At 41.6% G+C, this 272,440-nt stretch overlaps 2 protein-coding genes and 3 non-coding genes across 5 annotated transcripts; all 5 read right to left on the bottom strand.

Moving 5' to 3' along the window:
- Positions 1-17,257: 17,257 nt before the first annotated feature.
- HSPA8 (heat shock protein family A (Hsp70) member 8) lies at positions 17,258-22,708 on the bottom strand. Its single transcript, XM_036743306.1, has 9 exons — positions 22,640-22,708; positions 21,544-21,753; positions 20,842-21,047; positions 20,134-20,286; positions 19,485-20,040; positions 19,049-19,251; positions 18,741-18,939; positions 18,176-18,408; positions 17,258-17,679 (listed from the first exon to the last, which is right to left on the bottom strand). The coding sequence occupies exons 2-9, from the start codon at positions 21,746-21,748 to the stop codon at positions 17,494-17,496; spliced, it is 1,941 nt and encodes a 646-aa protein (XP_036599201.1). The 5' UTR covers positions 21,749-21,753; positions 22,640-22,708; the 3' UTR covers positions 17,258-17,493.
- Positions 17,801-17,896, bottom strand: LOC118840610. Its single transcript, XR_005009781.1, has one exon. It is a non-coding gene; the product is annotated as a small nucleolar RNA SNORD14 (small nucleolar RNA).
- On the bottom strand, positions 19,335-19,423 carry LOC118840608. The gene has a single exon (XR_005009779.1). It is a non-coding gene; the product is annotated as a small nucleolar RNA SNORD14 (small nucleolar RNA).
- On the bottom strand, positions 20,534-20,624 carry LOC118840609. The gene has a single exon (XR_005009780.1). It is a non-coding gene; the product is annotated as a small nucleolar RNA SNORD14 (small nucleolar RNA).
- An 8,065-nt stretch (positions 22,709-30,773) lies between the features above and the next one.
- On the bottom strand, positions 30,774-162,360 carry LOC118835518 (CXADR like membrane protein). Its single transcript, XM_036742709.1, has 7 exons — positions 162,247-162,360; positions 68,222-68,379; positions 51,023-51,224; positions 40,465-40,632; positions 39,393-39,515; positions 36,970-37,111; positions 30,774-34,071 (listed from the first exon to the last, which is right to left on the bottom strand). The coding sequence occupies exons 1-7, from the start codon at positions 162,272-162,274 to the stop codon at positions 33,771-33,773; spliced, it is 1,122 nt and encodes a 373-aa protein (XP_036598604.1). The 5' UTR covers positions 162,275-162,360; the 3' UTR covers positions 30,774-33,770.
- Between the last annotated feature and the right edge of the window lie 110,080 nt (positions 162,361-272,440).

Raw genomic sequence — 272,440 nt, 5'->3', positions numbered from 1 at the left:
ACCAGACATTAGACAATCTCTTGTGCTACCTTTGTTGACAAAGGATAAGGTGTAGATTGGATGACAGTATGGTTTAGGATTCAGAAGTGTCAAACATAGAGCCAATAGGCCCCATTGCTCTGGCAACATTCCTGAGTGCAGCCCAAATTTAAAATAAAGTGCAGCCCAGTTTAAAATATAATTTAGAATATTTAACAATTTTAACAAAAATACAAGAAAACAGGGGGCAGCTAGGTGGTGCAGTGGATAGAGCACCAGTCCTGGGGGTCAGGAGGACCTGAGTTCAAATGTGACCTTTGACACTAACTAGCTGTGTGACTCTGGGCAAGTCACTTAACCCTGATTGCTTTGAAAAAAATATAATAAAACATATATAATGTTACTATGTGGTTTCCTAAGTCAATATGCAGTACTCAGGATCTTCATGTATGGTTTAGCCCCTCCCCCTTCTTTTTACATGTGACATCACTGGCTTAGGTGCATTCAGTCAGAGGGAGCGATACAACCAGATTCAGAGAGATCTATAGAAACCTAAAAGGGTTTCTAATGAATCACTACAGGTCTTAGCCCTAGCCTATTCAAATTTTTGTCAGTCTCTTGGACGAATATATCAAATTTATGGGTGATACAAAAGTGGGGTGGGATAGCTCAAAGGAGAACGTGAAAGGGACAAGCTAGAATTCAGGGGTGGGGAACTTGTGGCCACATGTGGCCTTTTAAGTCCTCAGATGTGGCCTTCTGATTGAGTCCAAGTTTTACAGAACAAATCCTTTTATTAAGGGAATTTGTTCTGTGAAGTTTGGATTCAATCAAAGGGCCACACTTGAGGACCTAGAGGGCCACAAGAAGCCTTGAGGCCGAAGGCTTCTCATCCCTGCAGATTAATTCAGTCAAATTTAAAAAAAGAATAAAAGAATAAAAATTAAATTAAAAAGAAAAAATATATTTGCAAGAGATTAATGTAAAGATGTATAAGAGGGTTAAAAAAATTAAGTACGCAAATACAAGACTGGGACAAAATGGGATGAGGAAACATGATAAAGTTCATGGAGAAAAGACCTGAAGATTTTAATGGATGGAAGACCCTGATGGGAAAGAATTTGTTTTTATATCCCCAGTAACTGAGAAGAACAGAAGCTGGAGGGTTGGAGGTAGGTAGGGAAGCCTCAGGAGCAAGGAACGACCTGCCTTTGACACATACTAGCTCTTCGACAATGAACAAGTTATTTTTACCCATCAGTGCTTTAGGCAACCATCAAGGACAAGTTAGGGTAGATGTTGACTTGCATTGGCAGCAGGCATTCCCTCACCCGGGAATTCCCTTTACTGATGAAATCACTGGCCCCATCCTTACCACCACACCCACTCCTCCTTGCTTAGCCCATTTTTTTTCTTGTTTTTGGAGGCAAAAGGGATGGTTTAGATCTGTAACTTTATTGGTGAGGGAAACAGCCAAGGAAGAACCAATGCAGACCTGTACCTGCTTAGCAGGGCAAACTCTTGAGAGTACTTTTGCGGGGAGGGGGAGTATATTAATTTACTTGTCCAAGGTCACACAGCCAATAAGTATCAGAGTGATGGCATCCTAATAGAGTTGCCCCCAGCCCCAACATTCTAGCTTCATTACAGGCCCACTGTACCTACTTAGCGCCCCCCCATCAATGTCCTAACTTATGCCTCACTGCTCACTACAACACAGGCATGTCCCTGAACTCTTAGTTCTCACAGAAACAGAAATCCAGCATGGTCCCACAGGTGCTTTCCCACACAAACAGGTGTGCAATCATAATCATGTCATCCATTTAGCCCAAGACAGGACCACAACACCTATCTTGACCAGACAGGACCACAATAGCTAGCCAATTGGAGGGCAGTATGACCAGAATGCTTGACCACCAAACCGTAGAAGGAGCCCACCCTACAACAGTGCCTGTGCAGTTCCACTGAGGCTAGGACCCCTCCTCCATTACCTAATCCCTTAACAAACTCCTCCTGCCTTTTTAATAGTAATCATATTCCTGTATTCTATGTAAATTTCTGTTGTGTAGTTGCATCTTTACCCTATAAAAATCCATCTGGCTTTCTCTGAAGCTGCTGGTTCCTCTTGGAACTTAGACCGCTCCACGAGAGGCATCAATCTCAATAAATGCCTATACTTGGATTAGAGGTGGTTTGACTCTGAAATCTTTGAGACGGTTCCGTGAAACCACAACGGTTTTTGGCCCTAGGTGGGCAGATACTAAGCCTCAGCAGGAGGAAGGAGTTGTCTTTCTGAAAGCCGGGGCCAGCTCTCTATCTGCTACACCACACTGCCTCTTGCCATGCACAAAGTGTTGTTGTTTACCCTTCATTCTCAGAGAGGACCATGGACATCACAAGCGTGACATCTTGCCTTGAAAGTGAATTGGATATATGTGAGGCAGGGCTGTGCTGAGTCATCAGCCTCACTCTTTCCTCCAGCATCATCAGAGTCCAGTGGCAAGACACGGGTCAGGATGACTGGCGATGGCCCCCTGTGTACAGAGTGTGTGCTTAATAAATGCTTGGTGAATTTAATTGAACCGTGAGACTTGTCAGCCAAAAAGGTATTGTGATCTCCGTCAGAAGTAACGAGGGAGGCGACAGTCCTACCAAATACTGATAGATTACTTATGGAGTACTACTGTGGTCAGTCTGAAGGCACCACTGTTTTGAAAAGACGAGCTGGAGCTCCTGTCAGAAGAGAATGGCCAGGCAGGTGGAACTCACATCACCCGAGGAAAAGTTAAAGGAAGCAAAGAGTGGTTAGCCTGGTGAACAGAAGATTCATCACCATCTTCAAGCACTGGGAAGCCTGTTGTGACAAAGGAATCCATTTGATAGACCCTAGGTGTTTTGGAGCCAGCTTATACAGGCTTCCCAAAGCTCAGAGTCGATTGTCAAATTTTCAGTTGTGAGCATTTATAACTCAAAACCCAGCAAACACTACACGTCGGGGCTTGATTTATTGTTTTGCTGATTTTCTAGAAGAAAGTAATGGAGAAAATGTTAGTTATGGAGATCAAATTTAAAAGTGTGTCATGCAGGGCAGCTAGGTGGCACAGTGAGTAGAACACCGGCCCTGAAGTCAGGAGGACCTGAGTTTAAATCTGGCCTCAGACACTTGACACAGTTACTAGCTGTGTGACCTTGGGCAAGTCACTTAACCCCAATTGCCCTGCCTTCCCCCCTCCAAAAAATTAAAATAAATAAATAAATAAAAGTGTGTCATGGGTGCATAAATTAAAATTTTAATAAATAAAAAAAATTTTAAAACCCTTAATGTGAAAATTGCTGACCATTAAGTATTTCTATTGATGAGATTTTTTCTCTTCTAATTGATGTTCCAAGCATATTTGTAGTCAGGCAATTTAGGGTCAGTCACCATTTCCCATACTTTGTGCCAGGCCATGAGAATGTGAATCAAAAAAAAAAAAACCAAACTGGAAAAAGTGTGTCATAAGTACAAATTTTTCAAAGACCATTTGCCAGTTTACAAAGGCTTTTACAAAGTGTTCTATCACCTAGCACAGAGTCAATAAGCATGTAGTAAGCACCTACTATGTGCCAGCCACACTGCTAAGTGCTGTTTATATAAGGAAATTGAAACCCAGAAAGGTTGAGACAGACTAGGTATAAAAAAAAACAGGCTGTATATTAAAAAGCATTTTAATGGACATTAAAATCACCTCCCACTGCCTGCCAGACTAATGAAGCTCTTTCCCATAAATACATCAACTCTGGGAGGTGTGTAAACAGGCCAGAGAAAATCGCTGAGGTAGTTGCCCCACTTAAGGACCCCAAAGGCTTCACAGAAGTCTTCCTTTTTCCCAAGGCTTCCAACAAAGACTATTTTCAATTCAATAAACATTTATTAAGCGCCTACTAGGTGTCAGGCACTGTGCTAAACACAGGTGGGAGCAGTCAAACTGTAATCTAGCAGATTCGTAGCAGTAATTAGTAGTAGTCACTCAGACTTAATTAAAGGAGTTGAAATCAGCTGGGCTGTGGTCTCTTTACCGCCGCTCCCCCCACCCCCACCCCAATCAGCCTCTGACTCCCTCTCTGTGAATCAATTGACCAGCGCCCGGCTACGATCATAACTGTGATAATCAGGGGAAGACCCTACGGGCCAAGGAAGGGGGGAGTCAGTGCCAACAGGATCTCTGCGGCCAGAGATAGCGCAATCCCCACTACTGGTCACCCTAGCCACTTGGGGTAGGAGGGGAGGGGATCCAAATGAAGGCTCCTTTCTGAGCCCCGTTAATGGGTTTAATGAAATAATTATAATTCACACACACCCACACCCCGCGGCCCCCGTAGGATCGATGCCCGGGAGCCCTGCGCCCCTCTGAGAGTGGTGCCCTCCCACCCCCCATTCCTAGTTCTGCGCAGCGGGCAGAGTGGGTGGAAGTAAATGCACTTGACCTCGAAGTTGCATTAAAAGAGCCCCATCGAGGGCAATAATAGATTAAAAGCTGCCGGGACCCCGCCCGCCGGCCAGACCAGTCGATATCCTCTCTCCCCCGCCTCGCCCCAATTCCGCCCCCTCGGTGCACGGTTAGCGCCAGTCGATGGGCTGTCAATTGCCACGCCGGCAGCTCCATTAATGCGAGCTCACAGAAGCCGCCTGGCCGCGCATTATCGCTTCGCTCGCTTTCAAATTACGCCCTAATGCAGGCCGGCGGGCGGCTTGTGACATGTTAACACTATATGCGATTTGTTGGGATTGGACTAAACATTTCATGGCTAAAGATTTCATCAGAGACTTGATGACAGAAATAAACTGCTGCCCACAGGGAAATCACTTGGAATAATAGAATTAGGCATTGCTGGGAAGTGGGGAAGGGGCTGGGAGGGATGGGCCGGGGAAGGAAGGGCCTGGGGTGGGGGTCGTCTGAAGAGGGAGGTCCCTTGGTCCTAGAGCAAAGGTTAAAGGACACAGAGGGGCTGGAAGAGGAGGGGTGCTGGTACTTAGAGGACACGGGGCCACAACTTTCAAAGACTTAAGACCTCTGACCAATGCAGTGACCCACCATGATTCCAGAGGGCTGGTGATGAAGCATGCTACTCTCCTCCTGACAAAGAGGTGCACAATGGTACACAGTTTTGGACCTGTGCAATCCGGGAGTTTTGCTTAGCTATGCATATTCGTTTTGTCTTCTGTTTTTAAATGGTGGTGGGAGGGAGAGAAAATAAATGCTTTTAAAATGAAAAATCAAACAAAATGGGGGAAAAAGACAAAGACCTCCATGTAACTGTGGTTTTTGAACTGCTTAGTTGCAGTTAGAGGAGCAGAAATGCAGACTTTGGCTATTATAATACTTCCTTTCTATTTCTGTAAAGGATAACGGGAATGAGTACAAGATATTAGGCATGTGATTTATGCCACGGACTGTAGGAGTCTCTGACTTCCCTGGGGGGTGGGAGGTGTTAACTTTTTGTTGTGGTTGTCCTAGTTCAGTCCTTCCTTGTGTCCACACTCTTTGTGACCCCATAGACCATAGCACACCAGGCCCTGTCTCCCAAAGTCTGTCCAAGCTCTTCTTCCTGGCTTCTATGACACTATCCATCTCATCCTCTGGTGTCCCCTGTTCCTTTTGCCTTCAATCTTTCCCTGAATCAGGATCTTTTCCAATGAGTCCTGTCTTCTCATTATGTGGCCAAAGTACTTAAGCTTCAGCTTCAGTATTTGGCCTTCCCTCGAATAGTCCAAATTAATTTCTTTAAGTTTTGACTGATTTTATCTCCTTGGGACTCTTGAAAGTCTTCTCCAGCACCACAATTTGAAAGCATCAATTCTTTGGCACTCAGCTTTCCCCATAGACCGGCCCTCACAGCCATTGTTAAAGCTGTTCTTCCTTCATGCCTGAAGAGGACCAATGACTTTAGAGTGAATTAGATTTAAGTGAGGCAGAGCCGATCAAAGTTGTCAGCCTCACTGTCTCCTCCAGAGTCACTGAAGTCCAGAAAAACCATAGCTTTGGCTATATGGACCTCTGTCCGCAAGGTGATGTCTCTACTTTTTAGTACGCTGCCCAAATTTGCAATAACTTTCCTTCCAAGGAGCAAGTGTCTTTTAATTTCATGGCTGCAGTCACCATCTGCAGTGATCTTTGAACCCAAGAATATAAAGCCTGACACTGTTTCTATTTCTGCTCCCTCTATTTGCCAAGAAATGATGGGACCAGTGGGTAGCTAGGTGATGCAGTACATAGAATGCCAGGCCTGAAGTCAGGAAGACTCCTCTTCCTGAGTTCAAATCTGGCCTCAGACACTTAGCTGTGTGACCTCAGTCAGGTCACTAAACCGTGTTTGCTTCATTTGCCTCATCTATAAAATGAACTGGAGAAGGAAATGGAAAACCACTCCAGTGTCTTTTTTTTAATTTTGAACTTAAGAAAGAAAACAAGCATTTCCATAGCAAAATAAAATAGAAAAAAGTGGATTGCACCTGAAACTGCCGATCTATTATGTACAACTTGCTATTCCTTTCAAATATACAACAAACACATCGTGTAACTTTCTTTTTTTTCCCTCCCTCTCCCCACCTCACCCTAGAGATGGCTATCATTAGACACAAATATGTATATGTATGTATATTTTTATACATATATATGTCAGTTCTTTCTCTGGATGCAAACAGCATCTTCCTTCATAGGACCTTTGCAATTAATTTGAGCATTTATAATAGAATGACTTGGTCACTCAAAGTTGTTCTTTTTAAAAATTTATTTATTATTAAATTTATTTATCCACAAGCTTTTGAGTTTTAAATTTTCTCCCTCTCCCTCCCCTCCTCTGTCCCCAAGATCGCTTGCAATCTGATATAGGCTCTACATATATATTCATACTAAATATATTTTCACATTAGTCATGTTGCAAAGAAGAATTATAACTAATGGAATGAACTGTGAGAAAGAAAAAACAAAAGAGAGAGAAAATAGTCTGCTTCAATCTGCATTCAGACTCCGTAATTCTTTCTCTGGATGTAGATAGCATGTTCCATCATGAGCCCTTTGGAGTTGTCTTAGAACTCCACATTGCTGAGAAGAGCCAAGTCTTATCAAAGTTAGTTGTCGTACCATGTGGCCGTAACTGTGTACAACGTCATCCTCGTTCTGCTCCCCTCACTCAAGCTCTTCATTCTTACAGCAGAGTTATAGTTCATCCAGTATCTTTGCCAAGAAAACCCCATATGGGGGTCACAAAGAGTTGGACGTGACCGAAAAGTGATTGACACCACCGGTGGGACCAGATGCCAAGATCTTTGGTTTGGGGGAGTTTTTATGTTAAGCTTCAAGCTAGCTTTTACACTCTCTTCTTTCACCCTTGTCAAGAAACTTCTTAATTCCTCTTCAGTTTCTGCCATCAGAGTGATATCATCTACAGATCTGAGATTGTTGATATTTCTCCCAGCAACCTTAATTCCTGCTTCTGATTCATCCAGCTTATTTCACATAATGTACTGTGCATATAAGTTAAACAAATAAGGTGACAATACACAGCCTTGTCATACTCCTTTTCCAATCTTAAACCAATCAGTTGTTGGCATCCGTGAAGAGAGTCTGGGGATTCATGAACTTGGATGAGGAAAAAAAAATCTTATTTTCACCATCTTTTGGTTTCCTTTGTGGTCCTATGCATTTTATTTTATGCATTTAAAAACATTATTTTGAAAAGAGATCCATGGGCTTCACCAGAATGCCAAAGGGGGTCCATCTCTCTCTCTCTCTCTCTCTCTCTCTCTCTCTCTTTCTCTCTCTCTTTCACACACACGCACACACACACAGCCTAGGGGAAAAGAGGTAGGGTGGGAGAAGGGAAGAGAGAGAAGGGAAGAAGAGAGGAGTTCAGAGGACTGAGTTCTTGGGCGCTGCCCAGTGACCTGGGCTCTTGAGGATGCACTTGGTTCAGTCGAATTTCCATGTTGCAAAGCTTAGCTTTTCTTGTTCTCCACACTGCCCTCACCTGGCCATTGTGTCTTCAATGAGCAGTGTGATGCATTATAAAGTGTGCTGAGATTAGAGTCAGAGTTCCCAGGTTCAAATCCCAGCTGGGCCAATGAACTGTATGGCCTTGGGCAAATCCCCTTACCGCTTTGGGTCTCATTTTCCTTATTTGTAAAATGAGAGGGCTGGAGTAGATGACTTTTGTGGTTCCTTCCAGCTCCAACAGTCTGATCCTATGGTCCATAGGATTGCTCCAAAACCAACATTATCAGGTGCCTAGGGATGCTCTGGGCTTGGATTCATCTTGCTTAGTTCAAATATGGCCTCACACACTTCCTAGCTGTGTGACCCTGGGCAAGTCACTTAACCCTATTTGCCTCAGTTTCCTCATCTATAAGATGAACTGGAGAAGGAAAAGGCAAACCACATCAGTATCTTTGCCAAGAAAACTCCAAAATGGGGACACAGAGAGTCGGACACAGCTAAATAACAGAACAATAACAGGGCCAGGCCAAAAGCAGCCGCAGATCAGACAGGAACTCCACCTTTTCTGAACTGGCAGACATATCCCATACCTGATGACTTCCCTTCCAACTGTGTGGGCTTGGGCAAGTTATCTAACCTCCACGAGACTGTTTCCTCGTGTCTAAGACGAGGACATAGATCTAATGAGCTTTAATGTTTCTTCTGCACCTATCACCCAGGATCCCTGTAAGGACAAAATGAGGTAGTGTCTGTACAGTTCTATGGAAACCTGAAAACACTATATTTATTTAGCTGTTGTTACCACTGTGATTATTCTTTTCAATCCTATGTTTTAGAAACAGGTGGATATGATTATTTTTTACCCATTCATTATTAACATGCCACACGCTATGCCTTGGGCATATTCAGAATTGAGTTCCTTGAACAACATATATTACATTCCGGATTACAGCCTCATTGAAATGCGAATCTTTCAAGAAGCAAAATCAGTAGAACTGTGGTACACAACACATCAAATATAGCCATTTTAATTTTTTTCCAGATAGATACTGATTTCATCAGTGGATGGAACTCTGTGTAAAGAACTTCCAGTTCAAATGTCTCTTCCATTTGGGGGTGGGGTGGGGAAGGGAGCTTAGATAATTGCCTGGGGGAGTGAGAATTTAGATTACTTGTCTAGAATCATACTCAGTAGGTGTCGGAGGTGAGATTTGAACCCATGGCCCCCCGACTCTGAGGCCAGCTCTCTACCCACAACAACATGCTGCCTCTGTGATTATGACTATGACTACAACTATATAAAAACTAGAAAGGACTGCCAGAGGTAGCTGACTTTCAGAAAAGCCTAGAAGAGGACAGAGAACAAAAGCAATGTTTGCCTGTTTAGTTTTACCTTGTTAACTGCTGTGTCTCATGCATGATTTCTACCTTATTTTGTCTGTTTATTTGATTATTTGCTTTTATTGATTGTCATTAAATTTATAATTAAAAAAATAAATGGCAATCTGCAGTTCTTTGCGGGGGGAACCTTGCAGCATGCCCTACTAGGGTTCCTAATGCAAACAGATACTGCCATCTGGTGGCCAAAGGACACCTGTACCAGCCCAAAGCAATGTTAGTAGAATTGAGTGGCAAGGTCATCCGATGAGGTCCTTTACCTCTATCTAACCACCCTCCCATGCCCCACCCATCCCTTGTAGGAGAAAGTAAGTCACTATTTTTTCATCCTAAAAAATTACCCCACTCTAATTTAATTAAGGCCCATCAGAACTCTCTTCTATCTGCTTCCATTCTTAATTTGAATGCCTTCCATGCTTCAAGCTGCCAGTCCTCCATTACCAAACAACTTCACCTCTCCAACACACATACCTTTCTTGGATCAACACATGAGCCTTGATCATTGAGAAGTTTAGTGTAAAAGAAAGAACACTGAGATTTTAAAAGAGGGGAGGGAAGGGGAGAAGAGAGGGAGGGGAGAATATCAAGTCAGCTCCACCAGTTGCTTGCTGTATGACCTAGATCAGACCCCTTTTTCTGGGCCAGGAACTTATTTTTCCGTTAATAGGCCAAAACTTGTAGAATAGCGTCATCAGGCATTTAAAAAGGCCAACTATATGCCAAGCACTGGGAAGAAAAAGACAAAAAAAATCCCTATTCCAAAACTGGAAATGACATTAATCTGATCTTACACTCTTCATTTTATAGATGACAAACTCAAGTCCTGCAAGCTGAGATGATTTGCTTCATACTGGAATTGAGTGAGTGATCTGGGGAAGACTCAAAAGAAGGCTTTCTTACCCCCTATTCCAGGGCTCTTTCTACTACCACCATATTTGTACCTGGGAGTCCTCATCAGGCACAATTATGTATGAAAATGGCTGTATTTGATATAACGGGACAGTGTGGTGCCATAGAAAGAACACTGGATTTGGAAAGAAGAAGAAAAAAAGCTGAGTTTAAGGCCTGATCCTACTGCTGGTCACTGCCTGTGACCCTCAATAAGCCTCCGTTTCCTTGTTCCAACCAGAGTTGAAAGGGATGATCACTGCTATCACTTCTAACTTTAATTCACAGAATAATAAAAATTGCTCATGTATAACCTATTTCAGGTTGCTTGCCATCTTGGGGGAGGGAGGATTGGAAGTAGAAAAATGTGGACCTCAAAATCTCATAAAAAATGAACATTGAGAACTATCTTCACATGTAATTGTAAAAAAAATGAAATACTATTTACTTTTAAAAAAAAGGAAATGATTCGATGGGGGCAAAATAATATGGGGGAAATTTGATCCTGGTGTGTGTTTGAGGGAGGTGGGGGGAGAAGATGAAGGGAGTCTGATGATCTTTCTATATCCTTACAACAAGCATTCATTTGTTTGTTTGTTTTTGAGATAGAGTTAAATGACTTGCCCAGGGTCACACAGGCAGTAAGTATCTGAGGCCACATTTGAACTCAGGTCCTTCTGACTCCAGGGCCAGTGCTCTGTCCACTGAACCACCTACCTGCCCCTAAACATTAATTTATTTTTTTTAAAAGTGCTTGATTTTCCCTGGATTCATTAGTACAGAAAGAAATAGGTCAATTTTTTTTCATATTTACCTATTTTTTTCAATACAAAGAAGTAACCATAATGTTATGGTCTTTAATCAGTCCTAAACTGGAGTTACTTGTGATAAGGTAGCACAGGGTATAAAATTGTAGATTGAAATAGGGAAGACTGGAGTTCAAATCCTATTAGCTGTGTGACCCTGAAATCACACAAATTCTCTCAGCATCAGTTTCCTCTCCTGTAAAGCGGACATAATAACAGTACCTACTGTGTGGGACGAGTGAAGACCTCTCATAAAAAGGGAAGAATTAGATAAAATAAAATAAGTAGAATAGCAAGTTACTTGGATATTCTCTTTTCTGTAAGGCCATTTCTCTACTCAGATATTTTTCCTTCTGCATTCTGCAATCTAAGCTAGTGACCGTAGGGTCCCGGGGTTAGGAATCGAACACCAGATACTCCTACCCTGTGTATTTACCTAACGGCGAGAGGCCTGAAAGAAAGAAGGGTTGGGGTGAATAAGTCAGCAACCATAAAATCCTCTGAAAGTAAGGATAGGACACAGGATGCTTACCCCCTGTGCATTGACCCCAGGATAAGGGACCCTCAGCTCAGCAGAAAAATGGATGAAAAGCCGGAAAGCCAGGTGCAATGTAGACGTGCAAGACCAGTTAGGTATGAATGATGGGAGACAAGGTGTAAGGGTACTGGGGATATCCGTTGTAGCCACAGATGTGAAAATGAGGTAACTAACAACTAATTCCTGCCTGTTACCAATAACCAAACTGTTTGTTCAATCGTCATTGTCATTGTTATTAAGACAGATTTACTACCTTGAGGTTGATAGTAGAATGAAATAAGAATGGTGGGAAGTTCATGTTCGTCACCTGCTTGTCAAAAATAACCATACTGTTTGTTCCTTGCCATTGTCCCTGGGTAGATTTATCGCGTCCAGATTGTACCCTCAAAGCTTACGTCTGCAAGCTGAGAGGAAGGAGGTTGGGAGGGGGAATTGTGATTAGGGACCTATATAAACACCCCAATTTTCTGTGTCCAGTGCGCTCTGACACCGAGAGGACCCCCAGTCCTTTTAGTATCCGGGTTGCCCTCTCCCCGCGGGATCGTAATAAATTTTCCTTTCTACTTTCACCTTGAGATGCCTCTGTTTTTAATTTTTTGGATTCATAAAATCCATCCCACACACTACCTCACCGGATTGTTGGAGGGTCAAATAACATAGGTAATTTTGTAAACCTTAAAGTGTCAGATAAATTCTACCTATTATTACTATCATTGTTTTTCCAAACCAACTCTACACTTCTAATATCTCCTCACTATCTCTCACCCTCGTATCCAAGCAGTTTCAAAGGCCTGTCCATTTCACCTTTACATCATCTCTGGAATATACTCCCTTCTCACCTCTGACACTGCCCCCATTCTGGGGCAGGCCCTCATCACCTCACTCCTGGACTATTGCAATACCTGCCGGTGGGTCTGCCCACCTCAAGCCTCTCCCCTGACTCCAATCCATCCTCCAGTCAGCTACTAAAGTGATTTTCCTAAAGCGTATATCTGACCATCTCTCTCTCTCTCAATCTCTCTCTCTCTCTCTCTCTCTCTCTCTCTCTCACACACACACACACACACACACACACACACACACACACACACCCCTCCCCCCATTCAATAAACTCCAGTGGCTTTTTCCTTTTGCCTCCTGGAGAAAATAAAAAATGTTCAGTTTGATATTAAAAACCTTTCATACCCTAGTCCCCACTACCTTTATAGTCTTCATAGTCATCTGACACCTTACTTCCCAGCAGTTCTCTTTTTTTTTAATTTGTGAAATAAAACAAGCATTTCCATAACAGTATAATAAAAGAGATTGTACATGAAACTTCAAATAAACTTTGCACAACTTGCTGTTCCTTTCAAATATACAACGAAATTATTATGTAAATTTCTTTTTCTTCCTCCCCCATGGCTACCATTAGACACAAGTAGGTATATGTGTGTGTATGTATGTATATATGTATATGTATATATACACACATATACATACATATACACATATGTACATATTTTTATATATGCAAAATTATTTTATACCTACTTCTATTATCAGTCCTTTCTGGATGCAAAGAGCATCTTTCTTCATATGTCCTTTATAATTAATTTGGGTATTTATAATAGATAATACGACTTAGTTGCTCAACGTCATTCTTAAAACAATATTGCTGTTATTATATACAATGTTCTCTACATTCTGCTCATTTCACTCTGCATTATTTCATGCAAGTCTTTCCATGTTTTTCTTAAATCACTGAGCTCATCATTTCTTATAGCATAGTAATGGTCCATCACAATCATATACCACAACTTTTTCAGCCACTCCCCAATTGATGGTATCCCTGCAATTTCCAGATCTTTGCCACCACAAGAAAAAAATGCTGCTATAAACACTTTTAGAACATATAGCTTCTTTCCTTTTTCCCTTAATCATCTTTGGAAATAGATCAAGTAGTGGTATTGTGGGTTAATGAACAAATCATTGAAACAATAATTTCATTAAAGAGAATGATAATATTGAGACAACATATTAAAACCTATGGGATGTAGCAAAAGCAGTGATTAGAGGAAAATTTGTATCTCTAAATGCTTATATCAATAAAATAGAGAAACAGTAAACTAATGAATTGGGTATATAATTAAGAAAAACTAGAAAATGAAAAATTAAAAATCCCCAACTAAACACAAAATTGGAAATCCTAAAAATTAAAGGTGAGATTAGTAAAATTGAGAATTAAAAAACCATCAAATTAATAAATAAAATTAGGAGTTGGTTTTATGAAAAAGCAAATATAAACTATTGGTTAATTTGATTTTTAAAAAGAAAACAAAATCACTGGTATTAAAAATGAAAAGGTTGACTATATCATCAACAAAGATCAAATTAAAGCAATTATAAGGAGTTTTTCCCGTATTATATGTCAGCAGTATTCGTCCAATCCAGCGACACTGGCCTTCTGGCTGTTCTGCAGGAAGCCTTCCCCAACCCCTCTTAATTCCAAGGCCTTCCCTCTTTTAATTACTCGCTATTTATCCTGTATATAGATCACTCTGTATATATTTGTTTGTATATTGTTACCCCTCCCCCCACATTAGATTGTAAACTCCTTGAGTTTACATAGTAAGTCCTTAACAAATGTTTGGTTGATTAGCACATAACAGGTGCTCACTAGTGCTTGTAGATTTCATTTTAAAAGACAGAGTCACAGTTTTGGGTGAAAATGGAGATTTACCTATAGCCATATTAATAAATGCTCTAAATCACTATTGATAGAAAAATGAAAATTAAAACAACTCTTGAGCTACCACTCCACACCTGTCTGATTAGCTAATATGGCAAAAAAGGACAATGATAAATGTTGGAGAGAATGTGGGAAAACGGAGTTGTGAACTGATCCAATCATTTTGGAGCACGATTTATACCTATGCCCAAAGGGCTATAAAACCATACATACCCTTTGATCCAGCAATACCACTGCTGGGTGTGTATCCCAAAGAGATTAAGGGATTAAAAAAAAAAAAGGAAAGGGACCTGTTTGCACAAAAATATTTATAGCAGCTCTTTCTGTGGTAGCAAAGAATTGGAAATTGTAGAAATGTCCATCAATTGGGGAATGGCTGAAAAAGTTGTGGCATGTGATTGTGATGGAATACTATTGGGCTATAAGAAATGACAAGCAGGATGATTTCAGAAAAACCTGAGACTTACATGAACTGATGCAGAGCGAGGTGAGCAGAACCAAGAAAACACTGTGTATAGTAAGAGCATAATTGTCCAGAGATCAACTCTGAATGACTTAGCTGTTATCAGCAATACAATGATTCAAGACAATTCCAAAGGATTCATGTAGAAAAATGCTGTCCACCTCCAGAGAAAGAACTGGTGGGAGTCTGAATACAGACTGAAGCATACTCTTTTTCACTTAATTTTTTTTCATGGATTTTTGTGACGGAAGGGGGTGCGGTTGCGGGGGGATGTCTTGTCTTCTTTCACAATATTGCTAACATGGAAATGTTTTGCATGATTGCAGACGTATAACCTATACCAAATTGCTTACTCTCTGAGAAGGGGGAATCTGGAACTCAAAAAAATTTTTTTTTAAATCAATGCTTAAAATATTTTTACATGTAATTGGGGACAAAATAAAATATTTTTAAAATACAGAAAATGGAGATTTACAAATGGACTCTGTGTTTTAGAGGTATCCAAAGGTCCTATGAGGTAACAAAAGGTCATAAATGACAGGTCCCCCAGCTTGGTTTGCTGAGTTGGTTTTCTACAATGTAATTTGTACTTTCCTAAGCAGTACTTTGTAATTATCAAGTTGTTTTGGGTATGTTATTCTTCCTGTTGGAAGCTTTTGTAGAGCAGGAACTGTCACAAATTGCTTCTAGCTTAATCTCCTTCCCTTCACCACTAGAATCACCGGATTTAAAGTGCACCCATCTTGGATGGTGATGCCCCATTTCAAAGATGAGGAAACAGAGGCCCGTGAATGAAGAGACTTGGCCATAGTGAAACTGGTAATAAGAGGCAGAGTCACTATTCATTCCAACTAGTCTCCTCCCTCCAAATCCAATGTTTTTTTCCCACTGTGCCTATGAAATCATTATAAACTAGTATATTTTATATTAATAGCATTATATTAGGCATTAAAATTAAAAGGATTTTTAATGACAGGGTTGGTTGCCCTTGCTTCATTTCTTGACATTCTCAGGAGAGTTGGGGTGCACTTTAAAAGTGCGAGGGAACAAAGCATGAGAATGGAGTTAACTGTAGAACAGAGGACCTTGAGGGTTAGGGTTAGGGGTCTGTCGTGTTGGAAATCACTGCTCAACCCCTGATGTAACAAGAGGATCCAGAAATCATGTTAACATGAAATTGCAATTTAGATAAAATTGCTGCTTAATCTGATCACCTCTCTGATGCCTCCTAGGAGCTTGAGTCAATTGAGATGAGGATTGAAGATAAGTTTCTATTAGGCAGTGCCCCTGAATTTGTGTTCTAAACTCACCACTAGGTGGCATGCCAAGTCCCAAGATCAGCTCTACTGTAAAAGCAACCAGCAACTCAGATATAAGATGAGGATACCTCTATAGAACAGGATCTGTGTAACTTGAATGTGAAAACAAGTCTAACCTTTCACTAAACTTATGTAAAAACATCCTAAGGGATCCATAGTTCACCAGACTGGTGTTGGGGTCCATGATACAAAAGGGTAAGAACCTTAGAGCCAAGTTATTTCATAAAATTGGGACTAGACCTCCTGAGGGCTGTGACTGACTTGCTAAATGTTTCCAGAGCACTTTTAAAAATGAAACAAATACCCGTTAAAATGCCTTAAATTTTTGTTCCAGGCCTCATTTTACAGATTTAGCAAATCAAGTTAAAGGAACACATGGACTAACCAGGAGAGACCTGTATTATTTAAATGCCACCTAATTAAGAATGGGAATATTACACTCTTTGTAGTATGAACTTCCAAGTACAGTACCCAAGTTTCAAGATGACCATGGGACACCATGGCTGATGTATGATCAAGTCAGGACTTTAAACCAAAGGCCAATATGCTCTTTCCCTTGTACTAAAAATAGCCAGGTGTGGATAAAAGTACAGCACTGAAATACAAGCTAGGGCTGTCCTCATGGGAGGTCACTACATAGCCAATGTTTCCCTTTTTGGATTTAACTAAGCAGTTTTAGTCAAAGGTGGCAAGGTAAATAGCAATTAAGATCATGTATCAGACCAATACTCAGTTACACACCCACAAATTATGTTTGGGGTGAGACAGTACAGAGCATGAAAGGTCTAGCTCCCTAACCCTCAAACTACCCCGGTAATCCAAATTATAACTGGTAATATATTTGTTTTAACCCCATCAACTAATGCTACTGGATACCTTGCCAATACTTGCTTCAGGTTTCCTTCAACACAGGAATCAAAGACCTCATGCAAATAAGATTTAAGACTCACAGGTAACCTCATATTATATGCTCAGCAAAGAAAAAGTGATAAATTTAGGGCAGCCCCATCTTTTACAGCATTAACTCTTAACTCATATTAACTCATGAACTCCACTCAAAACTTCCACCCCCACTGTAGTTTGTTATAGACTTTAATTTCTGTACTTATGTTTGTTCATTATGCATACACAGCAATTTCAAGGAACTGGGACTCATTTGTATGGTGCCAATTTAAATAGATTTTTTATTCTCCAGGACAAGAATTGCATTTCCACTTGTTTACAGTACTGATAAAGTGCAATGTTGTTCACTTCTCTCCCTCTGCACACATTCAAGTATTCAGAATGCCCAGATTTACACAGTAGCTTAAATGTTAAACTGCTACTGCCTTGGCTACAAATTTGAGTCCTTCAATTTTTGGAAAGCTGCGTGGAATGCTCTTTCTTCTGTTGTGTTTAGTCGACCTCTTCAATGGTGGGTCCAGAAGAAGCACCTCCAGATGGGGCTGCTCCACCCCCTGGGAACCCACCAGGCATGCCTCCTGGCATGCCCCCTGCACTCTGGTACAGCTTAGTAATGATGGGGTTGCAGACCTTCTCCAATTCTTTCTGCTGATGCTCAAATTCTTCCTTCTCAGCAGTCTGGAAGGGATAAATCAATTCATTAAGTACACTCAGTATCTAAGCCTGCAGGCCGGGCACTAATCACTTTAACTTGTAGGGAAAGGTTATCTACAAAACACCATTAAGTTTCAGAAGATGGTCGCTCAGACATCCAAGGAAGGATCTTGGCCAACACAAGTCGTGAGACTTCTGGTGGAAACTACGAATGGTTTGGGTAGTACTATCATCACAGCGGCCATTTGGGTATTCTTAAGGATAGCTAGCTCCTTAGCAACAGTGGGAAGCCCTTTTGTGCTTTCTATCCTTGCACTGCGTAAATATGAGTACCTACTTACTCTTCAGGAATTACTAATACCAATTTCAGGGATTTTTTAGGAATTACTAACAATATCACTGAGCCACGAAATGAATTTAGTGCAGATTTAAACACTTAACAGTTTAGAACTACACCACTGACTTTAGGGGACTTACACATCCAACCTGACAGCTTATTTCCCAAAACACACTGACATACCTGGTTCTTATCCAGCCAGTTGATAATTTCATTACATTTGTCAAGGATCTTCTGTTTGTCTTCATCCCCAATCTTGCCTTGCAGTTTCTCATCCTCTACGGTGGCCTTCATGTTGAAAGCGTAAGACTCCAGAGAATTCTTAGAAGACACCTTGTCTCTCTGCTTCTCATCCTCAGCCTTGTATTTCTCAGCCTCCTGGACCATGCGCTCAATGTCTTCTTTGCTCAGACGCCCTAAGAACAGAAGAAAGTGTCTTTGCACACTTACATATTTCACCACTAATAACTGATAATCAGGGTGGGGATTAAGAAAAGCAGTGGTCGCTCAGACAGCCAAGGAAGGAACTTGGGCCAACATTAGTTTTTCAACTTCTAGTGGAAACTACGAATGGTTTTGCTATCACTTTCATCACAGCAGCCACTTTTTTCTGGCCGTACACAGCCTGCTACTAACACAGAGCTTTCTTGCTCTGAATTACATATTCCTTTAACCAGACTTAACTCAGACCAAAATGCTTGGCCAGCTTCCCTACCCCTTTTAAAAGTGCAAGGACCTGAGATCTTACCTTTGTCATTGGTAATGGTGATCTTGTTCTCCTTGCCTGTGCTCTTATCCACAGCTGAAACATTGAGGATGCCGTTTGCATCAATGTCAAAAGTTACTTCAATCTGAGGAACACCCCTGGGTGCTGGAGGAATTCCTGTGAGCTCAAATTTGCCAAGCAGGTTGTTGTCCTTTGTCATTGCTCTCTCACCTTCATAAACCTTTAGGAGAATCAGGAGTTAGTGAGCAGCTTAGCATTTGCTAACCCCCACCCTGTGTAATCAGCCTTTGTGTGCCACAAGTGACAGAGCCCTTGGCACATGAACATACCTGAATAAGTACACCAGGCTGGTTGTCTGAATAGGTGGTAAAGGTCTGTGTCTGCTTGGTGGGGATGGTGGTATTACGTTTGATCAGAACGGTCATAACTCCACCAGCAGTCTCAATTCCAAGGGAAAGAGGAGTGACATCCAACAGCAGCAAGTCCTGCACATTCTCAGATTTATCTCCAGACAAAATGGCAGCCTGGACAGCTGAGGGAGGAAAAGAAAGTACTTGGTAAAGAAAAAGATCAAAGCAAGACAAAACCTGTGAATAGCATTCCCAGGAGGCCTGTTCGCTCAGACATCCAAGGAAGGTACTTGGCCATCATCAGCAAGCTTCTGGTGGAAACTACGAATGGTTTTGGAACATTCATCACAGCGAAACAGTTTCTACTAGCTCTAAGTGTGTAAAAAACATTGCAGTTTTGAGTAAAGCAAGTTACCTGCACCATAAGCAACAGCCTCATCAGGATTGATACTCTTGTTGAGTTCTTTGCCATTGAAGAAATCTTGCAGAAGCTTCTGGATTTTGGGGATTCGAGTAGAACCACCCACCAGGACGATGTCATGAATCTGTGATTTATCTAGCTTGGCATCTCTCAAGGCCTTTTCCACAGGGTCCAGTGTGCCACGGAAGAGATCAGCATTCAGCTCTTCGAAACGGGCTCGGGTGATTGATGTGTAGAAGTCAATACCTTCATAGAGGGAGTCAATCTCAATACTGGCCTGGGTACTGGAAGAGAGGGTACGCTTAGCACGTTCACAAGCAGTGCGAAGACGGCGAACAGCCCTCTTGTTCTCGCTGATGTCCTTCTTGTGTTTTCGCTTGAACTCGGCAATGAAATGGTTGACCATTCTGTTGTCAAAGTCCTCTCCACCCAAGTGGGTGTCCCCAGCTGTGGACTTGACCTCAAAGATGCCATCTTCAATGGTAAGAATGGAGACATCGAAAGTACCACCTCCAAGGTCAAAGATCAACACATTTCTCTCAGCACCAACCTGTTAATCCAGTGACAAGGTTATTAGTTGAGAGAAAAGGAAAAGATTGAGCAGACTTGATATGACAATGGATTCACACAGTAACTTAGTTACCTTTTTGTCCAAGCCATAAGCAATAGCAGCAGCAGTTGGCTCATTGATGATTCGGAGCACATTGAGACCAGCGATGGTTCCAGCATCTTTGGTGGCCTGGCGTTGGGAATCGTTGAAGTAGGCTGGTACTGTGACCACGGCATTTGTGACAGTCTAGGCAAATAAAATAACAGGATATTTATGATACTTATTTTCTCTTAAACCATTACTGAGTTAGCATAGTACTGTGAACTGTCAAGACACCTCAGGTTGAACAGTGGTTGCCATAAAATTATATGGACTTAATTCGTCATCCACAAAGTTTGGATGGCTTTCCAATTTCGTTAGAAACTCTGTAAGTCTGTTTAAACACTACCCAGACATTAATACAAGTAATTAACATATTCAAATTAAATCAAGCTCGCTCAGACATCCAAGGAAGGTGCTTGCCATCATTAGCAAACTTCTGGTGGAAACTACGAATGGTTTTGGTACCAATATCATCACAGCAAGCCAGCCTCAGAATACCATAAAATAGGTAATACTATTTGAATAGATAATTAAGACTGGGATATATACTGAGACTTAGAAAGCCTACCACTACTAACTTGTGCTATTTCTAAGACAGGAAGCAAAAGTGTACTGCTAACTATACAGGATCTATAATTTAATCCTATTTAGAAAAATCGCTAATTCCTACCATAACCAATTTACTAATACAAGCTTTACCTTCCCAAGGTAAGCTTCAGCAATTTCTTTCATCTTGGTCAAGACCATAGAAGATACTTCTTCTGGATAGAAACTTTTGGTCTCCCCTTTGTACTCCACTTGGACCTTAGGCCTGCCTGCGTCATTCACCACCGTAAAAGGCCAATGCTTCATGTCTGACTGTACAACTGCATCATCAAATCTGCGACCAATCAGACGTTTGGCATCTGAAACAAAATTTGAGACCTTTAGTTTTAGACATTTCAATGACTTACACGCCCATCTAACCTATACCTTTGTTTATTTTGCCTACTTTTGCCAGCAAATTTCAGTCACACCTCCCACAATATACTAGTCTGCATGGACTTGGTAGCTTTTCTAGTAGCTTTAACTTCAATAAGGAATGCTATTGTCAAATTATTACCGTTCCTTTTTTCTAACTGAAAGGCATTTCCTCCTTTATAATCAGGACACCAATTAATTAATTTTAATTTGAAACTAGACAGTAGGTTTTGCTTGTACTAGAAAAATATCTATCTTTAAATGAGTGTTTTGGGCCTTTGCCCAAGAACTGCAAAGGGAAATGAAACAAACTAGGCTGCTGGGTTTGGAATATCCTACAAGCATAAATTTTAGCATTTTCTTCATTTCTCAAGGTCTTGTAACTGGCTAATGTTACTTACAATAACTTGTACTTTTAATTACTGTTATTTGACTTCTTACCAAAAACTGTGTTGGTGGGGTTCATTGCAACTTGATTCTTTGCAGCATCACCGATTAGACGTTCAGTGTCGGTGAAGGCGACATAGCTTGGGGTGGTCCTGTTTCCTTGGTCATTAGCAATGATCTCCACTTTCCCATGTTGGAAGACTCCCACACAGGAGTAAGTGGTACCAAGATCAATGCCAACTGCGGGTCCCTTCGACATGGTTGCTGCAATAAAATGGGTTTAGGTATCAGTAGTGGATTGATCAGCAATCTTTAGCTGCATCAGTTTAGAAAAAATAAACCGCTATACTGCTCATGGGGGTGCAGCCTTACCACCCCCACAGGCAAAACCTAAGCGCGTCTGAAGGGCTTTGACTGTGCACGTGGCTGGGCCAGGAAGAGACTGCTAGGGCTCCTCCCCGCTTTCCTCATTTTCAAAAGGAACAAAATGGTTTCTTCTCCTGAACTCCCCAACCACTAGATTTAACCCAATTTGCCTACTCCCTTTTTACCTACTTAGGATTTCTGATGGAAGCAGGAAGGTCATAACGTAAGTGAAGCCACGTGGTTTTCGTTAACTACATTACCCGGCATGCACCCCGCCGCGGCTCCTTAACTCTAGCCACGCGGTCCAAGCGGAAAATCTCATCAGGACGTCCCCACCTTGACCCCGTGACGCCCGCAATGGCTCCGTAGCAAGAACTATAAAGCCCCACAAGGCCCAGCGGGTCCCCTCCCCCTCCCCCACCCGCCCCCGCTTGCAATCCTCTCCGGGAGTGGTCCCCCCTCCCACTTTCCTTTCTGTTCCCCGTGCTCCCCACTCAACCCCGCCCGCGTTACACACTGCGGATTTTGCTTTGCAGCACGATCCAGAAAAAAAAAATTTTTAATTTTAGAAAAGACGACAAATACAGAGTTTTGGTCCCCAGTGTGTCCGCCCGCCACTGCATAATGTCGCCCCAAATCAGCGTTTTCTTAGTAGAAAACGAACAGCAACGTAAACCCTATAAACCTTCTAAATAATGAAAACCATCTAGTATCAGATGCAAAAAAAAATAACGATGCACAATGAGATTCAAAGAAAGCCTAGAACGGCTTCTTCAGGCCTTACCTGGGGAGTCGGGGGGGGGGGGTCGTAGGCGACCACTGCGGAGAAAGAAGGGCTGCTGCTGCGCTGAGTAGACCGGCTTCCGCCTGCCCCCCAGCCTTTTATACCCCGTCGCCGAACCTTCCAGAAAGGTCCCGCCCATCCCGGATGCCCATCTTGGAGCTCTTATCCAATAGGTGACGCCGCCACCAGCTGTAGGGCCAATGAATGGAGCCGTTCCTTTCCGCAGGCCTCGCCCTCTCCTACCTCATCCCGCCCCTCGTAGACGTGACGTGAATCCCTCCGCGTTCTCGAACCTTCATTTTCGCCCCCGCCGTCCGGGAAAGGAAGGGCGGGGAAGAGAATGGAAAGGAGAGGCGGAGCCAATGAGAACCCGCGCGCGGGAGCCCACTGTCTCTGGGGGGGAAGGGAGGGGGAGGGGAAATGGGTCCTGGCTTGTTGCAGGGGATGCGAGCATGCGCGCCCGGGAATGAAAATGGAGGAAAAAAAGAGTTGGGAGGCAACCGAGAAGAGGGCCAATCACCCTCTGGGAGTGGGCGAATTTTGGGGACCCCGGCTCACGAGTACAGACTAGCGCCGAGGCCCAGGCTGCACTCGCGTGGGGGGGGGGAGGGGTGTGGAGGAGAAGCCCCTCTCGGGAAGGGCGGAAGTGGAGGGGGAACAAAATGGTCGCCGCTTAGCCCGGCCTTCTCTTCCTGTGAGGTTGGGTTGAGCCGTCCCAGACCTCGGGGCGTGCTGGGATTTTTTTCCTGGATTTTGACTCGGGTGTTGCCAGGGCAGCGGTCTGGGGAAATGGAAGAGTGCGCAGTGCTGGCCTTTCCTTCCCTCCCCCATCCCCACGTGTGGTGGGATGAAAGCCGGGTTTCCGACCCCTGCTAGGCCCCCCATGTGGTGCCCTTTTTCCCCGGCCGCATTTGTTTGGGGGGGATGTCTTGTGGCGGCCTGGGAGGGCTCTGCTAGGCACAAAAGCCCGGGTGCGGCCCCCACGCCCAGGAAAGGACCTTGGAGGTCACCCACCCCACCCCCATCCCCATCCTTGCGCCAGTGAGGAGATGGGGAGGGAGGGGGGAGGAGAAGAAAGACCTCCGGGCGCGTAATCTAATGGCTACGTCGAATCTGGATCATTCTAGACCCAAACCCTTTGTACCGAGTGCCACCCACCCTGATGATCCCTGGATGTGTTCCTCCATGCGGAAGCAGCTGTGGATTGTCCTGGAACACGACCGGGTCTTTCCAGTAACAGACCCGGCTCTGCTACTTAATGTATCTTAAAGAAAAAAAAAATCTCCCACCCTTCCCCAGCCAGTCCTTTATTTTTCTGGTTTTGTAACCGAGGAATTTTCAGTAACAGACCCAGCTCTGCTACTTAATGGTCTTAAAGAAAAAATTCTCTCACCCCTCCTCCCCCAGCTAGGTTTTTTTTCCCCCCTTCTGGCTTTGTAACTGAGGAATCAACTTTTTAAGAGGACTGAATTTGCACCTAATTCCCCACGCCACCGGACTGCGGGGCAGCTTGAAAATGCACCAGAACCAAAAAAGGCTCTACACAAAAATGTCATTATGGTTATTATTTTCGGCAGGAGAAAAGCGAGCTGAAGCCGGGACTTTCACATCCTCCCCTCCCCCAAGCTCCTGTGAGCTCGGTTTTTTGCTTCTCCAATGAATGATGCTGCCCGTGCTTCCCTTTTTTCTTTCATTCTGTACTCCCCCATTCCTTCCCTCACCACCAATGTGAACCTTAAAATGTAGGAGGAAGAATGCAGGTCTAGGATTCAGGTAGCTTAGCGGAAGGGGGAGGGAGGTAGACGAAGATTGGAATTTAGTTAAAAATCTAAGTATCTGCGGCGCAGTTTCATCTGTTAAAGACGTAATACCAATCCCTTAAGTAACTAAAGTTTCTCCCTAGCCTAAGCTAACATCATTATATGGCACAAGGACTTTCTTCTGGTGTCTTATGAAATCCCCCTTCTTCGAGCACTCCCACCTTTGTTAAAAAAAAAAAAGACGTTTCCATGCCTACCACAATTTTTCCTGCAACCAGTTCGTGGTTTTTTTAAACTTGGGATCTAAACCAACCTTTTTGTTTTACAAAGAAATAAAGTTAGGTGACGTGTTCAAGGTCACAGGATCAATAGGCTTGCTTTTCCCACAAAGGGGACCTGAGATCTCAGGTTGCGACTCTTAGGTCACCATTTCTAATATCTGAGTCTCCCTTTTGCTGCTTTGGAGTGAAAGCATTCAGTGTTTCACAATAAGGTGCAGCAAAGGTGAACAAGCAGGAAATGAAGCTTCCCTGAGTCCTCAAATGATTTGAAAACAGAACAAGGTCTATGAGGACAATTGTAGAGGCCCTTCTAAGCTGGCTTCTCCTATGAGCAATAATTGAAGGACACAGAACAGAGACATCTTAGTAGTTGCTTACAGTAGAAATTTGATTGTCCTTATTAAGTGTAGTAATTCATAGTCTCCCTGGTCCTCTTCACAAAGTTGGCAACTATATACATTCAGTTTCTGAAAATAAGACTAGGCCCTGGAAGGGTTTAGGGCCTAGGACCATCCCCAAGGGCAAATCACAAACCAAAATCGGAAACCACCCCTCCTTCCCTTTGTGTTTTTTTTATATTAATGAAATTAGGTTGAACCTCCAGGGCAGCTTTAACATGGAAAAAAAAAACTTCTAGAAGGCAACTGAGTAATATGTGTTGTAGAATGGGGAGGACCTATGAACTGATGAAGTGTTAAAAAAAAACCGGATTATCCAATCTGTATTGGGGTGGGGAGGGGGAGAGGAGTGTTAGACTAAAAAACAATCTTTTTTCCTCTAAGAATGATTCTGGATGGGAGAAATTAGCATTTCAGCCACATTTCAATTAAGAAAAGCAAGGATAACCTTTCAGCAATTTAAAATGAAGATTAGGCCATTTCTGAAAGTAAAGGAAACTAGTTCATAGGAACATTGAGTCAGCAAAGGGTGTGGTTATTTTCTGTTTTTATACCAAGGAAGCTTTCAAAATCCAGCAAGATAGACTATTATGTTGCAATCCTTTCTTTGTGGCCAATGAAAGTTGCATGTCATTTGATCCATCATTCCGGCCCTGAGGATACAAAGGAAAGCCCTTTGCTGCCACCCATCCCCCCATATCAAAAATATATTTTAAATTTGAAAGTTAACCAAATGATTGATGTTTGCACGTGGCCAGATGCCTCAGCAAAATACAGTACCTTATTTGAAATCAGTCATAAAGAATAAATCTCTTTAGAATCATAAATCCTAACATACGCCCTCCAAATTAAATCTTTAGTGTTTCATGACCCTCATTAGACTCAATATGTAATTGTTGATCATAGCTATCATTTCTGTATAGCATTAAAATGTATTACATACTTTAACCGGATCCACAAAGTAACCCTGTGAGGTAGGTACTGAAAATATTACTGTCCCCATCTTAGAGAAGAAAGTGAGGCTAAGAAGACCCAAGTCTTCCCATTTTTTGCTTTCATCTACCAAGATTTGTCCAGGTTAATTATAAATTATTCCTTTTCATGAGCCCCACAATCCTGCCAAAATTGTCTTTCCTTCCATTTCATATGCATAGGCTTTCCCCCAAGTCTTGAATGCACTTTCTCTTTCACTTTACCCGCTAGAATCCTCAGTGTCTTTAGCACAACCCAAATGCCACCTCCAGTTTAAGGCTTTTATTGATTCCCCCCAACTACTGGGGTGTCCTCCTCTACTGCTTCCCCCATCACTATTTTTTTAATATATAGAATCCATCCAGCTTAACTTGGCAGAAAGAACTGACACTATGGGAGCATCCTACCTTTCAACCCCTTTCCCTGACTTCTCCCTCCTTCCACCCCAGCCCTAGCCTGGGCTATTCCAGAGCCATCTGAACATCCAGGCTGCAGGAGGAGTAGATTCCACCAGGAGCAGCCTCCCATCTTGCCTTCTACTTTCGTTCGGGAGACTTTACTACTCCAAGGGCTTGGACCAGATGGTAGTTAACAACCCCATTCCTTCTGATGAGATGGAGGAATATCAGCCCTTTTCATTTACCCTGCCTCTGTACACCCTGGGGTCTCCTAGATGGTTCAGTCCATAGAGTGCTAGGCCAAGAGTCCTGACACATTAGCTGTGTGACCCTGGGTAAGTCATTTAACCTTCATCTCAGTTTCCTCAAATGTAAAAAAGTGGGGATAATAACGGTGCCTACCTCCCAAGGTTCTTGTAAAGTGCCCAGCATGTAGTAGGCACTTAATAAATATTTATTCCCTTCTCTCTGTTGTCTTTTTTATACGTAACCTAAGGAGTTCTCCACCTTGTTATCAGTCCCATGGTGCACCCATAGGCTTTCTGGGCCTTTTCATCTGCCCTACAGTTGAATTTTCTTTTTTATGTTGTCTCATTGCCTTACTTCCCTCTTCCCTGACTAGAGTGTGACCCCCTGGAGAGTAAGAATGATCTTGATTTTTCTGTTTGTGCTTGACCCATAGTAAGCTCTTAGTAAGTATTTTTTCATTCATTCATCTCGTTTTTATATACATGGGAGTGTGTGTGTCATTTCCTTCTATTGAAATCAAACTCCCTAAAGGCAGGTACTGTTTCATTTTTGTCTTTGCATACTTAGCACTTGGCACATAATAGGCACTTTGTAAATGCTTGTTAGTTTGGTAGAAAAAAAGTAAAATGTTTAGGAGACTATGGTGCAGTCAAAAGAACCTGGAATTGGAGTCATAAAGTATGAGTTCAAACCCCAGCTCTCCATGTGTGACCTTGAACAAATTAACATCTCTGGGCTCCAATTTCCTCAACTGCAAAACGAGAGGGTTGGATTAGATGGACCATAAGGTCCCTTCCAGCTCTAGAGCTGTGATCCTGTGATCTGGTAAAGAAAGATATTATAAGTGTTCAGAGACCAAAAGTGTTTCATTTCATTATGTGAGAATGAGCCCCAGGGAAATGTGGGTACAACTTGTACTGATATTTTAACTTTCTAACTGTAGTCAAGTTTAGCTCTGCTGGAGGACAGTATACATTATGGAAATTCACAGATAATCCAAAATTTTTCATTTTAGCTGATGGTTCCAACCTCCTGCATGATGTCTTGTCTCTCCTCTGTATACTAAAGGGATTCCACAAATATTGAGGGATTGATTTGGGTAGAGCTGCTCAACTGTAAACTTTATTGATTTCAGTTTCTGTTCTTTTAATTTACTCTTCCCACACTCAAGTAGAGGTGTTAAAGAGCAATGAAATAGAGATCAGCAGAGAGGAAGACAAATCAGCCTAAATAATTGGAAAAACACCTAGAGACAACAAAATGGTTTTCTCAGGCATTTGAACCAGAGAACAGAAAAGGGAAATTGCCATTTTTGATAGTGATATGTCCTTTTTTGGAAAATTCTTCCTTCACTTTCAATAAAGTCTTGGATGGGTGGAATGGGAAGAGTGTGGTGATGGAGGTAGGCTAGAGGCAAAGGTCCTAAGACTTTAGGAAGTTGAGGCAATAGGATGCCGTGATGTTCAAAGGGAGGAGACATTGAGGTAAAGAAAGAGGCTGAAGGAGGTGACCTTGAGGACCATGGATAATAGGAAACAAGCATCTAGACAAGATGGAATAATTCTGAAGGATGCAAAGTGTATGTTGAGTCTGAAAATGGCAGTGGGGAGCAAGGAGTAAGTCAACTCATCTCAGGCCTTGGAGAGGATGCCAAGATGGTGGCCAGTTTCAGTGAGCACCAGAAAATGGAATGAATGAGAAGAAGATCTGGAGGACAATTTAGCATTAGTTATCAATTTAACAAAAAAAAAATAATACAGGAGGATTACAAGAGAACAGAGGAAAATAGCACTTAGGGCTTATTTATGGTCTTACTGCTTTCTCTCCCCCATCCCTCTCCTTTCATCCCATTTCTCATCCCAGATGTTCCAGAGTGATGTGTCACAGGCAGTTGACACTCTTAGGAAGGCACAACTGAGAGAGAAGCACGCTGGCCCTTTGAATGCTGTGGATGGCAGGATGAGGGTGTGCAGACAAATAATGGTAAGAAGCAGCCTTCCTATGACATTTAGGGCAAACCCCCAGCTTTTTCGTTTTGGGCTCTGGGACCGTCTAATCTCTGTGGTGCCTTCTGATTCTAAGTTTATGATCTTACTAGCTTTATCTGGATTTGTCAACAATACCTCAAAACTAATTTGTTCAAAACTGAGTTTACCTTCCCCTCTAAACCTCCTTCTGACTTCTTTATTTCTATCTGTGGTTCCATGTTGAACACTTTGGGGTTATCTTTGATTCTTCCTTTCCTTCAAACACTTCCCAAGCCCTGCCTGTTCCACCCCCACAATCTCTCTCACATCTGAACCCTCTCTTTTCTCACTGCCATCCTCCAAATACAACCCCTTCTAACCAGACTATGGCAATAACCTCCTTACTGTAGCCTCCAATTTACCTTCTTCAGACCACCACCAGACTAATCTTCTCTATTATCTATCTTCATGTGACTCACCATTTTGCTTGTGAATTTTCAGGGGCATCCTATGCACATGGTGTAAAGTTCAAATGTGTTTACTCAGCATTCACGGCCCTCTCTGATCCTTTACTACCCTGCTTTTCCAACCTTATCTCATTTTAGTTCCCTCCTTGCAACTTTTTCTCTAGCAATTAAATTGTATTACTTACTCTCTGTGCCTCCCACAAACTGGTCTTTCCTAATTCTAGCCATTTTTCATTCTGTCCTTTAAGCCTGCAACATCCATCCCCCTTCTCTAGTTTATTTCCTACCTGCACTTTAAATGCCACCAATGCTCAAATGCCACCTATGCTTTCTTCCTCACCTCCCAGAATCTCTTGTTGGGCACTTCCTTCTTTAATTCACTTACCATCTAGTATCTTTATCATAGTCATCTGGTACTAGATTTTGTCTCAGAGGACCTGTGTTTGAATCCTAGATATGCTACTTAGTGACAGTACGATCTTGGGCAAATCACTTAAACACTCTAGGCATCAGTCTCCTTACCTATAAAATGAAGGGGTTGGACTAGATGACCTACCTCCAAGGTCCCTTCTAGGTCTAAGTCTGTGATCTTATGTTTATAAGTTGTGCTACTACAAGACAGGGACCGTGTCCTATGGGAACTGGTACAGCATTGTGCACATAGTAGGGGCTTACTGTTTTTTGAATGAATAAATGAATGTTGTTAATTTTTAGACCATATGGGAAGACTTTTAGCCTCTCTGAAACTGTTTCTTAATCTAGTGAACAGAGAAAATATTCCATCTATCTACTTTCTCCTAACCTGATAGTGGATTGTAGAAATTAATCTTTTCAAGCTATATAATTTGAAGAATTACTTTATTGTTTTAGTAATATTCCTGGCCTTTGCTAGACTTCTACAGTGTTTAGTGGGGAAAGGAAGCTGAGTTCATTACTCTGGAAACCCAGACTTCCAATTTCATTTTGTAAATAAATTGTATTAAGTTCCTGTAGTTTGAAGATACCTGAAAAGTTAGCTCAGGCTAGACTTCTTCCTGCCTTCCCATGTCTGAAATGCAATTTCGTGCTGTGCTACCTTATCATGTTTTTTGTTTTGATAAATCAATCATGTCGTTCAGTCATTTTCAATCGTGTCTGACTTCATGAGCCCATTTGAGGTTTTCATGGCAAAGATACTGGAGTGGTTTGCCATTTTCTTCACCAGTTCATTTTACAGATGAGGAACTGAAGCAAACAGGGTTAAGTGACTTGCCCAGGGTCACACAGCTAGTAAATGTCTAGGGCCAGATTTGAACTCAGGAAGATGATTTTTCCTGACTTCAGGCCAGGCATTCTATCCATTTCAACACCTAGCTGCTCTCAAATTAACCATATTCAAGTATATTTCATTCCTTCTGTTCTTCATTTGAGCAACGGAGCTGATAAACACTTTTTCAAATACAATTTATAAACTGCAGACTCTGCTACTGCATCACCTTTATTTTTTTTAAAGCTGTTGATTCAAAAGAATCAAATAAATATTTGGCTTCCATGTTGCTCAAATACAGTCTCAGATACACTAAATACTATCAGGTAAGAGAGGAATAATAAATTCAGTTTAGCAAAAGAAGTGAAAAAAAAGACACACAGCAACTCTACTTCAAAAGTTTATATACAGTGTAACATTAATTGTCTTAAATACATTAATATATAAAATTGTTTGGTTTATATATTTTATTAAAATGGTTTCTTTCTAAACATTATCAACATTCCATCTTCTCTTTGCAAACCAAATAGTCTTTCATGCACAAAATTTTTTCCAACTTTGGGGGTTTTTTGGTCCCTTATTAAAGAATCAATGGTTAATGGAATACAGATTGGAACAGCAATAAATCTACCTTTATCTTCAGACCTCCAAAGTAACAGGTAAAGCCTCTCTAAATAAATACTCCAGCAACTTTCCTTCCTAATTCTTACTTCCAGGGTAACAATCTGTACTATGAATCTGTTGTACATTTCCACAGTGAAAAGAGTTCCAAAATAATTTGAGCATTGGACAGGGATTTTAGTCTTCTGATAACTAGGCTCTTCAGAGGAGCCAAACTTGTTTCTCTTCATCCAAAGAGGAAAAATTTCTGTTGATGAAGGCATAGGCAGGAAACTGAGATGGCATGGAAATCTGGGACACTAATCAAAAATCTGGAAGGCCTGTGGAATTCCCGTATAATCTTAACTCAGTTGAAGACGTTGCTGGACAGGTTCCAAGGCAAATTCCACAGAATAATGCCTTGCTCCCACCTCTCCATCTTTTTTTTTTTTTGCTTCATTTTATATAGAGCCAATAAGGGTGTAATGCTTGAATTTAATATTGTGTGATGAACCAGCAGTTAACTGTGGGAATGGAAAACCAGATTAGTGGGACAGTAACCTTGCTAAGTACTTGCCAGTGAAACTATTGTCTGCATTAGAATATTTACTTTAACACCGAGACCCTCATTTGAGAAGCTATACATATATAGATTTCCATCTTTAGCTTTACCTTTTCTCTCTTAGGATTCTGCCCTTGTGTTCTACTCCACTAATTATTCCCAAGTGGACCGTATATGTGTGTTGTGGCGGGGAGAAGGGGTGTGTAGTGTCACCAGCTCTGGAAGGGGAAATTGGATCTACTTAAAGGACAGATGATTTTTAAAACAATATAGACAAGATTATTTAGAAAGAAATTTGATTTGGCAGCACCGCTCCCCCCGCCCAGCCCCCTGCTTTATTCACTATTCCTGGATTCTTCCTCTTCCCCATTAAGATGCTAACTGATAAGTGGTTAGCTGCCAAAGACTTAACCTCTGAGCTGAGTGAAAGAAAATCAAGTCTGACCACTACTTGGCCAGCTAGCCCTCCCACCATAAAATCCTTTCCCAACTTTGGTTTTATGTTGCACACAGTTACCTCTAGCTAAAGGAGCACGGATCTCTGCTAATGCTCTAAGACTTGGACAGGTGCTTTCTTATTGGCCAAACCACCTGCTTATCACCACCTGCTCCACCTTCCTGACCCTGTTCACTTCAGTGAACAGATACATTTTCCCCCCACGCCCTTATGTTGTCTATCCCCCTGGGAACATAAGCTCCTAGAGGGCAGGAATTATCTTTCTTTTTGTTTGTATCTGTATTCACCATGCTTAGCCAGGGAAAGAGCTTAATAAAAACTAGCTTCCTTCCTCCCCACTCTCCCAAGAATGGGGAAATACTTAATGTTTACTGTCAGAAAGGTTGTCAAGCCCTGGTCTGTAGGATCATTCATAGCCCAAGAATCCCCAAGGTTTCTAGAGCCACAGCTATTATGGAAAAAGTAGGAGGCAGAATTCCCCAAGTGGAGACAGAACTTCTTAGAATCCTGTTAGCACTCCTTTGAAACAAATGTGAAAAAGGCAATCCTCTTTCTATTCATTCGGTATTGAAATGTGGGTTGCTTATGTCCTCAGGAAGAGAAGACAAAGGTGGTATTTCAGGGGACTAATATAATATTCAGAGGCAACATGGTGTGAAGAGGCAGCATGTGAAGTGGGCACTAAATGAAGAACTGGAAGAACTGGGTTCAAGTCGTGGGTAGCTATAAGTAATTCACTGAGCCCCTCTGAACCTCAGTTTACTAATCTGAAATATGGGGGTAAAGAGCCTTTGCACTATTCATGGGATTGGGAAGGGTGGGGTATGCTCCAAACTGTAAAGTACTCTGTAAATGTGAATTATCCACCAAGAATCCCTTCTCTCTTGATGACCACTTAGTACTATATCAGAACATGTAATGAACATTCTTTTCCTATATAGATCCCCAAAGCAAAAATCCTGGTAGACAGAAAAAAAAGAAAAGCCAAGATTGCGTTACGAGTAGGTTCTTGATATTTCTCAGAAATCCCCTGAACAAAAACACTATTTATACCATTAGTGAGTCCCTGGATAAGTTTTCAGTTTGTTTCTTTACAGAACTTTGCCATTAAGTAGCAGGATTCCAGGCATGTGGAATATAGAAAGACTTCTTTGCTTCATATTTTTCTTGGACCTCTTCAATTCCCCCCTTAAAACTGGGGGCCAAGCCTCCCCACAGGTGAACTAAAATCAGGATGAGAGTCAGGGTTCTGTGTTTCAGTGTTCTCAGAAGTGGTGAATCAACTACACTGGGCAGGTAAGTGAACGCCAAGGCTATCTGAATAATCCACATCTCTGTGGACCCTGTTTGGATATTTGCATAAACCTAGTAACTCAACAGGTGTCAGTACAGGTGCATAGGAAATCATGAGCAAAACCCTATTTCTTATTGGAAATAGTAAATCAGAGTAGTGATGCCAAATAGCGTGCTCATCCCTCCCCAGGTATCCGGGCTAAGAAATAGGTAGGAATGAGCTTCTCCTGCCCATTCCAGTCTTAAAGCATAATGAAACGCCTCTTTGTAGATCACTCAGTGTACATCTCATCCTTATTTGGTGCCCTGTTGAAACAAAGTACTCAGATGGGCACGTCCTTTGCAATGTTTGTAGTCATCCCATTGACCTCTCTCCCTACCCTGAAGGTGCTGGGTGACTGGTGACTGAGTTCCAAGTAACCAGGAGCATCCCAAGACTCTGGCCATCAGGAGAGTATATGGGAGGAGGGTCCATCTCAACTCAGACAGTTTGGAAGGCTCTGCTCTGATTAGGGACCGTGCTGGGTATGGTCCCTGCTTTGGATAGGGTGGCATGATGGACTTTCTTTGGCTCTGGGCCTCTTGCTTCTGACCCCACCAAGCTGTAGGGGTGGGAGGCTACCCCTGGCTGGGCTGCAGCCTCACTGGATAGTGTCCTCTGGCTTCGGGAGGCACTATTGGCTGTGGAGCGGGTGGAGGAGGAACCAGAACGGGAACTCCTGGAGCCGGAGGATGAGGAGCCAGGTTTCACAAGTCGAGCTTTAGGTGCCTCAGCATCTTCTCTGCAGACAGAAATAAGGGGATTAAAATTAAGGAGAGAAAACCTGAGTTTAAGTGCAGAGATGCTCTTTTCAGATCAAGTCACCATGTATTTATTAAGCATTTACTTTCTGCTGGGCATTGTGCTAGGTGCTGGAGATAGCAATAAAAACCAAAATAAAAAGAACAAACCAATCCCTGTTCTCAAGGGGCTCGCAGTCTAATGGGGGAGCCAACATGCAAACGACTATGTACAAACAAGATATAAATAGAATAAATTGGAAACAAATCTCAGAGGGAAGTCACTAGTATTAAAAGGGATTGGGAAAGGCTTTTTGTAGAAGGTGGGATTTTAGCTAGGACCTAAAGGAAGCCAGGAGGTAGAGATGAGGCAGGAGAGAATTCCAGGCATTTGAGACAAGTAGTAGAAATTCCCACTCAGAAGGTAGAATGTTCTACTTAATAAACAGTAAGAAGCCCTATCACTGGATCTGATTCATGGTATGTAGAGGGGAGTAAGGTATCACAAGACTAAAAAGGTTATGGGCCAGGTTATGAAGGGTTTTAAAAAGCTAAACAGAGGATATTATATTTGATTGTGAAGATAGAAGAAGCTATTAGAGTTTATTCAATAGAGCGAGGTGACATGATCAGACAAGCATTTTAGGAAGATCTATTTGACAGGTCAGTAGAGGACAGAGGAGTGGGAAAGACCTACCCTCAGGCATTATGTGATGAGGATCTGAATCAGGGTAGTGACAGCATCAGAAGAGAGAAAAGAATGTATGTATGAGAAAGATGTTCTGTAGGACTGCTTCCTGCTGAGGGGTGTTGGTTGTGGGCTCACCCCTAAAAAGAGTTACAGGAATATGTGTATTAAGGTAAGAGAAAAAGTGTTAGTGAGGTTAGAGGGGAAGGTTTTCTATCAATGTGTTGAGGAGTCTGTTGAGGGGAGGGTACCTACGCGTTTGTATGTGTGTATCTGCTGAGAGAATGGAAAGAGATCAAAAGAGGTCTAATAGGAAATGTTGAGAAAACAAATAGGAAAACAGAGAAAAAGCCTGAGAAAGGTAATTCAAAAGCAAGGTCACATCTCTGTGTGGAGCCTTAAATGGGACTGGATAGGTTCTGTTAAGTGCACTGTATAAGTTTCCTTTGACCAAAGGTAGAAGGTTATATTAGGAAAAGGAATTAAGACTTACCTTGTTTTGCCCCAGAGAGCAGAATTAGGATCAAGGGGTGGAAAATAATAGGAAAAAAGATTTCAGCTCGTGAAGAGAAGCTTTCTAACAAATGTGGGATGGACTTCTTTGGGTAACAGTAAGCTATTGATCTCTATAAGTCTTTTTTTTTTTTGCAGGGGGGAAGGCAGGGCAATTGGGGTTAAGTGACTTGCCCAAGGTCACACAACTAGTGCGTGTATCATGTGTCTGAGGTTGGATTTGAACTTAGGTCCTCCTGACTTCAGGGCCAGTGCTCTACTCACTATGCCACCTAGCTGCCCCAGATCTCTATAAGTCTTTAAGCAGAGTTTAAATGTTTGTAGTTGTAAAGGAGATTTATAGTATAAATAGATGTAAGACTAAATTACTTCTGAGATACTGTCCAAATTTGAGAGTCTATGAAAATTCTTAACATACAGATAAATCAGACCTGTAAAGTTGAGTGGGTGTCCTGGTCCTTTACCATCTTACAATCAATTATATAACTCTTTCAAGGTGTTTTCACCTTTCTTATCCCATTCAGTCCTAACAGCAGTTCAATTATATTGGCAGGGTATCATCCTTTTATAGATGAAGAAACTGAGGCCCAGATAGGTTTTAACTTGCTCAAAGTCACATAGTTAGTTCTTGGCAGAATAAAGGTTAGGACCTAGTAGTGATTTCTTGTCCAGTGCTCTTTCTATTATGTCCTGCTACCGCTTGGCTACTGAAAGAATTCCACTAGAAGAATTGTAGGTTTCCTTACTGTCTTAGGAAGGACCCAGTAAAACACTTTATTAAGTATTATATTCGAACTAAAAGATATTCAATTTGAGGAATCTGATGCATGGCTAAGAGGCATTTGAGAGGAAATTGGGAATGCTTGCTGTCATGTTGCTGATAACCACAAAGCTACATCCAGAATTCAGTTCAACCAAATTCAACAAACATTTGTTAAGCTCTTACTCTGTGCAATATATTAGGTACTGGGAATAAAAAACAGGAGTTTTTAAAAAAAATAAAAATAAAAAACAGGAGTTTATACTCTATTGGGGTTGGGTGTGGGTGGAATATAATTTATATAGAGGAGTAAAGGTGATTTGAGTGGGTGTATTGTCAAAGAAATAGCACCTGAGCTCATCTGCAAGGAAAGTTCTCACAAGAGAGAACATTTCAGCTGTGGAGGATGGCTTGTCAATATGGAATGTTGTTTGGGAACAGCTAGTAATCCAATTTGACTAGAATACAAAATGTGTGAGAGGAGGTTATACAAGGTGGATGGAAGCTAGATTGTTGAAGGCTGAGAAGTTTTACTGAGTCCTTGAGAGCCATCGCAGGTTCTTGAGCAGCAGAGTGCCAGGGTCAAATGTGTGTCTTAGGAAGTTTATTTTGGCAGCTATATGAAGGATGAATTGGAGTGAAGAAAGTCTAGAAGCAGGGTCACCAGTTAGAATGGTACAATGATCCAGATGAGAGGACCTGAACCAAGTGTTCAGCAAAGTGAATATTGAGAACACAACGTTTGACAAATGTTAGGGAAGGGGAATCATCTAGACTTGGGGCAACTGATTGGATGTGGGGATTAAGGAAGTGGAAGGAGTCAAGGATAACTGGGAGGTAATAAGCCTAGGTGATTGGGAAGACTTTCTTTTTCTTTTTTTTTCTTAACAGAAAAAGAAGCGAAATATCTAGAAAAGGTTCGGGGATTTTTTTTTTTACCTGATTTCATTGGGTCTCTCTTCTTCTTCATATCTGTTCTTGTCTTTTCTTCGGATGAGCAACCATATCAAGAGGAAAATCAGCAGGGCTCCAGCCACGATACCCGTCACTGCACCCGCAATCATGCCAAAGCTTTGTACATCTGTTTCCCCAGAAAGCAGAATCAGAACTGGACATGAACTGAGAAAACCAGATACTTAGAAAACACCAAGCTCAGATTGGGTTATGCAGCTCTTCCCTTTTGAGCATAAAACAACTACCACCATCCTTTTCGGGGGTGGGGTGGGGTGTCACTACCATTTTCTATATTTTTGCAATCAGGAGCATTAAAAAACTGAGCTCTGGAGCAGCTGTTCTAGGGATTGGCACATGAATAACCTTTCTTGCTCCTTTCTTCGTTCTCTTTTCCCCTATAATAAAAATGAATTAAAATGGAGTCCTTGGCTTAGACTCAGGGTGAGATTCAGCCACAGGAACTTAGAAGTAGGATTCAGGCAGGGCTGGGAGTTCTCTTAACTGCTGGTATTTTTCTTCCCCAATTTATACTCCGAGCCTATAAATTTCTACATCTAGCCTCACAACAAAAATGATAATAATAATAATAAATAGTAATGATGGTTCACGTTTACACTGTATCCTTTAGTTTATGAAGTACTTTACTCACAACAACTTGGCGGGGTGGTGTGCTGAAGGAATTGAGGGGCTTAGAACAGCGAGTGTTAGCACTACACTGACTTCATCTTGGGACTCAATTCTGGAGCTAGCTCAATTCCCTTTTATTCAATTGTGGGTCTAATCCAAATTTCGTCTTGTGAGAAAAGTTTATTCAATTGTGGGAACTGGGATAAAACCTTACTGTATTGTTTGAACCTAGCCCTGCGTGTCTGGGGAAACTGGACCACCACCTCTACTTGCTTTTTAGAGACCTTTAACTAAGGACCTAGGTTATACTGACTGACCAGAAACTTAGTGAGATCCAAAGACTGCTGCAAGGGGTTTTCTCACAATTGTACATCTCAAGCAATGCATATATCTTATCTAAAAGCTTGCCCTGTGCTGATCAATTAGTTCTTGTTTCCATGTTCCTCTGATTGCTTACGGACACTTGGTTGGAGTGAGACACCTCCTTTCCTGATTTCAGGGAATTACTCTCCCCCTCTCAACTTGGAAGTCCCTAATCTTTCTTCCAGAAATCAGATTACCTAATGTTGTATTGTTTTCTTTTAATTAGTTGGTCTTATTTCATTGTTTTTAATGTATAAAAATCTGTCTCCCCATCTATTCCACATTGGAGCGTAAGGTAAGGTCTGGGCCCTATTTGTTGGACAATTGCTATGCACTGCTTAATAAATCAGTACTCAAAAGAGCAAACCTTTGTTTCCTCAGTCTTTTCATCTTTCACCTGCCATAGGGATAGATAGGTCAAGATTTATTATTCCCATTTTATAGATATGAGAACGGAAGCTTAGAGAGACCAAGGCAGATTATATCTATTAAGCAGTTCAGTTTTGGAGGCTCCCTGAACCAAGAATTTCACCGTACATCTGAAATGCCTGGAGCTGCCTATGAAGGGAATCATTTGCCCATATGTCCTCAAATAGTTTTTCTAAAGGCTCATCTGTAGTAGTTAGAACCCCTATGCCCATGGGGTTATCATATATCGTCTGATATCCTTTAAAAAAAATACCAGCAATCAATTACTCTTACAAGGCTTACACTGAAAGACCTTCAGATCATGAGGCTAACAAACTGCTTACTACATCGAGGAGACCCTGATAGTCCCCTACATGGTTAGAGTGTAGACTTCTTTGAAAGTCTATAAGCTGTCAAACTGACTATGGCAAAGTATTAAAAAGCCACATCCAGAACTCTAGGGACATTGTGTGTGTGTGTGTGTGTGTGTGTGTGTGTGTGTGTGTGTGTGTTTTAATTTATGATTTTTAAAAAATTAACAAATATCTTTCTTCTCTTCCTTCTACATCCTTCCTTCTGCCCTCTACCTAACATCCCCCAGCAATAAATAGGGACATCTTTGTAAAAAAAAAATCTCTTTTATTCTTGTCTTGAATGAGTAGTGGTATAGGCCAGCCAAAAATAAAGAAAGAATGTTAATTTTCTTTGGCTCCGTGTGGTCCTCCTGGAGAAGGGTAGACAGGCTACTGAATACATTTGATGGATTGGTAAGTTCTTTACCTTTGTTTGCAAGTATACTCCCAAGCTCAGGTAGAATAAATCTTCCCAAGTCACCTGGGAAATTATGAAATCATTCTGGGAAATAGAGCTTTGATCTTGACCTTGTAAATGCTCAGACTTTCTGTCCCTGAAATACAGCGCTTGCTACAGGGGAAACTCAAGAGAGTAAGACTTCCTCCTTCAGCTGCAGCCTTCCCATACAGCTGCTTCTGCTGCCCTCCCATACTCACACTGCACTGTCACTCGAACCACACAGCTTTCCTTCCCCGCCTCATTGCCAGCCGTGCATTGATACAGTCCAGAGGAAGATAAAGTGAGATTCTGCAGCAAAACACGCCCAGGGTTTTCATAGTCTTAACACAAAAAAGAAAGACATTTTAAGTTCCTTCCTAGGCAGGCTCATGGCTACCTAAATTTTGCTCCTTGAGCATTGTGGACATATTGATAATTAATATAAGTTGATCGAATGACCAATAAAACTCACTATTAACCAATGGGGAGAAATTGGGGAGGGCATTTTTATTTTAGGTACCTTCCTAAAATTAACAAGGGATGGTGAGCTTCTAGAGAATACCAAGTAAGATAACATAAAAGAATGACTTGGATTGCTCTCTCCTTTCAATAAAAGCAATTTGAATTTACAGAGTTTTATTGTTTGCAAGGATAGTTCCTTATAGCAACCTAAGAAAGTGGCACAAGGATTATTATCGACATTTCAACATTCCTACTATAGGGCAGCTAGGTAGGAGAGTGGATAGAGTACTGGACTTGGAGGCAGGAAGACTGGAGTTCAGATCTTTCCCAAGACACTTCATAGCTTTGTGACTGTGTCACAACACGCCTTCTGAACCACTTTCTTCGTCCAGAAAATGGGGATAACAGTAGCATCTACCTCACAGAGTTGTGTGTAACATACATGAAGTGCTTCGCAAACCTTAAAACTCTACATAAATGGCCAATATTGTTATTTTACAGGTAATTATTGGAGAGATTATGTGACTGATCCACAATCATACAGATAGTTCATAGCAGAGTTGGGATTTGAACCCAGATTTTCTGGCAACAAATTCAGGGCTCTTTCTACTGTACTATACTGCCCCTGAATATCACAGTCTGCTTTCATGAAGAAGGGAGGGATAAGATATTATATGTCCATTCTATAAAAGGAGTGATTGACTTCCTGCAACTTACTCGAGTCATATAGTGAATTGCTGGTAAATACAGATTTAGAATTCAGTTTGTTTGACTCCCACTCCTATACTCAATCTGCCAGTCTGATGAGAAAGTAGAAAGACGACTTACCAACCCGAGATTTTGGGGGCAGGTGCTCATCTTCTCCCTCCTTTTCCTTGATGCGCTGCCAGTGGTACACAATAGGCTTTGTGCCTGAAGATGACTCACATTGCAAGGTCAGGTCCCCTCCCTCCGTCAGCACTCCTTCTAGCTCACACTTAGGTTTAGATGGTTTCACTGGCATCATAAGAATAACCATCATTCAGTTAGCCACCAAAGATCCCAAAGGGTAAGACTCTGGGATAACTCTTAGTCAATCTGGCATGGAACCCAGCCATGCTGCACAACTCTCATCATGTAGCTTTCCCTCCTCTCCCTTCCCTGTGTATCATGTCACCCTACTTTCCCTATTTCAAAGGAGAGACAGCCTGGGAGACAGCCCCTCCATCTTTCCTTTCTCAAAGCCCAGAAATGATTTTAGAAGAGATGTTGCCTGGCACTAATAACACCGTGACTGTAGGTTCAATCACTGAAAATGAGCCAGTTTGGATAAAACTGGTTTTCTCTATAAGGTCAGTTAGCTCAACTGCTAGTAGTCAATAAACATTAATTAAACACCTACTTTATGGCAGGTAGGTGGCGAAGTGGATAGAGTACCTGGCCTGGAATCAGGAAGACATATTCCAGAGCTCAAATCTGGCCTCTGACACTAGCAGTGCGACCCTGGGCAAGTTACTTAACCCTGTTTGCTTTAGTTTCCTCATATGTAAAATGAGCTGGAGAAGGAAATGGCAAACTACTCCAGTATCTTTGCCATGAAAACCCAACATAGAATGATCAAGAGTCTGACACAGTTAAAAATGACTGAACAATGACGAACAATGTGCTGGAAACTACACTAAATCTTGAGGATACAGAAAGAGACAGAAGACAGTCCCTGCCCCTCTAGCAAGTAATAGTCTAATAATACCAAGATTTAGTCCCATGGATGGGCTAGTTTTGATTTTTTTGTTGTTTTTTTGGGAGGGCAATTGGGGTTAAGTGACTTGTCCAAGGTCACACAGCTAGTACATGTGTCAAGTGCCTGAGGCCGGTTTTGAACTCAGGTCCTCCTGACTCCAGGGCCCGTGCTCTACTCACCATGCCATCTAGCTGCCCCCTAGTTTTGATTTTTGAATGGTAATTTAAAATCAAGAAATGATGAACTAGGCCTGGGGCAAAGTGTACACAAGAGAAGCAAGCAAAAAGATATTTGTCTGGAGTCTTGCAAATCTAATCAAAAGCGCTTTAAAATAAAAAGTAAAGGGAAAGAGGACTGTGAAGAGGAGAAAACTGCCTATTACAATGGAATGCTAGCAACAGAGATGCTTGGTAAGAGGAGGCAGAAATTGAAGAAAGTAGCCAACAATAAAATCCACAGAGTCAGATGTCTGTCTGTCTGTCTATCTATCTGTACATGCGTGCACACATGCACGCACACAAATAAAATATAAGTAACGAGTAAGGTGAACTAGAGTGCCTAAAACACAAGATGCAAATTTGATTTTATAGGTATCACTAGCACTTGGTCAGAGGGGATCTTTGACTGGAATAAAGCTTTGAAAGGGAAAAGTTTATTCAGAAGGATACACTGATGTAAAGTAATCCAAGAACCAGAGAGAATTTTGTTGAAGATGAATGAAGTAAGAAATAGCATTCATATTTGTCACTGGAGTACATAAACAATAGGCTAGTTAGGCACATGGGAAAAATAGATGAAGAGCTGGAGAACATATCACTCTCCTGGCACAAGGGCATGATGTGGAAGTCATTGAAGACTTCATTCATCTGGATATTTGTTAACTAAATGAATAAATTCTGCCAAAAGTAGAGGAGCTAGTTACTTCTTGTTACTCAGTCAGGTCTGACTCTTGACCCCATTTGAGGTTTTCTTGGTGAAGATACTGGAATGGTTTGCCATTTCTTTCTCCAATTTATTTTACAGATGGGGAAATGGAGGCAAACAGGGTTAGATGACTTACCCAGAGTCACACAACTACTAAATGTCTGAGGCCACGTTTGAACTCAGGATGTTGAGTTTTCAGCCTATAATACTTCCATCCATCAAAGCGGGGAGGGTTTGACAAAATGCCTTAGGGCTGCAGACAGGAGAATCCTGATAAATCCAGTTCTGACTAAGCAATTTCTGCATTTTCTACAGATAGCAATAGAGCATACTAGTGTAGTGGGTGGGATTATTAAACCAGCCTTTTTTTAATCTACAATGCCTTCACCTAAGAGAATAGATAAGATATTGACTTTTTGAATGATGTTTTCCCTTTCAGAGTTTTATTCCAAAGTTCCCCTCAGACTAAGTCTTAGGGATACCTTTGAGATCGTATCTGCCTGCTTTGTTTTAGGCACTCTAGCCTAGTAAATTAATAGACAAGTGGATCAACTTGTGCCGTATAAGGCAGGTCTCCTCCTTTGTAAATGGGTTAAAAGTTGAAAGGAGAGAGCCAGCTTGTCCTCTTCTCATCCAACTACTGAACCCAGGACGATACAAGATTAGGGAAGGCACCCTATTCAAATGTGCACATAGAACATATGTAGTTCCTTGGGCAGCAATGAATTACAGGATTTAATTATAGGATTTAATTTGATAGATAAACGTGGTTCCTGAGTTTGCCATTAGGTTAACTGACCATACTGGAAAGCACACTGGATCACAGTTTCCTTTTCTGTAAAATGAGTGGTTGGACTAGGTCTCTTCCACTCCCACCCTCCAATCCCAACGTTATGACTGAAAATCAGTTGGTCAGTCAGAAAGCATTTATTAAGTATTTACTATGTACCAGGCATAGAGCTAGGCAGAGGCGATACAAAGAGAGGCAAATGACAATCCCTGCCCTGGGTCTAGGAGATCACAATCTAAGGAATCCTGCAAGATAATAGAATGCTGGACTGCCTGGGAATCCCAAGACCTGCTTTGGAATCCCTGTCCAAACACTAGCTGTGTGAGTCTGGGCAAGCTCTCTGAGCTTCAATTTCCTTATCTATAAAATGGGGATAATGGTAGCAACAGTCTCACAGCGTTTTTGTAAGAAATTAATAATGTATGTAATGCACTTTGCCAGCCTTAAATCATTATATAAATGGGACCGTGGTTTGTCAAATGCAGCTGACAGAAGCTGACCCGGTCCCCATTCCCGGACCCATGAATTGCCTGAGGCTGACTAGACATTATCACTCCCAGTCTCAGACTATTATGTAAATGTCCTAAACTCTCCCTTCCAAGACTCCCAAGCTTTCTCTAAAGACTTTCAGTAGTTATGCAAAACACTTTACCACAGAAGTCCCAATCCCGGAGCACCAGCAGCCCCCCCCCCCTCTGACCAAGGACTCTTCCTCTTGCCCCCTTTTCCAGCTTCCCAGTATTTGCTGTTGCATCAAAATTCCTTGCCCCTGCTAAAGATAATTTTTGCTATATGGGGTGCCTTCTCATTAACTTAGGTTGACAGGTTCTATGAGTGATGATGAAAATGGCTTATGACCTAGACTGTCTAGGGAGAAGATGCTTGTTTTTATGTTTAATAGTCTGCTCACTAGTTTGTAGCTCTGATCTTTCTAACCACTTTGTTGCTGCTGTTGTTCTGCCATTTCAGTCAGGTCACCCTCTGTGACCCCCTTTGGGGTTTTCTTGGCTGGAGTGCTTTGCCATTTCCTTCTCTGGCTCATTTTACAGATGAGGAAACTGAAGCAAACAGGGTGAAGTGACTTGCCCAGGGTCACACAGCTAGAAAGTATCTGAAGTTACATTTGAACTCAGGTCCTCCTGACTCCAGGGCCTAAACTCTATCCGCAGCCCCTACTTACCTTAATATCCTTGTGTGCTTGGTAATTGGGTTCACCCACTAACATTCTACAAATGGCTCCATGTGGTGTTTTTAACTGTGGCCCAGCATGTATATGAAAAGATTTGAATGTAAAAAGAAGTCTGAGAATCTTCCCCTTTAGGAAGTGCCTAGAATACTTTTTAATCAGTTGGCCATTATCTGCCCTTACTCTTCCTTATTATCCTTTTGTATTTATTTAATTCCCTGGCATTTTAAAACCTGAAAAGAGGTACACAGGGTTAAAAAGATTCATACTCACTCTCTGAACAGATATTAAAAGATAAATTAACTTTTCATGAGTATTTGAAGTTTTAATTCTTATGCTTCTTAATTCTTACAACTCAGAGATGAGTACACCTTGAGCTACTACTCCACAGATATTAAAAGGGATTTCTCTTCTTCATTCAGACCTCAATCAGTAGGCACTGTCATCCCCTCAAAAAACCAAACTGCCAAACAGCTTTCTTCTGAGCCAAAGGGCTTTAGCCAAGATAAATTCTTAATCAGATAAGTGACTCTGCTGAGGTTTTAGCTGTTTGCTCCCCACTAGGTGAATAAAGTAATTTATTAAACTCAATATACTTAAATGGGAGCTGCATTATTCAAGCATTAACTTGTTCTATGATCTTGGATAGGTCATTTCTCTCCTAAGCCAGCTGCCTTCTCTGTAAGGGGGGTGGGGAAGAGAAGGGGTGATCTTAAGTCTTCCTGTATTAACGTTTTATGAAGGAGTTAAGTAAAAAGCGACTTAATTAGTCTTTTATAGGAATATTAAACATCAAAAGATGATTCTTACTCTTAAAAGTGTTTATCTTCTACTAACTTGATTAAGAGAAAAAAAATGGAAAACTAGCAAATAAAAAAAAACCAACCCTATGTGAATGGAAAGAAAATGAATACCACATTATCAGACTGCAAATTTCTAGGTGTGCAACCTTAGGGCAGACTTCTTTTGAGAGTCCCTCTGATGAGGGCACAGTCTCTGGGAACCCCTTGAACCCTTGAACTCTCCTTGAATCTTCCCACTCTACCTGGCCTTGGCCTGAGGCTATAACCATTAAGCCCAAATGCCTACCTTGCCCAGTCCTCTATTGTCCAGCTGTTTCCTACCCTTAATCTTGTCTTCCCAACGACCTCCCGCCCTTAATCCTGTTTCCCATCCTTAAACCTGATCAAAATATCTATACCCTAGCTCGCTACCCCAGCCCTTTATGGGTTGTCATTTCCATATAGCCTTCAGCTATTTCCCCCACCCGGGAGTCTGATCTGATCCCAGTCCTTTCAGGCTCCTCCTTAGACTCCTCCTTAAGTCCTTCCCTAGACCCCTCCTCTGGCCACCTCAGACCACCCCTCAATCCCTCCCACAACCTTTGTGTATATAATCTCCATCTTGCCTCCATGAAGGTGGTCAGATCCAATCTAGCTCGGATTGATCTGGCCCGCTTTCCTTACAGGCGTCGCAAGGGGTGGGATGTCTTGGGGGCAGGCCTGTGTGGCTAACTCTTAATAAACTTTATCCCTTCCCTTGGCTGAGAAGGCTTGAGTCGAATTCTTTCGGCAGGACCCGGCGTGTCGGTACTTTGGGGTGTCGAGCACCTCTCACCCCAAACCCTCATCACCTCCCCATCCCCCAGCCACCTAGGCTTGTCTTCCCATCCTCCAACCCCTTCAATTCCTGGCAGTGCTTACGAATAGGGTTAAGTCTTAGGTTTGGAACTATTCTTTTCTCTGGAAAAAATGATGAAATATATTTAAAAATCTGTGACTGGGAATCTTTCCTAAGCCAAGGGGGCACGTGGGTTTGTGGTTAACATCCTAACACTGGAAACCTTAAGAAATGTAAATATTTAGAGATGAAGGTGTCATTCATCTGCTGGGCCACCTTCAGATAAATCCCCAAATACGTTAGATCACTTGAAATAAGTGGCATTTTAACCTACAAGACTACCTTCAGAGTCCCTTATGTGGCAGTTAGGTGGTGCAGTGAATAGAACACTGGACCTAGAGTCAGGAAAACTTGAGTTCAAATTCTGATGCTTCCCCATCTGTAAAATGGACCTCCCGGTGCTGGTTTAAGGATGAAATGAGATGATGTTTGCAAAGTGATTCATAAACTTTAAGGTGCTTTATAAATGCTAACTATTGTTGTCGGGAGTAATACAGATCAACAGAGACTATCATTTGAACTTGTTCTTTCTTTGCCCTGTACAATTTCATTCTATAGACGCAGGTCTCATTCTTTAGTGTGGAGGGAGCTGTGTGTTATATGGTCATGATGGCTTGGGATCTGGGCCCCATAACCACCAGGATACAATTTGTACAGTGTGGATTTTTTTTTGAGGGGGGGGAGGGGAGCAGAGGGTTGTTTGTTGACTGTGAGTAAAAATTGGCCCTTCATCCTGTGAGGCTCCGTCCACTTCCATAGTGATAGTGGCAGTGTCAGATGGCATTATCAGAATCACATTTTTTAAGACCGCCTGTGAACATTTATTTAACTGCTAGTACTCTTAATGTGGGATTCCTGTCCAGTGATCCAAAGCGGGTGCCTCACCAGAGGAATTAGATCATGCCTACACAACCAATGGAAGGTCTTTGTTTGTGTTGGGTGGTCCCTCTATGGAGGATTTACTGAAAGCTAGGGAAAAAGTGCACCTAGGATGGTAGAACTTGGCAGCATTTTAGTCTGTAGCAGATGATGAATAGCCACACATAGCATAGCCAGGAGGTTTTGATGAATGATTTCCCAACCCTAAGAGTTAGTCTGTTAAGATTGGTTGGTAAGATTCTTCTGGCACTTCAGATCCTTAGAGACAGCAACTCAGGAAGCTCTAACCAATTGCCCAGTCTTTCATTTTATTAATACATAAAATGCCTGTCCTGCTCCTTGTCCTCTGAAAGAGCCTCGAACTCCCCTTAGACTGCCTATCTCTCAGGTTCCCTACTTTCACTCGTTGGTTATCAGACTCAAATTGTCATTGGTGAAGCTAGGTGGTGAAGTGAATAGAACAGCAGTTCTAGAGTCAAAAAGATCTGAGTTCCAGGGCAGCTAGGTGGTGCAGTGAGTACAGCACCGGCCCTGGAATCAGGAGGACCTGAGTTCAAATCTGCCCTCAGACACTTGACACACTAGCTGTGTGACCTTGGGCAAGTCACTTAACCCCAATTGTCCTACCTACCCCTCTCCAAAAAAAAAAATCTGAGTTCAAAACTGGTCTCAGACACTTACTAGCTGTATGATCCTAGGCAAGTCACTTAACCCTGTTTGCCTCAGTTTCCTCATCTGTAAAATGAGCTGGAGAAGGAAATAGCAAACCACTCCAGTATCTTTGCCAAGAAAACCCCAAAATGGCGTCATGAAGAGTGGGATATAACTGACAAGTAACTGAATGACAACAATGGTCCAGTAAAAATGTCAAGAACACTAAAGTTCAGAGTGAACTGAGGTTGGGGAGGAAAGCTAAGACCTAAAAATGTTATTTTAAAGTTAAACTGAGCCAAAGAAGAGTATCAAAGAATAGATATATTACTCATGTGGGACCAGATAAGTATAAGAGATGACATAGAGAAGGCAACTCATTTTACTTGTTTCCTCTGCCAAGGAATAAGATCTTTAGACTGAAAAGGACAGAATAAAAATGGCTGATAAGTTTAAATTTGAGAAAAATAAGGAAATAGGTAAGAGAACCTCTAGTTGCTCTCAATAAATTCAAGGTACTAGACTTAGATGAATTACATCCCAGTATACTGAATGAACTGGCAGATGTGATTGCTAAGTCAATGCTGCTGTTTTCTGAATGACTATGTAGAACCTGAGGGGTGTTATAGGACTGAAGAAGGGTAAGTATGTCCTGGTTTCCTAGTTTTCAAAAAAGAGATTGGATGGTGTTTGTAAACTATAGGCCAGTAAGACTGAATTCAATTCTCGGAAAAATTTGAGAGTGTATTATTAAAGGGATGGTTACTAAACAAGTAGAAGAGAAAACAACGATCACAAACAATCATCAGGAACAGATATGCAGGATTAACCTCACTTAATTTCTTGACAGGGAGCCTAGACTGGTTGATCAAGAAATGACAAAGATATAGTTTAAAAAGATTCTGGCAAAGCATTTGACACAGTCTCCCTTGCTGTGTATGTGGACAACATGGAAACATTTGGGTTAGATCAGGGTTGTCCAAAATGCCACCCTCGGGCTTGCATGTGCCCTGCAGTGTGATTTATGTGGCTCGGGTACCAGCACAGAAATTTACATAAATGCTTTAGTAAAGGAAGCCCAGCTACCACAGAGCTCTCACTAAAATGGCAAATCAAAATATATTGTCTATTGTTTCAATAAAAACCTAAGGTTGGACAGCCCTGGGTTAGTAATAGTCTTCTGAATTTTCAGGGATTGGTTGAATGATTTGACCCAAAGAGTGGTTAGTAATGGCTTTAGGTCAGTTTGGAAGGAAGTCTCAAGTAGAGTGATCCAGGGAGCTGTTATTGGCCCTGTATGGTTTCAAATGTTGATGGATGACCTGGGATAAAGGCATAGATAACAGGCTTATTTAGTTTAAAAATGTCACAAAGCTTGGGGAGGAGAGTTTGGAGAGGGGAATGGTTAATAGGCTGGATGACAGAATTAGGATCCAAAAAAAAAATTCTAGAGCATTGGGCCAAACCTAATAAGATGAAATTTGATTGGGACAAATATAAAGTTTCACATTCAGGTTTAAAATAATCTTTACAAACACAAGGTTAAGGAAGGAGACCTGGCTAGATATTTTATCTGAAAAAAAATCTGGATTTTTATTTTTAATTTTTTAATCTAGATTGAAAATTTAAGATGAATTATTGTGTAGTAGAATAGTCCCAAACCCTAATATGACTTTTGACTTAGGGAAGAAAATACTCTTTTATATATGTTCCATCTGGGTGCCATATTTTAGGAAGGACATTGGTAAGCTGGAGAGCACCTAGTGTAGAGTGACCATGATGGTGAATGGCCTCAAGATCATAGTATCTGAGGACCGGTTGAAGGAACTGGGGATGGTTAGCCTACAGAAGAGAAGATATTCAGTGCACAGTGGCCATCTTTTAGTATTTGAAAGGCTTTTACAATGAAAGAGGATTTTATTTGTTCTAGATCAAGATCTAGATTTGCTCTAGATCACTTGGCAGTGTGATGAAGTAAATAGAACATGAACTTGGTACTGATGCAGTTTGGGGGCTAGGAACTTTGAAAATTCAAGGCAGATCTGCTTCGAAAGAATTCAACCACTCAAGCCTTCTTTCAGTCCAAGTAGTGAGTTTATTAAAACAGAGGTTGGGTAGGTGAGATTCCTAGTGAATCTAAGGTATTTGTGATGCCAATACAAGTTGATGAGGATGGGACTGATATTTTTATAAAGAAAAAGACTGTGGGAAGATCTAGATGAGATTAAAGAGTGGCAAGTAGCCTGGGGTGGTCAGGAGTCAAAAGAGGAAGGGTCTAGATGAGACTAAGGAGTGTCAAGTAAGCTAATGAAGTAATCAAGGTGGGCTGGGGTGGGCCAAATACCTTGGGCAGAGGCACCAGTGATCTGGGCTACCGAAATGTATGGGAAAATTCAGGGACTGGGTTGCTTTCAAAGGCATGGTCTTTTCCTTTTAGAGGTTCAGATCCCATTTCCATCAGTACCATGGGTTCAAATCCTGGCTCTACTACTTGCTACTGACCTTGGGCAGTAAGATCTCAGGCTTAATCTAGTCTGACCTCATTTTATGGATGTAAAAAGTGAGACCCAGAGAGACTAACTGACTTGCTCAAAATCCTAAAGAGCTTTATAAATATGTTATAGTTGTTATCTACTTCCTCTTTAACGCTCAACAAATAGTACATAGCACATCTTGGATTTGAGATTGTCCTTGACCTTTCTGCTTCAGTGGACCAGACTCAGGACTTGGGAGTCAGAAAACAGGTGGGATTTAAATTGGACCTCAGATATTTCCTAGCCGTGTGATTGATCGTGGGCAAGGTATTTCTTCTTTCAGAGCATCAGTTTCCTTATCTGTTTCTCTCACAAGGTTGTTGTGAAGAAGGCACGACTGTATGAATCTTAAAGAGCTGTGTAGATAAGTTGTTGTTGCTGTTATCTATATCCTCTTTAACACTCAAAAAATAGTAAGTAGCAGATCCTGGATTTGAACTCAGATGCTTAACCCCAAACACAGCACTCTTTTTACTATATTTCCACCTCTGAGATTCTTTCTAACTATAAAATTCTGTGATTTAAACAAAAGAATTCGGGAGAATGAGTTGAGTAGGATTTCAGTGATGAGGAAAATATAGGTATATATAGGTTCTAGGTAAATATACATGGAGGGGGCAGTAATTATGTAGTAATGTAGTATTATGTAGTAATTATGTAATCTGTGTTTAACCAATATAGAATACATAGAAATGGATTCCGTGGCCTTATGGGAAGGATGGGGTGGGATTTAGGTTACACCTAAGAAATTACATTCACCCCCTAGGATGATTAATTTTTTTTCACTGGTGGTGGTCAAAAAACAGAATAAGCACATGTTTTCGGAGGAAGATTTAATGAAGTCCTCTTTGGAGATCTGGAGATAGACTAGGTGAAGTAGATCCCAGCCTGAAAGTAAATTCCTTGGCACTGCCACAGAATGGAAGTGTCCAAGACATGCCAGGTCAGTATGATGCATGTATCATAGGTCAACCCAGTTCATTCATGGGAGGCAGGGGATTCCCCTAGGACAGCTGTCTTACCCAGGACTTTCAAGTTGACACGATTCCACTGGTAGCGCCCTGAATTCTTCACTTTGCAGATGTATTGGCCCTCATCACTAGGCTTCAGGGGCTCAATCTGTAGGGAGGCATCTCCTGCCAGGAAGTTGGAAGCAAAGGCTACACGTCCCTTCTGCTCCTCAGTCAAATTATTATAGACCTGACGGCTGGAGTAGGTGATCACCTGTAGAATGGATAGGGGCAGAGTTAAATGGTGTGACCTTTAACCATCCTCACCTCCTTAAGCCTGAGAGAGGATCAAGGATACTGCCATCAGGCACAGAGGTATAGACACCAATTTTTGCCCCTCCCCTACCTTGAATTGGAAGAATCTAGCTAAAGTACCAGTATACTCTGCACTCACCTATCTTCCCGGCATAATTTTTCTTCCACCTCAACCCATACCTCTCTCCCACAAATGAGGACCTCTTTGGCCAGACATGGCCTGTCTTGGCCATGATCCTGCTAGACTGATTCCTCAGTATCTCTTCCAGACAGCATTCTAGGACAGTTGCCTGATGCCTCATATCTCATTCTGCCATTCACCAGAAGTCTTTTGTCCAAATGGCAGAGCAGAAAAGAGAAACTAAGTCTAGTTTATATGCAATTTTTGACATATATAACTAGAAGATTTATAAGGTGGGGCTATGTAGCAGGAATGAACACCAACACATGGTCAGTTAGAGGTCTATACTGGTACCCCCAAAATATAACAAAAAAAAAGTACCAGAGGAACTCTTTCATTAGGTTGGGTGGATATGGAAGAAAGAAAGATTGCATGGAAGGAGATAAGCTTCAGTGGAATGAATAACCATAATGATAAAACCAGAGACCCAGCCAAGTATCAAAGTCAATAACTTATCCAATCTTCAAACACTTTCCCATCTGTTATCATTTTTAGTACCACAGTAGCCCAGAGAGCAAGAGATGGATTATAGTTAACTCTTGGTTATCTATGCCAATAAATGAGAACATTTGCATGGATAATTCAAGAAAATGGAAATTTTCAAGGTTTTTATAGGTGTCTCTAGAATGAATTATAAGTAAGCAATATACTTACCATTTCAATTATATTTAGTCCTCTTACCTTATACCAACTAAGAAAAACCTCCCAAACTTTCAACCTTGTCATCCTCTGAAAGCTTTTGTCTTTCCTTCACTGCTAAACTTCTAGAAAGAGTAGTTTGCTTTCATTTCTCCACCACCCACACACTGCTCGACCTCAATACTTGACTAAAACTTCTCTCCCCAAGGTGACCAGTAACCTGTGAATTGCTGAATACTATGGCCTTTCTCACTCTGTATTGTCCTTGACCTTTCTGCTACAGTGGACCAGACCCAGGACCTAGGAGTCAGGAAGCAGGTGGGATTTAAATTGGACCTCAGATATTTCTTAGCTGTGTGATGGATCATGGGCAAGATATTTCTTCTTCCAGAGCATCAGCATCAGTTTCCTTATCTGTTAATCTCACAGATTAACAGACTGTATGTATGTATGTATGTATTTATACAGACTGTATGAATCTTTTTTTTAAAATAACACATTTGTTTTATTTAAAGCATAAATAAAATAAAAAAGTCCACTTTAAGATTTGGAAAACACTGTATATCTTATCTCATTCGATTCTCATGATTATCTTATGGGATAAATATGATAAGTATTATTGTCAGTCAGTAAACGTTTATCTATTTAAATCATTTATTTATTTATTTATTTTTAGTTTTCCACATTCACTTCTATAAGAGTTTTAAATTTTCTTTCCCTTCCTCTCCTCCCCCCTCCCCAAGATGGCACATAATCTGATATAGGCTCTACTTACACATTTATATTAAACATATTTTCACATTGCTCATGATGTAAAGAAGAATTAGAACCAATGGAAGGAACCATGAGAAAGAAGTAACAAAACAAAACAACAAAAGAAAAGGAGAGCGAATATTGTGCTTCTATCTGCATCCAGACTCCAAACTCCTTTCTCTGGATGTGGATGGCATTTTCCATCACGAGTCTTTTGGAATTGTCTTAGATCCTTGCATTGGGGAGAAGAGCCAAGTCTATCAAAGTCAGACTGTATGAATCTTAAAAGAGCTTTGTAAATATGTCGTTATTATCTATATCTTCTAGCACTCAACAAGCACTTTTATAATTACTTGCTAGATACCAGGTACTGGTAGTAGATACTGGAGATAAAAACTAAACAATCCCTGTTCTCTAGCTGTTTACATTCTACTGGGGGGAAAAAGCGTAAACACAGATAATGCAATGAAAAATAGAGACAAAGTGATTTCTGGGCTGGAGATGGGGTGGGGGGGAGAGGAGAGACACTAGCAACTTTGTCGGGATCAGGCTAGGATGCCTGGGGCGGGGGTAACACTTGATCTGAGCCTTGAAGGAAATAGGGATTCTACCAGGCGGAGGTGAGGAGTGAGGAGAGCATTCCAGGCAGAGGGAACAGATGGCCCGTGCAGAGACAGAGCTGGAAGATGGAATAACATGTCCAGGGAACTAGGCCAGTTTGGCTGGTACATGGTGTCTATGGATGAGAGTGCTGTGCGGTAACTGAGAGTCTCTATTTCCTCGGTTTCAGTGACAATGCTTTCTCCTCATTCTACTCCTTTCTGAATACCTGCTTCTTCTGCTCCTTAGCTCCTTCATCCTCCTCATCTCGTCCTCTAAGTGTGGGTGTCCCCTTCGCACTTCTTTTCTCTTCTTCTAAGAGAAAGTCAACACGTAGTGGAAAAAGTATTGGAGAAACCTAGGTTTGAATTTCTCCTCTGACATTTAATAGCTATGTGACGCTGGTCAAGTCTCTTACCCTCTCTGAGCCTCATTTGCAGATACTGTATTGCATCTACCTCATGAACTTGTCAGAATTAAAAGAAATAATATATGCAACATATTTTGTAAGCTTCAATCTCATCAGTTAGAAATCATCTTATTATTTATAGTGTGTAGATAGAATCAGGAAGGGCATGGAAAGGTCTGCCTCTGACACACTGCTTGTGTGACCAGGAGCAAGTCACTTAATATCTCAATTCCCCAGTCAAGACTCTTAAGACTATAAGTTATGTGGGGCAGCTAGGTGGCTCAGTGGATATAGAGCACTGGCTCTGGATTCAGGAAGACCTGAATTCAAATCCAACCTCAGACACTATCTGTGTGACCTTGGGCAAGTCACTTAACCCTGATTGCCTAAAAAAACCAACCCAACAACTCTAAGTTATATACTTGTGGATCTGGATGGAAAAAAAAATATAATATTTGGGCTTGAGTCCCAGCTCTGCCACTTGGTAGCTCAGTGACCTCAGAACCTCAGTTTCCTCATTTGTAAAACAGGAATAATTATAATTTCATTACTTCACTGAGTTATTGAAAGGAGAAAGGAAACATTTAGTCAGGGCACTGAAATTAGCAAGACCAACTTTACACAGTAGTAAGAATTCAGCCTAAATATTAAGAAAATCTGATACGGAAAGTCATAGGAGACTAGAAAGATTAAAATATTCACCAAAGGAGGAGTTAAAACCTCCTTCTCTGGAGACTTAAGAAAAGAACAAATGAGCTATTTTTTCTAGGCTAGGCAAAGGACTATGGAGGCAGAGACACAGGTTAGGAGAGCACTACGTTTGGAGCCAGAGACTTGAATTCCATTCACTACCCTGTGATCTTAATAAAGTCATTTAACTTCTGTGGGCCGTAGTTTGCTCATCTGTTAAAATGAGGGGATGTTGGACGACTAGATGATTGCTGAGATCCTTTCCAGCTCTAAATTTCTTATTCTTTGATTCCAGAATCTCACCTCTCTACATTCTCTCCTTAGATAAAGGTATTGCTCCACAATGGCTTCATTGATCAACTCTATACTGATGACTTCTAATCCTATTAATCCGGCCTCAGTCTGTAGCTCCCTGCTAGACCCTTCACCTTATCTCATCCTTACCTCCAGTTCGATATGTGCAGAATGAAATTCATCACTTCTTTTTTTTGGCAGGGCAATTGGGGTTGTGACTTGCCCAAGGTCACACAGCTAGTAAGTGTGTCAAGTGTCCGAGGTCAGATTTGAACTCAGGTCCCCCTGACTCTGGGGCTGGTGCTCTACTCACTGTGCCACCTAACTGCCCTGAAATTCATCACGTCTCTGTGTCAGTCGATGATACCACTGTTTCAGTTTCCTGGTGTTTTGTGGCAGCACTGTCTCAAAGAATTCAGAGTCAAACCACCTCTAATCCAAGTACAGGCATTTACTGAGGATTGACACCCCTCAGAGGTGGGCTAGGTTCCAAGAGGAATCAGCAACTTAGTTAGACAACACAGGCAAATTTATAGTGTAATGATTCTGATTACCTAACAGAAATTATAAATATTAAAAAGGCACGAGGGGTTTGATAAAGGATTAGATAATGGGGGAAGGGTCCTAGCCACAGTAGAACTTCAAATTTGATTACCTACAATGCATACAGAAATACCCATGGGGGGTATGTATGTATGTATGTATGATAATGATACAAGCCTCTCTATGTCATAAGTTCACCTAAAGCTATTTGCTGTTACTACACAGGTGCCTATTTAGGGAAAGTCCCTTCTATTGTTTTGGAGTCTACATCCTGCTCGGGCATCCTGGTGGTGCTGCTTTCTGATTGGCTGAGTATTGCGGTCCTGTCTAAGACTAGATGGATATGGTTGTGGTTGAGTGCATGGACACACCTGCTGTTTCTGTGGGAAATATGAGGAATGGGTCTGGGGGCAATGGCTAGCAAGAGGCAGTGGCTGGGATCCTATCACATGGCCAAGCCTGCTGTTCTGTGAGAAATATGAATTCATGGACACACCCGTTGTCCTAGTGAGCAGTCAGGTATATATGAGGAAATTAGGACATTGAGGTGGGGGAGGCAGTGACTAGATAGGGGGCAGTGGCTATATTGAGTCTTGGGGGCTTATGGTGTGGTTACAGCCAGATTGTGTGGTTAAATCAGGACATGTCTGCTGTTCAGTGGGGCCCATAAGGAAGTTAGAATATCGGGGCTGGGGGTAGCTTTATTAGGATTCCATCACCACCATCCTATTAAGAGGCATTTATTAAGCACCTACTATGTCAGTCAACAAACATTTATTAAGTACTCACTATGTGCCAGTCTTAGCACTATCTGCTACATGCCGGGGATAAAAAGAAACAAGTTCAATTATCTTGTGGTCTAGTGGGGTTGACAACATGCAAACAATCCTAGAGATAATCTCAATGGGAAGGTACTAAGATTCTGAACTAGGAAAGGCTCCCTGTAGAAGGTAGGACTTTAGCAAAGCCTTGAAGGAAGTCAGTCACCCAAGCTTGAGACCCCGAAGTGATCTTTGACTCCTTCCTCACCATAGGCCATCGGTTGGATTCTATGCCTATAATAGATCTTCCATGCATGCATGCATGCTCTCTTCCCCACCCTGCCAGCACTCTCTCATTCAGGTCTTGGCCACGCCCATGCTGATAGCCTCCTTACTAGTCCCAGGGCTCTACTCTCTCATATCTTTGCTCCATCCTCCACACATTTTCAAAAAGAGACTTCCTGAGGAGGTCACCATCACTCCCAACATTCTAGTTGCTGCTCAAAAGCTTTAAGAATTCTCTGTTTCCTACAGGGGACAAGTAGATGGTGAAGCAGATAGACTACCAGGCCTGGAGTATGGAAGACTCATCTTCCTGAGTTCAAATCTTAGCTGTGTGACCCTGGACAAGTCACTTAACTTTGTTTGCCTCAGTTTTCTCCTCTGTAAAATGGGCTGGAGAAGGAAATGGCAAAACACGCCTGTATCTTTGCCAAGAAAACCCTAAATGGGGTCACAAAGAGTTGCACATGGCTGGAAATGACTGAACATGAACAAATTTCCTATGGGACAAACTGGAAACTCCTTAGCTCGACATTTTAAGGCTCCCTATGTTCTGACTCTAAATCTTATTTTCTGCTACTGCCCTTGGTGCACTCTATCTTCCAGGCAGAACAGACAACTAGCTATTTCCCAGTCTTGTCCTGTATTGAAATGATACAGGCCATTATTCAGTCTTAGAACACACTCTGTTCTGCTATTCGCCCATTGAAATCTTTCCCTGCCTTCGAGGATCATCTCAGGCATCACCTTCTGCACGTGAAGACTTTTCTTATCTTCGTGGCAAAAAGGCTTCTTCCCTCCCTCCAAAATCCCCAACTTCCTGAAGTACTTTGGGTCTCTCCTTTGCCTCAGTGACATTCTACCTTTCATCAAACTGATTTGGGTGCCTTCTATATTCTCCCATTAGACTGTAACCTGATTGAGGGCAAGGGATGCGTCATTTTCATCTTTGTATCCCTAGGATCTCCCGTAGTCTTGCAAAAAAGTGGGTTCCCATTAAATCAACCAAACATTGTTTATTAGACACCTGCTTATAAGGCACTGTGCTGGGTGCTTGTAATAGCAATTTAGATTTGAAGATCTTTCCCACCCGTGAATGGGCCGTGTGACCTGCTTACATCACAGGAAGCCTAGGTCACATGTGGTGGGAGGCGCTTCCTGACAGGAAAAGGAAGTGATGTCACAGGAAATGCAGAGAGAAGAGTTGGACCTGAGGAAAAGAGCAGACGTGTGCTGTGCTGTGCTGTGAGCGTGATTGTGGGAAGGCCCCAGCAGCGGGGCGCAAGGTTATGGGATGGAGTGGTTCTCTGCTGTGATGTTGTGAAGTGAATTCTTCGCTGCTGTGACGGATTGGGCTCATTGGTTTTGGGACCTGGTTCTCTGAGTGTCTGAGTAAATGGTTTACTTCTACTTTCTATATGGAGAGTTTCTTATATTTTGTGATACAGAACCACGTAGGCATTTTGACAATTATCATCTATGTTGTGATCATAGCCTTACTAATACAGTGCTAGAATTTACATTCTATGTTTGAATTGAGTTGAATTTTGTTTCATCTAATACTAAAATAAGTTTATATTCCCCTAACGCATAGGAGTTAACTATAGTAAAAAGCGGGCCCAAAGTGTAACGTATGGCAGGAGGAAATTAGATATTTAAATTAAATATTTCCTTGGTATTCCCAGAGTGGCTGACCCCTACATAAGTTAATAATAGTAACAGCTAGCATTAATATGTCACTTTAAGGTTTTGCAAACAGCTTTACATGTTATCTCATTTGATCCTTATAATAACTCTGTGCGATAGATGCTCTTACTATCCTTATTTTACTGATGAGCCAATTGAGGAAGGAGGTTAAGACACTTGCACAATCATATACGTAGTAAGTATGTGAGGAAGGATTTGAATTCAGGTCTTTCGGCCTTTTAAGTTCAATGCTCTAGCCACTGGACCACCTAGTTGCCTCTTATATTATATTTATTTTAGTTAGAACACGGAGGGTTATCACGTATTTGCCTTATCAATACTTCATAGAGATGAGACACGAGTAAGGTAAGGATCTCTCCATTTTACAAATGAGAAAACTGAAGTCCTAAGAATTTAGGTACCTGAATTCAATCTGGGGAAATAGGTAGGGGGAAAGCAGTTTAGGAAGCAGCAACAATCTGTAGCTACAGCAATCATAGCTACATTGATAAGGAAGAGGTGTTGTGGTCTAGGGGTGTTAGGAACCCTGAGATACAGGGGAACAGGGGGGGGGGGGTCTGCCTCAAAAGAATTTACCACTCAAGCTTTCTTTCAGTCCATGTACCAGGTTTATTAAGAGACCTGTTGGGTGGGTGAGACTCCTGAGATCCCTAGTGAGACTACAGTATTTGTGATGCCAATACAAGCAGGCCAGATTCTTACCTAAAGAAATTTTCACTTTTGGTGAGGATGGGACTGATACTTTTATATAGAAAAAGACTGTGGGAAGATCTGGATGGGATTAAGGAGTGGCAAGTAGCCTGGGGTGGGCCAGGTGCAGACAGTGAAAGGAGATGAGTGGCTGGAGAACCTCAGTGAAAGGGCAGTTAGAAGGATTATTGACTGGGATGAGCCAGGTGACTCCAGGAGAACTCCAGGATCTGGAGTTAGGGCCTGGGTTCCCTGAAATCTGTGGGAAAATTTCGGGGCTTTTCCTTTTAGGGGCCTGCCTAGTGCAAATCCCATCCCTTATCAGAGGGACCCCAGTATGGCCAGAATATTTCAGTGACACAGGCAAGACTAGATAAAGTTTAATGGAAATTCCATGGAGGATAATCTGGTTTTTTTTGCTTGTTTCTCAACTTTTAGTTTCTGCCTGCCTACCCAGCATAACTTGATAGTGAGTCACTTCACTGATACTCTCACAACACCCTAGAATACTTCATTCCTTTAACTCTTTGTAGCACTGCCAGTCCCCAGTCCCGGTCCTCCAATCTTCTGTGGGCTGGAGAAAATAAGGAAACTGACCAATTCAATCCACTAAAAACTCCTCATCTCTAACTTTCAACGAGCCCTCAAAGACTCAGTAATCCTTTTATCCATTCGTTAGTCCCGTATCTTTTGTTCTAAACGGTTAATGTTCTCCCAAAGACTCCAACTTCTCTCTATAATTTAGTAGATAATCTTGCCTCTAAAAACAAAAATCTGCCATCCCAAGAGAGCTTCCTTAACATCCCACCTCTGCCTCTCAACCCCCTCCCCACCTTTTTTTTTCCCCACCCCCTCGGAGAAAGAAGTATTCTTATACCTTTCCATAGTAAGGCTCCACAAGAAGAGCCTAGGGGCAACAGCATTAAACATGGCAGTAGAAGATAAGGGTTTGAGTTCAAGCTCCAACCTTTCCTAGCCCTTTGGATGAGGAGGAAGGCACTTTATTATCTATCCTACACTTGTGAAGAAGTGCTTTGCAAAGCTGAAAGAGCTATTAAACTAATGTTCTTGCTTCTAATTCTCTCATCTGCCTCAAAACCTCTTTGTCCTTCACTTAACCACCCTCCTAGCAGCAGAGGAAAAAATGTTCTTTCTCTCTGTGAAGACTAATCCTTTCACCCCCACCCTTCTAACCTTTTCTAGGCTCCATTAAACACTAGAAGGACCAGAATTTAAGAATACCTTGAAGGACCAAACTGATTGATGCAGTGTATTTTTTTTTAATCCATAAGACAAAGAAAATAGAGATAGGAAGATGAAAAATGTTTACTTCAAACTAAAATCATATCTGTTTGTAATTATTTGTATTTAAAGTACATTTTCACAGCTAAGAGAAATGATAGTAAAATAATACAAAAAATTTGTCAAATAATGTGCCTATCCTTTCCATTTTTAATCTTACCTCCCTCTTTCTTTCATCTCCATTTGTTCTCTGTCTCACAGACTACTTCCCTTTAACCAGCAAGGGCTATTTTCAATCCTCCCCTATCCCAAAAGATGGTTCCTTTATTTTGTCTTTTTATTCTCAGCACCTAGCACAATGCACTCACTGCACCTGGTAAGTGCTTTGTAAATGATTATTGGGCTGAATTGAAATCCTGTTACCTAATCTAGGGACCAGCGTCCTTTTCTCTTTTCCCCTTCACAGTCAAAATTCTTGTGCATATTCATTCAGTCAACAGGTATTAAACATTTCCTCTTTGCTAGGCTTTCTCGGCCAGCCTGCAGTTTGTAGCAATGTAGTTGAGTGGATGGAGAGCTAGTCTGAATGACCTGATCGACTCTGGGAAGCCGGACAAGCCACTTAACCTCTTAGTACCCACTGGCAGCCTACTGAGTATGACTGGCAAAGCCGGTGCTGATAAGTACGAATAGAAGGAATTTCCTTAACCTGCACTGGTATAGGAACTCTAGACCAAAAGAAATCACAAGTCCTGCTCCCCTCTCCCTACAATGTGCCAGGCGCTATGCTAAGTGCTGGAGATTCAGAGATAAAAATAAAACTGTCCCTGGCTCAACAACATGTATCTGTACAAATACAAGGTAATTATTTTGAGTGGTTGTGGTGGTGTTAGTCTGTTGCTAGGGGGATGGAAAGTGAGAACAGTCTAGGTCTTATGGAGGCGGCCTTTGGGCTAAGCTTTGGAGGAAGCTAGGAAAGAAAACATAGATAGATTAGATAGATAGATAGAAATGAGGAGAAAAGATACTCCAAGCAGCCACATAATCTACACAAAGGTACAGAGCCAGTAGATGAATGTCTGATGGCTTTTTCTCATTCTCACCCTTCTTGATCTCTCTAAAGCACTCAACACCTCCCTAGATATTCCTTTCCTGGTCCTCTCTTGACCTGTCTGACCCCTCCCGAGTCTCTTTTGTTTCATTCCCCATTAACCAGAGGTGGCTGAAAGGCTCTATTCTGGGGATTCTTCTCTCTTCCTTATATTGTTGTTGTTAGCTGTTTCAGTCCTGTCCAACTCTTCGCAACCCCATTTTGGGTTTTCTTGGCAAAGACACTGGACTAGTTTGCCATTTCCTTCTCCAGTTCATTTTTCAGATGAGGAAATTGAGGCAAACAGGGTTAAGTGACTTGCCCACGGTCACACAGCTAATAAGTATCTGAGGCTGGATTTGAACTCATGAAAATGAGTCTTCCTGATTCCAAGCCCAGTGCATCACCTAGCTGCCCTTTCCTTATATACTAGCCCGCAAAGTAAACTCAGCAGCTTCCATAGGTTCAGTTATCATCTCCATGCTGATGATTCCCAGATAGGTAAGTCTGGCACTAACAGTTAACCTCTCTCCTGAGCTACGGTCTTGAATGATCAGAAGAGGTCTTTTGGATAACTAGAACTGAATGTCCCATAGGCGCCCCAACCTAACACCTCCAGAAGAGAACTCGTGTTGAGGTTATTACATCCTTCCAGTCCCAGGCTCATAACCTGGTTAACCTTAACTCCTCACTCTCACACCTCCTTATCCCAGCCCCGGCTCCATCCAGTGTGTCACCAGATCCTGCTGTGTTTAACATTTCCCATTTAAGTCCTCTTGTCTCTACTCACAAGGCTACCTCCCTAGTTTCTTGCCTGTACAATTAGTCACCTTCTATTGGTCCCCTGGGTTCAAGCATCTCCTTATTCCAATCCACCCACCCCTCAGCTACTACCCAGCCAGTGATTTTCCTAAAGTATGGGTCTTGACTATGTCACCCCCCCCCCCATTTTTGCTGTTGCTTTTATTGAGTTGTTTCTGTCACGTTTGACTTTCCATGACCCCATTTAGGTGGGGATTTTTTTGCATATGCTCAATAAATTCCAGCTTAAAATATAAACTCCAGAATAGACTATAAAGTCCCCTGCTTGGCATTTAAAGTTCTTCATAACCTGGCTTCCTGTGCCCTTGCACTGCTGGTTGCCCATTCTGGGAATGCTCTCTCTTTACCTCTGCCTTTTCTTTTCTCTGGCTTCAAGTCTCAGTTCAAATATCCTACTTCCTGCATGTGACTTTTCTCACTTTCTCCGTCCCTTCCCCACCTCTATGGGGGCAGTGCTCTCTGCTCCTAGATTACCTTCCATTTACTCTGTATATATCTTACATGTACCAAGTTATCTACATGTCGACTCCCCCATTAGAATGTGAGACTAGTGTGTAAATTAATTCAATGCGAAGTTATACATGGAAGCTATATGGGATTCCATGCCATCTAGGGGAGAGAGGGCAGGAGGGAGGGAAGAAAATCTGGAACTCAAAATTATGTAGAACTGAATATTGTAGACTAAAAATAAAAATTAAAAAAAAAAGAATGTGAGCTTCATAAGGGCAGGGGCTATTTTTTAACCTTTTTTTGGTATCTTTAGGACATAGCACAATGCCTGGCACCCAGTAAGCACTAAAGAAATGCTTTCTGATTTATTTTATTGACTTTTTTTTTTCTGGAAATGATGCAGTTTGGGGTTGCTGGGAACTCCTAAATGTCAGGATGCAGGGCGGCATCCGCCTGGAATTAATTCATGCACTCAAACCATCTTCCAGTCAAAGTGGCAAGATTTATTGTAACACCAATAGTGCAGGCAAGATTCTTAGGGAATTTGCAACTCAGTGGGGGTGAGACTGATGCTTATGTACAAAAAACGGACAGTGAAAGCATCTGGATGGGATGAAGGAGTGGTAAATAGTCTGGGGTGGGCCAGGTGCAACAGTGAAAGAGTATTGAGTAGTCTGGGGTAGGCCTAGATTGACACTGAAGGTACTGTCTAGTAAGCTAGTTAAGAGATCTAGGTGGGCTGGGGTGGGCCAGATGCAGAGGCCCAGTTTCACTGACTGGGCTGCTTTCAAAGACATGGTCTTTTTCTTTTAGGGGTCCAGGTCCCATCACCCCATCAGAACGTTTCTCTTTTGGCTTCCTTGACACTGTCCTCATCTCCTCATATCTCTTAGTTCGCCTTGTCTGATCCTTCTTCCTTGTATGGTGTCAATCCCTGGGAAACTCTGGGACCCCTGCACTGTTCTGATGAGCAATTTCTAATTATCCCCTGCCCCCAAGGTAAACTCCTGGGAGTCTCTGCTGTGTGTGACCAGCAGTTTCTAACTTCCCCTGAATAAATGCCTTACTTTATTTTTTTATCCCCTTGTTGATGTGCTTTTTATACAGGCTTGACAATGAGTTGGACGAGATGTCCCCTGAGTTTCCTTACAATGTTCAAATTTTGTGATTTCAACCCCTAACCCAAGACTGAGCCCCAGGCTCCCATTTGTTGACTCATCATGTATTTATTAACCATACGTTATGTGTAAAATCACTGTGCTAGGCAAGGAGGATTAAAAAAAAGCCAGGACACATACCTTACTCTTTAGGAATTTACAGCTTAATAGAGGAAAGACACTAAAACTAAGATATAATGGAAAGTGAGATAAACATAAAAGACAGGGCAAGATAAAGAGCAGTAAGAACATTGAGGGAGAACTCACTTTTACCTGTAGTGGGGGATGGGGTAAAGGAATGGGAGGTGTTGCAAGAAAATCTTGGTTAAGGCTTTGCCCTGATGAATCAGGCCAGCTCAGGAAAATGATATTAAAAAAAGGAATTTATTATAGCACACAAATCAAATGCATTGCACGTGGCTGGGCTAAGATTTCAAACCACCCACTGCTTTTATAAACAACTTGTCCTAGGAAGAGCAAGATAATCCTGATAGGTGTTGTTTTCGGTCACATCTGACTCTGCAGGACCCATTGTGGAGTTTTCTTGGACATTGCAGGGGTCTGCCATTTCCTTCTCCAGCTCATTTTACACATGTGGAAATTGAGGTGAATATGGGTTAAGTGACTGGGAAAGGGTCACACAGCTAATGAGTGTGTGAGGCTGGATTTGAACCGCAGGTCTTCCTGACTCCAGGCCTGGTGCTCTATTCTCTTCCACACCTAGTTACAAGACAAACCTGCTAGATACAGGTTTCCAAAAAGGGATGGGTCATCCTGTCTCAGCTCCTCCCCTACTGCAGCCTAAAGAGGGTGGGATGAAATAAGGTGTGGCTGCTTCTGACTAGCTGGACACACAAAAGACAAGAGGATGCAATCAAATGCACTAGGGACACACAAGCGGGGCTGGAAACTATGGGGTCCCTCGAACTGACTCAGCCCTTTCAATGGAGGTATAGGTAAGATGGGTCACTTCACGGAGGGGGTGGCCCCTCAGTTTGGTCTTGAAGAAGCTTGAGCTTACCTTTACCTTAGATAGGCCTCATATTGGACGTTATTCTTTTCCAGGCTCCACTCCTTATTCTCTGGACTTTCTCTAACGTGTTTACCCAGGGTACTTTCCCTGTTCCACCTCCCCCAGTTTTCAGCATCCTTTTATAAATTGTCTTCCCCCATTAGAAAGTAAGCTCCTTGAGGACAAGGACTGTCCTTTGCTTGTATTTGTATTCCTAGCACTTAGCACTGTGCCTGACTTAATAAGAGCTTAATAAATACTTCCTTGACTCCACTTGACTTTACAAAGTTCCCTATGGACCTGGGAATGGTGGGAGTCTATATCAGCCTTGGTGGCTAGCTTGCGCAAAGTAATGGAGGGAGGAAAGGTAGGTTGAGAATAGTGGACAAAAATAGTCTAGTTTGATTGGGATATAGAATATATGTAAGACAAGTCTGAAAAGGTAGGCTAGAGTGAATTGTGGAGGGCCTTGAACGCCAGATCAGGGGCCTATGTTTTATTGTGTGGGGAATAGGAAGATAAAGAAATTCTTTGTCAGAAAAAAACCAAAAACTTTCATTTCTAAGAAATGGGGAAATGATACCAACCAACCTTATTTGGGAGAACAATGAACAGAAACCCAACCCATTGTAGAGGACATTTTATAAATTATGAAAAATAACAATTATTTATTGCAATTATGTAATATTTAAAAAAATAATTGCCCATTGTTGGCTTATTCCTCTTGTGAAGCGCCTGGGGGATTTTCTACAGAAGCACTGTTGTTCAGTAACTCTTGGCAAATTTACTTAGAATTGTTTTCCATTTTCTTCTCCAGTGGATTAAGGGAAAGAGAGGTTAAGTGACTTGCCCAGGATCACACAGCTAAGAAGTGTCTGAGGTTGGATTGGAACTCTAGTCTTCCTGATTCCAGGCCCAGTGCTTTATCCACTGAGCCACCTAGCTGCCCTGGGGCATTTTGGTTGTGTTTCAGTTGCATCCCTCTCTTCCTGACCCTGTTTGAGGTTTTCTTGGCAAAGATACTGAAAGTGATTTTACAGATGAGGAACTGAGGCAAAAGAGCTTAAGTGACTGGGCCAGAGTCACACAGCTAGTAATCATCTGAGGCCATATTTGAACTCAGGAAGAGTGAAATTAGGTAGAGGAGTCTGTTTTGACTCCATGCCCAGCATTCTATCCACTGTGCCATTTTAAACATTTTTAGCTCTTTTTTTTTGTGAGACAATAGTACAATTTGTATTTGTTAGGATTTGAATAAGAACAGATGGAGCAGATTAACTTTCTACAAGCTGCTTCTCCGTAAACAGTAGAAATCTGCACTAATCAGGAGAGAATCCAATGTTTCTGTAGGTGTTAATGGTGGAAAAACCTATTTGAAAAGTGAGTAGAGGAGTGGAGATTGGCCTGGGAACCAGAATTCCTGGGTCTTCCTCCCATCATCCCTTCCTGCCTGGAGCCCTGAGTGTGTGAGATTCACCAGTTTCTTTCTCTATAAAATGGAGAAAACCATTTCTGTCTTCAGATAGATGTTAGGCCTGGGAAAGATAGTAACAGTCATTGTGAAACTCAGCCTCCAGTTACCTCCTTCTTGAAGCCTGAATTTCAGATATTCTTGGTGAGGCCACTTTCTGTGCTCAGCCTGGGCCCTTAGGCACAACCACCTGTCTTCTGCCTGCTCTATAAATTGGGCTGCAGATGTTTCTGTTCTCCTGAACGCAGGTGCTGGAGGTCTGGTTGGGCCTAAGTTGATTCCTGTTGGGTGTTCGGAGGCTAATGCTGAGTAACCACACTGGCCATGTCTATTTTAGATCAAAAGTTGCTTCCCAGGCCCTGGAATCACTTGTCTCTACAATACAAATGACTTTTGCTTTGGCAAGGGTGAAAACGCCAAACATCAGCTTTATCCAATCATCTCAGATTTTTTCGTAAAAGGTGGGGAGGCTTCTAATCTGCTTTGATGCAAAATTGACCAACATCTCAGCATAGGCCAGGAAATTTGGACAAATGCCTCATGGGGCACAGAATAGATACATACACACACATGGATATGCACTATAGATTGTGTTATATGTAACACATAGTATATAATACATAAAATTAGATGTCATGTCCAATATCTTATATCTATTGTATATTACACAGTAAATACATATATTCATACCTGCGTGTGTGTGTGTGTGTGTGTGTGTGTGGCAAGGGCAGTGCAGAAATCAGTTTTGTTTGACTGCATGTTTATAACAAAAGTTTTGTTTTTCTTTAGTTCTCAATGTTGAGGGAGAAGGGATGGAATCGGTGAAAAGGAGGGAAGATGGATTTTTGCTGATTGAAAAAAATAAAATGTAATTTTTAAAAAATGCTTCATGGTTAGGCTTACTGTGATGTTTAGGGAAAGGAGAGGTTCCAGAAAGTGACACATTGTGAGAAGCAGGGAGGACTCTGGTGATGAAGGATTAACTCATGGTCACAAACAGCTGGTATTAAGTAAGTTTAAACTCCACTTCGCAAGACTCACATCCACACAACTGATATTTCTAGTTTAAACCTTGTCAGTGTCTCCCTTGTGTATATCCTCATTGGTTTCAGTTGTAATAACTAGGGGAAAAAAAAAGATCGTATCCTATTTCTAAGCAGTTGCCAAGAGTTCTGAGAGAGCTGTGACTCACTGAGGAAGTGGGAACATTTAGGCTGGAGAAGAGAAAGCCTGGGGGTGGGAGACATGGTAGTGATCTTGGATTATTTGAAGGGCTATCACACGAAAGAGGGATTAGACTTGTTTTGTTTGACACTAGAAGGCAGATCAGAGCAATGAATGGAAATTGCAGAAAGGCAGATTACTGTTGGAAGGGAAAACCTTTTAACAATCAGAACTAACCAAAATTAGCTGTCTCAGGAGGTAGCAAGTTCCCCATCAAAAGAAGTATTCAAGAGAAAGCCCGATGACCGCTTGTTGGAGGTTGTCCTGGGGGGAATCTTGGTCAGATACAGGTTGGATTAGATGGCCTCTGAGGTGTCTTAAGTTCTGAGATTCTGCAAAGTATTTTTTTTACAGCCCCAAACTGATGACAAAATTAATGGGTCACCATAGTCCTCAGATCATAATAGCTAACATTTTATATAGTACTTCAAAGTTTGCAAAGTGTTTTTACGTGCTCACAACAACCTGTGAGGCAGGTGCTGCTATTATCCCCGTTTTACAGGTGGGAAAACTGAAGCTGAGAGAATTTAAGTGGCTTGCCCAGGGCCACTCATTAAGAGTCCGAGGCAGGATTCAAACTCAGGCCTTTCTGACTCCAAGTCCAGTACTCTGTCCACTGTACAACCTAGCTGCCCCCAATACAAAAGTCCCACAACTAGCTTATCTTTCACTATCTTCCAGATGTTCTGCCCCTTGACATAAACATGTTATCCATTCTTTATTTAATTAGGTAGGTGTTGTCTGTCTAGTATTTTCTGTGCCCCTCTGCATCACTATGCTGTAAGTTCCTAAGGAGCAAAAACAATGGCTGTATTAATCACCCTGTGCCATGCTAAAGGCCTGGGCACTATGATGGAGGAGAAGGAAGGAAAAGGGAGAGGATTCAGGCTCCTGGGGGCTCCCACTGGTAATGTCAACTTTAAGCATACGCAAGCTTACCACTTTTTGATTTCCATCAGGTTCCATCAGCAGCCACTCTATATCCAAGGTGTCTCTTTCTGGGAGCCCCAGCTGATGATGACAAGGCAAAGTGACCTTCTCCTCAGCCACTTTCTTGATTTCCATATGAGTCCCCCATGTTCCAACATAACAGGAAACTGAAAGAGAGAAATCTTGTCAGTCAGGGAAAAATGGATGGTGACAAGAGAAGGATGGAGAGCAGGATCCTGGATTTTTCAAATAGGGGGGTTGGATGACTACTTGGTAAGGATGGATTCATGTATCACTTTGGGAGATGGGGACATTTCGAGACCTCTCAGATCCCTCCTAATTCCGGGATTCTATGATTGTTTTCTGAATCCTAGAAATGAAGTTAGGAGTTCTGGGCTCAAATTCTGAGAATAACTGGCTATATCACAAGTTATTTACCTCTCTGAGTTTCAGTTTCCTCATCTGTAAAAGGGAATAAAATCCTTCCTTCCATTTTTTTCTTCTTTTCTTCCTTCCATTTTCCTTTGTTCCTCCCTCCCTCCATCCCTTCTTTCTTTGGTTCCTTCCTCCCTCCCTTCCTTTTTCCCTTCCTTCCTCACATCACTGTTATGAGAATCAAAGACAATAAGAGATGTGAAAGCACCCAGAAAAATATAAAGTACTCTACAAATATAAAACTTCATTATTATCCACCAGAGTGGACTGATTTGAATCCAGAAGTTGTTCTCAACCTCTGTCCCTGCCTGACAATTTGCTTCTTTCTGCGTATAAACCCTCCACTCCCAGTCATTCTCACCATTTTTATTACCATGGCAACATGAGATGTTGGAGGGTCATTTAGCAGATGAACAGATTCTTCCCAGAGTTCCTCAGGTTCTAATGTCAGGCTCCCCTAGGCAAGCGCACGCTCTCGCTGCCACACGCAGCAGCCATGGCTGCTGCTAGAAAAGAAATCCCCCTCCTCCTGTCCCTTGTTAGTTCAAGGAAGAACTGACATTGGCTATGTTCTAACAAAGAGACTGCCTTGAGGGAGAAAGGAAGCTGCTTCTCCTTGCTCCTTATACCCCATGGAATAAGCCGTTCTTCCTAGCTCAGTTGGCTGTCGTGTTTAATACAACCCCAAGCTTGGGACAAAGGACCAGCCAGGAGCTTTTGGTCATGCAAATCCTTTAGCAAGGGACCCGGGTACTTGATACTCTGCAAGGGGGCAGGGTGCTGCCCTGTCCCCACGCATGTACCATGACTCTGTTACATGTGCATGCCTCCTGAGTATACCCAGAGTGGCTTAAATGTATGTTTTAATATTCTATTGGCTTTGTTCTCCGGGTGCTTGCAGACCTTATACCAGCTATGTAGATCGAATCATCCTGAGACAACACACAAGGAAATCCTGGGGCAAATGGTCCTACTGTCATTCTCATAGTGATAGACTATTAGAGCTAGAAGGAACTTTGAAATTGAATCATGCAGACATCTATTGAACAGATGAGAGAAACTGAGACACAGAAAGTTTCTATAAAAGACAGCATAGTATAGTAAAAATAGTACTGTACTTTCCTGTCTTATATTATTCCCTTTCATAAATTTCTGTTAGATGTTCCCCATACATAGTCCATTTCCTGCCTCTCATCTCTGCGCCTTTGCAGATGTGGTCCCTCATTTTTGGAAGGAATACCCTTCTCATCTCTAGCCTCCCTGAAAACTCAGCTCAGTACCCCTGTACCCTAAATCTTTCTGGATCTTCCCAGGTCTTCAAACTCTTTCCATCTGGAAGCTACTTTGTATACACCTTTTCATTTGCTTGTGTAGAAGAAGCTTATATTCCATATATATGCACGTATGTAAATACACAGTGTGAAAAATGATTTTTCTTAGTAATTATTATCTTGGCGACTCAGAGCTTCTCCCTAGTCCACTTTCTTCCAAAGTTCAGTTTCTTCTTCAGGAAGATGTTACCGATAATGAGATTGTATTGGGTCTCTTTATCCTGGTCAAAGCCCAACCCGAGCTTGAATTAATTTAATCAGATACAGGAACTCCATTGTACTCTGCTCAGGTTTGAGTGGAGACAGATTCTTCTGTCAGCTCAAGATTCTTCAGCCCAAGGTTGGGAGTGGTCTAGTATGGTTGGGGGGTGATCTGATAGAAGAGGTATTTCCTCTGACCAGAGGTAAAAATGATGATGGGGTGATATCATCCCCTGTTGAAAAGGCATATAAACTGGGCACCCCAACTCCCAAATGAAGCCCAGTTCTAGACTGGCTCCCTTAGCAGGGCTCAGTCTTTGACTGTAGCTTCCCATGCATGCCACCAGCTTGAGAGAAATAAAAACATTGACCCGGAAAACTTAATTTTGTTTGTCTTTCTTAGATCAAACTCTGCCAAGCTGACAACACACACATACACACACACGCACACACACACACACACACGTGCGCGCGCGCGTAATAAATTTCAGTACAATATAAACTTATGAACAAATGAATGCAAAGTGTGTATATATAGATTTTATATAGAGCTATAATTGTATATGAAGTTATATATAGTTATATGCAAATATAACTGTGTATATATGTATATATGTATGTATGTATGCATACATACATATACAGATGTGTGTGCGCGTGTGTGCGCGTGTGTATAAAATATTCCAATAGAATACAAACTCCTTGAGGGCAGGAACTGTTGTTTCTTTTCTTTCCTTTCTCTTTCTTTTCCTTTTTTCTCCTTTTCTTTAACTTTCTTTTCATCCTCAGCCTGGTGCTTAATAGCTTTGTTGAACTGACTGGGAATCAATCAATTTTACTCCTTTTCCTTTATGTATTCATTTCTTCAGTGTTCTGAACTTCAATATGCTTGAAAATGAGACACAAATATATGCATCTGTTGTGGCTGCCACCTCTACTGGGGGAAAGCTCCCTTAGGTCATTCACTATATCTTCTGGTTCTTGAATTTGACCTTTCCTCTCCTGGGGGAAAAAACAAACCAAACACCTAAAACTAAAACAAAACAAAATCCCCTGGAACTAGGATGGGAGGTGTCTTCAGGGTAAGAACAAGTCAGAGAAATCCCAGGGTCCCAGGTTACCAAGTAGGTGTTTAGGACAATTTAATTTTATTTGACACTTCGTTTTTCCTGGAAAGCTGCAAAAAAAACTAAAGGTTCTCCTGCATCTGATCTTGATTCTCCATGTGACAATGGGTAATTCACTTACCCTTGTTCATCCTCAGTTTCGCCATTTGTAAAACGAAGGTTTTGCACCAGATGGCTGTAAGGTCCCTATAACCTTACAGCCCATAGGCAATCAGGCAAATGGCTTCCTGGGAAACATCTTATCTTGTTTCTTCTTTTGTGCAAGAAACATAAACCTAAACCATCAGTCTTCCTTCCCTCTAGTGTTGTATGATACTTTTTTCAAGGTATCAACATAGATGGCTAAAAGACCTGGTCAGAGCCAGGCCAAGCCATTGTCCCAGGCAAGGTTTGAACATGGCACCTCCTAGGTTTGAAAATTTTCATCCTCTTTATGTTTATGTATGCAATTCCTTAACCCTCTGTTTCAGTGCCTTTTGTCTTTTTTCTTGTATAACCCATGTCTGAAACGTGGATTTCCTCCTCTCCTATCTCCTACATCTTTTAGGTTCCAGACAACGATAGGATTCACAGGACCAAGAGCTGAATTGCCCATGACTTTTAACATAAAAACAATTGCTTAAAATTGTTCAATGTTGGATTATACTTGTCCATTTAAAATGTTAAGTCAACTAAAATCAGGGGTCAAGTTTCTGCCCTTTACTATATCTCTTCACAGTACCCACTATTAGGATGCATATACTTCTGGGTATTCAGTGCACAGTATTTGGTGATGGCCAGTTGATATAATAAAATGTCAGGGTATGATCTGCCAGACAAACTGTGTTCTGTTACTTTCTTTCTTTCTTTTTTATTCAAATGATAACATTTCTTAAAATTAAAAAAAATTAATGAGCCTTTTTTCTTAGCAATTCGAAATGCCATGAAACTGTTTCAGATCACCTCCGGGTGATTCTCTGGGTCTCAACTTCATCTGTAGCATGAAAGGAATTGGGCTAACGTCCTTTCCAGCTCAATGCTTGATCCTATCATGCCCATTTTACAGATAAGGAAATCAAGGCCCTGTTCAACAAATCCCACAAAGTAGAAAATTTTCCCTGTTTCTATTCCTGAACATGTACTACTTTTTTTTTTTACGTAAATAGTATTTTATTTTTTCCAGTGACATGTAAAGGTAGTTTTTCACATTCATTTTTTTTAGAAGATTTTGAGTTCCAAATTTTTCTCCTTCTCTCCCCTTCCTCCCCTCTCCCCCCCCCCCCCCCACACCGTGGCAAGCAATCTGATGATATAGGTTATACATGATGCACTGCTCTTCAGACGTGAAACCAGAACCTCTTAATTTAAAGAAAGTAACCTGACACCATATGCACAGTAGGTGCTCCATAAATAGCAAATGAGGAAACAAGTGTGGAAATGCACCTCTGGGCCACCAGAGGGACTCGTAGGCTCAATTATCCACAGCTGCAAATCACCAATAAATAAATAAATGAAAATAAAAAGGGGGAGGGAAGAAGGCCTTGGCGTTTTATGTTTAGGAAATCCAGGATATTCACCAAACAGGTATTTTTTTTCAGCCAATCTTCCTCTTCCCAAAGTCTCAGCACCACCTCTCCCCCACTCTCCTCCCTAGATTTCCGTGTCTGGAATCACTGTGGTCCATGAGCCCAACCTAACCCAACTAAACAGAGAGGCCTCAGGTGCCCAGACAAGTTCACAGCCTTGGCAGTGCTCATGTGCTCCTTCTGGGCTTGGGTCTGCCCTAGCCCTCTCAGAACAGGCAGATGGGGAGCAGTCCAGGATGTTCCAGAGGAGAATCATGCACTGGGTCACTTCAAAGAAGGAAGAAATGACCACCCCACCCCCACCCCAGCCACTCCCCTCATTGCAGGTTCTTTGTCTAAAGGATTCATTTTCATTAAGAAGGGGCTTTGGGGGTCATCTGGTCCAGGCCCTTCACTTTACAGATGTGGAAAACGAGGTCAGAGAGCCAAAATTTGAATCCAGATCCTCTGAGTCTAGAGTCAGTATTGTTTCCACTGTGTAAGTAAACTGACTCTCAGAGGAATAAAGCAATCCTCCCCAAACCACACAGCAAGTTAGTGAGAGAGGACAGGAGACTGGGGCAATAGAGAGGGTCAGGACTCTCCTCTGTCCTTTGTCCTTGGGGAGGTGGGAAAGTGGAGGGATGAAACGTCAGCTAGAAGCTAGGAGGCAGCTAGGTGGCTCAGTGGGTAAAGCGTGGCTCTGGAGTCAGAAAGATCTGAGTCCAATACGGCCTCAGATGTGTTCTAGCTGTGTGACTCTGGGCAAGTCTCTTAACCCTGTTTACCTTAATCCACTGGAGAAGGGAATGGCAAACCACTCCAGTATCTTTGCCAAGAAAACCCCACGGACAGTGTGGACCACGGGGTCAGAAAGAGTCAGACAGGATTGAACAACTACCTCAGCCCATGCAAAAGAGATAAGCTGCCCCTTCCCCATCCTCCAACTTCTGTGTCTAACTCTCCGCTGGCTTCCCATCCCAACCATGGTAGGCTTTGAGAGGCTGTGTGGCTTAGTGGTCAGAGTTGTTAGTTCTGTAAACCTTGGAGAGGATTTCCACAAAGAGACTTCCCCATTCAAATGAAATCACAGGCTTGGACAAAAACTGGTCTCACTCCTGAATTTTAATAGGAGACTCTTTGAAGATTAAAAGCTTTTCAGTCTCAAAGGAATGAACCAAATGAAAGAATTCTGGATGACCCAACAAGCAACCTAAAAATATTTTTGGCCTGGGAGATGAAGGAGAGAGGTTGCTTCATATTATGTTATATGGAAATGTACTTATCCTGCCTGCTCATTAGGTGCATTCTGAATCTGAGATGTGCATATAGCATGACGCAGACATGCGTAGCTTGTAATAGTCATAATAATAGCTAACATGTATAGAATGTTTATGGTTACAGAGAATTTTTATATATACTTTCATCTAATGCCCTAAACAAACCTGCAGAGTAAATTGTATGAGAGCTATCAATATTAATGATTTATGATTAATCAATAAGTAATAATTAATGATTTAATTAACATTAATAAATTAATAATAATTAATACTAATGATTTAATTAATTAACATAATAAATCAATAATCATTAATATTAATGATTTAATTAACATTAATAAATTAATAATCATTAATATTAATGATGTATACAGATGAGGCAAGGAGAGGCTAACTGACTCTTTCAAGGTTACCTGATGAATAGGCATTAGAGCAGAAATTCCAATCCGGTTCTGAAATCAAGTTCCATGAACTTCTCATTTTGCTGCCTTTCTCACACACCTGAAATCCCTTCCCTTCCTCCCTCAATTTAACAAATGGTTACTAAATGCCTACTATACTCGAGGCAAGGGGCTAGACAATGAGGATGTGACCATGAAATAATTTGACACAGATTCTGCCCTCAGTCCAGTCTACCTCCAGTAAAATATAGTGGGAGTGATAGGTTATGTCCCTGTACAAAATACCTGTAATTGGCAACAAAAGGTAACGTGTGAAAGAAGAGTCCTGGCAAAATGCTATGAGAATTTTAAGGATCACAAGATCAGAGATTTAGAGTTGGAAGGAACCTTAGAAATCACCTACTTCAGCCCATTCATTTTATAAATGGGGAAAGGAAGTGACTTGCCCAAGGTCACATATCCGATGAGCACCAGAGCTGAGATGAGAAGGGAGACATTAGTTTTAGAGAAGAAGGCAGGAACGGAATAGGGCTTTCAATTAAATACAACATTCATTAAGTGAAAGGCCTTCACTATGTGAAAGGCCCTGCATTAGGCCTTGATGGAAGGAGAGACTTCTAACAGATGGAGGGAGCTAGAGGTTGGGAAAGAGTCCATTCCAGTGATGGGGACAGCATGAGCCAAGACAGAGAGGTAGGAGAAGACAGGCTGAGGCTGGTGAGCAGTGAGCAGTCTCATCTGGCTAGGATGTAGGGTATGTGAAGGAGAGGGTTATGAGAAAAGACAGGAAATGTAGGCTGGAGACAGGCTGTGCAGGATTTTGAATTCCAACATAAAGAATTCATATTTTGTTTGGTAGGCAACGGGAAGCTAGTGACTTTTTGATTAGATGAGTGGTCTAAGAGTGATGTGGCAGGGTGAAGAATGGTTGGAGGTGGGGGGGGAAATGGAAGCAGGAAGACCAGTTTGAAAGCTATTACGCTTGTCCAATGGGTGCCAGAAACATTGCAGCAAGAGTGGCAAAAGGTGTGTGTGGGATGGGGTGGAGGTCAGGGCCAAGATTTGTAAAATGTCGCAGAGATTGGCACTTAGCGGCTGGCTGGAAAAACCACCATCATCAAATATCTTCTGAATGTTGACAGGGTAGATCTTAGAGCTAAAACCCCACAGTCCCAGTATTGAAACAAGAGACCAGGTACACTATGGTCCTCATCTCAGGGGTCGGGGGTCAAGTCTGGGAGGAGACACACTGACCAGCTGTAAAGTAAAGAAACTAGGACTCTTGTCCATAAGACCCTAAATAACCCAGTTTGATTCTTTTCAATAAATTGAGAAGCTATGTTTCTGTTAGCATTGAAGTATGGAACACTCAACTGATAATCAGTGGTACCTGGGCAAGTCATTTACCCTTACTGAGTCTATTTCCTCATCTATGAAAGGGGGATAGGGCAGCTAGATGGCACAGTGAAAAAAGCTCTGGGCCTGGAGTTAGGAAGACTTATCTTCCTGAGTTCAGGTCTAGCCTAGCTGTGTGACCCTGGGCAAGTCACTTAACCCTGGTTGCAATTCAGCTTCTCATCTGTAAAATGAGCCGGAGAAGGAAATGGCAAACTACTGTTTGACAGGAAAACCCTAAATGGGGTCTCAACGAGTTAGAAATGACTGAACAACAACCAAAATGGGGATGACAATAATAAGGAGCATTTATAAAGCACTTCAAGCTTTATAAATCACCTTACAAATATTATCTCATTTTTATCCTCACAATAACCCTAGGAGTTGAGTGCTATTACTTTAATTACACATAATAATAGCGAACATTTCTATGAGTGCTGACTTCGTACCAGGTAATGTATAGGTATTATTTCAACACTGACAGCTACCATTTTACAGATGAGGGAACCTAGGCAAACAGAGGTCAAGTGACTTGCCCAGGGTCACACAGTTAATAAGTGTGGATTTGAACTCAGATCTCCTTAACTCCAGGCTGAGTGCTTTGTCCACCGAACCACGTAGCTGCCTCTATAAAACGGAGCTAATAATTTTAGTGTTTCGTTCATAGTATTGTTGTGAGGATTAAATGAGGTAACGTAAAGTTTAAAGGGCCCTCTGTAAATGTTAGTAGCTATTATTTCTATTGTTGTTATTAATTAAGGACTACGTGCCCATTAGCGTATTCTGGTTACAGCTCACGGGTAATATTTTGCAACAAGAGGTTATGGCCTGGCACCAGCCAGAGAACTTGAAATGCCTCCGATTTTACGATCAGATCTTTTGTAAATGATCTGGAATATTAAAATATTGACACAGCTCATTCAAGGGATAAAGGAATTTCTCAGTTGTCAGCTCATGGTGAGAGGGTCTCAGGATAAATTTAAAATATCAGAATTGTAAAGGCCCCTAGAAGTCATCTAGCCCCAACTGTTCATTGACAAACAGGGAAACTGAGGCCCACAGAGGTGAGGATTGCCTATCATCATGCACACCTAGTTAGAGGACCAGTCCCCAGAGCTCCTGACTCCCAGATTCTGGGCTCTTTCTTGTAGGCCACTAGGACACTGACTCCCACGTAGACATCAGCCTATTTTTAGTGTGAGTCACAATATACACACCAGGGAGGTGTGCATGTTGGGATTCAGCGAGATGATCTGGAGATTTAATCATGGAAGGCTTCCTAGGAGAAGAATATATTGTTGGAATGGAAAAGATGGCAGGAAAGCTTATATGTAAAGGGAGGAAGAAAAGGAGTACGTGGGAGTCAGCCTGGGGAAAGAGAAGGTCTGCGAAGCTAGGTGCTGACCTGGAGCAGACTACCAGTCATTGTGTCGGCCCTGTGGGCTGCAAGGAAGCTTGGTGTAGGGGACCGAATACTGATAGACTTACAGGCAGGAAGACTTTGGCTCAGATTCTCCCCTGCAACATGGGCAAGATACTGAAGCTCTCTGTGCCTTAGTTTCATCGTCTATAAAATGGAGCTAATACCTGAAGTACGTACCTGAGGCAGCTAGGTGGCTCAGTGGATAGAGCGCTGGGCCTGGAGTCAGGTGGTTGTTGTTATGCAACTCTCTGTGACCCCATTTGGGGTTTTCTCAGCAAAGATTCTAGTGCGGTTTGCCATTTCCTTCTCCAGCTCGTTTTACAGATGAGGAAACTGAGGCAAACAAGGTTAAGTAAATTGCCCAAGGTCACACAGCTGGTAAGAATCTGAGGCTGGATTTGAACTCAGGAAGATGAGTCTTCTCGGTTTCCAGCCCAGTGTTCTCTCTCTATCTGCTGTGTCACCTAGCCATCCCTTAAAAGGGTAAGTGACTTGTTCAGGGTCACATAGCTAGTGTCTGAGGTCCGATTTGAACTTAGGTCTTCTTCACTCTAATCCCAGCACTCTGTCCACTGTGCCACCTACCCTCCCGGCACCCCAGATGTCCTGGGTTCAACTGTGGCCTCAGGCACTAGCTATGGCATTTAACCTCTGCCTTAATCCGCTGGAGGAAGAAATGGCAAACCACTCCAGTATCTTTGCCAAGAAAACCCCACGGACAGTATTGGTGTGCTGTGGTCACCAAGGTCAGGACATGGCTGAACGACTGAACAACAACACCTCAAGTACTTACCTCATAAGGCCTTGAGAAGCTCAATCGAGGTAATGCATGTGAAGTGCTTCGTAAGCATTAAAGGACTGTGTAAATGTTAGGCATTATTGTTGTTATGGAAATGTATTCATTAATTAATTTACTGGACAAATATTTATTGACTGTCTACTAGGCACCCTGCTGGGTGCTGGAGGAAGGAGGGGGATGGTGGGTAGATACAAAGACGGTAATTCAATTTCTTTACAACATTTTATTAACGGTTTGTTAAGTGTCTGTGACCAAGGCACTATTCTACTTACTGGGGGATACAAAGATAAAAATGAACAATATTCTTTGTTCTCAAGGAGTACCATGGTTGCAGTTGGAAGACCTGAGTTCAAATCCTGCCTGACATACCTACTAACTGGGGGGCTCTGGGCAAGGCTCCTAACTTTTCTGAATCTCGGTTTTGTCATCTCTAAAATGAAGGAGGTGGGCTCGATGGCCTCCAGGGTCCTTTCCAGCACTGAATCTATATGCCTATGAATGGCTTCCAAAAAGGAGGTTTTATTATTTTTTGCTTCTGCAGAATCATTTCTATCCCTTGTGAATGGTCACAAACCTATCTTTCTTTCTTAATGGTATTTTATTTTTTCCAATTACATGTAAAGGCAATTTTTAATATTCATTTGTTTATGTGTGTGAAGAGGAGTTTCTTCTTTAAACAATTTTTTTTTTAGTATTTTATTTCCCCCTAGTTACATGTAAAAACAAAACATTCATTTTTTTGGTAAGATTTTGAGTTCCAAATTTTCTCCCTCCCCTCCCTAGGACAGTGAACAACTTGATATAGGACAAACTTCTTGTTCTAAAAATCCATTCTAAAACTTATCAAGCTCAACAGCGTATTTTTACATACATATTCTCTTATCCCTTTTTGAAAATCATGACAACATATGCCCATCTTCAGTCCAGTCACACATTTTCTATCTGCCACAGTTCCTCAGAGACCTCTGACAGTGGCTCAGCCATCCAACTCATGGCTTCTTTTTACACTCCAGGACATAGGACAGGCTTAGTGACTTGGACTCTTTGAGGGCATTTTTATGCTCTTTTTTTTATAATCTCCTTACCGATAGTAGGTTTCAATTTCCTGCTCATATGTTTCTTCTTTCTTTCTTAATCTGAAGATCACTCTCCCAAGCAGAGAAAACAGAACTGAAATATTACTGTTGTTGAATGGTTCTGGCTTGTCCCAGACATTAATTCTCATTTCCCTTTTCCTATTCATTGCATGTTCTTTTTCTAGCCTTCAAGCTAGCTGAAAAAATCCGTTTTCGGCTCATACAGAGCATCAAGCTTCTGGACATTTCTTTCTTTCTTTCTTTTTTTTTTTTTACAGGACCATTCTTTTCTTTTGTATTCATCCTCATCCCCAGTTACCTGGTCCTTGCTTTAATCACTGGTACATGACCTTTGAAAATCTGAGTTAGTCAGTGAGCTCTCTGTTAGTTGCACTGGTTCTGTTTAGATACTTTCCCCTTTTCTTGTCAACTCCACACCACCCATCTCTCTTGAGTCCCTTTCCTTCTGAAATCTGCCTATTCATAATTTCTTATGGAACAATAGTATTCCATTACATTCATATACCACAACTTGTTCAGCCATTCCCCAATTGATGGGTATCTCTTCAATTTCCATTACTTTGCCACCACAAAAAGGGCTGCTATAAATATTTTTGCACATGCAGGTCCTTTTGTCTTTTTTATGATCTCTTTGGGATATAGACCTAGTAGTGGTATTGCTAGATCAAAGGGTACGTACAGTTTGGTTGCCCTTTGGGCATAGTTCCAAATTGCTCTCCAGAATGGTTGGATCAGTTTGCAACTCCACCAACATTGCATAAGTGTCCCAATTTTCCCACATCCCCTCCAACAGTTATCATTTTCCTTTTGTTGTCATATTAACCAATCTGATAGGTGTGAGGTGGTACCTCAGACTTGTTTTAATTTGCAAAGTAATTTAGCACACTTCTTCATATGCCTATAGATAGCTTTGATTTCTTCATCTAAAAACTGCTTGTTCACATCCTTTGACCATTTATCAGTTGGGGGATGGCTTGTATTCTTATAAATTTGATTCAGTCCTCTATATATTTGAGAAATGAGGCATTTATCAGAGACACTTATTGTAAAGATTGTTTCTCAGCTTTCTGCTTTCCTTCTAATCTTGGTTACATTGACTTTATTTGTGCAAACCAAAAAGCTTTTTAATATAATCAAAATTACCTATTTTACATTTCATAATGCTCTCTCTCTATCTCATTTGGTCATGAATTCTTCCCTTCTCCGTAGATCTGACAGGTAGACTATTCCTTGCTCTTCTAATTTACTTCTGGTGTCACCCTTTATGTATAAATCATGTACCCATTTTGACCTTACCTTGGTATATAGTGTGAGATATTGGTCTATACCTAGCTTGTGCCCTGTTGTTTTCCAGTTTTCCTAGCAGTTTTTGTCAGATAGTGAGTTCTTATCCCAATGGTTAGGGTTTTGGGGTTTATCAAACACTAGGTTACTATGGTCATACCTCAGTACTACTTGCATCCCTAATCTATTCCACTGATCCACCGTTGCATTTCTTAGCCAGTACTAAATAGTTTTTATGATTACTGCTTTATAATATAGCTTGAGATCTGATATGGCTAGGCCACCTTCCTTCGTATTTTTTTTTCATTAATTCTCTTGATATTCTTGACCTTTTGTTCCCAACCCCTCTTAATTCTAGTGCCTTCCCTCTCTTGATTATCTCCTATTGATCCCATATATAGCTTGGTTGTACATAGTTGCTTGCATGGTGTCTCCCCCATTAGATTGTAAGCTCTTTGAGGGCAGGGACGGTCTTTTGTCTCTTTTTGTATCCCCAGCACTTAGCACAGTGCCTGGCACGTAGTTTATTAACTAATTTTTCCACTGGAGTTGAATATATACAGTAATTCCTAGCAAAAAGTTATTGGGAGGGTAAACCAGGTGCTTCCCAAGTCATGTAATTCATTTCAAAACCTAATAAAAATAGCTGTGCTTTTTGGAGGGGTGGGAGGTGAAGAAAGCTAACAGTTATAGGTTACATGCATAGAAGCACTGCCCAGATCATGGGAGTAAACACAAAGTCTTATTGTACCCTGTTCTGGTCAGATCACATCTGAAGTGTGTGTTCAGTTCTGGGTACCCGAGATTTTTAAAGGACAGTGATAAATTAGAATGTATCAAGGGAAGGGTGGCCAAGATAATGAGGGTTCTACACTTATCTTGGGGAAAAAAAGAGCTAAGAGGAGACATGTTAGCAATCATCACATACTTGAGGTGTTATAATGAAGAAGAAATAGACTTATTGTTCTCTGTAGTTACAGAGGGTGTAACTAGGACATCACTTTGACACATTTGTGGTTTCATAGGTGTGAGCACTCTATTGGTGCAGAGTGGATTCACTCCCTCCCCTACCCCCATTCCCCAATTATCTTATCTCATGTAATTCTTACCTATGTCTTTTAAAGAGTTTTGATACCTCTTATGGAGAACCTACATTGGATTATATGCCGTCTTGGGGGGGAAGGGGGAGGAAAGGGAGGGAGAGAAAATTTGGAACCCCAAAATTTGTGGAACTGAGTGTTGTAAACTAAAAATAAAAAATAAACTTATAAAAAAGTTTTGATAATCTTGTTTTAACATTTTAGTCATTTCTAGATATAATCTCTCAATGGACTCTTCCACCCCTACTGTCCAATAAGCCTTTCTTTATAATTTAATAACAGCCACATTAATAATTGCTAGGATTGATGGAGTATTTTAAGGTTTGCAAAGCACTCTACGAATATTATCATTTTGTCCTCACAACAACCCTGGGAGATAGGTGCTATTGTTATCACCCCCATTTTACATATAAAAGTGAGGCAGACAGAGATTAAGTGACGTGACCTAGGTCACACAGCTAATATCTGATCTCAGATTTGAACTCAGGTCTTCCTAACTCCAAATCCACTCTTCTGTGCCATTTATTTGGCTGCTAATGTAGTCCATGTCTGACAACACCTGCAACATTTTGTCCCCAGAGTGCACCACTTCTGTAAGGAAAGGAAAGAGGTATATTCCTTATCACTTTCCATACATCCTCCATTGAGGATCCACTGGATACATTCAGTTCTCATTAGGTTAATACCCTCAGGGTATCTATATAACAACTGAGACCTTCCATGAATCTAAAAATCTTTGGTCTAATAACTAATACCAAAGGCTAAAAATTAGGCAAATTTTGGCTAAAAAGAAGAAAAGATTTAGCACCAATTAGAAGAGGCTGAAGTAGTGAAATAATCTCTTTCATCTGGAGCTATTCAAACATGGCTGGACAGCAATTTGTTAGGGATGTTGGGGATTTCATTTCTGCAATGTGTGAGAGGTTAGATTAGGTGACTTCCAAGGCTCTTCTAATTCTAAGATTCTATAAAATACTTACAGATCTACCAGCTTCTATGTACAAGTCACGATACGATACTGGACACTTTCAGTTTGCCTTATCTCAGTCTATTAAACTGTATACTTGTGGAGAATGGGAAATCACTTTGCTTTGTCGTAGACAACTTGGGCTTATGCCAAGAGGGCTATTTGACTTTGAAGGCTATTTCGAGGGCTATTTTGATATTGAAATTCCATTTTATGCACAATTGCATTCATCATTGAGATTTTTTTTCGATCCACAAGGGGGCAGAATTTACTCAGAGAGGACCTAACTTGTCATGTGTCTAAGTGGGTATGATCCATTAACCATGATTATTATTGATAAATCATTACGGTCCATTGTGGTTTAATTTTGTGAAGTGCTTTGTATTTATTTGTGGTTATTGGCCATGGTTCTTGTCAGTCACGTAAATTTTATCTTTCTTTCATTTTCAAAGACATATGTAATGAATGGGAATACTGGAAGAAAGAGTCAGGCCATTAAGAGGAAGGCTACTCATGAAAATAAATATCCATCAACTTAGTAACCAAGGCCATTGTTCCCAGTTTTACAAGTAGGGAACATGATTAATTTGTCTTTTGAAACAGTAGCTTCCTCAGACAAAATCCAAGAAAGAAATCAAAGTATATAAAGCCATCCTTGCTTCTTACCTTTCTTTCACTTCTCCCCCTGCTCCCCACATCCTGTCATCTGCCAAATCCTTTTTTTGGTACATATGAAGTATATCTTAAATCAATTCAGTGGAGATCCATCTCTATACCTATATGTGCATGTGCTTTCGTGTGAGGCTTCAGAGAGACATTTTCACATATGCACACACGTATAGACACACCAGTCAGGAGTAACACGTAGGAAAAAAAATGTGTGAATTTATCCTTGGGGAACAGGATTAGACACTAACCTGTTTTATTAACATGTCTATTTATAGGTTTTATCTAATTCTGAATGCTAAGTTGCTTTCTAAACCTAAATCTTTCATGAGCTTCAGCAGAGGAGTACAACTGGGAACGAATATTAAATGTAAAAGGATATGCTTCCTGCTAAGAAAAAGATTGCCAACTCTCTGTGGTACGTGGTAATGGGACACTGGAGTAGCATAAACATTTAAATTTGGATAAACTCAATCAAAGACAAGCCTTCCATTCATCTTTCATGGACTCCTTCTTGCCTTCCCCATAACAATTGCTGTCCCTTCTCCACTGGCCTCAAATCTGCTTAACCCTGTGTGCCTCAGTTTCTTCATCTATTAAATGATCTAGAGAAGGAAATGGCAAAGCACTCCAGTATCTTTGTCAAGAAAACTTCATTTACTATCCAAAGGTGACCTATCCCCTACCTTACTGAGAAAAGGCCATCTCTCTCATTTCCATCCTGTCCCAGGAGAAATGACCTTTCTTCATACCTCTTTCCTCTTAGCAGAGAGGTGGTGGACTGTAGGTGTGTAATGAGGCATACATTTTTAGTCATGGCCAATGTATTGATTTGTTTTGTTTGACTGTATTTATTTGTTACAAGGGAAGGTTTTGAGGAAGATGCATCAAGTGAGCTTAAAAAAACATAAAAAAATTTTTTTAAAAGAAGTAGTCTTCTTCCTTGACAAGGCTAAATCTCTTCTCCTGTGTCTTAGATTCCATCCCTTTCCAATCCTTTGCATTTTCCTGGTCCCACTCCAACAGTCATCCTCTCTTCTCTCTTGCTCTTCAGTCTTTCCTTCTTCACTTGGTACTCAGAAGATGTTTGTTGAATGAATTAATGTGTGGTTGTCTCTAGGTCCTGCATCTGATACACACAGACTGTGTGACTGACTTTTTTTGTAACCTTCCAGTGCTCTAGGCAATTCTTTTAGACCAGGGATATCAAATAAGACATAGCCTACAGTATTCTAGGGTCAGCCTGAATCAGATTAAAACATAATTAGGATGGGGCAGCTAGGTGGCGCAGTGAGTAGAGTGCCAGCCCTGGAGTCAGGAGGACCTGAGTGCAAGTACAGCCTCAGACACTTGACACACTTACTGGCTGTGTGATCTTGCGCAAGTCACTTAACCTCAATTGCCCTGCCTTTCCCCCTCCAAAAAAAAAAGAAAGAAAAAAAACTGCAATTAGGAAATATTTAACAAAATAAATAAAAATACAATAAAGCATAGATAAAAATTACATTTTAAAACTAAGTCAATGGCTAATATGGAAATACGTTTTGCATGATTTTACATGTATAATTGATATCATATTGCTTGAATTCTCAGTGAGTCAGGGAGGGGCTGGAAGGAGGGAGGGAATTTGGAACTCAAAATTTTAAAAAAGTTTAAAATAAATAAATAGTAAATTGAAATTGAAAAAATCCTAAGTCAGTATGTGACCTGCAGGGATTCTTATGTATGGATTAGTGGCCCCCATTTTTGTTTGAATTTGGCATCACTGATTTAGATTATAAGATGCAATAGAGGTGCTGACCTGTGCTTCGAAATCTGGGAGTTCCTTGTGTCAATAAAATGACAAGTCTAGTCCCTATTCTTAATCCTATTCCTATGCCTACCCTAGACCCTGCCCCTATTCATCTCCATCCCTATTCCTATCTTGAACCTAGCCTAAAAGTGGTTGCAAATACCTGATAAGCTTTTTTCATTTAGGGGATGCTACAAGGATTAGTCTGTGTGTGTGTGTGTGTGTGTGTGTGTGTGTGTGTGTGTGTGTGTATACATGTGTATGTGTATATATATATATATATATATATATATATATATATATATATATGAGATTCTCACTAACCTGTATATTTTTATAACATTTCTAATTTTCAGAACCTTAAATGTAATGAGAGTTTGAACAATCTGATCTATTAATCTGTCTCAAGGTAGAGAAATGAACTAAATGACCCCTTTAGGTCCTCATCCAAGATTGAGATCTAGAATAGAGCAGGGGTGGGGAACTTGCGGCCTCAAGGCCACATGTGGCCCTTTTACTGAATCCAAACTTTGCAGAACAAATCCCCTTAATAAAAAGATTTGTTTGGTAAAACTTGGACTTAGTCCAAAGGCTGCACCCAAGGACCTAGAAGGCCACATGTGGCCTCGAGGCTGCAGGTTCCCCACCCCTGTTCTAGAGTTTCATGGAGATATTTTTGCATTACTTAATTCTATGATTCACTGTCCTGGAATAGGGCAAAGGAGAATCTTTAAATTGGAAAAGAGCTGAGAGAGTCACATAATCCAACCCTTTGCCCTTGACCCTTCCCAGGGAGGTTACTGCATAACACACCCACCCTTTCCCTTTCCCTTTTGGCTGCCAACATTTCAGGTCTCCCTTATCCTAAAACAGATGCCCCTTTGACCTGGCTCTCTTGTGAGTTATTGTTCTTTCTTTCCTTCACCTCTTCATTTGAAAGAGTGCTTTATGCTTGCTGCCTCTATTTCATTCTGCCTTTTATTCATCAATACTTTTATAATGTCTCTCTTTCTGTTCCCTCCTCCCCCAGTTTGCTAAAACTGCTCTGTCAAGAGAGTCAAGGTGGTTCAGAAGAATGAACCAGAGCTCAATGGGGTTGGAAGTCAGGGGCTCTGAGATGTATAGCCCCATCTCTACCAAGCTCTGATATCTTGGCAAGTCATGTTCCCTCTCCAGGCCTCCATTGCCTCAATAAATGCTTGTTGAAATGAAAATAATTGTATTGATAATATGAAAGAGAATGGAGATGATCTCTAAGGTCTCCTATAATCCTCTGTTTTCAAAGTCATTAATAACCATTTGTTAAAAGTTGATTTATTCAGAATTTAACAAAAACAAATAAAATGGACATTCATATATGCATAAATATACATGTATATATTAGAGCAGAAAAAATTGTACATGGAACTACAGATCTCTATTACATACGGCTTGTTTTCTTTAATGACCTTACTGTTAAATCCAGCTTCCTTTTTTTCACCCTTTATTTCTGTGACGTCTTTGTTCTGTTGGACATGGTCAGTCACCCTCTCATTCTTGAAACTTTCTCCTTCCTTTCTTTTCATGACACTGCATTCTCATGGTTCTCCTTTAACCTCTCTGTTTCTCTGGGTCTCCTTTACCAGCTCCCCTTCTTTAATCTGCTTCCTAGATCGCGATGCTTCTATTCTTTCTCCTTTAACTTTCTCCATTAACTCCAATGGCTTCATATAATAAATAGTTCAGATTTTTTTTAAAAGCACAATGGACCAGGAATTAGAAGCTCTGCCACTAACTAGCTATGGGAACCCAAGAAAGCTATCTTGCCTCACTGGGCCAATGTCATCAAGGAATCATAGAATCTTCAAGTTGGAGGGGAACTTGGAAACCTGTAGACTGATCATACCTGAATAGGAAGCCACCTTACAATACTGCCATGTGGTCATCTTGCCTTCCCTTAAAGGCTTACTCTGATCTGTCAAATGAGAAGGTGACACTGGAGAACCTCTAACTTTCTATTGTTGTTGGTCAGTTGTGTCGGACTCTTCATGACCCCATTTGCGGTTTTCTTGGCAAAGATACTGGAGTGGTTTGCTGTTTCCTTCTCTAGCTCATTTTACAGATGAGGAAACTGAGGCAAATAGGGTTAAGGAACTTGCCCAGAGTCACCCAGCTAGTAAGTGTCTGGGGCTGGATCTGAACTTAGGTCTTCCTGATTCCAGACCCAGCACTTTATCCGCGCTACCACCTAGCTGCCCCAACTTTCTATTAACTAACAGAATAAAACTAGAAAGAGCATCACCAATCCTTTTGTCCCTCCAAGGGGAATTGAAAGTATTTCTTTGTATGTATGCATGTGCCTAATTTTCCAAGTCAAACACGATTATTAGTTATAAGATCATTCATGTAGAGCTTGACAGCACCTCAGATGTAATCATCCAATCCCTTTATTTTACAAAGAAGGAAACCCACAAGCCAGCATCTAACAGACCTTGGCTCCAGTGCATGTAAGTCACCCACAAAGCCAGACAAGCAGCACCAAAGAACCCAGCTTGGTCACAGGTGGGTTGCTGTGAACCTTTTGCACTAATGGCCACGGAAAAGTGGCCTTACCAGGGAGTCCTGCTAGCCATGACCCTCCAGCTGTACCCAGAGAACTTAGTTGGAATTTAACAAGGTCAGGACTGGAAGCAAATGAGAGCAACAGGAAAAAAAGCAGAAATTCTCATCTAGGTTCTTAAAGGAGCCCACCAATGGCAGCCTCCAAGAAGACAAATGATTGCTGTGGAAAATGTGATCAGGATACATAAAAGTGAAGGGACTGGAAGGAGACACCTGGGAGGGACAAAGTGGATGTTTAGAAAACTGAAATTAATTGCTGCTTTCATTTGAGTTCTTAAAGACCCCTGTAGAAGCCTTGAAATTAAAGAATCACGTTGCCGAGCTTAAAAAAAAAAAAGAAGGAAACTGAGGCCGGGAGATGTTGACTTGCCCAATGTCCCACACTGTGTAAGGTATGTTTATTATCCAGGATTCTGCTAGCTCCTCCCATTATTATGAATAATAATATTAATAATGATGACATTTATAATAGCACTTTGAATTTTACAATGTGCTTTATATGTGATACCTCATTTGATATTCACAACAGTCTCATGAGTATATATTATTATCCCCATTTTATATTTGAGAATACTGAGGCTAGGCACTGGCATGTGACTTATGCCTGGTCACATAGTGAGTGAATATGTCAGAGACCAGATTCAAACCCAGGTGTCCCCTGGCTCTACGCCCCTGTTTCTATTCTAACCCTAACAGGCCTCCTTTTTCTGGATCCTAGGCTCATGGATCTGTAGTTGGGAGGGACCTTAGACATCATGTAATCCAAATACCTCATTTTGCAGGTGAGATACAGGAAGTTGTTATGTACCCAAGATCACACATGGGATTTGAACCCACATCCTCTAAGAGCTATGGGTTTCTACGATCCCACTTGCCCTGCCTCCATCATCTTAGGCTGTAACTTTATCCTCTGGTTCTTCTGCTAATACCTTTGTTGAATTAACCTCTTGTCTCAGCTCCCCTCTGTGTAGCTCTCTGCTTTGGAAGTGCATTCCTTTTGGGAAATGGAACTGCTTGTCCTTATGGACCAGATGTTTATATTTGCTGCCCCAGAGCCCAAACAAAGGCACGTTTGTTGCAACACCCTTAATTTCTGACCCATTAGAAAAGAAAAGAAAAATTCTCAACTAAGAACCCTCCTTTCAAAGTGAAGGACTGCTGCTGAGTGTGAAGGCAGGTCTCTTCTGGAATGGCTGAGTTGTCAACTATTTGGCCATTTTTGACCTCTGAAGCCTACAAAGGAAAAGATAATAAAGAAATCCAAGATTCAAAGTTTGCTGAATTCCCCTGGGTAGGTCAAACAAAGATCTTTAGGCTTCTTTGGAACAGATTAAGAACAAATTCTCATTCAATTCCTAATGAGAGTCCCCGGTTGAAGGCCTTCATCTTCAGTATAAAATAGGCCCCATGTTCCCACCCTTCTCTGGCTCTGTTTGTAACTTTGAAGCTCTACCAGAGGCCTGGGGCCTTCCAGTAACAATATTTGTTTAAATCTTCTATTTGCTCTGTGGTTGTTATAAGCCTAGACTAGACCAACACTGTGGTTTTCCAGTACTAAAGTTGGATTCTTTAGGCATTTCATATTGGCCTGCAGCTGTGACCCTTCTGGGAACATGAACTTGACACCTAAGGATTTCTAGCAAGGCTCCAAGTTCACCTTCATTGGAAATTAGTGGCAATCTTTGTGTGCACGCACATGGGACAGAGGGAGAGGCGGGGTTCAATGGCCTTCCCAAAGCAGGCTGAACAAATACTCTTGACCAGTGAGGGCAGTGTATCAGGGGAGAAAAAACACTAGACCAAGGCTCAGAAGACCTGTGTTCTAACCCCAACATGCCACCAACCAGTTGTGAGACCTTTGACAAGTCACTAGACCTGTTGGAGCCTCTGTTTTCTCATTTTAAAAAAGTGGGTTAGACTCGATCGTCTCATAGATCTATTTCTACTCAAAAATTCCAAGTATTTAGCTGCTATATAAATGTTAGAGGCAGGCTTCATTTCTGACATTTACTGCTCCTGTGACCATGGGCAAATAATTTCTCCCGTACCTCTGATAATTCCCTTAAATTTATCTGTCAAGTAACACTGGTTTGTGCCTTTAATAAATGATAATTGACACTTGGTTTCCAGGAAGAGATAGGAGGTGTGGACTCTGGGTGTGTTACATTACATATCACATCAGACTCATTCCAGTATGTTGGTTAGTTTTGCAAAACTTCCCCTCCCCTATTTTTAAGTTCTTTGTTATAAGGGATTTTTTTTTGATGGTTGAATAAGTATGTTTATTTGTTCAATTTATTACTAGTGACCCTTGGATGTGACAGGTGCACGGAGACTCATGGCTCACCCATTGTTAACCTTTGCCCAGCTTGATGTAATAGTGAGTTTGTGTTTTCTGAGGGAGAAGGCATCGGGTAGCGGAATGGGGGAGGACTGGACTGAGGAGTGAAGAAACCCAGCTTTTGGTCCAGGCTCTGCAGCTAGCTATGTCTTAGATGTCATTTTCCCAATCTGCAAAATGCATTAGTAAAATTCCCACCTTGTGCAAGAGCCCTTTTCTGTCTGCCTTCCTCCTCGCCTCTCCCTTCTGTATTAGGTTACCTTCTATGTTCATTTGATGTAACTTGTATGTTTGCAAGTTGTCTCCCTCATTCAAATGTGAGCTCCTTGAGGGCAGGGACTGTGTATTTGCCTTTGTAGTCCCCAGAGCTTGACTCATTGCCTGATACATGGTAATAAATGCTCATTGATTAGCTAACTGACTGGACCAGACCTGAGAGCCTCTAAAATCCCTGTGAATGTACACCCGCAACCCAGGACTGAAAACTGAAGAGGGGTCAAACAGCTTATACAATCCGTACTTGTTTAGTTGAAAGTTCACTGCATTACATAGGAATTAGTTGGGTATGGCCGTATAGACGCCATCTGGTTAAGCCAGAGGGATTCTAGGGGACCTGGAATGCAAATTATTTACTTACTGGGAAGGTCAGCTCCTCTGGGTGTAGTGACAGGACTGAGCAACACTGTTGTGGCTTAGTCACCCTTGACAGGGCCACAAAACCAGGAGAATTAGAGGAAGAAGGAGGTGGAGGGGTGTGTGCGTGAACATGCATGTGTACTCGTGTGTGTGTGTGTGTGTGTGTGTGTGTGTGTGTGTGTGAAGAGAACTCCAGCTTGAAGTAACTAGGCTTCAGTGAGGGACTCTCATCCAGCTCAATTCATCCAAAAGGTGTGGAGGGCTGAGCAGGCCAGAGGCTCAGATCAATAGTTCGGATTCCAAGACACAGAGAGGCCCGTGGGGTAATGACTCTGTAATTTGAGTGGTAGATGGAGCTGTGGGAATTCTTTCTCTCTCTCTCTCCTCAGCCCCGTCCTTGCCAGGCAGATCAGTGTCCTCAGCTGAGTAGTGGGCAGAAGGAAGAGGGAAGGATACATTGTGTCTGGCTCTTTGTGACCCCATTTGGGATTTTCTTGGCAAAGAGGAGTGGTTTACCATATCCTTCTCCAGTTCATTTTTTTAAATTCTTTTTTTCTTTTTTTTGCAGGGGGGAAGGCAGGGCAATTGGGGTTAAGCGACTTTCCCAAGGTCACACAGCTAGTTAAGTGTGTCAAGTGTCTGAGGCTGGATTTGAACTTAGGTCCTCCTGACTTTAGGGCCAGTGGTTTACTCACCCAGCCACCTACTTCCCCTCCCCCCCTCCATTTAATAGTATTTTACTTTTCCCAACTACCAACATTCACTTTCATAAGATTTTGAGTTCCAATTTTTTTTTCTCCCCCCTTCCCTACCCTCTCTTCTCCCTAAGACTGCAAGCAACCTGATATGGACTATGCATGTACAATCATATTAAATATATTTCCACATTAGTCATGTTGTAAAAGAAGGGTCAGAGCAAAAGGGAAAAACGAGAAAGGGGAAAAAAGAGGCAATAGTTTGCTTCGCTCTGCACTCAGACCATGGGTTCTTTCTCTGGATGTGGATGGCATTTTCCATCATGAGTCTTTTGGAATCGTCTTAGAATCTAATGACAGAGGGCCAAAGATCATTGTATTGTTGAGAAGAGCTAAGTCTACCAACAGTTCTCGCTTTTTAAAGCAAATTCGAATTATGCAAACGTGACTTTATGTAAAGAATTCTGAAAGAAATCCTCACTCCAAAAAACCACCAGTGTTAACTTTACTGTACACTGCTGCGCTCGCTCTGCTCCTGACCCAGCCCCCACCAACAAAACAAAACAAAACACAAAAAACAACCCGACCCTCCAAGTGAAAGCAGAAGAGAAGACACACAGAGAGACCGCCGAATCAGGCACTGAGAGGAGACCTTTGCCCACTCCACTCCACCCACCCACGCATGCGCCTGCGCGTCTATCTTCCGTCCAATCAGACATTCCTATATTGCGTCTATCCCCAGCCCCACGGGTGGCTGTCCTCCCATCTGCGTCGGTGCGGGGTCCTGTGCCGCCCCTTCTTCCTCGCGGTTATGACCACGCCCCCAACGTGGCTGGCCCCGCCCCCAGGGCCCGTTCTCCAGCGCCTGCTTCTCAGTGTCCTTGAATTATTGGGTGCGGGCCACTTCCAGCATCCCTCCTTCCCTCCCCCACATCCACAGGCAAATTTACATTACGTAAAGATCGCTTTACATAGAGGTCAGCTGAGCCCTCCACTTACTTAAAGTGAGAACTGTCTGTGCTCCAGGATCCAGAGCTCTGGCGTTTAAAGCTTCATAAGCAGGGCCCTTTTCCTCCTTTCCTCCCCTCCATATCAGCTCTCCCTCACTCAAATCCAAGTCAACTGCCAGTCACGTTATCATTTCCCTGGTGTCATGGTCCTCTTCGAGAAGGAAGGACAAACACAACAACAAACCTTCCATATAACTGACCCGCTTCACTGGCCTACTTACAGTCCCTAAAATAATGAAACTCCATTTCTGGGCTCTGCACCTTGGTACTGCCTGACCCGCCAGGTCTAGAAAGCTCTCTCTCCTCCCTTTTATCATTTAGTTTCCCTGACTTCCTTAAAGACCCAGCTCAAAGCCCATCTTCTACAAAAGGCCTTTCCTGGGGTCCTGCCCCCTCAACTTCCCAGCTGTTAACTCTGCAAATCAATCAATCAATAAACTTTCATTAGGCACCAAGGGTATGTCAGTCAATGTGCTTTAAGCCCTGGAGATTTATCAAGCCGTCAAGGAGCTTACCATCTAATGAGGAAGACAACACACGTATGTGCGCACGCACGCATGCACACACAAATGTATACAAAGCAAGCTATGCATAGGATAACTAGGAAATAAATAAATTAATAATAATATTAATTAAATTAAATAAATTGAGTTCAAGAGAAATCAAGGAGAGCCGGGATATTTGGGAAGACTTCTCAGAGACTTTTAGAATCGTAGGATCTCAGACTTGGAAAGGATCTCAGAAATCATCTATCCTTTTACAACCTGAATTCCTTCGGTTGTAAGCACTACCAAGTAGTTGTCCATATTTTATTTAAGTACCTGCCCTGTTGGGGAACTCTGTCTCATCATGTAATCTATTTGTTTTGTTTTCTCTTTTTTACAGCATTTATTTATTTATTAACTCAACAAACATGTTTTAAGTATCTACTATGTGTACAGCATTGTGCCAGGCTGTGTTGTGGACACAAAACTTAGATAAGACATTTTACCTGTCTTCGTGGAGCCAGCTGGAGAATAAAACACAATCATCACTAAAACAGCCACTGTCACATGGGACATGCCATAGACAGGTACCAAGCAAAAGGCCGTGAAAGGGTCCAGAAGGGAAAGTTATTACTCAAGGGGGAAGATCAGGGTAGGCTTCGTGGAGGTGACTTTTGAATTTGCCTTGAAAGTCCCACGTAGTACAGTAGATGGAACAGTGCGTTTGTATTTGAATTCAGAGAAAAACCTGTCTGTTTTTCTGGACCTGGTATTTTTTTTTTTTTTGGTAATAGACTGTCTGGTCTATTTCTCTTTCCCCTCCTCTTGCCTAACACCCCCTACCCTGATCCTTTTCTGAAACCATCCACTGCTAGTTTTGGAGGCAGGATAGCATTGTGGAAGGTGTCTGGATGGCACCGTAGATAAAGTGTTGGGCCTGGAGTCAGGAAGACCCAAGTTTAAATGTGACCTCAGACACTTCCTAGCTGTGTGACCCTGGGCAAGTCACTAAACCCTCAGTTTCCTCATCTGTAAAATGAGCTGGAGAAGGAAATGGCAAACCGCTCCAGTACCTCCTCCAAGAAAACCCCAAATGGAATCACAAAGAGTCGGACATGACTAAACAGCAATGGAAACAACAAGAGATTCGAGTCAAGGGATATGAGTTCAAAACCCAGGCTTTTCTGTTCAACACCTGGGGGATCTTGAGCAAGTCACTTAACTGCTGTTTGCCTCAGTTTCTTTACTTGTAAAATGGGTATCATAACAGCACCTTCCTTCCAGGGTTGTTGTGAGGATCAAATGACATAATACTTGTAAAGTGCTTAGCACAGTGCCTGGCACATAGTAGGTGCTGTCTAAATGCTTATTCTCTTCCCTTAAAAAAATTATACATAGTAGGTGCCTAATAAATGCTTGTTTCCTCCTCTCCCTTATTTTACAGATGAGAGAAAAAAAAAAACTAAGAGAGGTAGGATGGGTGGAGAGAAAAGAATTCAGGACTTGGAGTTAAAAAAGATTTCTGATCTCAAATCCTGACTCCACCACTTACTAGCTATGTGATCTGAGCCTCAGTCTGTAAAACAGGGATAATGATGGCTATAGTACCTACTTCACAAGGTGGTTGCGAGGATCAAATGAGAGAATGTATTTGGAAATATGTGTATATATATGTGTCAATTATTATTAATTATTAATAATTTTAGAGGCAGCATGGGACAGTGGATATAGTGCTGGTCCTGGAGTAAGAGGTCTGACTCTTGTCTCTGACACTAGCTGAGTGTGGGCAAATTATGTAAACTTTCTGAACCTCAGTTTTCTTCTCTGTAAAATGGGGTTGTGAGGCTCAAATGAGAAAGTGCATGGAAAGTATTTTAATATGCCATATAAATATCAAGTATTATTATAGATCGCATAGAAAGAAGATGGGACTAAAACCCAGGCCTTCTGACTCCTAGACCAGTGACTCACAAAGTGGGCCACTCTGGCAACCCCAGCAAAGCCAGCAACCCCCAGAGAAGGAGGGGACCCTTTTTATTAACACCCATCAGTGGTGTTCTCTTACAGCATTCTGCTTCCAGGCAGCAGAATTACACGTCTAAGTTTATAAATATATGCTTCAATACTTTAAGGAATTGTGATTTTTTCCAGGATGATCGCTCCCTTCATCTATAAATACATACATATATATGTGTGTATATCTGTATATATGTGTATATGTACATACATATGTGTATACATGTATATGTGCATAGGTGGATATAAACATGTGCTTATATATGTATGTATGTGTGTATATATGTACATAAAACACATAGTCCAGGATCTGCCGATACCTTTTCTATTCCAGTACAGATTTTTAAAAAAAAAATCTATAATAATGCTACTTTATGGGAAAAAAGAATTTAGCCATTTGGTGTTGGCATATTTGTTCTTTTTCACCCATTAATGGGACATCAAAATGTCATTGGTTTCTATTTGCTTTCAGAATAGCATTCCCTAGCTTTGATTGGATCCTACACCTGATTGGCACTAGAGCCTAGACCTGCTCAGTTTTGGACCTGTACACGTTCTTCTTCTTCAGTAGCCTGATCGGCCCTCACTCTTAGAGTCTCACTTGGATGTTCTGGTAAATGTTCAATAACCGGCTCTCTAACCTTGCCCCAACATGACAGATTTTTAAGTTTGAGCTGCATTGTTATAATTTTCCCCATCACTTTCTTGAGTCTAGACAAATGACAAAACCGTAAATTAATCCCTGATTTGTAGCATTTGTTGATTTCTGAGATGTTAAAACTCACCCTAAAATTTAACAATCAGCTCTGGTTCTGGCACACTGTACTGGTAGGAGATGGATGTTTGGACATCCATTCCCATTAGCCCGACTACAGCTCAGGACTTTTGAACGCCACCTGCCTCAATCTCCCCAGTAGTCCTGGGTGCTACCATGCCCAGGAAAGATTTATTGGCAAGGAGTAGAGGCTACTAGACATAAAAAAGTGATTTCTTATTTTTTGAGAAATTCTTGATTTCCTCTTAAATGCATTTACTTTCATCAAAATAAGAGACAAGGGGGAGCCAAAAGCACAACCACCACCACTTTTGCTTTCTCTTTCTCCGGATTAAGGCTTTATTTGCTAATTATTCTAGAATAGGATGTAAAATCCATCTGTCATAGATAGCCCTCCTTTCCTGCCTCTGTACCTTGTTCATGCTGCTTCACTGCCCTCTACTCTTCCCCTCCACCCCCACTCCATCTCCCTAAGCTTCCTGCCAACTTTAGTGATCCTGGCTCTTTTTATTAGTTACCCAAATACTCCACCTGAAGAAGACTGGATAGAACAGGAAGGATTTGGGCCACAGTTCAAACAGGACTATTAACCATATCTAGTGAATGAATTCAAGTCAATTCAGCATTTATTAATCACCTACCGTGTGCAGAGTATTGTACTGGGGGTTGGGGGTTGAAGATGTTAGAAAGTTTAGATAAGGGGCAGCTAAGTGGCACAGAGGATGGAGTACCCACCCCAGAATCAGGAGGACCTGAGTTCAAATGTGACCTCAGACACGTACTAGCTGTGTGACCCTGGGCAAGTCACTTAACCTTGATGGCCTTCAAAAACAAAAAGTTTAGATAAGACACAGACCCTGCCCTAAAGGAGAATAGATCTAATGATAAGAAATGGACATAGACAGCCACAGGACCCAATAATATATTGCATTATAACTATAATTTGCATCAGAGATGAGCAAAACAGGAATCTGATTCCTTCCCCCGCAACCAAAGCCATGTATTTCCAGCCAATTTTCATCCTCTTTCAGCCACATTTTTCACTAGGAATGTTCCTCCCCGCAGGAATGTGGACTCTTCGTTATGTCCCTGTGAGTCCAAAAGCATTGGAGGGCAGTGTCAAATTTAGAGGAATTTCTTTTAGAAGGAGGAGGAGGGATTGAAGAAGGATGATGAGGAGCCGGGGTCCCACTGGGGAGATGAATAAACAATTTCACCAGAGGCTGCGTTTGGTACATCTGCTCCGTGTTTGTCTTGGACCAAGCTGCCCAAGAGGTCTTAGGGTTACTTTCTCCCGAGAGCTCATGAGCCAGGCCCAAGGAGCCCTAGTCCCACTGCATGCTGCCGGCAGCCTCCTGCTGCCCTGGGATTTCCGGAATTTGGTGGAGGGGGAAAGGCTTAGCAGAAAGCAGGCTCCCCCGCCTCTTCATCCTCAACCTCCACAGACCCCAACTCACTACTGCAAACAAAGAGGTCAGCCGGGCTCCCTGGAGCTGTCGGGCTTCTGCGCCAGGCTAAAGGCGCCATGCCTCCTGATGGAAACCACATGTGCTCCTGGAAGCTTCCGACAGCTCCCACCCAGACACCAGAGAGAACAGTCTTTGGCTTTTTCAGTTCTCTCCTAGTTTCCAGACTTAGGTGCCTCCAAGGAACCTAGACCACTAGCATACAAGCAGAAAGAGCAGTTTTTGTTTCTTGAGATTTAATGAAAGGGTTTATTTGTTCCCGATAGGTAAAGGAGGAAGGGGGAGGAGTAGAAAAATAAATAACCCCAATATAGAATATTATATCAATGCCACTGCTTCCAAGGATGCAGGCTGATCTGTGGGCAGCCATCTCTGCACCCTGGAGATTTCCTTCAAATAGGAAGGAAACAAGCATTGATTAAGCACCTACTGAATGCCAGATACTGTGTTAAGTACTTTCCAAATATAATCTCCTTTAATCCTCAAAACAACCCTTTGAGGAAGTTGCTATTCACCCCCTTTTTAGACTTGAGGAGACTGAGGCAGACAGAGATTTAAGGGTCGCACAGGCAGGGATTTGAGCTCAGGTATTCCTGACCTTAGGTCCAGTTCTCAGGTGATACAAGAGGGCATATGCAGGACAGAGCTAAATTAGATAATGGGAACAGGGAATGAACATGATGAGACCCTTAGCCTGGACACCTATAGGCTTAGCCCTACAGAATTTCTAAGCTCAGGAGATTCACCAGCCTTAGCTTCCCCAGAAGAAGGGATTATAGGTTGGGAATGGGTCAAGAGATCAGGGTCGCACACAAATCCTTGGGTCATTCTATGGGAAACCCCCTTCCAAGACGGCCATTGATCCATGAGTCACTGTTCTTTTGGTTCATCCATTCGACCTGTTTGGAATCTACCTAATTGTACTACTGTCTCCAGGGGTGGGGAACCTGCGGCCTTGAGGTCACATGTGGCCTTCTGGGTCCTTGGGCTTGGCCTTTTGACTGAGTCCAAGTTTTACAGAACAAATCCTGTTATTAAAGGGATTTGTTTGGTGAAGTTTGGATTCATTTGGAGGGCTGCACTTGAGGACTTAGAGGGCCACATGTGGTCTTGAGGCTACAGGTTCCCCAACCCTGGATCCCATACCTATCATTCACAACAGCATGAGAAACTTTATCAAATTTTTTTCTGAAATCCAGTTTAATTACTTATACACCATTTCTCTGATGTGAGAGTTTAATACTTGTCAAAGGAAGATAGAGTCAGTTTGATATGTTCTGTTTGTTTTTAAAATACCTCTTGTTAATGCCTTTTGTTTTTTGTTTTTTTTTTCAGTCATTTCTGGATGTATGGGAAGGCAGATAGTGGCCCAGTGGATATAGTGCTGGGCCTGGAGTCAGGAAGAACCGAGTTCAAATTTGACCTCGGACACTTATTTGTTGCGTGACTCTGGGAAGTCACTTTAATCTGTGTTTGCTTCAGTTTTCTCAACTGTAAAATTGGGGATTATAGTGGGGATTATAATATATCACCTGCTTTGAAAGTTATTGCAAGGATCAGATGAAATGATATTTGTAAAAAGCATTAAGTACAGTGCCTGGAACATAGCAGTCACTATATAAATGCTTATCCCATTCCTTTCCCTTCCCCACACAGCTCCAGAATTGAAGCCTCTCGGGTAATGAAGATAAACAATTAAGCAAAAGATAACTGACACATTGATTATATCTGGCAGTGTATGCAATGTTTTGCTCAGAGGAGGGAGAGAGACACACAGAGAGCTGGCATGCTTTGATTTTTATCTGAACTGGGGAAAAACAAAGGGTCAAAAAAGGGCTAGGACTGTTTCTAGCTGGATAAGATGATAATGTTTCATTATCTGTTCCTTGAGACCATTATTAGTTTTTCAGTTACTTAGTTTCATTCAATATTCATTTACCTTGTTGTAGTTACTGTATATGTTGTTCTTCTAGTTTCACTCATTTCACTCTGTATCAGTTCAAACAAACCTTCCTATATTTCTCTGACATCCTTATATATGTCATTTCTTATGGTACAATGATATTCCATTGTGTTCGTACAACAGTTTGTTCAGCCATTCCCCAGCTGATGAGTACTCTGTTTGCAGTTCTTGGCAACTACAAAAAATTTTGCTGTGACTATCTTGATATATGTCAGATCTTTCTTCTTCTTCCCTGTATGATTTGATTTTTTGGGGGAGGAGGTTTTAATTTTTTTAAAACTCTAAATGTACCCAACACCAAATAAAATGAGCATTTCTGTATGGAAAAAACAAAGAGAATGATATATAAAACTACAGCTTGCTCTTCCTTTTAATTAGATAACAAATTTATCATGTGACTTTCAAAGTTATTTTGGTTGTTTGTATGACCTGATCTTGATGAAGCCATCTTGTCTTCTTGTGATTGCTGTTTCCTTTTCTAGATATTCACTAACCATCCCTTTACATAATAGATTCTAGATTTTTTCAAGGAATCAAAAGTCAAGTTCAGTGGCCAATGGTTTGTAGACTCCAATCTCTTCAAACATTTACCCTTCTCCGATTCTGCAGTACCTCTCCAAAATTTTTCAAATCATGACTCAGCAAGCATATTCTTTTAGTACACTAGATCATAATCCATGTGGGCCATGTAACTTGGACTCATCACACTGCAATTGGGTGCTCCCTTACTTCTCATTAGGGATATCAACCATGTATTAGACAGTCTTGTGCTGTCCTTTCTTATGCAAGGATCATTCTCTTTGGGGAGAAAACAAGATAAATATGAGTTGAGATGCTCTATCTTCTCTCTGTCATCTGTTATCATTATCTTATCCACCTAGAAGCACTCCTAGCCCTTCTTTGATCTTTTGTTTTTCTCCCATACAGATAAAAGAAAGCAGCTTGCTCTAGCATGCTCTCTCTCTCTCTCTCTTTCTCCTCCCATATCACTTTCTCACTTTCTCTCTCTCTTCAAACACCAACATCTTATTCTTCTCTCTCTCTCTCTCTCTCTCTCTCTCTCTCCCTCTCTCTCTCTCTCCCCATCTTTCTCCTCCCATATCTCTGTCTCTCTCTCTTCAAACACCAACATCTTATTCTTATCTTTAGCACTTTTGACACTTTTCAGACAGGCCTTGTTTTTGTATTTATCTTCCACTATTTTATTTTCCTTTCTGTGTGTGTGTGTTTTTTGACCTAAATTGATTTGTGTGTTCCCTCCGCATGTATGTAAATCTCTTTACACACCTCTCCCTTTCCTTCTCTTGGAAGTGTTTCTTTGTATCTTCAAAATTTCATTTTTAAGAGCTTCTTGACTCTCTTGGGCTGATTTTCTATATAGAATTTTAATGTCCAGAATCCTACCTTTGTCTGACCCCCTTGACATCTACTGTGCTCAGACTGAAGGTGCATTTCAAGACTATGCATAGGAAGGTGGTCTAATTCTGGACTAGGGATCATCAAGATCTGAGTGCAAATCCTCCCTCACACAATTACTAGTTGTGGCACCAGGGGTAAATCACTTAACCTCTCTGCCTCAGTTTCCTTATCTGCAAAATAAGAATACTAGCAGCATCTACCTCACCAGGCTGCTGTAAAGATCAAATGAAATAACATATCTAAAGCCCTTTGTAAACCCTAAAGTGTCATATAAATGATAACTACGATTATTATTATAAGGAACAATGGCAGTAACAGCATCTCTTCAAGATGTTTTTTGATCCCTCACACAATCCTTTACTTTCACATCTCTAATGCACTTAATATATCCTATTGTGTCAGAGTTATCTGTGCTGTACAAACACATGTCATATATACATAGTCTTGGCCGTACCTCCCTGTTAGATTCAAAGCTGCATGAGGGGAGTGACCCTTCTCAGCTGTCTTTATGTCTCTCCATTAACTAGCACCGGGGGTGGGGGGGGGGGGCGAGGGGGGGAGGCGGGTGCTTAATGCTGAATTGAAATCAAATGACCAGAACCTTCTCCTGTAGATCACAACCCAAGGCCCTGGTCCGAATGGACTGATACAGACACCACAGTAGGGAAAGAAGGTCTCTAACTCCAGGGCAGAGTTCTGTGGTAAAGCAGGTATAAACACGAGCTTCCCAAGTCTTTTGTACTCTCTGAGACCTGAGTCTACAAAGGCTCCAGCAAGGTTCTTTATTGCCGGCACAGAATGGCTTCTTATGTTGGTGTTTTTAGCTGCGATTGCACTGGGGCTTCCTGATGGGTGAGGTGGTCTCTTTGTGGTGTAGCTGAAGGCCTAGGGCTTGTAGTGAGTAGTCTCTCCTACAGCTACAGGAAGTCTTACTGCCCAATAGCTGTTTCTCTGTCCTGATGGCACACAACTGTAACATTAACACCATGGTAACATCGCTTGACCTTTTTCTGCCTCAGTTTCCTCTTCTGTAAAATAGGGATTATAACAGCACACACTTCCTAGGGTTGTTGTGAGGATGAAGTGAGATAATATTTGGAAAGTGCTTTACAAACCTTAAAATGCTATAGAAATGCTAGCTGTTATTATTGTGAGTAATATAACTTCCTGCCCTGAAGGGCTACGGGCAGATCTTCCCTAAATTCCTAGCCTACTTCTCATATAAAACTGTTCAAAAGATGCCATCATTCTGACTTGAGCAATCTTGAAATTTGAACCATGGACCTGCCCAGCCACATCACTTAGGGACCATCCCAATGATAACTGATTTGTGTAATTCTATGTGCTGTCTGCTCCTCCCTCATTCTGATAGTAGGTAGGGCTCAATGAATGTGAATTGAACTGAACTAAATTGAATTTAAACAAATGCTCATTTATACATGGGTATTAATGACTTCAGTAAAGTTAGGACATTTGGCTTTAAAACCAAAAAATGATTAGTCATTTCAGTAGACATATAAAACATCTCAACTAATGGCAATGTTCACTTTTCTTCCCAGTTTCTTTTTTCTTTTTTAACTTTCAATATTCAATTTTTAAAATACATGTAAAAACAATTTTAAACCTTTGATTTTTACAATTTTGAGTTCCAAATTATATCCCATCCTCCTTCCCCTCCCCTTCACCGAGAAGGCAAGCAATTTGATAAAAGTTATGCAGTCATGTAAAACACATTTCTACATTAGTTGTGTTCATGCATTAACCTAAAAAAGGTAGGATATATACAGATTGACATAGTAAAGACATGAACTTGATTTTCATTTATGACTCATAGGGTCAGTCTCATTACTGTATAATCACACAGCACCCAAAATGTATTCAAGAAATGGGAGTTAATTTGATTGACTTAGGAAAGTGTAATTAGGAAGGCAGAAAAGAAAAATTACAAGCTATATTCCCAAACCAAATTCAATTTATTTTTGGATTATCTGATGTTTTAGACTTTCTTTTGGGATCATAGACTCTTGGAACTGAAAGAGACTTCAAAGATCATCTAATTCAACCTCTGCCTAAAGCATCAGTCATCTCTGCTACATTCCTGATTAGTTGTCATCATCCGGCCTCCACTGAAAGATTGCCCACCATCTACCAAACGTAGCCCAAAGTACTTAATCTCTCATTCAAGGCCCTATACAATTTGGCACCAACTTTCCCTTCTACTGTTATCTCACACTTCTTTCCTTTACATATTCTACTTTCTCATCTACTCCCAGAACATACTTGACTCCTTCCTGGCTCCCAGACTTTGCTCTTCCTGTTCCCTTCTTCTGGAATGCCTTCCCTCTCCTCTCTACCTGCTGAAATCCTATTCATTCATACTCTGTTAGCTCAGAGGATCAAGAGTGGACAGTGACCAATTCCATCTGACCTGTTCAAGTTTCCTCCGTGGTGAGAGGATTGTCCCTGCCCAAGCACCACTTAATGGTTATTTTTTGGGCCCTCCTGCCTCAGAGGGAATGTATACAACAACTGTTTCTCTTTTGGCCAGCAACTCTGAGGGTTTTCCCCTCCCCATTTGATTTTTCTTTTTTAATTAAAGGGGCCATCCCTCAACTTACTCCTTAAAGAGTTCTATTCACTGAATGAGTGCTGCCTCACTCAAAGTAAGAACTTGAAAAGACTTAAAAAGGCCAAGGTCCCTCACTGCATCCTGGGCCACCTCCAGTCATCTTGATCTGTATCTGACCACTGGACCCAGATGGTTCTGGACGAGAAAGTGAGGCTGGTGACTTTGTACAGCCCTCCCTCATTTAAATCAACATCATGTGCAAGTCATGTTGTCATCTCCCTGATGTTATGGTCCTCTTCGAGAATGGACAAACCACATACACAGAGATCGAATAGTACTGTAGTTGTACCTATGTTTCTATAGACTCTACCAACTATATTCTGTATGGCTTTCTTTGAACAAATGACCAAGAAGCTATATATTTATGTAAAGTTATTTTATACATACTTCTATTTATCATTTCTTTCTCTGGATGCAGATAACATCTTTCTTTGCATGTCTTTTATGAAATTTATGAACAATACCTAAGGGAACAGATAAGAGTACTTGTAGCCCAACACCCCCTTTCTCTGAGGAGAGCTAGGTGGCCTCTGGACCTAAATTTCTTCTTCCCCTCTTAGAAGAAGAGATGTGTATTCTGCCTCTCTTTGAGCCACACAATAACAGCCCCGCACGACAAACGTGGGCCTCACACATGTGGGATCCTATATCTTCTTTGCTACAACTGGGAAAGCACTCCCTCCTCAATGCCACTTCTAAGAATCCCTAACTTCCTTCAGGGATCAGCTTGTATACCCCACCTCCTCCATGAGGTCTTTCCCAGTCACCTTAGTTGTTGATGTATTCTCCCTTAATTATCACACATTTACATAGGTGTTTACATGTCATAACCTTCCAGTAGAATGTAAGCCCCTTGAATGCAGGCACAATTTTCCATTTTGTCTCTATCTCCATCACTGAACTTGGACATAGCATGTATTTAATCAATGTCTGTAGAATTGGATTGGATTGTGTGGATTTGTAAGAGAGAGGAGGTTTTTGTGCGTTTGTGGAGGGTGGGAGTAATGGTTGCCTTCCCCTCCCTCCCTCCTCCCTTTCACCACAGACACTGGATCTTCCCAACTACTGAAGTCCTTAAGTCACACCAATTCTTTCTCAAAACTATCTCTCAGGTTTGTTCTTTCTCCTCCATTCTCACTGCCATCATCATCATCTTCATTAAATGAACTAGGCTCTTAAGTATTCTTCTATTCTGGAATCTTTCTCCCCACCAATCTATGCTATATCCCAGTGCCAGATTCACCTCCATGAAAGGGATGGGGGCACATGCTACCCACCTGACATTTCCAGGCCTCATTTTCCTCATCTGTAAAATGAGAGGATTGGCCTAGATGATCTCCAGGGTCTCTTCCAGCTCTAAACCCCATGTTTTCCCCATGTAATTTCTCCCATTTAAAATCTTTCACCTGTAATTCAAGTTGTTCCATAGTCTAGACTAACCTACCTATCTAGCTTTCTCTCTTGTCAATACCCAACCTGAACCTTCTGATCCAATAAAGTTGGTCTTTATAATAATAATAGCTAACATTTATACAGTGCTTTAAGGGTACAGTTCAGTGAGCATTCATTTATTGCTGTGTTTCTTCAGTAGTTTTCAGTTATGTCCACCTTTTTGTGACCCCATATGAGGTTTTCTTGGCAAAGATACGGGAGTGTTTTGCCATTTCCTTCTCCACATAATTTTACAGATGAGGAAACTGAGGCAAACAGGGTTAAGTGACTTGCCCAGGGTCACACAGCTGGGAAATGTCCAAGGCCAGATTTCAATTCAGGAAGATGAGTCTTCCTGACTCTAAGCCTAGTGCTCTATCCACTGCACCAGCTCACTGTAGAAGTAGATGTAATCTCTATTTTACAGATGAAGGAGGTTCTTTTAATGACTTACTACATGGTGAAAAAGCAAGTGTCTGCTGTAAGAGGAACTCAGGTCTTTCCTGACTCCAAGACCATCACTCTCTCTTACACAGTATAGGCTCTCTCTCTAGAATTAATTTCAATTCAATTACAAAAAGCATTTATTAAGTGTCTCCTTTGTTTCATGTATCATGTTTAAAAATAGTCACTTTGGCTACAAAGATTTTTAAAAATGGAATGGTTCTTGCCTTCCCGAATCCCTTAGAATTTAGAAAAGAAGCAGCCTCAGGGTCTCTTCATTTGCACCCCCCCCCACCCATTTTATCATAAGGCTGGAGGTGGGAATCTAGGGAACCCTAAACCAAATTAAGATTTTCCCCAAACAATCCACAACCCACATAGAATTGAGAAGGATGAGGTGCTTATGGGGGAGCTGAAGGGAGGCGGGATGTGGAGGGAGGTCTGCTGTCTTCTCAGACAAGATCAAACATTCCTCTGTGCCTGGGTTGGCCTAGTTTGGGTTATTTTATTCTTTCCTTTCACCGTTTAGTAAAGCTTTTGAACTCTGGCCTCCATTTAAGGGTGGGAGGTTCCCAGACACACCTACTTCTTTCTAGGGAGCTCTAGGAGTGGTCAGGCTTAGGCTGGTGTCAGCCACAGAGAAAGAGAAGGAGGTAACCTGGGTGGGAGAGCAGCTTGGGGTGGGGGGTGGTCCATGGCAGAAAGCTACTGATCCCCCAGTGGCCTGGCTTCAGGGGCTGCACCAAAGGAAAATCTGTGGATGAGAGATGGTCCTTCTTTCCTTTCCTCCTGCTCCCTAGCTAACATTCCGATGCCCCCAAGACATCAGCTCTTAAGGCTCACAATTTTGATGCATTTAGTGAATCTCTGCTCAGCCAATGTGTCACATTGAATGGGACAGCAGTGACAGACCTGCTAATAGGTTAGAAAAGCAGCAGCTACTGGGGTTACTTTGCATATTTTCTCCCTTTTCTGTGCTCCCATCTATAGACCTCCGTGGTGTGGGAAAACCAGGAGTCACTTGACTTCCCAAGTCCTGTGCATGTCGTCACGACTTAAAGGCCTTTCAGGTGCACAAAGCAGTTTTCACGTGCCAACCACCTTGCAAAGTAGATTGTGCAAGGATTTCTACCTTGATTTACAGAGGAGGAAATTGAGGCATGGGAGATAAAGTAACTAGCCCAAGATGATATAGCTAGATGATTTGAGCCAGAATCGAATCCCAAGTCTTAGCATTCCAAACACAACTCCCTTACCCCCTACAGGGCTTCATATAAATAAAGGAGGGAGAGGAGAGTGTGGGGGATGGGGTAGAAGGGGGTGGTTTGACTTCTCGAAGTCTAGCTAGAATAGGCAGAGACTGGCTGCCTGAACAAAAAGCAAGCAAAACCCCTCCAAACAACCCACCTTTCACTGATGCATGAAATTCTGCCATAAGTGATTCCTCTGAGTTAAAAGCAATTTCTCCCCATTAAAATGCGAATGGAAACATGGATTCTATTAAGAACAGCTAGCATTTTTACAGCGCTTTAATGTGTGCAAAATGCTTTACATGTTTTCTCATTTGATACTCACAAGAGTCCTGTGAGATAAGTACTATATTAGCCCCAATTTACAGATGAAGAAACCGAGACCGAGGTTAAGTGATTTGTCCAGTGCCACACATCTAGCAAAGGTATAAGGCTTAACTGCTTTCAACTCAGGTCTTCCTGACTGCAAATCTAGCATTCTATCCATTGCCTTACCTAGCTGCTTCGGCTCAGCCACCAGGTAACTGTTAAGTTGCTATTAGCCAGTAGCACCTTAGTGTGAATTAGTTTATCAGTTTCCTTACTATCTCAGATGGATGAGAACAAATTTTGAAAAGGGAAAAAGAGTAGAATTTCCAGGAGCAAGGAGAAGCATCCTGACCAGGAAAATGCGATGGGACCCGAGACCAAATTTAGCTATTATATACAATTTGGCCAGCCCTGGCCACAGGAACCATCCCCAAGACGTCACAGGGATGCTTAAGTTGGGAAAACATCTTTGAGGCACTCTCCTCTCAGCTGTGATGCTGGCATCCTCTTTAGGAGAGGGGCATCAGCTTCCTCTCCTACATACTTTGAGTTCAGCCTTTGTTGAGGTCAGGACGGGACTCTTCAGGAAGACAGCTATACATTTCTCGGTGACCTGAGTGTCCCAGGGTGGAGGTAGTCTGAACTTTTTGCAGTTCTTAGGGGGGAGGGAAGGGGCCCAGACCTCTGGGAGTGTGTTTGCTCTGCCTGCTATATGGGACATATTACAGTTCATCCAGGAGAAATTGGTCTGACTCTACATTTCCAACCACTGACCCTCTCTCTCACTGAGCTTAGCAAAGAGGATGAGGACAATGCCATGGATAGTGGGCACCTTCCTCTGTATGCACTCTGGGACTTCGTGCCAGGCTGTTTTGCCTTTTCCAGAAGGGCACAGCCTTCCTTTACTCCAAGTAACAGTACTGATTTTTCCGTGTTGTTATAGTCACCTTTGGAGTAGAAAATGCAGGACCCCAGCAAACCTCTGAAGATTCTGTGCTTTCTTTTATATTCACAGCATCTCAGAGCCTCACAGCTAGGAGCCAGTGACCAACTAACACAACTCATACCTAGAACAAGAATTTCCTTCCAACTTGGGGTCATTTAGCTTCTCCTAGAAAAACTCTAGTTTAAACCTCAGCAAGGCAGTCTGATCCACCCTTGGGCAGCTCTGCTTGCTAGAAGTGAAACTGAGGTCTACCTCTCTGCAGCTTCTTCAAGTATTATTGTTCTGCCCTCAGGGAGCATGCAGTGCAGGTGCAATCTCTTCTCTCCAAAGATAACTCCTTAAATGGGGAAAGACAATTATCACAAATCTCCAAGTGTTCTTATCACTGGGCTTAACATTCTCCCTCTACAGTCTTTCCCCTGGTCCCATAAGGCATGATTTTTTTTTCTTTTTTGAGGGGGGAAGGCAAGGCAATTGGGGCCAAGTGACTTGCCCAAGGTCACACAGTAAGTAAGTGTGTCAAGTGTCCGAGGCCGGATTTGAACTCAGGTCCTCCTGACTCCAGGACCGGTGGTCTACTCGATGAGCCACCTACTTCCCCGCCCCCTTGCAATATGGCATGATCTTGAGGCCCTTCCAGTCACTCTCCTCTGGATGCTCTCCAAATTATCACTTCCATTAGCAATGACTAATTAGAGAGCTATTGTATATACAAGTATCCCTTACTTTGCAGATTAGCATCAGCAGAGTTAGCAGTAAAGTGCCAGATTTCAGTGAATTTTCAATCAACATTTGTATTATCAAAATATTAAAAAGGGGACAAGGAGAGAGAAAGGCATAAGACTAGAATCAGCTCACTGGGGCAAAAGGCAAGGGATATGATTACTGTCTTCCAGTACTGAAGGCATGTGCTTGGTTCTAGAAGGCAGAGACACCCAGGCTCTCTATATACCAGTTCATCGTCTTCATCATCATTATTTAGCATTTCTGTAGAGGTTTTTTTTTTAGGTTTATATGGCGATTTACCCGTGTTAACTCATTTGATCCTCATTATCACTCTGTGAGGTTGGTGCCACTGTTAGCCCCATTTTACAGGTAAAGAAATTGAGGCTGAGAGAAATTAAGTACTCAGGGCCACACAGCTACATGTATGAGGCAGGATTTCAACTCAGCCCTTCCTGACTTCCAGGAATCTAGCACTCTCCACAGCCCCCAGCTGCCTCAGTGAAAAAAGAGCCAGGTAGTCAGTGGCAAAAGCTCGTGGTAAAGATTGTTTCATTTTATTTTTAAATATTGCCTTTTAAAAATATTGCCAAGTCACACCCTTCCTTGAAACTATGCCTATTTCATTCCAGCAAGGATGAGGTCTGGGGAGAGGGTATGATGCAGTGTAAGCCACCTCCCTCTAGGCACAGAATTCTGGGATTTAGAACTAAATGGGGCCTGGTCCAACCCACTCCTTGGTTAGAGTCACATTCCTACACTAGTCCTGATGGTGCCTTTTACTTAAAATGATTTCAGGCGTGTGACCTAGACACGTCAAGAGACACAGTCACCCTTTCAGACTTTTCACACAAGAAGAAACACAGAGAACAATTATCTTGCATCTTTTACAAGAAACTTTTCTCAATCCTCCCTAATCCTAGTGCTTTCACTCTGAGATCTGTCTATATCTTGTTTGTACAAAGTTGTTTTCATATAGTCTCCCTCATTAGACTCTGAGATTGTTGACAGCATGGACTATTTTCAGCCTTTCTTTGCATACCTAGCACTTAGCACAGTGCCTGGTATATAGTAGGGGCTTAATAAATACTAGCTGTCTGACATTTACTGGTTTTATTTGCTGAATACACCCACCCAATCCTGCCTGTTCTCTGAAGCCAAGCAGGGTCTGTTTAACTTTTGGTTGGGAGACTGGCTGGGGATTCTGGGTGCCATAGGCTTTGTACTTCATGGGGTTCTTAATTGTAAGGGGGGTTGACCTGGGACAATAACTCTCCCCTCTTCTCCCTCCCCCCCCCCCATTAATTTGAACACAGTTTGATAATTCAGAGATCTGGCCTCCTAAAAGGCAAAGGTTTCCTGAGCAGGATGCTTTTTGTGAAAGAAGAGGATCACCAACAGTGTTCCTGAACAGTATCCTTCTTGAATTTTGTTCTACCATAGTTCATTATTCAGATAGTGAAAGTCTGATGGGAAGGGAGTTACTCTTCAGTGGCCCCCAAAACTTATTTACCTTGTAGGGGTAGCCTATACCACAGGGTGGTCCTTTGAGTCCTGGAGGGAAAGTTTAGGACTTCATAGGAGAAAGAGACTCACCAGAATGTCAAAGGGTTGCCCAAGCAGCAATCCTAATGTCAATTTTCCTCACAGGAGAATTTATGGGTTATTGAAGACTTTATACGCTTTTGTATCTGTTTATGGGCTCCTGGGAAATTGTTTCATCCGCATTTTTTGTGGAGTGAAATAAAGGATGTCTTACTCATATACTTTGCTGTCTTGTGCGCTTTATGGGACCTGAGACCATTTTACTCACATTTAAGGAACTTAGATACAAGCTATACATAAGTTATATTTAGAGATTTTCCTGGAGTAAACTCCAAGTTGGGTCAATGAGTCAAATACAGAAAATGACCCTCTTGAGATTGAACCCAGTCCACATGTACTTAGTTGTCTTGGGGGGGCGGTGTTGGGGTGTGTGGCAGGAGACATGAGATATATAAGACTTAATGAGATAATATGTTTAAAGTGCTATATACATTTTAGTTATTATTGTTAATATTGTCATTACCATCTGAGGGGCAATGTGGTGTAGTGAACAGAGAGCTGACTCAGAGTCAAGAAGACCCTGGTTTATGTCTCAGTTCTGACACACATAGGCTGTGTGACCCTGGGTAAGTCATTGAAATCTCTTCATGTCCCTTGAAACTTTCTAAGACCTAAATTTCAGAATATTTGTTGATCTGCATTGGTAAGGAAGAATTTACTCACTGGGATTTCCCTCCACCAATGAAATCACAGGTTCCAATAATTATTATGATTTACTTCTATTTATTTGGCCTTTATCATTTAAAGTTCCATATTTCTATATTAAGGTAATTGTCGTATTATAGCTCTGTATAAGCTGTATTTCTCTCTCCTTGCCCACCCCCTCCCCAATCTATGTATAAATTCCTTGAGGCAGGGCTTACAATTCTAGCCCTTAGCATGGTGCCTCCTGCGCAGGAGATACTCAATAGAAATTCTAAAATTGATTCACTGATTAAGGAGGAAGGCAGCTAGGAAAGGATGGCGGGAGGGGGCTGGGGAAAATCGTCATTCAGGACATCCCTATAGGACCAGATTGGGAGGCTGGGAGAAGAAACCAGCTAATGAGATGGGAAAAGGTCATCAGCGCTCTACGGGAGCACCTCGAAAAGGTCAGCTGCCGTATTAACGGCACTCAGCCAAGGGAACAGGGTAACAGCTATTAGTCTCTACCTAGAAGGCAATTCTAGGCTCATTGAATTTTTCTCCTCCTCTTCGGCTGATGCATTGGTGTAGCAAAGATCATTGGAAAACTTGACTACAGCTTGCAACTGAATCAAAGCTACTTTCTTGTTTTCATTTGGGAAACTCTTAATTGACTGAGACCTTAGGAGGTGATCTCCTGTATCTTCCTGCCTCTAAGCAAAAATATACAAATTATACAAAGGATGTGGCAGATGGTATAGTGGAACGAGCATAGGACTTAGAGCCAGGAGGCTAGGGTGCAAATTCCCACTTTGACACTAGCTACATGACCCTGGGCAAGTCACCTTATCTCACCAAGCCTCAGTTTCTTCATCTGCAAAAGAAGGATAATAACGCTTACACTGCACACTTTGTGGGTTACCTGAACAAGGTGCAAATAGAAGAAGGATCCCTTAGTGATGGGGAGGTTCTCTAGGCGTTGTAGATGGCATATATTCATTGCATTGAGCTCTAGAAGACTACTTAGTCTCCACAACAAGATCCAGGACCACTCAAAAGGTGTAAGCCTAGTCCTCTGTATTGGGGAAAATCGCAACAATAAAGAAAGTATATCAGAGTATGACTTGCAACTGGATGGTCAGTTGATTGAGTTAGTTGGTGGGGCTTTGTTCCTTGCTATATAGGCCCATCTTCTTAGCACCCATGTTCTCTCCCTAATGCTCTATGGCTGTTGTGAAAAAAAAAAAAAACAACTAATACCCCTATTCAATTTAATCAGTATTTACTCAATTTGTCGTGATTTAATGGGTATTTGATTTGAATGGAATAGAGTTAAGTTTAATATAGTTAATGCTGTGAGTTTGTGAGTAGTAATAAGAGTTAATATAGACTGCAATTAATTAATCTACTATGCATTAAGGATAATAATACTTCTGATTGATTTATGAGATAGAAGTATGGTATATTAATGAGGCCTATTATAAATACAAAGGCATATATTAACTTGTGTAAGAACTGGTTGTGTTAGCAACCCCCTTACCCCAATGGATCACTACCATCCACTTCCAAATGACTTTCTTTGTAACTACAACTTTCTTGGTCCCCTAGGATACTATTGATCAAATACTGGTGTTTGATGGTCTAAGGAAAGCCCCTGCTGAGATGGAGAGTGGCTGATGATGTATGAAGATCTGATAACAAAGGACCTTGTGCCCTTAACCAATCACGGGAGCTCCTCCGATTCTGAAGATTAGCCAATCATAGGAGTTTCTGTGTTTCTGAAGGAACCTCCCAAGGACTAGGGGACCTTCCCGGGACTCCTCAAATTCTATAAAATCCCTCAGCCCCTGAACATCAGGGTCCTTGGCTGAGAGGAAGGTCTTGGATCCAATTGCTTAGGGACCACCTGTCTCCCTAATAAATTGATATCTGCTCCGAGCTCTGCCTCAGTTACATTTTATTTCAGATTAGAATTTTTGTGGTCCACACTGTAAACCATAGAATCCCAGGATTGTCAAAGAATTAAAATTTCAGGTGACCCACAGGGCAATGGAGAAACACTTGGTAGGTGTAAGCTGTAGCTTGTTATCAAAAATGACATGCTAAGTAGAATTCACATCAATGGCAATTTTTTTGGAGGACATGGATAATTCCCTAGATCAGAAGCCATAGATGGATGCAAGGAGCACCTATATTGGTGAGATCCCAGTTTTCCTCACAGGTTTGCAGCAAAGAAGGAACTTTATTAAGTTCTTTGTTAAGTTATCAGAGATACCATGTGACCATAAATCTAGACCTGAAAGGGACCTTAAGAGGTCATTCAGTCCAGAGGGGTCAAACTTGGGGCCTGCAAGCTGCCTGCAAAACTCTGTGGCCAGAAGCAGATTGAAATGTAATTGGGAGATGTTTAACAAAATAAGTAAAAATACAATACACCATCAATAGTCAATTAATGGTTTTCTGAGTCAATATGCAGCCTTTGAGGCATCCATGTTTCTATGTGAGTTTGACATCACTGATTTCGTCCAACCCTCTCCTTTTACAGATGAAGAAAAGGAAACCCAGAGAGGGGGGAAGTACTTAGCCAAGATCACAAAGGTAGTAAAAGAATTTGAACCTGGGGGCTTTGAATCCATATCCAGTGCTCCTTCCATGCCATTGTGCTGTCTGCACTCCAGGTTTAAATGGTGGTCAAAAGTGGGGAAGGAACTGTCTCCATTTCAAGCTCAAAGGAGGTTACTTCTTGATTCTACAGAGGGCCGACCCTCAGCAAAACTGTGGTCACCTAAGTCTTTCTTCAGTTTCTATTTGTTGTGCCTTTTTACTCCTTTGTAGTCCTGGGAGGCGGCTAGGTGGAACACTGGATTGTGCTGGACCATGAGTTCTAATCTAACCTTCGCATACTTACTGGCTGTGTGACCCTGGGCAAGTCACTTCCTTCTATTTGCCTCAGTTTACTCATTTGCAAAATGGAGATAATAGCACCTGCCTCTCATCTGGGATGTGAAGATCAAACAAGATAACATTTCCAAAGTGCTTAGGCCCACTTTAAAGTGCTACATAAATGCTAGCTATTGTTATTAATAGTTTTTACTTCCTGCTTAGGGGCTCATTTTTCTCTTGCTTTATTTAGTCTATGCAAGTCATGTCATCATTTTCCAGAAGAACACAACTACAATCCCTAGGAAAGAATCTGGTAAACTCATTTGCATTGATATGGAAATGACTGGTAGGGTTGAACAATTTGTCCCTCCCACTGGTACTTTCACTATATCAAAAGACTAAATCTAAAGAAATGAGCTGTGACCTGGGGAATTTCAGTTATGGGGAGGAGGGGCTTAGTCCTTAAAAATCCCACCAGGAAGGCAGCTGCTTACTCTTTGTAAGATTGTATGATCACTTCAGAACTAGATGGGAATCTCAAAATTTAATTTGGTCCATTCAGATCCTTTCAAACCCCCATTTTATGAACAAAGCAACAGAAAATCAGTAGAATTGGGCACCAAGAAGGAGTGTGGCTCAGTGTGCTAGGCTTGAACCAGGAAGACCTTGGTTAAAAACCCATCTCAGATACCTAGTATTACTATGATCTTGGCCAAGTCACTCTTGGCCTCATTTTTTTTTTTCCAGCTAGAGGCGGCTAGGTGGAGCAATGGATAGAGTAGAACATTGGCCACTCAGATCAAGAACTGAATTCATATCCAGTCTCAGACACTCAGTGGTAGTGGTGTAACTCCGGGCGAGTCACTTCACTTCTGTGTGCTTCACCTCCCTGTCCCCTGCTCACCTGTCTGCACCTACCTCCCAGGGCTGTTGTGAGGATTAAATGAGATCATATTTGTAAAGTGTTTAACATAGTACCTGGCACACAGTAGGTGCTATTTACATGCTTATTGCCTTCCCCCTTCCTGTCTAAAATGGGAAAATTGTATTAGAACATGGATTCTTTACCCTTTTTGTGCTGTGGACCCATGGCAGTCTGGTGAAATTTAAAGATCCCCTCCTTAGAAACATGTTTTTAAAATATATAGGATTACAGAGGAAACCAATTCTATTGAAAGACTGTTATCAAAATATTTTTTAAAAACCAAGTTCATGGCCCTAAGGTTAAGAGGTCCTGGTCTGGAGATTTAAACTTTTAAAATATATAGGATTACAGAGGAAATTAATTATATTGAAATACAGTTATCAAAATATTTTTAAAAAACCAATTTCATGACCCTAGGTTAAGAAGTCCTGGTCTGGAGATTCTCTAATTAGGTTTTTAAAATATATAGGATTACAGAGGAAATTAATTCTATTGAAATAGTTATTACAATATTTTTTAAAAACCAAGTCCATGGCCCTAGGTTAAGAGGTCCTGGTCTGGAGATTCTGCAATTAAGTTTTTAAAATATATAGGGTTACAGAAGAAATGAATTTTATTGAAATATAGTTATCAAAAAATTTTTTTAAACCAAGTTCATTACCCTAGGTTAAGAGGTTCTGTCTGGAGATTCTGTAAGGTACTTTCCAGTTTGAACTCAATTATCTTGTGACCCAATAGGGATGAGAAAGCTTGGTAGTCCCAGGGAAGCCTTCAGGCCCTTGGGTGAGGGACTGCACTTGGCCACTTGTTAATACTGAGGTGGTAGGAGTGAGGAGGGGATTCCATCAAGACAGAGTTGGCAGTGGGGACGGAGAATCAGGAAAGAACAATTTCATGGCAGTTGGGAGAGGACAGAGTAACAAGAAAAGGACGGGATGGTTGATAGTGGCCACTGTAACAGAAATGTGAGGGCTGTAATGCTTATTTCCTGCGTGACTTTGGGCAAGTCACTTAACCTCCTGGGCCTCAGTTTCCTCATCTGGAAAACCAGAGGGTTAGACTAGATGACCTTTAGGGTCCCTTCCTGCTCTAAATCTATGGGCCTGTGACTCAGAAAAGGCCACTGAATTTGGTAATTAAGAAAATCAATAAAGATCTCGGGAAGAATAAATTCAGTGGCATGCTGGGGACTGGAGCCGGTTCCGAGGGGTTTGGGGGATGAGGAAGAAGTTTGGGGGTGAAGGGGAAGAGAGATGAGAAGGCGAGGCAATGATTGGATATATAAAGTCTCTAGAGAGCCTAGAGGAGAGAGCATTTCGTCCAGAAGCAGAAGGGTGAGCCTTGTTGAGAAGCCAGGCTGTCTCATCTTCTGAGACTGGAGGGAAGGAGTCAAGACACACGTGTAAGGGCATAAAGGGAGATGACTTGAAAGAAATCTTTTAGCTATTTGCCAATGCAAATTCCCCTCAGGGGCAGCTAGCCAGAGATGCTTGCTTATTGGAAATTCTTTTTTTGTTTTCCAAGTAAAGATTTTCTCCAGGAAACTGAATTCTTGCCACGGAACATCATTGGCTAAGTGGGTATGGGGCAGTGACATTCAATGTAATTGACATTAAAATGTTCCAGCATTTTTGAAGATTCCCCTTGGATGGCTGCTGGGGAATTTGATGATTGAGTCCATAGAGTTTCAGGATTCATATTTCAGCAAATGCTGACATGTTAGCTTCCCAATCTGCTAGAACAGTGGGAGGCTGCCTTATGAGAAGCCATACTCTTGAGTGCAGTCCCAACCAGGTTAAATATAATTGGGAATTATTTAACAAAATAAATAAAAAATACAGCAGAATGTAGAAAATTTTAATATGTGGCTTTCTAAGTCAATATATGGCTGATGTACTGTTTAGTGGACATCTTTTGTATTTGAGGTTGACATCACTGTCCTGGAATATATCCCATCTTTTACTCTTTCCCTGACCCCATTCCTACCATTCTCTTAGCTCCTGTTTCCTTAGTGTATGGATTAATGGTGTGGGACAAGCCAGGCAACTGGCCCCTATTCCATTGACCATACTTTGAGACAGCTGGGTGGCGAAGTGGATAGAGTGCTGGGCCTGGAGTCAGGAAAACTCAACTTCCTGAGTTCAAATCTGGCCTCAGACACTTACTAGCTGTGTGATCCTAGGCAAGTCACTTAACCCTGTTTGCCTCAGTTTCCTCATCTGTACTATGAGCTGTAGAAAGAAATGGCAAACCACTGTATCTTTGGCAAGAAAACCCAACATGGGGGTCATAAAAAGTTGGAAACAACTGAACAACACCAACTGTAACTGCTTTGAGATGTGATCATTGGATTACAGAACCACAGATCTAGGGATAGAAGGGATTTTACATGCAATCTAATCTGACCCTTTTATTTTACATATTATGAAAATGAGACCTAGACATAAAATGCCTTGCTCAAAGTCACACAGGTAGTAAGTAGCAGAGTCAAGATTTGAACTCAGCTCCTGTGACTCCACATTCGGTGTTCTTTCCACTGTGTGGCTTTTTATCTTTGTATCCCCTAGCATTGGGAGGCAGTGCTAGAGCAAACAGAAGGTCAGCCTTAGAGTCAACAAGCCTGATTCAAGTCCTGACTCTGACATATAATAGCTATGTGACCATAGGCAAGTAACTTAACCTCTCAATGCCACAGACAGCTGTCTAAGATAATGTATGTCAATCTATGCCAGTGGAGAAAATCCCTATTACTAGAGTTTCCCACACAGATGAAATTACAGGTCTGGAGCAAAAAAAAAAAAAAAAAAAAACCCTTCCAGCATCTTGTATGGGATCTTTCTTATACAGAAGAGGTGTCTAATAAATGTTAGTTGAAGTCAATTAAAAACCTCTAGAGAACATGCCTGTGGGGAAAGAAATACTTCCTTGCTGACGCTAACATCACTTTCTTTCCTTTTTTTGGCTAATAAATTCTTTTGGTCAGGAGTCCTATCAAATGGTTTATAACCATTTGGTTAATAACCAGATAAATGATTAGCAGTTTCAGAAGCACGCACAAAGAAAATATCATTTGCTCCTGGGAGAAGGGAAGAATTACTGAAGTTAAATACCTAGATGAGCCAGCTCCACTTTCAGGAGTCAAGACGGAGCTGAAGGTTAAGGAAGTGAATGCTAGGGTAGGGACATGGTGATGGAAATTCCCCAAGAAAGTGGGGTGGCATGACCGGGCTCAGAGGGCCCAGCCCAAGCCAAGTCATCCTTACTTTAGGGAGTTCTCACTTACAATACTTGGGACTTTGGTGACATAGGTGGACTTAGCCATGACTTGGGAAGATCATTCCTAGGCCTCGGTTTCTTCAGTCGTAAAATGAGGGAGATGGATTCGATAATCCCCTGCCAGCTCTATGTCTATGATCCTATGATCCTGGGGAAAGCATTTGCTCTGGGACCTTCCTTTCTTCCTGAAAGGGAGGCCTAGAATTGGCCTAGTTATAGAGGGAGGAAAGAAAAGATGGCGGGAAGAAAGAAAGGAAGGAATAAGGACGTATTCTGCACCTTCTGTGTGCCAGACAATGCACTAAGCACTTTACAAATGTGATCTTATTTGATCTCCACAACGACCTTTCAAAGTGGGTGTTACTATCATTCCCATTCTGGAACTGGAATATCCTCACTCCTCCTCTCCGCTCCTGGGACTCCAGCTTTTCTGGAGGTTCGGCTCAAGAGCTTCCTGTTGTTGTTATTCAGTCATGTCAACTCTTCATGATCTCCTAGGACCACAGCATACCAGTGCCGTCCATGGGCTTATTTCTCTTCCTCTTTACTCTTGGCAGAAAGTGAAATAACATTATGCTCTGGCTGGCTGATTTAAATAATTACTCATTAGCAGAGTCTTCCCCTAAGGATCTCAAAGCCCTTGCCTTTGTGCAAATTATCATATGCTTGACACCTAAAAGAAATAAGGGATGAATCTTTAAAAAAAAATCCTTAAAATCCTTAAATTAAAATCAGGGATGAATCCTTTAAAAAAAAATGCCATTGGATACTGGAGAGTGGTTTGCCATTTCCTTCTCTAGTGAATTAAGGCAAACAAAAGTTAAGTGACTTGCCCAGGGTCACGCAGCTGGGAAGTATCTGAGGCTAGATTTGAACTCAACTCTTGCTGTCCTCAGGCCTAGTTGTTGAGGTCCAATACTCACTCTACCCAGTATGCCACCCAGTTGCCTAGAAAGAAGCTAAAAAGGACCTTATATAAAGACCACTTAGTCATAGAATTTAGAATCAGAAGAGACTTCATTCATTCAACAAGTATTTAATAAGTGCTAACTATATGCTAGGTACTCTACTTGGGTAACCAAGACAAAAATTAAATTGTTCCTGCTCTCAAGAAGCTTATGTTCTACTAGAGAGAAACAATAAAATAAGGCAATGCAAAATATAGATGAAGTAAATGAAGCCATTTCAGGGTGCTGGTGGTGGTGGTGGTGAGGAACTCCGTGAATAGAGTGCTAATCTAGGAGTCAAGAAGACCTGAGTTCAAATATGACTTCAGACACTTACTAGATGTGTGACCCTGGGCAAGTCACTTAACTTTAGTTTGCCTTAATTCACTGGAGAAGAAAATGGCAAACCACTGCAGTATCTACCAAGGAAATCCCATGGACAGCATTGGTATGCTGTGGTCCTACGAGGTCATGAAGAGTGGGACATGACTGAATGACAACAGGAAGCTCTTAAGCTGAACCTTGAAAAAAGCTGAAGAGTCTAAGGGGCAGAGAGGAGGAGTGAAGGCATTCCAGGCATATGAGGTGATCTATTCCAGCCCTTCATTTCACAGACTAGATAAGGACACAAAGACTCAGAGGGGACAAGTGATCTTTTCTAAATCTGAACTGGAATGTGGACCCAAATCCTCAAACCCCAAATTTGGTGCTTTTAGGGCTACTCCATCAAGCCATCCTCTCTTTCTATGATGGCCCTGTCTCTATGGGTTTGTGTTTAACAGGGCCCTTCCCATCCTGAAAAAGAAATGGTGAGTTCATCACAAATCTTCTAAGCCCACAATGGCATTTTTGAAAAAGGATTCATCCCTGATTTTTATTTAAGGATTTTTTTTTTTAAAGATTCATCCCTTGTTTCTTTTAGGTGTCGAGCATATGATAATTTGCACAAAGGCAAGGGCTTTGAGATCCTTAGGGGAAGACTCTGCTAATGAGTAATTATTTAAATCAGCCAGCCAGACCATAATGTTATTTCACTTTCTGCCAAGAGTAAAGAGGCAGAGAAATAAGCCCACAGCAGGAATTCTGGGGAAGGACATTTCTTAGAAACATACTTTGTTGAGCTGCCTGACTTGGTTGTTTTTCTTAATAATGATCTGCTGTATTCTGGATCGTGTACAACAGGACTGTTTATTCAAGGGGAAGATCTGCATGGAGGACCAAGAGTTATAGAAACAGATGACCCTGGAGATTGCCTGTGTAGAGTGATCTGTGATCATTCGGGTTTGAAAAGCCGCTCTGATTTACTGATGGATATAGTGGCCTGGACCCCATCCAGCTTTTTTCCATCATACTGCCTACCTTGACTGCTTCCTTTCCTCAGCCCGCCTTCTTCCAATAATAACATTATCTCATTTCACAGATCACAGGCCATAGTCTAGAACAAAGAAGGGACCTTAAAGGCAATTTATTTAGTTTTATCCTTTCATTATATAGATGAAGAAACTGAGGCCTAGAGAGGTTAGATGACTTGGCCTAAATTTACCAGAGTGGTATGCATCAGAGGTAGGATTTGAACCCAGGTCCTGCTCCATAGCCAGTGTTCTTTCCAACCTATTTTTTTTTTTTTGAGGCAATTTGGATCAAGTATCTTGCTCAGGAGCACACAACTGGTAAGTGTCTGAGGTCAAATTTGAACTCAGATCCTCCCGACTCCAGGACTGGCACTTTATCCACTGTACCTCCTAGCTGCCCCCATCTAACCTTCTGTACTGCTTATCAATATCCCTGAAAGGTAAGTACTACAGATGTTATCCTGCAGTTAAGGAAACTGAGGCTCAGAGTGATTAAGTATTTTGTTTTACTGGTATCAAAGGTGGATTCAAGCCCAGGAGCCTCCTGGGTCCGAGCCCTGCCCTCTTCTTCTTCAAGAGATGAATATCTTAACGAGCTTGATAATAGTACCAGCTCACGTTTCCGCTGAATGTTTATTTGACAGAGTTTTTACACACATTATGTCACTGGATCCACCCAATGGGATTGGTAATATGAATGCTATTGTACGCATTCTACAGATGTGGAAATGGAAGCATAGAGAAATGGAATGTCCCAAACCTCATAAGTGACAGCACAGGGAACAGTAACTGGACTTCCTCTGATATTTACTGATTGGAGGAAGCTGGAGAAGGCAGAATTTGATTTCCTTGTCATTCATAAGAGAGAGAAGCTGGAGGGAGGATAGGGGAGGGAGAGTAGGGAGAAAAAAGCAGCAGTTTGCTCTTCAACAAATCCATCAAAGACTACCCAGCTGTGTTTATCATTACTAATAATAACAGCTTACAACCTATACTCTTGCATATTTTGCAAAGTCCTTTGCATGTCAGAGGTTCTTAACCTGAAGACCATGGACCATCTGATAGATTTGGGTGGGGAGGGGGAGAGGAGGGAAAGGCCCTATGAACTTGGCTTTTAAAATATTATATCTTAATTGTCATTAACTTCTAACTAAAATTTAGCATTTCCTTCAGTTATTCTTAGAAGGGGTCCTCAGGCTTCACCAGACTGCCAAAGGTATTCATGATCCTAAAAGATTAAGGACCACTGGACTAGTTAATCTCTGGGGTTCTCTACAACAGTGGAGTCTAACTCAAAAAGAAACCAACTCGGTGGAGTTGTGAACTGATCCAACCATTCTGGAGAGCAATTTGGAACTATGCCCAAAGGGCTATAAAAATGTGCATACCCTTTGACCCAGCAATACCACTCCTAGGGCTATACCCCAAAGAGATCACACAAGTGGGAAAGGGATCCGTGTGTATGAAAATATTTATAGCAGTTCTTTTTGTGGTGGCAAAGAATTGGAAATCAAGGGGGTGCCCATCAATTGGAGGATGGCTAAACAAATTGCGGTGTATAAATGTAATAGAACACTACTGTGCTATAAGAAATGAAGAGCAGACGGACTTCATAAGAACCTGGAGAAACTTATATGATCTGATGATGAGTGAAGGGAGTAGAAACAGGAGAACATTGTACACAACTACAGACACATTGCTTCTGTGAGGACTAACTTTGATAGACTTGGCTCTTCTCGACAGCTCCAAAAGACTCATGAAGGAAAAGGCTGTGTACATCCAGAGAAAGAATTATGGAGTCTGAATGCAGATTGAGGCGAACTGTTTGCTCTCTCTTTTTATTTTATTTTAGTTTTGGTTTGGTTTCATCTTGCTCATGGTTCATTTCATTGCTTGTAGTTCTTCTTTACAACTTGATTATTGGGAAAATAAGTTTAATGTGAAGGTGTATGTAGAACCTATATCAGATCATATACCATCTTGGGGGGAGGGGGAAAGGGGGGGGAGAAAATTTGGAATTCAAAAGCTTGTGGAACTGAGTGTTGTAAACTAAAAAAAAATTAATTAACTTAAAAAAAAAAAGAAACCAACTCCACTAAACCATACATAAGGATCCCTGCCCATATTGGCTGCATATTGACTTAGAAAACCATGTTTTATATTTTTATAGATTTATTTTTTATTTATGTTTATATATTTCCTTTTTTAAAATTAATATCCCAATACATTAAAATCAGATAGAAACTACATTTTAATGTGGGTCAAGCCCCACTTAGGAGTGCTGCGAGCTGTATGTTTAAGACTTCTTCTCTACAACTCTGAGATTCTGATTCTGAGTCAGGAGGTTTGGGTCCAAGTCTTAGCTCTGATTTGCTGTGTAGGGCAGCATGACCCAAAACACAGAGGTGTGAGGCAGTGGCGGAGGAGGGAGAACAGAGTAATGAGGTCAATTGTTCTTTGTTTGTTCAGGGGGCTCAAAGAGTAAGGTAAGGTACACTGAGGAGGCCAATAGCCAGAGAGGAGGGCAAGAGCCTCTCAGGTCAACTCCAATCTTTACCCTAAACTATTATACTCTATAATACCCTAAAGTATTATGAAATGAGTCACTTGAAATAAACTGCTTTATTGCACACTCAAGATTTTTGCTCTGTAAAACGGGGATATGGCTATTTCACAAGAGTAATTTTTTAATGTGATTAACTAAACTATTTTGTTCATTTGCTTTAATCATATCTGACTCTTCATGACCCATTTGGGGTTTTCTTGGCAAAGATACTGGAGTGGTTTCTCATTTCCTTCTCCAGCTCATTTTATAGGTGAGTCAAACAGGGTTAAGTGACTTGCTCAGGGTCACGCAGTGATTGGGGCCAGATTTGAACTCAGAAAGATGAGTCTTCCTGACTCCAGGCCTGACACTTTATCCACTGTGTCATCTAGCTGTCCCTTACCCTTGTAGCAACAAATAAACAAATGGAAATCCCAAACTATTGACCAAGCCAACGGAATCATAGTATTGGTTTTGAATCATAGCTTTCATTGCTGTGGAGACCCTAGAGCCTTGGAATATTGCCACAGAGTGAAATAGATAAGCACATTTTATGAGACACACTACTGTCAATGGGACTGCCCTGCTTTTTTCTAGGACAGAGAGGATGAAGTAAGTCATCTTGCCCTGAGTATGCTCTGGGAGGGGAGACACAACGTATGTGCTGTGGTGACCTATCTTTCTTCCACTGACCTTGATTTCCTGGACTTCCATGAGAGAGGCTCAAGCAGTCGCTGGTGACCAAACACATGGAGGAGCACAGGGACTATAACCAGAACCAGTCAGAAGTTGTTGGCCCATGAGAGGGAGGCAACTAATTGAAAGTTACCCAGCCAGCAGGCTTGGGCCCTTCAGGAGACTTAGGAGCCAGTCAGTAAAGGAGATTGAAAGTTGCCAAGACTATTTGTTAGCTTGTGAGTTTCACTGGACTTGAGAGTTGGGGGAAGCTTTGTTTTGTTGTTTCTAGTCCACAATTAGGAGATGGGCTGCAAACACTTTTCCCTTCTCACAGCTACAGGTGATGAGGGTAAGGATTCTTTCTGGATGTAACTGAAGGCTTCAGAGGACAATCAGAAGGAGGTCTAGGAGATGACTGGAGAGAAATGCCTCCGTATTGGAGCATTTTATCAATTTTTCTCACTTTATTCTACATACAATAAATTGTGTGAGAATACAATAATAAGCACAACAAGTCCCTAAGTCCATGAATGTATTGGGAAGGGAAATGAGAGAGGGGAACCCAAACGGGTAGGAACTCATGAGCAAAATACAGATAGCAAATTTAATAGTTCAGTGTTTTGAGATATATTCCATTTCATCCCCTAACTTAATTTTAAATCTGGTTGTTGAGGGTTAATGAGGCAGTTTCAGTGGCAAGCACAGGATGGGTTTGGGCAGTGAGGGAAGCAGCCTAGGGCATTTACTGGCAGAGTGACCTCTGGTGGTCATCAGGATATGGCAGCCTCTTAAGAAGGCCATCTTACTCATGCACCAGACTGATCGAAATATTTTGCTGGTAGTTCTAGTAGCTCACCAATCTGATGGGCCTTTCAGATTTTGCATTCTTTTGATGGATAATTTGTACAGTTTTGAGCCTTAAACCCAGTTCACTCTCAAGCTCATAGATTGAACAATAGGTCCCTGCCCTCCTAGCACAGAGTGAATATAAATACCAAATAGTAACTGTTTCTCTTTTGGCCAGGAACCCTGAGGGTCTTCCCTTCCCAGTTTGATTTTTTTTTTGAGTTTTGGTTCAAGGGGACATCCCTTGATTAACTTCTTAAAGAGCCCCTATTCACCAAATGGGTATTACCTTACTCAAAGTGAGGACCTGAAAAGACCTTAGCTTGAAAGGGCCAGGGTCTCCCAATGTATCTTGGGCCATCTCCAGTCATCCTGGTGAATATCAGGCCACTGGACTCAGATGGCTCTGGAGGAGAAAGTGAGGCTGGTGACCTTGCACAGCCCTCCCTCACTCAAGTCAAAGTCAACTGCAAGTCACGTCATCATTTCCCTGATGTCATGGTCCTATTCAAGAATGAAGGATAAATACAACAGCAATTTGTACAGTGATGGTGCTGTTTTTCCGTGTGCTTAGGGAAGGCAGCTCTTGAGCCACACAATCCAAGGATCCAGAGAGGGTGGTTGCAAGGAGTGTCACATATAGATGAGGAAACCAAAGCCCAGAGGAAGTCAGTAACTTGTCCGTGGCCACAAATCCTCCCTGAAGTTTTCCTGATCTCCCAGGTGATAATCCTCTCCTGGCCCCCCAAACAATGCTTGATTTGCACCTGTCTAATGAATTTATACCTTATTTTGTATCATGGTTATTTGCATATGCATCCACTTGCCTATGTGTGTGTTTGTGTTCCATCAGCCTGCTCCATGAGGGGAAGGACAAAGTATTACTTAATCATTCTGTTCATCCCAGAGCCAGACTGTTTTAGGGAAAGACCTGGATTAAAGTATTGCCTTGGACACATATTGGCCATGTGACTCTGGCCAAGTTGATTAAATTATTCAGTGTCTAGGCAACTCTCCAAGTCTTATAAGTTGTGGAGAAAGTAATGACTTGCATTCCTAGTTTTCTCACCCATAAAAGCTCTCTGTACTAATGAACTCACAGGTCCAGGCCCAATTCCCCCATCTCTCCCAGTACCTAGCACAGTGCTCTAACGATGACAACAAAAATTGAGACTTGTGATTTCATTAATGTAGAGAACTTCTGGTGTGGAAATCCCCTCCACCACCATAGATAGGTAACTTCGGTAATTTAGGAGCTCTGAGAGTTTAAGTGACACACAGCCAGTAGTATATATACGAAGCTGAAACCTAAGCCTTACTGACTCCAAGGGAAACCCTCTAATAATGCCTCATTGTCTCTCATAGTATTAACTTAATAAATGTTTGCTAAATGAATGTTGAACAGATTGAATGACTTTCTAAGGGTAGAGGTGCCCTACCAGAATGCCTTGTGGTCCTTTCCTCCCTCAAAAACTCTGTTGAAAACTCATGCCATTTCCCCAAACCAACCCATTGCTGCTGTCCTCTGGTCACTCTCTATAACCTTCCCTTCAGTAGATCTGTGCTTATCTCTGTGGACTAATAACTGATTTTCACTGGCCTTTGTTCCTAGGAAGGTACCCATCTCTTTCAAGGGCATATACTGTCACCTCTTTCTCCACCTGTGTCATTCAGTAATGTACTTTGTCCTCAGTGGGAATAGATACATGTGCCATGACTGATCCTGTTTGGTAAGGCTGTGATGTGGCTTATTCAGAATGAGGGTCTGTGGGGGAAAGCTGCTGAGCCTACTGTCTCTGACCGACCAAGTCTGTGGGTGTATTTGGATGTGTGAGAAGGCTCTCTTCGGGTATAGCCTCCCTCCACCCCACAACTCCCCCACCCTCCACCATGGCTACTACCCTTCTCCAGAGCCATTGACTATACATGGTCATCAGGTGGAAGCTGCCAGATTGCCAAGAGACAGGAGCTTGACAAAACTTGTATTTAGGTTGGCTTCATTTAAACAAATTGAGAGCAGTCCATGTTTGGATTACAAGACTAGGGACCTTTCTACCAGCCCTAGTGGAGAATGTCAGGCCCACGGACCAAGTCTGTAAAGCCATGCCTGGCTTGTTGATCATCTTCTCTTGGAGCTTCTGAGATCCCAGAAGTCTGGAAAAGTTTCCTATAATAACTGCTTTCAAAGAACAGCTACCTGAGGTTTGTTTTAGACCCAAGTTGATTAGTTCAGTGACCAGGGAATTGGTTTGGAGGAGGGGAAAAAGCGCTTGGCTACTCTCCTCAACAGGGAATTGACATTCCACCGGGAGTCAGCATCCATCTCAGCTCTATGAAATTCCAGAAAGAATGACCGACAAACCAGCCAGCAAAGGTTAGGAAGTGATAAGCTTCTTTTGTAAACAGATGAAGGTAATATCAGTTACTAAGGGAGGCCGGAGAAGATGATGAAGTCTGTTTTTCCTAAAATGGCAGGCAGATTGCTGAAAATGTGCCACCATTGTTCCTTCTTCCTACTTTAATCTTCTTCCCTGATTGGGCAAAGAAAAGATGCTTCCACAGGATTAGACCCCCCAGGCAGTACCCTAGATTCACCTTTCAGGCCACCTAGCTCTGATGTGCCTCCTATATAGCAGATACTTAATAGATAACTTGCTCAATGAGTGAATGAATGAATGAATGGGCAGTCACTTTAGTTCCTCCTTTTATAAGTCTTTTTGGGTATGCTTATATCTTTTTTTCCTTGATCTCTTCCATTAGACAATAAGTTGACTACAAGCACAGAAATGTGTTCCTTCCTCCCACTATAGTCTTCTCCCCAATCTCTCACAGCACTCATTACAGGACTTTTTGAATAGGGTGGGGGGCCTTTGCCAGTCTTCCTGACCTATGTCTTGCCATTGGACTCAGATGACTCTGGAGGAGAGAGTGGGGCTAATGACTTTGCACAGCCCTGCCTCACTTAAATCCAATTCACTTGCAAGTCAAGACATCACCCTCCTGATATCTTTGGCCCCTTTTGAGAATGAAGGGTGAACAACAATTTCGAATAGGGTATGCCAAGGTTAGTGAATGGGCTGATATGTGTGCATAAAACATCACTGACTGTTCTGAATGGCAGGTAAACTAACTGGCCAATATTATCAAGTCTGAGTGACACCCTTCTATTTGACATTTTAACTCTCATCCTGGTTTTTAAATCCTTAGATTCTCCCTACTGGCACGGCTGTGATTGTCTTCTCACTACATTTCCTTGGTGCTGGTTCTTAGAACACACTCTTCATGCTGCCCCTTTCCCCGAAACCCTTCTGGACAGAATTCCCTATACACTGAACATGCGTTGGACTCAGTCCAGGCAATGTTACTGACTTGCCCACCAGGGTTACACAGCTAGTAAGTGTCTGAGGCAGGATTCAAGCTCAGGTCTTCTTGACTTCATCTACTACTTAGCTAGCTCAATATGAGTCACCTTGGCACTGCACTGAGCAGTAGTCCTCTTCTTCAAATCACCTCCCACTGGGTAAGTCCCATATTTTCTCTGCACCTCCCTAGTCTAGTTTTCAGGAGGAGAAGATTCCTTTTTCCTTTAAAAAATAACTCCATGTTAGGCTGGTGTCAGGGAAAAGAAGAAAGGCTTGGGATTTGCTTAGAATTGCATGGGTGGGTGAGCTAAGTGCTGACCTCAGACGTTATACAAACCATGCGTAACATGACTGTGGGGGCTGCTTTCTTAATGTCTCCCATGGCCTATACTGTCTTGGGTAACTCTTTGGTCTTGGGTGGTCTGGTTGTACTAAGGGCTTCAGGGAGCTCTGCATGGGTGATGGCTACTGGAATATACAGATTGGTCTCTATTCTCCCAGACTCCTTGCTATTTATAAGTCACATGTCTTGAGGAAGGGCATTAATTCCTTTAAATTATGCAGTACTCTTGTGCATGTAATCAGGTCAACAGGGGACTACAGGGTGAGGGTGGCTGCCTGAAGTGGGGAGAGAATGCTAGCAAACTTTAGAAAAAGAGGCAAACTGTAGTCATAACACAAAGGGCTTCTAAGAAACTGCGTCAGCATCCTGGTGTGAGGCCCCGAAACCCCGTGGTCAGGCTTCTTATTAATTTCCTGTGTGGTTGGGGGGGTGGGATTGGAGGTGGGGGAGGAAGAGGGGAGAATGATCTCAGAAGCTGTGAAGCAGGGCCACAGACTTTGTTGACCCTTGTGTGTTACCATAAGGCAGGTCAATTCATTTACGGGACAGGAAGGCAGCAACTGTTGCCGAGAGTCCTAATGACACCAGCTTCCATCAGACTGTGAGCTCCTTGAGATCAGGGACTGCCTTTTGTTTTTGTATTCCTAGGACTTAGCACGGTGCCTGCACTTGTTGTTTGGTCATTCGGTCATATCTAAGACCCAGTAGACCATACTGTCCATGGGGTTTTCTTGGCAAAGATACTGGAGTGGTTTGCCATTTCCTTCTCCATTGGATTAAGGCAAATGGTAGTTAAGTGACTTGCCCAGGGTCACACAGCTACTAGGTGTTTCAGATTAGATTTGAATTCAGGCCATCCTGACTCCAGGCCCAGTGCTCTAACCACTGTGCCACCTAGCTGCCTCTTCCACAGTAGGTGCATAATTAAATGCATATTGACTGACTAATTTTTTTTAAAGAATTAAATTGTATTCTTTTCAAAGAACAAAAAATTGATTTCTTTTCCTTTCAACTACCCTACTATTGAGGCAAAAAAAAGAAAGCCTTTGTATATAAATATGCATAGTCAAGCAAAGCAAATTCTTGCATCGGCCATATCCAAACAATCGATATCTTACTCTGTACTCTGATACCCTGAGTCTGTCACCTTTCTGGAAGGGAGTGGGTAGCATGCTTCACAGTTCTCTAGAATCATAGTTGTTCATTACATTGGTCAGAGTTCTTAAGTCTTTCATAGTCTTTTTAAAAATTTTCTTAACAACACTGTTGTTTTTGTATAAATTATTCTCCTGGTTCTACTCACTTTACTCTTCATCAGTTTATACAAGTCTTCCAAGGTTTCACTGAAACCATCCCTCTTATCATTGTGGCAAAATAGTATTCTGTTACATCCAAATGCCATAGTTTGTTCAGCCATTCCCCAATTGATGGGCACCCCTATAGCTTCCAGCTCTTTTCTACTACACAAAGAATCAGCCTTTTCCCCGATGCTGAGGCTGCTGTGTAACCACATTATGAAATCAGGGAGAGTGAAAAATTGTAAGCTGGTTCTTATAGGGCTCAGTTGTATGTTATCGATTAGCCAAGAGAGCAAGCGAGGCACGTGGGACCTCTTGGCAGCAGAACTGAATCAAGTCGATATTGACATTTAAACTATAAATGAAATACACAATACCTAGCAACAACAAAAAAAATTAGATGATCTGGGAAAATCACTCAAGTAATTAGATTTTCTAGAGGTGGGCTGCTTTGCTACAATGTATCTTACCCGGCTCTCTTGCTTTAATCTCCTCTCAATACATTCAGTTTTATGGGCCAGTTTAGGAGCATCAGCTCTGTGGCATGGGTTCTCTATGCTTTTATCTGCTGCCTATATGCAGCTTCAGAAAGAGGTCGATGCCCTCACTGGGATTGTTGGCAGCAAGTGCTACCTTCTTGCTTCCACAATTCAACCGTCCTATTTCCTTTACTGTGATAACACAAAGGAATCTTACTATTCAATATAAGGAGAAAAAACCACTGGAAATACATGCCCCAGCAGAAGTGTTGCCCTGCTGTAATAGGGGCCTATCTGTCTGTCTCCCTACCCTCACCAAGGACTAATTGACCTGTGCACAAGTTAGGAGGGCCAGTTTCCAAACACCAGTGGTGGAAGCCTTGCCTATTCCTGATCATATGTCCTGGCTGAAAGTGGTTCTAATGTGGGAGGGGATCTGGAAAACTCCATGAGGGTATTGGTTCTAGCTACTCTTTTCCCCTCGGACCTAAGAGGTAGGCTCGAACCATTCAATAAATCAATTAATCAATATTTATTAAGCTCCTACTAGGTGTCAGGCACTGTGCTAAGCTCTGGGGATACAAAAAGAGGCAAAAGATATCCCTGCCTGTGAGGAGCTTGACAATGCGTAATTAGTCCAAGCTTCCTTATATTTGGGCCAGTTACTTGACTTTTCTGGTCCTCAGTTTCCAGTAAAATGAAGTGATTGTACAAACTTCCTTCCATTTCATTCCTCATGCCTGAAATGCAGTCTCCCTATGTCTCCATCCTTTATTCTTTCAAGGCACAGTTGAGCTGCCAGCATCTCCATGAAACCTCTCCAGATTGTCCCATGATAGAAGCATCTCCTCCCTTTAGTGGTACACCTGAGCTGGCTCATCCCTAAAGCTTGATTGTTAAATTTTCAGTGTGTGAGCATTTTTACACCTCAGAAATCAGCAAGGGAAACACATCATTTATTGTCTTGTTGATTTCTAGACTTAAGCAAGTGATGGAGAAAATGTTAAGAATGCAAATTAAACTTAAAAGTGTTTCGTGCATTTTTGTCATTGGTAAATTGTTTTTTAGTCATTTCCAATTCTCTGTAACCCCATTCGGGGTTTTCTTGGCAAAGATACTGGAGTGATTTGCCTTTTCCTTCACATTTTACATATGAGGAAACTGAGGCAACCAGGGTTAAGCGACTTGCTCAGGGTCACACAGCTAGTAAGTGTCTGAGACCAGATTTGAACTCAGGAAGATGAGTCTTCCTGACTTCAGGCCCAGTATTCTATTCACCATGCCCCCTTGCTGCCCTTTTGTACATACTTTTTTTTGGAGAGCCAATTGTTAAACATTTACCAACACACCAGTGCCTCCCTGCTTGAATCTCCCTTGCCAATTTGTCAGGTGTTTCATATACATTCAATCACTTTCTAATTGAAAACTAATTCTATTTCTAATTGAAAACTAATGTTCTAATTTTCATCAAAGGTATTTTTTGTACATATCTTATCTCCTCTACCAGATTTTAAATTCCTTGAGGGCAGGGACTGGGTTGTTTTTTCACCTCCATCTAATCAGCATCTAAATCATGAAGGTGTGGTACAGAGAAAAGAGCACTGATTCTAGAGAGAGAAGAACTGGGTTCAGATCCCACTTCTTATGCTTACTACCTGTGTGACCTTAGGTAAGTCACATACCTTTTCTGTACCTCAGTTTCCTCACCTGTAAAATGAAGGTCTTAGACTAGATGGCCTCTGGGATCTCTTTCAGTCCAAATCTATGATCCTATGATCGTAACAGATGTTTAATAAATATTGGTGGAAATAAGTTGAGCTGTGATTCTGATGGGAAAGGTGATAAGGGATAGCAATGTCAGTAACTTGCAGGTCCAAAGCCCGTGTGTACCCACATGTACACGTATGTTCACATGCAACTGTCCACCTCCTCTACTCCAACTACTGACCTCCCTGGCTACCTTTAAGTCACAGTTAAAATCCCACGTCCTATAGGAAGAGTTCCCCAACCTCCCTTAATTCTGGTGTCTTCCCTCTGTTAGTTATTTCCTATTTATCCTGTGTATTTGTTGTTTCAGCTGTGTCTAACTCTTTGTGACCTTATTTGGGGTTTCTTTGGTAAAGATACTGGAATGCTTTGCCATTTCATTTTATAGATGAGGAAACTGAGGCAAACAGGGTTAAGTGACTTGTCCAGGGTCACACAACTAGTAAATGCCTGAGCCCGATTTGAACCTAGGAAGATGAGCCTACTTGACTCCAGGCCCATCAGTCTATCCACTGCGCCACCTAGCTATCCCATACGTAGTTCACCTTATATATATATATTTGTTTGCATGTTGCCCTCTCCCATTAGACCGCCAGCTCCTTGAGGGCAGAGACTGTCTTTTGCCTCTCTTTGTATCCCTAGTGTTTAGCACAGTGTCTGGCACTTAGTAGGCATTTCATAAATCTTTATCAAATTGAATTGAAATGTAGACATCTATATGTAGGTCTCTCTTTGCATTTACACATTATATCCCATCATCATATACACCATGCATATATAATACAGATTTATGTGTTTGGATATTCTCTTCTAATTGGGGGCCAGATGCACATATCGTTACCCTATTCAGTGTCTAGTTCTGACGGGAAAAACAAAATAGATTGAAAAATCCCTATTGCCTCTGGGGCAGATGGTGCCACTTCCCTGGGCCTTGCTTTCCCTTTGTGTAAAATGGGTGCGTTGCGCTGATGATTTCTGATGGTCCTTCCGGCTCTAACATATTGAATTCAGAAGCTGCAATTCTTTCCCTCTTCCTTATTCTAGAAAACAAGATGTTTAATCAAGGAGACACAAGTAGAGAAAGGACCATCTGGACTATGCCACGTTCTGTCCTAAACATGACCCCCTTTTACATCTGGACTCTATGAAAATATCTCTCAAAGGATAATATTTCACATGTGGGGCCAATAATAGGTCTCCTTGTGCTCTTTAGGCGAAGTATGAAAAAAGAAAAATATTAGATCCTCCCGTTTGCCACTTCCTGACTCTTCGAAGAGATAGATGTGTTTGGATTGTGTTGGTTGTGAAATATGATGATGAGATATTAAGCTTTCAAAAGTATGGAGGGGGGAGAAAGAGTCCCTATATTGCACAATTGTTTGCTATTGCTCTCCCTCCTCCGCTCTAGGGGAAAAAATGTAGTCTGTAGCTTTTCAGCTTTGGTTGGATAAAGATGTATTTGATAATGTAATAAATACAGAGTTAGAGCTGCCAATTTGGACGACCGAATTTAGTGATGGAAGTTGGAAGCCTTTGCATCCCCCAGCTGCTAGCTGGGATAGGCCGCCAGAAAACTTTCAGATCACAGAAAGGATCTTCAAATTTATCTCATCCAACTTATTCATTTTCAGATGAAGAAAGTAATACCTTGAAAGGGAAGTGGCTAAGAACAAGGACAACTTCAGAGGAGGATGCTTCTGAACCGGAGGCTTATTGCTCTGCATGAGGACAACCTTTCCTCCATCTCGAAGGGATCCAGGAAAAGGTTGAGGTTTATAGAGTTTGAGACATCTCGGACTAGAAGGATTCCTGAGGGATCAATCGCTCCTTCCCTCTACCCCACCACCCCCTCCATCTCTAGGCAGAAAATCAGACTCAAGAAGGATTGGCCTGACCAATTCTTTAAAAAAAAATTCCAGGATTGGCCTTGCCCACAAAACACCAGTTGTCCTAAAGTTCTCGGTGCCATTTTAAAGCTTAAAAGGGCACTGAGACTTTTGGGACACCCTGTGTTATTCTGCTCCCTGAATCTACTTTGTCTGTATCAGCAGCATGTTTCATCATAGGTTCTCTGGAATCATGGATGGTCATTGCTTTGGGCCTGATGCATTCTTCAAACAAAAACATAACTATTTGGCCTTTTCAACATAAAAAAAGAAGCTCAGGCTGGGCCTTTACAGAAGTAGGCATTTGCCGTGTAGCAGGTGTGAAAACACCATCTGCCCTTTTCCACAGTGGGAGGGAAATCTGTTCTCTCTCTCTCCTTCACATCTTTGGCCACGTCATCTGTCCAATGAACTGCTCTGTGCGTGTCATTCCTCGGCGCATGTTACTCATCTGCCCAGAAATATTTCGCAGCTCCTGTTTGCCCATGAAATAAAGTATGCCTTTCTGATCATGGCATTCTAGGCCTTGCACAATATGACTTTAATCTTTCATTATCATCTCTCACTTTAAGGCCCAACTTAGGTGCCACTTCCTACCTGAAGCCTTTCCAGACTCCACCAAGTGAAAATGATTTCTCATTCTTCAAATTTCACGTTGTCTTTTGCCTAGACTTTACTTCCACACTTATTTTTGTCTCCATTGTATCATAGTTCACAGATCATGGGTTCCTATCTGTGGACATGTATTTCTCCTTTTTTCTTTTCTTTTGAGGCAATTGGGGTTAAGTGACTTGCCCAGGGCCACACAATTAGTAAGGGTCTGAGGACAAAATTGAACTCAGATCTTCCTGACTCCAGCGCCAGTGCTCTATCCGCAGTGCTGCCTAGCTGCACCCTGTGGACATGTATTTTTTTCTATTACTCCTTACAAAATCTTTGAGAGGAGGGTGTGTGTCATCCCTATCTTTGTATCACCAGAGTCCAGAATAATGGTTTGTACCTAATTGATACCTATAGACTCATAGACGCAGAGCTAGTGGGGACCTTAGAAGCCACTGAGTCCAACCCCTTCTTTTCACAGATGAGGAAACAGGTTAGAACAGCTAAGTGATTTGGCCATAGGCACAGAGCTAGTAAGTGTCTGAAGTGGAATTTAAACCTGTGTCTTTCTGACTTTATCCACTAAACCATGCCCTATCTTTTATTGTTCATTGATTCTGATTCATCGTGACTCCACTTGGGGGTTTTCTTGGCAAAGATACTGGGGTGGTTTGCCATTTCCTTCTCCAGCTCCTTTTACAGATGAGGAAACTGAGGCAAATAGGGTTAAGTGACTTGCTCAGGGTCACACAGTTAGTCAGTGTCTGAGGCTGGATTTGAACTCAGGAAGATGAGTCTTCCTGACTCCAAGACTGGTGCTCTATCCACTGCATCACCTAGATGCCCCTAGCTACTAATTAATAAACGATTGTGGAATTGAACTGAAATTAGCAGTGACTTGAGATGTCGTATTCTGTAGCCCGATTGGGAAGATGATCTCGTCTTGATGAATTCTTTTTTCCTACTGCTTCCAATTTCTTTTCCGTCTTTTGACTCATTAATCCAAGTAGAAAACATCAACATCTAAGACTCATCAGCCGGCAATGACTGGTTTATCTCAGCAGGCCCTGTCTCCCATGCCTCACTTTTGCTGTGTATTTACAGCCCATATAAAAGAGACATTAACATTTCCCCTTGACTATTTATAACGGTGTGAAAAACAGTGCCAGGATGGAATATGCTAATGCTTTGTGCCCGGCATGAGAAAAATCTACCGTGCTGTGTAGGAAAATGAAGGGCCTTTTCCACATCAGGGTTGCCCTTCCCAGACTCCCAGGGCTGTAAGAATAAGGGACTTTGAGGGCTCGTGGGATCATAGATAGAGTCGGAATGCGCACCAGAGATCATCTATTCCTCGTTTTGCAGACGAGGAAACCGAGGTTTGGAAAGGATGTGTGACTTGCTTAAGGTTACAGATAGTAAGTGACAGAGAGGGCTAAGATTCTGGTCTGGGTCCTCTGATTCCAAATCCCAGGCTCTTCTAATGGAACCCCTGCCTCCAGGCAAGAAAGCCCAAAAACCAGCTATCTGTTCATTTCTCAAAGGTTTCCAGAAGAGGAAATTCCAACATCTCTCTTGATTACATAATCTAGTCTTTTTAAATTTCTTGCAACTATTGATTGCACATGTGTAATCTATATAAAATTGCTTGACTTCTCAAAGAAGGAGAAGGGCAAGGAGGAAAGGAGAGAATTAGGAACCCAAAATTTTAAAAGACAAATGCTAAAAATAGTTTTCAAGAATTGTTTTAAAAATAAAATGTTAAAAATTTAAAAAATTCTTGCCACTTTTTGCATTCAGTTTCTCTATATCTAACCTAAATCCTTGCTGCTGTATTATATTTATATGATGGACTTTTGCTTATGTGTGCTGCCCCAGTGTTTCCTTTCTCCTTTTAGCAGCTCAATGAAGTAGGTGCTGAAAATATAATTAGTCTTATTTTGCAATGAGGAAATAGACAAAGGGAAGTGGGTGATTTTACCCATTTACACAGCCAGGAAATTGGGAGAGCTGGGACCCAAAACCAGGACCACACACACACACACACACACACACAGTTACACAGAGACACACACAATACACACACAGACACACAGAGACACACACAATATACACACAGACACAGACACACATAGACACACACAATACACACACAGTCACATAGAGACACACGCAATATACACACAGACAGACACACATAGACACACACAATATACACACAGACACACATAGACACACACAATACACACACAGTCACACAGAGACACACACAATATACACACAGACACAGACACACATAGATACACACAATATACACACAGACACACATAGACACACACAATACACACACAGTCACACAGAGACACACACAATATACACACAGACACAGACACACATAGACACACACAATACACACACAGTCACACAGAGACACACACAATACACACACAGACACAGACACACATAGACACACACAATATACACACAATACACACACAGACACAGACACAGATACACATAGGTATAGATCAAGGACTAAGTCTATAACTCAGAATCTGGAATGGTCCTTCTTAACTTTGGTGCCTTCCACCTCTTGATTACCTTCAGTCTCTCCTGTACCTGCTGTTTGTACAGAGCTCATTGTGTATTGTCTTCCCCATAAACTGTGAGCTCCTTGAGATCAGGGACTGGGTTTTTTTTTTCACCTCTTTTTGTTGCCCAGCTCTAAGTACAGTCGTTGGCATATAGTAGGTGCTAATAAATGCTAGTTGACCAACTGACTTACCTAGGACAATGACAAGTTAAGTGACTTGTCCATGGTTTGTGGTTGTTGTTGAGTCATGTTTATGACCCCATCCGGGGTTTTCTTGGCAAAGATACTGGAGTGGTTTGCCATTTCCTTCTCCAGTTCTTTTTTTTACAGATGAAAAACTGAATGACTTGCCCAAGGTCATGCAGCTAGTAAGTGTCTGAGGCTGAATTTGAACTCAGATCTTCCTGACTCCAGGGCCAAAGCTCTATGCGCCATGCCACCTGACTGCCTATGGTTACAGAGCTGGTATTTGGCAGACAGGACTGAAACTGAAGTCTTCCTGACCCCAAGACTGGTGGTTCTCTTCACTCCACCAATACTGGCTTCCACTAGTAGTCATCAATAAGAATAGCTACTTAGAGGAGATGTCCCAAAAGTCTTAGTGCAATTTTAAGCCTTAATAGCTTAAAACTGCACTAAATCTTTTGGGACACCCTATTACAAAGTACATTACATACGTTATTTCATTTGATTCATACAACCACCATCCCCATATGAAGTAGGAACTGTAGTGATTATTATCTTCATTTTACAGATCAAGAAACTGACCTAGAAGTTTTTACTTGTCCAGGGTCACATAGCTTGTGAGTGCCAGGGGAGAAATTTAATCCCAGGTCTGTTGGATTCCTGTGCTTTTTCTCCATACAAGTTGACTACCCACTGCACTGTGTATGCCTTGGTTGTTTAACCTGGAGAAGAGGAGACTTTCAAATATTCGAAGAGCTATCACGTCAGAGAAGAGATAGAGGCTTGTTTTGTGTAGCTCGCATGGACAGAATTAGAATCAATGTGTGCAGGTTAACTCAGAACTGATTCTGGTTCAGCAAGTGCTAACTTTAACTACTTAAGCTATTCAGCAACAAACAGGCTGCTTTAATAGATAGGGAATGGAATGCTTCATTAAAGCCAGAGGGAACTCAGTGAGGTTAAGATGAAGGCATTGCCTGTTCACTGGGGCTGTAGGGAGCAGCGGTGGTGGCGGTGATGATCAGTCAGGGGGCATGGTGACTGCACACCTGGGATGGGTCACAGAGCATGTGTCTTGTGACAGGATGTCAAAACCCTTGAGGAAGAAATTCCCACCTTGTCACAACCACAGTAAACTTGCTTTCCTAGAGAAAGGACAGCCTGAAGGGACTAGAGCACTGGAACGTCTGCGCTGCTTAGGGAGCAACGCAACATATACATATATATGTGTGTATACATACATATACATATAAATGTATGTGTGTGTATATATATGTATATGTATACATATATATATATATACACATATATATGTATAATATGGAGTGCATTGTACTAACATTTAATTTACCAAATTAAACCTATATGCCATGGATGTTTTTTTAAAAGAAAGGACAATTAAAACAGTTTGGGTGATTTCATTTATCATTTTACCCAGTGTGGGTACATGCCCTCAGAGAACTTGAGATGAAGGATGTGGATCTGCTGTGGATCAGCATTCCTGGTCAACTAGAAACCTTCAATGGGGTTTGTATCCTCTTTGTATCCTCTTTTGACTGGTAATTAAGCAGGAAGAAGAGATAGTTATATGAGGGTGTGATGATCACCCTTTAATAAAATTATGCTTGTGTGAAGCTCATTTTTAGGGTATTTCCCCCTTAATCTGTTTTGTTTTCCTCTTTTTGCAGGAAAGTCCTGGTTTCTCCTCTCTAACTTAGTGAGGTGGTGTGAAAAATTAAATTTACATTCAATTGGTTTTATAGTTACCATCCCACATCCATACGCTCTCTGATATAGTTTGCCTTCTTTTAAAGAGAGCCAGCTGGGAAAATTTTTTAATCAAACAACAGATGGAAGCATTACAAAAGATAAAATATATAATTTTTGTTATATAAAATCGAAAAGCTTTTGCATGAACCAAATCAATGCAACTAGGATAAGAAGGAACACTATTAATGGGAGAAAAAAAATCATTGTATCTAATAGATCTGATAAGAGCCTGATATCCAAAATGTGGAGGGAAGTACTACAAATATGTAAGATCAAGGGTCATTCCTGAATGCATATGAACAAACACTTCTCAAAAGAAGACTTGCAAATTATCAACAAACGTATGGCAGATTGCTCCAGATCACCAATAATAAGAAAAATACAAATTAAAATCACCTTGAGGTTTCACGTCACATCTAACACATTGGAAAAGATGACAAAAGACAGGAATGCAGTAGTCAATGTTGGAGGGGTTTTGTAAAGGCAGGCATACTAACACATTGAAGATGGAATTGAGAATAGATCCAACCATTCTGGAAAGTACTTTGAAATTATGCTAAGAAAGGGACTAAAGGGTCCATACCCTTTGACCTAGAGATCTCATCATTAAGCAGATACCTCAAGCAGGTCAAAGGCAGAAAGAAAGATTCCAAATACACTAAAATAATTATAGTAGCACTTTTTTATAGCAAAGGACTGGAAACAAAGTAGATTCTCATCAGCTGGGGAATGGCTGAACAAACTGCGGTGTACTAATATGATAGAATTTTAAGAAATTTAAGAAATGATCGATATGAAGAATGTAGACACGCATAAGGGAGAGGAAGGAAAAAAAACCACTTATATAGTACCTACTATGTGCCAGGCACTGTGCTAAGCGCTTTATAAATATTATTTCATTTGATCCTTACAACAACTCTGGAAGTCGGCGTCATTATTTTCCCCATTTTTCAGTTGAGGAAACTGAGGCAGAGGTTTTAAGTGACTTGCCCAGAGTCACACAGTAAGTATCCAAGGCTGAATTTGAACTTAGGTCTTCCTGTCCCCATGCCCAGCACTCTATCCACTATATTGCCTAGTATAATAAGTATGATAAGACTTTTGTGAACTCGTGTGAAATTAAGTAAGCCAAACCAGGAAAACTATACATAATGATTGCAAAAATATAAATGAAAACAACCATAATAAAAAAAATGAAACAACGCTGGGTGACTATTGTAATTGGAATTATAATAATCAAATTTGGCCCAAAGAATATAGGAGAAAATCTGCCTCAATATCATCTTTGTGGAGGTGGGGGACCGTGGGTGCAGAACATTACATATATTATCAGACTTAGCTAATGTGTTACTTTGTTTTGCTAAGCTGCTCCTCTCCTTTGTTTATTTTTTATTCTTTGTAATAACAGATGGGAGAAGGTCAAGGCATATGTCTGGAAATGAAGGTGATGTGAAAACAAGAAATAGCAATAAAATTTATTTTTAAAATAAAGAGACCATCATCATTTTCCAGTTACAACTCCTAAAAAAAATTCCATTATACTTTACAGGCAATTTGAGGGATTTTTAAAAGTAGTTTTGACTGTAATTCTCACCACTACATGTTGACTTTATTTTAAAATATATTTTATTTGTATTTTCAGATTTCAATTACATGTTGAATTTAGAACTTAATCCCTGAGTAAGATGGGATTCTACTATGATAAAAGGAGCACAGAACAGGGAATCCAGAGATTTCAATCAACCAATGAATTATAATGAGGTAAGTGCTTTGAAAAACCCTTAATTCAAGTTGACAGAAGTTTCCTTGGGACATTGGAGACACATATTTCCAAACTATTTTTGGAGTCATGTAGGTGACAACATCCCCATGCTGTGCTACCGAGTCAAAACTCAAAGGGACTGGCTCTGCTATTGATGGCTGAAGCAGTCCAGGTGGGTACCTAAGGTGAAAGGGATTGTGGGTCCTCTTTGGCTGTACCTCCTGGGGAACAGAGAGCAGCCAACATCAGGCACATCACCTGAGACTCAACAGGAGCCATTTGGGCCTGTACTGAACAATGAATTTGCAGATTTAACACCTGGTAACCTACACTTCTAGGGTAAAGAAAGTCATTAATTAGCCTAATGAAGATCCTAGATCTTGATGAACTTTTCCAAACACAAGGATATCTCCCTTTCCCCACCTTCCACTGTGTTGGGCAGCACTCTCTCCCAACCCCACTTAATCATCTCACCCCCCACACATATCATGGCACTTGGCGATATTATTTTGTATGGCTTTTTAATTGTTTCAAGTGTGTACCGCTCCTCCTATGCCTGGAGCCCATTTTTTTTTTGAGGCAATCAGGGTTAAGTGATTTGCCCAGGGGCACTCAGCTAGTACTTGTCTGAGGCTGGGATTTGAACGCAGATCCTCCTGATTTCAGGGTCTGTACTCTGTGCCACCTAGCTTCTCCCTCTGCCCCCAGCTCATTAATTAAGCACCAGTGGTGTTGAGCACTGCTGAAGGGTAGCCAAAGTTGAGGCAAATTCCTGCCTTCTTGGAACTTACACTTTAGTAGGTAGGATATAACACACAAATAACTATTGTAAAAATAGTGTGTAAGGGAAACACAAGCAAAATACTACGAAATGTTCTCTTCTTCTGCCTCTCTGCTCTTGACATCCTGCATATTCTTCAAGACCCAGGTCAGATGCTACCCACCTCCTCCAGAGAGTCTTCTCTGATTTTTCCACTCTCAGACATGAGTAATCTTTCTTTCCTCAGTCCTTAAATAGCCCTTTGTTATTCCCAACTCCTAAATTTGTAACATAATTTATGTTTCATTAGGTTTATTTTACCTGGTCTCCTTAAACAGATTGTGAATTTTGGGGGGGCACCCACTGTACCTTATTCATCTTTTCATTACCTGGCGTAACACACACCTTGCTTATTGTCAAGCTTAATATGTGGTTGATGAACTGAATAGAAGGCAACATTTGTCTCACAGACTTATATTTTTTTAAATCCCACATAGCAGGCAGGCTCCTTGCTGGGCATCGGGTAGATGCTTAACAATGCTCTCTGAATGAAATGTATGTATTTCACACCTTCGTGTGGAGTCTATGCACCTTTTTTCCATTCACTGTGAACCTAATTAGGTCCTAAGCTTTGAGATGTGGGGAAGTGAATTTATGAACAGAAAGCATCTGTAAATCCGAGGTCAGAAGGGCCTCTTCTTACCTGGAGAGCAGAAGGAGTTTAATAGGGCCCCCTGCTGATACTGAAATTCCTCTAATCCTGTCATTTCAACTTTTTTCTCCTTGTGCCTTCCCCTCCTCCAGCTCCCTCGCCCCAATACATCAGACAAGAACCTCTCAGGGCCTGGCTGCTGCTATGTATTAGGGGAGGGAAGTCTGTGAACGTAGAGGACATGCGGGTTGGCTTTGTTCTGGCAGTCCAAGGCTGCTCTCTGTGGTTCCAGAAAGATGAAATTTCTCTTCCTTCTCAATGTTTTTTATCTCAGAATTTCATAGCCCTATAGTACAACCACAAGGGGACAAAGGGAAAGAAATCCTGAAGCCTTTCAAAAGAACAGGGGGTAGCTACTGTGATGCCATTTTCACTCAGGAGTTAACAGGGACCTAGTGGGACTAGAACAATGATAATGACAGACATTTCTGTAACTTTGAGGTTTGCAAAGTGCCTAATGTTTGTTTGATTCTCATAATATCTTGTGAAATAAGTACCGGGGTTATAATTTCCATTTTAAAGATAAATAAACTGAGAGAAATTAAGGGACTTACACAGGTCCCACAGGTAGTAAGTGTCCAAGGTAGGATTTGAACCCAAGTCCTCTGACTCCAAAGTCAGTGATTTTTCCTCTGTGTGTTGTTATTGTTTGGTTGTGTATGACAATCTTTGTGACCCTGGTCTATACCGTCTATGGGATTTTCTTATGTAACAGCAAGCACCCTGGCACTCTAGGATGGCCTGCTAGTGCTGGTTCTTTGATCTGCTTTTAAAGGAAAGGCAGCTTTTTAAAGGGGTCAACAATCTTACTTTTACTAAATTCACTAGTTCAGGGGAAAGATCAGCACCCTGAATTTGGAGAAAATACAAACACAAAATACAAGCAGAGAAATTAGTTCAAAGATCAACAGACAGGGCTCCCATTGTCTGAACAACATAATACAACCACCTACATATACCACCAGAATGGGGGAGCACAGATACATCTTAGTAGTCGGGGGCACTGAACAAGCGGCTACCCAGAGTCTGTCCAGGGAATCAAAAGGTCCTTCTCATAAGCAAACCCCCCCAAAGCAAAATATCATCTCAGAGTATATGTACACTTCTCAGAGCCAGAAGGCATCACAACCCTTGTGACTCAGTGCCTAATTAGCTTAGTACCAAAAGGTGTGAAAGGTTTCCTACAAGTAAGCCTCCCCTAAGCAAGCCACCTCCTAAGCAAGCCTCCCCCTAAGCAAGCACCTCATTAGGCAGGTTCCTCCCCCAATGGGCTCTATGTGACTCAGGATGTATCATGGCTGTGATTGAACACATGTGGTCACATAGGCCTAATGGATGGGGAAGATCTTCCTATTCCATTAACATTACATATTGGCAGATACAGAGTGGTTTGTTCTTTTCTTCTCCATAGGATTAAGGCAAACAGATATTACCTGACTTGCACACAGTCACACAGCTAATGAGAATCTGAAGCCAGATTTAAACTCAGGTCTTCTAGACTCCAGACCCAGCACTCTACCCCCCGAGCCACCTAGCTGCCTCCTTCCTCTGTATGGTTGATCATTTTCATAAACAAACAAGTGTGTTATACTGGAATGAGTGTTGACCCTAGAGTTGAGAGAGAAGGCACTTAACTTTTCTAACTTCAAGATCCTCATCTCTGAAACAAGGCGATTGGACTAGGTGACCTCTAAGGCACCTTCCACCTTTACATCTGAGTCTATGATCTTCCTTACTTGGGGGCACTGGTTGCATTAATTTTACTAGCAGCTCAAATAGTGGAATCCCTATGGGAAAGGGCAGGCTGGGAAATCACAGTTCTTGGTTTGCAAGGCTGGGTTAAGGTGAGGTAACAGAATTTGGGGCAAGTTTATGAGACAGGCAGGAGTAGAAGCCACATCCCAGAAATCTCTGTCAGCATCCTTGGAAGGGACTTGTGGGCTAGAAATGTCTACTTAGCATTCTCCCACAATTTCCAGGACCATCACCAGATGCTTAACCCTTTGTGGACTAGTCATAACTTTGCTTCAAGGCCCTTATGGGATTGTCTGCCGCAGTCTGGGTCACCCTTCAGTTTGGAAAGCACTAGGGATAGCCAAAATTTCACAAATTCATGCACAAAGCAGGTTGTTATCAGGTACTTTCTCCAGTTAAAGAGCAAAGGCTAATAACGTTTCAGTGAAACCATAAAGCCTTCCAGGGAAGGTGGATACTGATATCAAAGGATCTGTGATCTTATCCCTCCACCAACGTGAGTAGGTAAGTTTGAGGGAGGTGCCCGAGCCACGTAGAGGCTAAGACACAAGTGTGGTGGGAGGAACCCTGAATTTAGCATCAGTTTGGAGTTTGAACTTGACTGACAAGCTACAATCTATGTGACCTTGGAAGTCACTTAACCCTCTCCAGGCCTCAGTTTTCTCATTTGTAAAATGGGGCTCTTGACTATGTAGCCTTGGGCTTCCGGGGCCCCTTAAAGCTGCAATTCTATGATCCTATGATCTTGATTTGAGTTGGAGTCCGACTGCCAGTTACTATACATGTGACCCCAAACCTCTCTGGGCCTCAGTCCCTTCATTTGTAAAATGAAGTTAGGTGACCTTAGAGTTCCCTTCTAGCTCTAAGCCTGTGGCCCTATAACTTGCCCCAGGGACATAGCTAGTAAGTGGAGGCAGGGTCTAATCCAAGCCTTCCTGACTCCAAGCCCAGGATTGGGCTTACTAGACTAGCAGTTCTCAAGGAAGGCCCCCAGAACCCCCGGGAGTCTCTAGACCCTCTCAGGGAGTCTGTGAGGTCAAAATGATTTTTCATTATACTAAGACGATTTCATTTCTAATATGGTAAATGTTGAGAGAAATAACCTAAATAAATAAAAAAAGTCTTTGGGGTCCTCAATAATTTTTAAGAGTGTGAAGAGGTTCTTTACCAAAAAGTCTGAAAACTTTTGCACTGGGGCATCCTGCCTCTATAAAAGATGATTGGTTTTTTTTTTTTTTTTTTTTTTTTACAAAAACAAACAATTAGGCTGGAGACGTATCACATTAATTCCCCAGAGCTTGTGCATTATCAAAATGCCCTCCAGCCTCTCATCCCGCAGACATGTCTCCTATTTCCCTCCTGCCTCAGTTGAGGTCCTGAAGCTTTAAGCTTTAATGCTTATCACCTAAGTCTGAATCAGAATGGACTAGGTTTAAATTTTGACTCCCACATTTAACAGCTGTATGACCATGGGTAAATCTCTCTGAGGTCCCTTGCCTTTGAATTATTAATAATAATAACAACTGTATGTTAAAAGGAAATAAATACTATATATACCATATAATTTTAATATAATAATATTTAATATTATTATTTTTAATGTACAGTATTTATTTACAAATATAAATTCTATATATATAGTACCATATATATGCAGCTAGAAGGTGCGGTGGATAAAGTGCTAGGCCTGGAGTCAGGAAGACTCATCTGCCTCAGTTCAAATCCAGCCTCAGATGCTCACTAGCTGTGTGACCCTGGGCAAGTCACTTACCCCTGTTTGCCTCAGTTTCCTCATCAGCAAAAAATGACCTGGAGAAGGAAATGACAAACCACTCCAGTACTTTTGCCAAGAAAACCCCAAATGGGGTCACAAAGAGTTCAGGATACAACTGAAAAATGACTGAACAAATCATTTATGTAGAACTTTAAGCTTTGCAAAGAGGTTAATATGGTTATTACCTACCTCACATGATTGCTGTGAGGATTGAAAATACAGCAATGTTTTCAAAGGGCAGTAAGGCTGTTTATAAATGTCAGTTATTGCTATTATTATTAAATTCCTTTAACTTATTTAATTTTAATTAATTAAATTAATTTTCTTTAATCTCCCCACTTTCTTCCTAACCTTTCATCAGTCTTGCTGATGTACTCTTCTGAGATCAGTTAGATGAAATGTCTGTACCTGATGCTTGTTTTCACTTTCCCACCTCTACCTGCAATGCTCTAAGCTCATCCACTCATGAAATCAAAGGGACAAATTAGAACAGAAAACCAGGAAACAGAAATTCCCCAAGGCTAAAGGAGACCTAGGCTTTCTGCTAATACTTGTAGGCAGGGCTGCTACCTGAGGTCTTAGAATGGCAACCTCAGGAGGGCAGGGCCTAGATATTTTGAATTCCCTGCACAAGATCTAGCACAGAAGAGGTGCCCAAACAATGTATAACACTAAGGAGGAACTGGAGACTTATTTTTCATCTAGAGGAGGGTGGAGGTGCTCCTTAAGCTTTTGAAGCAGTAAAGTCTAACATGGCTGGAGGGTCTGACTTCTCTTTGTGGAATTGAACTCTGAAGTGAAGTCAGCTGGTTGTTGTTGGGTTGTTTCCGTCTTGTCCCACTCTTTGTGACCCCATGTGGTGCTAATGTGATCGAAGATCTTCCCCACCCATTTAATAGGCCTCAGGTGAAGCTAGTTAAGGGAAGCTTGATTAGGAGAGGCCTGTTTGTAGGAAGACCCATTTGCTAAGTAGGTGCTAAGCCTCAGGCCTACACAGGGTATATATACCCAGTGGGTAGCCATTGAGCTCAGACTAGAGAGATGTGGAGAGTGGAGAGGAGGAGGAGGAGAAGAAGAAGACTCAGAGTACAGAGAGAGCTGGAAGGGCTCTGAGAACTGCAAGGGCTTTCAGAACTGCAGGAGGAGAGGACACAGGCAATCAGACAGTTAGGATTCGTGAGTGAATGTTTACAGGAAGGCCTTAGCAGAAGGGAAGGTTACAGGATGGCTTGGCTCTTGGCTGTAATACTGTGTTTTAATCTCCAAGCTATTACATTGAGGTGGACTTACTGGTTTTGGAATACAATTACTGCTATGTTGAATTGGGGTTATTGGTTCTGGGATTTGATCCTCTGGTATGTGGGATAAATGTTTTACTTCTTCTGCCTTCTATACAGAGAGTCTCTTATACTTTGCGGTTCCCAACTATACAGGCATATTCATGGTCACCATCGATATCATGAATCTTGCCTTACTGATACACCCCAATTGGGGTTTTCTTGGCAAAGATACCAGAGTGACTGGTCTATAATTTCCTTCTCTAGCTCATTTTACAGATGACGAAACTAAGGCAAATGGGGTTAAGTGACTTACCCAAGGTCACAAAGCTAGTAAGTGTCTGAGGTCAGATTTGAACTCAGGAAGATGAGACTTCTTTATTCCAAACCCAATGCTCTATCCACTGCACCACCTAGCTGCCCAAGTCAACTTGAAGTCAACCCTAGGATTGATTTTTCTTACTTAAGCTTAGATCATATCCTACAGTCTGGAATCCAGACACTGTATCTCTAGGACTTGTGATTTTGCTAAGTGTAACACAGATTTTAATTCCTCTCTACCTTTTTAAGTGATCTCGAAGTACTTATATGCAGCATCATAGGATCTGGAGTGGCCAAGGAGCTTAGAGATCTTGTCTAATACCCTAATTTTGCCAAGTAGGAAACCATTGCCTAAGGTGGCACAGCTACTAAGTGATGGTGCTGAGATTAGAACCCGCACCTGCATTACCAGTTCCCTGCTCTTCCCATTCCATTGTGTTTCCTTCTCCTGTAGCCTCTGTGGCTTAAAATATTGATCACAGTCATTAACTTTCTGGTGCCTATCAGTGAGTAACGATGAGTTTTCTCCAAAGTTAGCTAGACGAATCCTGGAATGCCAGACGCACAGACTGAGCCCCTATTTAAAGCATTTCCAGCTTCATAGGACACTTGACACACTAGCTGTGTGACCTTGGGCAAGTCACTTAACCCCAATTGCCCTGCCTTCCCCCCTCAGAAAAAATACTACCACCTTCTATTGGTATGGACTTTACAAAGCCCTTTCATACTCATTCTTTTATTAATCTTGCAACAGCCCTCTTAGATAAAACTCCCTTTTTACAGATGGAGAAACTGAAGCCCAAAGAAATGAAGTGATCTGGCTGCACAGCTAGTAAATGGCAGAGATGGAATTAGAACCCAGGGCTCTTGATTTGAGGTCTAATGCACGCTCTGCAGAAGGAAGATAAGAGGCAAAATGGTCCTGGTTAGGAGTGGTGCTGAAAGGGAGGGTGTGAGTGAAGATGGAGACACCAACTTCATCTCCTTTACAATTCTCCTTGGCTCCATCCCGAAAAGATGCTGGTTTGTCCCAGAAGGAAAGAAATCTGAACTGAAGGTCAAGATGAAGAAGCTGGGCTGAAAGGGAAGATTGCCTAGGGCTTTGGAGACTGAGAGCCCTAGGGATGTGATGTGGGAGGCAGGAAGGTCATCCTAGAGCTCTGGGATTCCAAATTTTTTTTAATCTGTTAAATGTTAGAATTTAACGAATTGCAATTATGCGATATCTCTTTGGTCCTTTCCAGCTCTGCCATTCTATTCGGTGAATCTATGGACCTATGATGACCTTTGTACCCACTTCACTGAAGGCATAGGAAAAATGATGGGGTGATAGCTCTCTCTGAGCTCAGACTACCCTGGGGAGTATCAGATGCAGACGTGACCAGAGTTAAAACTAGAATCCTGAGGCTTCTTGGGCCAATGAGCCAATCTAGATAAGAATTCTAGGTCCTTTGAAATCTGGGACACCAGACTTGGCCTATGTGAAAGGGAGCACAAAAAAAAAATCACAGCCTTTAGCCTTCAGGCTGGTGGGAAATACGCAGGCATTTTACTTTTCACTTTGAGGTTTTCTATTCCCCCCAAAGCTGAAAAGGATACTGAATTCCACATATTTTCCAGGTTGGTGTAGGTTTGTTAGAGAAGCACAAGTGACTGTCTGGAAAGATGGATGTTTTAGGAAATATCTTTTTTCAACCTTCACAAGATGACACATCAGAATCTGTGCAATGGGAATGGGGAGCTGGGTCACCCTTTATTGACCATACCAATCTCTTCCACGTGACCCAGGCCTCTCCATTTTCTGTCCTTGTCTCTGGGGCTGCATTTGGGATTGGGTGCAGGTAGGAAGAGTCCAATCAGTCATTTTCTCCAGGTAGCCTAGGCCAGTTTGACACTTAAGCCAACAAGGATTGTAAAGTGCAAGGGCCTCAAGCCTGACTTCATGGTGCAGCCCATCTGAATTTTTTTTTTTATCAAAAAAATATTTTTCTTCATTAGGTAGCACTCATAAAGTAGACCGGTAGGGTCTAAACACTCTCTGGCCCATGTAACCGATTGGCTTGCTGGCTTCTATCAATTAGTAATTATTTAAAAAAAAAACTTCTTGGGACCTCACATATGTCTATGTCTGGTCACGTGGCCAACTTTTGAAAAACAAAAACAAAAACTTGCATGTGTGCAATTTTTGGGTACATTTTAAAAATCTTGAACAAGCGTAAATGAGATGCAAACAGCCTGCCAATGAGCACGTTGAATAGCAGCTGCCTACCTGTACTGGGGCTCCAGAGCTCCTTTCTTACAGAGAGAGCCCTGAGTATGGAAGAGCCCCAGGAAGTCAAGTGATGCTTCTGGTGGATGGGAAGCCCATTTGGGCAATGTTTGATCCCTGTCTACAAACTGGATGGTAGTAGTGACCTAAAACATGCCCCCTTGTGGCTTAACATCACTCGCTGTCTGCTTTGGGGAATTATCCTCCCTTCTCCTAGATGCCTCTCTGAGTGACTGTTGGCGAATCAGGTAGTTCACGCGTCTCAACAGGAAGACTAGGGTGGGGAGGCAGCACAGCCTAATGGAAAGAGCACTGGATCAAGAATCAGAAGAATGGGAGTCTAGCCTTATCTTCACAAGGCTGGGTGATTGGGGGCAAATCATCAACCTCCCCAAATCTGCTTCTCCTCATTTGTAAGATGGGAGCAATAAAACCCACCTTGCCTACCTTACCCCAGAGAGTTTTTGTGAAGACTATGAAATGAAGTCATGTATACTGAGAGCTATGAAACCCCCAAAGTGTTGTCATAAAAACATAAAGCAGTATTATTTATAGTGACTGGTCCACTGAGAAGAGCCCTGTGCTGGAGCATCTGACTTGTTCTCCATCCTATGCCTGGAATGATGATTGGAAATAATTGAAACTGTCACTGGAAATAATGAGAAGTGACAGAGCCTGGGTTATAAGGGCTATTGCTTCCAGTCTTAACGATCCCCACAAACTCAAAAACTAAATTTAAACAATGAAGTCACCAAGCAATTTGCCTTCCAGGGACCTGAAAAAATGTTTTTGGTCATAAATAGGAATAAAGACATGTCTAGAGCTGTCTCAGTTCAATATATGTTTTTCTCCTGGTGCAGGAAATCCATTCTGCCTGGTTTATTATTACCTTCTTTCTACCTAGTCCTAGAGTATAACATCAAGACCTTGCTCCTCTGGGCTCCAGCTTCTCCTGGATAGAAGGAGGAGGTTGAAGCCTCCTCTAACTTGATGCAGAGTGACAACTCAAGACCAGAGAGCTCATTATCTTTCCTTCAAACCCTGCCCTCTTCCAAATTTCTCAGTTTCTATAGAGTGCCCTTCTGTTCTTCCAGTCACTGAGACCAGAAACCTTGCGTGTCACCCTCAATTTCTCTCATATACTCCGTCCAATATCAATCTGTTGCCAAAAATTATCATTTCTCTCTTTATATTATCTCTCTTACATGTCCTTTCTTCTCTGCCCACATAGCCTCCACCCTGGGCTGGGTTCTCATCCTCTCACACCTGAACTATTGCAATGGCCTTCTGGTTGGTCTCCCCACTCCAATCCATCCTTCATTATGCGATTTTCCTAAAGCACAGGTCTGTCTACATCACCCTCCTATTCAGTAAACTCCAGCGTCTCCCTATTACTGCCAATATCAAATGCAAAATGCCCTTTTGGGGGGCATTTATTTTTTTAAATGTTATTTATTTATAACATTTTTTTCTTTTTAAATTGAGTTCCAAATTCTGTCCCTCCTCCACCCCCACTGAGAAGGCAAGATTTTGTTTTGTTTTGTTTTTTTTGGGAGTCATTTAAAGCCCTGATTCCCAACTTATCTCCTTCCTACTTTTTCTTCCTTCCTTCCTTCCTTCTTTCCTTCCTTCCTTCCTTCCTACTTTTCCTTCCTTCCTTCCTTCTTCCCTCCCTCCCCCTTCTCCCCCTTCTGTCCTTTTTTACTTCCTTCGTTCCTTCCTTTCTTCCTTCTTTCCTTCCTCCTTCCCTCCCTTCCTTCATTCCTACTTTTCCTTCCTTCCTTCTTCCTTCCCTCCCTCCCTCCCTTCTTTCCTTCCTTCTTACTTTTTCTTCCTTCCTCCTTCCCTCTCTCCCCTTCCCTCCCTCCCTCCCTTCCTTCCTTCCTGTGACCCAGAAACAGAGGCCTTCTCTGTCCCTTGTATACAAAGAGCTCATAAGTCCTGTGCCTTTTCCAGGGCTGTCCTCCAAACCTGGAATGCCCTCCTTCCTTACCTCTGCTTCCCAGCTTCCCTGGCTTTCTTTAAATCCCAGGAGATTTTCTCCAATCTGTCTCCTTCCCACACCACCTTATCCACCTCCCCTCCTCCAGCACCTTCCTTTTGAGATTACCTGCCATTAACACTCTGTAGAGTTTCTATTTACATAGTTGTTTGAATGTTATATTCCTTAGAATGTTAGTTTTTTAAGGACAGGGGCCATTTTTTGGGTCCCTTTTTTGTATCCCTTTTGCTTAGCATAATGCCTGGCAGCTTAGGTGCTATAATGAATAGAGTGCCTGATAGAGTGCCAGGGCTGGAGTTCAAATCTGACTTTAGACACTTACTAGCTGTGTGATCCTGCGCAAGTCACTTAACCCTGTTTGCCTCTGTTCCTCATCTGTAAAATGAGCTGGAGAAAGAAATGGCAAACCAGTCTAGCACCTGTGCCAAGAAAATCCCAAATCAGATCATCAAGAGTCAGATGTGCCTAAAACAACTGAATAGCAACCGTATGTAGTGTGTGTGTGTGTGTGTGTGTGTGTGTGTATAGTTCTCCATCAGTCAGTCAAAATTTTAAGTGCTCATTATTTATATATGTGTGTGTTTGCATATATTTAAATAATGTAAATGAAAAGCACACTAAATGGAAGGCAACTCTGCAGTACTTGGAGTGGCTAATCTGGATCCCAGAGAGTAGATGATGACAAATGTTTGCCTCTTCTAGGCGGAGGCGGTGGACCTGCAGGGGCAGGATGTTGCATACATTGTCAGTTACTTTTGTTGAATTGCTTTTCTTCATTATAATTAAGGATTTAACGGGCAGAGGTGATATTTCTGGATTTATACAGAAATGATTGTCTTATAAAAACAAAAAGCATCAATACAACTTTAAAGTAAAATTAGAAGGTTGCCCTGGATGATCAGTCAACCAATGATCAATGTCTTCAGTGTCTGCTATCCTCTAGACACCAGGGAGATGTGATCTTTAAGGTCCCTTCCAGTTCTAACATTCTGCAACCCTCTGACATTGAATGTCCTTAGAGAAACCTTCAAATATATTCTCATTCCGAAGGTGCTGCAGTACAGTAGAAAGCACACTGCTTTCATGGTCACTGGATCTGAGTTCATACCCCACCTCTCCTACTTATAATCTGTGTCACCTCGGGCAAGTCACTTAACCTCTTGTGCATTCTACAGATATGCTACACTCAGTTTCATCTGTACAATAAGGAGTTTAGGGCAGATCTCCTCCAGGGTCCCTCCCAGATCTAAACCTATGGTTATGTGATCTGTGCTATGTTTCTGTGCTCTCCATTTTTCAGATGGGAAGAATGAAGTCGCTGCATCACTGGCATCTTATAATGAGGAATAAGACCATAACCCCTAGAGGACAGGGGCTAGCTTGGGCTAAATCACTGATTGAAGTGACCTGGGGCCCCCAGAGGACTTAATCATGACCTTTTGGGGATCGAACAATCAGACGAGAACTTAATAAAGGTATCATTTGTGCGAGGATCTCAGGGAGAAGAAGAATACAGAATAACAACAGGAATGATGACTGCTACTCCGATCTGTTTAGTGCTTGAGGGTTATGAGGTATTTTGTTCACATAGATATTTAGATTTCTTAACAAAACCCTGGGAGGTCATTGTATCCATATTATTCCCTTTTTACAGATGAGGAAACAGGCCTTAGGCAGTTAAGTGACTTGCCTAAAGTCATAGAGCTAATAAATATTAGATCTAGAACTGGAACTCAAGGCTTCTCTAACCCCAAACAATTTCATTCCCTCTCTATTCCACCTCTGGCTGTTTGCAAGAGCTGAGAATGTACCTGGGGAGAGAAAGCACCCCCCCCTGCCACTTGAGACAACCAACAACAGTCTCTAAGATGGTATAGAATCCAGCTGGAGAGACCTTGTAGTACCAAGGACTTCAGACCAGGGGAAGATCAGTGGGGGCTGTGCTGCCTGCTGCTGCACCTGCTATTCTGCGTTAGTTCTTTAGTGATGTATGCTATGGAAATCCCAGGAGGCTCTTTTAACTTGTCTCCTCATCCTCCAAGCATCTGCTGTCTGCCCCATCTCTTATTTGACCCGAGATGACCCCATCTTCACTATTACATCGCTTTTGAAAACTGCCAATTTTCTATACCAACTATGGAACAACTCTGAAGCTAGCCATTCATTTTCTATTCCCAGTGTGGGCAAAACCAAAACAAAACATCTCTCCACTCCCTGCTTTTGTCCCATTGAAACCAAATAGCTCTCAGACTTAATGTCGTCTACACACACTAAATAGTGTGACTGCATCATTTTATGGTGGGAGGAGAGGGGAGATAGGAGTCAAATATAAAAAAAAAATTTCAACCACCCCCTTTTTTGGTCTACATGGTGCCAAACCCAAAAAATCTTTATTTATCCACAGTACAAACTAGCATAATGCTGAAATAAGAAAGTTGTTTTTAACACATTTAGCACAGTTTTTGGAGAAAGACACAAATGGTAAGTACACAAGCTGATATCATCCATTTACTCAAAAAAGTAACGTCTGGAGCAAGTCAAAGGTCGGTACAAGAGGCAGCCCAATCCCCTGGACCTTCTACAAATACATCCACACATCTCTTCCATGATAACTGCTATTCAAACTCATGTCCCGAAAGCATTTTGAGATCCTGACTGGACTTCGGAGTTATCGAAGGGTAAATATTTTTCAGAAAGATGAACCAAGATCTTGAAATGTCTTTACACAGGAAATGGGTCATCTATGAATAACATATGTGGTTACTCAGTTAACCAGAACAGTTATTTTATTTGGCAGGGGGAGGAAGGTCCAGAGTTCTGATTTTGCTGCCATTGAGAACTCCCAGTGTGGAAGCTTTCTTCACCAATGAAGATCAGCAACCAGCTTAGAGAGTTTCTTGGGGGTATGAAGAGGCTAAATGACTTTGCGCATGGTGACATAGCCAGCATGTGTCAAAGGCATGATTTGAACCCAGGTCTTCCTAAATCCAAGGCTGGCCCCTCTATCCACTACAACTACACAATCAACAGTGTACATGTTTATAGATTTTCAAGGCTTGTAAAATGCTTACCTCACACCAACCTTTGTGAAATGGATGGTATGGGAGGAGGGACAAGAACTGTGATTTCATCAGAGTAGGGAGGTTCTGATGAGGAACTTCTTCCAATGCTCATTGGTACCTTTTCTGCAACTTACTGTCTTCTAGAGTTACCTGGAGCACTGGACGTTAAGTGACCCTTACCCAGGGTCACACAGTCAGTATGTGTCAGAGGCAGGATTTGAACCCAGGTCTTCCTGTCAGTTCTCTATCCATTGCGCTGCACTACCTCCTTATGAGCGCAAGCATTACTATCTCCATTTTATGTATAAAGAAATTGAAGCTCAGAGCGACTTGCTCATGGTCCCACAGCTAGTAAAGGCTGGATTCAAACGCAGATATCCCAGCTCTGAGTCCGTTGCTCTTTCTATGACATTATTCAACTTACCACAACACCTAAGTTCCCTTTCCTTAGACCTAACTTCTCTAAACCTCAGTTTCTTAATTTGTAAAATGGGAGTAGTAACGTGTATACTTGGGCAGCTAAGCGGTGCAGTGGATACAGTGTGGGACTGTGTGACTCTCACCCTGTGTGCCTCAGTTTCCTCAACTGTTAAATGAACTGGAGAAGGAGACGGCAAACTGCCCAGCATCTTTGCTGAGAAAACCGCAAACGGGGTCACGAAGAGTCAGACACAACTGAGGTGACTGAACAGCAACAACAATGTGTATTAACCTACCTCACCACGATGAGTAAATGAAGGCTTTCAGCCCTTTCTCTATATAAACCATTCATAGAATTCTCAGTGGGTACAAAGAACCCTCTACACTGGAACCCCAACAGAGTGCCCTGTGTACCCAGGCCATAGCATGGCTGCCTTTAACCTTGCCTCTAGGCAAAATCAAACTTATAATACTGTTCTTTTGGCACTTGAGGGTAACTGAGTTTCCTGAACTGGGGGCTGGTCACGAGGCCGAGCATCCACAACACAACAGCCATGTGCAGGACTGAATTCTGCTAGACAGTGGATACAGTGACGGGGACATCCCAGAGTATTTATGGCAGCCACATTGTCCAAATCCACAATGGGAGCATCATTCTGACACAGGCTTCTCCTTTCAGGAAGCCTTATTAAAAATATATTTTCTGACTCAGAGATCTCACTGCTAGGCATACATCTCCAGGAGGTCAATGGAAGAAAGAAAGGTCCATTATATACCAAGATATTTACAGCAGCCCTTTAGTGGTAGCAAAGAACTGGAGACAAAATAGATGCCCATTGATTGGAGAATAACTAAACAGACTGAGGTACATGCACAGATGGAATATTACTAATATGCTCTAAGAAATATTAAATATAAAGTAATCAGAGAAACATGGGAATGCATATTTGTACGAAACCTTTTAAATTTAATGTAACTGAAATGATCCATTTTACACTTAACGTTGCTTTCTAACTCTTGTTTATTTATAAATTGTTCACCTGTCTATAAGTCTGATAAGTAATAAGTTCTATCTTTTTAAAATTTTCATATAAAATCTCTCTTTTTAATCTAGGTCATGTATTCATTTTGACTTTATCTTGGTAAATGGTGTGAGATATTGTTCCAAGCCCAGTTTCTGCCATATTGCATTCCAGTTTTTCCAACAATTTTTTTTTTACCAAATAATGAATTCTTATCCCCAAATTTTAAGTCTTTATACCTGTCAAATACAAGGTTATTATGTTTATTGGCTGCTGTGAATTGTACATCTATTCTATTCCATCGATCTACCTTTCTGTTTCTTAGCCAGAACCAGATAGTTTTGATAATTATGGGAATATCTATAAACAGACTCAGAGTAAAACAAGCAAAATTAGGAAAACAATATACTGATATAAATAGAAAGAACAACAGCCCCCTTCCTGTTCCACCTACAAAAATGTAATTCTAATGACCAGCCTTATCCTGAAGAAGAAAAAAATACATGTCCTTCCTTGGAGAAATGGAGAACTATGGGTGTGCAACATTGCCTGTGCTGTCATATTTGGCTGATGTGTTGGTTAGCATTGCTAAACTGATTTCCTTTTTTTTTCTTCTCTTTCTTTTTTATTTTTATTATTTTTGCGTTATGAAAGATGTGTCATGGGTAGGGGAAGAGGAGAGGAATTATATCATATTCACGAATGAAGGTGTTATAAAAACAAAAGATAGCAAGATACTATTTTTAAAATATTTTTTATCTTGAAATTGGCACTACCCTGGAAATGAAATGATGGGCCTCAGTATATTATGCATCACTTCAGACTTACAGCTGTGCATTCTTCTTACTTTTTCTTAACCATCCCCACAATCTTGAACAGCCTTGCCAAGCATGAGCAAGCCCGTGTGAATCAAATCACATATACCCTGTTCACACACATACGTGTCTTCAGGCTTGATTACTCTATTCCTTTCTTCCAGGACCCCACCTTCCACACCTCACTTTCTGTTAGAAACTCATGAGTTTCCAGGCACACCAGCTATCTTGAAAATTACAACATCCATGCTTGAAAAGTCAACCTTGTTTTGTAAAAACAGCTCAAGAATCAAACTGGCGCCCAGTTTTTAGAGAGCTTTATTTAGTGGAATTGAACGATCAGAGGAACAACTGAGATCTTGAAGAACAAAATCACTTAAAGAGAAAGCCAAGAGTGACTTCTCTATGGAAAGAATCTGTCGTGCCAGGCAGGACTGGTAAAAGAGTTGGGTCTGGGGGTCACGTGAGTCCTAGCCTTTGTTCTGTCACTTTGGGCAGATAACTTCATCTTTTTGGGCCTCGGTTGCCTTATTTGTAAAATGAAGGGGTCGGACTAGATGGGTCTCTAACGATGTTATAAGCGTATCTTTCCTAGAGGTTCATTTCATCATTATCAAGGAGTATTTTTGAATTTCAGTCACATGAATAACCCAGTGCTGAGTACAATAGTAATGATACCACAATTACCATTATTACAATTCTCACTTATACGGTACTTTAGGTTTTCAGAAGTGGTATTAAAGATATCAATCAAGAAGTGTATGATTATAAAATGAGGCGGAGCCAATCATGCAGCAGGAATGAGTGATAAGTGATGGACAGCCTGAGTACTAAGCTGGTACTCGTGGAGTGAGGATCCAGACTAGCTTGTGAGTTGGACCCTCCACGGAGGGCTCATGGGAGGGAGTGGACAAGAATCACACAGGATGAGAAGGCGGTGAAGGGATCGAAGATTTAGAACTAGAAGGACCCTTAGAGGTCATCTAGATCAACCTCCTAATTTTGAAGATCAGTAAACTAAAGTCCATTGAAGTTAAGTGACTTGCTCATGGTCACAAAGAAAATGACACAGTCAGCATTCAAACCCAGGTCAGGTAGTTTTCAATTCACTATACTTTCCATAGCACCACACTGCCTCCTAATGGCTCCGTATCAGTACATCCAGAGAGAACGCCCACATCACCAAGATCACATCTTTTGACTTAATGATGTATTTAAAGTTTATAAAGCACTTTCCTCACAATAAAACCATCAGCAAGTTCCAGGGGAAAAGAATACTGGATTGGGTTCAAATTCAGATTCTGCTGTTTACCAGCTAAATGACCCCTGACAAGTCACTGAACCTTGGAGCTTTAGTTTTTCCATCTATAAAATGATGAGGGTAGGACTAGATGACCTCTGAGGCCATTTCTGGTTCCCAATCTATGATTCCGGGAAGGTAAATAGCACCTGAACTATATTGTTAGAATTTTACATATTGAGAATCTGAGGCATAGAGAGATTGCGTGATTTGTTCTCAGTATTATTCAGGCTAAGTTCCAGAGCTGGGACTTGAATTCAATTCTTCCAAGAGCCTAGAGACAATGTAAAATCATCTCTCAGTTTCCAAAGCATCTTCTGAATTACAAATCATATTCCTTAGATCAGGAATTTTTAACCTTTTTGGCGTGGATGGACCCCTTTGGTAGTCTCATGAGACCTATGGACCCCTCAGGATAATGTTTTTAAATGCATCAAATAAAATACATCAGATTGTAAAGGAAGTCAATTATATTGAAATACAGTTCTGTCTGTCTCTGTCTCCCTCTCTCTCCTCTCCTCTCCTCTCCTCTCCTCTCCTCTCCTCTCCTGTCTGTTTGCCCCCCCACCCCGCCCCTGCCACTGCTCCTCTTCTCCCATCTCTCCTCACCCCCATGGCCCCAAAATAAGAACCTGGCCTTAGAGTGAAAACTATTTCAAAGAAGGGCTCTATGTGACAAAGCTTCTTCCCCACTCTGACAAATAGACCTTGGGGTAACAGGGTTTTGTTGATTTCTTTACAAGAAATTCTTTACAACAACAATTAATTTTGTCTGACAAATGTGCTCTCTGGTCTTAGTGCAATAATTTCTACTAGAGCTGTGGTCCAGAGGAAAATAAATACTGGACCTCAAGTTAATCAAGTTAAGTTAATGAACATTAATTAAGGCACTGTGCTAAGTGCTGGAGATGAGATTTGGGTTCAAGTGCTAACTGTAATGTTTCTTAGTTCTGTGACTCTGGGGACAATCACTGAGTTTCAATTTCTTCATCTGTAAAATGTGAATAAAACTGTTTTTACCACCAATCATACAGGGAGACTATGAGACCATGCTGAGTAAAACTAAAGCTGCTATAGAAATGTGCTATTTTTATTATGTAATTTCATTTATCCTGTACGCATTATAGTGGAGGAGAACCCAGATGAATCTGAATTCTTCACAGTTTTTTTTTGTTGCTTTGCCTGAGGCTCACTGTGGCATGGCAGATCCTCATCTCTGGAGAGGTGTCAAGTACAGGCTTAGCAATAGATTAAGCTGCTATCGTCTGTGGACCATCCCAGCCAAGAGTGGAGGGGTTCTTTTCCAGAAGGTTGGCCACCAGGTGATGAATTTTTTAGCCACAGTAACTCATGGAATGTGGACATGTTTCAGTCTGCTATTGTGGGAGAAACATTCACATGGATGAAAGCATAGTTCTTTGAAAATATCCGAGAGTCACCCTACCCACCTCAAACACCTCAGCTATCCTCACTGAAAAAAGAAAGTTACCTTAATTCTATAAGGGGAGACAAGAGAGCATACGGGTCTCCTACTGAGCTGTAGGGGCAGCTAGCTGGCACAGTGGAGAGAGCACTGGGCTTGAAATCAGGAAGACTCATGTTCACGATTTCAAATCTAGTCTCAGACACTAGCTGTGTGAACCTGGGCAAGTCACTTAACCCTGTTTGGTCTCAGTTTTCTTATCTATAAAATGAGCAGGAGGAGGAAATGGCAAATCACTCCAGTTTCTTTGCCAAGAAAACCCCAAACAGGGTCACAAAGAGTCAGATACAACTGAAATGACTGAACAACACGAGCTGCACATCATAGGCTCTCAATAAATATTTGTTGAATGAGCGAATGAATCAGCGGGATGTTGTGCCTGGAACGCTCAGTCCATCAAGAGGTTCGTGGAATTTAGAACTCGAAAGGACTTTAGGGGAATCCTAGATGGCATTAGAGCACTGAGCCTGGAGTCGGGAAGACCTGAGTTCAAATCTGGTCTCAGATACTTACTAAATCTGTATGAACCTGTTTAAGTCACTTAACCTTAGTTACCTCAACTCTAAAATGGAGATAACGGTACCTACCTCCCAGTGGTGTTGTGAGGGTCAAATGAGATAGTATTTATAAATTACTTAGCACAATACCTGGCGCCACATGCTAGGTTCTGTATAACTCTTATTCCCTTCCCCCTTATAGACCCAGAGCTGGAAGGAACCTCAGAGATCATTGACTTTAATCTCATTTCCCAAATGAGGAAGCCGAGGTCCATGGAAGATGCAACTTCTCAAGGTCACAAAGTCATCTGTGTATCAGGTTCTTTGACTCCAGAGCCAGTACTGTTTTCATCGCATCTTGTCCAGTCTCATTGTGTTACAAATAAAATAGTGTCTACAGAGGCAAAATGACTTGGCCAAGATTGGAATTTGAACCCAGTCATGAATCATGGGTATCATGGTTTTAGAACTGGAAGGGACCATGGGGGTCACCTAGTTCAACCTCCTCAGTGTACAGATAAGGAAACTGAGGCCCACAGAGGTTAAGCGACTCCAAGTCTTTTGTCTCCAAATCCAGAACTCTTTCTACTGCACCTCACTGCCTCATCAAATTTGTGCAGTTATCCATGCTCATGAACTCAGATGTTGCATGTACCTTTAATGCACAAAGTTTAGAAAATTCTAGCTGATTTTCATAAATACTAGCAGGTTTTAAAACCTTTCTTATCTTATATGAATCTCCTCCATGTAATCGATGCTGTAACATACTTGGTCTACTCACCATTCCCAGTACATGCCTCCCACTTTCCCATTTCTATACCTTTGCTCATGCTCATTTCTGTGCCTAGAATATCCTTTTCCCCAGCTCTCCCTCCCTTCCCCCCATTGAATACCTACCTATCCTTTTAGTTCAACTCAAATGTGACCTATTCCATGAAGTCTTCTCTAATTCTGCCTGTTCGTAATGATGCTCTCTCATCTCATCTAGCCCTTTACTCACACCTCTCATTCCCTTTGCAGGTATTATTTGTGTTCTGCTCATTTGGATAGATGTCATACCCTTCTAGTAGTCTCTGAACTCTATGAGGCCAGGGACTGGTTCTTATCGAAATTTTCTGACAACCCCACATGTACAGGTTTCAGAGAATTAGCCATAGGGAGTCTCCTGGATAATGTGACTTTGTAGTGGAAATGTTTTAAATACCTTCTGGTTTAAAGGGTAGCCAAGATGGTGTGTATATGATGAAAAGAGCACCCAGATGTGCTGAATAGCTTACCACAGCAAAACCTAGCCTCTCTCCCACAGGCATAGGACATCAGATCTAGAATCCTTTAACTACCGTCCTAGGTAAGCAGCAATGTTACCTGGGAGAATGATGAAAAATGGTCATTTTATTTTGGGTCTTCTGGTTACGTGTGTGCATGTGTGCGTGCATGTGTGTGTGTGTGTGTGTGTGTGTGTACATGCATGTGGGAGGAAGGAGGGCTCAATTTCAAGTTCATTTTGACGTATGACAGAAACTTCTACCCTCTGTCTTAGAGAATTGCCCTTCTCACTACATCCTTGAACCCTTTTGACCTCTAGCTAGTCCTGGATCTTCGATTTTCTCAACTCATTCCCCTGGAGGATTTGTTGTCCAGATTCCTTCTGACCTCCCTGACCTACAGCAGTGGTGGCCAGGACCCCTTCCTCACGTGTGGGTCTATCCATCAGTTCTCCCGGGACCCCGAGCTCCCACCCTGCCTCCCTGGCTGCTCCCCTAGGCGATCCCAGCCTCATCCTGCCTGTTCTTGCCCACACACATTCCTGATTGGTATTCTTTCGCAAACCTGTCTGCTGTCAGCTCAATCTGGGGAGTGGAATGGAGGGAGAGATCTGACTGAGGCTTATGGGCTCACAAATTCCTTGTGACCAAAGTTAGTTACACCCAAATGGATGACCAGGAGAGCTTCTGCCTTCCTCTCTCGAGTCTTTCCTTCATTTAAACATACACACACTCCCCAAAACCAAACTAAAAAGCAAAAATACAAACACACACAAAGCAGAACAAAACACCAATATCCCCAAATGTTACTTGGTTCATCTTCCTTTGTCCTCCTCTCCCCTTTTCACCTAACCTATTCTCAGACTCTCTTCCTGGTTGTTCTCTTTCTCCCTTTCCTGCTCCCCATCTTTTCTTCTTTCCCTCTGCCCTTTCTCAGTTTTCCCTCTCTTCTTTTCCACTCCCTTTGGTCACATTTCAGGGTCTCTACCTTCTTGCCTCTTCTTTTTATGGCCCATTTTTATTCTTCCTTTATCTTTTCAGTCTCCGGTCCCTTCACTACACCCTCTTTTTCTCGCTTACACTTTAACACATCTGTTTCTAATCCAAGTTGTTTGAGACGCCTGTTGGAAACAAAAAAAAAGCCCCTTCCCCCACCTTAGGGACCTGGAAAGAACATTCCTAGATCAAAGCCAAAGCTCATTTGCCTAGTTTTCCTCCCCAAACATCTCCCAGAACAAATGCCACCACAAAGGGGGTCCCAACTTTCAGATGTTTTATGGCCAAGGGGCCAACATTGCACCTTGAAAATGCTGCCACCAACAAGAACTAAAAAATGCTTTTATGTGACTCCCTTCAAGAGAACAGATGTTTCCAACACTTTACAAGGCAGAATTTACAATCTTCTCCTGCCCAGATGTGCTGCCCATTTGCCCCGAGGCAGAAAGAGATGTCCCTTCTTCAACTAAGGGGTTGAGGGGAAATGGTTTAATTAGCAAGTTAGTCTCCCCTCCTTCAACTGCTGCTGCTCCTCCTGACAATACAGCTCTTTGGAGACATCAAAACTACCAATATACCGTCCCCGAAACACTCACCGAGGAAGAGGATGGACAGGAAAGACATTCCGTTTTCAGGACTCGGACACTTTTCCCCTCTGTTGCTCCCCAAGTCCCAGGCACGTCAGACAGACAGAGAAGACCTGCATGGAATGGAAAGCAACGTCTCTGGCATGCGCTCCGTATAATTGCATCCATGTGCCAGCAAAGGAACCCAACTTCTTCCCTCCCTCTTCCCCCTCGCCTACTTCTCTTCTGCCTTTGCCTCCTCTGACTCTACAGCCCCCGGGGAGGGGCCTGGAGCGCACCCTTCTCCTTTCGGGTGGGAGTGGGAGGAGAGAGATCAGGGATTAGGCTCTTCCCTAGAGGAGAGATTGTGACAGAGTAGCTCTCCAGCCGCATGGAAACACTTTTCCCTGTTTGGAAAGAAAAAGGAATGAAGAAGGAGAAAAAAAATCATACTGAGCAGTAACCACATGGCTGCCTCCTCCTGCCAGCCCCTCCCCACCATCATCTGGGATTAGCGGGGAACACCAATCGGTGGCCTGGCTGCGGAGCTGGCAGCCAGGAAGGGGCTTTTCTTTCCGAGGAGAAATGCATGGGGGTTTTCAGTGCAAAGCGGAGAAATCTAGCGCAACTTAGTATATACATAGGAGATCTGGAGGGGAGGGGAAAGCGATTCGTCTCTCTTCATTGCAGAGCCAGGGCCCGAGAGCGCAGAGGAATGCAATAGACTTCTTTTACAGATGTGGAAACTGAGGCCAAGTGTGGTGAAGAGGAGTGACCAACGTCATCCAAAACGGTAGAAAAAGCCAGATGACCCACGTCTAGTCTTCCCAAGTCACACAGTCAGGAGGCAAGCTCAAAGCTAAATATTTTCTCCTTCCTCATTTTATGTTGTTGGGTCGACATTAGAGCTGGTGGTTGGACCATTTGGAATGAGAGACTGAAGAGTGTAGTGGACAGAATCTTAGATCTGGAGTCAGGAAGATGTGTTTTCAATTGTCCGTATGACCCATTTATCATTTCTGTGCCTCACTTTCCTCATTTGTAAAACAAAGGGGACAGACTTGCTGGCCGGTTAGGGTGCTTTCCAGATCCTAAATCTGTGACCCTGTCTATGATGGAATAGGTCAATTAATTCAGTCAAACAAGTGGTTTAATTTGTTTCCGAGGCATTGCATTGATGGTCAATTCTCATATCCTGCAGATACAAGCTCAGACTCTTTCTTTTGGCCTCTCCTTCTCTCTCTGTTCCTTTCTCGCTCTTTTTGTCAAAGTATGTGGTGAAATGTATTGAGCGAAGAACAAAAGAAAAAAAGAAAGGAAGTTATGTGGAGTCATCTTGCTATTGAGTGGTATGGACATCCAGAAGCCAGATTATGTGGGGCTAAGGAGTATTTTAGCTAAAAACAAAAACAAACAAACAAACAAAACTTGCTGCTTTGCCCAGAACAGAACGCTGTTTGCAGAGAGCAAAGGAGGAAAAGCAGATGAAGCTCTCTCCTTGCAATGGAGGGCCCCAAATGGACTGCAGGACCCCAGCCAAAGGAGGCCAGCAGAAGGATGAGGGGAGGGCCAGATAGGTCAGCATGAAGGGAGAGCTGAGATCAGCCTTGCTGGCATTCATCTACTCTCCACAGGCTGGGGAAGTAGAAGCCTGTCATTCAGGGGACTATAGCATGGAGGCAGCTGGAGGAGGCTGGACCTGCAGCTCTGGGAACAGAGCAAGAGAAATCTGCCTGAGTCAGGCTCTAGGCAGGGGGGTGCTAGGCGAGCCTGCTCCTTCTACCCTCTGCCAATTTCTGGCACATGCTTCCTGTGACTCTGCTGGAACTCTGGACCTGTACTGTCCTCTGCTCTCCAACTTTGAGGGTGTCTCTGGAATAGGGGCAGCCCGCTGAGGCTCCCTGGGCTGTGATTATATGAAGCTGACAAAAAGGCAAGGGGGTGAAAATGCCCCCACTCAGTCTCATTGCTGACCTACATTGGGTGTGCAGGGATGCTTGGTCCCCTGACCCATATAAACACAAAATCCTCTTTTCAGAGCCCTTCAAAAGATAACCAAGCTATCTCCCATCCATCTATCTTTCCAGTTTTCTTACTCCTTGTACCATTCCCACCCACCCACATACTCTTGGATACATTAACACCGGCCTCCTTTGATGTTCCTCAAACAAGACACTCCATCTCTGGACTCCAGGCATTTTTACTGGCTGTGGAATCCTCTCTCTTCTCTTCTCCACCTCCCCACTTCCTTGACTTTCTTCAAGTCCCTCCTAAAATCCCACCTTCTACAGAAAGCCTTTCCCAATCCCCCTTCATTCTAGTGGCCTCCCTCTGCTGATTATTTCCTATTTATCTGGTATATGGCTTGTTTGCATGTTGTCTCCCCATTAGATAGTGAGCTCCTCGAGGGCAGGGACAGTCTTTTGCCTTTCTTTGTATCTTCCATGCTTAGCATAGTGCCTGGCAAATGGTAGGCACTTAATAAATATTTATCGACTGACTGAGGACTGGAGCTTCTGCTGGGGGTCATTTGACTACCTCAGAGCCAGGAGACCTGAGGTGGACAATCCAACTGCTCTTTACACATCCTATCATTTGTTCGTAGGATCTTAGATTAAGGGCTGGTGGGGACGTTAGGTGCTATCTAGTCCAGCTCTCTCATTTTATAGTTAAGGTCCACAGAAGTTAAATCACTTGCTCCTAGTTACATAGCGTGTGATTTGATCCCAGGTTCTCTGACTTCAGTTAGTCCATACTTTCAGCTGTACCATGCTGCATCCAATTATCTCTGCTCGAATCATCTATCCATTAGTCTTAATACCCAGTGGCTGTAGGCTCACTTATTACTTGTCCTTCATACTTGTACAATGGAGCAGCCCCATTGCACAGAGGCAGGTGCCACAGTGGATAGAGTGCCAGGTCTGGACTCGGGAAGACCCATCTTCCTGAGATCAAATCTGGCCTCAGACACTTACCAGTTGTGTGACCCTGAGTGAGTCACTTAACCCTGTTTGCCTCAGTTTCTTCATCTGTAAAATGAGCTGGAGAAGGCAATGGCAAATCACTCCAGTATCTTTGCCAAGAAAACCCCAAATGGGGTCATGGAGAATCGGACATGACTGAAAAAGGACTGAACAATAAAAACAGTGCAGAGGAGGAAAACAGAAGCCCAGAGAGGGAACAAGCTTCTGGACCACATAGAAAGTTTCTGGCAGAGGCTGGAGTTGTACTCAGATTACCCTGTGCAGATCATAAAAACCTGCAATTTGGAATTATAAGCCACTTTGGAGATTATTTAGGCCAACTTTATTTTATAAAAGAAGACTGTAATTCCTGGAGAAGTGATTGGCCCAGATAGCAAGTATCAGAGGTAGAATTTGAACTCAGGTTTTTTGGCTCAATTCCAGTATAGACTTTCTGTCTAAATTGGAAAGAAACCTGGAAGTCAGGCTAAGAGCTTTCCTTTACTTATACCCACCTAATATAGAGACATTTTTCAGGCCAGTGGCTCTGGAGCTGCAGAGTAAACAGCACTTAATCTTCCTAAAACATCTCAAAGCCTCCTCCTCCACAGCCTCGCTGCTGGTGGCCTTTCTCCCAGATCTGCCAATGACAACACAGTTAACTCATGTGTGTTGCTATAGACAGATGTGGGTAGGTGCGTAGGCAGACTGGTGTTTAGAGCTGCATTTCTCAAGAGGAAGGAAACAAGATGCCTTCAGCTCCGAGTCACCAGAGTACAGGTGAATGGGATGGGGGAAGGACACGACAGTGGACCACTGCATTTGTAATCATGCAAAACATATTTCGTATTTGTTACGTTATGTATGAAAGAAGACACGGTCAATTCTCACATCCTACGGATACAAGCTCAGACTCTTTCTCTTTTGGCCTTTACTTCTCTCTCTGTTCCTGTCACCCTCTTTTTGTCAAAGTATGTGGCAAAACGTATTGAGCAAAGAACAAAAGAAAAAAGAAAGGAAGTTATATCGCGTTATCTTTCTAGTGAGTGGTATGGTTATCCAGAAGCCAGATTATGTGGGGCTAAGGAGTAGGGTTCTGTTCTGTAGTTTGTAGGAATTACTCAAAAAGAGCCGGGCCGATTAGGTGGACAGTGGAAAGGCCCCCAAGCTGGGCAACACTCCTAATTGTTCAAAGCTTTGCTTCAGCTTTGGGTGCCATCATCAGCCGGCAGCTAAAACAGAGTGAGTGGGGCAGGTCATCACAAATGGAGGCTGTGCCAGGATAAAGTTCTCTCCAAGTAGCCAGTGATCAGAAAGAGAAACATTCTGCCTGATAGAAAAGATAAGTACAATGCTCAGCAAGCTGAGCCAGAGGTATAATAACTAGGACAGGGCAACTGGAGCTTTTCTCCAGGGCACTGGAATCTAAAGAGTGGGCTTTCTTGCCATGGTGGTCCTCCAAACCATTCTTGCTTTGCCTTGCTGCCTCTGATCCTTTCCTTGGCCCTCGGCCACCATCTCCAGGTTCCTGTTATTTTAGCACCTTTCTCTCAAGGTCCTCTTTGGTGTCCTCCCACACATACCTGCTGCTTCCCCCGCTCCCCACCTTGGCCATCTCCTTTGGAAGTCAGGAATCAGGGGCTATCAGCCATGCCATAGGGGCAACTCTGGGACAGGCTGCTCCCTTTCTCAGCCCTTTTGAACCACAGTTATTTCCCAATATAACCTCCTTATGCACTGATTGAACTCTCTGTAGTAACAAATGATGTAGTAATATCATCATTGTGTTTTATAGAGTATGCCATAACGCATGCCCATAGTTCCTCACCTCTCAAATGAGATGAAGGAAGTGGGGGTTCTATCATTTGTTCTCTGGGATTGAAATTGGTAATTCTTAGCAAAACGTATATAAGCTTTTTTTTTCAAAAAGTAATTATTTTATTTTTCATTTTCAACATTAACTTTTATAAGATTTTGAGTTCTAAATTTTCCCCCTCCTTGCCCTCCCCCCTCCCCAAGATGGCATACAATCTGACATAGGCTATATGCGTACAATTGTATTAAACATATTTTCACATTAATCATGTTGTAATGAAGAATCAGAACCAAAGAGAAAAGCCACAGGAAAGAAAAAAAAAAGAGAAAATAGTATTAAGCTTTTTTTTTAACCTGCTATACAAGAAAGACCTTTCTCAAATCATATCTGAGTTTAATCTAGGACCATATCATCTCAATGATCTTTATATTTCTCCAGGTCTCTGCACCTCTGTGGATGGTCTGTGTGTTGGGGAAGACAAACGTGGATAACGCGTATAGACAAAATGTATGTTTGTATCTATAGGGGCACTTAGTCATTCAGCTCAAACTTGACAGAGCTCTGAGAGAGATACTGAACTTAAAAAAGAGGCATTCTTTGCTCTCAGGGAGTTCAGTATGTATGTGTATGTGTGTTCGTGTATATATATGTGTATGGCTGTATGTGCATGCATGTATATATATTAATAGAGGAATACTACACAAACACAAAACTATAATACAAATTTTGTTGTTGTGGTTTGTTTCACTCGTGTCCAACTCTTTGCGACTCCATTTGGGGTTTTCTTGGCAAAGATGCTAGAGTGGTTGTCCATTTCCTTCTCCAATAATACAAAATATTACATGACTAAAAGTACTTTGGAGAGATACTCTGTGAGGCCTAAGGGAAACCAGTCTCTTGAAAACCATCTTTTTTCCCCCTAAGAAAAGGCCTATATTAGGATTTATACTTTGTGAAGTCAGATCTGACACATGGAAGAGAATAAGAATGGAACCCTCAAGCTATTGGTGCTGAGGTCTGATTGGACTTCATACAGGATGGAATATAGATTGCTCACCCCACAGGCCTCAGCATCACAAATTAAACTCTGGGGTCCTGGTTAGTGTCAGGGTAAGGGTTGGGTGATTGATAAGGGTTGTCATTTACAGAGGGATGGTCACGCCATAGATCTCTCCATTATTTATAAGTATTATACTTTCTTTAAAAACAAAACAAAACAAAAAACCTTTGGGATTTTTATTGGCTGCTTGGACAGTCCCATTGGACCTAGAATAGCTATTAATTTGTATTGCATTTCATAGGAATCTATGTATGTCTTATATATTTAGGGCTATTGTTAGTCATATTCACAAATTGTCAAACTCGTTTTGATGGGTTTGTGTGTTCATTATTGAACTAGAAATCTCCTTAATATTCTTTGTGCTCAATCTTCTCAAGTCAAAGATAAAATAATAATATCTGACACATTTTTATGTGTTTTATTTTGCAACATGGCTAATATGGAAACATTTTTACATGACTTCACATGGATAATCAATATTGCCTTCTCAAGGGGTGGAGGAGGGGTAGGAGGGAGGAAGAGAATTTGGAACTCAAATTTTTTTTTTCTGTTTAATAATATTTTATTTTATCCCCAACTGCATGTAAAGACAATTTTTAACAGTCATTTAAAAAATTGAGCCCCCAATTCTATCCTTCCCTCTTCTCCCTTCCAAGTTGCTGAGATGATAAGCAGTTTAATATAGGTTAATCCATGTGCAATCATGCAAAACATATTTTCATATTTGTCATGTTATGAAAGAAGACACACACCAAAAAAACCCATAAAAGTAAAGAAAGTGAAAAAGAGCATGCTTCCATCTGCATCTAGGCTCCATCCATCATTTCTCTGGAGATGGAAAGCATTTTCCATCATAAGTCCTTCAGAATTGTCTTTGATCATTGTATTGTTAAGAATAGCAAAGCCATTCACTGAGGATGAACAAAGTTAAAGTTGATCATCATAGAATATTGCTGTTGCTGTGTACGATGTTTTTTTTTTTCTGGTTCTGACCCCGTCATGTTGCATCAGTTCATGTAAGTCTTGCTTTTCTGAGACTATCCTGCTTGTTATTTCTTATAGCACAATACTATTCCATCACAATTGTATACCACACCTTGTTCATTCATTCCTCAATGGATGGGCATCCCCTCAGTTTCTAGTTCTTTGCTACAACAGAAAAGCTACTATAAATATTTTTGTGTAAATAGATCTTTTCCCTTTTTTTTTTGTCTCTCTTTGAGATATAGACCTAGTAAGTGGCATTGCTGGGTCTATGGGTGTGCACAGTTTTATAGCCCTTTAGGCATGGAACTCAAAAATTAAAAAAAATGAATGTTAAAATTTTTACGTAACTGGGAAATATTTAATGAAATAAATAAAATGTATTTTTAAATAATAATAACGGACATTTATAGAGGACTTTCAAGTTTTCAAAGTGCTATCTCATTGAGAAAGAGAAATAGTCGAGATATGTCTGTGACTGTGTGAAAAGCCTGGAGTTTTATCAAGTCCACATGTCCCATTTTTAGAACATTGTGCTGTGGGCTACCCTTCTGGTCCTTTTGAAACTCCATCTACCCATAGCCCTCTCCTCCTCCAGGGATCATCATGCAGAATGACCCCCAAGCCAGGAGCTGATAGACTCATTTCTAAACCAATAAGGCTTAGAGGGTTGTTGAATGAATGAATGAATGATTAAGTGATATTCACAGGTGCAGAACTGGACACAGCTGGAAAATCTCACTAAAATCACCAGACTGAAAAACAAATAGAATAGGTTGGGTCTATTGCTTTTGATTGAAAGTCTTGGTACCCTTACCGCTTCTACTGCCTCAGGCATATCTTTCACTTGTACAATTTAAATAAGTTAGTTTGATTAAAAAAAATCCTTTAAGCCCCTCAGAGTTTGTGTGTAAATGTGGACTTGTGGCATTGAGGAATGCGTGTCTGGACATTTTATATTTTTATCTATATCCAGCGCATAGTAGACACTTAATAAATGATTATTGTTTGGCTAGTTAATGGGGCACACATGTGGGGGCTTAAGTTTTGAACCAATATATGTGGATGGATGGGGTTAATTTGCTCTTGGAAATTTCCTTTTTTTCTTTTAATAGTAGAATGGTAAAATTGGAATCATCTTACTTCTAAAATCATGTCATTTCTTCTACTGGCTTGGAGAAGTTATACTGCATTCCAAATTCTGGGCACTATTCTATATAATTCAACAAACATTAGTTAGGGGTTCTTTAGATGCTGGCACTGTGGTAGGTATTAGGCATGAATAAAGGCAGACAGAACCCTTGGGGAAGCTGCCTTCTCATCTGTGGGTCCCCAGAAAAGGTACTCTAGGTTATAGGTATTGTGGGTTAATACTCAAAATCATATCTCATGAGCCTTCACTGATACATTTACTTTTATTGACAAGCCAGGGGACACGTTTCTTCAAATCAAAAGAGATAGTCTTAGCAAATTAAGTGAAAAGAAAAGGCTACTCTATCATGTACTTTTCCCCAGTTACCATATCATTAGTTAGAAAGGATTCACATGAAAGAACATGTATGATCACAGGAAATGTGTTCAGGGGACATACACCAGAAGATCATGTAGCCAGGATGTCCTCAGGGAAGACACACAATGTTAGGGAACTGTGTGATTAGGGAACACACAGAAAGTGTTTGCTTATTCAAATATGGACAATTCTAGGACACATGTGTGGATAGTATTCATGAAGTCATGAATCACTTCAAAATTGCAAAACTGCCTATTTCTTCTGTCAGTACTTGGCACAGTTCCTTGTTATGTTGTCATGTTGCTTTCTGCTGCTTTCTCTTGGACACCACATCTCTATTCTCTGCCATCTCCCCATCAGGTTTTGTGGTTGTCAAGTTGTTCTCTGCTACCATCTTTTGGGGTTCAGCTCTTCACTACCATCTTCTGCTTTTCGCTTCTAATAAAGTGCAGTGGCTAGGAAGCCTCTCACTGACAAGGCTACCCGACCAAACCAAAGGGCACTTCTCCCCACCTGAAACTCCCCAACAATGACAGAATCCCATAGATCAAGATTACATTCATTCTTTTTGCTTCCTTTTTCTGGTCCTGATTTGAGGACCATGCCCTCAGGTAACTATCTGACTTTGGGTAAAATTAATTCCTTGTAAATTCTATTAAATTCCTTATTTGGATCCTATGTCCTCAAAATTCATACGAGAAATTCTGCTTAAAAAGCACCATGGAAATTATGTGGTGACAGGTACTATGAGGTGAAACAAGATCTTCTTTGATCAACATAAAAATGAGGTTAGGTGAAGCAGGCATAGACTTCATTTTTGCCTTTATTATGCATCACTGCCAACAACAAAATCCTTGATTTTTGCACTAAATTTTGTGTAGTATAAAGTCTTGCTGGTCACCCTAAATATATATGACAGACTGCTCTCAAGGAGCTTACAATATAGGTGGTTGTTGTGTTTTTGCATTGTGTATATCTCTGAGTGTAAACATGCACAAAATAACTCTAAAACTCATTAGATTGAGGTATATTAATAGAAATCAAGAAGCAAGGAATGAAAGATTGGGGAGGGATCACCTCTAGCTGTAAATATCTGATTGGATGTGAGGGTGAGATGAGATAAAAACAAAGAATACATGTTTTTGTCATTTAAATAGTATTTTTCCCAATTACATGAAAAGACAATTTTTAACATTCATTTTTTTTTAAATAAAAATTTGAGTGCCGAATTTTCTCTTTCTCTCCCTCCCCTCCCTTCTCCCTAATATGGTAAGCAATTTGATATAGGTTAGAATATTGCGTGTGTGTGTGTGTGTGTGTGTGTGTGTGTGTGTGTGTGTGTTTGTGCACGTGCACACTAAATCCCTAAAAATGACTTACAGGTTTGGAGCTAGAGGATGATTTTAGAAAAACCTGAAAAGACTTACATGAACTGATGAAAAGTGAAGGGGGTAGGAACAGGAGAATGTTGTATACAGTACCAATAATATTGTAAAATGAAGAATTGTGAATGACTTGGCTATTCTCAGCAATACAATGATCCAGGACAATCTCATAGGACTCATGATGAAAAATGCTGTCTGCCTCCAGAGAAAGAACTAATGTTGTCTGAATACAGACTAAGTATACTATTTTTTACTTTCTTTCTTTTCTTTTTTTTTGTTTTTGTTTGAGGCTTCTTGCACAAAATGACTAATATGGAAACATTTTACATGACTACACATGTATGACCTATATCAGATTGCTTACCATCTTCTGGAGCGGGAAGGGGAAGAAGGGAGGGATAGAATTTGGACTCAAAACTTAAAAAAAAAATAAATGTTAAAAATTGTTTTTATATGTAATGGGGGAAAATAAAATACTGTTTTAAAAGATGGATTTTGAGCTAGGGTAAATGAGAGAATTATAGTTTTACAAAGAGAAATAGGAAAGTTAGGAGGAGGGGTCAGTTTTCAAAGGAAGATGATGAGTCCTGCATTAGATATTTAATTTTGACGTTGAATTTTCAGTATCCTTGAAAGAGTTAGGTGACATTCAATTCTATTCCACTAGATTGTAAAATCCTTGAGGGTAGAGATTGTCTTTTGCCTCTTTTTGTATCCCAAGTGCTTTAATACAGTACTTGACAAATAGTAGGCAATTTAATAAATATTGATTAATTGATTCAGTAGGCAATTTGAAGATTAGACCCCAGAGGAGAGGTTGGGTCTAGAGAGATAGATTTGATAGTTTTCTATGTAGAGGTGCTAATTGAAGCCTTAAAGAGAGATTTGAGGTTGTTTGGGGGAAGGAGAATAAATCTCTTTACCACACACTAAGTATGTGTGAAAAAGGACCCAGTCTAGAGAAGAGAGGTGGTGAGAGCTAGAAACCAGTCAAAAATTCTAGGAGCTGAGTTCTAGAGATTTGTAATGGAAGAAAAGTCTAGGATCATGGGGGACCTGGACAGTGATTTCTCAGCATCTCATCTATGTCATGCCATAAACATCCCTAAGCCCCTGGCTTGGAAATCTTGAAGCTTTGTGCCAGGGAGTTTAGGAAAAGGATTGGTGACATGGTTCCCAAAGGTATCTCTTTAAACTAGAGATTTTCCACCAGCCCAAAGTTTGATTGTAGCTGGAACACACCATATTGTTGTAGTACTTGCTCAGCCAGACTGAAGCCAGGTGCAGCTGGAACATGGCCTCCAAACTCTCCCCAAACCTGTCTGCTGAACCTTTGTTCTTCTACTGGGCCACTGTCAGCCCAATAATCAGAGCCATGGTGAAGGAAAGCTTGCCAAATTTATAGAGTGCTGAAGTTAGAGGGGACAGAAAACACTTGCTTTTCAGCATCATGGAAACAACAAAACTTAGAAATTAGTTAGCAAGAATAATTGCTAAAATTAGAAATAAAAGAAATAGAAAAGAAAGGTCAAACTAGAAAGCTATCAGAAGGCATGCTGGGGTGAGTATCTCTGTCCCTCCACCCTACCCTTTATGCCATGGTCTTCCCAGAAGCAGTCTTGAACAAGTGTCTTTGGGGGGAAGGTTTTTTTCTGTTCTCTCTTACCCTAGAGGATTCCCAAACCAGAACAGATTCTTTAAACCAATCAACAGGCATTAATTAAGCACCTGTTATGTTGCAAGCACTGGAGATATGAATGCAAAGAATGAAACAATCCATACTCTCAGGGAGTTTGCATTTGATCTTTTAGCCACTTTCCCTGAGCCCAATTGTGGTACTTGCCTTGGGCTCAAGAATTCCTGGTTATGGCTCCGCCCACAGCCGCTGCCACCATTTACTCCTCAACTCCATATAGGAATTATTACTGCTGTAGAATGGCTGTATAATTTAAGTTGAGAAACTGCTATTTTGGGGGGATTTTGAGCGACCAAACTGTTCACTCGGCAGTAATTCTCACTGGTATATCCACCATTTCCTTCTGACCAGAGTAAACGTGACCATACTCAGTTCCACTCAAGATGAGGTAATCTGGGTTTTGGCAAATATTAATCTTACTATGTTCTTTGAATTTCCTACCAAAAAAATCCTTTTTCACAATCACATGGCCTTGTATGAGGCTTCTAAGATGGACCATGCTTGTGTTTTATACTTTAGACTTAATCATCTTGAAACGCAAGAAGAATTTAATTACATATGGAATTGAATCCATTTAAACTTTACAGAATTAAAAGTAAGGTGCATTCAGCCTTGTCCAAAATTTCATTGTTCTGTAATTCATTTGTTTGCTGATGTTATTTGTGTGGATGGAAATTGTTCATAGTGAATTTGGTGACTATCACGGGATTTTACAGTGTCCTAGAAATGGCAGCATGTTCACTTTCAAAGAGAACTCAAGAGATTGTCTTGTCTCTTCTTTATTTTACAGTCAAGGGACCCTAAAATACAGTTTTCTTGCAAATCAATAATTTGTCTTGTGGAGGCATCATGGTAGCCTGTTTCAAGCCTTGGACTAGTGATAATCAAGAGACGGAGGGTTAAATTGAATTCAACATGCACTTATTAAGTGTTTGCTATATGTAACACACAGGATACAAAGCTCAAAATGACAGAACAGCCTCTTCCCTCGAGGAGCTATAGTAATAATAATAATAATTAATAATAATAATTAACATTTATCTGGCACTTACTACATGCAGGGCTTAATACTTTATAATTATCTCACTTGATCCTCAGGACCAGCTTGGGAGGTAAATGCTAGTATTATCCCCATGTAACAAGTGAAGAAACTGAGGCAAACAGAGGGTTAAGTAACTTACCCAGATATGTACAGCCAGTATGTATCTGAGGCTGAATTTGAAACTCAGGTCCTCCTGGCTCCAGGCCCTGCTATGAAGTAGTTATAGTCAGTGTCCCAGGGACTCTGCGCCACAGGTTTCTCATTTGTAAAATAATAAAAGGACTACGAAATCATCTCAGGCCCCTCCCAGCTCTAAAATTCTCTGGTTCAGTAGAATGCAACCACTGGTTCCTGGCTAAACAAATTTTCTGGTCCGGGCCAAATTGATCTGGGGGAATTGCTTTTAGGCAAAACCAGAATTCTCCATTGAGGCCAAAGCCTTTTCTCTTGTTGCTCCTGGCTTTTGCCACTGCAGGATGGGGAAGGCACCCAGAATTTCCTCTCACTGGAGACCCAGTTCTCATTAGTTTACAGCTTGAGTCATGAAGTGACAGTCTAGGGACTTTCTCTCACTGGGGATCCTGTCCCTATTTGGTCCCATAAGAGCTCGCTCTGGGAGCAAGGTCCTCCTGTCCCCGAATTTCCAGGGTGTCGCTGTCCTGATCCCAGATTCAGACAGAAGGTACAAATCTTGATATCCTTTTATCCCTCCACACTTCAGAGGAATGCTCCTCACTTGTTCAGGAGGAATCCTGCCATTAAAGCGACACCTCCTCCCTTCCCCCCCACCATTTCCCTAATTAGCATCAAGCACTAAAGATACAGGCTGGGTAGAATTCTTCAAATTAGTGTCATGGATCGCTTTGGCACACTGGTGAAGTCTACAGACCCCTTCTCAGAATAATGTATTTGAATGCATAAAGTAAAATACATAGGATGACAAAGGAAAACAATTTTATTGAAGTATCATCGTCAAAATACTAGGAAAAAAAATTAAATGAAAACCCAAACCAAGTTTGTAGATCTTAGGTTAAAAACCCTTGTCTTGGTGGGTAGTTGGGGAAAACTGGATTTTCTCCAAGTTTCTGGCTCAGAGGTATATTAGAGCAACCTTGAATTAGCCATCTAACAACCATTGTTAAATGTTCAGCATGAGCATTACACCTCAGAAAACAGGGCTTGATTTATCATTGTTTTGATTGTCGACTCCAGACTTAAGAAAATGATGGAGAAAACAGTAATAATGCATATTAAACTTAAAAAATATGTCCTTCCCCTTCCACGCTCCCCCCGCCCCCGACCTGGTTGTTAAACATTTACCAATATATTTCTGACCATTCATTTCGGGAAGAGATGAAGGGGGAGGGAGAAAAGTCTCAGCATCAGCTATAAAGATTCAACATATATTTATTAAGTGCCTATGCTGCTAGGAGACATGAAATTTAGATAACACATTATCTCTGTCCTAAAAGTAAATTAAGTATATTACAGTGACTATACAGAACCCTACTGCCTGGAGGCTAGGTGTGTGGCATTTTACCCCTTCTCCAGTGTTCTCTGGTACCTTTAAGGGGGTTTGAGGTATCCAGGCTCTGCTCCTGATTCTAGCCACCATAGACGATATTTCCTCAATTTTAAGGGTCCCCTGCACTTGAATTCCATTTAACCACTTAGTTGGATTAACTTAAAAGTTAACTTTAGTTGGATTAACTATTAAAAAGGAATATTTACTTCAAAAGTACAGCAAGATCAAACATGCAAACATTCCCTCCCCTCACACACCTGGGGGGCATGATCTCTCCTTCCACCACTTCAGTCTCTGGGGAGGATAATAGGATTAGATTCACAGTTTAGTTCCTATATAGCATTGTTCCCCCTAAGTTCCAAGTCCAAAGCCCTCTTTTGGACTCAAGTCCCAGGCTCCCTGGCTTCTCAGGACTTCTCTGCTGGCCTGGAATCCTGACTCCAATGTCACCAGGATTCCATTCTGGGGTCTGAGAATTCCACCACCTGTGCCTAGAACTGAAAAGGATGAATGAAACAGACCAACACAAAATCTTGTTTTGGGGACCCTAGAAGGAAGAGGGTCAATCAGTTCATGGAATCCTTACTGTAGTGAACGTGACCTTCACCCTGTCTCCAAAGATAGGTTGGGGGCAAGGTTGTGAAGGGCTCTAAAAGCTAAACAGATTTTCTAACAGGTGAAAAGGGGGAGATGGAAGGTCATTCCAGGTGTAGGGAACAACACAGCCAAGGTATGGAGGTGGTAAAGTACAGGGAGCTTTGGGATCTGAGAAGTGATGAATTTAGTTAGCAGATGTAGGAATTTGGAGGACAGAATGTGTGAATGGGACATGAGATATGACTGCAAAGTTAGAGTAGAACCTAATTATAGAGGTAATTAGATGCGAGGCAAAGGCATTTAAACATTATTCAATACATAATAGGGAACCACTTGTGATTTATGGACTGAGGCATGTCATCTATAAAAAAGATAATTCTTAAACCAGTATAAAGGATGGATGGAGAGGGAGAAAATAGAAATGGGAAGTCTTGTGAGGAAGCTATTGCCACAGTCTAGGTGGGCTATAATGAGGGTCAATACTAGGATAGTGGTAATGGAAAAAACTCAAGGGGTAGACCTTGAAGGGTTGGAATGGACAGGACTTTAGCAACTAATTGGATATGAAAGGTGAATGAAAGGAAAAAGTCAAAGATGACAGTATCAAGGCTTCTGATGTGAAAGGCCAATTTAGTGGGGATTCCACAGGTAAATATAGTTGGGTCAGAGGAGGGGCAGATTTAGAAGGGAAGAAGATAAGCTAAGTTTAACTTACGTTGAATTTGAGGTGTTGAGAAAACATCTGGGGGGACATCTGTCATAGAAGGTTGTAAATATGGGTCCGGAAGCAAAGATCTAGAAGGAAAGTGGGTGTCCATCAATAGGCTAATGGCTGAACAACTTGTGACATATGAATGTAAAGGAATATTATGTGCCATAAGAAATGATGACTATGAAGAATTCAGAAAAAAACTGAGGAAGATTTGTATGAACTGATGAAGAGTGAAGCAAACAGAAGCAGGAGAATAATTTACAAGATGAGTATAAAAAATGTAAATGCAAAACATTGAGAGATTCTAGAATTCTTACCAATGAGGTGTTATCAATTCATGTGCTGATCAATTACAAACACAGCAAATGTTTAATAAGTATTTGGTATTTGAGTGACTTCAGAGAACTGAGGACTGATGGTGAAATGAGCCTTGTACCTCTTGTCAAAGAGATGGTGAACTATAGGTACGGAGTTTTAGATAGGGCCAATGTGTTGATTACTTTTGCTTGTTTCTACTTATTTGTTAAAAGGATGAATTCTATTATGGGGGAGTCAAGGAAGTCATCTGGAAGATGTTGTCCAGCCGTTTCAGTCATGTCTGACTCTTTGTGACCCCATTTGGGGTTTTCTTGACAAGATACTAGAGTGATTTGCCATTTCCTTGTCCAGCTCATTTTACAGATGAGGAGCTGAGGCAAACAGGGTTAAGTGACTTGCCCAGGGTCACACAGCTAGTAAGTGTCTGAAGCCAGATTTGAACTCCTGAAGATGAGTCTTCCTGATTCCAGGCCTTGTGTGCTATCTACTCTATCACTTAGCTGCCACCATTTGGAAGTTAGAGTGATGTTAAAAAAAGAGCTTTAATAAATGGGAGATCCTTAGAAGCTATAGTATTATCCCAAGGGACTCATCCATGCATATGTGCACCAAGCTTTGTCATTTTAATTATTTTATTTATTTATGTGTTTGAATCTGTGCTTTTCATTAGTGTTGAGAACTCCTGATGACCAATGCAGATCTGCAATTGCTCTCCAATTTATAATTCTAGAGCAAGGGTTATTTATCTGAGGATCCCTCGAGGTTCATGAATAGATTTCAGGGAATCTGTGAACTTAGATAAGAAAAAATTACATCTTTATTTTGATTTCACTGGTTTCCTTTGAAATCTCATGTATTTTATTTTATGCATTTAAAAATATTATTCTGAGCACCAACCCTGGAGTCAGGAGGACCTGAGTTCAAATCCGGCCTCAGACACTTGACACACTAGGTGTGTGACCTTGGGCAAGTCACTTAACCCCAATTGCCCGTCCTTCCCCCCTGCAAAAAAACAAACAAAAATATTATTCTGAGAGGAACATAGGCTTCATCAGATTGCCAAAGGGCTCCATGATACCAAAAAAACCCAAAACTAAGAATTGCTGCTCTACAGATTTGCCTTGGGGCCATGAGAGGTGAAGTAATTTGCTTAGGCTCCCATATTCACTATCCAGATTCTCCCATCTCCGAGGCTGGCTAGCTCTTTTACTTCAACAAAATATGCAGGGTCGGTCAATAAAAATAATCAAATAGACCTTAAATACTAGGTCTTGCATGTATATGCAGGATTGTTTTTCAAATGTATATAGTGCTGACATAGCAAAAGTATAAATGCATTTATAGGCATTCCTGAATTCGTAGTAGCTTTTTGTCATATATTTTCTTGACCAATATATACTAATACAATTATGATCACATGGGAGATCTGAGAAAGGTTTTTATGTTAAGGTTTTTTTTAAATGATTTAAAAACCTTTTTTTTTATATTATGTTCCTCACTCTTAAAAAATGTCATGAGCCACTGAAAACCACAAAATAGGAGACAAAGAAGCATGGGGATGGCTTTTCGAAGGTAGGTCTTAGAACATGGGTAGGATTCAAATAGAGAGGACAGGAGAGACCTGATGGTAGACATTTAACAATGGCTCTCTGAGTATGATAGGCTTTTAAGTTTAATCTGCATTATTAACATTTTCTCTGCCACTTTCTTAAGTCTAGGTAATCAACAAATCAACCAATCGAGCTCTGATTTGTAGCATTTGCTGATTTCTGAAGTATAATTGGGGGCCACTAGGTGGTGTGGTAGATAGAGTGTGGGATCTGAAGTCAGGAAGACCTGGGTTCAAATTTGGCCTCAGACGCTTACCAGCTGTGTGACCTTGGGTAAGTCACTGAACGCTGCCTCATTTTCCTCATCTGTAACATGAGCTGGAGAAGGAAATGGCAAACCACTTCAGTATCTTTGCCAAGAAAACCTCAAAATGGGTCATGAAGAGTCAGACACAACTGAAAATGACGGAACAACAGCAGAAGTGTAAATGCTCACACTGAAAATCTGACAACTGGATTCTCAAAAGCTGGTATGAGCTGGCTTCAGCACACCCTTGCCTGTTACTGTCTCATGGTGGGGAGGGGCACAGCATGCCAATGTACAGATGTGGTATGTGTCAAGTTAACTAAGTTCATGTTGGGGAATCTCATAAAACAGTAGAACAGTACAGATTTTTAAAGGTAAAATCTATAGGATCAAGTGACTGGTTGAATATTGAAATTGAGAGGAATCAAAAATACCTCTAAGGTTTCTAATTTGAAGATCTTGGTGACATTGGGGGAAAAACTAAAAAATCAGTTAAGCCAGTTCATTTTTTAAGGGAAAGATGATGAGTTTGAAAGGATTATGGGACCCCCAAATATGGATAGCAATTGGAGCTACAGGTCTGGAGTGCAAGAGATCATTCAAAACTCCAAAAGCTGGTTTTAGGTTCATCCATCATATGGAGGTAATAAAAACTGTGAAAACGGATAAGAGAGCATAGAGAAAAAGAAAAGAGGGCTGAGGACCTGGCCTTAGGAAATGTGGGAGTTCAGGTGTCAGAGAAGGAGGAGTCTTAGAAGGAGACAGAATGGGGGCAGCTAGGTGGCACAGTGAGAAGAGCACTGGCCCTGGAGTCAGAAGGACTTGGGTTTAAATCCGGCCTCAGACACTTGACGCACTTACTAGCTGTGTGACCTTGGGCAAGTCACTTAACCCGAATTACCCTGCCTTCTCCTCTCAAAAAAAAAGAAAAGAGGAGACAGATCGGGAAGAATAAGAGGTATGAAATGGTAACCAGAATAATCCTCTCTCCTTGTCCCTCAGAACTTTCCATCACTTTTAGACAAACAGAAAAGCAAGGTAGCACAGTGGGAGATGCGTGGGTCTGTGTGCTGAGGTGATCTCTGTCACGAGCCCAGTTCTCCCACAGAATGGCTTTTACTGTGTGACTCTGGACAAGTCACTTAATCACACACTCCCCTTCCCCCCTCCCCGTTTGTGCTAGACGAGGATTCTTTGAAGGAACATCCACTTTGACTCTATTTTTTAAAATTAAAAACAAAGCTGTATTTATACGCTTGTTCCTCTCCTGGAAGGATGTTTCAGAATTTGGCTCCTTCACTGTGGCTTTCTATATTTATGACTGGACAGGAAACATCTCCATCTGGCTTTCGGGTTCTCAGCCAGACCTGAGTTTTGTTTTGTTTTGTGTCTTTCAGAGTGATGGGGCACTGGTGGCTGCTAAAGAGTTCCATTCAAATCAATTCAGCAAAGAGTTATGCGTACCTACTATGTGCAGAGCCCCATGCTAGCTCTGGAGGAAGTACAGGGTTCAGACAAAACTAAAATCCTGCCCTCATGGAGCTTATATTCTGTCAGGAGCATGACATAGCCCCAAGTAACTATAAATACAAAATAATGCCTAAGCACCTTTAAGACAAGGGATTCTCTTTCTCTTTGTTCCCTTCTTCCTTTTTCTCTTCCTCTTTTTCCTCCTCTTAGAAATGACTAGGTGTCTCAGTGGATAGAGCATTGGGCCCAGAGTCAGGAAGACCTGAGTTCAAATCCAGCCTTAATAGATATGTGACCCTAGGCAAGTCACTTAACCTCTGCCTCAATTTCCTCAATTGTAAAGTAAGAATATTAATAGCAATTACCTCCTAAGACCGTCGTGAGGTCAAATGAGATAATATTTATAGGCACTTAGTAAATGTTTGTTCCTTTTTTTCTCTTCTTCTCTTTGCTGCTTTTGTTCTTCCTCTTCTTCCTTCTGCTCTTCCTCACCTTCCTCCTCCTCCCTTCCACAACGGCACCAAGCATTATAGGGGTGACGGCCATCATTCATAAGAAGACAGCTGTCCCCTCGAGGGGTCAGTCCCCTGCTTTGTTGCTCGGTGTGAGCTGAACAGGCTGGTAATCTAAAGCCCAGCTTTGCAGTGGAGAGGTTATACCAATGAGGCAAAGGGCAGCTGGATCTCTGCTGGGACCCAGGGAGTTCCCAGTCTGTCGGTCTGCATCAGGGTTCAGAGGCAGATTAGGTCAATGTCTGCCCTTGTTCCCCAGTGCAATACACACGCTGCTCCTCTATCCTTCACACCACTGTCAGGATAATTTTCCTCACACAGAGATCTGGTCAAGTCACTTTTTTGTTCAAAGATCTTCAATGGCTCCTTATTATCTATGGAGCAAATATCAGATTCTTTTGCCTGGATCGTTGGATCATAGATTTAGTATAGAAAGGGACCGTAGAGACGATTGAGTTCAACCCCCTCATTTTACAGATTAAAAAAAAATGAGACAGAGAGATAAAGAGACTTACCCAGGGTCACACAGATAATAATTCTAAGGTAAAATTTGAACCCAGATCTCCATGACTTGAAGTTTAATCCCCTGTCCACTACATTGTGCTATCTCTCCTAGAATTCGAGGGCTACCACAATCTGGTGCCATCCTCCCTAATCTCATATTATTTATATTTCCAACATTAACCACAGCCTGCCTCAGTTTCCTCAACTGTAAAATAGGGATAATAATAGATGTATTGTTCCCCCTTGTTCCCAGGCCTCATGACAATCGTCTGGGGAGATGTCTTCTGTGGAGAAGGAGGTAGCCTGCTCCACCAAGTGCCATTTCCAGGGCAGGCAAGCCAGCCTAGCTAAAGCAGTGAGCCCCCGAGACAGACGGGAGACGGCGTGCACCATACGTATGGTCAAACCACTACCAGTCCATCTTGACCATGCTCTCCGTCTGACCCTGATGGAGACATCCCAGGACCATTAAACCAAGAGTCTTTGCTTCCAGTCCAGTGTCAAATGATGTGATTTTGCCCGTGGAAATGTCATTAAAGAAGTATTAACATCTGCTTTGTTGCTTTATGTAAGGCACTGTGGGACCATTCCATCCGACTTACAGCTGAAACCTTCCCTGAGTATTTTCTCCCCTATTAGAATGTCAGCTCCTTGAGATTAGGGACTGCCTGACTTTTCTATCAGTATTGCCTTTGTTTAGCACAGTGCTTTGCACATAGTAAGTACTTATGAATGCTTCATTCGTTCATTCATTCATTCATTCATTCATTCATTCATGGAGCACTTTATACTCTGGACAAACTGGGCCGCTTTCCATGTCCTGAACACGCTTTTTCCTGTCTTGTCTCTCTGCCTTTGCTCATATGATTTCCTCTCCCTGGAACACCTGCTTTACCTCCGTTTAGCCCATCAGATTACTATACATTCTTTGAAGTCCTGCTTAAATATTATTTCCTTTTTGAAGACTTTGTTGATTTCCCTAGTCACTAACTGCCCCCCCACCAGACCTCCCATAACAGGTTATTTTACACCTCTGAAATCTACTTATAATATGGCATATAATGATAATCTGCATGTATGTTTTATTGTCCTGTCAGTGTGTAAGTTCCATGGGGGAAGGAAGAAAGGAAGGAAGAAAAGAAGGCAGGAAGGAAAGGAACTTTTTAAAGGTGCCTATTATATATCAGGCACTGTGCTAAGTACTTTATAAATAGTATCTCATTTGATTTTCACAACAAACCTGGGAGGTGGTTGCTATTTTAAAAATTTTAATATTTTATTTTTCCTCCAATTTCATGTAAAATAATTTTTAACATTCATTTAAGAAGTATTATGAGTCTCAAATTCTCTGCTTCCTTCCTTCCCTGCCCCACCTCATTGAGAAGGCAAGCAATTTGATATAGATTTGATATTTGTACCCTCATGCAAAACATAGTTTCTTGTTAGTCATGTTGTGAAAGAAAACACAGACAAAAAGAGCCCCCAAGAAAAATAAAAAGTATGCTTCAATCTGCATTCAGACTCCATCAGTTCTTCCTCTGGATTCGGGCAGCATTTTCATCATAAGTCCTTCAGAATTGTCTTGGATCATTGTATTGCTGAGAATAGCTGTCATTCACAGTTGATCATCATACAGGGTGTTCCTAAAGTCTGGACACATAGGTAAAAATGCATATTTTCAAGAAATGATATGAACAAATTTTTGACAACATTTTATTTAATTGGAATACTAACAAATAACATCTTCAATATGATTTCCATCATTTGTGATGCAAAGGTTGATACGCCTTGCAAGATTCACGTGAACTCGATGCAGTAATTCCACATTGCCGTCAATTTTAGCACATTTACCCTTTATGCGTTCAATCAAGTGTGTTGCATCTGTGATTTTCATTGAGTACACCCTCTCCTTTAGCATACCCCAGAAGAAGAAGTCAAGGGGGCTAAGGTCTGTTAATATTCCAAATATTTCAAAATATGCATTTTTGCTTGTGTGTCCAGACTTTAGGGACACCTTGTACAACATTGCTGTTGGAATATTCAATGTTCTCCTGGCTATGCCCATTTTGCTTTGCATCAGTTCATGTAACCTTTTCCAGGTTTTTCTGAGAGCATCCTGCCTGTCATTTTTTATAGCACAATAGTATACCATTATAATATATACAACTTGTTCAGCCATTCCTCAATTGATGGACATTCCCCCAATTTCTAAGTCTTTTCCACCACTATGAGAGTTGCTATAAATATTTTTGTACATATTAGTCCTTTTCTTTCTGTTTTTTTTTTATCTCTTTGGGATATAGACCTAGTAGTGGTATTGCTTGGTCAAAAGGTATTGATGGTTTTAGAGCCCTTTGGGCATAGTTCCACATTTCTCTACAGAATGATTGAATCAGTATACAACTTCACCAACAGCACATCAGTGTCTCAATTTTCTCACATCTTGTCCAGAATTTGCCATTTTTCTTTTCTTTCATATTAGCCAATCTGATAGGTGTGGGGGTGGGTGCTAGAATTATTTTTTTTTATCATCTCCATTTTACAGTTGAGGAAACAGGCAAATAGCAATTAAGTGACTTGCCCAGGGCCACACAGCTAGTAAGTGTCTCGGGTCCTCCTGACTCCAGGCCAGCATTCCTTCTATTGTACCATCTGGCTGCCTCTAGACACTGTACTCTCTAAATCTGAATCTCCCCTAGCACTGTGCTCTGCACACATTAACCACCCAACAAACATTTGTTGAAAGTTGAAGAGAAAAAAACAAACTGAAACAAAAACAAAACTGTGATTTGAAGAATAGAGAAGGTCTATAGAGACTTGATGATATAATGGAAATCATTGTGCTCTGTGGTTCACCTTCTTCCCCTAAGCTTCCTAGCAGAAGAGATGTTTTTCAAGTCCTGGCCTAGAACATTACCTTGTATGGAAGGTAAAATCACAAGGACAGTCACCTTGAGTCTGAGATAGAATTAATTCTGACTTACCACCTCTTAAGGAACCCTAAGTCTTCTTTTCATGGCAGGAAAAAAGACCCGGAGTGAGGAAATGACTTACCTAAGAACCCGTCGTTAAAAAAAAAGTAGATAAAAAGAACTCCCAACCTCTTCTTATCAGAATTTATCTTTGGCCAGCATAGTTGGAGTTACCTCCAAAGACCCAAGTTCCTGTGAAAAACACAAGGCAAAGGAAATAGAAATAAGATGCTGAGTTTAATCCCATTTATTTTAGGTCCCGAACCTGTTTAACTTCAGCAAAGCAGGCTGAACACATCTTCGTGTTGTCTACCAGCACCTGTGGCAGAGTAGATAAGGGCTCAAGGCCCCTTTGCTACTCCATTCTCTGAAAAACTTGACCCATAGGCTGCTGGGCATGCCCAATAGCCCTTTGGTGGTGTCCAGTCAGTACTAAGCCCTTGTACAGACTCAGACTACTCTTGTCTCCCAAGTGGCGATCAGAGCAAAATTCTGTGGTTTCAAGGCTACTTGAGAGGAAGCTCTCATCAGTTAGTGAGACCATGCTATCATCAATGGAGATGGAGGAAGAAGAAGAGAGGGGAGAGAACAGATTTGGGAACAGAATGGAGGCAACCCTTGGAAACATAGAGTGTTAAATATGGAAAGGAACTTAGAGGTCATCAACCCCACACACTTTCCAAATGAGGAAGTGGATCCAGAGAAATGAAATCACTTGAAGTCAGGTCAGTAAGCATTTATTAAATGCTTAAAATGTGCCAGGCACTGTATTAAGCACTGGCAGATACAAATGCAGGCAGGAAGGCCTTTCCTGCCCTCCAAGAGCTCATATTCTAATAAGGGAAGATGGCATAGAAAAGGAGATTGAAAAAGGTGGGGAGAGAGAGAGAGAGGGGGAGAGAGAGAGAGAGAGAGAGAGAGAGAGAGAGAGAGAGAGAGAGAGAGATGAAGGTATACAGGGTAGCAGCATGGTAGAGAAAGTCAGAGAGTCAGGAGAGTCTGCAGAGGAATGAAAACATGGCTGGGGCTTACCTAGGTATCCTCCTTAAACTGGAGGTTTTGGACAGGACCAGCCAAACAGAGGGAGAGGCTGAAGGAATGGATGCTTACTTCCAATTTGAGAAGTAGTCCAGGTCTGGAGTGAGCTCTGGGGTAAGGAGATTTCTGGAACATTGTAGAGAAAGTCCAGGAGAATCAGGAATATGGCCTGGAGAGGAATGTAGACATGGAAGTTTACAGAAAGTCAAAGAGCTGGTCAATGGTAGAGCTGACCCTAACCCCTGAGGGTCCTGACTCTCAGACTAAGCCTTTTCCCAACATACCTGGCCATCAGTACATTTGATCTCCCTCTTCCCAGTATTGTAGAGGTACTTCACAGACCACCAGGGTAAGGCCTATCCTTCTTATGAAGCAGTCCCATCCTGAGGATGGGTCAGAGAAAGAAATATTATTTTCAACCTTCTCATCATCATAACAGATAAGTTTTCCAGCATTCACACAGTACCATATGTTTTCTCTTGTTGACAAAGAAACCTGTGATCAGGAGCTGGAAACTGCCCTCAAAATCAGCTCTTCCCAGCTGAGGAAGGCCAGTTTGCTGTCCCCAGCCAGCATGGGTTCCCTTGTACTTTTCATTTATTCAGATTCAGTTGGAAAATAAAAAAAAGCAAACTCCAGATGGTAACTCAACATTAGTTCTACTTCCAGCCAGCTGTGGTACCCACCACTTGAGGGCTGCTGAGCAGAAAAGGAGGAGGCAGGTTGTTGCAGATGGAGGACCTGCCATGATAAAGGTCTCTCTCTCCCTCAACAGCCAAGAATCAGGGAGGGAAACATGCAACCTGATGGAAAAGACAGTCTACAATAAGGCAACAGAAGGAGCTGGCTCTTGTTCTCTGGCGTTGGGGCTCAGGGACTCTAGGTCACCACACGGACCACAACAGGGGCCATCTGTCCAGTCCTCATGGTGACATTGATAGCCTGGGGGAAGTACATTTTCTGCAGTTGGCATCTCGGGATTCTCAGTTACTTTCCAAGACTGCTCAGTAGAGGGGCAAGATTTCTGGTGGCAGCCTGACTAGGGAAAACTCTCAGGGAACAATGGGTATTTAGATTCCGCGTGGGAGAATCAATATGAATTTACACTTTTCTAGGAGGGAAAGGGCAAAAGTTATGAGTTGGGTCCTTGGACACTCCTATTGAGGTTTGTCGGAACTGCTTCAGGAATCTTATTTTATCCTGGGCTCTGGGTGGAATGGACAATCAGTTCATCACCAGGTATTTACTGGGTGATGGCCATGTGCCCAGACTAAGGCAGGCTCTCTAAGGGATTTGAGAAATATAGAACACAATGGAGATAGATGGAGACTTTTCTCTTCTCTGGGGTCACAGAAATTATGTTGTTTTGCTCCTTCTGAGTTCAAAGGATGATTGTAAAATAATTCCTGGGCCTGAATGGGACTAGTCAAAAGTTTGGGATGGAGTCTCCCCCATGTCTCAGGCTGGAGCTTTTCAAACCAGGGACAAGGAAAGAAAGAAGGTCTTGAATCACTGGGTCAGGGAGAAGCACAGGTTGGTTTCCAAACTTATGAATTGCTAGGCAGAGAGGCAGAGGAGAAGGGGTGACTGAAGATTTGGGGGATCCAGAATCAGAGCTATGATTTGATTATCAAAATTCAGAAGGCAAGTGAAGGGATGTGTTCTGGGATAGTCAGAAGGACCAGTCACCAAGAGATTTAGAGTTTGAGTTTCATAGATTATCTTAGAACATTTGTAGCACTCCATGTTCTGTGGGCACCTCTGTGTTTTTATATTGGGACATGAGTGGACATTTCCCTCTCTCCTCTAAGACGCATCTGGGCAGCTCCTTACCTCCACTGATCTGAATGTCCCCTATCCTCCATCCTCTGTATGAGGCAGAAAATTCCATGTAAGTGAGTGAGAGTTTCTATGGCATGGGAACTCTTAAGCTAAATCAATTCAGGGAGGCTAGAGCCTGGACACACTCTTTTAGACTATTGACTATGATGAACTTGGATTTGCCTGGTCTACTCTATGCTCAATGGTCTATTGCTTATCTACTAACCAAACCACTGATTCTTAAACTTCTGGCTGCTCCTTTTAGACCCTTTGGCCTGCATTCTGCTTTTGGTTTTGATACATGGGTACTGCCTCAGGATGATCAAATTTGACAGCCAGTGTGGGCTTATCCTTCAGTACCCTTTGCCCTACCATGCATTACAATTCAAGACCTGTATCGCTGACCACCAACTTCTATTTGTTCATAATAGGATTCTTCCTTCACCCCTGACTTTACTCGTGTTGGCTTGTCTTGGCTAAAACAGTGGAGGACAGGGGAGCGTGCATTGGGCTTGGTGTCAGAAACCTGGGTTTGATTCTGGCTGTGACTCTCCTTAAACTCTAAGCTTCAGTTTCTTAATCAGAAAACATGGATCCTATTTGAACCACCTACCTCAAAGGGCTGTTGTGAAGAAAGTATTTTGTAAGTCTTCAAGTGTACTACGCAAATGTTTTAGTGCCGTAGTGTGATCGTTTTAGAATGAGACAAGACCTTAGTGGTCATCTGGTCTAAACTCCTTGTTTTACAGATAAGGAAACTGAGGCCTCAAGAAGATTTTCTGAGAGTTGTTGTCATCATCATCATCATCATCACCTGGATCATCATCATGACTACTACATTTACAATTTTGAATAAACAGCTTATGTCACACTATTTACTTCTGATTAAGTGACTTGCCCGAGGTCACACAGATAGTAAATGGCAGAGCCAGGTTCCAAACCCCAGCCCTGATTCCAAATTCAGTGCTCCTTCTACTATATTGGTATATAATAAATAATGATAAAATATATTATATATAATACAATAAGGTATATTATAGTAATATAATATATAATATAATGAATAATACATCACCATCACCATATAATGTTTATTATTTATGATGATGATAGCTTTTTCCTTGCTTTCTCCTACCAGAAGGGACTTACATTAGCACCATCTATTCCCTACTGGTCCCAAACTTGGGCAGGCCCAGGGGCAGGACCAATGGGAATGGTACAATCAAGGATAAAGATACACTTCCAGAGTTGGAGAGAAAGCAATGGAAGCCCAGGGTGATTACGTGAATTACCCAATGTCACTTAATCAAATGTGAGGCTGAGTCCAGGTCCCAATGCCAAGATGAGGTCATGAGGGACCCTGCCCAATCCATTGAGCAGCCTTAGCAGGAGCCATGCAGAACTGCTCCCTGGGGGTCCCCAGGGCACTGCCTTTTGGACTTCTGGCTAAACTTCAACTCATCACGGTTTCTTTAACCATCTCCACCCATCCTGTCCACTCTTCTCCCTTCAGCCTGGGGAAAACTCCAATGTGCTTTAGCTTTTAAAGGAACACAGCAAGGGAGAGGAAAGAAAGGCAGAGTGAAAGTGGTAGAGCCTGAGAGGATGTCTCTGGCTAGGTAGTGTAATTATATTCTCGGCCCACAAAATAGATATAATTACATCTTCTGTTTATATAGCACGTTCTTCCAAAGCTCTTTATAGATGCTATCTAACTCATCCATCTGGAGTGGGTGGGGAATTGGAGATTTTAGAGAAATGCGCTCACAGGAAAGTGAAGGGACTCAGTGCAACCAAACAATGTTGTCAGAAAAAGAGGCTGCTGATTCCTAGGCCAGTATTGCACCTCAGACAGATACGGCGGGACATGTGAGCAGGCTCAGACCCATACTCACTCATGCATACAAGAATTCATCTGGGGGCAGCTAGGTGGCACTGTGAGTAGAGCACCGGCCCTGGAGTCAGGAGGACCTGAGTTCAAATTTGGCCTCAGACACTTGACATACTTACTAGCTGTGTGACCTTGGGCAAGTCACTTAACCCCGATTATCCTGCTTTCCCCCCTGCAAAAAAAAAAAAAAAGAATTCATCTAAACATCTGAATGTAAGAGTGGCCTCCTCTCATTTATATATGAAGATAATGAGTTTTGAGTTGTAGTTTTCCCTAATGGTGAAGGGTTTACAAAGAGACATTCAGCCTCTTGGCTAGTTCTCATGGTGTCCAATGGAAAGCATTTGTGAGATGGCCGGTGAGAGGACAAACACTATTGTTGGGGAGCAAAGATGATTTTCTCCCATGGGAAATGAGTTGATTTGTAAGTGAATTCAACCTGTTGTAGCATGGTGTAGCGCGAAGAGTGTTGGGTCTGGAATCAAAGGACCTGGGTTCAAATGCTGGCTCACCCACTTACTACAGTACCAGTGGCACCTTGGGCAAGTCACAGCCTCTCTGGGCTTCAGTTTCCTCACTTGTAAGGGAAGCGAGTTGAGAGAGATAGTGTGGTAGAGTAGCTAGGGCACCAGACTTGAAATCAGGAAGATCTGAATTCAAACCTCACCTAAGACATTTACTAGCTGTGTGACTCTCGGCAAGTCACTTAGCCTCTGTCTGCTTTAGTTTCCTCACCTAAAATGAACATAATAATATCCCTTCCCTCCTAGAGTTGTTGTGAGGATCAAATGAGAAAATATTTGAAAAGCACTTTTGTTGGTAGCTGTGTGGTGGAGTGGGCCTGGAGTCAGTTCAAATTCAGTCTCGGACACTAACTGGCTGTGTGACCTTGGGCAAGTCACTTAAATTCTGTCTACTTCAGTTTACCTTAACTGTAAAACGGGGACAATAATAGAAACTACCTCCCAGGGGTGTTGTGAAGATCAAATGAGATACTTATAAAACACTTAGCCCAGTATCTGACAAATAGTAGGCATTTGATAAATACTTGTTTCCTTCTTTCCTATGACCATGTTACCTTTAAGGTCCTTCCCTGGCTCTAGGATTCTATGGTTTGGGGCCTATTTAGGGATCTCTTTGGGGCCTATCATTAAAGGAGACAGCATGATATAGAAGAAAGATGACCAAACTTCTAATGTAAAGCTCTAAGTCTTTATTTTATCTCCCCAACTTGTCTCTGTAATCTTGGGTAAATTATTTACTTTGTCTGGGTCTCCATTTAATTTTTTCTTTTCTTTTTTTCTTTCTTTCTTTTTCTTCCTTCCTTCCTTCCTTTCTCTTTCTTCCTTCCTTCCTTCCTTTCTTTCTCTTTCTTTCTTCCTTCCTTCCTTTCTTTCTTTCTCTTTCTTTCTTTCTTTCTTTCTTTCTTTCTTTCTTTCTTTCTTTCTTTCTTTCTTTCTTTCTTTCTTTCTTCCTTCCTTTCCTTCTTTCTGCTTCTCGTACCTATTTTCTTACCAGCAAAACAGAAGTAATACTTGCAGCACCTAGTGGAGAGTCAAAAAGAGATAATACAGGTAGAATACTTTGTAATTATAAAGAACTATAGAAAAGTAAGATATTATCATCCGTGATTTTGGTATTTTGCTGTAAGCATCTAAGCTGACAGGTCCAGATGGCCACACCACAGAAATGACAAGACCATCCCTGGTCTTGGTAGAACCCATTCATTTGGCAACAAATCCCTACCGTCACTTTCAGGCAAGTCTTTTTTCTATAACCCTGACACCTTCTTCACTCTCTTTTGAAAAAGGATGAAGTGTCCACAACTTCTCCTGTGTAATATTGGGCTAGATGCTGATCCTCTCTGGACCTCAGTTTCCTCACTTGTAAAATAAGGAGATTGGATTAAATCAGAGACTCATGTCTTTTTTGTGTCCTGGAATCAGGCAATTTGGTGAAGCTATGAAACCTCTCCTCAGAGTAATGTTTTTAAATGCATAAAATAAACTATATAAGATTCCAAAAGAAACCCAATTATAGATTTGTCGTGAAATAGTTTTCACAATTAAAAAAACCCAAGTTCATGGACCCCAGGCTGAGAACTCCTGAACTAGATGGCCCTTTTCAGCCCCAATATCCTAGGAGTCCCAGTCATCCACTCTGAAATTTTCTAGTTTTCTCTGCCTTCTTTCTATCTAACCTAAATTCTTCCAGGCACAGTTCAGCATGATTAGAAGTGGCTAATTATGACTCTATCATGATTTTATCAGACCTTATCATGGGTTTATCAGACTTCAAGTAAAAAAATTCTTCCCCATCAGGCAGGTGTTAGACATGAAGGGAGAACCATTTGGACCCACTCACTTGCTGAACTAAAGTACATAATTCCTTTCAGGGTCTAGCAGTTTGGATTAGAAATTCCTGGCTGTCATAGCAACACAAAAGGCAAGAACATTAATGTGTCCTCCGCAGGACTGTTTAATGTCTTCTTTGAAGGCATCCTCAGTTCTGGCTCCACTTAGGTTGTCCCAGAACTGACCTGACCTTCTCATGATGGGCTGAGACAAGGAGTGGGGGAGGCAGGGAGCAAGAGCCAAGATGGTTTGCTGTACATCTCAGTGCCTGGTGTCTCTCCAGCTCTCCATCTGCTGCTCCATCACTCAGAGGGCTCTGCCAGCATCAAAGAAGAGAGGGTGGATATATACCAGGAAGGAAGGGAGGGAACAAGAGAAAGAGGGAGAGAGGGAGGGAAAAAGGAAGGGAGGAAAGAAGGAAGGAAGGGAGAGCGAGAGAGAAAGAGAGGAACGAATGAACGAAGGAAGGAAGGAAGATACATAGACCAGTATATATATGCAAGATAAAAATTAGGGCAGAGGTAAAAATGAATGGGTGGGTTCTACATAGAGGCTGGTTGGGTAGGGGTAGCCACAGACAAGCACATCAAAGCTTGAATATTTTGTATGCTGCTAAACTGCCCATATGATTCAGAACCAAATTTTTCCTTTTTTTAAATTTTTTTTCCATTTACTGATACAGAGAAGAGAGCATTTCCAGATATGGATAGTTTTAAAATGTTGATACAAAGTTTCGATAAGATATTACACACTTGCTTTGATGGAGGTAACAGTCTAGTAAGAGGATATGATAAATGTATAAATAAAAGCAACATATGATAGAGAAATAGGAAATGAATCTGATTTCTTTAACATAGGGGACTCTCAGATGGAAAGGGAATAAGCATTTGCATAGCCCCTTGTACTAAGGAATTTTTACAGATATTATCTCATTTGGTCCTCACAAGTCTGGAAGTAGGTGCTATTATTGTCCACATCTTACAGATAAGGAAACTGAGGCAAAATTACTTACTCACGCTCACACAGCTAGTAAGTGTCTGAGGGTGGATTTGAACTCAGGTCTTCCTGATTCCAGGCCTGGTGCTCTATGCGTTGTGCTAGCCAGCTGCCACCTAGTGGAAGAGGAGTAAGACATTGATGGTCTGGGTGTCCTCCCTAAATAGAAGTGCTGGGAAGAACTATTCCATCAGAGGGAAAGGCTACAAGGACAGAGGGTCCTCCCAATGTGTGAATTCCAGCATTGGAACAGGGCTTCAGCATGAAGAGCTGGGGCGTGGGAGGGGACGTTCAGAGCGCAGCCTGGAGAGCAATGAGATATGGCTAAGACAGAGTTTTCAATGATTCCTAACTGCTAATAATTGCAAAAGCCCATCTCTCAAATCTCCTAGTGTTGCCCTATTACTGCAAGTCAGGGAACATTATAATCTCCAAAGATTCAGAACTGCAGATCAGCAGAAAGGCAATGGAAAGATACGCGACAGAAATTGCATTACCCATTATGATTTAAATGTGAGAAGTGACAAAAATAACAAAAAGATATATACGACTGGACAAGAGGATACTGTAAGGATAACAGAGGAACAGTCTGAGGGCTGCCCTGGTATCCATGAAATATTTATTCTTTCTTATTAAAATTTTTCAGTTATCAAGTATATATATTTCCCTACTCCAAAAAAGAAAAAAAAAACCCTTGTAATATGTTTAGTCAAGCAAAACAAATCCCTATATTAGCCATGTCCAAGAATATGTATTTCATTCTGCAAATTTAGTCTGTCATTTCTCTGTTGGAAGGTAAGAAGCATTCTTCATCATTTGTCCTCTGAAATCAATACACATACACACACATATAATATTAAACAGAAGGTGAAGTCTTCTGGGGCATTGAATGAATTATCTGTAGAATACAATGGAGACATATTAATACACAGATTCCATGTACCAGAAATACTTATGGCTGAGACACGGAAAATTTTCTCGGTTGAATCTCCCAGAAGCCTCTGCATGAGTTAGTTCCACAGTGTGGTGATGTCACACATTGTGTACACTGATTAGATGGGAGCACTTCCAAGTTGTCAGTTAAAAAAAAAGCTGCAAGAATTAGATAGAAGTTAGTAAAATGAGAATTGTTAAGCAAAAGTCACAAGAGATAGGAATAAGCGTTAGCCACATTTACCAGGTTAAGGGTACAGACGGAGGCTTTGAAAGCCAAGCTGGTGCCACAGAGATGACAGTGACAGAGAGAGAATCTGTGTTGTGAGAGACCTGCTTTAGACATCTGTGGTTCCCAAGAAGTCAGTTCTCAGTAGCTGCAGTCCTGAGACCAAAAGGGAAGTGTCTAACCTGGGAAAACTAAAGATGTTGACCTTGAATACCTGTGCCTTTAGTTTAAACTGATATGGCCTTCTCTTTCTCTGTTGGGGAAAATGATTAATTGGGGAAAGTGTTTCAATTTCCTGTCATTTACCTTGCATTTTGTTTTAATTAACTGATTGGTTTTTTTTTTAAATTTTGCTCTGACTTGATGTGTCATTTGGCAAAGAGTCATTGGGTGGAGACTTGGAAATGTGTATTTGAAAAGGCAACGATCTAAGACAGCACTGGAAACCTGGGAAACAGCAAACCACCCCAGAGTTATAGGGAGGCTCAGAGCCATGGCACTAAGATATAGGCACCAATTATCTCACTGAAGGGGAGTATTTTTGTTTTTGTTTTGTTTGTTTGTTTTACCGATCTGTGATTTTATTTGTATATGGAAATATTGGTTTAGGATCGTAATCAGCACTTTCTCTATAGTTTTCACTTTTAGAGAATTGTCTGAGTCACTGAGACTTTAAATACTTGCCCAGGGTCATACAGCCAATAGGTGAGAGATGGGATTTGAACTCAGCTCTTCTGGTGTCGCTGCTAATTCCTTGTCTACCTTACCACACCACACAGGGATCCTGATTTTACCAGGGGGAGGAAACTGAGTGTGGGGGATGGGAAGGGAAGCTTCAATTAGTTGCTCAGTCATTCAGTGGTATCCAACTCTTCATCACCTCATATGGGGTTTTCTTGGCAAAGATACTGGAGTGGTTTGTCATTTCTTTCTCCAGTGGATTAAGACAAACAGAGGTTAAGTGACTTGCCCAAGGTCACACAGCTAGTGAATATCTGAGGCTGAATTTGAACTCATCTCTTCCTGACTCCAGGCCCGGTGCTCTATCCACTGAGTCACCTAGCTACAAGTAGGGATTTTCAAAATCGAATAATCTGCAAGAAGAAAACCCACTGAGGCAGAGCTCTGAACTAATGGCACTTTATTAAATGGTCCATGGTTCCCTCTAATGAAGTGGACCAAGGCTTTAGTTTTATAGTGCTTTTCATGGACAATACAGGTGGGGCAGGCCAAAAAAATACAGTCTTATTGGTGGACAGATCTTGCCCTTACCCCTCGAGCAGCATCTACATAAAATACAGAATCCTATTTGTTGACAAATTTCTTTTTTCTGTTTTTCAACAGCCCTATCTTGACCTTCTAGGATGTCCTACCCAAGCTGATGGGCAGGCTCATGTGGTTGGGCTGATGATTGGATATCAAAACATCTATATGCACTGATGAGCTGGTAGAAAGGCAAGCCACAGACGTCAGTCACTGGCTACCTGCTCTTGGTCTTCTCCCCATGTTGGGCAATGGAGAGAGGACAAAGGATGAAGGGGCACCAAAAATAGGTGGGGGGCTTTCTATGTGATTGAGTCACCTCTATGGGGCTTGGCCACCATAACAAGGAAAAACAAGGGTGGAGGGCTTCTGGTCAACTTCCTATGATTAAGCAAGTGAACTTAGTCTGCAGTTCACAGCTCTAAGGCCTAATATGCAGAATTTATAATCACCACCCTTATGGAATCATATCAAAGTGATTAATACTGATTGGAATAAAAGAGGGGTCTGATAAAATAGGGGCACAATAAATCATCTATTTCATATCCCTCATATGCCGCCTAGGAAATGGATTGTACATTTAGAGCTGGAATGAGGCTAAGAAGCCATCTATTTCAACTTCATTTGACAGATAAGGAAACTTAATTCCAGAAAGAAGTGACTTGCTCTAAGTGGCATAGGTGACTCACCTATAAACTGAACCCGTATTCTCTAACTCCAAATCCACTTTTCTTCCCTCTGTACAACAAAGAAATGAATCTGATTCTAAACAGTTCCTGACTAATCCTTCTGTTTTCCCAACACAATTGGGGAAAGACACATCGGTTCACACCCAAAGCCCTGATGTAGAGGTCAGCACTGTAGCCCTCTATGATTGGTCACTTTCTTTTCATTCTTGATACAGCAGCTAGAAATGTTAACATATTGGGAGTTGGAGATTTTTGATAACTCATCCAGGTCCAGAACTCTCAGAATCTCTCTCCAGATCTTTGCCATCCCCATCATTTTTCTACGCCAACTTGGCTTTTGCAGCCCACCCACATCCGTGCCCTTAGAGTGATCTAAATGGGACTACCATTTCCTTCTATCTCTCAGCATCCTACATCTCTGTCCATATTTACCAATTATTACAACTCTTGTCTTTCCAACCCCTGTAAGATTCTCCTAGATTGTTTTTAAGCTTCTCTTCCCCTTCCCTGGAGGAATTCCTACCTAATTGGAGTACGTGTTAGGTGACATTGTAATGTGACAGGAGGGCTCATGCATAGTTTTCTGGGATACTTAGTCCAGAGAATTTAGGGAGCAGGAAAAAGATGGATGAAGGCATAGGGGGATTTTTTGGAGAGTTAGGAAGTTGCTTCTGGATTTTCTCAATGCAAGCGCACATATGCCCTTGAGTATTTTCATCACTAAATTCTTTTTCTGTTGCTCCTGGGACCCACGCACTGACAAACTCATCCCTGGCTCTGGGGACACATTTAGTATGCTTGGCTGTCATCTCAATGAATGTGTAGAGCTAATGAGATCTGAGCTACAGCAAGTGAAGCCCACAAGATGAGTTCTTTAAAGTGTAATTATGAAGCCCACTCTGTTACTGATGCCAAATTTACCCCTATGCTTCTAAAAGGATCTTAGACTGAATTTCTCCACCCACCTACATTAAACCTTTCCTGATGATCACAGAAAACTTCAAGCCATCAGTTGCCGGTGGGCCCCTTCTGGACTGCTTAAGAATCACTGATTCCTCAGTCCTTAACAAAGTTCATTTAACAATTAGAGCTATCAAAAAATGGAGGCAGCCACGTGGCTCAGTGACTCACTAGGCCTGGTGTCAGAAAAACCCGAGTTCAAATCTGACCTCAGACACTCACTAACTGTGTGACCCTGGGCAAGTTACTTAACTTTTGTTTGCCTTAATCCACTGGAGAAGGAAATGGCAAACCACTCTAGTATCTTTAGCAAGAAAACCCTGTGTACGGTATGGCTCACAAGGTCACGGAGAGTTAGACACAGATGAACAACAAGACATTGTGCGACTGAGTACCGCTTCATTGGAAGTGTAGAAGGAGAGTCTAAACGGTCCCTGGTCAGGGATGCTGTAGAAATCACTGATATTCGACAACAGTTTGAACTGGATGATCCGAAAGATTTCTATCAATACTAAGATGTTATAATCCTATAGAGTCTCTCCTCATGTTTCTAGTCAAAACTGCATGAACATATTTCAGGCTAATGAGACTTTGTTCTGTTTATTGTTGTTGTTGGTTTTAATTTCTAGGGAAAGAGATTCCATATCCTATCTATTCATGGTCTAACATCCAATCAAGAAATCTGACCCAAATCCTTCCTGCTACAATAGAGCAAGTTCAGAGACATGCTTTTATTCCATAATTCCCCACTCCTCCTTTTTTAAAACTAGAGGCAATCATGCGTTTGTCTCTTTTAAACTGCCTCCAATTATCTGAGGAGCTTGAGGGAAAGGAATCAAGACAGATACCTAGCTAGCTCCCTCTTGAAATGAGTGGGAAAAAGAATGACTGTTGTTCGGCTGATTAGACAGAATACTTTCTGCATTGTGCAGTTTACCCTAATCCCGAACAAATGATGATCCCTGCTCAGCGCAGAGATGGCTCCTGGGAGTAAAGATATGCTAATGATGGAGGGGAGGAGTCTGAGATGTAGTAAGCAGGGACTTTGGGGAAACTTAGAGTCTTTGAGCCTGGGTGGTCTCCATCAACTGTTTGAATCTTAGAGGAATCCCCAGAAGCACTTTTGCACCTGGGCCCCCTCATTAAAGTGCCTCTTCCCAGAGTCTGCTGCTTTTCCACCCTCCCTGCTTAATCACTGAGCAGGGAAAGGGAAGGAGGCCAAAAAACAGAGGGGAAGAAATTCTAGAAAAACTCAAATGGAAGTAAGTTTCATAAACCATTTGTCCCCAACACCATCCAAAGTGGATGTCTTTATGGAAATGTCTTGCGTGACTGCACATGTAGAATCTGAATTGAATTGCTTGCCTTTTCAAGGAGGGGGAGGTGAAAGAGAGGGGGAGAGAATATCAGAGGGAATTCAAAATTTAAAAAAAAAAGCCAATGTTAAAAATTTTTGTTTGCATGTATTTGAGAAAAAATAAAAATTAAATGCCAAGTACATGTCTTTGATGAGTGAGGCTGAGGGAGAGGGAGAGTGTGTCTATGTAGTTACATGGGGTAACTGGTAGAAAGCTGGACACAGATGGAAGAGAACTAGCTTCAAACTTGGCATCTAACACTTGCTAGCTCTGTAGCCTGGGACAACTAATTGAAGCTTCCCTCCCCATCCCCCACACTCAGTTTCCTCCCCCTGGTAAAATCAGGGGGAGGTAAGGTGTGGTAAGGTAGACAAGGAATTAGCAGCGACACCAGAAGAGCTGAGTTCAAATCCCATCTCTCACCTATTGGCTGTATGACCCTGGGCAAGTCATTTAAAGTCTCAGTGACTCAGACAATTCTCTAAAAGTGAAAACTATAGAGAAAATGCTGATTACGATCCTAAACCAATATTTCCATATACAAATAAAATCACAGATCCGGTAAAACAAACAAACAAAACAAAAACAAAAATACTCCCCTTCGGTGAGATGATTGGTGCCTATATCTTAAGTGCCTTGCATGCTTTGAGGCTGGTGCTATCATACTGGTATATCAATGAGGAGGAAGATCTAGAGCATCTTGCACACAGTAGACAACAAACGTTTGTTGGATGGTGTTCGTGGAGGAGGATGTTTGTAGGGGTAGACCTACCTATACCAGAGCTCCACAGGAGTACTGTTTGCGAGAGCCCAGCCTTCAGAGAGAAGTAGATGCATCTTGGACTTCACCCAAAGGGAGGTTATTTACCAAGGCACCAAAGAGACTTCCTTATAAATCAGTCAAACCACTCCTGTGGTTCTATGATCTGAGCTCTGAGAACAGAGCTGAAGCATGCTTCCCCTGGGGCAATCCCAATCCCAGTTTTGACTGTGGCCAAAGGAGTCTTCAAAAGGAAGGAAAAGAGAAGAAACAAGCGTTTATTGAGCACTTACTATGTGCCAGGCATGATGCTTAGCCCTGGGGATGCAAACGCAAGAAAACTGAAAGATAATTCCTGCCTTTAAGGAATTGAAGAAGCACAAAAAAAGAGGAGCTGAAAAGGGGTGGGGGGGGGAGATGAAGGCATGATTTTGAAGGACAGAACATCAGGTCTGGGAGGGGAATGAAGGCTGGCCACCCTGGGTCCTTTTCACAAAAGGAGGCTCCAGGAAGAACTCACCAATGGAAGATGGGGAGGGGACCTGCAGAGGGATATTCCATATTGAGCAAGCCAAAAAGAATGGTGGAGTATTCCAAGGTAAAGAAGCTCTGGGTGCTGAGGAAAGTTCCAAGATGAGATATCAAAAGAGATGTGATTTTGAAATCTAGAAGGTCAGAAATGGAGCTGAGAAGGAAACGAATCATCCTACCTGTCCCCATCCTGTCCCCATCTACTTGTTCATTCTTATCTCCTGCTGGGCTCAGTCAAGCTGATCTTCTTAGGTCTCTGCCTCCTGCCTCTGAGGCTTCCTCCAGATGAACTGTTATGCCCAGAATAAATTCCTACTCCCTCACATAACTCCTTCTAAAAAAATTCTCTTTTTGCAGTTTAAAATCATGCGATTTAGAACTGAAAGCTAAAGTTTAGGTGAGGAAACCAAAGGCCAGAGATGCTGAGCCTTCCCATCTACAGCTCAAACTTTCCATCTCTCTTATGCCTTCCCTCGTCCTCATTGTGAAGCCAAGTTTCCTTTCGGAATTCTCTCCTGGCTTCATTTAGGAGAGCAGAAACACCACTATTATATGCTGTTTACTGCAATTACCAAGATGACAAGCTGATATTTAATCCTATAAATACCCAACAGAGTTTCACAAGTGTAATCACATTAGCAAGAAGACAGACAGCTCGGTATCATTTTAAGGGGGCAGATGTGGGTAACTGCAGTCAGGTCTGAGCTCAGAAGGGACTATTTTTGTATTGAATATCTCCAGCCTACCATCCAGGCCTCTATATGCTTACATTCATTTCAGGTCTTCGAACTGGGGTGCATTTTCGAACTGTATGAAATGAGACCAGCCTTCTAAAGGGTTAAAAGAAATTCCCAGTGCTTGACCCAATGAGCTGAGTAAGATACCTTCCTTGGGGTTATATTCAATACCTCCCGGAAATGAAAATACATGAGATCATTGGGATTGCTATAGAAGGGCTTGGCAGATTTTCACACTCCCTATGCTTACAAGATAGCACTTGGAATGGGGCCTCTGACTTTTTCTCACAGTGAAAGCTAGCTATTGGTATGGGGCCCAGTCTGACTTTCCAGCCTCAAATCTGTCTGACTTTTGTCAATGGGTGTTAGCCTGATAATGCTGAAGAATTTGACTTCAGTTTTCTCCAAATAAAGGCTGTCTCTTCAAGCAATCTGGTTGTTTGATGGTTTGAGCTATATCAAGAGGGACTGAGGTAACTCTGAGATCTTGGGTGAATCACAATTCCTCTGGACCCCAGTAGATATTAAATAAATTGTTGTTTTAATTCAATGAAAATGAATCTGCAAAATGAAAGGTGTGACCTAGATAATCTCTAAAGTCATCCCCTGTGTTGATATCCTATGGAGTTAGACATGCAGACATTTTCTGAGAGGGCAGGTAATTGAACATTAGAATGGGTGTGAAGGTCATCAAGGAAGCGTGTGGAATCACTTTATCCAGAACAACTTTCTCTTAAAACCAGACTCTCATTTGTTTATGGTATCAAATGCAGTCCTGCTCTGAATACCCACATAACCAACTTAACACCAGACAGTGTGCTGAAACCAGCTTGAAAGGAGTGAAGAAAGTTGATTGTTAAATTTTCAGTGTGAGCATTTACAGCTCAGAAATTGGCAAGTGCTACAATTCAGGACTTGATTTATTATTTTGTTGATTGTCTAGACTGAAAGAAGTGGTAGAGAAAACGTTAAAGTCAATTAAACTTAAAAGTGTGTCCTGCACACATCGTTTTTCAGTCAGTTGTTATTTATCAGCACGTCCCCACCTGTGTCTATTCTTTTTCCTGATCTCCATATCCAGTTAAGCCTCTAGTAATAAGAAAAAACTATATCAATATAAACTAAATGTAGTATTATTTAGGGCTTACTTCTGATTTTCTGAGTTATCATCATCACTCATAAAGTTCTGGATATACAGCTTCTGGAATTTGTAATATGTTCATTTCAGATCTGGATGCTCTGCTTTTCCTACAGCCATTTTTAGAAATATTTATTTTTCAAAATAATTTTTAGTGATTTTTTTTGTTTTCACAACACTTATATTTCCCACTAGATTTATCCCCTTGTCCTCTCCCAAAGAACCAACTGTTATAATATGATTAAAAATAAAACAGAGGAAGAGAAGATGGTCCACAAAACTAAACAAAACCTCAAAGGAGTCTGACATCATATGCAGCATCCTACACCCTTGATCCATACATATGTAAATGATTAAATCTAAACAATTCCCAAACTTATTTGACCTACTGCTCCCTTTAAAAAAAATTACTCAGTGCCCTCCTGGAAATCTACTTTCTTTAACCCTCTAATGCTTTTGGTTTTTTAAAAATTTGTATCATTTCAAACTACTACACCCCTCTAGGTCACCCTAGGGAGTGGTATTGCCCATTTTGGGAACCTATGGAAAACAGACCTTGTAAGGAAAGCATAAAAGAAGTGAGCACTTTGGATACAGAACTCTAAGGAGAGTGGACAGTTCCCTTTACCTTTGTCCTATCTAAAGTTGGGAATTCCATAGAGGATGACTCCATTCCCCCAAAAAGTATAAAACATGGTAGATCTGTATTAAAGATGTGTGTTCAATCATTTTTCAGTCATGTCCAATTCTTTATGACCCCATTTGGAATTTTCTTGGCAGAGATACTGGAGCGTTTTGCCATTTCCTTCTTCAGCTCATTTTACATATGAGGAAACTGAGGCAAACAGGATTAAGTGACTTGCCCAGGGTCACACAGCTAGTAAGTATCTGAAGCCAGATTTGAACTCAGGAAGATGAGTCTTTCTGACTCCAGGCCTGACACTCTATCCACTGCACCACCTAACTGCCTGTACTAAAAACATCTGTATTCAAATCCAATCGTCAACACTTACTAACTGTGTGACTAGATAAATCGTGTCCTCTCTCTGACCTTCAGTTTCTTCGTCTGTACAGTGAGGAGAGTAATCCTTGTGTTGCCCCCCTCAGAGGAGTGTTATGAAGACACTTCAAAAGCTGAAAACATCATGTAAAGGTGAGTTAATATTACTCTTCACAGTCACACACCTGACTGAAAAGTGTAGACAATACAAGCTCCTGCTGTGTTTATTGTTGATTATAAAAATAAGTGTTTGACTTGGTAGTTTAAAATGCAGACTTAAAGACTCCCCCCAAAAGATCTCTCCCAGGGATATAATTGTGTCACACAAGATTCCCTGATAGACACAATCATAGAGACGGGTTTTTTTTTTGGGCAGATCCTCTAATTTTAATACCAAGTGAGACATAAATAGGCTCACATATACTTGTGGAAGAGATTTGATGCTTCCTGGAACATGCCTGGGACAGTTTCAAACAGAAGATTCTAAGTCATCATGTTAATTTAGATGAATCTAGTTGGCTTATCATAACTAAGCAGGACTTCTGCAATGGCCTTCTAATGGATCTCCCTGTCTCATCTCTCTCCATTTTAATCCATCCTCCACTCAGCTGCCAAAATGATTTTCTTAAACCACAGGTTTCATCCTCTCTCTTTCATTCTCCCCACTTCTATTTAATAAACACCAATGACTCCTTCCCTCTCTGGCATCAAATATAAAATCCATTGTTTGGCATTTAAGGTCTTCATAACTTGTTTCCATCCTACCTTTCCAGTCCTCTTTTTTTTTGAAATAATATTTTATCTTCCCCCCTCCCCCATTACACATAAAAACAATTTTTAACATTCAGGTGTTTTCTTTTTAAGTTTTGGGCTCCAAATTCTATCCTCCCCTCCCCGCCTCCCTGAGGTGGTAAGCAATCTGATATAGATTATACATGTGCAAGCATGTAAAATATATTTCTATATGATTGTTTCCAGTCTTTTTATACTTTACTCCCCTCTATACACTCTGATCCAACAACATTGACCTATTTGCTGTTCCTCATACACATCTCCTTGGATGTCCCCTATGCCTAGAATGCCCTTCCTCTTCCCTTCTAAATTTTAGTTTCCTTAGTTTTCTTAAAACTCCACTCAAAACCCCATGTTCTGCAGGAGACCTTTCCTGGTTTCCCCCAGATGATAGAACCTTCTACTCTAAGGTCATCTTCCATGCTTACATCTTGTCTCCCTTCCTCACTAGAATGTAAGGTCCTTGAAGGCACGGACTATTTTTGTCTTTCTTTGTATCCCCAGGTCTTAGTACAGTCTGGTACACATCAGCCATCACTAAATGCTTGTTGATTGATTGGTTACTTGACCAATGATTAGGTTCTCTAGATGCTTCTTTTGATGAATAACATTGTGCTGATTATACCAAGTCCTAAAATACTCAGTGATACCTTTCTCAATAACATTGAAGAGAAAGATAAAGGCCCCCAAAGATAAAAGCCTAGCTATATAACCAAATGGGTGAAGAATGCCTTTTATTCAGACTGAAATATGGAATGAGATGGGCATCTCATTAAGCTCATCCATGAGTGTATCCATCATGGATAGACACTACATGGATAGACATTATCCTATAGAGGATAATGAACTAGACTCAGAACTGAACGGGAGGAAGAGATGAGGTTGGCTTGCACTAGGGAAATTGTGCAGCATTTTCAAAGATCCCAAGCTACTCCCTAACACAGCAAAAAGCAAAATTGCAAATCTCTCTTCCACATAACTAGCTTTTTAAAAGGTACATAACAAATTCAGCATGTTGCTTTCAAAACTGTCCTACTTGTCTGTTTCCTTCCTTTCTTTTTTGGGTACTTAAAACTATTTCAATAATCCTCTTTTTTTTTCTTTTTTTTGTCTTTTAAAAATATCACTATTGAAAATCTATTTCCCTCAAAATCTCATGCCCTGATTGAAAAAAAGATAAAAAGCTCTTGTAATAAGTAAGCATAGTTAAGCAAAACAAATTCACATATTTTCTATGTTCCAAAATGATGCCTCATTCTGCACCTTAAATCCATCACCTCTCTGTTTGGGGGTGGTTAGCATGCTTCATCATCAGACCTCAGGACTTGTGGGTGGTCATTACATTTCAGTTCTTGACTTTCAACACTGTTTTTCTTTATATTGTTGTTATTACTGTATAAATTTTTCTCCTGGTTCTGTTCACTTCACCCTACATCACTGTCAAAGTCTTCCCTGGTTTCTCTAAAAATCATTGCATTTGTTATTTCTTATGGTGCAATAATATTCCAATTCATTAATGTATCATAATTTGTTTATCCATCCCCCAATTAATAAGTACCCTCTTTGTTTCCAATTCTTCGCTCCCCCCCAAAATGCTATTGTAAGTGTTTTTATACATATGAGTCAATTCCCCCAATGGACTATTAAAAGACCCAAGCAAGGAGTGGGGAATCTGCAGTCTTGAGGCCACATATGGCCCTCTAGGTCTAAAAGTGCAGCCCTTTGACTGAATCCAAACTTCACAGAACAAATCCTTTTAAGGGGATCATTATTATTATTATTATTAAGGGGATTTGTTCTGTGAAGTTTGGATTCAGTCAAAGGGCCACACTTAAAGGCCTAGAGAGCCCCATGTGGCCTCAAGGCTGAAGGTTCCTCCACCCCTGACCTAGAGCAAAAATTCCTAACCTTGATCCTCAGCCCCAAGGGATTTTAGGGGTTTAGATTTAAGGGGATCAGTCTATGAAGTTGGATAGGAAAAATAAAATTTTATTTTTATTAACCTCTAATTAAATGTTATCATTTCCCTCCATTATTAATTTTTGAGAATTATTCTGAGAAGGACTCCATAGGCCCCATCAGACTGCCAAAGGGGTCCCTATCACAAAAAAGATGAAGACTCCATGTCCTAGGGAAGAATTTCATTAAAGTGTGTATTGCCATAAAGAATCCATGGGAAGACATAGTTAAGGATTGTACATTTGCAGGAAATATATATATATATATATATATATATATATGTATGTATGTATGTATGTATGTATGTATGTATGTATCTCCCTCTGAGATCACTGGTCCTTTCAAGCATTGGTTAAAATTTTTAAAATTTATTCAAACATTTCAATATACTCATTACTACCTCTAAAGTGTATTTAGGTAGTGTTGTATAGTGCAAAGGATCTGGAAACTTGATTCTTGAAACTGAGCTACAGAGACACTAAGTCATATAGTAACCTAGCAAATCAGATCCACACTTTGAGATTTCAAAGGATCTGTGATTTCATCTTTGTGCGTTCTGTCTCAATGGTCATTCTACACAACTACCGTCCATGTCCTTCTGTAAATCCTCCACAAAAGTCTGTCCAGTATGTTGGGGGTTTTCCTCTAGATTTCTGCATATTGCATGGAGATGCCAAAGGAGTGTCTGGGTTGTCCATGCCATTGCTATCTACATGATTGATCTACCTCTTCTTGAGGTCGTGCATCTCTTTGATTATATGCTTTACAAATTTAGTTGCATGATTCTTCATCCTTATTATGCTTCAGACTATTCACACCTATAATGCATCTGTCCATTGACCTTTGAGTGACTTGCAATTTTGGTTCTTTAGGTATTCCATGATTTCTAGCTCTCCATCAGAAGAATATTGGTATTAATAAGATTGTCCTTTGTTTCAGAAATAAGCTTGGGGTCATTAAAAGCAATATTCCATTATTTCTAGCTCCCCACCAGAAGAATATTGGTATTAATATTATCTTTTGTTTCAGAGATAAGCTTGAGGTCACTAAAAGCTCGATGAAATTTCCAGAATGCAGGCCAGCTGCATTAGCCTTCCATTTTAATTCTCTAGGCTTGGTTTATTGGCCATCTGCAATGTCTGTTCAAGACACATGTACTGATGGACCAACCAAGATTAGAGTTTTTAAGGAAACAAAAGACTCAACTCTCAAAGGGTTGCTGGAAAGAGCACATGATAGGAAGGGAAGTCTACTAGACACTGAAGGAGAGAGAAGAATATTTGATAGTTCCTGCCTTCAAAGAACTTACAGTCCACAGATTTATGTCTGTGATCATGTCCTCATTTTAAAACATGAATTTTATTTTCTAAGACTCTTTGTCTAATATGTTGGAGTCCTAATATGCCTCACATTTCAGTTAATTGCTTGAAACAAGTGGCCAAGCTTTTTCTGAGGATGCTGTGAAATTTCTTTATTGATAAATTAATTAATGGAGACCCTGGTATGCACCAGGCTACGTAAGTGTGAAGGGCTATTATAAATAGGGTCAGAGTGTGGGTGACATTTTCCAGGAGTGAAAACTTGCTGGGAGATGACTAGTGTTAAAAAAAAAGTGTGGTAGCTAATGGCACAAGGGCAGGAGGTCCCCTGAGGCTGCTGTTGGCTGATGATGAGGTAGTATGAATGAAGTTACATAGAACTTTTGGGGGTTGGGAGTGGGGTGGAGGGGAGACAATCTCAGTGGAATAGAACCCTGAGCCTAATTCAAGTTCATGAGTGAGCTTTGCACTAAGACGTTGGCTAATAAATGCTTATTGGATGAATGAATTAGGAGTGGTGCTAGGCCAATAGCCAATCACAGAGATTGATGGTCACCTTTTGGTTCATTTCTTTGTTCTGGACTGAGAATCAGAAGACCTGGGTTCAAGTCCTGTTTCTGGCATTTACTGGTCATATGACCTTAGGTCAACCACTTAGGATTTCTGAGCCTCAGTATCTTCAACTATAAAATCAGGATAATAATACGAACACCATCCTGCTTTGTAGTGTAGATCACAACAAAGGGGCTTTAAAATCTATAAAGCTATATGCAGGAGAGCTGATATTGATTCAACACATTTTTATTGAGAGCAACGCATTGTGCCAGGTGTTGTTACAATCAACAAACAGTTATTAAGAACCTACTATGTGCCAGGCACTGTGCTAAGTGCTGGGGATACAAGAAGAGGTAAAAGACAGTCCTTGCCCTCAAGGAACTTACAGTCTAATGGGGGAGACAACATAAGCCCTCTATGGGCATGTTCCAATCCATTGCTGGTACTTAAAGGGACTTCAGAAGAATTCAGCTAGTTGTTAGCACAAAACAGTAGATTTCTTTTATGAGAAGGAAAAGGCTTGTGCTTCAACAGGAGGAACTTAAAGGGTCATCAGAATAGGGTACAGTCACCAGCAAGACAAAGATACTGTGGGAAGCTGGAATGGGGAGCTTACATGGGATCCAGGCCCATGGTGAGATGACTTTCAGAAGCAGAGGTAAGATGAAGGAGTTTGAAGATCCAATGAGAAGCATTCTCTGGACCTGACGGCCCTGTCATACCAGGATCTCATTGCTTCTCCCCACTTTGGTATGGGTAGGTCAGAGTCAGTTACATATGACAGGATGGTTCCCAGATGTTGAAGAGGACCAGTTGTGTTTTAGAGAGGCAGAGAGTTTCTAGCAGAAACATTGGATTGGTTTTCTACCACTGCTATCATAGGCAGATAGGTATTTGGGAAGCTGGAAATTTCTAGCAAGGAAAACTCCAGATATAGGGTGTTAACAGAGAAAGAAGGCGGGAGTGGTGGTGGGATAGCAGCCAGGAGGAGGGGAGTGTTTAGAGCAGAGACATTCTGGTGCCAGAAAGACTGGGCTTCAAAAAAGAAGTTTTCTAGACTAGTGCAGGCCATGACATGTAAGATAGTGAAGCATGTAGATTAATACAAGGGGTGGGGGTACATTGTGTGGGAGAGAGTGATCAGGGAAGCCATTAGTCAAGCCTGCTGAGATTACAGGGCATTGACCTTTATCTGAAGGGCACCTTCATGCATGAAGTTACACACATATCCCGATCCTTTGAGGACACAGGGAAATCTTCTGACTTTTCTGCATTGACTAGCATTATCTCCAAGGTGATTGGTGAATGAGTCAGGGGAAATGGAGTCTTGTCTTAAGAGTCGCCTTTTCGAAACCATGCCAGGAATGGGCTCAGCTTTTTTTTTTTTCTCCTTATCTCTTGCCCAGACTGCTGGGTGAGAGGGAGGGGAGAGGGGAGGAAAAGGGAGATTTCTCCTTTTCTCTCCTGCCCAAGAGAAAATGGTACCTTGCAAGAGAAGTGTATGGTAAGACTGAGAGGGAAGTTCCTGCATCCCCACTTCCTGGGCATCTTCTTTCTATTTCTTTTTCTGAGAACCAACTACAGACTGGAATATCTGAGAATGGACTTTCCAGGAAAGTTTGAGGTTTCAATTATTCTAGCCCCAGCTTCCTATAGGGAGGAAATTTCATCAACTACATGCTCCATGGAGAAGAAAGGAGACCACCCTGAAGTGAAAGGCCTAAAGCCATGCCTTGGTTGGGGTGGTGGGGGTGGGGAGGAGACCTTGCCAACCCTCCATTTGTAGAACACTTGGGGAATGTTGCTTAGCAGCCCTAAAGTGGTTCTACTTTTCTTTTCTAAGAAGGAGTCTGATGAGCTGTTTACTGCTCTACTGTTTTTGTGTTTGTTAACTTTCCCGAGTCCTTTGCATCTTATGCCTTTATTGTGATGTGAGAAATAAAGGCTCTCCCATACCCTAGAGCCATAGTGTACAGTGGAGTGCTTGTGTTGGAGCTGAGGACCTGGTGATCCACATGCAAAGAAATCATGATACGAGTTATATTCATTAACGTATTTAGAAAATTTTCTGGGGGAGGGGTGAGCAATGAACCAAAGAAAGAAACTGATCCTTTGGGGTCAAGCCTCCAGGACCAGATCTGGGCTTTCTTTGGGGGAAGGGTGGAGGCAGGGAGGGAGCAGTGTGCCCTGGGCCACAGGTTAGATGGAAAATCACAGGACAGAAACACAACAGATTGAAAGTGTCAGACTGATACAGGAATGGGCCAGAAATCTACATCCTACCCGGGTCAACGAGACATACAATTTAGGAGCAGAAAGAAGAAAGGAAACGAGCATTTATTTGTGTTCCAACTATGTGCCAGGCACTATTTTAGGCACTCTACAAATATCGCATTTGATCCTCACAACAACTTTGGGAGGTAGGAGCTATTATCTCCATTCTATAGTTGAGGAAACTGAGGCAGGTAGAAGTTAAGTAACTTACATAGGGTCACATAACTAAAAGTGTCTGAGGCAGGATTTGAACGAAGGTCTTCCTGACTCTAGGCCCAGTATTTTATCCACTGTTGCACTTAACTACCTCTAGGGTGGGGAATAAAGGAAAAGTACAAAATTATTATGGGAGAATCTTTGTTGTGTTTGTCCTTCGTTTTTGAAGAGGACCATGACATTAGGGAAATGATGACATGACTTGCAGATGACTTTGATTTGAGTGAGGGAGGGCTGTGCAAGGTCACCAGGCTCAGTTTCTCCTCCAGAGCCATCTGGGTCCAGTGACCAGATATTCACCAGGATGATTGGAGATGGCCCAGGATGTAATGAGAGACCCTGGCCTATTTAGGCTTAGGCCCTTTCACGTGCTCACTTAGAGGGAGGTAAAGCTTATTCAGTGAATGGGCCTCTTTAAGAAGTAAGTCAAGGGATGGCCCCTTTAATTAGAAAAAAGAAAAAAAATCAAGCTGAGAGGGGAAGACCCTTAGGGTTTCTGTTCCAAAGAGAAACAGCTACTATTGACGTTCACTTTAAGCCAGGAGGTCCCAAAATACAGCCATTAAGTGGAGCTTGGGCAGGGAGCTATGGTGGTCCAGTCTATGAGCTTCAGAGTGACTGGGGAGAGAGAGAGCGAGAGAGTGAGAGAGTGAGTGAGAGAGAGAGAGAGAGGGAGATCTAGCTAGTAAACCCCAAGTTAGGTGGGCAGCTTCTGGCCATCAAAATTTACCTTCTTTTGGAGAGAAGGAGAGGGAGAGGGAGAGGACAAGCTGAGTTACCCAACTAGCTGGGTCCCCATTCAGGCAGCTTGGTCTGCTCACGGGTTGTGTTTGTCCTTCATTTTCAAAGAAGACCATGGCATCAGGGAAATGATGACATGACTTGCAGTTGACTTTGATTTGAGTGAGGGAGGGCTGTGCAAGGTCACCAGCCTCACTTTCTCCTCCAGAGACATCTGGGTCCAGTGGCCAGATATTCATCAGGACAACTAGAGATGGCCCAGGATGCAATGGGGGACCCTGGCCCTTTTAGGCTACGGCCTTTCAGGTTCTCACTTGGAGGGAGGTAACACTCATTCAGTGAATAGTGATGGTATTTCTATGATTGGATAGAATAGAGAGGCTCGATGACATTTTTAACATAATACCTCTGCACCAGGTAAGGTTGGAGGTTCCCTGAAGAACAGCCATGTGATGTTGTGTATGTGCAGAGAGATCTGACTCCCAGTTGGCTGAGAGACCTCTGAGCCTGTGAAGTGTCCTACATCTTTGATGAGGGAGGAGGACTTTGGAGGGCTCATAAAGAGAGAAGCAGAGTTTGAGAAAGATATGAGAAGAGGCAAGGCGTGATGTTCTGATTGGCTGGTGGGAGTCCACGAGCTGGCACCTCACAATGTCCCTTGATTCCTAACACTCACATTCCCTAAGACAGCTAAGAGTGGACTTCAGAGTGAACTCCTTTCCTTCTTGTTTGAGCTGAGACATTATCTCATTCCCAAATCAAAAGTTTACCATTGTGTATCCTATCATCAATTCTAATCTGTATAACTTTCTTTATTTCTGTTTTACTGCTTGCTTGGATAACTAGTTTGCTTACTATCTGTGATTGTCTTTTGTGTAAACAAGCATTTGATACTAAGTTGGCCAAGGGTAAGATAACTTTTACCTTTTCTTTTACTGTAACCAGGCGAAGGGACTTTATCCTGAAACCCTAAAGAGCATCATCTCCCTAGACCATATATATATATATTTGATGTACTATCAGATATAGTAGTAGATGGATGTAATTCTAGCCCAATTCTCCTCTTGGAGATCAGAGGGTAGAGGAATGAAAGCCCAGAGACGGCCCTTCTTTTGCTCTACCCGGGAGGGGAAATCATAGGTATTTCCTAATGATGGCCAAGTATTTGGGAATGTGTGAGGTGCTATTCCAAACATATGAATTCTTGCTTTCTAGGAATTTCCATTGGAAGGAGTCTATGAGAGATAACACAGCATAGTGAAGATGGATGGATCAGGAAGGCCTGGGGTCAAGAGCCACCTCTGACACATGCTGTCTTTTTGGCTCTGAGTCAATCATTTAACATCTTAGTCACTCTGGCTAGTGTCTGAAGCAATATAAACTGCGTTGCTTATAAGCTGCTATCTGCATTGGTTGAAGGGTTTCCTCACCCTGGAGTTCCCTACATTAGCGAAATTACAAGTCCATGTCAATCTCCTTTCTGCCTTTCCCTAAACCTCTCCAAGGTAGCAACCTGTCCATTAAGACGGCAATATTAATGCACAAACATAATGGCCTCACTTCCAATATTCATTTTAGAGGGGGCTCTTCTTGATCCCTCTTTTGTTGTTCTGAAATTTTATCAAAAGTGAGCCCATAGAATTACATAATCTTAAAGATGGAAGAGATCTGAGAGGCCACCTAGCACAAACCATACCTCCCAGTAAATCCTGACAGATGGCCACCCAGTCTTTGCTTGAAGGCATCTGTCTAGGGAGGGACTCTTGAGGTAGTCCGCTCCATCTTGGAAAACTCTAATTGTTAGAAAGTCTTCTTTACCTTGAGCCTAAATTTGTCTATATCATTTCCACCTGTAGCTCCTGGTTCTGTCAGCTAGGGTGAACCAGAACAAATCTAGTCCCTCTTCCACAGGACAGTCTTTCAAACGCTTGGAGATCCCTATTGTGTTCCCTCTAAGTCTTCTCTTTTCATCCAGTCTCGGACTGATTCTTTTATGACCTGATCTCAAGCTCCTTCTCTATTCTCATCACATTCCTCTAAAGTTTCTCTGCTTCATCTTTCTAGATCTATATTCCAGGAAGACAGCAGATGTCTCTAATATTTATGACAGATCAACGAATAGAAACCTTGGTACCCTACAAGAGGAAGTCACCATTCACTGCTTCTCATCTCTTCTTCCTTTGTCTGACCTCCTTCCTGATGGTACCTGTGGGTACACACTGTAATACAGACACCCCAAAGGCACATCCTGGATCAACCGCTTCCCTGTGTGGTCCTGGGCATGTCATTTACTCTTTTTCCTTAGTTTCTTCGTCTGTAAAATGAGGAGGTTGAATTAGATGATCTCTGAAGTCAAACTTGTTTCCTTTTCAGAGGCTCTAAGGAACAAGCCTATTACTTAACTGTAAGGATTCTGTATTTCTTCTTTTTCTCGTCTTTCTCTATGTCACATTCTTCTACCTTCCAACCTCCTGACATGGGTTGGAATTTCCTTCTGCCTCATATTTGTTTTCTCTTCTCCACTATGAAACATTTCTTCCATTCTTTCAAGGAACACTTCATTCTCTCTGATAACCTGGAAAGTACATCAGCTTTCCCCCAGCCTTTGCGTCATTGCCTGTAAGGGGGATACCAGCCTGCATTTTTGCAGACACTTAGTTGTTACTATATGCCTCCAGAATGGCAAAGTACATTCCATGAGAAATTTCTCATCTAATTTCATTGTATTTAGAGCTGGAAGAGACCCTAGAGGGCATCTAATTCAATTCTTTGATTTTAGAGAGTATGAGGCTTGAGGTCCAGAGAAGCAAGTGACCTACTCTAAGTTAGACAGGAAATACATTGAGCAACCAGAATTTGAACTCAGGTTCTATGACTACAAGTCCTGTTCTCTCTCAACTACACCAGACAGCTTACCTTATCCTCAGTCTTTTGTCTTTATTGTTAGTTGCTCTTGTGGCCAGCTTTCATATCAAATCATCATGATGAACTATCTGCTCTTTTCTCTCATTAGTTGCTTCATTATGTTGTAGGAATGACTCTGGAGGAAAGTGAGGCTGGTGACCTTGCATAGTCCTCCCTCCCTCACTCAAATCCAAATCAACTGCAAGTTATGTCATCATTCCCTGATGTCATGGTCCTCTTTGAGAACGAAGGACAAACACAAGAACAACAGTGCTGTAGGAGGGGTGGGGCATCTCCAGTCAGCCTGATCTATATCTTGCCACTGGACCCAGATGGCTCAGCAGAACAGAGTGAGGCTGGTGACTTTACATAGCCCTGCTTCACTTAAATGCAATTTACTTGCAAGTCATGACATCACCTTCCCAATGTCATGGTCCTCTTCTAGAATGAAGGACAAACATCAACTAGTGAGTAGTAGCAGTTGCCCCACTAGGGACCCAACTGGCCAGTTCTAGTTGGGTAACACAGCTCCTTCCTTACTTCCTCTCCTTCCTTTTCCTCTGCCCACATAGGGAATTACACCCTTACCTGTGGGTGCTCGGCCCAAAGGAATATAAATTTTGATTGCTGAAACCTTGAAAGATATCTTGGGGTTTATGGGCTAGGTTTCTTTTTTAAGAATGATATCTTAAACCTAAATAACTCTGACTCTCACTAATTGGCCAACAATAGGTCCCAACCCAAGCCTACCTTGGTCACGGTTTGGGTTCTAATGGTTCAGAGTGAATGTAAATAGTAATTGTTTCTGTTTGGCCAGAAACCCTCCCAGATCGATTATTTTTTTTGACTAGGTAAAAGAGGCCATTTCTTGCCTCATTTTTTACCTACCCCTAATCACTGAATGAGCATTGGCATAGACAAACTGAGACTTGTGAAAGACCTTAGCTTAAAAAGGCCAAGGTCTCCACTGCATCTGGAGCCATCTCTAAACACTCTATCTATATCTTGCCACTAGACCCAGATGGCTCCAGAGGAGGAGAGAGTGAGGCTGGTGACTTTGCACAGCCCTCCCTCACTTAAATACAATTCACTTGCAAGTCATGACATCACCTTCCTGGGTCCTGGATGTCATGGTCCTCTTTGAGAATGAAGGACAAACAACCACAACAACTACAACAACGATGATTATGACAGTAGGTTCAGTGGCTCAGATGAAGGCATAGATGATATGTTTGTCATTATTTTCAAATGACACAAAGCTAGGAGGAATGGTTGATCCCATTGGACAATTGACTCAGAATTCAATAAATCTCAGAAAGCTAAAACAAACGATTGAATATAATAAAATGACGTTTAGTAGGAATAAATGTAAAGGACTAAAATGCATCAAAAATCAACTTTACAAGTACACAAAGGGATGAGGCATGGAAGGAAGAAAAGGAAGAAGGAGAGAAGGAAGGAAGGGGAAAAAGGGAAAGGAGAGAGTGAGGAAAGAAGGAAACAAGCACTATGCTAAGCACTTTAAAGTGTTATCTCATTTGAACTTCACAATAGCTCTGGGTTTTGTTGTTCAGTGGCTTCAGTCTTGTCCAACTCTTCATAACCCCATTTGGGGTTTTCTTGGCAAAATACTGGAGTGGTTTTCCATTTCCTTCTCCAGCTCAATTTATAGATGAGGAACTGAGGCAAATGAGGTTAAGTGAGTTGTCCAGGGTCACACAGCTCCTAAGACTGGAACTCATGAACATGAGTCTTCCTGATTCCAAGCCCAGTGCTCTATCCACTGTGCCGCCTAGCAGTGGGAAGGAGGTAATATTAGTAACCCCATTTTACAGATGAGGAAATTGAGGTTAAGTGAGTTGCTTAGGGTCATGCAGCTAGGAAATGTCTGAGGTCAGAGTTGAATTTAGATCTTCCTAACCCCAGATCTGGAACTCTATCCACTGTGTCACCTAGCTGCATGGCTAGATAGCGGATCAGCTGATAAATAGCATCGAGGCTATATGACTAAACCGTGTGACATCAATTTTTTTTAAAGCCAATATGATCTTCTGCCGTATTAGGAAAGGCACAATAGTCTAAATAAGTATAGGATGATAATTCCACTGGTACTCTGTCTTAGTCAGTCTGCACCGGGAGGATCATCTTCTGTTCTTTGTGCCATATTTTTAGGACATCAACAAGTGAGAGCATATCCAAAAGAGGGTGACCAAGATAGTGAAGGAAGGACCTTGCTGCTGTGCCTATGAGTATCATTGGAGGAACTAGGGATGTTTAGCTCAGACAAGAGAAGACTTAGAACGTGATAGCTGTGTTCAAGTGTCTGAAGTTGTCTTGTGATAGTGGTAATCAGCTTGTTCTTCTTGGCTCCAGAGGGCAGAATTAGATGCAATGAGTGAAAGTTGCCAAAAGGCAGATTTTGTCAGGATATGAAAAATAAACAAACTTCCAAACAATTGGAGCTGTCAAAAAGTGGACTGGGCTGTCAAGGGAGGCCATCAGATCATAGACTTTCAGCTGGTGGAGACCTTAGAAGCCAACTGATCCAACACCCTAAGAAGTTTCCCTGATGGAGGTCTTCAAGCAGAGTCTGGATATCCCCTTCTGGGGGATAGTGTAGAAGGGATTCATAGTCAATTATCAGTTATACTAGATAGATGGCAGCTCAGGCCCTTTCCAAGTCTGAGATTCTGTGACTCTACAAACCGTCAAAACCAATGAAAACACACTGGAAAGAGCACTGGTTCTGGAGTCTGAGTTCAAATCTCTTCTCTGATGCTCACCTCCTCTATGACTTCAGGCAAGTCATTTAACTTTTCTGGGCCTCAGTTTCCTCCTTTGTAAAATAAGACCCATTTCAGCTCTAAATCTATTATCTCATGAGTAACATTTAGCAGATTATTTAGGGTTTACTTAAGAGATTATCAAAGGTTTTCTAGTCAACTGCCACACCAGACAGGACTACACAAACCCAGGCCACACTGATGATTCTTTTTAAAGCTCAAGGCCAAGGATACTCCATGAGTTCTCTCTCCAACCAACTCAGGAAGACATGCTGTACCTCAATACAGTGCTCAGACACCTCCACTGATCCCCAGTTTGGTAGGAATTCAAGTTCCTGTATTGTTAACACTGGTAACTTTGCTACAAAGAGTATCAGAATCATGCTGAATTACTGGTCACAGAATCCCACATTTCAACTTAAATAAAATATCAGCTTACAAATATTTTAAACCATTCGAATCTTTGAAATGAGGATATTTTCTGGAAGTTCTAGTGTGTTGGTGGGGAAGTAGAAAGAGAGCATCTTTATCCAGCCCAGAGAAATATTCATGAAGCTAGCACTTGGACTGGGCTATTGGCCTCCAAGCGACCCATCAATAAGTAAGAAGCAGTCTCGATGGGCAGCACTAGTTAGGAGAGAATAACATATTTTTGCTTTTATTTCCATCTATTTCAGAACTCTCTGGAATATTATTTCACTGTAAAGTTTCTGACAGTTTATTAAAAAAAACCCACTGGGTCTGTGAAGTGAATCCATTAAGAGCAGTGGGAACAGGCAGATCTTACTCTTCTGCTTCCCTCCAATGGGCCATTCTTTAAGAGAAAATGACTTGGCAGGAGAAGGTAGCTGTGCCTCAGGGTTTATCCTAATTTCCGGGGAAGTGGGAGGAGAAAAGAAAAACTCAATCCCAAACTTCCCCAGCTCCCTTTTGAAACTCATTCCGGTCTTTTCATCATCATAGATTCAGAAACTCAGATCTGAAAGGGAGCTCAGTGGTCATCTAGTCCAACCTGTAGGTTAGTGGGAAATTAGCTGTACAAAATACCAGAAAGACTTCAGTCTGGATTCCTATCCAGTCCATATCACTTCCATTTTGTACCACAGGACTTGCTGTTTCTTAATTATTTCAAGTATTTCAAGACTGTCATCTCAGCTAGGTTGTAAGGTCGTCAAGAGCAGGGATGGGATTTTACATTTCAAAGACTCAAAGGATCATATCTAGGGCTTGAAGGGACCTTGGAAATTATGCAGTCCATCCTTCTCATTTTGCAGATGAGGAAACTGAGGCCCAGAGACATTAAATGTCTTGGCTAAGACACACAAGTTATGTGTAACAGAAAGGTGAATTTTGAACACAGGACTTCCAACAAATGTTCACTCCTTTATGTTGTTGTCGTTTAGTTGTTTTCAGTAGTGTCCAACTCTTCATGACCCCATTTGGGGTTTTCTTGGCAAAGACACAGGAGTGGTTTGCCATTTCTTTCTCCAGCTCGTTTTACAGATGAGGAAACTGAGGCAAACAGCATTAAGTGACTTGCCCAGGGTAACACAGCTAGTAAGAATATGAAGCCAGATTTGAACTCAAGGAGATGAGTCTTCCTGACTCCCAGCCCAGTGCTCTATCCACTGTGCCACCTACCTGTACTCACTCTATTATACCTCCTTTTGAATCTCCTTCTTAGCAGGTAGCACTACTAGGCACAGAATCTCAGAGTCACATAATTTTAGGCCTTAAATATCACAAGTCCAAACCATTTATTTCACAGAACATAGCAGAACCTCCAAAAACACTTGTTGATGTTAACTCATTTTTGCCAAACTATGCTCTTTCACTCTTTTAAAACCCACAGAATCTCATACTAGGAAGGTACTTTAACATCCATTTAGTCCGATTTGTATATGAACGAGAACCCCCTCTATCACAAGTGGCCATCCCGCCTTTGCTTGGAGACCTCCAGTGACAGGGACCTCACTAAGTCCTAAGGTGGCCCACTCTCATAGCTTTTGAAAAACTCTGTTAGGAAATTTTTTTCTTGTCTCAAACCTATATCTGCCTCTCTGCAACCTCCACCCATTGACCCAAAAAGACGAATCTCTCCTCTGCACAATAGCCCTTCCTATACTTGATGACATCTACCATGCCTTCCATCCAGTCTTCTCTTTTCCAGGCAAAATATCCTGTATTGCTTCACCTGATCCTTATATCGCATGTTCTTCCCCTGCCCCCAGACCTCTCAACATCCGGCCGTCTTATGTAATTCTCTAATATGTCTATATCTTTCCTCAGTTTGTTTCCCAGAACTGAACACAATATTCCAGATGGAGCCTGAACAAGGCAGAGTCAAGTGAAATTATCAGCTCTCTCATTTTAAATTATTATTTTATTGATATCTTTTGGTTTTATACAATCTACCTTTCCCAGCCCCTTTACTCCCTTTCCCAGAAAGGCATCTCTTATAACAAAGACTTAAAAAGACAAACAACCAGTTTACAAAACTGCCTATGACCAAGTCTGATAGTCTCTAGGCAATGTTTCACTTCTACATTCCCCCACCTCTACAAAGAAGAAAGGGTGGTGCATTCTAACAGCTCCTAACTAGGGCCAAGGTCAGACACTACAATTTCATAACAATCTTCCTCATATTTTTTGGCGGGGAGATTGGGGTTAAGTGACTTACCAGGGTCACATAGCTAGTAAGTGTCTGAAGCTAGATTTGAGCTCAGATCTTCCTGACTCCAGGGCTCTATGCACTGTGCCACCTAGCTGGCCCAATCTTCCTCATTCTTAATGAAGTCTCTGATAACATTAGATTCTTTGGCTTTTCGTACTGTCGATTCATTTTGAGTATGCCCTTAAAACTTCCAGTTCTTTTTCAAAGCTACTGCTGTTTTGTCATATCTCCCTCATCTCCTATTTAAGAAACTGATTTTTTTTTTAAAAAGCCAAGTAGAGAATTTTACATCAGCCCCTATTAAATTTTATCTTCTTAGATTGGTCCATTGTTCTAGCCTGTCAAGATTTTTTTAAAATCCGGACTCTGTCATCCAATGACATCTGTCCCTCTTAGCTTCATATCATTTGACAAGCATGCCATCTATGTCTTCATCTAAATCATTGATGAAGATGAGGAGCTGAATATGGCCAAGGGCAAAAACCTGGGGCCCCTTGTCCTAGTTCACATTGAGATATAAAAGACGATTTTTATGATCCAGGCGTTAACCAATTTCAAAGCCATCTAAACACTATGATCTAACCAGGGGGGTGCTGGTAAATGTTTAACAACTAGCTTGTCAGGGGAGAAAATGGTAAACTTTTAAGTTGAATCTGCATTATTAGCAATTTGTTAATCACTTTTTCTGATTAGACAGTCAACAAAACAAACTTTGATTGGTAGCATTTGTTGATTCCAGGGTGTAATTTGTTTTAACCTTAAAGTGAATTGCAGGGTTTATTGATAACTTCCAAACCACCAGTGAAATACTCAGATCAGAATATGTGTCTGTCTTACCAATGTCTTTAATCCCTGCTTTGGTCTGACTGCTGGGAGCAACGCTGTAATTTAACTTTTAAGAAATGTTTTAAAAATATTATTATTCTTTTATTTTTAACATTCTTTTTTTTTAAAAAATGTTGTTTCACATCCTCTCCCTCCCTGTAGCTCCTCCCCCTCCCATTGCATATGCAAGCAATATGATATCAATTATACATGGGAAATCATGAAAAATATATTTCCATATTAGCCATGTTGCAAAAAAGCAAGGAAAATAAAGCAAACAAAATTATACTTCAATTTGAATTCAGAATTCATAAATAATTAGATTTTGAGAGTCCATGTAAGCTGGCTCCAGTAAGCCAGTCCTCTGGGTCTAACTCATCTCTCTCCATCTTATCCACAAACATAGCATTAACAACTTTATCCAATGATCCACTAAAATTTAAATACAAATCACATGTATATAGTGATGTAAAGCTTGCAAAATGGATTTCCACACAACAACCCTGTGAAAAAGCCAATGGAGAGACTCTGAGTAAGTGTCTGGGGTGGGATTTGAACCTAGGTTTCTTTGAACCTAGACACTCCAAATCCTATCCTTTCTCTTCATACTGTGCCATTTTACCTTTACAATAGCTATGCCATTTCATTGCTCTACCAGTCTAAGAACTTTGTCACGTAAGGAAACGAATTCAGTCTGGTTGATTTTGGGAGGTCCAGTTCTGCATCACCAACTGATTTTTGGACATTATAAACCAAATGTCCCACAGGCATATCAAGCTCAACATGTAAAAAACTGAGCTCACTTTCCTTCCCTCCACCTTTGTCTTCAAACTTTCCCATTTTTGTTGAGAGTTTTATCATTTCATGCCCTCAATAGCTTGTCCCATGACCCGTGGGCTACCCATGACAATTCCAGTCATACACAATGTCAATCATTTTCATTTTCCTTCACCCTAAATGGCCAATAAATTGCTAAGTCTTATAGATTTTGGCTACACACCACCCCTCTCTAATCCATTTCCTTCTCTTGACTCACACCTCCATTACTCTAGTTCCAATTCTTATCATATCTTGCCTGGGCTATTGCAATATCCTCCTAATTGTTTTCCTTGCCTCAAGTCTCTCCTCTCTCTAGTTCATCCTCCAAACAACTGCCAGAGTGATATTCTTAAAGCACAGATCTGACCATGTCACTCTCCAACTCAATAAACTCCATAGGCTCTCCATTACTTCCAGGATCAAATATAAAATATTTTGCTTGGCAAAAAAGCTTTTCACAACCTTGCTCCAAACTAACTTTTAAAATAATTTCTTGAAATATTGTGCCTACCCTCTTTTCTTGTTCATGGCTTTCAGGTAGACCAATGATTCTTAAATTAGCTCCCTTCAATCTATTTTCCTATCAGATATATATGTATATATATTTTTTTCTTCTATTTTTTCAGCCTTTCGACTTTATTATTTCTTAATGTCTCATGGAATCACTAGCTTCCATTTAATCAATTCTAATTTTTAAGGAGTTACTGTCTTTCCTAAGGTTTTGTATCTCTTTTATCAATATGATAACTCTCTTTTCAGAGCTTTCTTGGATAGCTTTCCTTCTTTTCCCAATTTTTCCTCTACCACTCTTATTTGGTTTTTAAAATCACTTTTTTTGCTCTTAAAAAAAAATCTTTAGTTCTTTTTTACTTTAAATCTTCTAGGAATTCTTGTTGGGCTTGTATCCATTCTGCATTTTTCTTTGAGGTTTTGCTTGTAGATGTTTTCAAGTCATTGTTTTCTTCTATGCTTGTGCCTTGAACTTCCCTGTCACCATAGTAGCTCTTTATGACCAGGTTCTTTTTTTTGTCTGCTCATCCTTCCAGCTTGCTTCTTGATTTTGGACTTCATGTTAATGTTTGGCTCTGTTCACTTTTTGTGTGTGTGTGTGTGTGTGAGATATCTGTTTTGACTCTCTGCTGTTTTTATAGCTTAGTCTAGGGGACTGCAAGTTTTCAGTGCTTTCAAAGTGGTTTGATCTGGGGAGAGGTCTGTTCACTGTCCTGATCTGAGCTCTGCAAGTTCTTGACTTGGGTTTAGATCTATTGGCTTAATGTGGTTGAGTTCCAGTAGACAGCTTCTGGACTCAGTTTTGTTAGTCTGCTGAGAAGTTATTCAGGTTCAGAGCAAATGAACTACTAGCTCCCCTTTGGTCTTGGTCTCCTGCCCTGGTTTTTCCACTGCAGGCTTATGTGTAGGGCTAAAGGTTAGAACTGAGTTACTGCCCTACTTCTGTGCACAGGACCACACACCTAAGTTTCTGGAATTTGTTTTTTACTCAGTACTGAGCTATGGCCTGGCACTGAGTTAGAATCACTTCTCTCCATCCAGAACTGGGTAATGGGTGATGGAGTTGCCAGATGGCTCCCAGAGCTAGTTCTGAAGTTCCCTGTGATCTCTTTCTGTTCTGTTACCTCCTGCCCTGGTACTCTATCTTAGTTCCCTTTCAGTCCCTGGGCACCAGAACACTCTGGTCTGCTGCTGCCGCTGCTGTGGTTTCACTGTGTTCCAGGCCAGTCTTCATTTCAGCATTCCCAGATCTCTCTGTCTGTCTTCTTAAACTGACCTGGGCTGGAAAAATAACTCACTGTGACTTTCTCCTTGACTTTTTCAATTAGAATTCTGCCTGGCACATTTTCTCGGTTGTTGTGGAGGAGGTAAGTTGGGAGGGCTACACAAAAATGTTTCCTCTCACCCCACCATCTTGATTCCACTCCCCCTCCCCCAAACTAACTTTCTAGCATTATTAGATATCACTCCCATTTACACAGTCTACGGCATAGCCAAACTGGCCTTCTTTCTGTCTGTCACAAACAAGTCACTGAGCCTCCCGTTTCTTTACCTTAGTTCAGGATCTCATCCCATGCCTGGAAAACTCTTTTAGAACTTCTGACTCTTAGGAGCCCTAATTTCTTTCAAAGATCAATTCAAATGTTACGTTCTACGTTAGGCCTTTCTCGGTGCTCCAGGTGTTAGTGCCTTGCCACCATTACACCTCTATTAGCCTTTTCCTTTCTTTTTTTGCATGTAACTCATAGATAAGAAACAATAGGGCATCATGGGTAGGGAACTGTCCTCAGGGCCATGACGGCCTGGGTTCAAGTCCTGTTTCAGACACACTGCTTGTATGACCCCAGGGAAGTGACAACCTCTCCATACTTTAGGTAACTCTCCATAAATTGCAGGGAAGGTGCCAACCCGCTTTAGTAAGGGGAGATTGCTAATCCAGGGGCTCCCTATATCAGTGGGACCAAAGGTCTAGTCCCTCTCCCTATACTTTCCTATATACCTGTTGCTTCCCCTGAAAGAATGTAAGCTCCTTTAAGACAAGGGCTATTTAATTTTTTTCTTTGCATCTTCAATGCCTAGTAAAGCGTTTGATATATGGCTGATTGTTTAGTAGTTTCAGTCGCGTCTGACTCTTCGTGATCCCATTGGGGTTTTCTTGGCAAAGATACTGTAGTGGTTTGCCTTTTCCTTCTCTATTGCATTTTACAGATGAGGAAACTGAGGCAAACAGGGTTAAGTGACTTGCCCAGGGTCACACAGCTAGGAAGTGTCTGAGGCCAGATCTGAACTCAGGGAGATGAGTCTTCTTGACTCCAGGCCCTGTGGTCTACCCAACTGCACCACCTAGCTGCTTTCTGGCATATGGTAGGCACTTAATAAATCTTTCTGATTGACCTCCGTCAACATGACCTGCTGTAGATCAAGTCATGTTCTCTTTTAGCCCTCTCTAAGGGCTTACAAACCATACTGTTTTGTATTATGGTTTCACAAGGAATTTTGTAAGGAACTGGCCTCTGAAGCCTCTGAAGACTCTAACATCTTCCCTTTTAAAAAACAGAGACAACATTTGCTCTTATAGAATCATAGATTTGGAGTTGGGGATTGGGGCAATCTAGTCCAACCTCTTCATTTGACAGAAAATGAAACCAAAATGTTCTCTGGTTCTTTGGAAACTCTCCAACTTCAGTGAGGTGCAGCCCTGGGCCTGGAGTCAGGAAGACCAGAGTTCAAATCCAGCCTCAGACACTCAAAAGCTGTGTGATCCTGGTCAAATCACTTAACTGCTATCTGCCTCAGTTTCCCCATCTGTGAAATAGGTGTAATAATAGCACTTATCTCCCAGGGTTGTTGTGAGATAATAATCATAAAGCACTTAGCACAGGAGGGACTTAATAAATACCTGTGTCCTTCCTTCCTCCACAATTCTGCAAAGAGATAGAGATTCAGCAACTCAAGGTTCACCTTCACCAGAAAACCTTTGCAGACATAGTCTTATAAATCCTTTTCATTTCAGCAACCTCTTCACACTGATGTCTATGGTTCCATATGCCATAATTAGTTTGAAAAGGTGTAGACATCCTGTGTTCTTCATGGGGCATTCATCCAAAGACATAAAGCTGGAAGGAAGCTTAACGATCATCTGTGCCAACCCCTTCATTTTATCGAAGAGGTCACAGTCACACAGGTAGTAGCCCTTGGTAGGCTCTAGATTGAACCTGGGGCCTTGCCTCTCTACATCCACCTCCTCACCCCCCACTACATTCTACTGCACCACACTGCCGGCTATGTTACAGGCTCCTCTGCCTCCTCACTACCCCAACCTGCTTCCAGGAAGGTGTCTCAGCTGTTTTATGGTTCAGTCTGTTTCTTTTTTTCTATTCAGGGATGTCCTGGAATCAGGACAGCTTCATAATTGTAAGATTTTCTGGGTGAGCATTTACACCTAGGAAACCACAAATGCTACAAATCAGGGATTGATTGATTCATTCAGCTGACTATCTAGGCTTTAGAAAGCAATCAAGAACATGTTAATTATGCAAATTAAACTTAAAAAAATGTGTCAGTGTATACATTGCTCCCCTCCCCCCCAGTTAAACATTTGCCAGCACACACCTGCCTCTATTAAACTATGTCACACACACACACAAACACAGGATTTATGGGGACCATATCCTCTCTTTCTTTTTTATTTTTTCACAGTTTCCACAATAAGCTTGTGAACACAATGGGGACTCAGTCACAGTTGTTGACCAAATGGCATCCATTTCCTGTCAGTCGGTTCCTTGTAGAGATGAAGAAAAACAGGTCACCAGCAGAATGATTAAAGCTCTCTGGTGCAACGAAGCTAGAACTAAACTGAACTCCGTAAAGAATAATATTTTCTCTGTCTCCAAAATTCCATGTGGGACTTCACCCCAGCAGGATATCAGGCATTTGGCTTGTAGGTCTGAAGGGCAGCCTGTGTGTAGGGTATATAAGAGATGGAGGAGCAGTGGGGGCCCAAGACCCTAGAAATTCTGCCTTCCATCATTGTACTCTTGCTGTCCTGCTTGGTGGAGGACTTCCTACTCCGTGCACCAAGGGAACGTTCCTGGCTTGCCTGGTAGAATTAGTCTGACCTTGGTCCCCAGGATCAAACCTCATCAGCGCTGGAAATTTCAGTGCTCGCACGGCATGGTGCCCTGGTTCAGGGGCTTCAGACTCATGGGCTGAGTAGACACAGCTCTTGTTCCGAATGACTTTACCTGGAGGTGATCTCTTCCGCCAGGCTGACTTTGACATTAAAAATGGATGAGGCTGGGGACATTTCCCACCCAAAGCTCAATGGGAAGTGGCAGGTGTCAGATTTGCAAATTTCTCACTGTAACTCACAGGCTTCTGCTGATGGGCGACTTGAAGGCTCCAACCTGGAAAAGCTCCAAACTCAAACGTTGACAGCTTATTCAGGAATGAAAAAGACAAAAAAGACCCAAATGTGACAGTAACAAAAGAGATAAAACAGGGAGAGATTGTATGCTGTGGTACAATGACTAGGAACCAAAAGATGTGGATTCTGATGGTCATGGCTCAACTTGGTGACCATAGGTTAACTAAATTAACCAGAGGGGTTAAATCATTTAGCTTCACTGGGCCTCAGTTTCTCTTATTTGTAGAATGAGGGATTGGACTAGATGATCTCTGTAGCCTCTATCCTATGATGTTGTGAGGAGAAAAAAGCCTGACAGAAAAAAAAAAAACAAGTTATGGGGCTAAGGTTGAAATCTCAGTCCAAGTTCCTAATTTGGATATTTCAGCCAATCTGTAATCCCATCAATTCTTTCCACTAAAACACCTGACAGTCCATCCATGGCTTCTCATCCTGTGGGATTCTTGCCCATGTCCTGCCATAAATCTTCCATAGAGGGTCTCCCGCACACACTGAAAAGCCTCCTCTAGGACAGGGGTTCTTCACCCTTTGGGATTCATGGACCCCTTTGGCTGCCTGGTGAAGTCTATGACCCCTTCCCAGAATTGTGTATTTAATGCATAAGATAGAACACATAGGATTTCAAAGAAAAGCTTCTTGGCTTCCCTGGCTTCCTTCAAGTCCCACCTAAAAGCCCACCTCCTACAGGAAGCCTTTCCCAATCTCTCTACTTCTAGTGCCTTGCCTCTCAATTATTTCCTTTTTATCCTATACATGGCTTGTCTGTACATATTCGTTTGTTTGTTGTCTCCCCCATTAGATTGTCAGCTCCTTTCTTTGCATCCCTATCGCTTAGCACATAGTAGGCACTTAATAAATACTTGACTGACTGACTGAAATACAGTTATCAAAAGATTCAAAAAACCAAGTCTGCAAACCTTAGGTTAAGACCCTCTGCTCTAGGCATTTTGATATTTCAGGGCACCATTATAGCGTCTAGTGCATACCTGGATCTTAGGGGCCAGGGGATAACAATTCCTCACATGTCTGGTCCACCTCCTTTTCTGATCATGCATTTCTTTGGTGACATCTTTATGCCACTTCTTGTGCCTAAATTATTGTTTCAACGAGGATTTAAATATCTATGCATGCCTTGCAACTGTGTCTCAGGTCTTCTCTGCTCCTAAAACCCCAAAACTGAGAAGGGCAGAGGGGCACTACAAACTTGAGTGCTAGAGATTGGAGAGAAGGGAAGAGGAGGAGGATCACTTGTAGGGTGGAGAGAGTTTCTTTCCCACTGGTAGAGAGAAGCAGAGAGTGGACCCTTCTAAACTTTAGGCAGAAAATTTGGTTGTTGTTGTGTTCCCCCCCTGCCCTCCTGAGTCCATGCTTCTTTCTGGGAGGAGTAACCAAGCTCTGGATCAATAGTTCTTGAGTTCTTCATTTAGGGACTGGCCCTACCGAATGCATGAGCCAAAAACAGTTGAGATCTTTGCCTGTTCAGAGGAAGAACAGAAATGGGGATACTAAACAAATTTAACTCTGCCCTTTCTAGACCTCCTGGGATTAGCTGACCCATGTACTATTTGCAGGTAGCCTGGGTATAGGAAAAGCTGTGGACACATGGACACATGGTAGACGTTTAATTATGTATTATTTATTCCTTTTATTGATTCCCTGTAAAGAGTGAAACACAATGCGCAGTATCCAAGCTTGCCCATCTGCTCCTGTGGGGAACCAACTCTATTATATCAAGGTCACATATCTAGGGCTCTGTAAAATCTAATGAAGTCTGGGAAGAGGCAGAGTTTCTGGGAGGTGGGAATTTACAGCTAATTCTGATTGGGTAAATCTGTACTAACCACAAACCTAAACCAACAATATGGCACATAAACCAAAGAAAGGTAGGTCTAAGAGAGAAAAATTTACTCACTCTCTGAGAACCCTCCACTCCTATGTCTCAAGTGGGAGCTTTTAACCACTGGTTTTATTATGGTTATTGACTCCAGATTTATGTATCTGATTCAAATTTCTCTTTTGAACTCTAGTCCCACATTGCCAGCTGCTTGATGGACACCACTTAGATGTCCGGTTATCTGACGTGGAACTCATTATCTTCCCCTTCTCTTTACTTGAGTTTAGCATAGTGGGTACAGAGCTGAACTCAGAGCTGGGAAGACTTTGGTTCAAGTCCTATCTCCAACATAATGGTTGTGGGACTGGGAACAAGTCACTTAACTTCTCAAGTCCCCTAAGCAACTCTCTAAGTCTGCAAATTTCAGAGAAGGTGCTGACCTGCTTTGGCAAAAGGCATTTCCACACCTGGGAGTTCCCTATATCAATGAAATCACAGGTCCACTTCCTAACCCATCTCTTCACTCCCATTGCCTGCCACCCTCTCTCAGGACCTCAACATTTCTCTCCTGGATTATTAAAAGTATCCTAACTGGTCTCCTTCCTTCCTATCTCTCCTCTCTCCAATCTGTTCTCTTCATTGTTGCCAAAAGTAGATTCCTAAATCACACATCTGGCTATGTCACTCTCTTGCTCAAAAATTCAGTGGTTCCCTAGTATTTCTAAAATTAAACGCAACCTTCTTAACCTGGCATTTATAGCTTCTCTCAAAATATTTCCACCCTCCCATTCTGAACATTTTACATGAATTTTGTTGTTGTTCAGTTGTTTCAGTCATGTCCAACTCCTTGTGACCCCATTTGGGGTTTTCTTGGCAAAGATACTAGAGTGGCTTGCCATTTCCCTCTCTAGCTCATTTTACAGATGAGGAAACTGAGGCAAACAGGGGTAAGTGACTTGCCTATAGCTAGCAAGTGTTTGAGGCCAGATTTGAACTCATGCAGATGAGTGTTCCTGCATCCAGGCCCAGCACTCTATCCATTGTGCTACCTACTTACCTACCCCTCATATACTCTATGGTCCAGCCAAACTGACTTATTTACTGTTCCCTGAATTTAATATCCCATTTCTGCCTTTTCCCAGGTGGTCCTCCATACCTGGGACGACCCCATCTTAGAATCCTTAGCTTCCTTCCAGGCTCAGCTCAGATGCCACTTCCTACTTCCCTTCTCACCCTAATTGTTCACACTCTCATCTTTCTGAAATGATCTTGTATTTATCCAATGAATGGGGTAGAATCTAAGCTCCCTGAGGGCAGTGACTGTTGTTCATTGTGTCTTTGTGTCCATGTGATCTAGCGTAGTGCCTTGCACATATAAGGTGCTCATTGAATGCTTATCGAATCGAAATGAATTGACCTTCAGAAACAGGTCACAAGTACCATGATAGTATAATATGGTTTGTAATAGGGAAATTCAGTTATTCTTACCAACTACTAAATTCATTGGCAATGCATATGTTGCTAATATAGAGACACAGCAGCTTTAAAAACTGTACAACAGCTTATCATTATTATTTTCTGTACCTTCTAAATGTTGGTGCCTTGAGGCAAAACACTGGTCAACTCACCTTAGTTAGGTTTCTCCATTGTAGCCAGAAAGGATAATTCAATCCCCGGCTTCATTAAGAGAAGCATTGTAAGTCCAAGACACGTGCCTTAGGAAAATTATTTTGATAGCTGTATAGAAGGGGAGAAACTGGAGGCAGGGAGACCAGATAGGAAACCATTTTTAGTAGGTCAGATAAAAGGTGATGAGGTTCTGAAGTAGGCATGATGCCGGCTATTTTGTGGTAAGTCAAGTCACATTATGAAGGCTCTGGTAGACAGTTTGGAGGGAGAAATTTCCTACCACAGGGCACCTTAATGTGCCAACCTTGCCTAAGACACAGAAGTGGCTTTTCCTGACTTTGACTGAAGTTTTGGAGCAAGTGAATGATCGGTTTGGCAAGGATTAAAGGGAACTACCATCTCAGAAAAATATCTGGAAGGCTGTTGTTGTGTTTGTCAGGGAAATGATGACACGACTTGCAGTTGACTTTGATTTGAGTGAGGGAGGGCTGTGCAAGGTCACCAGCCTCACTTTCTCCCCCAGAGCCATCTGGATCCAGTGGCCAGGACAACTGGAGATGGCCCAGGATGCATTGGGAGATCCTGATCCTTTCAGGCTAAGATCTTTTCAGGTGCTCACCGTGAGTAAAGTAATGCCCATTCAGTGAATAGGCCTCTTTAAGAAGTTAATCAAGGAATGACCCATTTAATCAAAACTCAAAAAAAAAATCAAACTGGAAGGGGAAGACCCTCAGCATTCCTGGCCAAAAGAGAAACAGTTACTATTTGGTAAATCTGGAAGAAGTATGATATGGTAGAAAGAAGACTGGTTTTGGAGTCAAAAGACATGGTATTGACTCAGCACTAATATTAACTAGCAAGCCATTTCATTTTTGGGGGTCTCACTTTTCTCATCTATAAAATAGGGTAGATGAACATGTTGGTACAGAAAGCCATTTTATTTTTCTGTATTTTAGTTTTTTTATCTACAAAATGGAGGTAGAAGATCTGTGAGGTCTTTTCAAGCTCTAACATTCTATGATTCTTTGAGTGACTTTATAAACTTTTGGAATTGGTGGAAACTCCAGATAGTCCCATCCTTGGCCTCTAATCAAGCTTTACTGAAATCAGTCCTCCGGCTACCCCACCCCCGGCCAAAAAAGGGGGAAAAAGAGAATATTACAATATATACAACATTCTATCAATGCTAAATCAGTTCTGATGGTCTGGGGTAGGAGGGGGTAGTCAAAAATCCTCAGAATAGGCTTCCTGGGGGAATGAATCTTAGGGAGGGATCTATAACAAAAAAACATTTTTTGGTGGCATTTAAATAGAGAAAGTAAAGTGATCATTCAAGTATGATGCTGAGCCTTGGCTATATATGTAGATTCCGTTGGGGGCGGGAGGTGCCCTGGTTTTCAGTGAGACAGAAAACAACGTTATTGTAGTTCAAGGGAGAAGAAACAAAAGAACAGTAGGGGTAAGAGGGAGAAAAGGAACAGAAGGAAGAAGAAGAAGAAGAAGAAGAAGAAGAAGAAGAAGAAGAAGAAGAAGAAGAAGAAGAAGAAGAAGAAGAAGGAGGAGGAGGAGGAGGAGGAGGAGGAGGAGGAGGAGGAGGAGGAGGAGGAGGAGGAGGAGGAGGAGGAGGAGGAGGAGGAGGAGGAGGAGAAGAAGATGGAGAAGGAGGAGGAGGAGGAGAAGAAGAAGATGGAGAAGGAGGAGAAGAAGATGGAGAAGGAGGAGGAGACAGAGAGAGGGGAGAGAGAGAGAGAGAGAGAGAGAGAGAGAGAGAGAGAGAGAGAGAGAGAGAGAGAGGGAGAGAGACAGAGAGACAGAGAGACAGAGAGAGAGACAGAGAGACAGAGAGCCTGTAGTGAGGAGCAGTATAGTTGGCCCATTATGGCCTCAGTTTCTGGCCGCTGAACCCTAGGCTGTCTGCCCCAATTTAATACAGTTCATTCAGCTGGTAGAGATCAAATGTAGAGATTTTCATTCACTGTCCAAGAAACTAAAATAAGGAGTGAACTGGATTTAGCTTTTGGGCTTTGGACAATTCATTTTTTTAAAATGTTGGAAGAAAATCTCCTGGCTCAATCTCATTTCTGGGGAGAGGAGCCTTGCTCATCAGTCTTACTGAACCTTTTGTCTTCTGGAGAGTATCATCTATGTCAGATCCATCTGGACTTTTACACTTATTTTCCAAATGAATTTGCCAGGAAGAACATGGTCAGATTTAGATGCTAGGAAAGCAGGAAAGAATTTGTACTCAACTCAGTTTATCTCTTGTTGCTGAATTCCAGGGAACCTGACTGAAGGTTTTGAAACAAGGAAATGATGGGGCTGGCAAGGATTAAAGGGAATCGCCACCTCAGAAAAAACCTGGAAGAAGGATGGTATAGTGGAAAGAAGACTGGTTTGGAGTCAAAAGACATGGTGTCAACCCAGCTCCATTACTAGCAAACCATTTCATTTTTCTGGGTCTCAGTTTTCTCACCTATAAAATGGGGTAGATGAATACTTTGGTATTCACAGACATCAACAAATGTTTATTAAGCACTCACTGTGTGCAAAGTATTGTGTTTGGTGCCAGAGAATTAGGAAACTAAATAAAAGTGATCCTCCTTCATGGGGCTCACAGGCCTGTCTCTTGTCCAAGCCTTTAAACACAATAGAATATTTAAATCATCCCAGAAAGATGCAAACCTGTACTGTGATGAAGAGCTCCAGAGAAGGAGATTGCCCAACCTTCTCTGGACATCTCTTCCACTGACAGACAATCCTGCTGCCTCAGATTTCCATCTTAGTGCCTTCCTACATCACTTATATTCAAAAGGGCTTCTGGTCTTGTTCTTTCTGGAGATGGGCATGGCTGGCTTTCAAAATCTTGAGGTCGCTCCTTAGTCATCTCTTCTCCAGAATAAATAATCCTAGGTGCTCTAACTTTTCTTTTCTCTCCTGTCCCCTCTCCTCCCATTCTTTCCTCTCCTCTCTCTCTCTTCCTTCCCCTCCTCTTTATCCCCTTTTCTCCCTTCTACTTTACAGGGCTCTATTTGATCTCCTTTCCCTTTACTTCAAAACCAGAGGTTCAATCAGGAAAATGTAGCAAGCTTATATCTTAATAAATATTTGATTGGTTTTAAAAAGAGTTGTCATTCTGATTTACAGTGGGAATTACTAGAATCTTTATAAGCAGACTAGAAAAATGATAACCACAGATCATGCTGTTGACTTTGATAAAGCAAAAAGGAAGGGTCTTTAATGGTGGGGATGGGGATAGGGGGAGCAGGTCTGTCAAAGAGGAGCCTGTGAATTAGGTTGCTGGATGTTCAAGTCCTTATTGTAGTCTCATTCAATTCAGTTCAATAAACATTTATTAAGCACCCATGACTACGCGTCAGGCACTGTGCTAAGTGCTGGGGATACAAAAGAGGCAAACAGTTTCTGCCTTCAAGTTGCTTACAATCTAATGGAGATTTAGAGTTGAAAGGGGCCTTGGAAATCACCTAGTCCAGGTCTGTGAATTTGTATTTTTTTTAATGTTTTGATAGTTGTATTTCAAAGTAATTGGTTTCTTTTGCAATCCTGTGTGCTTTATTTTCTGCATTAAAAACATTACTTTGAGAAGAGATCCAGTCTTCACCAGACTGCCAATAGGCTCCATCCACACAAAAAAGGTTAAGAACCCTGACCAAGTCCAACAACCTCAATTTACAGCTGAAGAAACTGAGCCTCAGAAAGGGAAAATTACTTGTTCGAGGTCACCTAGGTAGTAAGAAGTGCTCTTTAGTCGTCTGATGAAATCTTTGTGAATTTTCCTCAATGTTCCCTTTAGCAGAATCCCCATAGTTAGTCTGATAACCTCTCTGAGATTTAGTTTCTTTATATTTAAAGTGGGAATAACAAGAGCACCTTTCTCTTAGGGTTATTGTGAGGGTCAAAGGAGATAATGCACATAAAGCATTTTGTAAACCTTTTTCGTGCTACATAGAAATGTGAGCTGTATGTATTGTTCTTAGCTTAATCTCTGTACTGGTCCTGCTTGTTTCTCGGGTCTCTTGGGAAAGATGAGTGATTGAGAAGAAAAGATTTAAAAATCTTGGCTGAGACCTGCAAGTACATAACATTTAAATAAGCCTTGCCTGGGAGTCTTGTAGTTAGAAGCCAAGTAGACAAGTCCATCCCCATTCAACTGTCACAAGTCAACATGCAGACCTCATAATATTTGCCTTGTAATTATTCACCCTGAGCCCACCTGATACACACCTAAAATAAACTAGACCAGGCTGAAAGGAAATCAAATTGTGGAGCTTCCTGAAAATAAATGAGCTCTGCCTGCCATCCTTTTCCTTTTGAAACTGGTTTTCACAAAAATCTGTAGAAAGGGCATGAGCTCTGATACTTCTGCTACAGGCAGATACTGAGCTTCTGAAGGCTAGGTGGGGAGGTCAGGAGGAAGAAAGGAGAAAAAGGTGGGGAGAAGCTACCAGTTATGATGGGAAACATCCAAATACTGTGAGTGGGGACAAATTTTGCAGGTTCCAAGATCTTCTGGATGCTGTCTGCCAGGATGATTTAGAACAGGGAGAGCAGACTTTTAGACTAGTGGTGTTAAACTCAAATTAGACATGGGGGCCACTAAGTCATACAGAAGGATCCTTGCAGACCACATACTGACTCAGAAAACCATACGCACACATATATATATATGTGTGTAAACATATACACATATATACATACACACATATATACACACATACATATATATACACATTAAATCATATACACACCTACAAACATACATTTGTTTATATATTGTATGTATAGATATGTGTATATATGTTAATGCATCAACACAGTAAAATGAGACAGGAACTACATTTTAATCTAGTTTAGGCCACATTTGGGAGTGTCGTGAGCATGCATTTGCCATCTCCACTTTAGACCATGGGCATCCGTAAAATAGCTAGGCTGGCAGCTAGGTGATGCAATGGATAGAGTGCCAGTCCTGGAGTCAGGAAGACTTATTTTTGTGAGTTCAAATCTGGCCTCAGACACTTAACTAGATGTGTGACCCTGGATAAGTCACAACCCTGTTTGCCTCAGCTTCCGTATTTGTAAAATGAGCTGGAGAAGGAGATGGCAAGCCATTCTAGTAGCTTTGCCAAAAAAAACCCCAAATGGGGTCATGAAAAGCTGGACTCAGCTGAACAACAATTATGATATATAGAAATCTATGCATATATGGCACACAAATGAATATAGGGTGGTTTGGAAAGGGAGGGCAGTGAGAATTGGGGAAAGGGGGAAGGATCAGGAGAGGCATTTGAACTGAGTCTTGAAGGAATCAGTGGATTTTAATGTGTGAAGGCAAAGAGGAGTACATTGCTGGCAAGCCAGTACAAAGTCAGAGATTGCATATGGAGTATGTGTGTGTGTGTGTGTGTGTGTGTGTAACAGTGAGCAGGCCAGTAAGGCAGGATGGCAGAGTTTGTGGAAGGGTGTAATGGATAAGAATATTGGAGAGGTGGGAAGAAGCCAGATTGTAAAGAACTTTAAATGTCAAACATTTGTTGTTGTTCATTTTAGTCATGTCCAATTCTTCATGACTCCATTTGGAGTTTTCTGGGCAAAGAAACTGGAGTGGTTTGCCATTTCCTTCTCTAGCTCATTTTACAGATGAGAAAACTGAGGCAAACAAGGTTAAGTGGTGTACCCAGAGTCACCCAGCTAGTAAATGTCTGAGGCCAGATTTGAACTCATGAAGATGAGTCTTCTTGACTCCAGGGCCTGTACTCTATCCACTGAACCACCTAGCTGCCCCAAATGTCAAGCATAGGAGTTTGTATTTTATCCTTTCATACTAGCTATGCAACTTTGGGTAAGTTGATTTATCTCTTTAAACCTCAGTTTTCTCATCTGTAAAAAAGAGATAATACTTACACAGGGCTTTAGTAGGTAATAAAATCTTGAAATTTGCATCTAGTCCCCAAAATCAGGGAAGTGAGGTGTCTTTATTTGGCAAAACATGATTTTTTCAGAGAAAAACTGGAAAGAAGAGGTCTAGGGTATCAACTATCTCTTCCTGGCCAAGTTCTCCTGACCAAGTTCTTACCACAGAGCCTGGCATATTGACTCTGACTCTAACTCTCCCTGACCAGGAAATAACATGTGAAGGCATCAGACTAGGGTGGAGTGAGCATTTTGATTTAAAAATATCTCAATGGCAACTGATCAGAGAAGCTCACCAAAAACTTGGTCCCAACATTCCATTGGCTCTACAATGCAGCTCAGTGTCTTTGTCACTTATACAAAGTCTGCAAGGGTCGCGTATAGGGATGTGATGAGAAAGGGGAGAAAGAGTCACTGGAGCACAATAGAAAGGATACCAGACTAGGCAGAGAGAGAGAGAGAGAGAGAGAGAGAGAGAGAGAGAGAGAGAGAGAGAGAGAGAGAGAGAGTTCTGTTCTGATCCCACAGTAGCTGCTTCCTAGCTATGGTGGCCTTGGGTAAATCATTTCCCTTCTCCATACCTCAGTTTCCTCATCTGTAAAATGAGGTCAACCTCCTGGGGGAACTTTGAGGTCTATCTCAGCTTTAGATCCTTTAATTGTGTGATCTTGTTCTCCCATCCTTTTACTTACAGATGGAGAGATAGAGCCTCAGAGAAGCTGAGTCAGTCCCATGAGGAGTCTGTGGTAAAGCCTGAAATTAGATTGGAATCTCCTGGATTTAGTCCCAGTGTTTTATTCAACATCATTAAAGCAAAACAGGTAGGGACAACCTCCTCAGACCAAGCCCAACAAAGTCCAGGCCAATAGCAAGAGTTTTGTAGGCTCAACCACCGCTGCTCCCTATACTGCCAAAACAGTATATAATATCCCGAAAGGTTGTCCAGCTTCCCTTTGGAGAGGTCTTATCTGATGAGTTGAGCACTAAGAAGCCTGCTGCAGTTTTGATATGCCATTTTCTGTCTGCCCATGTGCCCTCCTCACTCCCCCTACCATGGAGTTTGCATTTCCTGTTCTTCCAGAAGATTCTGGCCTGTTGAGGCCATGGTCTAATTTACCTTATCTGATATCTAGAAGGGATGGTATTTCTCTGGAAATAGTATCAAGGACACACTCAAACCCCACCCTAAAGCAGAGCTGTAAGCCAAAAGCAACATGGAGAAGTAAAAAAACAAATAATTTATAGTCTCTTTAATTATTTCTCTCCCAAAGCATCTGTAGGGTGTTATAGAAGAGATCTTGGATATCTTCTCATTGTATATTGGAAAGGAGACTGGGCCTGGGAGCAGGAAGTAGAGTCAGGGCTCTAGTACTTAATCATTTCAATGATTACAAATTAAATGAGATAGTTTATGTTTAGCAATAGGAAAACTGCTTGGCTAAACTCCCATGAGCTTGAGTCCTGCACCATTCTATGTTCTATACTCAGACATGCAGTTTTTAGAATACAGGCATCCTAGGGAAATCTTGCCTCTATTTAGGGGAATTAGGTTCCCCATCCTCTCACTCAATGACTCATTGAACCCCCACCCTGGAGTCCTGGGCATAGTGTTACTTTCTGGTTCAATTCTAAGACTAGTAGGAAAAGAGAGAGTGGGAAAAGAAGAACTTAATGTATGATATAAATCAAGTATGGGAGAGGTAATTTATTCCTACTCACAAAAGATAATGCTAAGCATAAAAAGAATCACAGCATATATTAGCAGAACAATTGAAACACAATTCAGTAACAACTTATAATTCCTGGTAAAATTGGTTGGGAGACTGACAGTAATTCTCACCAGAACATGAAGCAGTTTTCAATACTGTTAATTAGGCATTTTACGTTTCATCTCGGCTTTGCATTGTTTGAGTAACCATGTTGGTAAAAATGAGCTGGACATAGCCCCTCTCCTAGTGCTGGACAAACTCACTGATGCTACTCCAGTAGACACCATTACTGTGTCAATGTATACTGCTGCCACTGCTCCGGGGGTGATTCGATCATTACAGTCACAGACCTCTAGACACTATGAAACTCATGGTGTTGTTTAGATACCTTCTTCCTGGAATCCTCAGCCACACTCACAAAGAGACAAGGATGGCCATGTGTTCCTGGCCACATAGTGGATACATGGGACATATGGAAACCCCCTTCCCTCTCAGCTCTAGGGACCAAACTTAAAATGTCCCATGTGTATCCAGAAAGAAAGAAGGGCCACAGAGGGGTAGGTCACCTTTTTATATATCTACTGAGTTCTGGTCAGAAGCTAATTGGGAAACTCTTCATCATCTCCTGTTGCAAGGCTGATGCTAACATGGCTGGAAGAAGGCCAAAGTTCCCATATGGTCAAATGGAACCAAGCAGGAATGTTTATATATGCTTTAAGGAATTACCCCCATAGGCCAGTATCCCTATAATATGTGTATAAAGCACTTTGTAAATCTTAAAAGACTCTATAAATGTTAGCTATTGTTATCATTACTATTATTGTTGGGTAAATCATAACCACTGCCACTCCCCTACCCCCCTTAGCTCTAGATTCATCTCCTATAAAAAGACAATACACGCATGACCTACTTCACAGGGTTTGTGTAAGAAACGTGTTTTGTCAAAGCACCGTATGTGTGTTATCATTATTACTATTAGCTAGTAGAACATTCCTTTTCACAGCTAATAGGCTTAAAGCTGGAAGGAAAATTAGAGGTGATCTAGTCCAAATCTCTCCTTTTATATAATGAGGAAACCAATCCCAAAGATGTTAAGTAATTTCCCCAAGGTCACATCAATTTGAGTGGCAGAGGATTTAAGCTTAGTTCCTTTGATTCGAAATCCAGCATTATTTGTTTCTTCCTTTTGAAAATTAAATTCTTAGTATTATTTCCACTGACATGCTAAGGAAACTGAGGCCCACAGACATTTGGAGGCTGCTATGGTGTAGTAGAAAGAGTGTAGAGTTTGGAATCACAGGAACTATGGTCAGAGCCTGCCTCTATTACTGCTCCCTTTGTGATTTTGGGCAAAAAAATATCACCTAACCTTTCTGGGCCTCATTTTCCCAGTTTGCAAAATGAGGAGATTGTCAGCCTAGAGATAGAAGGGAATTCAGAGGCTATATGGTTCAGCTCCATCATTTTACAAATGAGGAAACTGAGACCTAGAGAAGAGAAACTGAGAAGTTGGGTGGGTTGCCCAAGGTCCCACAGCCAGATGGAGTAAGCCAAAGTCCAACCAGAAGGAGATTGGACTTAGAAGATGTCTCCATCTCTAGATCTTATACCTTGCCCATGGTCATATCATTAATTGGTGTCAGAGCAGGACTAGAACCCAGGTCTCCTGGTTCCCTGACTAGTGTGCTTTCCAAGACACATTATGTGCAATGCAACAGAGGCTGCATGGCCATTTGTCTAGGGCAGGGGCGGGGAACCTGTGGCTTCAAGGTCACACGTGGCTTCTTTCCAGGCCCTTGGGTCTTAGTTTTACAGAACAAATCCTCTTATTAAGGGGATTTGTTCTGTGAAGTTTGGATTCAGTCAAAGGGCAGCACTTGAGGACCTAGAAGGCCACATGTGGCTGTGAGGCCACAGGTTCCACACCCCTGGTCTAGCATGTTCTAATGGGAATTCTTGGTCCAGTGTGCGTTGGAATAAATGCACTCTGAGGTTCCTTTGATATTCTTGTCAACTTAACAGGGAACAGTTGCTTTTGCCCTCCCTCCCTGCTCTCCTCCTCAAAGTACTTTATCTTATATTAAAATATAATATACATTAAAATAAATATAAAATATTTATATCTGTGCACATGATGTTTCTCCCCAGTAGAATGTAAGCTCCTTGAGGGAAGGGACTGGTTTGTTTGATCTTGGTGTCTTTCTCCTACAAACACTGTGCCTAGCGTTTAGTTGGTTGGTTGGTTATTGTCCTTGGTTCTGAAAGAGGACCAAAATGACATCACTATGGTAGAGTCAAGTTACAGTGTGTCCAACTGTGGCTGATCAGACCAATGTGAGCTCAGAATGCTCTACCACAGGTCAGGCAGAAATAGTCCATGTGAACATTTGGGGTGGATTCTCTAAATTTGTTCATCTCACATTTCTTTTGAGCTACTTCAATTCTGCTTTGTTCATGGAGCACAGCACCTTCTCTGATGAGGGCACGTCATGATAAGCGGTCCTGTTCCAGTGTCTCCCATGTTTGGACAGACCTTGAGAGTGTCCTTGTATTGCTTCTTTTGACCATCATATGAGCGCCTGCTTTGTGTGAGTTCTCTGTAAAACAGTATTTAAAGCAAGCATAAGTCTTGGCATTTAAACATAACAAGTCCCTCAGAGTTATGCTCTCTGCAGTAGAGTTTGAATGCTTGACAGTTTAGTTCAAGAAAGAACCTCAGTGTCTGGTACCTTATCCTGCCAGATGATTTTAAGAATCTTCCTAAGACAATTCAAATGGAAGATATTTGGTTTCCTGGCATGGTGCTAGTATACTGTCCAATTTCACAGGCATACAGCAATGAGGAGTCAATCTAGTACCTCTTCTCTCCCACACTTTCCTTTGGAGCCTTCCAAACACTGAGCTAGCTCTGGCAATGCATGGGTTAAACCTGTTTGTCAATGTGTACATCCCTGGAAAGTATACTGCCAAGGTAAGTGAGCTTATCCACAGTATTCAAAACTTCTCCATTTGCTACACCTGATGGTTCCACATATGGATGGTATGTTGCTCCTGATGGAGCACCTGTTTTTTTTTAATTATTTTATTTTATTTGCACCTGTCTTTTCTTGGTGATGCTAGGACAAAATTAGCACAAACAGCAGAGGACAGAGCCATACTTTGTTGTATTTCAGCTTCAGAGGCTACATTGAGTGCACAGTCATCTGCAAACAAAAAAACATGCACCAACTCTCCCTCCAGACATAGTAGGCACTTAATGAATGCTTGGTAAATGAAGGAAAGAAAGAAGGAAGGAAGGAAAGAAGGAAGGAAGGATGAAAGGGTGGCAAGGATAGAGGGAGAGATTTAAAACAAGAGCTCCTGGAGCTTGTTTAGGGCTGGGATCTTAACTAAGTTTCTCTCTGAAGGTCCTTCCATCAGCATAGAAAAAGGAAATGAAGGACACTGGTGGGATGTAGGCAGCAACGTGCTGGTGAATATTTAATAATTGGTTCTCCAAATTTAAAAAATGCACACATGACACACTTCTAACTTACTTTCTTCATAAATCACTTGTACATGACTTTCTTAAGTCTAGAAACCAACCAAACAAGACATCAAGCCCTGATTTATCTCATTTGCTGATTTCTCAATTTAAGTACTCACACTGAAATTTTAATAATCGGCTCTTGAGCTGGTATGAGGGGTAAGGGAAGAAGATAGAAATATAGGACAGACAACTGCAAATATTGACCATGAAGAAAATATCAAATTTTAGTTATTTAAGTGGCTAGGTAGGTCTTTACCTACTCCAAGGAAGTAGGGGTCCATGAACTTGGGTTTCAGAATCTATTTTTATAATTACATTTCAATAGTATTGGTTTTCATTGTAATCCTATGTATATTATTTTATGTATTTAAAAGTATTATTCTGAAGAGTCCATAGCTTTCACCAGAATGGAGCTTAAAAATGTTTGTTTCCTTCATCTCGGCCTCCTTCCCTCCTTGCTTTCCTCCCTCCTTCTCTTCCTTCCTTCCTCATTCATTCATGGGAATCTTTTTATTCATTTCTAATTCGCTCACAATCACACTCCTCAATGCAGCTGTTCAAAATCTTCTCCTCTCTCCAACTTCATATCCATCCCCCTCTGCCTCAGCAGATGACCTGTACTCCCATACAAAATTCCAAACAGATGATAAAACACTGCGGAAGGTTTCTGGGCATTTAAAAAAGGATGCAGCGATCTCTAAGAGCCAGTATGATTTCATCAAGGGCAGGACATACCAGATTAACCCTACCTTTCTTTTTTGTCAGGTTACTGAAGTGGGAGATCAGGGAAATGCTGTAGACACACCGTTCCTACATTTTAGCAGGGCATTTAACATGGTGTCTTCTAACTAAAAACAAAACAAAACAAAACATTTTTTCTTCCTTATTGGATAATTTTCCTCCTCATTGTAGTCGAGCAGAGGCTAACCCTGCCCATTCCCCTCTGTGGAATCCCACTCAGTGGAAGTGATTCTCCATCCCCATGAGTAAAGTTTACAGTAACCTGAATATGCCCTTTTTCTGTGGCACATGGAGCCCAGGATTACGATAAAAGTGCAAATTTATCTTGCACATACTAATCTGTTAAAATGTTATATTCCCCAGTAGATAGTACGCTCCCTGAGAGCAGTGATTGCACATACTAAACTTTTAATAAAGGTTTGTTTTGTTGAACTGAATTACTTCTATGCATTCAAGATGGAGAGGTTAGTTGGATGATTGCAACTTTAGGGGGAATCAAAACTTGTGGGTCAAGTCAAACCAAAGTCCATGGTTGCCATGTTGTCCTGGAGGGTAAGTCTCTAGTGATGTGCTTAGAGGTTTTATCTTTGGCTTTGATCTGGTTACCTTTTTATCAACGATTAGGAAGAAGACTTAGCGGACATGTTTATCCAAAGTGCAGATGGCAAAAAGCAGGGAGAGATTTTGACAGTTGAAAACACTGTCTGTCTGACTGTTCCTTCTCAGTTTGATGGTTCATTAACTAAATTATGAGGGTAGCCCATAGTTCTGCCCTCATGAAAAGGAAATCAATTAGTATTGATTACTTTGATTTATTTTTAGTTTGATTATAGGATTAAACTCCCTTCTTTAGGGAAAGCTAAGCCAGACTAACATAGATAGTCACTTAAGTCTAGGTTCCCTATAGATTTTAGCAAGTAGATAGATGGAGAAGATTTTATCGTTTAATAGCAGATAATTTAGAATAAGACATAAGAAAATAATCATAGGATTACCCTTTTTAAAGCCTAAATTTTCCTTTCTAGTTTTTAGCAGAAAGTGGGGGTTGACCAGGGGCTAAGTTCCCCTTTCCAGGAGCTAGAGGTTAAGCTCCTTTTTCTAGTCTAAGTGGATAACTCACTCTACCCCCGCTTTTTTTTCTTGAGCTAAAGTCTAAGTTACTTGAGTAACAGAATCTTCTAAGGAAGATGGGGGTTGACTACATACATATATACACATACATACATACATACATACATATGAAATTCAATACAGAAACTGAGGAGGAAAGAAGTTAAGTGGCTTGCCCAGGGTCACGCAAATAGTGTGGATAGCAGAATTTGAATACAGATCTTCCAACGTAATCATTCTACCCACTGTGCCACTTAGCTGCCCCAACTATCATCTTTATGCATTAAATGATTTACAGATCTATATATTGAAGCCTGGTATCACCTCTGAGTTTCAATCTTCAATCTTTAGTTTCTTATTGGAAATTTCAATCTGAATATCCTGGAGATACCTCAAACTGTAGATACCTCTATCTACAACTGATCAGCTTTCCTCCCAAACCCTCCCTTCCTCCAGACTTCATTCTTTCTGTCAAAGATACCAATTACTCTCCTTTCTTTCTATCCAGGTTAATAATCTTGGCATCATTCTCTGCTCTTCATTCTTCCTCACTCTACTCACATAATCAGTTGTCAAACCTTGTCACTGCTACTTCCGTTTAGCCTCTTGTAGCCAACCTCTTCTCTCTACTCACATAGCTACCATTTTAGCTCAGTTTCTCATTCCCCTCTCTCCCAGACCATTGCACTAGTCTCCTATTTGTCTTCCCTTGCCTCAAGTGACTTGCCCCAGAATGCTGTACAGATCCCTGAATACAGTGGGTGGGTGGGTGCTCCATATAGTGGTTGTGACCAAGAGGAGTCTAGTCAGGGAGAACAAGCTAAAGAAGGAGGTCGTTGTGTTACCATCAAAGATATAGCTCCACTGGCAGCACATTTGGGATTTTATTGGTATTGTGCGGGGTATGAATGAGTACTATATGCAGAGGAACAAACTCAAAACTTGCCCTTCTAGGCCACTGAGTCATGAGGACTAAACTGGTCCAGGGGAAGCTAGTTCAGCTCTCTAATGGCCTGAAGGGTAGAACTAGAAATCTGGAGGACCACATAAGTCTCTGTGAAAATGGGGCTTACTGGCGAGAAAAGGAGAGGCTACTCAATTATTGTGGACTTGGGTTCAAATCCTTCATGTTTTATATTTTTTGTATGTTGGAAAAAAATCTTTTATTTGATATGTTGTTATTTGAATTTTTGCATGGGTACCAAGGGCTTCCTTTTCTAAAGAGTCCTAGGCATGAGCTGTATTCTGATGTTCCCAGAAGAGACCCTGGATGGGGGTGTGAGCCAAAGGACGTCATCCGTGAGAAGGTCCCACAATATGCTAGAAAATGATACTGCCTTTCATCCCCTTCCAAGAATGAACCCAGGTTGAGTTCTGGGCTGTGAGCTATATGTGTTTCTGACTTACTGGTTCACTGGCTGTAGTTTAAGAAAACAGGGTGATATAAGGGGAAAACAAAACTAAACGTCAGATATGGAGTCAGGGAACCTGGTATTGAATCTTAACTCTGTCACTTTGTGTGACCTCAGACACTTCCTAGCTGTGTGACCCAGGGAAAGAGTCACAACTCCTATTTGCCTCAGTTCCTCATCTGTAAAATAGCGACTCACTGGAGAAGAAAATGGCAAACCACTGCAGTGTCTGCTGAGAAAACCCCATGGGGTCATGTAGAGTCAAACAGGACTGAACAGCTGAACAACAAATGTCCCAATCACCGTGCTAAGTGCTGGGGATACTAATATCACCAAAAAGAAAGAGGCCTTTTTCTTGAGGAACTTATATTCTACTGGGGGAACATAAATTCACGAAAGGGGATTTTCAAGAGAAGTGGTCTGTGGTGAAAAGTACTCTCTGAGGGCATAGTGTTAAGTCCAGAAAAGCCAAAGCACATTCTGGGGGGAATTTTCTTTGTTGGCCAGCCATAAACTGGAAGAATTCACTAATAGGAATCAAGAAGGCTTGAGTTCAAAACTTGCCCCTGACTCTCATTGACATGAGGCCATCGGCAGACACTCAACCACTCAGCCTCAGTTTCCTCATTTGTAAGACGGGTACAATAATAGTGCCTATTTTCTAGGTTGTGAAGATTAATTGAGATCATATTCATAAAGTGCTTTGAGAATTGCAAAAACATTCTGTAAAACTGTCTATTATTCAGGTCCCTTCCAGATCTAAATCTTGCCATCCTGCCCTTAGCTTCACAGTCTTTGGCTTCTTCCCCTCTTTGGGGCACTCATTGAAAGAGAGTCATCAGCTCCTTCGCCAGAGGTCAGCAGCGCTGACAAAGTCAGTCGCCAACATCCAGAGGGAAGGGGCCCTTTTCCTCCAAACCTGACTCATCCTTGAGTTGTTCTTTAAGCAGGAAGCAGTTGGCTGAGCCCCTGAATTCCTACAGACCATGGGGATAATGAAGAGGACTGTGTGGGAGGCAGCCATCAGCAACACAGCTGAATTTGGGGTTTTTGTGACATTTTGGGAACTGTTAAAATAAGATGCAACACAACTTTAGATAAACTTCCTAATGGCTGCTTTTGTCCCAGTGGTTCTGTGGATTCAATAAATAGAGAAAATCAAATGGTGCCTCATGAATAATATACTGACTCAGCTCTGTGGGTCCCGCTGCCCCTCCTGGTGCGAATGCGTCTGGCGCTTTTAATTTCCTGTAAATTGGTAGGGTGTCTCTAACAGAATGGGTCAGAGCAGAAACGAATCTCAATCTTGCAGATGAATGACGCCACAGCTTCTCCCACTTCCCAAGCTGCCAAATCAGATGACTCTTTCATTTGGCCTTGAAATTTTCCTCCTTTCCTATAAAACTTCAGGTCAGGATCCACTATTTTCAAACTGGTTAAAGGGACTAGAAGTCCCTGGGGAAAGCTGAATGATTCACCCAAGTAGAGATGTAGAGAAACCTGATGGAAAGTAAGGTTAGATGAACAATACTGGAGTGTTATTATGAGTGAGAAGAGTATTAGAAAATCAATTCAGTTCAATTAAATCAACATTTATTAAATGACTGCTATGTGCCAGGCACTGCGCTAGGCTTTGGGGGTACCAAGGCAAAAATGAAATGTTTGCTGCCTTCAAGGAGTCCATGTTCTACTGAGGACATATATATTAGGCAACACGCATATAATATGCATTAGTGGCTTCTGACTTTGTGACTTCATTTTGGGTTTTCTTGGCAAAGAAATTGGAGTGGTTTGACATTTCCTTTTACAGATGAGGAAGCTGAGGCAAACAGGGTTAACTGACTTGCCAGCGTCACACAGCTAGTTAGTGCCTGAGGCCAGATTTGAACTTGGGAAGATGAGTCTTCCGATTCCAGGCCCAGTACTCTATTCCCTGTGCCACCTAGATGCCATATGATATATACAAGGTAAATTCAAAGTCAGCATAATCCAAAGTATCTCAATTACTTGCGCAGCATAGCTGGAAGTTGTGTCCCCTTAATTACTTACCTATCCTTTGGAAAAGGCAGTAATACCTATTGGAAAGATTAATCGATTTAACACTGGAGATTCCTAGTTCAAGGAATGAATTAATGAAAAAAGTACTTATTAAGCTCCCACTATATGCCAAGCATCGTACTAAGCATCAAGGAGACAAATAGAAAAGCAGGAGACTCCCTGCCCTTAGGGAGCTCACGTTCTAGGTGAAAGAGACATTTCCTACAGGAAGGTTCAGCTGCAGGGTGGATAAAGAGGCCCAGCGGTTATAGGGTAGGGCAAATCATATGGCCTAGGGGCCCCTAGTGTGCATTGGCAGAAGGAATGGCAGAGCCAGCAATCTGGAACCCGTGTGGGAAGGTGGAAGGTAAGTTTTGGTGGTCTTCTCTCTTCTCAGAAGGACTGTGGTTGGTGACCAGTGCTGTGCGCAGCCAGGTCTGCCCCGTAGGAGTCAGGCTAGGCTGGAGCAGCCCAGCACTACTGGGGGAAGAACCGGGGCCCTGAGATGTAAAGTGGAGCAGAAACTATAGATTGGGGTGGGGAGGAAGGCGTCATATTCTATCTGAAAAGGGGAAAAGGGATAGGGGGAATTGGCATGAAGGTAGTGGGATAGGGCTCACCACAGCACCTATTCTACTGGGTCCTCTGATGCCTTCTAGGATTAAGGGCAGTGCGCAGGTTGGTTTGGGAAAGGGGGAAAGCTCCACATGGCACCTGGTCCTGTTACCTATCTCTATTTATGGTACCTTGAAATAAGGTGTGTACGTATGCATACAATATACATATATGTAGATGTATATATTTATGCATGTATATTTTATATGTGCCTGTATATGTATATATTTATAAATTCATCTATCTATATAAATATATGCATTTACGTAAAAAAACGTATGTGTGTATATATATGCATCTAATAGCATATATAATTATATGTATGTATCTGTATATATAATTATATGCCATGTGATTATGTAAGCATGTGTGTATGTCGTTTCAACAATCCGGCTAGCAGCTGTTGTGGGGGTGAAAGCCCGACAACAAGAATGCTACCAGCACGCTGCAAAAGCACAGGTTCTTTTGATCTGCTTAACTAAGGAAAACTACGTGAAGGGGTTGACAAGCTTACTTTTAATTCAGCATACAAATATCATTCACTTAGCTCAGGGGAAAAATCCAGCATCCCGAACTTCAGAACAAAATACAAACAAAGTACAAACATCAACAGACAGACCTTGTCTGATTCAAATCCCGATACATAGTTACCAGAGTTTAACAAAGTCCCAGCATCCGGATTACAAGCTGGAGGGCTCCTTAGCTACAGCTGCCCAAAGGAGTCTCTGCATCAGCACCATCACGAGTGAGAGCCCTGTGCAAATGGCTCTGTCCTCTCTTCTTATAGGGCTTCAGACATCATCAAACATCATCTGAATGACCAGAACTTAGGTTGCTATGATTGGCTCTTGAGTTAGCTGCTCCCCTTAGGACCCTGGGAGGTTCACATCCACATAGGTTAGGTTAACACCTAATAGGGGTTAGAGCCTGGGGCTTAGCACTTAGTAAGACTCAATGAAATACACTGAATTACTCAAAGGAAATGAAAGCCAAACTCTTCTAAGGCACTTGTTGAACTAAGTGCTAAGGAGCCCATTTTGCTTACCAACACATATGTGCATATCTATATATACATATAACCACAGATATAATAATATACTATGTGATTATATCTGTATCTGTATCGATATACATAGTATGTGATTAATCCTATACTATAACATGTAATCATGTACCGTGATTGTATATAGATAGACATATATGTATATGCATAGATATATGTATGTAGATATCCATGTGTGTATCTATGCATAGATGACAAGTATATGTATAGATATATGCATGTGTATAGATAGCATATATATTTATAGATACATGTATGTAGATAGATACACCTACAGATATGTGTATATAGATACACATATATGTGTAACCAGATAGATAGATAGATAGATAGATAGATAGAACTGTAAGGTTGCTTAGAGGCCATCTGGTTCAGCCCCCTCTTTTTCGAACTCTATATTCATCATTTCATTTGATCCTCCTAACACATCTGTGAGGTAAATGCTAATAGTACTGTCTCTCTTATCCCCATTTTCCGTAAGAGGAAACTGAGGCCTCAGGAAGTAATTTGTGAAAGTGAGTCAGGATTTTAAACTCAAAAAAATCCATTGCCCTTTTATGACATCCCGGGACTGCATGACTACAAGTGAGTCACAGAACTTCCTCGGTCTTAGTTTATACAATGTTCTACAAACATTATCTTATTTGATCATCATAACAACCCTGTGGGGTCAGGGAGTGCAAGTACAAAGTGTCCCCAAAATTTGGGGACACCTTGTATTATTGTTTTCATGTAAAAAGTCATGCTCAAGTTGATTTTTGGAAGGAAGGAAAGGACTTGAAGAGTCTGAGGTGAGGAGGGAGTGTCTTGTAGGCACGGAAGACAGCTTGTACAAAAGCACAGAGACCGTCGCGTGAGGAACATCAAGAGTGTCAGTCTGGATGGACTCCAGAGTGTGGGAAGAGGAATCGTGGGTAACACAGTTGGGAAAGTTGGTCAGGGCCAGATTGTAAAGGACTTTGCTAATGGCATCTTTTGGCATTAACCCTGCTTCCACAGCTATACTTTGGTATCTCTGGCCACTATTGTTGGTTATGGGGAATAAAAGGCATAGGACTGGAATGCACCCCTTCCCCCATCTACTTGAGAACAGCAAATAAAAGGGACACGGAAAATATTCATTATGATCCCAGGAGCTACAGTCCTGGGCCCTTGTGGACACTTACCTGCACATAATTAGGGAGACGGCCTCAATTTGTTTTAGGGGTGACAACAAAAGAAATCAAGAGACAATTAAAAGCTTCATTGACATAAGAGAAGTAGTTGATTTAAAGGGGTGCGTGCGCTCCCAGGAAGTTATACCTTAGAATTGCCTGGCAGTTGACAGGAAGATAGCCTTCCAAAGACAGAGCTTGTGGCTTTTTCCCCTGGCGGTTAAAACTATGAATGCTAGCTCAGATTCTATATAGAGTACATATAAACATTCAATACACAAAGATCCTAACATGGAGGGGGTGGGGAAAGGCCTCAATTATGAATCTAAATATGCATAAATAGGTGTATGCATGCATATATTTTCTAGCAAGCAATATCAATTCATCTGCATTCCCCAGAGGAAAGAAGGCACGGACATTGATAAAGTTCCTAGGAGCAAATATATTCCTACGTACATGAAAAGAAAGGTGGTAGAAACCAGAAACCAGATGCTGTGAAATAAATTGTGACTGTCATCATGTAAAGGCCCTATAATATATCTGCTTTAATTATGAGAGGATAATTGATTGACCCTGATAGAAGAGATGACTCGATTCCTGCTTCCAAGCTCAGCTGTTTGCCTATGGGCAAGTCACTGAACTATTCTGAGTTTCAGTTTTCTTATCTGTAAAACGGGAATAGTAACTCTACTGTCTACCCAGGTGTTCTATAAACTTTGAAGGCCTGTGAGGTGTCTGTTTTCATTACTGATGTTCCCATGGTCATGAAACAACAAGGATCATTAATTAAGCTCTTGCTATGTGTCACGCACTGGAATGGTCAGCGCATTGGGTACACGAACGGGTCCTCTGACTACAGGCCCAAGACCCTTCCCACCATTGGGGTGACTGATGCTGTGGCAGCTGCTTGTTTAGCATGTGACCCATTTCCCAAGAGGGCAGGTCACTGTCACTCCCTCGCCAAAATCCTTTTGACATCTCATTACAACCAGTAGTTCATCCCTCAGGCTTTCCACTTTTTTCCCAAAGCCAGTCCTCAAAATGCCTGGGACCAATAGACTTAACCCCTTCTTCTTTCTCTTTATCCTCCAATTGCTCCTTGTATTCAGCTTTCTTGTATTATCCAGATCATTGCTTGAATGAGGTAGGTCACTTGTAGAAGACAATTTGCAGAGAAGATGGAATGAAAAAACACTTAACCTCCCTGGGCCTCAGTTTCCTTATCTGTAAAAAAAATGAGCTAATTAAACTAGATAGCCTCTGAGGTCTCTGCAGCTTTGAAGCCATGATTCTCTGTCTAGAAATGTAATTTCAGCGTTCTTCCATTCAGCAAAAATTTATTGAGCATCAGCCATATTCATTTTACCATGCTAATCAGTCATTGATTGATCAATCGAGAAACATTTTAAAGTGGCTTCTGTGTGCCAGAGAAAAATAAAATAGATTATATACTCAGGGAGAAGCCATTTTATCAGAAGAAAGCATGTTCACAGTTAAGTAAATATGAAATAAATAAATGATAATTTTGGAAGGGAAGAGTACTAGCAGGGCACTGGGGGAATCAGGAAAGCCCTCCTGTAGGAGGTGGCCCTGGTGCTGAGCCTGAGAGGGAGCTGGGGATCCTGAACACCAGCAATGAGGAGACAGCACATGTCAGGCATGGGTAATAACCTGTGCAAAGCATAGATATATATGGATGGATTGTAGTATACAAGGAACAGCAAACAGGCTAGTTTGGCAAGTGCCTTATGAATGAAAATAATATGCAATCAGTTTGGAAAAAGAAACTTGAGGCAAACTGTGAAGGGCTATAATTCCAGACAGAGGAGTTTGTATTTTATCATGGAGGCATGTGGTGTTAATATGATTAAAGATTTTCTTTGCCCATTAATTCCATTAATAGGTCTCAGGTAGAGCTAGTTAAGGAAGGCTTGATTAGGGGAGGCTTGTTTGTCAGAAGACCCACACCCTTTTGATAATTAGGTCATGAGGGCTGTGAAGTCCTCAGGCTTTAAAAAGAGTATATATACTCTGAGGGTAGTCATCAAGCTCTCTCAGAACTGTGGGAGGAGAGGACACAAGGAAGCAGACAGCTAGGATTTGTGAGTAAATGTTTACGGGAAGGTCCCAGAAGAGGGGAAGGTTATGGGATGGCTTGGCTCCCTGCTGTGATATTGTGTTTTGAGTTCTTTGCTGTTATAATAAAGTAGACTTGCTGGTTTTGGGATATAATTGCTGCTATGTTGAATTGGAGTTATTGGTTTTGGGACTTGATCCTCTGGTGTCTGAACAAATGTTTTACTTCTTATGCCTTCTATATGGAGAGTCTCTTATATTTTGTGATACAGAACTATACAGCCATATTCATGGTCACCATCAACACTGTGACACTTGCCTTACTGATACAAGGCAATGGAGAACCACTGAAACCTTCTGAGGAAAGGAATGATGTGGTTATAGCTAATATTTAGCCATATCACTTTGGCAACTATGTGGAGGATGGATCTATTAGGAGACAATAATTTAGGGGATTCTCCCATTCAGTTGTGCCTTGTCTTTTGCTTATTTTTACATCCTCAACTTTTAGCCCAGTGCCTGGCACACGGTGGGCACTTAATACACATTGATTGACTGACTAGGAGAGGTGACAAGTGCCTGATTTAGAGATGAGGACCATCATGAATACAAAGAAATGTAAAGCATAATTCATACTGTCAAGAAGCTGGATAGTTAAGCCAATGCCCAGAAATGTTTGAATAAAAACAAGAGATATGTAATTAAGATTAGAAAAGAATAAACCATTTATTAAGTGCTTACTATGTGCCAGGCACTGTTATAAGCACTGAGAATTCAAAACCAAGAAAATACTAATGGTGCCTCCCCAAAAACAGTTTCTAATGGGGTGAGACAACACACATAGGGGAGGGGTGTACTGGTTGGGCAGTGTGGCTTTGGAGTAAGCTGGAAAGTGTGCGGGAAAGCAAGCCAGTGATGTGGTTGAGATTTGTGATGATGTGGCAGTTCTAGGCAAGGACTCATCAGTCATTGGCTGGGCCTCAGGGTAGAGTCATCAATTAAGAGCCAGAATGAACAATGCAAATCACAGATGAAGATTTTGTGGAGGAGATGAGACTTGATCTGGGTCTCGGAGGGTAGGTAGGGTTTGGATCTGGGGGACTGAGGGAGATGAACAGAGAAGCTGGGATAAACAAGGTCTATTTAGGGACAAAGAGAACATAGTATTTGAGTGAACAGTTCATGTAAGGATTACTGGGAGATATTTAGTATGGCCCTGATAGTTATCTTCAAGTATTCAAAGGAATGTCATAAAAAGAGAGGTAAGACTGGGTCTGATACAGCAGAACTAGGAGAAAAGGATAAAAAAGGACAAATTTAGGCTTGATATTGGCAGGGGAAAAACTTTATAATTAGAGCTATTCAAAAGGTTTTCCTTTGCTGGAAATTGAGGGGATGCCCATCAGTTGGGGAACGGCTGAACAAGTTGTGGTATATGAATGTAATGGAATTCTATTGTGATATAAGAAATGACGAGCAGGCAGACTTCAGAAAAACCTGGAAAGACTTATATGAACTGATGCTGAGTGAGGGGAGCAGAACTAGGAGAACATTGTACACAGTTACAGCTGCATTGTGTAATGACTAACTTTGATAGACTTGGCTCTTCTCAGCAATGCAAGGTTCTAGGACAATTCCAAAAGGTTCATGATGGAAAATGCTATCCACATGCAGAGAAAGAATTATGGAGTTTGAATGCAGATCAGAGCATACTATTTGCTCTCTCTCATTTTTGTTTTGTTTTGTTTTGTTTCTTCTTTCTCATGGTTCATTCCATTGGACAGATTCTTCTTTGCAACATGACTAATGTGAAAATATGTTTAATGTGAACATATATGTAGAGCCTATATCAGATTGCACGCTGTCTGGGGAGGGGGAAGGGGAAGAAGGGCGAGAAAATTTGGAACTCAAAAGCTTGCAGAACTGAATGTTGGAAACTAAAAATAAATTAATTAATTTAAGAGAAAAAAAAAAGGTTTTCCTTCCTTGAAGGTCCCTCAAGCAAAGGTCAGATGACCACTAATGGAGTATATTGTAAATGGGAATTGTTTTTCAGATATGGGTTGGATCAAATCATCTCTTCCAACTCCAAAATTGGCTCTCATTCCGTGATAAGGTTGCAAAGGTAGCTTGGAATTGGTTTGTGAATGGTGTTACATACCAGGGTGAGAAATCTGGATTTTTTTTCCTATGGGCAATGTGGAATCATCAATGGTATTTTAAGAGGAAGTCTCACCCAAATATTGGGAATTCATCACTTGGAAAGCAGGGATACTTAGGCACACAAAGTAGAGAGTGGACATCCATTGATCATACTGGAGAAAGTCTTCATTTACTCATCTCTTAAAAGAGGATTTGAGAAATAGCATAAGAGAATAGCTTCTAAATAAGGAAGAGTTGATTGTTAAATGTCTATGGGGGACCCCCCCCCAAATAATTATCCATTAATATCTGAATTACTCTAGTTGCCAGATCCACGATACCCTAAGAATTGCTTCTGTAGATGCTGAAAGATAGAAATTTTCTTAGGTTAACTTAGGTTAGGGTAGTTAGATTAATTAGTTAAATTAGGTTAATCAGCTATCAGAAAAGACTGGATTAGACTCTACTAGGTTCTTCTGGATTCATCAGGTTTTTTTATAATAATTTATCCTTTATAGGGTAAAGGAAAACAGCCTACTTATTTGTTCACCTATTTTATCTTTATTCTAGGAAAGAAAGGGCAATATATTGACCCTAACAATACCATCTATCTAGAGGAAAAAAATCACATTGAAGTTTCAATATGTGTTTCCCCCTTCTCAGACACCTAAAGGAGATCTCTCAAAGTCACCAATTAACACTCAACAGGAAGATTGGAGTTGGGCCCTGTGTTAAGGAGCTACCAATTAGTCTAAGGAACCTGGCACATTTGGCTGAAGACTCTTCAGCCCCACATCAGTCCATTGTCCTACCAATAATTACTTCTCACCACAGGGTTTGTCACCTTTCAAAAATATTAAGTTTGCATTTGCATTTGTAACAAGGATGAGCCCATGCGTCATGTACTCTGGCTCCATGGGGATAGACACATGCTCTAAATGTGCCTTGAAGGACTTGCATTTTGGGGATGATGAGGGCTCTGGCCCCTTGATAAAGTACCGAAAGATTTTGGCTCTTTTGGTCACCGTGGTCCCTGTCTCTGGGGATTATGTTAGAAGTGATTGGCAAGAGAGAAAGAAGAGCTGTACACTCGATAAAAGAGAAACAGCTTCTGTTCTTGGTCTCTCCTCTCATAAAAATCTGGCTTGGGAACCAGAGAGCTCTCCCTTGGACTTCCAGTAGGGGGTGGGAATTTCCTTTCTTCTTCCCCCAAATCCCAAGCACCTATGAAAGCTATACTCACATGGCAGTCAGTACATATGCTCACACAGGCAAGTTTGAGATCAGATCTCAAGGTCCTAGAGGCCTGTTCTCTGGGAACAGGTGACCAAACAATGATCCTTAGAGATGGATTTTGCAGTCTTGGACAATTCTACCTGATCTCCACCAGAACTTCGGACTCGGTCCCTTGAACCGCTCTGGTCTCTGCTTGGAGAGCTTTCACCTTATTTTGCCCAGATGTAGGCTTCTTCCTCACTTCCTGACTATCTCTATGCCACTTTTCTGCTAGGACCATCATCTCTACCTCCTTCCCACTGGCACCTTGGACTCTGACCCTGCAACCATGCTCAACTCTGATTGGTGAACTCTGATTGGCCTTATCTTGCCCAGATTCAGGCTTCTCCCTCACTTTCCGACCATCTCCATTCCATGGCACATCGTCTTCCCCTTTATGTATTTTCTTCCTCAGTTAGTATGTAAACTCCTTGAGGGCAAGGCTCTCTTGCCTGCTTATATTTTTATCCTCATTGGTTAGCATAGTTCTTGGCATACAACAAGTGCTTAATAAGTACCTTCACTGATTTACTCCTCTCCCCTCTCTCTGTCTCTCTGTGTCTGTCTCTGTCTCTGTCTGTCTCTATCTCTGTCTCTGTCGCTGTCTCTCTGTCTGTGTCTGTCTTTGTCTGTCTCTGTCTCTCTGTCTCTTTCTCTTCTCCCCCTCCCTCCCTGTCTCCCTCCCTCTTTCTGTCTGTCTCTCTCTCTCTCTCTTTCTCTATCTCTCTCTCTCTCCCTTCCCCCTACCCCATTCAGCTAGGTGGTATAGTAGCTAGAGCATTGGTCCTAGAGTCAGAAAGACCTGAATTCAAATCCAGTCTCAGATACTTACTAGCTGTGCGACCCTGGGCAAGTCACTTAAGCTTTGTTGCCTCAGTTTCCTCATCTGTAAAATGAGGGTAAAAATAGCACCTACTTCTTAGGGTTATTATAAGGATCAAAAGAGATACTAATTGTAAAATACTTAGCATAATTCCTGGCACATAGTAGGCACTATATAAATGTGAACTATTATCATTATTATCATTCATATCTTGAGAGGTTCAGAGTCACTGAGATATCCACGCCACGTTTTGTTTCCCTTCTATTGCTAATCATGAAAACATACTTTGCCTCAACAAATAAACTCAAATTCAGCCAGCATTTATAAAGTACTTCCTAGGTACAAAGTACCCTGTTTTGTCTGTAACTTTAGTCTTTTTAAATTTATTTTTTTATTTTAAAATATATTTTGTTTCATCAACTATTTCTCAATTACATTTAAAAAATTTTTTAACATTCATTTTTTAAGATTTTGAGTTCCAAATTCTTTTCCTCCCTCTCGCACCTCCCTTACCCTCTTAAGAAGACAAGTAATGTGATATCAATTACATGTGGGAAGTCATGCAAAACATATGTCCGTATTAGCCATGTTGTAAAAGAAAACACACACAAATCAAGAAAAATAAAGAAAGTTTAAAAAAAGTGTGCTTCAATCTGCAGTCTGAGTGCATCCTTTCTCTCTGGAGGTGTATAGCATTTTTCGCCACAGGTGGATCATGCAAAGTAGTACCATGTTAGCTAGACTTTGGAGCTGTGAATGAAAGGACAAATTTTTTTTAAGTCCTTCCCCTAAAAATGCTGACATTGTTTTCCAGTTGATACCATCCACATGTGAATCAGTTTAGGGCACTGAGGTCATTTCAGTACAAAAGGTGATTTTCTGGACATGCATTATTTCAGATAACAAAGAAATGTGAGAGTGTGGAGACATGCTCCTGACTCACGGTTTTCCCAAAGAAGCTGGGTATCATTGTAAGGAGAGAGCTGTTGGTTGTTCAGGAGACATACAATATCTTGCTCAGGAAAAGACGAGAAAGCCGTGGTGGGTGTTAACAAATTTCTTAGGCATTTAAGACTCTCAACACATTTCCTTTTTCCCCACGTTTTAATTCACCATTTTAAAGAACCTCCAGCCAGGGGGTTTGTGACCTGTGAAAATGCTTTTTAACACCCTCTCATGGCAATACATCTTTTCCTTAGATGGCAAAAAGAAAAACTACTTTCCCATCCTAAACAATGCACAACATTCTGTTTATGAGACAATCTTAATGCCTGGTAGTTATTTCACCCCAAAACATTAGCCACAGGAGAGGCCTTTTTAGGTGGCCAGTGGAAGGATCATTACTCTTAGGACAAAAGAGTCTTGGTGACACTACTTACTTCTCTGTGGTCCTGGAGAAGTCGCTTCCCTTCTGTCGGGAAATTTGCTCATCTGTAAAATGAGAGGGTTGGATCAGATGGTGTAAATTTGCAAAGCACTTTATGTACATCAAAAACATACGCTTTAACAATTGCATAACTTCACTTATCTCATTTGACCTTCCCAACAACTCTATGAGGTAATAGCATGCATTTTACAGATGAGGAAACTGAGGGCAGGGTTGGGGAACTTGCGGCCTCAAGACCCTTTGACTGAATCTAAACTTTCGAGTTTGGATTCTGTCAAAGGGCCACACTTGAGGACCTAGAGGGCCACAGGTGGCTTTGAGGTTGCAGGTTCCCCACCCCCAATTTATTGGTCTAAGGAACTCCCGCATAAGGGATGAGGGTCAACACCTTCTCTGTAATTTATATTCTGAGAGAGGTCCTGGAATACTAAGCACATGTAATTTAGTGTTAACCACCTTGCCCAAGGACTAGTATTAGAGGTAGAATTTGAACCCACGTCTTTCTGGCCTGAAGGACAAATTTCTAACCACTAGATCAGGCTCCCTCTCTGGGCTTTGACAGGTTGGTTAAATCACTTCCCCAGGGTCACATAGCTAAAAAGCATCTGAGGTGGGACTGAAATCAGGTCTTCCAACTTTAAGTCCAAGGCTCTGCCTTCTATGCTACAATGGGTCAATGAAACTTTGCTGGGTCGTAGACAACTTAACATTTGGATGGATAGTCAGCTGATACTGTTTTGAATAAGTTGCTTCCTCTGCTTCTGTTTGCTTTAAAATTTTCCTTTGGGCTCTCACCATGGTATGGTATTGGGGGAGGGGAAAGAGGGCATTATTCCATTCTGTAAGCCAGCTGAAAGGCAGCATGAGGTAATGGATAGAGTTTTGGACTTGGCTTTGGGAAGAACTGAGTTCAAATCCTGCCTGCTCAGATGCTTACTAACTGGTTGACTCTGGGCAAGTCACCTTATTTCTCTCAGCCTCAATTTCCTCATCTGTTAAACGAAGGAGTTATACCCAATGATCCCTCTCTTTAAAATTACGATCCTATGAAGAGTCATTAGACTTTCATGGGCCCCATAGCAATTTCTGTAGCTTCAATGTACAGATTCCATGCATGGGGTGATTCCTTCAGCCAGAATAAAACAAGGTGATTATCTTCTTCCAGGTCATGTATTTGCCACAAGAATGAAAGCTTCTACATGGAGAGCATTTATGATTCCTCAGTGTTTTCAATTATTTTCCAAGACCTGTGACGTTTAGCTGTAGGAGGTCCTCTTCACACCACTAAAGGGCCTAACTTTTTACAATAAAAATAATAGGGAAAAGAGTTATGATTTCCAAGTGAGGAAATGCCCACTACCGAGGCACGTTAGCCCCATCTCTGCAACTTATAGTCTTAGAGAGTTACCTCCATCGGGGAGAGGATAAGTGACCTGTCCAGGGTCTCACAGCCACTATGCACCAGAGGCAGAATTTGAAGCCAGGTATTCCTAGTTCTGAGGCCTACTCTCTACCCACCATGCCTCTCTATTTTATAATAACAATTCATATGGTGTTTTAAGGTTTGCAAAGATATATGTGTGCGCATGTAAAATCTCATTTTATTTGATCTTCGTTGTTGTGGTTTGTCCTTCATTCTTGAAAAAAACCGATGACATCAGGAAGGTGATGTTTTGATCTTCAAGTGAACTGCATTTAAGCGAGGCAGGGCTATGCAAAGTCATCAGCCTCACTCTGTCCTCCAGAGTCATCGGGGCCCAGCGGCAAGACGTAGGTCAAGACAACTGGCCACGGCCCCGGATGCAGGGGGAGAGCATCTCCATGAGATACCGCTATTATTCCCATTTAAAGATAAGAAAACTAAGGCTAAGAGAAATTAATGATAATGATAACAACAGCATTTACATAGTGTCATGAGATTTACAAAGCACTGTACATGTTATCTCATTGATCCTCATCCCCACACTGTAAGGTGCAAGCTATTATAATCCTCATTTTATAGATGAAGAAGTAATTAATAATAATGAACATCTATATAGTGTTGTAAGGTTTGTAAGGTGCTTTACGTATGCTCTCATTTGGTCCTCACACCTACTCTAGAAGGCAGGAGCTATCATTGACCCATCTTTCAGAAGAGGAAATTGAAGCCAACAGAGGTTAAGTGACTTGTCTAGGGTCAAACGGCTAGGAAGTACCTGGATCACAATTCAAACTCCGGTCATTCTGACCCCAAGCTCAGCCCTCAATCTATGATATCATCTGCCTGTCCCACACAATTTATCATGTGGTGTATGAGAGTTTTGCCAAGCTCATCGGGAGACTAGGAAGCAATTCTCATCTCATACCTCACAGTAGTGTGGAGGTGGCCCTGTTCTCAAAGCCTGCGTGAGCCACACAAACTCCTATCGGATCCTACCAAGCTGGAAAGGCTACAACATCCCATGACAAAATATACGTATTAATAATACATGTATTATTAAAGGCCCAGACAAGATTCATCACTGTTATTCCTCAGTGTTTAATAAAAGCAGAGTCCCCATAATACTGGAAATGAAAGTCCACCTTGGACGGAATAGTGATAGCTCACGATTGTGTAAGCTCTTAATGTTTGCAAAACCTTTTTCTTACAACAACCTTTTGAGGTAGCAAATTGAAAGTAACAGCATCCTCATTTTACAAATGAGGAAGGTGTGCTCACAGTCACAGAGTTAGCAAATGCAGGTCTAATTCTAACTGTAGCACTCTTTCCACAACACACTAATGCTTCTCCTAAAGCACCAGCAGCCTGGCCCACGTGATACGCTGCTGTATTTCTGCCAGGGCAAAGGGGGGCTGGTCCTTCCTGTCTGCTAACACACGGAAGGAACCAACCCCAGGAATACTTTCGAAGTTCTGCCACATCATTAGGTTTTTTTCCCCCTGTCAGCCAGAGCTCTAGGAAGAGAGAACTGAGAAGAGGAATGGACCTGAATTCCTTTTGGCTGCTTGTGGTGAGAAATTTCGGGAGGCCTAGAGTTTCTTTCCACATTGAAAAAAAAATGCAGATGTGGTGACTGTTGATGGGGCTCAGCTGCTAGGGAGCTAAACAGGCCCAAGCTTCCCTTTGCCAAAACCAGCCTCCGGCTCCCCAGTGGAGGCTTTTTGCTGGTTCTGTGGAGCTGGGGTTTTTCTGAAACTAGGGCTGTAGTTCCTTTCTCCCCTGAGCTTTTGTAGCTGCATCACCCTCTGTGCTTCAAATGTTGGGTGGTAGGAAGGGAGAGGGAGAGGTAAGGGAGTGGATTCACAGGGTTTGTGTATGTGCATGGTGGAGATTCCTCCAATGGTGGTGACTCCGGGAGAGACCTCTAGGTTTGGGGTCCAAGGACCCCAGTTTGCTATTAATTAGCCCTTAACACCTTGAGCCTCAGTATCCTCACTTGCAAAGTGGGAATCATAATACTTTTTTTTTGAGTCAATCAGAGTTAGGTGACTTGCCCAGGGTCATACAGCTAGTAAATATCAGAAGCTGAATTTGAATTCAGATCCTCCTGACTCCAGGTCTAGTACTCTATCCATTACACCACCCAGCTGTCCCCGAAATCACAATACTTTCAATACAGGCTACAAGGGAAGACTATGAGGGAAGTACCCCATAAACCTGAAAAGCTATAGAAACATGATTTCTTATTATGTTGGGTTTTAGTTGAGAGCCTATAGGAGGAATAGCAGTGGTCCTGAAATCTGAGAGAGCTGCTTTCAAGTTCTGGTTCTGACACTTAGCAGCAGTGACCATGGACAAGTTTCTTATTTTTTTTTTCTGAGTCTCATTTTCCCAATATGTTCTTATTATTTGGTCACTTCTGATTAGGTTAGGATTTCCAACATTGGAGTTGGAAGGGTCTTTACATATTATCCGTATGATACGTATAATCCATATGTTTGCATAGACACCTCACCCCCTCAATTTTAGAAATAGGGAAATTATCCAGAATGACTTTCCCAAGGTCATCCATCAGACGGTAAGCAACAGAACTGGGGAAAATCCAGGTTTTCTTATTCTACATGCAATGTTCTTTCTTTTTAAAAGAGAACAATTTAAACAATTTCTTAAACATTTTCTTTTTTAATCATTATTTTGAACTTGACAAAGCAACAAACAGGAACATTTCCATACATTAAGAAGAACAGAAAAAGAGGAATGTATATGAAATTCCAAATCTCTATTGCATACCACTTGTTTTTAAAAAAATATATAATAAATTCAACATGGTGCTTCCAAAGCTGTCCTGCTTATCTGTATCTCCCTCTAAATTTCTTTCTGTTCTACCTTTAAAAATGTTTTTTGTTGACACTTTTTCTTTCTTTTTTTTGGCATCAATATCACTAGCCCTGCCTCCTTTTCCAATCATTCTCTGCCCCTCCCTCTTCCCCCATGTCATTCCCTGTAACAAGTAATCGTAGTCAAGCAAAACCAATGGTCTTTTCTTTTCACTTTACCTCATCTTACAAATGAGGAAAGTGAAGTTCAGAGAGATGGTCACTGGTCTTAAGGTCACTGATAATTTTGTGAAGAGTCTCAAGGCAAAAAAAATTCAAAGAAATAGAATTGCTCAATGGTGATTAAACATTCTAAGAGAAAACACACTCTCAGTGCCCATTATTAATTATTACAAAATACTATAATGTCGCAGTTATATTTGGATCAAGTTTGGATAGATTCTGCCCCCTTGTGGCTCATCAGTCTCGTTGGGGATGTTACTGACTCAATTGAATTCTCCTCAATTTAATGAGCTTTTTAATGCCTGTAGGTGCCAGGTACATAGGTACTGGGATACAAAGATAAAAACAAAACAGACCCTGCCCTCATAGAGCTTACTGTCTGGGGGGCGGAAAATGTGGGGAGGAGGAATTGGAGATGAAATATTTATAAAGTAATTGAGCAAAGAGAAGAGCACTGCTAATTGGGACTAATCAATCAATCAACATTTATTGAGCCTACTATATGCCAGGCACTGTGCTAAGCAAAGAGAGGAGAAAGACAGTCCCTGCCCTCAAGAAGCTCACAATCATGTAAGACACAGCATTGGAATTGAGTCTTGAAGGAAGATAGGGATTCCAAGAGGCAGAGATGGAGAGGAAGAGGATTCCTGGTGTGGAGGATAGGCCATGCCAAGACATGGTGGCAGGAGATGAAACATTCTAACCAGGGAACAGTAAGCAGACCTGTCTGGCTGGAACACACAGTACATGAAGGGGAGTAATGTGTGATCGGTCTACAAAGAGAGATGGAAGCCAGATTGTGAAAGGCTTTAAACGCCAACCAGAGGACTTTGTATTTTATCCTAGAGGCTGTCAGGAATCACTGCAGCTTCCTGATTAGGATTAGGAGAGCGATACTTCTCATAGTACTGAGTTTCAGTACCTTACATTCCCTATAACCAAAAAAAACCAGCTCTCCTCCACCTTTCTTGTACTCAGGAACATTGGCTCATATCATTCTGGTCACTTTATAGAGGGTTTCATGATTGTCCTATTACAGGGATACAGGTCAAGAGTCTGGGTTTGCATGGAAACATGGGGCCTCATTTTCCAGGGAGGCAGATAAGGGTGGATATTTGAGTAACCTAAGTCATCATTGAGAGCTGGGGATCCCAAAAGGGTCATCTCTCACCTTGAATGTGGAATATCAACTAGACCCCAGATACATCCTTAATGACATGAGGCCAGAGCCCAGGACATGGATTACTCTGGGATTTACTAGGACCTGAGCACTCTCCTAAAGAACTCCAAACAAGGGGCAGCTAGGTGGCAGTGAGTAGAGTACCAGCCCTGGAGTCAGGAGGACCTGAGTTCAAATCCAGCCTCAGACACTGCACATTTACTAGCTGTGTGACCTTGGGCAAGTCATTTAACCCTGATAGTCTCTCCTCCCCCCTCTAAAAAAACAAACAAACATAAATAAAAAATAAAGAACTCCAAACAACCCAGTAAGTTTCTTGAGGGTAGGGACCATTTACTTTTTGTCTTTACATCCCCAGAGTCTAGCACAATGTCCGATATGTAGTGGTGTTTAATAAATGCTTGCTTTTCTTGCTCGATCCCCACCAGGTATGCACATGGCCCAACACCAAGAAATGCTCTTAGGATAACCACCAAACTTTCTCTGGCTCTCAGAGAGCTGGCTACCTTCCTCCCCTTAGCTCAGCTACTTTTTGACTCAGCAGCTGGAGTGTTGGACTTGGAGTGAGGAAAACCTGAGTTCAAATCCTGCCTGGTATTTACATTTACTCTGTGCTAGGAAGACAAGGACCAATCTATGAGCTCCAGAATGAATTGGGTTTAAGGCTTGGTTTTTGAGAGAGAAATCTAGCCAGTAAACCCGAAGTTAAGGAGGCAGCCTTTGGCTGGCTTTTTTAAGCTAAGGTCTCTTCTAAGTCTCAGTTTGTCTGAGGCAACACCCATTCAGTTGTTAAAGGCTAGGTAAGAATTGAGGCAAAAGATGGTCTAGTTTGTCTTCATAATAGAATCAGTCTGGAAGGGGAAGATCCTCAGTTTCTGGCCAGAACAGAAACAATTCGGGAGAGAGTATGCCCTCAAGGTACGGGGAAAAAATGTTCGTATGTTTGCTCTTGCTGTATCTATGAAGTTAGCATCCCTTTGTAAAAATTAATTGATGCTAAGTGGTTAAATGGAAATGGGGTGCTATTCATCGGTCTCTTAGCTCGTGGGAGAAACAAAGCCTGTGCGCCAGAGAAGAGACCCTCTACCTACCCTACAAAGTACCCTAGAACCCTAGAGTGACTTGTAACCTGTGTGGCTCCGGGAGAGAGGGCCTGAGCATACATGTTATATCTATCTCATACATTTAAAAACCTTGTTCTCAGAAGGGATCCATAGGTTTCACCAGACTGCCAAAGGGGTCCATGACACAATAAAAGGTCCGCTCTAGAGCCTCCTCCCCTAGTGAAGATGGCTACAGGCCCTCTCCTACCCTCTGGGTAGCCATGGCAAGGAAGAGAGTGAAAGGAAAAGTTGGACACTATACATGTATCCTGTCAGCACCAAGCACCTGACTGCAGGGGCCACTCAGTCAACTCCCCCTCCTCTTCCTCATAGTCTTCCCCCAGAAGAGAGAGACCTACTTATTAGCTGGCCCAGGAATAATCCTACCAGAGAACAGTGTAATAGTTGAGAAGGAAGAGAGTGTACTTAAGTTTGTGTTATGTGGTTAACAAGGACATTTTTAGGGACTATTTTTAGGGCATGAAGATCAGGACAGTCCAGAAGAACATGTGCTTTCTTAATCCAGAAACATTAAGGCAGAAATAGCAGATAACTGTGTAATTGTCGGGAACTTCTTTCAGGAAGATAAATGGAGAAAACAAAGGTCTCCAAACCATTAACTCCTAAGACTCCCAAGCTGATTTAACCCTATACAATTCAATTCAGCAAACATTAATCAGGTGCCTCACATGTATATAATATATGCATCCCTGTCCTCATAAAACTTATAGTCATGTGGGGGAGGGGAGTGACAACACAGAAGACAGCTACAACATACAGCTGTAGCATAACAAAATTTCAGAGTTGGAAGGGTTCTTCTAGGTCATCTAAAGTGATCAATACTAAATATATTAGAGAGGTATGAAACAAAGGGTACTACTCTGAGGGCTGAGGGTAAGGTCACAGTAGGCAAAGGACAGGCTTTCTGTAGGCAGCAGAATTAGAGTTAGGCTTTAAAGTATCAGAGAGAACTTCATCAATGGTGAAAAAGGAGAGCATGGGCATACCAGACATGTTTTTTGAGTCATGTCTGACTCTTCGTGAACCCATTTGGGGGTTTTCTTTGCAAAGACACTGGAGTGGTTTGCCATCTCCATCGCCAGCTCATTTTACAGTTAAAGAAACTGAGGCAAACAGGGTTAAGTGACTTGCCTAGGGTCACATTGCTATTAAGTATCTGAGGCAAGATTTCAACTCATAAAGATAAGTCTTCCTGATTCCAAGCCAAGTGCTCTGTGCGTTTCACTACCTAGCTACCCCTAAGGTATATTCGAGTGACAGAGAATTTCAGTTTGGCTGGACCATAGAGTGAGCGGGGAGTAGTGAAAGTTAAGGTTGGAAGGTGCATAACACTAGATTGCGGAGGGACTTGAATGCTAGAGAGGAGACGCTTCAAAGAAGGGAATAGTTGGTAAAAACTAGATTAGGATATGTGGTACAGCTGGGTTCTAATACCAAAAAGGAATTCTTTGAAGTAGTCACATGTATTTGAATTGCCCTATTTGAAGTTAAAATTGTGTAAAATATGGTAATTGGTTCTAGCCCAATGGAAATATGCAGTATGAATTCAAATAATGCCACCACTTCAGGGAATTCCTTATTTGCACTAATACAGACTTGGTTGTAGTCCAGAGAAATCTATTTGAGGGTGTTCAGTTTTTCAAGCTGTCTCTGCTTTAGACAAGTGCTTTTCTCTGGCTTGGTACCTCTTTTCTTTTGGGGGGTCTTCTGTGCTTGAAACTTTTATCTTTCTCATTGCTTGGTGCCTCCAAGCCTGTGACACCATTTTAAGTAGACACAAGAAGTAGTTATGTGCCAACTGGGTCAAATCACCACCACTTTCCCTCATACTCTCATAGAAACAATCCAGGATCTAGTGCTCAAGAGTCCTAGGAATAACAGTGTGTCCAACCTCCCTAATACACACACACACGCACACACACACACACGCACACACACACACACACACCACTGGCCTTGCCTCCATAGCCATCCCCTAGGAGATTATCCCTTGTGAAGAAGGGGTCCTCTCTTCCTGCCCACCCAATACCAACCAATAGATAAGTAAAGAGCCTCAGAAACAACAGCATCCCACAGACCACCAGTCCTGCTTCTAGCCTGGTCCTCACAGTCGAATCCAGGAAAACAACCCTTATAGATATTCAGCCTGGTCTCTGTAGGTTGTTACAGCCATAGCTACTGAAGATCCCCAAAAAGGAAGTTCTCACTGTAAGTCCTTGGCCCTTTGCAAATAGTTCCACATTATATCAATGGAAATGATGTTAAAGAAGATGAATTATGTTCATATGAACTGATGCCACATGAAGTGAGTGGAACCAGGAGAACAGTTTACACAAGGACAGTGATATTGTAGAGAAAAACACCTCTGAAAGACTTAAGAATTCTGGTCATCCCTGTCTCCAAAAGACACGTGATAAAGAATGCTAGTCATATCTTGAAAGAGAGGGTTTGGACTCAAGCTGCAGAAAGAAACACACATTTTTTTTGGACAAGGCCACTATGTGGATTTCTTCTGCCTATTTGTTACAAGTATTTTTTTCTTCTTTTTCTTTTTAATGGTGAGTGATGGAGATAATAGAGGTTAGTAATAGTAATAAAAGCAGTTAGGGCCATCGAACGTTTTTAAAAAATTCCAGAACAGAACAGAACAAAATTCAGAAGGAAGCACAAATAGGATAGTTCTGAAAGTATCATGTGGCATTATTTTATTCTTTTTTTAAGTGGAGATTAACTATGTTGCAGTAGAGTACTGGACCTGGATTCTGGAAGAACTGAGTTCAAATCCAGCCTTAGACACTTTCTAGCTGTATGACCCAGGTATGTCATTTAACCTCTGTCTGCCTTAGTTTCTTCAGCTGTAAAACAGGGATAATAATAGTACCTACCTCCTAGGGTTGTTGTGAGGATTAAATGAAATATTTGTAAGGCACTTAGCACAATGCCTAGTACATAGTAGGTACTTAAAAATGCTTGCTTGCTTTCTTCCTTCTTTCCTATACAATCATTTTTCTCTATTCATTTTTTTAAAAAGGAGATGCATTACTATTTGATTTGATAATGCACCTTAAGGACTCTGGGGCCTTTCCACCTGAGTTGCAGCTGCAAACTCCCTGTATGTCGTCTCTCCCACATTAGAACGTGAGCTTCTTGAGAGCAGGATTACCTTGTTTTTCTGTTTGGATCCTCAGCACTTGGCATAGTGATTTGCATTATAGTAAGTGCTTATCAGACGCTTTTAAAAGTATTTTTTTCTAATGATGTGTAAAAACAATTTATTTTATTGTTTTTATTTTTTGGAGGGGGGAAGGCAGGGCACTTGGGGTTAAGTGACTTGTCCAAGGTCACACAGCTAGTAAGTGTGTCAAGTGTCTGAGGCTGGATTTGAACTCTGTAAAAACAATTTTTTTATGTTTGTAAAATTTTGATTTCCAAATTCTCCCCCTCTGTCCTGCTCCTCCCCCCTCATTGAAAAGGCAAGGAATTTGATATAGCTTATATATGTGCAGCCATGCAAAACATATTTCCATATTAGATTGTGAAAGAAAACACAAAGAAAACCAAGAAAAATAAAGAAAGTAAAAGAAAATAAAGAATCTGTATTCAGACTCCATCAATTCTTTCTCTAGGTAGACAGCATTTTCATTACAAGTCCTTTGGAATTATCTTGGATCTTTGTATCGCTGAGAATAGCTAAGTCATTAGCTATTGATAATCATTGATCATAGTACGATATTGCTGTTACTGTGTACAATGTTCTCCTGGTTCTGCTCTCTTCACTTCGAATCAGTTCATGTAAATTTTCCCAGGTTTTTCTGAAACCGTCCTGCTCATCATTTCTTATAGCACAAAAGTATTCCATCACAATCATATAACACAACTTGTTTAGCCATTTCCCAATTGATGGTTATTCCTTCAATTTCCAATTCTTTGCTACCACAAAAAGAGGTCCTTCCCCCTGCCCCCCCCCCTTTAAAAAACAATTTGGAATACAAACCTAGTAGTGATCTTACTGGATTAAAGAGTATGCACAGTTTTATAGCTCTTTGGGCATAGTTCCAAATTGCTCTCCAGAATGGTTGGATCAATAGAAGCTATTTCATTCATTTATCATAAGTGGGAAACTGATTAAATACATTGGAGCAAGAATCCACCCCTTACCACATGTCTTACTCTCTTCAGCATCCCTGAATTGCCCTGATGAAATGACCTAGGAGTCTTGCCCATTGAATCTGGGAGGAGTGGTGAGATCTTGATATTGCAATGTTCCAAGTCCAGGGAGAAGTCTCTAACAGGTCCATTGTAGACATCCTCATCTTCCTGTCATGGAATACCAGCTTATACGCAGCTCAGAAGACACTATTATTAAATTTTCAATGTGAACATTTACATTTTGTACATCAGCCAATGCCAAAAAAATCCAGAGTTTAATTTTATTGTTTTGTTATTGTTAAGTGATGGAGAAATGACGGTAATGTTAATTAAACTGAAAAGTGTGTCTTCCATTTTGGAGAACCAGTTGTTAACATTTACAGGCAAAAACTCTGATGGAAGACCATTGTGTCTGAAGCTCTGGAGGCAGCCCAGGTATATGCCTTCCTGGTTGTTTATCCTCTCATTTTGAAAATGTCAGTTGTTGCCCCAGTTTGGGGAAGGGGTGCCACACTGCCATGTTTCCCTTGTTGCCACTGCTTTTACCTCCGTGCTCTTAGCTATGAATGTCTCCAGTCAAGTGACATATCCTTCCTCTAAACTCACCAAATAAAAGACTATTGATTTCAGCGCTGAATAGCTGGTCTAATCTTACTTCAAAGCCCCTTTACTCTCCTAGGACTCTGTAATGGACTGAAATCCTTGCTTCCTCTTTTAAGACGATGTTTATTCTTCCTTTGCCCATTTTTGTGTTATTTTGTTGGCTTACACTTGCTCTCTTTCCTCCTGGCTCTGTCTCTCCCTTGTGGAGATCACGGTGCATCATCAACTCACCATCTCAGGATGTCCCATCCATTTTTTCCCTTCTTATAATCTCTCCCATGATTTCTGTCTCTTGCTGGAAGGAGGATATGTTGGTGGGGACTAAGATATTCTATTTAGGTGGCCTTGAGTGGGAAAGATCTAACAACTGTCCTGAGACTAACGCTTGGTGTGTTCAGGGAGCTAAATTCAGATTGTAGGAAGGCTAGGTAACTCTTCAGTAATTGCTTGCCCTAAATTATATGTTTTTCCTCGGATATTGTTTTTCCTTTTTCCTAGGGCAAAGTAGACATTTTTCTTCACAAATTGGGAAACACCTTTTATCTATTTCTGGTCAGAAGAACAAAATTGCTGGTGAGGGGGAAAAGTAGGGATGTTAGAATACCTGCTGGGACCATGGAGATGAAAATGGAAAATGACAGAATGAGAAGTTTTCTGGTTGGTGCAGGAAACATAATAATATAAGTGACAGAAGCATTGACAATTGCACCAATGGAGAGAGTTTCCAGACTGAGAGTCCCCCACATCAGTGTAATCACAGGTTCTGAGCCCTCACCACCAAATAAGAACAATGATAATAACATTATTAGCACAAGGTCACAGAACTTTAAGGTTTACAAAGTGCTTTCCCCGTATCAACTCTGTGGAGGAGATAGATAGAGAAGGTCCTATTATCACCATTTTAAAGATGAAGAAATTGAAACTCGAAACAGTGAAGTGCTTTGATGGTTGATAAAATGGGATGTACTTTAGTATAATTTACTGTCCTTCCTTTCACTCTGTAGAGTCCCACACTGAAACTCACTGAAATTAGTACCAAAATAGAACTCTGGCCAAGTGAACCATTCTCTGCTAGGTGTCTTTTTTTTCCCTCTCCACCTTCTTTCCTTTTTTTTTTTTAATTTCCTGTCCTCTTTCATTTGCCTTCCAGAGAATTTTTGGACCACTTTCTCTTTTCATTTTTTCCATCTTACTCATCTATCTACAAGCACAGGTTCCCAGACTTAGTTGGCCTACCACCCCCTTTAAAAAATGCTCAATACCCCCTGGAAATCTACTTTCTTTAATCATTTAACTTTTTTTGAAATTTTCATAATTTAAAAAAAAATAGCACCACCCTGGATTGTACCAGGGCCCCCAACCCCAGAGGGTGGTATCATCCACTTTGGGAAGCTATGGTCTATAGAGGATGATGCTACAGTCCTATCTCCGACCTGAACTACTTTGAGGCATTACTATGTCTCTCCCCTGAGTTAGCTCAGGATAATCACTGTAATTGTATAGCTCTGAAGTTAGACCCTTAAATTAGCTGCATCTCTCTAGGGTCGATGGGTGGAGGACCCACCAATTCCTACAGTCACCATGGTAACTTGAAGCAGTCCAGAATCTTCCTCTCCCTCCAACTAAAACTTCTTAATCTTGGATCTATTGAGGCCAGACCGTCAGATATAATTCTAATCTGTAAAATAGACACATGAGTTATGAGCAGCGTTGCCAAAATGACAAGAAAACAATAAAAGAATTAAAAAGAAATTAAAAAAAGAATACAATAACAACAATGAAAAAAAAACCCTAGCCACAATGTGACACATTGGTAAGAAGGAAGTAGCTTTTGTGATAAGATATCAGCCAACTTGATCAAATACCAGCCTCTTGGTTGCTCTAACTGTAGAAGACCAAGCAAAGGATTTTCAATCCAGAATGGAGCAAGGCAAGCTTTACTTGCAAGCAGAAATATTCGATCCTTAGGATAGTCTGATAGCTATTTGCTTTCTCAAAATGAGTTTATGAAAAGGATATTAGAGAGCAGTTCTAGTTTCATTCAAATTTCTCCTACTTAGGTGAAACAAAGTGAAACAAAGATGGAGTGGTACGGGACTGAAACAAGGATAGAGAGAGTTTTATTAATAATAATCTCACTTTGTCTCACCATATACATTATAATATGGCCCAGATATCTACTAGGTATAGGACCTTGGGCAAGTCTGGCTTCCTCATTTGTAAAAATGGGGATGATAGTAGTACCTACCTCCCAGGATTCTGGTGAGGACTAAATGAGACAATCTTGGTGAAGTGTTCTGCAAACTCTAAAGCCCTATAGAAATGCTAGCCATTATTGTTGTACCACCATGGCTGAAGGCAAATGAGAGAAGAAGGGAAGAAAAAAAAAGGAAAGAAGGGGAAGAGAAATACGACCCCTCGTGGAGTGGTTCACTTGGCCAGAGTTCTATTTTGGTAATGATTCTAGCGAATTTCATTTTGGGACCATACCAAGTGACAGGAAGTACATCTTTAGGCTCACAAAAAAATCTTTATGTGCCTTCTACAAGAGGGATTCTAAGGCCCAGGGAGGTTGATTGACTTGCTTGTGGTCACACGGTGAATTAGTAAAAGTCAATACAGCATCCTAGGGCTTCAGACTTCCACCAGGTGAGTATGCATGGCATGAAGGTGATCCTGGGTAGAAGGCCAAGACAGAAGAGTTCAGGTTGTGACAGGTTCTCCCAAACTAGAAAATCCTCAAGTGTGGAGCTTAGGATAGACTATGCATCTATGTACAGAAGATCTATAATAAGAGCTGCATTTATTAAGTGTCTATTATGTGCCAGGCTCTGTGCTAAGTGCTTTACAAATATCATGTCATTTGATCCTCATAACAACCCTGCATGGTAGATGCTATTATTATTCTCATTTTAAGTTGAAGAAACTGAGGCAAACAGAGATTAAATGGCTCGGTCACACATCTAGTAAATGTCTGAAGCTGGATTTGAATTCAAGGCTTATTGACTGCAGGCCCACAACTCTATCCACTGTGGCACCAAGTTTCCCTATAGGATCTATGGTCCTATAATCCAATCATCAGTTGTTTAAGTACTAGCTTTGATATTCAGAAAGGCTCGCTGCCCATTTGGCAAAAGAGTAATGTATTTTTCAAATAGCCCAACCCACAAAGGCTATCTATGAGGTTACAGAGAGGTTGAGATCTATATCACAAATTTTTAAAGTATTATAGTATCAGCTTCCTTTACTATAGCTTCATCCAGGTCATGCCTGTTAACTTTGGGGGTCCCCCAAGGATCTGTCCTGAGTCCTCTCCCCTCCTCTCCTCTCCTCCCCTCCCCTCCTCTTTCCTCCCCTCCAGCTGACAAAAGTAAGAATGCCTATATATTGCATATATAATAGGCATTCTTACTTTATATACATAAATACATACATACAAAAATATATACATACATATATACATAAAGTAAGTTACATATATGTTGTCAACCATTCACCAAAGGTTAGGTCCAAAGAAATGAACAGAATCAGTTTCACCCTTAACGGAAGGTTTGTCCAAAGAACAAACAAAATGGGGTTCCCATTAACTGAAGGTTTGTCCTAAGAATAGGCAGAATGGGGTTCCCCCTTAGCAAAGGTTTGTTCAAGAACAAACAGAATAGGGGTCATCTTACCAAAGGTTTGACCAAGGAACAAACAGAATCAGGCTGTACATGTGCTATAAACATGCTTATTTATTCTCATTAAGCCAAAGAATCATGCATTGCATGGGAGTCAGAAAATAATTCTGAACTCAGAAGTAGACAAGCTGAAAGAGACCCTTTATACGCTTAGAGCAATCCCAGCTCAGGATGACTGTGTCAACCAAAATTATAGTCCCCATATGTGTTAACCATAATATGAGAAAGAAATTTCTTAATGGGATAGGTTGTAAATACAGTAAGATAAGACAATGTCAAGGTGTCAATTGGAATTATAGATCCAAGATGTCTGTCTATGTGTATCATATATACACACACGCACACATATATATGTATACATACACACATATACACACATTTATGCATACATATGTGTGTATGTATGTATGTGTGTGTGTATATATACTCATATAGCATAACATAAGAAAAGTCCCATTATTCAAGATAGTGTCCAGTTCAAGATGCCTTGTCCTTGGTAGGCATAAACAGAAGAATGCTCCTGGTCAGCTTCATCTGGTCTTGTAGTTGCTGACACAGGAAGGGGCATTTTGGGTTCACTCAGAGAACAAAGCAAAGCATGTCTGTTAAGCCAGAGCACACAAGATATCACAATAGGTTAAGCTCAGTGTGAGCCAAAAATGTCTTTTTCCTGATTGGCCAATACAGATTTTAGGCCTTTCTCAGGTGATGGGGGCAGCTCAAAATGGTTCACAATGTATATATGTTTTTTGAACTGTCTTTGTAAAGTCAGATGATCAGGGGCAGCTAGGTGGCACAGTGAGTAGACCACCGGCCCTGGAGTCAGGAGAATCTGAGTTCAAATCCAGCCTCAGACACTTGACACACTTACTAGCTGTGTGACCTTGGGCAAGTCACCTAACTCCAATTGTCCTGCCTTCCCCCTTCAAAAAAAAAGTCAGATGATCAACTTGTTACAGTAATGATCACAACCTATTCTAAGTAAAAAAAAATTATCAAAAAGGGGAAGATATGATGTAGAATTAAAATAACTCCATCCTAAACAGTTGAAACAAGTCAATGATACCAAACCCAGATTATGACCATTTCCCAAGGAAGGTTGTAAATAAATTGCCATAAGATGGAGA

This window comes from Trichosurus vulpecula, chromosome 2, assembly GCF_011100635.1.
Source record: "Trichosurus vulpecula isolate mTriVul1 chromosome 2, mTriVul1.pri, whole genome shotgun sequence".
Taxonomy (NCBI): Eukaryota; Metazoa; Chordata; class Mammalia; order Diprotodontia; family Phalangeridae; genus Trichosurus; species Trichosurus vulpecula.
The sequence above is the reverse complement of the archived record's forward strand: the minus strand, read 5'-3'. Positions and strand labels throughout refer to the sequence as shown.

Bases quoted from the DNA above. Each gene is read 5' to 3' on its own strand.
- HSPA8 (XM_036743306.1), bottom strand. From the start codon at position 21,748: ATGTCGAAGGGACCCGCAGTTGGCATTGATCTTGGTACCACTTACTCC. The intron at 20,287-20,841 runs GTAAAGCTTGTA...TTATTTGCCTAG, and splicing joins CTGAAGCTTACCTTGGGAAG to ACTGTCACAAATGCCGTGGT. The intron at 20,041-20,133 runs GTAACTAAGTTA...CTGGATTAACAG, and splicing joins CTTATGGCTTGGACAAAAAG to GTTGGTGCTGAGAGAAATGT.
- LOC118835518 (XM_036742709.1), bottom strand. From the start codon at position 162,274: ATGTCTTTCCTGTCCATCCTCTTCCTCG. The intron at 40,633-51,022 runs GTAAGACAGCTG...TTATGATGCCAG, and splicing joins TGTCAACTTGAAAGTCCTGG to TGAAACCATCTAAACCTAAG. The intron at 37,112-39,392 runs GTGAGTATGGGA...CTGGGGAAACAG, and splicing joins GGTTCGAGTGACAGTGCAGT to ATGTACAAAGCTTTGGCATG.